The 251376-nt window shown below is 47.7% G+C and overlaps 4 protein-coding genes and 3 non-coding genes across 11 annotated transcripts; 2 read left to right on the top strand and 5 right to left on the bottom strand.

Annotated features, from left to right (window-relative positions):
- Nucleotides 1-29435: 29435 nt before the first annotated feature.
- On the bottom strand, nt 29436-29511 carry TRNAS-AGA (transfer RNA serine (anticodon AGA)). Its single transcript has one exon. It is a non-coding gene; the product is annotated as a tRNA-Ser (tRNA).
- A 35801-nt stretch (nt 29512-65312) lies between these two features.
- TRNAA-AGC (transfer RNA alanine (anticodon AGC)) lies at nt 65313-65388 on the bottom strand. The gene has a single exon. It is a non-coding gene; the product is annotated as a tRNA-Ala (tRNA).
- Nucleotides 65389-67301: 1913 nt separating this feature from the next.
- Nucleotides 67302-156478, top strand: BICDL1 (BICD family like cargo adaptor 1). Of its 3 annotated transcripts, none has more exons than XM_066370783.1 (10): nt 67302-67880; nt 79602-79817; nt 125660-125776; nt 128562-128708; nt 135672-135851; nt 136662-136880; nt 137991-138134; nt 143597-143727; nt 151610-151730; nt 155145-156478. In XM_066370783.1, the coding sequence occupies exons 1-10, from the start codon at nt 67452-67454 to the stop codon at nt 155304-155306; spliced, it is 1866 nt and encodes a 621-aa protein (XP_066226880.1). In that variant the 5' UTR covers nt 67302-67451; the 3' UTR covers nt 155307-156478. The 3 variants fall into 3 exon arrangements, with proteins under 3 accessions (XP_066226880.1, XP_066226881.1, XP_066226882.1); XM_066370784.1 differs by lacking the exon at nt 155145-156478 and adding an exon at nt 152546-152663; XM_066370785.1 differs by lacking the exon at nt 137991-138134.
- A 1251-nt stretch (nt 156479-157729) lies between these two features.
- Nucleotides 157730-173169, bottom strand: RAB35 (RAB35, member RAS oncogene family). Of its 2 annotated transcripts, XM_066370781.1 has the most exons (6): nt 172979-173169; nt 167616-167666; nt 164205-164328; nt 160021-160145; nt 159808-159932; nt 157730-159555 (listed from the first exon to the last, which is right to left on the bottom strand). In XM_066370781.1, the coding sequence occupies exons 1-6, from the start codon at nt 173028-173030 to the stop codon at nt 159427-159429; spliced, it is 606 nt and encodes a 201-aa protein (XP_066226878.1). In that variant the 5' UTR covers nt 173031-173169; the 3' UTR covers nt 157730-159426. The 2 variants fall into 2 exon arrangements, with proteins under 2 accessions (XP_066226878.1, XP_066226879.1); XM_066370782.1 differs by lacking the exon at nt 159808-159932.
- Nucleotides 173170-182173: 9004 nt separating this feature from the next.
- Nucleotides 182174-182298, top strand: LOC136396171 (small Cajal body-specific RNA 14). The gene has a single exon (XR_010749576.1). It is a non-coding gene; the product is annotated as a small Cajal body-specific RNA 14 (non-coding RNA).
- Nucleotides 182299-183940: 1642 nt separating this feature from the next.
- On the bottom strand, nt 183941-245254 carry GCN1 (GCN1 activator of EIF2AK4). Of its 2 annotated transcripts, none has more exons than XM_066370787.1 (58): nt 245218-245254; nt 240270-240372; nt 237271-237334; nt 236610-236741; nt 236051-236159; nt 234856-234954; nt 234629-234763; nt 232840-232908; nt 232604-232712; nt 231715-231789; nt 231339-231467; nt 230047-230097; nt 229594-229692; nt 229222-229395; nt 227891-228043; nt 226448-226540; nt 224928-225003; nt 224646-224805; nt 221632-221821; nt 221413-221537; nt 220540-220718; nt 220158-220251; nt 218908-219021; nt 218597-218795; nt 217400-217555; nt 216467-216648; nt 215264-215344; nt 214790-214933; nt 212292-212419; nt 211968-212157; nt 211685-211755; nt 210884-211049; nt 210344-210538; nt 209131-209377; nt 208640-208761; nt 208231-208345; nt 207451-207630; nt 202898-203118; nt 201649-201717; nt 201317-201455; nt 201034-201230; nt 200695-200837; nt 199052-199169; nt 198726-198941; nt 197471-197635; nt 196030-196191; nt 195684-195776; nt 195320-195463; nt 194957-195226; nt 194610-194723; nt 193924-194154; nt 191083-191276; nt 190859-190973; nt 188050-188146; nt 187369-187517; nt 186817-186921; nt 185165-185383; nt 183941-184639 (listed from the first exon to the last, which is right to left on the bottom strand). In XM_066370787.1, the coding sequence occupies exons 1-58, from the start codon at nt 245233-245235 to the stop codon at nt 184514-184516; spliced, it is 8013 nt and encodes a 2670-aa protein (XP_066226884.1). In that variant the 5' UTR covers nt 245236-245254; the 3' UTR covers nt 183941-184513. The 2 variants fall into 2 exon arrangements, with proteins under 2 accessions (XP_066226884.1, XP_066226883.1); XM_066370786.1 differs by lacking the exon at nt 245218-245254 and adding an exon at nt 241666-241820.
- A 1214-nt stretch (nt 245255-246468) lies between these two features.
- On the bottom strand, nt 246469-250599 carry RPLP0 (ribosomal protein lateral stalk subunit P0). The gene is made up of 7 exons (XM_066370780.1): nt 250443-250599; nt 248553-248728; nt 248364-248451; nt 248099-248245; nt 247798-247983; nt 247081-247221; nt 246469-246701 (listed from the first exon to the last, which is right to left on the bottom strand). Exons 1-7 carry the CDS (start codon nt 250494-250496, stop codon nt 246540-246542), a joined length of 954 nt encoding a protein of 317 aa, XP_066226877.1. The 5' UTR covers nt 250497-250599; the 3' UTR covers nt 246469-246539.
- Between the last annotated feature and the right edge of the window lie 777 nt (nt 250600-251376).

Raw genomic sequence — 251376 nt, 5'->3', positions numbered from 1 at the left:
TATGCTTACATGCCTTTTTAAATAATTGTAAGAAGAAAGTACTTATTTTGATAATATTATCTAATGAGTACTTTTCCATTGAATGAATATTTTTTTTGTCAATGTATCATCTTGTAATAATATATTGGAAATATCTGAACAAGAAATATCCTTCATATTGAATTTTATGTGAATTGTGCTTACCTATCTGATTGAATATTCACTGAGAAGGAAATAATCTTGGGTCTACAATGTTGTATGTGCCATGTCATGTTTCAGTAAGAAGTATACAAAACCATTTGCACGCTCAGTATATTGCAGACTCTCTCAAGGGCTCCTGTGAGGAGCGCATGCATCATAATCGTATCTCGCCGCACTGTACTGATCCTTGATGAATCATCATGTCAAATACAAATACATCACATCACACGCAATGGGTCGACTTCGCATCAATCGAATACAGACATTTACAGATTAGTCTTACAATATCAAAAAGGAGGACATGTAGGAGGACACTTTTTGAGGGAGAACAGAACTTACAAAAGAAGGACTGTCTTCCCTAAAGGAGGACGATTGGTCACCTTACAAAACAGGCACTTTACTAAGGAAGAAATCCAAATAACCAATGAATGTATGAAAAGGTGCTCAACCTCATTCATAATCACAAAATAAGGAAAATAAAGCCACAGTGAGATACAATAACATGCATGCAGATGGGGGTGGGATCTAACTGGTTCACAGAAGAGGATCCACACGTATTCATACACAGCTGAGGGGACTCTAAATTACTACAGTCTTGGCACTGTTTGCTAACATGGATATGCACATTCTATTACTCACTCCTGGGCATATATTTTAGAGAAGCTACTAATTATGTACACCAGGATACTTGTACAAATAGTACTGACTGGTATAACAGCAAAAAGAAAAAAAAATGGAAGCTACCCAAATGTTGATCAACAGTAGAAAGGATAATTTCTTATTTGCACTGTTTTCAAACAGCAACGAAAAAGAATAATCTACAGCTAAACACAGTGACATAATGTGTCTCAACACAATGCTGAAGGAAGTGAGACAAAGTGTGATTTATTAATGTAAATTTCAAAAGCTGACAAAACAAAACAATGTTGTTTAGGGAGGGATGTACATATATTGTACATACAGGTGGTAAACCAGTAAGAAAGCAAAGGTCCAGTGAGTGGTTTCCCGGAGGTGGGATGGAGGCCTTTCAGGGTATCGGGGTGCTGCTATGATCTATTTCTTAACATGGGTGGTAATAATATGGAGGTTTTATAATCATTAAATTGTTTCATTTTATTACATTATAGTAAAGTAAAATATATAATTAGTATAATTTATATATAAGTTATAATAATTAAAATATGTTCTATTTTTTGTGACAGAGACAGAGAGAGACAGTGAGAGGGACAGATAGGGACAGACAGACAGGAAGGGGGAGAGATGAGAAACATCAGTGTTTTGTTGCAGCTTCTTAGTTGTTCATTGATTGTTTTCTCATATGTGCCTCAATCGAAGGCGCTACAGCAGACCGAGTGACCCCTTGCTCAAGCCAGCGACCTTGGGTCCAAGCTGGTGAGCCTTGCTCAAACCAGATGAGCCTGCACTCAAGCTGGCGACCTTGGGGTTTCGAACATGGGTCCTCTGCATCCCAGTCGGACAGTCCATCCACTGCGCCACCGCCTGGTCAGGCAAAAATATGTTCTATTTATGTTCATGAAAAAATGTAAGGTCCTTTCTGTGCTCTTCTAATCTCTACACTAGATAGAACTAGAAATGTGTTATTACACTCACACATGCATACACATGTGCATGCATTATTACAGAACCAAAGCTACAGGCTTGCTTAATACACTCCCCGCCCAAAACATAACTCGCTCTTCATTCCTGGGACAATAATGATAGCTATTATTTATCAAGCCCACTCCTCCTTTGCCAAGCACTTTATCTCATTGACTCCTTACCACAACCCTGAGAAGGAGGAACTATAGTCCACATTTCACACACGGAAGTGGAGAGAGGTTGCATGACTAATCTCAAGTCCTTCAGCATTAGGTGCTGGAGCTGGGTTTGGAACTCTGAGACTATCTGACTTCAAATCCTTTCCACTACCCAAAACCTGCTTTGCAGAAGATGTTAGAAATTCCCCAGCCTCTGCTTTTGTCATGTTGCAAGGGCTGGCCCAGTCCAGAAAAATGTAGAAAAATAAGAGATGCTTCTAATGATATGAAAAGGTTAACCTAGGTTTGGGGATGGCAAGGTGCAGGGAGACACAGAAAGGGTTGTCCTGATATAAAGAATCTCTGAGGTCCTGGCCGGTTGGCTCAGCGGTGGAGCGTCAGCCTGGCGTGCGGGGGACCCGGGTTCGATTCCCAGCCAGGGCACATAAGAGAAGCGCCCATTTGCTTCTCCACCCCCTCCCCTCCTTCCTCTCTGTCTCTCTCTTCCCCTCCTGCAGCCAAGGCTCCATTGGAGCAAAGATGGCCTGGGCGCTGGGGATGGCTCCTTGGCCTCTGCCCCAGGCACTAGAGTGGCTCTGGTCTCAGCAGAGCGACACCCAGGCTGGGCAGAGCATCGCCCCCTGGTGGGCAGAGCTTCGCCCCTGGTGGGCGTTCCGGGTGGATCCCAGTCGGGCACATGCGGGAGTCTGTCTGACTGTCTCTCCCCGTTTCCAGCTTCAGAAAAAAAAAAAAAAACCCCAAAAAAAAAAGAATCTCTGAAGCCTGACCAGATGGTGGCACAGTGGATAGAGCATCGGACTGGGACACAGAGGACCCAAATTTGAAACTCCAAGGTTGCCAGTTTGAGCGCAGGGTCACTGGCTTGAGTGTGGGAGCATATACATGATCCCATGGTTGCTAGCTTGAGCCCAAAGGTCGCTGACTTGAGCAAGGGGTCATTCACTCTGCTGGAGCTCACTGGTTAAGGCACATATGAAAAAGCAATCAATGAACAACTAAGGTGCCACAATGAAGAACTAATGCTTCTCATCTCTCTCCCTTCCTGTTTGTCTGTCCCTCTCTCTGTCTCTATCAGTCTCTGTCAAAAAAAAAAAAAAAGAATCTCTGAAAAGTTGTGAATGTGGAGCTTGTCAGTGCTTCTGCTGATGTTTCTAGTCCAGCAAAATGTTAGTTTCCAGGTATCACAAGTAGAAGCCTCTATCAGAATCTCAAGATTTATCCTAAATTAGAATGCAATGTTAACATTATTCGGCACTGCCCAGAATCCTGCCTCGATACCCTACTGATGTCCCAGTAGAGCAATTACTGGCCTCTTCAAATCCTTTGTGAAACAAGACAGGGAAAAGACAGATAAAGACAGAAATATAAAGCAAAAACCACATTAACTCTACCATTTTTCTGTCCGGGGTGGTCACTGCACAGAAAGTATAGTAGGAAAGCGAGCAAGAAGGGACACCAGTGGCTGTGCCAATACCAGAGGATGAGCACTGCCAAACAGAATGAGCTGTCATTAGAACCGGACTGTTAGGAAACCATATGTTTGTTCTCGTACAAAGCGAAACAATGGCCAGTTCTATGCTGAACATGAATCCATGATGATGGCTGTGGTGGGGATTCTGGAAGAAGATCATCAGAACTGAGTCATAATAAAGGACATTATGATGTTCTTGCATTTAATCATTCATTTATTCAAAATAATATTTAGTGTGCCAAGCACTGAGGGTTCCCAAATGAAAAGGACACCCACCTTGCCTGTTTTTGAGCCACCAAGAATGGTGGGGACGTGGGGAGATGGGGCTGTAAGCTAACAATTATAGAACACAATGGTAAGTTTCTGTGGCTGTGGAGACTACAGAGGGCTCTGGCAACCAAGGGAAGGGAAGGGCAGGTGATTTGTGAGAGCAAATACCCAAAATCTGAAAATTAAAGAAATGTGATTGCCTTGGAGCAACTAGATAACACAAGCAGAGGCAAGTCAGTGCACCTTAAACTGATGGGAGGAATGACTGCAAAACTCAAACTAGACTTAGTGGAACATTTAGAATTGTACAGTGTTGTATGAAAGGAGAGAAGGTTAGAATTGTACATACCATCCTCTCAAAGGGCAGGAAAAAAATCTGGGAAGCTAACCCCATTCTAAACAAAGAGGCAAAGCTATTCTGGTCCCTTTGGCAAGAAAGAGTTCCTCAAGCTATTTTAGCTGCAGGTAACTTCTAAATAATAAAAATAACTACCACTAGCTGAGTGCTCTCTAAGAGTAAGCCATATCCTAGGTATTACCTGTTCCCAAAAATGTGTTTCTACCACTGGTATAAAAGACACTTTCAGGTCACATACAAATGACATTTTAAAAATTTTACCCTGTGCTAGGGAAAACCACAACTAGTCCATCAAACCAGATATTTCATACTTTATATCACTTGGAGTAAGACTAAAGGGCGTACATAAGAAGAAAATAATGAGTGGATAAGGAAAATGTTAAGTAAACAGTAATATAAGTGGCACAAGATTATAGCTTTTAACAAATCTAGAAATTTGGAAAACACATATCATTAACCTCTTTGAGCCTAAATTTATTCCCTACTTATTGTGACATTAAGAGCTAAAAGATGTGAAAATGCTTTTAAAATCTAAAGCCAGCAACCCACGAACCAGGAGAAAATACTGGTAAATCATTATCTGATAAGGGTCTAGTATTCAGAATGTATCAAGAATTTTTACTCAACAATAAAAAGACAAATAAACCAACTTTAAAATATGCAAAAGGTTTGAATAGACATTTCTCCAAAGAAGATATGCAAATGACCAATAAGCACATGAAAAGATGCTCAACACCTTGAGTCATTAGGAAAATGTAAACCAAAACCACAAGGAGATACCACTCCTTACTCACTAGAATGGCTATTATCAAAAAGACAGACAATGCCAAGTGTGGAAAAAATTGAACCCTCCTACATTGCTGGTGAGAATGTGAAATTACAGAGTCACTTGGGATAACAGTTTGGCAGTTCCTCAAAAAGTTAAGCATAGAATCTATGACCCAACAATTTCACCTCTAGGTATGTACCCAAGAGAAAATGAAACATATATCCACACATAAACCTCTACACAAATGTTCCTGAAATTCATAATATTCCAAAAATACAGTGTGTCCGCAAAGTCATGGTGCACTTTTGACCGGTCACAGGAAAGCAACAAAAGACAATAGAAATGTGAAATCTGCACCAAATAAAAGAAAAACCCTCTCACTTTCTGTAGGATGATGTGGCAGCATGTGTGCATGCGCAGATGATGACGTAACACTGTGTATACAGCGGAGCAGCCCACGGCCATGCCAGTCGAGATGTGGATGGTACAGAGGAAAGTTCAGTGTGTTCTGTGGCTCGCTAAATTTGAATCCGTGACCAAAGTGCAACATGAATATCGGCGTGTTTATAACGAAGCGCCACCACATAGGAATAACATTACTCAGTGGGATAAGCAGTTGAAGGAAACCAGCAGTTTGGTGGAGAAACCCTGTTCTGGTAGGCCATCAGTCAGTGACGAGTCTGTAGAGGCTATACGGGATAGCTACCTAAGGAGCCCTAAAAAATCTGTGCATGAGCCCACATTGAACTGCACTGAATAGGTATGAAACTGGGAGAGTTTTCCTTTTATTGGGTGCAGATTTCACATTTCTATCGTCTTTTGTTGCTTTCCTATGACTGGTCAAAAGTGCACCATGACTTTACGGACACACTGTAGAAATTAACTGAATGTCCACCAACAAATAAATGGGTAAACAAAGGCAGTCTATCCAAATAGTGGAATTTATTCCACCATAAATAAGAATGAACCACTGACACAGGCTACAACATAGATGAATCTCAAAAATGTTATGTTCAGTGAAAGACTCCAGATGCAAAAGGCCACATATTACATGATTCCATTTACATGAAATGTCTAAAATACGTAAATCCATAGAGGCAGATTAGTAATTGGCAGGGACCGGAAAGAAGGAGGAATAAGAAGTGACTACTGATGAGTACGGAGATTCTTTTGGAGGAGTGATGAAAATGTTCTAGAATTAGGTAGCAATGCTGATGGTTGACAACTTTGTGAATATACTAAAAACCACTGAATTTTACAATTAATTTGTGAATTTTGTGGTATGTGAATTATATCTCAATTTTTTAAATATTAAAAAAAACATGTTAAATTAGTATGTAAATGTGAAACATCATTATAACTCAGGATTTCTCATCCTGGCCACTGTTAACATTTTGGTCCAGATAATTCCTTGTTGTAGAGGGGGCTGTTCTGTTCATTGTAGGATATTTATCAGTATCCCTGGCCTCCACCCACTAGCTCATACCCCTAGTCATGATATCAAAAAATGTCTCATCGCATTGTCAAATGTTTCCCAGAGAGGGGGGAAAGGAATCTCCTTTGATCGAGAACTGTTGTAACTGTATGACATGAAAATTCCCAACAAATGCATTAAATATACTTAATTTAAACCAACAGAGTTCACAAATAAATAAAAAATACATTTTCCAGCTTTAAAGATCATGAAAATCTTAACTGATTGCTACAACCTTCATTCTGACACCTAATGTTTCAATGTTTTGTCCAAGTTTAAACGAATCATTTCCTAGCTATGTTTTTTTTCTTTGACCCTAGACAAATCTTCTAACAAGGAAAGATAAATTTTCAAAACTCAATTCAATGGCAATTAGCCTTCCTGCCATTTGATTCTGGACAATTACTCTATGCCGCTCGGGCTTGTCAGTTAATCATGTTTCTTCAGAAATGTTATAAGTTTGAAAATATACCTCGAAACCTTCCACCCACTCATTTCAGGAGTGTTTTATAATCTCCAGTCCACTTAAAATTCAAGCACCTGACTCACGTCAAATGTTCTCTAAGGACAGCTAGGAAAAAAAAATGTTATCAAATCCCCACAGTGTTTAAGAAAATGAAAATACGGCCCTGGCCGGTTGGCTCAGTAGTAGAGCGTCGGCCTGGTGTGCAGGAGTCCCGGGTTCGATTCCCGGCCAGGGCACACAGGAGAAGCGCCCATCTGCTTCTCCACCCCTCCCCCTCTCCTTCCTCTCTGTGTCTCTCTCTTTCCCTCCTGCAGCCGAGGCTCCATTGGAGCAAAGATGGCCCAGGCGCTGAGGATGGCTCCATGGCCTCTGCCTCAGGCGCTAGAATGGCTCTGGTTACAACAGAGCAACGCCCCAGATGGGCAGAGCATCGCCCCCTGGTGGGCATGCTGGGTGGATCCTGGTCAGGCGCATGCGGGAGTCTGTCTGACTGCCTCCCCGTTTCCAACTTCAGAAAAAAAAAAAAGAAAAAGAAAATGAAAATACAAGCCACAGACTGGGGAAAAAATAGTTGTAAGCAATACATCTGATAAAGGGCTGTTACCCAAAACAATACAAAGAACTCTTTAAAAGTCAATAGTAAGAAAACAACCCAATTTAAAAGTGGGCCAAAGACCTTAACAGATACCCCACCTAAGAAGATAGATAGATGGCAAGTAAGTGTATGAAAAGATGCTCTACATACTATGTCATCAGGGAAATGCAAATCAGAACAACAAGATACCACTACACACCTATTATACAACAACCCAAACCAGGAACACTGACAACACCAAATGCTGGTGAGGAGGTGAAGCAACAGGAACTCTTGTTCATTGCTGGTGGGAATGCAAGACCATACAGCCACTTTGAAAGACAGTTTGGCAGTTTCTTACAAAATTAAATGTACACTTATCATACAGTCCAGCAATCACACTCCTTGGTAGTATTTAAAGAGTTGAAAACTTATATCCACACAAAAACCTGCCTATGCCTACCCATATTTTAGCTGCATGAGGGCAAGGATCGTGCCCATCTTGCTCCTAGCAACAATTTTCAGTGTCTGGCACAGTGTCTGGACCTTGGTAGGCCCTCAATAAAGTGATATTCTCTAAATTAACGTGTGAATAAATGAACAGATGCACCCATGCGTTCAGTAAAGTGCTAGATCTAAAGTTCAGGTGAAAAGGCTCTCTACTTTAAGTTTCACTTTTAAATATGTTGTCCCTTTTGCCATATAAGGTCATATAGTCACAGGTTCAGAGGATTAGGACATGAATATCTTTGGTGGGCCACTTCTGGGTTGCCCACACCAGCAAGATTGAAGAAGGAGTGCAGGCAAGAATAGTAGGCGAGCCTGACTAGGAGGTGGATAGAGTGTCAGACTGGGACATGGAGGACCCAGGTTTGGAACTCCAAGGTCACCGGCTTGAGCACAGGGTAGCTGACTTGAGCGTGGGTTCATCAGGCTTGAGCATGGGCTCACTGGCTTGAGTGCAGGGTTGCTGGCTTGAGCATGGGATCATAGACATGACCCCATGGTCTCTGGCTTAAAGCCCAAGGTTGAGGGTTTGAGCAAGAGGTCACTCTCTCTGCTGTAGCCTCCTGGCCAAGGCACAGATGAAAAAGCAATCAATGAACAACTAAGGAGCCACAGCGAAGAATTGATGTTTCTCATCTCTCTCCCTTCCTGTGTATCTGTTCCCTCTTGTTTCTGGCGTGCGCGCGCGCGCGCACACACACACACACACACACACACACACAAGTAGGTGATAAGGTAAAAGATACTTTTTTTTTAATCACTAAAAGCTTATTCATTAAAGAAAAAAGAATTACCTTTGCAATTACTTTCTTTAAAACTAACTGGGTTGGCCTTTCCCACAAGAAATAATATAGGGTTGCACTTTCCTACCCTTTCTGCTGTCAGACAGCCTTTGTAATGTTCTCTTTATTTCTCACCTTTTAATAAAGTTAAAACACTGGGTGAGACTACAAGATAAATTATTTCAGCTTTCCATATGTGGGTGTTGAGAGAAGCTGTCCAAACTCAAAAAGCAAACCTAGCTGGCAGGACTTTGAGAAGAAGAGAAACATGGAGACAGTATAAAAAGATGTATTATGTTCTTCATTAGCATCACTTTGCGGAAAAGTCCAAGATCTCTATTTGGGGGGGGGGGGGGCTTGCCTGGTCAAGGCACATATGGGAGTTGATGCTTCCTGCTCCTTCCCCCCTTCTCTCTCTTCCCCTCTCTCTCCTTTCTAAAATAAATAGATAAATAAAAAAATAAAATATATATACCTAACTTAAGACTTACCATCTTAATCATTTCTAAGTTCAGGGCATTAAGTATGTTCATATTCTTGTACAATTATCACCCCCATCCATCTTCAGAGCTCTCTGCATCTTGCAAAACTGAAACTCTGCACACATTACATAATAACTCCCCATTCTCCATTCCTCCAGGCCCCTCCCTCGATTCTTTCTGCCTCTATGAATTTACCTATTCTAGGTACCTCATGGAAGTGGAATCACATAATATTTATCTTTTTGTGTCTGGTTTATTTCACTTAGAATAATGTTTTCAAGATTCGTCCACATTGTTGCATGTATCAAGACTTCACTCCTTTTCATGACGGTGTAATAGTACATTGTACAGGTAGACCACATTTTGTTTATCTGTTCAGCAGTTGATGGGCCCTTGGGTCGTTTCCACCTTTTGGCAATTATGAATAATGCTGCTGTAAACATTGGCATACAAGGCTCTGTTTGAGTCCCTGCTTTCAATTCTTTTGTGTGCACACCTTGAAGTGGAATTGCTGGATGACATAATGCTACACCGAGCTTTTTGAAGAACAGCCAAACCGTTTTTCACAGCAGCTACACCATTTACATTTCACCAGCAATGCATCAGGGCTCCAATTTCTCCACATCTTCACCAACACTTGTTATTCTCTGTGCTTTCTTTTATTATTATTATAGCCATCCTAATGGGTATGAAACGGTAGCTCATTGTGCCTACTTATTCTTACTTTCCTTGTTTAGCAGTAGAAATTTTTCATATGAAATGCAGGCACTTCTCCATTCCACACTGTCTAATTGACAATGTATTTCACTTCCAATAGCCTTTAGGCTCTCGCCTTCAAAATTACTTCCACTACGGCCATCCTTATACTTAAAGCTCCGAAAGCATCATTACATGCTCTGCATTTTGCCTCACCGAAGCAGAAGCGCTATCTAGTGGCTTAATAGGATAACTGCAGCTGCAGCCCCCAACTCCTGTCTGTCCTAACACAATCCTTAATTCTAGTTCATTTACCTGGTGATGTTCAACTGGTAGTGCCAAGAAAGACAAAGTCCAAGTTCAATTCATAAAGGTGTGCTAAAAATAAACAATTTTATTTTCTTCCACTCTCTTCCTTCAACCACTGTCTATGGTTTCCCCCTTTACCACCCTGTAAGGACATTCCTAGCAAAGCCCATAGCTTTCAGATTTCTTTAAGTTTCCACAAAGCCCTTTGCTGTGCCTTCTTACTCTTCTTCTCTTCCTAGCCGAGCCTGGGCCAGACTCTGGAGTGGGGATGGGGTGTGTTGGGGGGTGACCTGCTCTTTCATGCTGTGCCCTCTCCCCCTTCTTCCTTTGAAACTCCTCTGATGTTGTTTGGGGCAGAAACTAGAAATTAGGGGGAAGGGCCCCACCCCTAATTATTATTATTATTATTATTAAGTGAGAGGCAGAGAGGCAGAGACAGACTCCCACATATGCCCCGACCGGGATCCACCCAGAAAGCCCACTAAGGGGCAATGCTCTGCCCATAAGAGCCACTGCTCCATTCCTCCAAAGGGAGCTATGAGCTATTATCAGCTATTATCAGCGCCTGAGGCAGAGGCTACGGAGCCATCCTCAGCACCTGGGGCCAAATTGTTCAAACCATTTGAGCCACAGTTGCAGGAGGAAAAGAGAGAGAGAGAGAAAGGGGAAGGATGGAGAAGCAGATGGACACTTTTCCTGTGTGCCCCATCAAGGAATTGACTTTCACATGCTGGGCCGACACTCTACTGCTGAGCCAGCTAGCCAGGGGCACAATTTTCTGACATAGGAAATACACTCCTACTTGGAGTTTTCCAACTACCTTCTGGCAACTCACACCCCTAACTCAATTCCAGGGTGTCCACTGACTTCACTTGCGCCCCAACCAACAAGGAGAGGTCAAGCTTCTTCAATGACCCCCAGGCCTCTCTGCCTGTGCACCCCAGCTATCTCCCTCCCATTTTTCTTCCTTTCCTCAGAGATCAGAAGAGTAAAAAAAAAGGAGTAAGTATCATTCTTTTAAAAATTTTTTTAAATTTATTCATTTTAGAGAGGCAGGGAGAGGAGCAAGAAGCATCAACTCCCATATGTGCCTTGACCAGGCAAAGCCAGGGGTTTGGAATGGGCGGCCTCAGTGTTCCAGATCTATGCTTTATCCACTGCACCACCAAAGGTCAGGCCAGGAGTAAGTATCATTCTTAGAAAAGGACATAATGTTACCATGAGGTAGGACTGTGAACCTAAAAAATTTAAGAGATTCAACTAAGAAATTATTGGAACCAAGAAGCATTCTGAAAGATAGCCCCATCTAAGATCAAAGTATAGAAAAACAAACCATTCAGCTCATGTTAAGCAGAAAAGATTCTATTCCAGTAACAACAAAATACCAAGTTCCTAGAAAAAGCGCAATGGGAAAAGAGCAAAGGCCACCTAAAGAAAACCATAACGCTAGACTACAGACATGAAAACAAAACTTGGGGAGCATGAGAAGCGTCAACATTGTAAGAATTCCCTTTCTTGCCAAATTAACTTAAAAATCCAAAGCAAGCTAAGCAAACTGTGGCACATCCATACAATGGAGGTCTGCTCTGCAAGAGGGAATGAATTATTGATATATGCCACAACACAGAGAAATTTCAATACCATTATGCTGCATGCAAGAAGCCAGACGCAAGAGTATATACCATACAATTGCATTTATTTTTTTATTTGTTAAAGTTATAATTTAAGTGTTTATAAAAATTACCATTATGTCTAATGAATATGCAGCAAAAACAACCTATCAATTGAAATCTTCTAGAATTACTTGTTTTACATTATGTCTGAATATACCAGGAAACTCTATATGCCTATGGCTGGACTGGCACCTGCTCTTGCATCTTGACCAGAAGTCTATGGTGGCAGAAAGGGGGAAAAGTCAAAGCAGCTGGAGTTGAGGATGGAAAGGAAGATTAATTGCAAAAGGACATGAAGGACCTTTTGGAGGTTGACAAGAATGGCATATATGTATCTTGACTGTACTTGTGGTTACATGGTGTACACATTTGTCAAAACACATCTAAATGTATCTCTCAAATGGTGCACTTATTGTATGTAAATTATACCCCAATAAAGTTGAAAAAAAATTAAATGCAATTCAAGAAAAGGGGTCCCCAACTGTTTTCTTCTTGCTTTGGAACATGGGGTCAAGAAACCTCTTCTGTTCTCAGCGTTGAGCCCTGTCTGCCTCCTTCAGAGTCATCCCATTACAACAGGCAAGCAAGAAGGTCCAATTCCTTTAGGATGCTCTTCTATCATGGAGGCCTCCCAAAATATACTATTTCATGGTATAAAAACAAGGGCCTCCTGCAAACCGAAATAAGTTCTAGGGAGATCAGAGAGGGGCTGCGCACACATCAGACAGTCGATTCCAGTACACACTAAGCCGGAAAGAGGAGAGTCCAGGGCTGAATTGATTTTGCAAACTCCCACAGTTCACTGTTATTTAGGATGAACCGCTTGAAAGGGGAGGACAATGGATTGATGCTTCAATATACCCTGTGTGTATTGCAGACAAAAGCAAGACAGCGGCTTAATGTGACCAGTTTTTCTGGGCGCAGAGATGTTCCACAGCCATTAAGACTTTCTCTTTCAATTGGTGTGCTTGATGGTATATTTTTAGAATTGGAATGTCTTGTTAAGGGTTTGATGATGATCACCCGTCCGAGTTTGTTTCTCTCCCTGCTCCCCGTTAGTGGGGTCTAAAAGGCAGACTTGGGAAACGAAGGCTTGGTGCCTTCAGGAGCACAGTTCCCGGCATACTCTCCTTTGCCAAGTAAAAACTGTTTCCAGCACTCACAGAAGGCTAATACGTCCAAGATTCTCTACCAGTTTTTCACCCTGTGTAGCTAAGATTCTTCCAGGAACAAGAAATCATTACGACTTGAGATTTATTGGAAATACTCATGGCAGCTAACCAAACAACAGAAACCGGGGCCTCCCTCTCCACGGGAATCAGTGGAGACGGTCTTGTTTTCTGAGCCACCGAGGTGTCCCCCCATTTTCTGCTTGTCAATAAAATGAGAACGACCCCAGACCGTGCTCCTGAAGGCCCGCAGCAAATGAAATGGAGCACATTACTCAGGTCTGTATTCGTTATCTAATGCTGCGCAACAATATTGCCACCAACTTAGCAACATAAGAAACAACACAGACAGGGTGAGGCAAAAGGAGGTCTACAGTTGTTCATATGGAAAATAATACAATAATTAATAAATACTAATAATACAAGAATAAATTCTGTGTTTTGTGTACTTTTGTCCCAACCTGTGTTTATTACCTCACCGTGTCTGTGGATTGGGGGCCAGGAGGGGCCAGGCACCATTGAGCCAGATCATCTGCAAAACTGCAGTCAAGGTTTCCGCCAGGGCAGTGGTCTCACATCACAGTTCAACTGAGGAAGGATCTATTTTTTTTTTAATTACAATTAACTTTTTTTTTAATCAAGTGAGAGGCAGGGAGGTGGAGAGAAAGACTACCACATGCGCCTTGACTGGGATCCACCTGGCAACCCCCATCTGGGACTGATGTTCTACCCATCTGGGGCTCCTGTCCCGTTGCTCAGCAACCAAGCTATTTTAGCACCTGAAGTGAGACCATGCAGCCATCCTCAGTGCCCTGGGCCAACTTGCTCATTCAAGTCATAGCTGTGGAAGGGGAAGAGAGAGAGGGGAGAGGGACTGGTAGAGAAGCAGATGGTCACTTCTCCTGTGTGCCCTGATCAGGAATCAAACCCCGGGCACATGCCAGACCTATGCTCTACCGCTGAGCCAAATGGCTCCAGGGCCACAGTTTACTTTCAATATTATATTGTAGCATAGTGGTTAGATGATCATATACTTTACATAATGTTCACCCTCAATATTTCTAGTACCCACCTGGCAGTATACATAGTTATTACAATATTGTTGACTATACTCCCTACACTGTACTTGACATCCCCATGACTATTCTGTAACTAACAAATTGTACTTCTTAATCCCTTCACCTCTTTCCCCAAGTCCCCCAACACCCTTCCCCTCTGGCAACCACCAGTCCACTCTCTGTGTCTTTGAGTCTGTTTTAATTTTGTTTAATTATTTATTTTGTTCTTTAGATTTCACATAAAGTGAAATCGGGAAGGACCGACTTTGAAGCTCACATGGTTACCAACAACACTCAGCTACAGTGTCTCACCGGCTATCCATGGAGGCCCCCCTCGGTTCCCTGTCTTGTGGCCCCCTCCATAGAGAATCTCACAAGACAGCAGCTTGCTGCCTCCAAGCCAGCCCAGAAGACAGTCTTGCAGCAAGATAGATGTTACGATCTTATGCAATTTCATGGCAGCCCATTACTTGTGCCATAATTCTCTTAGTTAGAAGCAAGTCACAGGTCCCACCCACTTTCCAGGGGAGGGGATCACACTAGGACATGAACACCAGGAGGTAGAGATCATAGGAGTTACCTTGGACTCTGTCCTCCACGTTGTCCAGATGGATTGCCAATATCGCCTTGGTTTCTCACAGCTGAGCTTGTGAGCACTGCCCAGATCATTCACTTCATTATTTTTTTTCCCATTGCTAGCTTTTGAAAGGTGAAAGCTCCATTTTATGGATAAGGCAAGTTGAGGCACATGGTGGTGCCTGACTCCGCTATGGAGGGACAAGACAAGCACCAGCGAGAGCACTCACATGTGATGCTGTGCTGAGCTCTTAAATCACCTACGTCACGTATCATCCACTTTCCTACACACCTAAAAATAAGAACCAGAGGCTCCTGAGGGACCAGGAGGAACAGCCCAAAAAAGAGGGGAATAAAAGGCCAGGGGTATTTTTAAATGATGACTCTAGGTTAAATGATCAGGATCTGCATTATAGTGACAGAGTGCAGGGACCTCATTAGTGAATAACTTTTAAAGAGTTAGGAGAGTTGTCCAAAAATGAATACTGATCCTTCTGCCTTTCCACCAGTAGAATCAAACACCATGAGTAAGTATGCAAACTAGCAGGTGCCCACAAGCCCAGGGTCTAAAGACAGTAAATCAAGAAGCTATCCTAAGACAACTTTCAATAAATTTGCTTTTCTCTTTATTAGCATTTGGTTTACTTTAGCTCAATAAGCTTATTGACTGCCTACTACATGCTCAGCCATGGGCATTTCATTTATGTCCATATGATGGTCAGCTCTCACTGTATTTTTTTTTATTTTTTTTTTAATTTATCAATTTGAGAGAGAGAGAAAGAGAAGAAAGGAGAGAGGGGGAAAAACAACAATTTTTTATTCCACTTGTTTATGCATTCATTGGTTGACTCTCGTATGTGCCCTGACTAAGGATCGAACCCACAACCTTGGCACATTGGAACAACACTCTACCCAACTGAGCTAACTGTTCCTGGCCCAACTGTCACTGTATTAGTTGCCTAAGACTGTCATAATAAAGCACCATAAACTTAGTGGTCCCACAGGCTGAGTGGTTTAAATGATAGAATTTTATTCTCTCACAGTTCTGGAGATAAGACATCCCAAATACAGGTGTCCTCAGAGCCACGTTTCCTCTGAAGGCTCCAGGAGAGACTTCTTGTCTCGTCCAATTTCTGGTGGTGTCAGATGCTCCTTGGCTTATGGCCACATCACTCCAACCTCAGCCTCCGTCTTCACCTGGCTCTCCCCTGTGCACGGGCCTTTCTCTCTGTGTCCTCTCCTTGTTTTATAAAGACACCAGTCATTAGATTTAGGGCCCACTGTAAATCCAGGATAATTTCAATTGAGATCCTTAACTAATTACATCTGCGAAGACCTTATTTTTGAATGAGGTCACGTTCTGAGGTCCCAGGGAGGCATGAACTTGGGGGCTGCGGGGGGAACACTATTCAACCCACAATAAATGCCGTCTCACAAAAGCATGAGTGAGCAATGCTGATTTCACCAAAGCTTTTGAAAGGGAGGAGGAGGAGGTTCAGATTATTCACCCCACATCAGACAGCCTGACATGCTTCCGTTGCAGGCGGGGCTCCTGGGAAGCAGCCCCTGAGATGGGGACTGGCACGAAGGCCATTTCGTAAACAGTGCCCTTGGGATTCCGACCTCTTGAGGAGGCAGGAGGAGAGCACGGGACTGGGAGAAGTGGAGCTGTGATGCGGCCACACCAAAGGCAGACCCCATAAAGAGCTCTGGAGCTGGGGCAGTCCTTCAGAACCTTATTTCCCCATCAATTGTTGGAGGTGGGCTTCCCCGGAAATGGGTGTGGCCTCAGGTGAAGCAGTTGTCTTTAGGAAAAGTGGTCCCCGCTGGGGGCTGATGGCTGAGGGCTCCTGGCCAGCAGTACTCCCTGCAGGCAGTTGAGGGAGTAAGTCTTTTATCCTCAAAGAGAGATCTGGGCCATCCACCACAGTGTCCACCACATCTCCTTAGTCATTTCTCTCTCTCTACTGCTGCCATCAGTCAGGGCTCGCTTTCTTCTCTCTTACAGTACTGAGGGCCCCTGACATTCCTCACCCCCACGGAAGCTTCTCTCTTCAAACTTGAACATGCAAGTCCATTCACAAAGAAGGGGTCTGAGACTTACCTCCAAGCTTGCCTCCTTAGAAGACAGTGAAGAGAGTAGTGAGCGGGCACTGAAATGTTTGTTCATGTTGATGACTGCATAATGGAATGCGCGCTGGGTTTTACATAACAACACACAGATTCAAGGGCTAGCTCTACCAGTCACTATGTGACCCCTGAGTAAATCACTAGTTTCTAAGACAAGCAGGCTGCCCTGGCCAGGTAGCTCAGTTGATTAAAGCATCATCCTGATCGATACACCAAGGTTGCAGGTTCGATCTCCAGTCAGGGCATGTACAAGAATCAACTAATAAATGCATAAATAAGTGGAACAACAAATCAATGCTTCTCTCTGTCTGTCTCTTTCTCAAATCAATAAAATTTTAAAATATATATATTGCCTCTATAAACTTGAGATGACAATGCATTTCCGCTGAGACACATTTTATACGTAAAATAAACGGACCCAAAAATGAAGTACATTTGGCAGCCGTGTGCCAAGGAAGAGCCATTTTTAACAAAGGGCTCACAGGGCCGCTGGCCCAGCTGATCTGCTTCCCAGTCTGGCGCTTTGCAGACGCCCCGTGGCGTGCTGTACTCACAGCCAAATTAGTTTTGCACATTACTACACTAGAGCTATGTCCTAACAGTTGTGTGTAGATGTAGTTTCATGAGGAAAATAGCATTTCTTATAGGTTTTAAGAATTTCTAATTTCAGTAGAATAGCAAGCTCTTGATAGAAACTTTGAAAAATAGAGAAAAACCTAAAGCACAAAGAAAACTCCAGTCTTCCAAACAGCGAAACATCTTCCCCCGTTGATTTGAGAGAAAGAGAAGGGAGAGAGAGAGAGAGAGAGAGAGAGAGAGAGGCATCAACCCACTGTTCCACTTAGTTGTGCACCCATTGATTGCTTTTCATACGTGCCCTGAGCGGGGCTCGAACTGGTGATCTTGGGGTTCAGCTGGCACCATCAAGATCAAGCTGGTAACCTCGGGATTGAGCCAGTGACCTCAGTGCTCCAGGATGACGCTCTATTCACTGCGCCACCAGCTAGGGCCCAACAGTGAAACATTTTGATATATGCACTTTCCAGGCCTTTTTCTGTGGATGTTTGAAAAACATGACAACTGTACCAACTGCTCTGGAGTCGAATTTTCCCTTGGTGGTATAACATAGACATCATTGTTTATTTTATTTTTTTTTTTTTTTTTTTATTTTTTTTCATTTTTCTGAAGCTGGAAACAGGGAGAGACAGTCAGACAGACTCCCGCATGCGCCCGACCGGGATCCACCCGGCACGCCCACCATGGGGCGACGCTCTGCCCACCAGGGGGCGATGCTCTGCCCATCCTGGGCTTCGCCATGTTGCGACCAGAGCCACTCTAGCGCCTGGGGCAGAGGCCACAGAGCCATCCCCAGCGCCCAGGCCATCTTTGCTCCAATGGAGCCTTGGCTGCGGGAGGGGAAGAGAGAGACAGAGAGGAAAGCACGGCGGAGGGGTGGAGAAGCAAATGGGCGCTTCTCCTGTGTGCCCTGGCCGGGAATCGAACCCGGGTCCTCCGCACGCTAGGCCGAAGCTCTACTGCTGAGCCAACCGGCCAGGGCGACATCATTGTTTATAACTGGAGATTCTCAGCTCTGGCTGCACAGTACAGTCATGTGAAAGGCTGGTATTATTATTTTCATACTAGTGCCCTTTCCCAAAAGATCCTGATGTAATTAGTCTGAGGTAGGGCACAGACATCAGTAGGCTAGTTTCTTAACCTCAACACTATTGACATTTTGGACCAGACAATTCTTTGTAGCAAGGAGATTTTCTGTAGGATGTTTAACAACATCCTTGACCTCTACCCATGGGGTACCAATAGCATCCTCCTTCCCAGCTGGGACAACCAAAAATGTCTCCAGATAACTGCCAAATGCACACTGGGTGCAAAATTCTCCTTCATCTCCCCAAAACCCCACTTTGCTTGAGAACCATTGGTATTCTGGTTTTAACTCCCCAGGTAAGTCTAACATATGAGCAAGGTTAAGAACCACTGGTGTGGTCCGGGCCGGTTTGCTCAGTGGATAGAGCATCAGCCCAGCATATGGATAGACTGGGTTTGATTCTTGGTCAGGACACACAAGAGAAGCAACTATCTGCTTCTCTCCCCCTCCCGCTCCCCCTTTTCTCTCTTCCTCTCTCGCAGCCAGTGGCTCGATTGGTTTGTGCATTGGCCCTGGGCACTGAGGATGGCTTGGTTGGTCTGAGCATCAGCCTCGGATGGGGGTTGCCGGGTAGATTCTGTTTGGGGCACATGCAGGAGTCTGTCTCTCTATCGCTCCTCCTCTCACCGAAAAAAAAAAAAAAAAAAAAGAAAGAAAGAAAGAAAGAAAGAAAGAAAGAAAGAAAGAAAGAAAGAAAGAAAGAACCACTGGTGTAAATAATATTGCAGCAAAAGCTTTTTAAGTACAGTATATAATGTTGCAGACATCTCTAATTATCTCCTTAGGATAAACTCAGGAAATCTGCCCACATCTTCAGGTTTTTGACATAATTTTGTCAATTGCCCTTCAGAAGGACTGTGCTACTTACTCTGTCATCGTCAGTGCCTCCGAGGGTCCTTTCCCCCTCCCCTCAGACAATTCTGAATAATATCATCATCCTTTTCAACCAATCTTATAGGTGAGAGATGATATCACATTGAAAAGTTGACATTTTGTCGGCGGCACGAAATAGGAAACCTATGTAGATTGTACCAAAGGTGACATTCAGATCAATCTTTATCACCGTGTTGGCTGGTGTGAGAGCCAGAAGGGTCTGGATACATTTCTCTGCTGACCTAGTGCCGGGTGTGCTGGTAATCACTTAACAGCTGGCTCTTGGGGGGGTTAAATATAACAACAAACACCCTCCCAATATGATTTCTTGTGTTTGCCAATTTTTTGGCAGTATAAACACACCCATTGTGGCCAATTTCAAATTATCGATATGATGTCCTTGGACAAGGAGGTGGGGAGAGACGTACGTGGTTGGCTCTTGGTGGCTAGGAGGGTCTAGCTCCAGCCCAGGACAGCCTTGTACAAACGCTGACATGACTGTACAATTCAGGCCCAGGTCCCACATTTGATAGTGAGAACTTAACCTATACCCCTCAGATTGGGCCTGTGTTAGCAAAGTGGATGACAAGCAATTAAGGGATGAATTCGACCTAGGGGTTCAGCTTGGATAATGAAAACTCTGAAAGGGAACAAAGATGACAGGTGAAGACGGGAGTCTATGTGTCAGCTCACAAACTTAGGTGAAATGTGAAACTGGCCCCTGTATATGGAGGGCAAGGAGAGACCCAAGAGAGGCAGACCACTCCAGATGGGTAGGTGACAGGTTTAATAACCAAGAGAACCTACCTATGCGGCTTGGCTTGGGCAGCTGCAAGGTGAGTAGATCTCCATACCCACGTGGCGGAATCTCAGAAGTTTATATAGAGGCTGTAATTGGATTCGGTCACGTATTCAGTCCAGCTGGCCTCAGTAACACATTGCTCTCGTCAGGCTATGTCCTTGAAACGGGCTCCCCCTGTGGGAATGGCGGGCACACCGTCCATCCCAAGGAAGGGGAGGGGACAAGGAGACTGATCACCCGGGCCAGGTTGCTGGTCAAATGGCAGTTGCGTCCTCTCAACTACCTCCTCTAGCACTATGTCATCCAAAATACTTATTTTTCGTGCCTGATTGCCTAGAATACAGCTTACCACTTTGTGTTGTATAACCTGACTTCAGGGAGTCTATCTCTGACTTTGACACTTGCAAGATTTCATCCAGCTTTGAGCAGCTCCCTTCAATTTTTACGCCTTATTTTTATCCCAGGAACCGAGGAGGAAAGAGGTATTTCATTTCACAAGAGAACTGTGCAAAGCCGTCCCCTAGACATCAAGGATTGCAGTCAAGCCATCTGCCCTGCTGATTAACATGAAGCCACCGAGTGATAAGCCAGCCAGTTCCAGCTCTGCCCACTCAAGACAATTTCAAGACCTTAATAATCATCGTGACTTGCACAGAATAGAAATTCATGACTTGACTTGCTAAGTGGTTTCCCACTGACAGCAGTCAAAATACGAATGAGTTTTTCTCCTTCCCAACACACACACACACACACACACACACACACACACACACAGCGACAGATAAATTCAGATTCCGGAAAGAAAATTACCTATTAACTACAGCAAACATTCAATTCCACTGTTCAGGGACTGTTGAACCAGTTTAAGTATTTCCTAAACCAGTAGTTCTCAATCCTGACTGCCAAGCAGAATCAGCTGTGGGTGGGAGTGGCAGGGGGGGGGTATATAATATAATGCCTGGGCCACACCCTCAGAGGTTCTTGTTGAAGAGGTGTTAGGTGGGGGTCTAGTAATCTGTTATTTTAAAACTCTCCCGGTAATTCTAATGTGCAACCAGATATGAAAACCACTGACCTAAAACCAATGGTTCCCAAACTTTAACATGCGTTGGAATCACTTGGGAAAAACACATAAAGGATGCAGAGTCCTGGTTCCTACCCAGAGACTCTAATTTGGTGGGTTTAGAGTAGGGAACCTGGAATTTGCAGGACTGTTGATGCACTCTCCTTCAGTTATTTTTAAGTTTCTTTGTTTTTTACTGCACAGTCTATTTGCAACACAGGTAGAGGAGGAGAGAAAAAAAAGTTAACATTGGAATCCATCCGTTTTGCAGATGGTCCAAAGCCCATTAAGGGAGCTGGGTGAAGCTACTGACTACAAAAAAGGTTTGGGGCCCTGGCCGGTTTGCTCGGTGGTGGAGCGTTGGCCTGGCGTGCAGAGGTCCCGGGTTCGATTCCCGGCCAGGGCACACAGGAGAGGCGCCCGTCTGCTTCTCCGCCCCTCCCCCTCTCCTTCCTCTCTGTCTCTCTCTTCCCCTCCCGCAGCCGAGGCTCCATTGGAGCGGGGATGGCCCGGGTGCTGGGGATGGCTCCTTGGCCTCTGCCCCAGGCGCTGGAGCGGCGCCCCGGAGGGGCAGAGCGTCGCCCCCTGGTGGGCGTGCCGGGTGGATCCTGGTCGGCCGCATGCGGGAGTCTGTCTGGCTGTCTCTCCCTGTTTCCGGCTTCAAAAAAAATTAAAAAAAAAAAAAAAGGTTTGGGACGATGTCTGACCAGGCGGTGGTGCAGTGGATAGAACATCAGACTGGGATGCAGAGGACCCAGGTTCAAAACCCCGAGATCACTGGTTTGAGTGCGGGCTAACCAGCTTGAGCGTGGGGGTGCTGGCTTGAGCATGACCCCATGGTCGCTGGCTTGAGCCCAAAAGTCGCTGGTTTGAAGCCCAAGGTCGCTGGCTTGAGCAAGGGGTCACTTGCTCTGCTGTACCTCTTGCCTCATCAAGGCACATATGAGAAAGCAATCAATGAACAACTAAAGAGCCGCAACAAAGAATTGATGCTTCTCGCCCTGGCTGGTTGGCTCAGTGGTAAAGCATTGGCCCAGCGTGTTGAAGCCCCAGATTCAATTCCCGGCCAGGGCACACAGGAGAAGCACCCATCTGCTTCTCCACTCTTCCCCTTCTCCTTTCCTTCGATCTCTCTCTTCCCCTCCCGCAGCCAAGGTTCCATTGGAGCAAAGTTAGCCTGGGCACTGAGGACAGCTCCACGACCTCCGCCTCAGGTGCTGAGGATGGCTCCATGGCCTCCACCTCAAAACTAGGATGGCTACAGTCACAATGGAGCAACACTCCAGATGGGCAGAGCATCGCCCTTTGGTGGGCATGCTGGATGGATCCTGGTTCGGTGCATGCGGGAGTCTGTCTGCCTGCCTCCCCATTTCTCACTTTGGAAAAATATAAATAAATAAATAAATAAATAAATATAAAAAGAATTGATGCTTCTCATCTCTCTCCTTTCCTGTCTGTCTCTCTCTCTCTCACACACACACAAAGGTTTGGAATGAGCAGTGGACGACACGTAACTATGCTCTCGACCTAGCAGGACACACGCATGCACACGCAAGCTATTATTTAACCAGTATGTTCACATTGATAAAACGTTAAGACACTTCCATACCAGTTAATAAACAGCGGCCCCTTTCAAGACCTCTGCCTCTCCCCACTCCCATGCTACTACAGTGACCCAGTCCTTCCTGGGGTGACTCTCCCCACAGACCAGGCACAAGACTGCCTCAACCTCTGAGAGCTGATTGGACTGGTCAGTGTGCCCCACTGTGCTGAACATTTTGAACATCCCATCCACCTACCCCTCTCTATGATAAATGTGATCCTGGAGGTTTGTCCATAGTGGTCTGGGGGTATGGAGAAGGAAATGATTGATGCTACCAGGAGAGGTCACACAGAAGGATTTGAAAAATAAGCAGCCTTTGAATGGAACCCTCAAAGACGGGGAGGTCTTCAACAAATAGGGGAAAGAAAGCAGGATCCGGTAATTGATTGGACATGGAGAGTAAAGGAGAAGGAGGAGCCTGACCTGTGGTGGCGCAGGGGATAAAGCTTCAACCTGGAACACTGAGGTCACCGGTTTGAAACCCCAGGGTTTCCCAGTCAAGGCACAAAGGAGAAGCAACTAGTATGAATTGATGCTTTCTGCTCCCCCTTCCTTTCTCTCTCTCTATCCTCTCTCTAAAATAATAAGTAAAATCTTAAATTTAAAAAAAAAAAAAAGGAAAGGAAGGAGTCACAGATGAAGTTTCCCCATTCAAGACTAACTGGCTAGTGGTGCAAATAAAGACAGAGGAGCAAAAGCAGATTTCAGGAGCAAAGCCGTGTGTTCTGTTTTGGACCTGACACGTTTGAGATGGCGCTGGGACAGCCAGTGTGGATACTATGTGAGTGACTGGCCAGAACTGGCATTGAGAAGGACGATAGGGCTGACGACAGAGACCTGAGTACCACAGGGACAAAGGCAGTGGCTGAAAACATTGGAAACAAATGAGTTCACTCAGGGACCGCTTCTCACAGCAGGCCCAGCAGGCACGGTTCCTAGGGCCCACGAAAATGTTTTCAGTGCGTTTAAAGCAAAAGCAAAATAACTGTGACGATAATAAGGAATCCAGGTTGGAGTAAGTGGGTCTTTAGATCCACACAGTCGTAAAATATAATTTTTAATATCTTTTTCGCTGAAGGGGCCCCAGAGGCAGAAGTGCCTCAGGCTCACCAAAGTCATAAACCTCTGGGTTTGGGAGGAGTTTCTCGCCTTGCCAGTATGTGAGTCCCTTCTGCAGTTCCATGGCACTGAAGGACCTTTCTCAGAGGAATGTTTTTAAATGCCTAAAACAATCCACAGGACTACAGAGGAACCAATCACACTGAAACACAGTTATCAAAATACTTTCAACAACTAATTTGGGATCTAGGATTACATGTGTCTTTGTTAATGCAACTAAATATAATAATAACACACAGCAGCAACTCTAACAACTGCCATGATTTCGCAGTAGTGGTGAGCACTACCTTTGAGATCACAGCCCCCGCTCTCCATGTGCTATGCGAATACCTGTGACTTCTGCTGGTGAACATGTGCCAGGCACCAGGAACACTCCTGGTATTTTGTCCCCTACCTTCCTAAGGGAGGAGAAACGCTGCCTTTCAGTTAGGACTTGGTGAAAATGAAGAAGTAGTTTTCCCTTCCAGCCAAGTTCACAGACACTTGACTTCCACCCACAATCCCCTTGGGGGAGGCGAGTCTGTGGATTCCCCTTGCGAGTTCCTAGTCTAATGAGTGCTGGGGAAGGGGTGATGGGAAGGATCAGAGGAATAGAAACAGATCCAAGAACGACACGACCAAAATGTGGAAATGTTTCATGTGAGCTAACCTGAAGTATTAAGACAAGGTGGGGGGGAGGCGACCTCTGTCCCAACTAAACTATTAGCCCCTTGAGGACGGGGATTGTATCCAATGTTATTCGGGGATCATAGAGTTATCGCATGGATTATAGAAAATCAATGCAAACCATTGCCGTCTATAGGCAGAAGTAATGTTGCCTCCTACATACACAGGTGAGAAATTTTCAATTATGTATAGATAAAGTTGTAATACCATATTTCCTCATGTATAAGACACACCATTTCCCGAAAAATTTGGAGTCTAAAAACAGGGTGTGTCTTATACAGTGGTTGTAGATTTTTTTACTTACATTTCCTGCTTTTTCACACTTGTTGCCTTTTTCCCAAATTTTGGGCCCCAGTGGCCCTGGCCAATTGGCTCAGCGGTAGAGCATCGGCCCTGCTTGTGGAAGTCCCGGGTTTGATTCCTGGCCAGGGCACAAAAGAGAAGCACCCATCTGCTTCTCCACCCTTCTCCCTCTCCTTCCTCTCTGTCTCTCTCTTCCCCTCTCGCAGCCAAGGCTCCATTGGAGCAAAGTTGGCCCGGGCACTGAGGACAGATCCATGGCCTCCACCTTAGGCCCTTCGAATGGCTCTGGTTGCAGTGGAGCAACACCCCAGATGCGCAGAGCACCACCCCCTGGTGGGCGTGCCGGGTGGATCCCGGTCAGGCACAAGTGGGAGTCTGTCTCCCTCTCCACTTCTCACTTCGGAAAAATACATTAAAAAAAAAAAAATTCGGGCCCCAAAATTAAGGCACGTCTTATACATGGGGAAATACGGTAAATTTTAAAAAATCTGTTAAATGTCCTTGAATCCTGGTAGCTTTGGGTCATTATAGATCATCTCCACCACAGTGCTCTAGAATTATATGGAGGTCACGGGGCCATCGAGTGTGCTGTTTCCTCTGCACACAGGGCTTTTATGTTACTCCCTGCACCCCCCACCCCATTTTTTTTGCCTGGTTAGCTCCTACTCCTCCTCGGGCCTTAGCTCACAGCACACACGTGAATGAATTACTTGTCCAATATTTGTCTCCCCTTTGTCTGTGAGGATTGGGACTGCTTCTGTATTCCCAAGCCAGGAATAAATGTTTGTTGAATGGACGAGGGGTCGACGATGGCCCATCTGGGACAGGAACTTAGAGAACAAGTAAACTGCTTTAACATTTTCATTTCCCCCATTGCCTCATCAGTTTTCACCCATTCTGCCTGAAATGTATTTCGTAATTTTCCTAGGTTTAATCCCCATTGCCAATTCGTATTAACCTCAGGCTCTAAACACAGAGATTGCTGTCACTTCCAGTTTGCCCCTCAATGCATTTTTTTTAATATCATGGCCATGGTGGAAATTGGAAGAAATAAATAAAAAAAGAAGGTACGTGGGTTGATTGGGAATGGGGGATAGTTGTGGATGTGGTGAGTGAGTGACAGGAACGAACTTGATAGAAATCCGGGAGAACCTTCAGTTACTTTACACTCCCCCCCCCCCCCCCCGCACACCCCCCCCCCTCTCAGGGAGCCTCTGAGGGAAGCTTGCTCTTTGCTGCCATCTGGTGGCTATTACTGGAGCAGTTCCCACAGGAAGAAATTGCAGCCAACAATTACGCCACACCTACTGTGTTCAAGGCTCTGTGCAGGCAATCTATTAATAATTCGTAACATCTTTATGTTCATTTACCAAGGATGACGCATTTCCACATACAGTATTGCACATCAATCTCATAGTGATCCTGTGAGGTAAACCGGAGCAGATAAATTTATTCCCACTTTGCAGATAAAGAAAATGAGACTTAGCTTGCAACAGAGCCCTACAGCTGGTCAAGGGCAGAGTTGAGTCCTGGCCCCGCAGCTCTGTTGGTTAGAGTGTTGTCCAGATACACCAAGGTTGCGGGTTTGATGCCCAGTCAGGGCCCACATCAACCAATGAATGCATAAATAAGATTTCGGATCAGTGAGAGACAAATAAGAATCAGCTAAGATAACAATACTGTGTTGCATATTTGAAAGTTACTAAAAGAGTAGATCTTAAAAGTTCTCATCACAAGAAAAAATAAACTATAATTATGTGTAATAATAGATGTTAACCAAACTTATTGGGGTGCTCATTCTGCAATATATATATATATATATATATATATATATCATATCATTATGTTATATACCTGAAACTAATGTTATATATGTCAATATAACTGCCACTCCAAACAAAGCTTCATATTGGATATCATCCTGATATCAGGTTTCAATCAAGTGGTACAAAATTGAAAATAATATTGCTAATACATAGTACTTGGTATGTTTTCAGCACTGTTCCAAGTTCTTTTTTTTTTTTTAATAGTGGTTTTTTTGTTTGTTTGTTTTGTATTTTTTTTTTCTGAAGCTGGAAACGGGGAGAGACAGTCAGACAGACTCCCGCATGCGCCCGACCGGGATCCACCCGGAACGCCCACCAGGGGCGATGCTCTGCCCACCAGGGGGCAATGCTCTGCCCCTCTGGGGCATCGCTCTGCCGCCACCAGAGCCACTCTAGCGCCTGGGGCAGAGGCCAGGGAGCCATCCCCAGCGCCCGGGCCATCCATGCTCCAGTGGAGCCTTAGCTGCGGGAGGGGAAGAGAGAGACAGAGAGGAAGGTGGGGGTGGAGAAGCAAATGGGCGCTTCTCCTATGTGCCCTGGCCAAGAATCGAACCCGGGTCCCCTGCACGCCAGGCCGACGCTCTACCGCTGAGCCAACCGGCCAGGGCCTGTTCCAAGTTCTTTATGCATATGAACCACTTAACTCTACAGTAGCCCTATGAGGAGGTACTCTAATGAGCTCCATTTTACAAATGAGGAAACTAATGTTAGTTAAGTAATTTGTCCAAAGTCATGCCAATAAAATAACCAGGAGAGTTAGGACTTGAACGCAGGCAGGCCGACGCCCAAGTCCCCGCCTTCCTTGCCTCACTATACTACTTCTGTAAAGAGGCAGCAGCTGGGCTTGTCTGGTTGGAAAGAGACTAGTGGTGTACAGAAAGATGCAAAATAAGGAAGTTAAAAGTTAGATGTCAATTCTTTTCTGTTGTTATAATGTGCAGAGCCCACACTTTGTTTGTGGGGTTTTCTTACATTCTATTGATATTTGCCATTCTTTAAGTTTCCTTAAGGACCATAAACGACTATTGTGTCTTTTCCAAGGGTCAGAGTAGAAACAAACCAAACATTGGCAGCTCTCATATTCAATTGCAAGTTGAGCTGTTTCTCTTTGGCTGAAGTGCCTTAAACACAACCCCTATAACAAAGAGTCCAGCAGAGCTGGCAAGGGTGAGTGTTCTGAGCAGTTTAGCTGGGCACCTTAAAAACTTGTACCTGCCACCTTTATTGCCCTTCTCTCAAATTGGGCAAACAAGACTTCAAGTGTACCTGAATATGCCAAGACCAGATGCCAAAGTTTTTCTGTCTAGGCAAGTCTTCCTGTTGAGACTACTTTATATTCAAAAATAAAGATTGTATCTGTTTGTATAGATCAGGGATTTCCAATCTCAGCATTACTGAGATTTGGGGCCACATAATTCTTTGTTGTGGGAGCTGCCATCTGCATTGTAAGATGTCTAGGACCATCCTGTCCTATCCACTAGAAGCCAGTAGGCAGTGTCCCAGTTGTGACAATTAAAAATGTCTCCAGACATGGCCAGTACCCCCGGGGAAGGCAAAATTGCCCTTGATCGAGAGAATCACTCATACAGGACGAATGACAGTTTACAGTTCCAGAATGCCCACCACCATCTGTTTGTGGGAGTTCACATTGGCACAGACCTTTTGAAGAGTGATTTTGAAAGTAGGCTTTGGGAAGCAATCATTAAAATATTCAAAATATTTGCATTTGGAAGGAAAGGGACAGGTTTTACTATTTATAGCCCAGGAAATGTAATGAGGAATAAAGTCTTGACCATGTATAAGATTTTATTTTCCCTGAGTGAAAGACCGGGTGGCTGGCAGGTTGCAACAATCCCTGAAGCAACCGTGCCCATGAGAAGCCCTTGGGTAATTGATCTGGGGTGTGGGCATCTGGCTTAACTGGCTTAGTCTATAAATTATTCGCTGGACTACAGTGGTTGGTCCAAGGGTGAGTCAATCCAAGTTTTCCTACAGTTCTTCTAACTGATCTGGTGGGGCAGGGCAGGGCAAGAGAAGAAAGTATCTTTTCTCTCTGATCACAAGGCTATAAAGGTAAGAGCCCACTGTCCAATACCCATGTCCCCACCCCGAGAAAAAGTTGTTCTGAAAAAATGAAGCCAATATCCAGAGAGCAGGCATGATATCACGAGAGGCGCAGTGAATCCCTGTGATGTTCAAATCTCAAGTTCTGGCCATCCCTGTGGCCAGCTCCAAACAGGACATCCCCATGGTTTTGTTATGCATGCCAATCAATCCCTTCAAGGAGATTCATGATGCATTTTTGTCTCTTGCAACCACCAGGTGCTGACTGTTACACATTAGCCAAGATGGAGAAAGAACTCACATAATGACCAGGACCACTGGTAAATTTTTGGCTCAGAAATATCCTGAGCAAAGAAACACTTCTCACAAATTTTAGGGGAACTTAGGGGATCAGGGAACAGGCAGATACTCCAGTACTTACATCCTTTTTCTTTTTTTTTTTTTTTTTTTGTATTTTTCTGAAGTGAGAAGCAGGGAGGCAGAGAGACAGAATCCCACATGAGCCCTATCGGGATCCAGCCGGCATGCCACCAGGGGGCGATGCTCTGTCTATCTGGGGTGTTGCTCCATTGTAATCGGAGCCATTCTAGCGTCTGAGGTGGAGGCCATGGAGCCATCCTCAGCACCTGGGCCAACTTTGCTGCAATGGAGCCTTGGCTGCAGGAGGGGAAGAGAGATAGAGAGAAAGGAGAGGGGGAAGGGTGGAGAAACAGATGGGCTCTTCTCCTGTGTGCCCTGGCTGGGAATCGAACCCAGGACTTCCACATTCTGGGCCAACGTTCTACCGCTGAGCCAACTAGCCAGGGCACTTTCATCCTTTTGTACAGTACATTTTCACCAAGGAAATAAAAGTTGGTTTTGCATCTCATTTGCATAATCAAACAACTTTCTTTGACTTGTCATTTGCTTTTCTGATGCTCTTGTTTAATTAAAAAAAATCAAATGCTTCTTTTTTTTATAGCTCCATATTCATTTTGAAATATCCCCTAATTTTTGTGAGCAGTATAGATGTCTGCAAATTCACCTTCGGGCAGATTTTGTAAGTCCTAGTGTGGCTCTTGAAAACTCTCAGCAGACAGGGCTGCCGCTTGCTGTATCTGGATAAGTCCCCAGCACGGCTCCCATTCAAACGAAGGTTTTACACTTCCCAAAGCCTTCACGTTCATTATCTCATGTGCCTTCCACCGTCACTGAACCAGACAGGGAGGGAAGGAGATTTTATCATCTCTGTTTCCAGGTGAGAAAAATGAAGAAGCCTAATGACTTTTCTTTTCTTTATGTCATCCAGGGGTTTGGAACAAGATCAGCAGTTCTCAGATTCAATCAGTCATGAAGTGGATCGTGAGCGATAGGATGCTAATGGTTAAAGTACCAAAGCTCGAGGATGATTCATCTTTTCTTTTTTTTAATAATCCATTATCCTTATAATAACCGAATTCTTGCAAGCCTCCGCTATGCGTTCCCGGGAGGCAGAAAAAGGAGGAGAGTTACAGCTGGCACGGTGGGAACTCCATGGGCGTGTTATGCCTGTGAATGCTCAACCGAGTGCATCGTGACCAAAAAAAGAAGGTTGAGAGTCACTGGATTAGCCAGGCCCCAAGGCTGCTTCCAGCTCTACAACCTGATGATTCACCCAACCAGACAATGAGCCGATGGCATTCAAGATCAAAGCGAACCGCCCTCCCTGTCCATGTATCCCATCGGGCATCACTCGTAAAAATGTCTCACCCAAACCAGGATACTTTGAGGAGAAAAACAGGCATGGATGGAATGGAGTATCAGTCAAGGCAACACATTAAACAAGAACAGTGTTGAGCAAACCAGGACTCAAATCGCCCTAAATATACGTAACTCAAGAAAAGTAAATTTACAGAACTGGAAACCACCAGGCCTTCCCCTCAGAACATCACTCTGAAGTCAAGTTGGTATGTCCCTATTTCAGATGCCCCAGAAGCAGACCCTGAGATAGGATCTGGGTTCGAATGCAGTTTATTTGAGAGGTGAAGGAAGTACCTGGAGGGGAGTGAGGAAGGGAGACAAGGAAAGGAAGGCCACCAGTGACTGTACCCAAGCCAGCTACTGCTGTGGGCGACAGGAATGGGATCCCTAAGGGGGTCCCAGGGCTGTGCCGCCCACATCGCCCTTCAGGGAAGGACTTGCTGTCCAGACTCAGGGAGTATGGTCAGCAGATGGCCTCTGGCTGTCAGCTCCTTCGGGGTCTGCCCGGGGGTGAGGTAGGGGCACACAGCAGCCTCACTCGAAGTCATGCCCTTCCCAGAGCAGCCTGCTCCTGCCCACAGATACCTGTAGGACAATGTTCATTGCAACATTATTCATAGTAGCCAAAAAGTGGAAACAAACCAAATGTCTGTCCACAGCTAAATGGATAAACAAAATGTAGTATATCCACGCATTAATGGACTATTCCTCAGCCATAAACAAGAAGCACAGACATGCCTGCAACACCAATGAACCTTGAAATCATTGTGGTAAGTGAAAGAAACCAGACAGGAAAGGTCACAGATATGTATGGTTGGATTCTATTTATATGAAATATCCAGAATAAGCAACTCTGCAGAGACAGAAGGTAGATGAGTGGCTGTCAGGAGCTGGAAAGAGGGGATAATGGAGAATGACTGCTAATGAGCCCAGGGTTCCTTTTGGAGTGACTGACGGCTCTGGAATTCAATAGTGATGACAGTTGCATAACACAGTGACTATACTAAAAACCACTGGATCGCTCACTTTAAAAGGATGGATATTATATTATGTAAATGTACCTTAATTTAAACACATAGAGTAACAGAAGTGCCACACCATCTCCCTCCTCCTTTGCTCAGACCTACACGAAAACGAAGCTTCCTAGAGGTCACCTACTTATGGGTGATGCTGTCTACTGAACGTCAAGATTTTCTCTTTCAAAGGCTACACGTTTTAGTTTTTATTTTATTTATTTATTTATTTTATTTATTTATTTTTTTGTATTTTTCTGAAGCTGGAAACGGGGAGAGACAGTCAGACAGACTCCCGCATGCGCCCGACCGGGATCCACCCGGCACGCCCACCAGGGGCGACGCTCTGCCCACCAGGGGGCGATGCTCTGCTGAGACCAGAGCCACTCTAGCGCCTGGGGCAGAAGCCAAGGAGTCATCCCCAGCGCCCGGGCCATCTTTGCTCCAATGGAGCCTTGGCTGCGGGAGGGGAAGAGAGAGACAGAGAGGAAGGGGGGGGGTAGGGGGTGGAGAAGCAAATGGGCGCTTCTCCTATGTGCTCTGGCCGGGAATCAAACCCGGGTCCCCCGCACGCCAGGCCGACGCTCTACCGCTGAGCCAACCGGCCAGGGCTACGTTTTAGTTTTTAGATAATGCTTCATTAAATAAAACCACTGTGCTTGCCTCTTAAGGGAAAAAAATATTACAGCACAAAACCCCAGATACCTACATGCCCGTGACCCACCACTTGAACAATTTCTTTCTGATGCAGGGGATAGGAAACAGTCTCTCACTTCCTAGCGTCTGAGACTCCTGGAGAGCCCGGTTTCCAACACTGCTGGCAATTCTCTTCTCAATAGGGGTGTTATTGAGAACAGTTTGCTAGGACACCTACAAGCAAAGATTAGATTCTTAAACAGGATGCATTTGAATTACCATCGGGCGTTCTTAGATGCACAGAGCCTGCTGAGGATACATTTTAAAGCACCATCTCTAGATCTATCTTTAGTCCCTACCTCCCAGCTTGTGCTCATGAAAATAAGTACATCCACATGAATGCAGTTGCAAGGGCAACCTTGGCCTTATGAAACACACAATTCCAGGATGTTGGTGGATTTCTAACTGGAGGGTCTATGGGAAGCCATACTGTATAGAGTTTCTGTTGGTCTTATTCATTCATTTAATAAATATTCACTGAGCACCTACTATGTGCGGCTAGCACTGTTCTAAGCACTGGGTTTGAGAAAAGGGCCACAGTCCTGTGCCTCTGTGCCTATACCTGGTCACAGAGTCGGCTTTTTTTTTTTTTTTTTCGTTTTTCTGAAGCTGGAAACAGGGAGAGACAGTCAGACAGACTCCCGCATGCGCCCGACCGGGATCCACCCGGCACGCCCACCAGGGGGCGACGCTCTGCCCACCAGGGGGCGATGCTCTGCCCATCCTGGGCGTCGCCATGTTGCGACCAGAGCCACTCTAGCGCCTGGGGCAGAGGCCACAGAGCCATCCCCAGCGCCCGGGCCATCTTTTGCTCCAATGTAGCCTTGGCTGCGGGAGGGGAAGAGAGAGACAGAGAGGAAAGCGCTGCGGAGGGGTGGAGAAGCAAATGGGCGCTTCTCCTGTGTGCCCTGGCTGGGAATCGAACCCGGGTCCTCCGCACGCTAGGCCGACGCTCTACCGCTGAGCCAACCGGCCAGGGCCCAGAGTCGGTTTTTAAACAGTCTGCATATCTCTGTGCTATGTCATTCTATAGAACAACAGCCGAATGCTTTTCATATGCCCAGCATAGTACTAGGCTTTGCTCCAAGAAGTTCACAGAAGAGGGAAAATGGTCAATAAATAAAGGGGAAATGTTAAAACTCACTAGTATTTCTTTATACCCTGCTCCCCCCCCCCCTTCAAGAGAAAGAATTAAGGTAGCTTACAAGGATACATAAAACATAGGGAGGTAGCATATGTTATAAATAGAAGAGAAGAATGAAAATAAACCCCAAGAATGAGGACTGAAATGGGGCCAGAGATGAGACTAACACAGAGATAAATGTCACAAATTTCTCTATGCTCGTAGCCTGGTATAGTCACCGCTGTAGATGCTGCAGAGACCCCGCCCAGACCCCCTTCAAAGTCATCTCCATAGGCAAGGGATGCTCACTGCTACACCTGTGACTCTGAATGAGGGCTTTGTTCTAGCTGGAAAAGCCCCATGGCCAGCCAGCAGGACAGCCCAGAAACGCCAGAGAGGTCATGTTCCTAAAGCAGCCACCACCTAGTGATGGATGGAGTTAGTAGCCGAGTAGCCCAGATTCCTCTCCCTCTCCCTTGCTGAGCTACCTGAGGCATGTTGTCTGCAGTCTTCCAGAGCTACCCAGGGGCACTGAGCTCCAGGCGCCCACAGCAGTAACATGCTTGGCGCACACCCTTTATTGGCTGTCTTTCTTCCTGCATTTCCCTTTCCTTTTCCCCACGCTGTTGTTTCCTGGGATCATCTCCCAAATAAACCCCGTGCCCTTGAATCCTTGTTTCAGCATGTGTTTCTTGGGGTATCCAACCCAGGACAGCTCACCATGCTCTCATCTGCTATTTATTGTAGGATTCCAGGCTCCTGCAAAGTTGACTCCCTGCCAGAATTTCTATGAGTACCCGGGACAGTCACACATGCTCAGAAATAAGTCAAGACAGCTGCCACGTATGTGGGTTTTTCCTCCTTTTCTCCTGCTCTGGGACACCCTACATCAAGCAGGCAGCTGCCACTATTTCTGCTGTTTAAGACCATCTCAGTTGACTTCCACTCTTTCCAAGAGACATCTCCACTTTTTATCATCGGAGACCACTTTTCCTACCAGACACTGCTGCCTCCCATTGGGCAACAACTAGAACAGGGGTCAGGAACCTATGGCTTGCGAGTCAGATGCGGCTCTTTTGATGGCTGCATCTGGCTTGCAGACAAATCTTTAATTAAAAAAAAATAACGTTAAAAATATAAAACATTCTCATGTATTACAATCCATTTATTTCCTACCACTCATGTTCATGGTTGCTGGTGGCTGGAGCCAATCACAGCTGTCCTCCGGGACAACACCAAATTTTTATTGGATAATGCATAATGTACACGGGTCGTTCGTTGTATGGCTCTCACGGAATTGCATTTTAAAATATGTGGCGTTCATGGCTCTCTCAGCCAAAAAGGTTCCCGACCTCTGAACTAGTACAAGGTGCCAAAGTTGTTAGATGCCCAATGGTGATGTTTAGTATAGGAGAATGCCTCCTGGCCACACTGTGCCCGCTATGTTGACAAGACAACAAACATAACAGTGTTGCTTGGGGACCAAAAAGAGGTTTCATTAAACAGCCCCTTTAGTTTTTACTTATAGCCAAAGCCACGTAGAATTCAGGCATGATAAGAACTGGTCCTGAGATTAATCTGAGTGACACGTGTGCCACTGTCTTCAAAATATAAGACTTGTTTTGAGTTGAACTTGCCTGACTGACCTTGTCTTTCCTTTTGATGAGTTATCTCCTGGGAAGTCCCTTGGTCCCTTGAGGAAACAGGATCCATGCAAAATGTACAAGGTATCTTGGTACATGGAATTATTGACTAAAATACTGTTGAATATTGGAGGACATTCATCAAAAGTAATCAGTTATTAGGTCCCCCTTCTGGCAATTAGAGAATAGAGTCAACTGTCCATTGAAATATCTGTATGAAAAATATATCTGGTTACTTTAGTACTCTAGAACCATCAATGGCTTCCCATTACCCTTAAAATAAAACATTATTATTTTGACAGAGACAGAGAGAGAGTCAGAGAGAGGAACAGACAGACTGGAAGGGAAAGAGAGATGAGAAGCATCAATTCTTCGTTGTGGCACCTTAGTTGTTCATGGGTTGCTTTCTCATATGTGCCTTGACTGGGGGGCTACTGCAGAGCTAGTGACCCTTTGCTTAAGCCAGTGACCTTGGGCTTCAAACCAGTGACCTTTGGGCTCAAGCCAGTGACCATGGGGTCATGTCTATGATACCATTCTCAAGCCAGCGACCCCACGCTCAAGCTGGCTGAGCCCAGCCTTGGAGTTTTGAACCTGGGTCCTCCGTATCCCAGTCCAATGCTCTATCCACTGCACTATCACTTGGTCAGGCAAAACTTGGTTTCTTAATATGACCTATTGGCTCTGACTTGCCCACTTCATCTCCTGTTCCTTTTTCTTTTGCTCACATCCTAGCCATATGGCTTCTTTTCTGTCTCTCAAACACATTAAACTCTTTCCCATTTTAAGGACTTTGCCTCTGCTGAGATTTCTACTTGGAGCATTCTGTCCATGGCTCTTTTTGTATGGCTGACTCCTTAGTCTTCAAATGTCAATAACAATTAAAAATAAATAAATAAAACAACAAAAGTGTCTCATCTTCTCAGAGATGTTACCCAGCTACTTTCTCTAAGTGGGGAGTCCCCCCTACTCCTCACCATTTGAGAGCTACTCTTTTTTTTTCCCAGTGAGAGGAGGGGAGGCAGAAAGACAGACTCTCACATGTGCCTGGACCAGGATCCACCCAGCAAGCCCACTGCGGGGCGATGCTCTGCCCATCTGGGATGTTACTCTGCTGCTCAGCAACCAAGCTCTTTTTAGTCCCTGAGGCAGAGGCCATGGAGCCATCCTGCATGCCTAAGGCCAACTCCCTCCAATCAAGCTATGGCTACAGGTGGGGAAGAGAGAGAGAGAGAGAAAGAAGGAGGGATGGAGAAGCAGGTGGACGCTTCTCCTGTGTGCTCTGGCCAGGGATTGAACCCTAGGACATCCATACACTGGCCAACGCTCTACCAATGAGCCAACCTGGCCAAGGCCTTGAGAGTTACCCTTTATCAAATCATTATATTTATTGTTTTCATAGATCTTAACAGAATCCATGATTATCTTATTCAGTTGTTTCTTTCTCCTTTCACTGGAATGTGAAGTCAGTGAAACCAGGGACCTTCTTTATTTTTTTTGCACCTGAACTCCCAGCATCTACCACAGTGCACAGCACACAATACCCACTCAATATGCTGGTGAATAGATGTATATACACAACTGTTTATCCTGTTCTCAGTAGCAGGAAGGCATATACAAAGCTGATTGTCTACCATTAAATCACGAGTTAAAAAGCAGAAAGACCAGTACACATCTCTTATTTCCCCTCAATTAAAACATTTTGATGATTGGATATAAGACCTTAACCAGGGTTCTGACTCTATGTGAACAACAGTAGCTGGCAGGAAAGAGGGATTACTTGATCAAACTCCTTCAACTTCATCTATAAACAATTTCTGGTCCAGGTTAAAATCTAAGGAAAGGTCAATAAAACTGGCAAACAAATTATTCCTAACTAACTTTTCCACATAGTAGCAAAAAATATGAAAGTTCATAGTAGGTGTCAAAATACATTATTTTTTTTTAATCAGTGTCTAACTTGAGTTGGGTTTTTGTATGAGACCAGTTCTGTCCAATAGAAATGTAATGTGAACCACACGCATGATAAATTTTCTAGCAGCCACAGTGAAAAAAGGAAGTTGTTGAAATTGATTTTAATAACACATTTCCCTAAATCCAATATATCCAAAACATTATCATTTCAACATGGAATAAATACTTCTTTAAAAAAGGATAAATGAGATCTTTTACCTTCTTTTTTCATACTAAGTCTTTGATGTAAGCATAATTTTACACTTATCTTGATTGGGATGATAAATTTGAATTGGAAATACATGCTCCATAGTTAAATTTCAAAAATTTAAGAGTTGAAAAAGTAGATTCATATACCCAAGCAATTCCAAACACACTTAAAAGTTTTTCAATAGCAGAATCAGGTATTAGCTTTTAAATTTTAAATGGCAATGAATTACATTATGTTAAGAAAAGGAGTCAGACATAAAAGCTCACATATTGTATGATTTTATTTATATGAAATGTCCAGAATGGGTAAACCCATAGAGACAGACATAGATTGATGTTTTCCAGGGGCTGGGTACAGGGGGAAATGGGGAGCAACTGCTTAATGGGTACAGGGTCTCTTTTTGGGGTGATAAAAATGTTTTTGAACTATATAGAGGAGGTGGTTACACAACATTATGAATATACCAAATGCCATGGAATTGTTAATTTTTAAAGTGTTTAATTTTATGTTGCGTGAATTTCACCTCGATTTTTAAACATTGAAATTAATACAATCTAAGTAAAAGGACGCCTTCAGTTCCTCCGTCACACTCGCTACAATCCAAGTGCCCAACAGCATTAGGCTATGACATTGTATGACAAGGAACTAGGCTATTCCCACGCAGAGGCTACGACTGTTTTAATCATTTATTTCTGCCCCTACAGCACATGGCTTCCCAGGACTGACTGAAACTTTCAAGGTGAAGTGTCCCAGTTTATTCAAGCACCACTTGGCAGCCACTGAAGTGTCACGTTCCCATTTCACAAGAGGTAGCCGTGACTCTGATTGCTACTGTTCCACATGATTAGCACGTTTTGGGTGACAGATTGGTAGGCTCGCCACACTTTTGAGCGTGCAGTGATTCTTTAATCGTTTTTTTCTAAAGGGTTCCAGGCATCCAGGGCTTGTGCTCTGTGCTTCCAGAACTGACTTATCATGGTTCCCAGCAGCCCTCCCCTCCAGTTAGGGGGTTGTGTGTGTGGGGGGGGGGAGGGGCAGAGGAGGAATGAGCTCACAGAGAGCGAGAGCTGTGCTGCTAGTGACACAGCTTAAAAGCAGTTTAAATGATTAGAGACACAAAACCCTCACAAACCCCCAAGGATGATTCATAGGATTCTCAAGGATCTGATGACCTCACCTGGTCCATCCCCAATGAATAAGCGCAATCGGCCCTTTTCTTTCAACACCCCGGAGAACAATTCCTTGCACTGAATCATACCTCTCAGGTGTCAGGAGGTGTTTCTCTAAATCTTTCTTATCAAAACCTCTCCGATGAGTGTATCTTTTAAACCTCTCAGCTAAGTCTGATATCCCTCTATGATGGCTGTCCCCTGAATGCCAGGACCCTTTACCTGGAAAGCTCTCGAGACTTTTCTCATGTTTGATACTTCTCCACCCCAATGTAATTATTCAGTTTGTAGATGGCCCAAACTTTCTTCTCTCTCTGTCTTTCCTGCCGCCCCTTCTCCACCCCCCACCCCCCTGCCCTGCCACCTTTTACCAGATTGGAGGGAAGAGAAAAGAAAATTTCCCAAGGTCAGTTTTTTTTCTTGGCCAGTTTAATAGTGGAAATGTAATAAAATTCTTCCTTTCTGATATTGAAGTGTTCGCTATCACCATAAATCTATACCTTTTATTATACTTATAACATACCTAGGGTAGTTTTCTTTTAAAACAAACAATAAAATACAAATCGTGGTGGCACATTCTATCTTGCTGCTGACAAAAGTAATGGCTTTCATAGATGCCTCAGAAGAAATGATAAATATTCCCAAAAGAGATGCTGTCACCTATGCCTCTTGCAAAGTTAAACCTGGCTGTCTGCAATGTTTCATTTGCAAAATTTTGATTGCAAGTAACGGAAATGTCCTATGGGTAGCACAAACCATGTAAGAAAAAAGAGAGCAAGAGAGTTGATGAAAGAATGCTGGAGGTATTTTGTGGCATCAAAGGAAGAGCTGAGCAGCTAAAATTTAGAAACAGAAATAGAAGAAACCAGGGTGAGTTGTGATTATTCAGTAGCAGCTCATGGAATTTTCTTCCGGAGCACTGCCATTAATGTCCCTCTTTTCCAGGTCCCCTCCTTCTTTGTTCCTTTCTATTTCCAATTTCAGATTCCATAAAAATTGTGGGGGGGGACTAGGGGGGACACAAACATTTAGTCCACCCGGCAGAAAGCTCTTAGGACAAGATGGGCATCCTTTATATGCCCTCATTCTTTTTTTTTAAAAAATATTTTATTGATTGATTTTACAATCAACTCATAGTTGCTTCAGTTTAGTTGTTCACTGCTTGCCTGTGGCTTGTCATCTGTGCCTTCACCAGGCAAGCCCCGGGTTTCAAACCAGCGACAGAAGCATTCCAGGTCCACAGTCTATTCTTTCAGCCCAGATGCAGGCTGCTCCCAGAAAGGGTATGATCTTAGTTGAGGCCAAATGTGAAGGAGCACACAGCTGGGGGCCAGCTGCTGACCGCACTCCTCCCAGCTGAGCAGCAAGTTCTTCCTTGAAGAGGGATTTGAATGGCACAACTCTGTGTCTGCCAGAGTCTACCTGTTGCTCTGCTTGGACCCATGTCTCCACTGACTCACAGGCTCCACGGCTCCTCCTCCATGGCTCCAAAGGGCCACTCTTCCTGAGGGAGAACTCAGGACAGTATTAGTGGGATGAGCCCTACCACTGCAATTGGTCTCAAGGCTGCAACAGATAACTCATCCTCTTCCTTGTCCACTACTCACTCGGAACCTATCTCAGCCTCAGCTGTCATCTCTGCTGGCTTTGGTATCTTTTTTTTTTTTTGTATTTTTCTGAAGCTGGAAACGGGGAGAGACAGTCAGACAGACTCCCGCATGCGCCCCACCGGGATCCACCCGGCACGCCCACCAGGGGCGACGCTCTGCCCACCGGGGGCGATGCTCTGCCCCTCCGGGGAGTCGCTCTGCCGCGACCAGAGCCACTCTAGCGCCTGGGGCAGAGGCCAAGGAGCCATCACCCAGCGCCCGGGCCATCTTTGCTCCAATGGAGCCTTGGCTGCGGGAGGGGAAGAGAGAGACAGAGAGGAAGGAGGGGGGGTGGAGAAGCAAATGGGCGCCTCTCCTATGTGCCCTGGCCGGGAATCGAACCCGGGTCCCCCGCACGCCAGGCCAACGCTCTACCGCTGAGCCAACCGGCCAGGGCCTGGCTTTGGTATCTTCGCTGACATGGTCAGCCCCTCATTGCTAGAGCTTAACATGCATGAATTTGAACAGAGAGAGCTCTCAGCACCGACAGCTGTGGGAGATGTTTCAGCTGAGTCCATGGGAAGCTCTGAAGCTGGGCTCACCATTCACCTCCAATTGCAATGAGAGGACCACACCTTTTTTATCCCTGCACTGACATCTTATTGGATGCAAGCTGCCCTGGGCAAGTGAGTGTGACATTTGGCTTTCTTCAACAGAGGGCAATGCCCACAGGGAACTGACAACTGAGGGCTGGTGAGTGTGGGATTGTAGTATGTCAGCCAGAAGCTCAAGCAGGTGACCTCCAGTCCTGAAGGGGAAATGAGGTGGTACCAACCACAACAACCCCAACTGCATCCAGGACCCAACACTTGTCTCTCCCTAATAGTCTCAAATTCAGCATCAGTATTTTCCTCACTGATTCCTCTTTCCAGGGCTTTTTACAAATTGTAGTAAAATACACATAACATAAAATCTACCAGCCTGACCAGGCCATGGCACAGTGAATAGACCATCAGCCTGGGATGCAGAGGACCCAGGTTCAAAACCCTTAAGTCATCGGTTTGAGTGCGGGTTCATCAGCTTGAGCACGGGGTTGCTGGCTTGAGCGTGGTATCATAGACATGACCCCATAGGCGGTGGCTTGAGCCCAAAGGTCACTGGCTTGAAGCCCAAGGTTGCTGTCTTGAGCAAGGAGTCACTGGCTTGGCTGGAGCCCCCCCTGGTCAAGGCACATATGAGACAGCAATCAATGAACAACTAAGGTGCTGCAACAAAGAATTGAATCTTCTCATCTCTTTCCCTTCCTGTCTGTCTGTCCCTGGCTGTCCCTCTCTCTGTCTCTTGGTCTCACTGTCTCTCTCTTCCTAAAAAAAAAAAAGAAACAACCATCTTAACAATTTTTTAGAGTATAGTTCATTGCTCTAGAACTTTTGTATCTTACAAGACTGAAACTCTGTATCCAGCCATTGAACAACTTTTCATTCTCCCCCGCTCCCCAGCCCCTGACAACTACCACTCTCCTTTCTGTCTCTAGGAATTTGACTACTCTAGGTACTTCATATAAGCGGAATCATACAATAGTTGTCTTTTTGAGTTGTCTTTTCTTATTACCAATGGTGTAGCATATGTCAAAATGTTCTTCCTTTGTAAGGCGGAATAATATTCCATTATGTGACTGTATCACATTTTGTTTACCCATTCATCCATCAACAGACGCTTGAGTTGCTTCCATTATTTGGCTACTGTGAATAATGCAGCTATGAACATGGATATACAAATATTTCTTCAAGATCTTGCTTTTAGTTCTTTTGGATACAAAGCAAAATCTAGGATGTTTTTAGCCAAGTTTTTTTGTTTTGTTTTTTTAATTCATGATGAATTTATCTCTCATTGGCTTAATTCTTTCAAGGCACAGACAGAGGCAAGAATGAACTACCTACTATCTTCTTAGGGAGGTAAATCTTCTAAATCGTAACACTCTGGTAGGGTCAGGTGGGCGGATGTCAAACCTGGCTCATGATTAATTATGAGCCAATATATGCCATCCATGAGTTTCTGTTTTTTCCACCAAAGAGAAAAAAAAAAACATCTGTAAAGGAAATTTCCCACATGCTGCTTGAATTGCTCCACCTTTTGTTATCCTAACTGCCAAGGTTAGTTAATCACAAACAGGACTTTGAAAAATAGTCTCTATGATGCGGGTGGGGGAGCTAAGAGGCTGGCTGGGGGCCAGCTCATTACAACACAGTGATGCTGATGATGGTATCTGTGATGATGAGGGTAGACCAGGGGTTGACCAGGGAGGGGGAGACACTATTAGGGGGAGGTTAAGTAGAGTCGAAGAAAATTTTGCCAAGAATCTAACAGGACCTGGTTGGCCTGGTTGGACTAAGGCTAAGCAATTCCCAAGATTTCACACAACAAGGATAAAAAGTGCATTCTTTTATTTATTGATTTTTTAGAGAGAGAGAAGTGAGAGAGAGAAGGGGGAGGAGCAGGAAGCATCAACTCCCATATGTGCCTTGACCAGGCAAGCCCAAGGTTTCTAACCGGCGACCTCAGTGTTCCTGGTTGACGCTTTATCCCACTGCGCCACCACAGGTCAGGCCAAAAAATGCATTCTTTATGAAGTTTTAAGAACAGTCTGGGCTTCTTGTCTAGGACGTATAAATTGGGACCAACGCATATGCTTCAGGGTTTATCTCTTCTGTTTTCATTAAAGTTAAATTCAATCTGCCTGACTCAACCTAAAAGTTAAAAGCAGCGTCAGATGCCTTTTGAGATTTTCCTCACCCCAGGTAGCCAAGCTAAAGTGGGAAAGTGATCAAAGGAAACTTAAAATGCAGAATTCCTTTTCTTAGGGAAATTCTCAACTCACCCACACAGAGCTGTGTGCAAATGGATAATTGATACAGACTACATTAATGGCAACACTGTATGCATGCTTCCTAAAATAAGCAGAACTGTAGCTCCGTAGCTGGAAAGGAGGCTTCAAAAACAAATAACAGGAAGAGCTTCCTACCACAAAAGACTCCTTTTTAATCATTGTTTGGAATAATACTAGATGACTGTGCCAGTCTCTCCCAAGAATGTGTTCTGAAAAAAATCGATCAACTCTCAAAATTACATTTGTAACGGTCCGTGTTTAGTAAGCTCTAGGCTAACTAGAGCTGCTGTCTTGGGATTTCCCCATTTTCATGAGAGCAGTTTTATATGATACCGAATACAGTCTCCATTTTGTACAGTGAAGTTATACTTGAAAAGATTTGCCTGAAGTTCACTCCAACAGGAAAAAGAAGTTGACAAAAAAAAATTTTTTTTAAAGAAATACAACCCCCCCCCCCCCCCCCAGCACATCTCTGACTTTCTCAAGTAGCTCTCCTTTTAAACACTGGCCAAAACATAGATTAATTTAAAATGCCCTTTCCTTTGTTCTCTTTCAGAAAGATGAGATCTCCTATAATTTCTTAAAAGAGGCTTCACTAGTAAACATAGTAGAAAAGAAAAAAAACCAAGTTGGAAAACAGATTTTTGAGTTTCTGATCCAATGAACGCTTGCTAGCTGAGACAGCAAATTCTGACCCTATCAACTTCCTCATTTAATTTTTCTGCTCGTCTTCCTCTGGCTCTTATATTTGCACCCTCCCAAAAGAGGGTTTTAGCCCTGGCCGGTTGGCTCAGTAGTAGAGTGTCAGCCCAGTGTGTGGAAGTCCCGGGTTCGATTCCCAGTCAGGGCACACAGGAGAAGTGCCCATCTGCTTCTCCACCCTTCCCCCTCTCCTTTCTCTCTGTCTCTCTCTTCCCCTCCTGCAGCCAAGGCTCCATTGGAGCAAAGTTAGCCCATACGCTGAAGATGGCTTCATGGCCGCTGCCTCAGGCGCTAGAATGGCTCAGATTATAGTAGAGCAACGCCCCAGTGGGGCCAAGCATCGCCCCCTGGTGGGCATGCCGGGTGGATCCCATAGGGTGCATGCAGGAATCTGTCTGTCTACTCCCATCTCACTTTGGAAAAATACCAAAAAAAAAAAAAAAAAAAAAAGAGGGTTTCACACTCACTCCAAACTTCAAGGGAAAAGTGAGCGGAATGTAACTGAAATTAGAGGCCTGAACCTGTGCGACCATGTTCACTCCTCTCTGGTGGCTTCAACCTAGAAAGGCCTTCCCATCCCTAGGAAATGTTCCAGGGTTCGTTCCTTAGAGTAACAGTTTCTGGCCTTACCTAATTTGAAAGATTTAGCATAAGAGAATCTAAGAGTTTCCATACCCCAACTAAAACCAACTTAAGTCCTGGAGACTTCATCCTAGCCTTATGGTCAAATGTCATTGTGTGAAAAGTAATTTTATCAGGGAAGTTGCGAACATCTTTGATATAAAATTGTATCCTCTGCTTTTCACATCCGAACCTCCCCACAGCTGAAACAAACCAATCTGATCTGTTTTAGACATCTCCAAGAAGCCCATTTATCATAATAATCCAAGCGTTAATTAAGGGCAAAAAATCTCTGAGTGCATTGTTATTACATGTTAACATAAATGACCAATATAGTGGATGTGTTTAGGCAAACACAGACTAATTTGTTTTTATGATGCATTACAATGGAATGATGAGGCAAAAGAGACTAATGACAAGCTCATTTGTGTCTCATTCATTTATATTTGGATGTTCGCCATGGCCACACCCAAGCCATCCTATATACGCTACATCCTAGCCCACCACTTCAATTTTTTTTTTTTTTGTATTTTTCTGAAGTTGGAAATGGGGAGGCAGTCAGACAGACTCCCACATGTGCCCGACCAGGATCCACCCGGCACGCCCACCAGGGGGCGATGCTCTGCCCATTTGGGGCATCACTCCGTTGCAACCAGGGCCATTCTAGCGCCTGAGGCAGAGGCCACAAAGCCATCCTCAGCACCCGGGCCAACTTTGCTCCAATGGAGCCTTGGCTGAGGGAGGGGAAGAGAGAGACAGAGAGGAAGGAGAGGGGAAGGGGTGGAGAAGCAGATGGGCGTTTCTCCTGTGTGTCCTGGCCAGGAATCGAACCCGGGACTCCTGCACGCCAGGCCGACACTCTACCACTGAGAAAACCGGCCAGGGCCCACCACTTCAATTTTTAAAAGCCGTCCAGCCTGACCTGTGGTGGTGCAGTGGATAAAGAATCAACCTGTCGGCCTAGCGTGCGGAGGACCCGGGTTCGATTCCCGGCCAGGGCACATAGGAGAAGCGCCCATTTGCTTCTCCACCCCTCCGCCGCACTTTCCTCTCTGTCTCTCTCTTCCCCTCCCGCAGCCAAGGCTCCATTGGAGCAAAGATGGCCCGGGCGCTGGGCATGGCTCTGTGGCCTCTGCCTCAGGCGCTAGAGTGGCTCTGGTCGCAATATGGCGACGCCCAGGATGGGCAGAGCATCGCCCCCTGGGGGGCAGAGCACCGCCCCTGGTGGGCGTGCCGGGTGGATCCCGGTCGGGCGCATGCGGGAGTCTGTCTGACTGTCTCTCCCTGTTTCCAGCTTCAGAAAAATGAAAAAAAAAAAAAAAAAAAGAATCAACCTGGAATGCTGAGGTCGCTGGTTCAAAACCCTGGGCTTACCTGGTCAAGGCACATATGGGAGTGAATGCTTCCTGCTCCTCCCTCCTTCTCTCTCTCACTATCTCTCTCTCTCCCTCTTCTCTAAAAAATGAATTAAAAAAAATAAAAAAGAGTAGGCCCTGGCCGGTTGGCTCAGTGGTAGAGCGTCGGCCTGGCGTGTAGGAATCCTGGTTTTGATTCCCGGCCAGGGCACACAGGAGAAGTGCCCATCTGCTTCTCCACCCCTCCCCCTCTCCTTCCTCTCTGTCTCTCCCTTCCCCTCCCGCAGCCAAGGCTCCATTGGAGCAAAGTTGGCCCGGGCACTGAGGATGGCTCTGTGGCCTCTGCCTCAGGTGCTAGAATGGCTCTGGTTGCAACAGAGCAACGTCCCAGATGGGTAGAGCGTTGCCCCCGGTGGGCGTGCCGGGTGGATCCCGGTCGGGAGCATGCGGAAGTCTGTCTGACTGCCTCCCCATTTCCAACTTCGGAAAAATACAAAAAAAGAAAATAAAAAAGAGTAAAAGCAGTCCAGAATCTCTCAACCCAGTAAGTGATTTCAGAGTCAGTCAACCACCATTTTCAGAAACTTTTATTTGATATTTAATTAAAGTACTCAGTGCAATTAGAGAGTAATTGATCACCACTGTGATAGCTAATTTTCTGTATCAACTTGGCTGGGCTCATGGAAGCCCAGCTGGTAAAATATTATTTCTGAGTGTGTCTGTGAGGGTAGAAGGAAAATTACCACCCCCACCATTGCAGGTGGGCATCATCCAAAATCCACTGATGGCCTGAACAGAACAAAAAGGCAGAGGAGCTTGACCAGGCTGTGGCACAGTGGATAGAGTGTTGGACTGGGTCACAGAGGATCTAGGTTTGAAACCCCGAGGTTGCCAGCTTGAGCGTGGGCTCATTTGGCTTGAGCATGGGATCATAGACATGACCCCACAGTTGCTGGCTTGAGCCCAAAGGTTGCTGGCTTGAAGTCCAAGGTCACTGGCTTGAACCCAAGGTCACTGGCTTGAGCAAGGGGTCACTCAGTCTGCAGTAACCCCCCACCCCGGTCAAGGCACATATGAGAAAGCAATCAATGAACAACTAAAGTGCCACAACAAAGAATTGATGCTTCTCATCTCTTTCCCTTCCTGTCTGTCTATCCCTATCTGTCCCTCTTTATCCCTGTCCCCCCCCCCCCCCCACACACACACACAGGCAGAGGAAGGTATATTTACTTCTTTTTTTTTTTTTTTTGCTTGAGCTAGGTCAGACATCCATCTTGTCCTGCCCTTCCCTTAGACATTGACACTTTTGGTTCTCAGGCCTTTGCACTTGGAACTGGATGTACCCTAGCAGCTCCCAATTCTTGAGCCTTTGGGTTTGGACTGAATTACACCACCAGTGTTCCTGGTTCTCCAGCCTGCAGATGGCAGATGGTGAGACTTCTCGGTCCCTATACTCATGTGAGCCTATTTTTATAATAAATCCTTCATCTATTTACCCTACCAGTCTGTTTCTCTGGAGAGCCCTGACTAATAAATACAACCTCCTTCAGCAAAGTAACACAGGGCATGCTACTGCTTATTTCAGGTTAAATAATCCCCTTCACCCACACTGTCCTTGTTCTGGTTAACAACTGCTTAACCAAACGTAGTGATTTTTCTAAACCATACACTAGTTTCAGTGTCGTATGTTAACTCATAATTAGAAAGTAGCAAACTTCGTGGCAGCTAGTTCATCTTCTCGCTTCAGGTCCCCCTGACAAGCCTCGTTTCCTCTGAAAGAAACAGTCAGTGTCTGTCCTAGGCTCAGATCAGCTCCCGTTCAATATTCTTCTGCCCTGCCTTATAATTACTATTCAGCGACTCACCCACATCTGAAACCCCGACTTGAGCCCAAGAATTTCCCAAGTTTCACTCAAAATCCTGCAAATCTCATAAAAACCCCTTGAGGTCACACAAGAGCAGTATTCTTTCTGTAATGGGCCCAGAATTCTTTTTTCTTTTTTTTAAAATAAGTTTTACTTACTGATTGATTTGAGAGAGAGAGAAACATTGATTTGTTGTTCCACTTATTTATGCATTCATAGTTGATTCCTGTATGTGCCCTGACTGGAGATCGAACCCATAACCTTGGTGCATTGGGACAATGCTCCAACCAACTAAACTACCCAGCTGGGGCCGGGGCCCAGAATTCTTTAAAGGGCCCAGGCCCCGGCTAGGTAGCTTAGTAGAGAAAACAATAGACCAGAGAAGGGCACCAAATAGGCCTCATATGACTCCAAAGTTTTTTCCTTACTAGCCAATCTCAGTTGACTAAATTCTACAATTTTTTAAAAAAAAATTTATTTATTCATTTTTAGAGAGGAGAGAGAGACAGAGAGAGAGAAGGGGGAGGAGCTGGAAGCATCAACTCCCATATGTGCCTTGACCAGGAAAGCCCAGGGTTTCGAACCAGCGACCTCAGCATTCCAGGTTGACGCTTTATCCACTGCGCCACCACAGGTCAGGCCAAATTCTACAATTTGAGAGCATTCCTTCGGATGTTGGCAATAAATTTCAGGAAAGGTTAAAATGGATGCATGAGTAATCTATAGCTGTTGTCAGTCATGACTTCATTGGCATCAATAAATTTTTCATATTGGCTACAGTAACCTTGCTAGGGACTTGCAAGCTGGGTTATGTGAGGCCAGAGCTTGGGGCCCTGCCTGTGGGAGTGCTGGTTTTGTCTCGCCGCAGTAGAAAATCCTGAGGGTGTGCAGAGCTTGGAGTAGAGCGAGAGGTAGCAAAAGGAGAGGCAGGAAGACAGCCAACCAGAGGTGAATCCTTCACAACTTTGCTTGAACTTTGAGAATTAGAGTTATGCAGAGTCTGGCAGACAAGAAGCATATGAGCTCTGTGAGGTCAGATTTTGTCTACCAGGAAATCTCGTAGGTAATTTCCCATTAATAACAAGATTGAACACTTATATAGTGTTTATTATGTGTGAGGCACTGTTCTAAACACTTTCCATGAATTTATTTAATCATTACAACAACTCTAGAAGGCAGGCACTGTTTTTAATCTCCATTTTCAGACAAGGAAACTTGAGGTTCCAAGACATCTATGACCAGCCCTGGTCTATGGTCTCAAAGGCTTAGAAATCTGACTTAAGCCAGCACATCAAAATAGCAGCAAAATGTTTTAGAATTGCACTGACATTAATTAGAGCTTAATAAGCCCAATATTCAAAACCAAGATGCCAAATTATTAATTTATGATGAGAAATTTAAGCTCTCCAAGAGCACAATGTTGAGGCTGGCATGACTAGAAGCATTCTCCCCTTGTAGGCAGACAAGCCAAATTGCAATCAGAACACAGCTTAAGGAGCTTATAATTAGAACCAAGAGAGTTAGATGGATGAGCTTAAAGAGTGTCGTCCCTCTGCTTAGTTTTTTAGACATACTCTGCCCTTCTTGGGATAGTCTCATCAATGAGTCTGTAATACTAGACCTCGATGGCTGAGCCTTATATTTAAATTTACTGATTGATTGATTTTAGAGAGAGAGAGAGAGAAAGAAAAGAGAGAGAAAGGGAGAGAAACATTGGTTTCTTGTTTCGCTTATCCACGCATTCACTGATTGACTCTTGTATGTGCCCTGACGAGGGATCGAACCTACAACTTTGGTGTTTGAGGACAATGCTCTAACCAACTGAGCTACCCAGCTAGGGTCTGAACCCATTTTAACAGGACTCTTGATAGTTACTTCTATGATGCTTCTTTTTTTTTTTTTTTTTCTTTTCTTTTTTCATTTTTCTGAAGCTTGGAAACAGGGAGAGACAGTCAGACAGACTCCCGCATGCGCCCGACCGGGATCCACCCGGCACGCCCACCAGGGGCGACGCTCTGCCCACCAGGGGGCGATGCTCTGCCCATCCTGGGCGTCGCCATGTTGCGACCAGAGCCACTCTAGCGCCTGAGGCAGAGGCCACAGAGCCATCCCCAGCGCCCGGGCCATCTTTGCTCCAATGGAGCCTTGGCTGCGGGAGGGGAAGAGAGAGACAGAGAGGAAAGCGCGGCGGAGGGGTGGAGAAGCAAATGGGCGCTTCTCCTGTGTGCCCTGGCCGGGAATCGAACCCGGGTCCTCCGCACGCTAGGCCGACGCTCTACCGCTGAGCCAACCGGCCAGGGCTATGATGCTTCTTTTCTATGCTTCCAAATAGATCACCTTCTGATAGACAAAATTTTTAAAAATTGTGTTGAACTCCTGAATTCAAGACTAGCTCTGGCTTGGGAATAATGCATTGTATATGTACTTTACAGATCTCTTTTATACACCAAATGAGTCTTAATTATCAACGCCACAGAGCCTAGTTGTAGCCATTACACAGGGTGAGTCCTCTGTAATGACTGTTGAAAGAATGAGAATGAAGGAAGGAATGAACAAATGCATCTCAATGTCAGATGACTTAAAAGTAGCTCTCCATCACTATGGGAAACATATGGAGAGTCCTTAAAACTTCAAAAAGAGAATCTCCATATGATCTGAAATTTTCATTTCTGGAATATACTCAAAAGAACTGTAAGTAAGGCCTTGAGATATTTGTATACTCGTGTTCATGACAGCATTATCTGCAACAGCCAAAATGTGGAAACCATGCACGTGTCCATTAACTGATGAATTGATAAATAAAATGTGGCTGATACATATAATGGAATAGTGTTCAGTCTTGAAAAGGAAGAAAATTCTGATAACACAGATGAATCTTGAGGACATTATGCTAAGTGAAGAAAGCCAATTACAAAAAGACAACTACTGTTGTTTCCAGTTAGGAGGTGCCTAGAATAGTCAAATTCATAGAGACAGAAAGTAGTGATGGTTGCCGGAGGCTGGGGGGAGGGGAGAAGGAGTTGGAGAGTTACTGTGTAATGGGTACAGATGTTCAGTTTTGCAAAACAAAGAGTTGTAGAGTATAAATGTCGGTGGCAATGGTAAAAACAACAATGTGAATGTACTCAAAGCCACTGAACTGTACACTTAAAAATGGTTAAAGGGGTAAATTTTATGTTCTGTGTATTCTTCCAGAACTGAACAACAACAAAAAATAGCTCTTCCATGCTAACTCATGGCTTATGTTTTTAAACCTGAGCTCTGTTTCCATAAAACCAATACATCAGCTTCTGTATTTGTCCTTGTTCAGTGCAATGATTTGCCTGTCACATTTCATTCTGTTTGAGACTCCCTACGTTATGGTGTCACTGTATCAGCTGTACACAGAGTTGTGTAACATAGGACACACCATTTCAAAATAAAGGCACAAGCAGTATTGTCACTACTTGTTAATTAAAAGGACAGGCTTTCCATTAAGAAAATCAAGACAATATTCATGGTTGATAAACAAAGTAACTTGACACTGGGTTGATATCAACTTTGAGAATTTTTCTACATGAGAGGAAGGGAGACAGTGCGACAAACTCCCGCATGAGCCCTGACCGGGATTCACCCAGCAACCTTGTTTGGGGCTGATGTTCAAGTACTGGGCCATTTTCAGTGCCTGAGCCCAATACACTTGAACCAATCCAGCCACTGGCTGTGAGAGGGGGAAAAGGAGGGAAGGGGAAGAGGGAAGGGGAGAGAAGCAGATGGCTGTTTCTCCTGTGTGCCCTGACTGGGAATCAAACCCAGGACATCCATATGCTGGACTGATGCTCAATCCACTGAGCCACCAGCCAGAGCCTTTGAAAATCTTAACAAACTTATTTTTTTAGATCCTCAAGAAATAAATGTACTAGCTGAGTGCAGTTGAACAAAATTATTATAGAATTAGCAGTTTCCTGACCTACTTACTAACAAAAAGCTGAATCACTCCATTGGGACCCCAGGGAAATGCAGATTTATACCTTTGAAGTATTGCTTGGTTTTTCTTCAATTAAAATAAATTCTGGGACCAGTTTTTGAGTCCTTGCCATCTTCTCCTCCTTTAATGGGTAATTTCATATGTCTTCTTGAATATAAGCCTTGGCGAATTCTTGATTTTTGTAAATGCAAATGTGTAATAAAACACGCACACAGCTTTCTTCTATGCAATTATTTTCTAAACCCAACAGGAGGACCCACTTCTCTCACTAACCCCTTCCTTTATTAGACTGGGGGTGGGTGGAGTGGACTGTCAAAAAGAACAGCCCAATGTGCTTTGCTGAAGATGGGAATCAGGGGAGATGGGGTAAACGGTCACTCTACCTGTGGTCACACCAATGAAGGAGAGACTCCTCCATTCCCAGGGGCATGGGGCCACGTTCAGCGCTCCATTTCCCACCCCCAGGCCGTCGCCAAACCTTTTCCAAACACAGAGCACAACCTTTCTCCTCCTGTCAAATATTCTAGTCCCCTTTCCCTTCATCATAGTTTTCCTTTAAGAAGCTTTCTTCCAGACGAGGAAACTTTTCCATGTCAAACCCACAAATGCAATTCCTGACCAATATTTCATCAACCATTCGCTAATTGCTATACTTATACTGATTATGTGCTTGTCTTATTTCCCTGAGTAAACCAGGTGTCCTTGGCGACAGCCAAATCAAGGGCCTCACTGCATGATTATCTCTGTTTCTGGGCTTCCCGTTCTGGCAGTAGTACTGTCATTCTGTTGCCCGGGTTAGGAACCACAGAGGTACATCTGCATCTCCATTGTCCTCACTCCCGCTCCTTAATATCCAATCAGTCTTCGAATCCTAGCAATTCTTTCTTTACAACCTCTCTGACATCTTTTTTTTCCATTTCCGCCATACCTTCCATCTGGACTCCTCCAGCAGCATCATAATTGGTCTCTGATTCCCGAAGCCCACCTGTGGTTCATCCTTCACACCAGCACAGCACAGCGCAGCGCAGCACAGCACAGCTTGATTTGGGTCACTTCACAGTTTTAAAATCTCCATTGGCTCCCCCATTGTCTTTGGCTTAGCATTCAAAGCTAGGTAGGTGGAAAGACCACAGGTTGTGAGCAATCTGACCTCTGTTCAAATTTCAGCTGTTCCCTCTACTAGTTGTGGGGTTTGTGGTGGGCAAGACCCTTCATTTCTCAAAACCTCAGTTTCCTCATCTATAAAATGGGAGTAATCATACCCATCTGGGAGGATCACTGTATGGTTCAAGCAAGAAAATGTGAGCTAATTCTTGGGCTGCTCATAGTAGGCAGTCAAAGAGGGCACCTTTTTCTTTTCATCCACAGGTAAATATATTATCTAATAGGTTAATTGAGTGTTATAAACAAAACTGTAAAAAATACTTTTATTATTATTTTTTTGATTTCAGACTTTATTTATTCATTTTAGGGAAGAGAAGAGAGAGAAAGAGAAGTGGGGGAGGAGCAAGAAGCATCAACTCCCATATGTGCCTTGACCAGGCAAGCCCAGGGTTTTGAACCGGCGACCTAAGCATTCCAGGTCGACGCTTTATCCACTGCACCACCACGGGTCAGGCAAAAATAAGTTTTAAGTTTCAAAAATAGCATCTTTTCGCCTGACCAGGCGGTGGCGCAGTGGATAGAGCATCGGACTGGGATGCTGAGGAGCCAGGTTTGAGACCCTGAGGTCACCAGCTTGAGCACGGGCTCATCTGGTTTGAGCAAAAGCTCACCAGCTTGGACCCAAGGTCGCTGGCTCGAGCAAGGGGTTACTAGGTCTGCTGAAGGCCCATGGTCAAGGCACATATGAGAAAGCAATCAATGAACAACTAAGGTGTCTCAATGTGCAACAAAAAACTAACGATTAATGCTTCTCATCTCTCCATCCCTGTCTATCCCTCTCTGACTCTCTCTCTGTCTCTGTAGAAAAGAAAGGAAAAAAAAAATAGCATCTTTTCTTTTTCCTCAAGCCAATGCTAACCTACCTTTCCAATATCATTCTCTCCCTCCTCCTCCTCCTCCTCCTCCTCCTCCTCCTCCTCCTCCTCCTCCTCTTCCTCCTCCTCCTCCTCCTCCTCCTCCTTCTTTTGAGAGAGAGAGAGGCAGGGAGAAAGAGAGACAGGAACATCAAGCTGTGCCTGTATGTGCCCTGACCTGGGAATCGAACCCGCAACCTCTGCCATTCTCTTCATCCTTCGGTGGTCTCCAAACACAGCCTCTTGGCTCCTGTGTCTTTGGAGAAGCTGTTCCCTCTACATGCTTTGCCATCCATCTTTGTCCATGGAATCCCCTACGTACTTTACTGGCCAACTTCACAAAGTGTCCCTGGATCAATTTTGTCAAATACTGTCAGTGGCATTCCAAAGGGGGAGATAAGAGTGTGTTGCCACCGACATTGTTTAGAATTGCCCGCTCCTAGTGATAATAACAGTCACACAGGCTTTCAGTTTCGTGCCAGCGTATCTAGTGAAAAGCCCCTTCCCAGAATTCCAAAACATACATAGCATCATTTATAAGGTGTTTACTATACTGTTAAATATAATTCATTAATGGATATGATTATATAGTTATTTCTGGTTAGGTTTTCTATCCTTTATAGAATTGTCAACTTTTAGGGCAAGTATCATAACATACATATTTTTGTTTCCCACATAATATCTAACACCATAGCCTCTATGTAATAAATGGTCTTAATAAATGAACGGTCTAACACCAACCCAATAGATCATGTTAATATGTAACAAAACCGGTATTCTGAGATCAAGGTGCTTTTTTTCCACATCTTATTGAATGAGCACTGACCATGCTAGGCAATGTGCTAAGTGCTTTGCATATACCGTGTGTCTGTAAAGTCATGGTGCACTTTTGACCGGTCACAGGAAAGCAACAAAAGACGATAGAAATGTGAAATCTGCACCAAATAAAAGGAAAACTCTCCCAGTTTCATACCTATTCAGTGCAGTTCCATGTGGGCTCACGCACAGATTTTTTAGGACTCTTTAGGTAGCTATCCCATATAGCCTCTACAGACTCATCACTGACTGATGGCCTATCAGAACAGGGTTTCTCCACCAAACCGCCGGTTTCCTTCAACTGCTTATCCCACCGAGTAATGTTATTCCTATGTGGTGGCGCTTCGTTATAAATGCGCCAATATTCATGTTGCACTTTGGTCACGGATTCGAACTTTCTTTTGTACCATCCACATTTGGACTGGCATGGCCGTGGGCTGCTCCGCTGTATACACGGTGTTATGTCATCATCTGCGCATGTGCACATGCTGCCACATCATCCTACAGAAATTGGGAGGGTTTTCCTTTTTTTTTTTTTTTTTTATAATTTTATTTTTTTAATGGGGTGACATCAATAAATCAGGATACATATATTCAAAGATAACATGTCCAGGTTATCTTGTCGTTCAATTATGTTGCATACCCATCACCCAAAGTCAGATTGTCCTCTGTCACCTTCTATCTTGTTTTCTTTGTGCCCCTCCCCCTCCCCCTTTCCCTTTCCCTCTCCCTTCTCCCCCCTTAACCACCACACTCTTATCAATGTCTCTTAGTCTCACTTTTATGTCCCACCTACATATGGAATAATGCAGTTCCTGGTTTTTTCTGATTTACTTATTTCACTTCGTATAATGTTTTCAAGATCCCACCATTTTGCTGTAAATGATCCGATGTCATCATTTCTTATGGCTGAGTAGTATTCCATAGTGTATATGTGCCACATCTTCTTTATCCAGTCATCTATTGATGGGCTTTTTGGTTGTTTCCATGTCTTGGCCACTGTGAACAATGCTGCAATGAACATGGGGCTGCATGTGTCTTTGTATATCAATGTTTCTGAGTTTTGGGGGTATATACCCAGTAGAGGGATTGCTGGGTCATAAGGTAATTCTATTTTCAGTTTTTTGAGGAACCACCATACTTTATTCCATAATGGTTGTACTACTTTACATTCCCACCAACAGTGTATGAGGGTTCCTTTTTCTCCACAGCCTCTCCAACATTTGCTATTACCTGTCTTGTTAATAATAGCTAATCTAACAGGTATGAGGTGGTATCTCATTGCAGTTTTGATTTGCATTTCTCTAATAACTAAAGAAGATGAGCATCTTTTCATATATCTGTTGGCCATTTGTATTTCTTCCTGGGAGAAGTGTCTGTTCATGTCCTCTTCCCATTTTTTTATTGGATTGTTTGTTTGTTTGTTGTTGAGTTTTATGAGTTCTTTGTATATTTTGGATATTAGGCCCTTATCTGAGCTGTTGTTTGAAAATATCATTTCCCATTTAGTTGGCTTTCTGTTTATTTTGTTATCAGTTTCTCTTGCTGAGCAAAAACTTCTTAGTCTGATGTAGTTCGATTCATTAATTTTTGCCTTCACTTCTCTTGCCATTGGAGTCAAATTCATAAAATGCTCTTTAAAAGAGGGTTTTCCTTTTATTTGGTGCAGATTTCACATTTCTATTGTCTTTTGTTGCTTTCCTGTGACCGGTCAAAAGTGCACCATGACTTTACGAACACACTGTATTATTCATTCATCATAAAAATGTATCAAGATCCTACTATAAGCCCTGGCTGGTTGGCTCAGCGGTAGAGCATCGGCCTAGCGTGCGGAGGACCCGGGTTCGATTCCTGGCCAGGGCACACAGGAGAAGCGCCCATTTGCTTCTCCACCCCTCCGCCGCGCCTTCCTCTCTGTCTCTCTCTTCCCCTCCCGCAGCCAAGGCTCCATTGGAGCAAAGATGGCCCGGGCGCTGGGGAGGGCTCTGTGGCCTCTGCCTCAGGTGCTAGAGTGGCTCTGGTCGCAACATGGCGACGCCCAGGATGGGCAGAGCATTGACCCCTGGTGGGCAGAGCGTCGCCCCATGGTGGGCGCGCCGGGTGGATCCCGGTCGGGCACATGCGGGAGTCTGTCTGATTGTCTCTCCCTGTTTCCAGCTTCAGAAAAATGCAAAAAAAAAAAAAAAGATCCTACTATAGGCACTGTGCTATGCCTTAAGAACATAATAGTAAAAAAAATTTACTTATACAATGCCTGGTGGTCAGAGAAGTTAATTAACTCACCCAGCGTTATTCAGTTAGCAACTTGAAATCGGATCTTACCCTGGAAACCATGATCTTAACCACAATGTTCTATTTCCTCTGATGTGAGCTATTGACAGGCCACATGATAATGGTGAATGACCAGTTTGACCACACTCGCTTACACAATCAGTAATGGAATACTCCTTGAGGATAAGGATGATGTCTTCATCAATTCTAAAAGTCTTGTATAATGTTAATACCAAACCCATACTGACTTTTGTTGGTTACTCAGTAAATACTTACTGACCATCTGCCCTGATAACTGTTACTATCCATTGAACTTCAATAGAACTTGGGGATTTAAATAAAATTAATTCACCCATAAAAATATTTTATCGCCAGTAAAACTTACTTTTCCCAAGAGTCAGAAGTGTAGTAATAGCAATGATAATAAATTATGAGAGATTATAAGGCATCCTACCTATCCACCAGCAAAAGTCTTCAGTTGTCTGGGCAACTGGATGATAAATGCTATTTATACAATCAGTTTGCTCTGAAATTGACAAAACTAAAGGAAGAAATGGGAAATTCACTTAAGAAACAGTGTTAGTATGAGCAGTATCAATAGGAAAAAATAACTTGCCTGCCAACAGATTAAACCAGAATGTAATGCAAAAAGAACAAGGCCTAACAAATGTTTGGAAAATTCCTGAAATGAGATAAAACTAAGAAATGTCTAAAAATAGTTTCAGATAAATGATACGTGTAGCAGAACACATCAGCTGTATTGTGAGGGCCAAGATCAGTGAAAAGAAGCGGAAAGATGTAAACATAGAGAAAATTAAATCACAAATCTTTCTAGATGTGGGCAGTGGAAGAACAAAAACAGCCAACTTTTGAGTACAAAGCAGTAATTTTCTGATGAGTTTGGGCAATGGAAACAGCCAAGTCATTAGAAGAGGGAGGGGGAGAATAGGGAGCAATGTAGTCAATGTTGGGAGCAATTCAGCTCAAAACAAAAGGATTTGTTTGTTTATTTGTTTGCCTAAGTGGTATGGCTCTGTAACGGGCTGGTTTCCCAATGGGATTTCCTAGAAGCAGCCAAAAGCACACTTGTGCTCACATCATAGACTCTCTTATGTATATAGCACATTTATATCCTTTTCAGGCAACAAATCCCATGGTCAAATTGTGGAAGCCTGTCATTTTAAATCACAGCTGCTCAACCTCAGGACGACTGACATTGGGGGAAAGAAAATTCCTGTTGTGGGGGCTGTCCGGCATTTTAGGATATTTAGCAGCATGTCTGTCCTCTACCCACTAGATGCCAGAAGTAACCCTTGCTCCCAGTTGTGACAACCAAAAATGTCTCCAGATATTGCCCAATGTCTGCCGGGGGCGAAATCACCACCAGTTGAGAACTACTAGAAGATGAAGGATGACCATCCAGCCCAACCTCTTAGCATACGGATGAGGAAACCAAAGCCCAAGCACATTGAATGCCTTGCTCAAAGGCACACCATTGCTTAATGCCAGATCCAACCCAGGAAACCCCAATCATCACTCTCAGTAACTCCCCTCTACACCAACGTCAGTCATTTCCACACCACCATCACGACTGTGCCATACCCAATGCCACCTTTATTATTATTTATAACTTTTATCTGATTTTACTCATTTTTGTAACTTTATACATTTATTTTAAAAGGAAAGCAGGCATATAAGGGAAAGGACAGCAAATGTAAACGTTAGGAAAGATCATGGTGTCAGAGAGAGTCTGTGCTCAGTTATTTTATGTACTTCTTTCTCAAATGCCCACACTGTGCCAACCACGTGCCAGGTACCATTTTAAGTGTTTTACATATATGAAATATTTTTGTCTTAACAATGACCTTATTAGATAAGTACTATTATTATCCTCATTTTATAAAGGAGGGTACTGGAGCATAGAGGTTCAACATCACCCAAGTTGTAAGTGGAAGAATAGGGATTCCAGTCCATGAAGTCTGGCTCCAGAGTCCAGCACTTAATCAGTAAGGAGACAGATTGGAAATGCCTGATAAGGGAGAATTGGGTCTGGAGCTGAAAACTCATGAATATTTTCTTTCCTCTTTTTTTTTTTTTTTACAGGGACACATAGAGAGTCAGAGAGAGGGATAGACAGGGACAGACAGACAGGAATGGAGAGAGATGAGAAACATCAATCATCAATTTTTTGTTGCAACACCTTAGTTGTTCATTGATTGCTTTCTCATATGTGCCTTGACTGCGGGCCTTCAGCAGACAGAGTAACCCCTTGCTCAAGCCAGCGACCTTGGGTCCAAGCTGGTGAGCTTTTTGCTCAAGCCAGATGAGCCCGTGCTCAAGCTGGTGACCTCGGGGTCTCGAACCTGGGTCCTCCGCATCCCAGTCCGATGCTCTATGCACTGCGCCACCGCCTGGTCAGGCTTCTTTCCTCCTTTTTAATTGATTTTAGAGAGAACAGAAGGGAGATAGAAACATCGATCTGTTGTTCTGCTTATTTATGCATTCTTTGGTTGATTCTCATTTATGCATTCTTCAGGTGATTCTCGTAGGTGCTTTAACTAGGGATCCAACTCGTAACATTAGCATATTGGGACAATGCTCTAACCAACTGAGCTACCTGGCCAGGGTCATGAATATCTCCTAAGCAGTTAGAAAATAATGGATACAGGTAAAAAGGCAGCCGGACAGAGGGGGAAGTGGGGTGTTAAGCAAATCCTTTTGGGAGAATTGAACTCTCACCTGGAAAAGCTGGGCAGAAAGGTGGCGGAAAGGGACAGAAGCTGAGGGAGAGGGAGTCGGGGGGAGGGGCATGATGAGCCTGAGTCAAGTGTAGCAGGTACTGCGAGAAACAGGAGCCTGGCAGGGCGAGGAAATGGTGAGGCTACAGGTGGAAATTCCGGCGTAATGGTGGTCTGGGAGCAGGTAAAAGGGACTGAGGTGGGGGTTGAGGCCCCAAAAAGGGCCCTGGGAGGGTCCAGAGGAAAAGTGTGAGGGGGTTATCAAGGTGAGAACCTAGAGATGGGGGTGGGGGCTGCTGTAATTGAGGTGGGACTGAGAAGAGGTCCCAGCAGGGTGAGCTGGGGCACCCTGACGGGTAGCAGAGAAAGCGCACGCTCAAGCCAGGCAGAACAGGGTGTCTGCTAAAGGCTGATGCTGGTGAGCACCAGCCACTGACGTGAATGTTTTTTCCCTTAAAAATCAAACTAAGCATCACTAGGGATAGACACACCACAGTTTGCAAAATGTTGAATCAATTCATCTCTCAAAAATATATAAAAAGCTTTTGAGTAACACTTGAGAAAATTTTAAGACTTTTATGTTCCCACCACTAGTTCATAAATAAAATATACAATTTAAAAAACGCACACACACTTGTAATTGCTGAATGAAAATACCAAGCGCAGAACTGCTTTATCACATGTTTTGCCAGTGCCTTGTGTTTCTTCAACATTTGACTTTTCAAAAACAAATTTCCTGGAAAATGTTCTGTTTTTTACGCTTTCTGCATTTTGCATATCAAGATGTTAATAAAACAACTTGGGGAAATTCAGTGAGTGCATATTTGGAAATAGGATTTCTTAGAAGGAAAATGTCATGTTTTGCCCTTACTGAGGTAACAGCACTTCTGTAGAAATCCATCCACAGTGTGTTAAGATTGGTCATAACCAAGTTCAACTAGGATATCAAGGTACCAAATGCAACACTAATGCAAATATATTCAAAGGAATATAAAAATGATAAAAATGTGAGTGAGGCATAGTAATTTAGAGTCAGTAAGGCCTAACCTGGCTGGGTAGCTCAGTTGGTTAAAGTGTTGTCCCGATGCCAAAGTTGCAGGTTCGATCTCCCATCAGGGCACATACAAGAATTAACCAATGAATGTTTAAATGGGTGAAACAACAAATCAATGCTTCTCTCTCTCTCTCCTTCTCTCTCTCTCCCTTCTCTAAAATAAAAAAAAGAGTCAGTCAGGCCTAAAACACCAGCATCATAGTCAAGTAGGCTATACATTGGGGTTATATACTAGCATTTTAAAAAATATATTTTAAAATTATTTTTATTTATTTATTCTTTTTTTTAGAGAGAGAGAGAAGGGGGAGGAGCAGGAAGCATCAACTCCCATATGTGCCTTGAAAGGGCAAGCCCAGGGTTTTGAACCGGCAACCTCAGCGTTCCAGGTTGACGCTTGATCCACTGCGCCACCACAGGTCAGGCCATACTAGCATTATTACGTTAAGGAATGTAATGTTAAATATATCTTGGCTACTGTTATTCTAGTATGAAGCAGAATAAATTAACCAATAAGCTTCTCATAAGCCTGAGGGTTTCATAACTCTGCTTTGATGAGTTTTAAATTCTGGCACTAATTTCCATGTAGACAGGTACTTATTTATTCTCCTAATTTCAAAGCTGACCTAATGGTCTTGAATGGTTCTAAATCAACAGTTCTCAAACTGTGGTTTACCAACTCCCTAAGGTCCCAAAGTCTCTTCCATGATATCTACAAAGTAAACACTATTTTCCCAATCATTGCAATGATAGTAAATTCTAATTTTATTAATAATAATATAACTAATTTCATAATAATACTAATGGTCTAATGCTATTTTAATTCTTCATTGTGTTGACATTTGCACTGATGGTGCCAAAGCAATAGTGGGTAACACTACTAAATCCTTAGCATGAATCAAGGCAGTGGTACCAATGTGCACTGGTGGGCATGTGATTCTTCACTACCGTGTGTTTATGTAAAGAAAAATAAATAAATAAATAAAGTGAGCCTTACCTGTGGTGGTACAGTGGATAAAATGTCAACCTGGAATGCTGAGGTCGCCAGTTCAAAATTCTGGGCTTGCCTGGTCAAGGCACATATGGGAGTTGATGCTTCCTGCTCCTTCTCCCTTCTGTCTGTCTGACTTTCTCTCTACCACCCCTCTCTAAAATAAATAATTAAAATATTCTAAAAAATAAAGCGAGTTTCAATTAAGAATGCGCCTAATGATAACTGTAATGAGCTTTTAAATCCTGACTCTTCAGTACACATTTTTTTATTTTTTTTAGTGAGAGAGACAGAAAGAAAGAGACAGAGAGGGGGAGTGATAGGGACAGACAGACATGAAGGGAGAGATGAGAAGCATTAATTCTTCGTTGTGGCACCTTAGTTGTTCATTGATTGCTTTCTCATAGGTGCCTTGACCTGGGGGGCGGGGCTACAGCTGAACCAGAGACTCCTTGCTCAAGCCAGCAACCTTGGGCTCAAGCCAGTGACCATGGGGTCATGTCTATGATCCCAAGCTCAAGTCAGAGACCATGCGCTCAAGCCGGATGAACCCACACTCAAGTCAGTGACCTCAGGATTTCAAAGATGGGTCCTCTGCCTCACAGGCCGATGCTCTATCCACTGCGCCGCCGCCTGGTCAGGCCAGTACACTTTTTTAATATTCCATGCGATGGAACCAGAAATACCCTTAAGCACTTCTGCTGCGTAGTGAACTACAATGGTTGTCTTGAGATGAAGCACTTGTACCATCATTTGAGTTATGAGCTAAGCTAGCCATGGTTTTCATGGAATACCATTTTTACTTAAGAATGACTGACAGACTTGATTCAGATTTGAGTATTCAGATTTGAGTAGCTGGCAGACATTTTCTTATAAATTAATGAAGTAAGTCTGTCACTCCGAGGAAAATAATGATAATATTGTTACCAATGATAAAATTGGAGCTTTTAAATGGAAATAAAAATTTTGGAAAACTCATATCCGTCTCAGTGAGCTTGATGGTTTGCCAATAGAGACTTTTCTGATGAGATCAGTGGTGACATTAATAATGTAATTTTTTTCATACAGTATAATGACATGTGACAATATTTGGAAGATCTGCATAGCACAGTGAACTGATATTTTCTTTCGTTTCTTTAGTTGTGCCATTGCTTCTCATGTGTGCCTTGACTGGGGCTTGAACTGGTGAGTTCGGGAATCAAGCCAGCAACCCCTGAATTGAGCCAGAGACATGGGGACTAAACTGGCGCCCTCAGTGTTCCAGGATGATGCTTTATCCAATGCACCACAGACCAGGGATGAATTGATATTTTCAAAATGACTAATACATGCCATTACAGAATTAATCATATGTGGGTAACAGATTCATTCAAAGTGGATGATAGCTCAATGGATTTCCTTGATATGGTTTTATTATTATTATTTTTATTCAGTGAAAGGAGGGGAGGCAGAGAGACAGACCAGACTTCCACATGCACCCTGACTGGGATCCATCCAGCAAGCCCACTAGGGGGCAATGCTCTGCTCATCTAGGGTGTTGCTCTGTTGCTCACCAACCAAGCTCTTAGTAGTGCCTGAGGTGAAGGCCATGGAGCCATCCTCAGTGCCCGGAGCCAACTCACTCCAATTAAGCCATGGCTGCAGGAGGGGAAGAGAGGGTAAGAGAGACAGAGAGAGAGAAGAGGGGGTGGGGTAGAGAAGCAGATGGGTGCTTCTCCTCTGTGTCCTGACCAGGAATCAAACCTGGGACATCCACACAACAGGCAGATTCTCTACCACTGAGCCAACTGGCCAAGGACTGATATGGTTTTAGATTCCACATTACAATAAACTTTCAAAAAGCTATCACTTGTCAAATTTTGGTGTAATGTCAAAGAAAAATATCCACACTAATTTCAAAAGGTTATTAAAATATTCTTTTTTTTTCCAACCACATCTTTGTGAGACCTGATTTCCTTTATATATTTCAGCTAAAACATCACTACATTGAATGGAGAAGCAGATGTAAAAATCCAGTTTCTACTATTAAAATCAAAGGGATTTGCAAAAATTAAAAATAATGCTATTCCTCTCACTCATATTTTTTAAATTTGGGAATATATAGTGATTTTTCATTAAAACACATGATGTTAATATGTTTATTATACATTTTTTTTTTTGTATTTTGCCAAGTGAGAAGCAGGGGAGGTAGAAGGGGGGAGGTAGACAGACAGACTCCCACATGCGCCCGACAGGAATCCACCTGGCATACCCATCAGGGGGCAAAGTTCAGCCCCTCTGGAGCGTTGCTCCTCTGCAATTGGAGCCATTCTAGCGCTTAAGGCAGAGGCCATGGAGCCATCCTCAGCACTTGGGCCAAATTTGCTCTAATGGAGCCTTGGCTGCAGGAGGGGAAGAGAGAGATCTCGAGAAAGGAGAGGGGGAAGGTTGGAGAAGCAGATGGGCACTTCTCCTGTGTGCCCTGGCTGGAAATCAAACCCAGGACTTCCACACACTGGGCCAATGCTTGCCGCTGAGTCAACCAGCCAGGGTCTATTATAAATATTTTTAATGAGGTAATACATATTTTATCAGTTTATTTTTAAAATGGTAAATTTCAAAATCTAAACCTATATAAACTAAAGGTTTTTGAGATCTTCAATAATTTTTAAGAATGTGCCTGACCAGGTGGTGGTGCAGTGGATATATTGTTGACCTGGGATGCTGAGGACCCAGGTTCAAAACCTCAAGGTCACCAGCTTGCCTGACCAGGCAGTGGTGCAGTGGATAGAGCGTCGGACTGGGATGTGGAGGACCCAGTTTCGAGACCCAAGGTCGCCAGCTTGAGCAAGGGCTCATCTGGTTTGAGCAAGGCTCATCAGCTTGAGCACAAGGTCGCTGGCTCGAGCAAGGGGGTCACTCAATCTGCTGTAGTCCCCCGGTCAAGGCACATATGAGAAAGCAATTAATGAACAAATGAAGGAGCCACAACGAAGAATTGATGTTTCTCATCTCTTTCCCTTCCTGTCTGTCCCTATCTGTTCCTCTCTCTGACTCTCTCTGTCTCTGCCACAAAAAAACAAACAAAACAAACAAACAAAAAACAACCTCAAGGTCACTGGCTTAAATGCTGGGTCACTGGCTTGAGCATGGGATCAAAAACATGACCCCATGGTTGCTGGCTTGAGCCCAAAGGTCACTGGCTTGAGCAAGGAGTCATTGGCTCAGCTGGAGTTCCCGGGTCAGGTATTTATGAGAAAGCAATCAATGAACAATTAAAGTGCCGCAACTATGAGCTGATGCTTCTCAGCACTCTCCAGTTCTGTCTGTCTGTCCCTGTCTGTCTCTCTCTCACAAAATAAAAATTGAATAATAATAATTTTTAAGAATGTGAAGAGGTTAGGCAGTGGAACATTGTGAGGCAGGATCTCTTCAGGAGTTAGAGTTAGCCCTGTGGTAGTTCATTCTCATAGTAATGGGTAAGTCTAATTGAGTATGACAATTGAAGTCAAGAAAGGCTAGCCAAAGACCTTTTTGGGAAGATGGGTACAAGTTTGCATCAAGAAAAAAACATAGCTGAAACCTATTTTGATTAGGAATTCTGTTTGCTTTTGATATGTGTCTCCATTAATAGATTAGGGAGAAATTTGTCCTTTTCGGATGAAAAAAAGACAAAAGGGAATTGCAGTTGATCTCACCAGGGGCCCTCAATTCTGCACTTGAGGGCATAATAAAAAGTGTTAGAATTGTTGGAATGGTACCATGGTCAAATGCCAAAATTTGGCTCTAAAACGGATGTGGGAACCTTTCTACTGTCTGTCTCCTTTCCAATCAACAAGTGAACAAAGCCCGCCTCAAGGCTCAGGGCCTTTCAGATTCTCACCTTCAGTTTGAGGTTAGACTATATTTGTTTTTTTTTTTTTTTTTCATTTCTGAAGCTGGAAATGGGGAGAGACAGTCAGACAGACTCCCGCATGCGCCCGACCGGGATCCACCCGGCACGCCCACCAGGGGCGATGCTCTGCCCACCAGGGGGCGATGCTCTGCCCATCCTGGGCGTCGCCATATTGCGACCAGAGCCACTCTAGCGCCTGAGGCAGAGGCCAAGGAGCCATCCCCAGCGCCCGGGCCATCTTTGCTCCAATGGAGCCTTGGCTGCGGGAGGGGAAGAGAGAGACAGAGAGGAAAGCGCGGCGGAGGGGTGGAGAAGCAAATGGGCGCTTCTCCTGTGTGCCCTGGCCGGGAATCGAACCCGGGTCCTCCGCACGCTAGGCGGACGCTCTACCGCTGAGCCAACCGGCCAGGGCAAGGTTAGACTATATTTGAACAGTGGTAGGCTTTGAATTTAATACGGAATAAAAGCCATGAGAAACAGTTTGACCCGTTTCAGCCTCTTGTCCTGAAATTTTCATCTCACTGTGATGAAAAGAATCGAGGTATGATTTAACTCAAAGGAGACTTGTTGTTTAAGAGGAAAGGGAAAGAAGAGGGACTGATTCTAGCTTCATACAGAATAATTTTTGAAAATAGGAGACCAAGCATCACCGATGAGGTCAGAGCAAAAACTGACTGGAATCCCCCAAGCAGGCTCTTCAGTCCTTTGTATCATTGCAGGAAGCTTCCCTGATACCACCTTCTGTATCGACGGAGGCCATCTTGATCACCAGTGACCACTGATCTTCCTCAAGACTTCTCATGTGTGAAAAAAGTAAAGAATAATGATTTACCTGAACCCTGGAGTCAGCCTGCCTGGATCTGATCCTGTTGTAATGGCCTGGGCAGATGACGCCATCTCTTGAGGCCTCAATTTCCTCCTCTGTAAATATGGGAAGAGTACCAGTGCTCACTTCCTAAAGTTCTTGTGAGGATTATCTAAAATAATGGGTTTAAAGAGCACTTAACACCAGACTTAGCACCCACTAAGTGCCTAATAAACAAATAATTACTAGGGACAGTCTTTGCTGCCTATTCTCCTCTGTGAGGAGTGTTTTTTGTTATTTCTCAATATAACTCCCTTCTTTCAGGGCTATTGTTTCCAAGGTTCTGGTCCTTTACATTCCTGAGTCATCATCATTAAAATGCAGGGTTTCTGAGATCATCCCTTCTATTGCTCTCTAGGGCTCCCTCTCCTGACTGTTTAGCTCTCGTGGGAGCCCAGACTTAAATTCCGTGACTGCGAGTCTCTCTCGGGGCTTGGCCACCTGTCGTGGAGGAATGTCCCCAATCTCCTTGGAGACCACCTAAGAGATGGCAACAAGACTGGGCCTCACCAGATTATGAGATTATGCTGGAGCCCAGAGGTGGGAGCGAGGCCGGGGGCGGGGCCACGATTTGAGGTGAGAAGGAGGCTGGGGGCGGGGCCGCGCACCTAGGAGAGAACGAGGTTGGGGGCGGGCCATGCTACGAGGTAAGAATGAGGCTGGGGCGGGGCTAAGAGGTGAGAGCGAGACCACTCCCTGATGTGAGGGTGCTGGGGGCGGGAACACACCTGCTGCCACCGCCCCGCCCAGGGCGCGGTATCTCCCGGGAGCCCATCTGAGCTGGGGCCACTTCCACTGGCGGCGCGCGCGGTCACCCCGGTGCGTCAGGCAACATAGGGGTTAAAGCCGCCGGCGCCACCTGGGCGCCGCTGAGGAGACCCATGAGCCGGCGAATCCAGCGCGGGCGCGGCGAACAGGTGCCCGCGCGCGTCAGGCGCCGGCGAGGGGCGGGGAGAGGGGCGCGGCCGGAAGCCCGGGGCGGGGTGCGGCCGGCCCGGTGAGCGGGAGGAGCCGAGCGCTGCAGGAAGGAGCTCGCCGGGCTGCGCGGCGCGCGATGTGGAGCCGCCTCTTCGGCGCCTGCAGCAGCCGCCGCCGCCGCCGCTGCTGCTGGGACTGCCGCGGAGCCCAGGGACATGGAGGGCGGCTGCAGAGAGCGATCGCCGGCAGCAGCAGCAACGAGCGTCGAAGCCACAGCGGAACGCAGCCCGCCTGGTGAAGCGCTGCCCGGCCGGTGGCGGCAGCGGCAGCAGCAGCAGCAACAGGGCGGCTGAAAACCCGGCGGCGGCGGCGTTCCTCCCCGCGAGCGGGATCCCCCCCAGCGCCGCGGCCCCTCGGCGGCGGCGTTCTTCCCTCGCTCGGCCCACCTTTGCCGCCCCGTCCTCCTCCACAGCGCACGCGGAGCGGCCGAGCCCGGGCGGGGGGCGGGGGCGCGTGCCGCCGGCGTGGGGGAGGGGCGGGCCGGCGCGCGCCGCGCCCAGGGCTCGCGGGGACCGGGGGGCGCGTGCCGCGGCGCGAGGCGAGGCGCGGGGCGGTGCGGCGGGGCCCCTCCCCCCTGCAGCCTGGCGCGCGCCGGCCGGGCCGCACCGCTGCGGGCTCCGCGCGCGCGGGCCATGTCCGCCTTCTGCCTGGGCTTGGCCGGCCCCGCTTCAGCACCCGCCGAGCCGGACAGCGCCTGCTGCATGGAGCTGCCTGCGGCGGCCACGGACACGGTGGGGAGTCCAGCCGCCGCCGCCCTGGTCTCCTTCCACGGGGGCCCCGGGGAGCTGGAACTGGCGTTAGAGGAGGAGCTGGCGCTGCTGGCGGCCGGGGAGCGGCCGGCCGACCCCGGGGAGCATCCTCCGGCCGAGCCCGGGGCTCCTGCCGACGGGGCCGGACTGCAGACGCCGCCCGCCCAGGACCCCGAGCTGCTGTCGGTGATCCGGCAGAAGGAGAAGGACCTGGTGTTGGCGGCCCGACTGGGCAAGGCGCTGCTCGAGAGGAACCAGGACATGAGCCGGCAGTACGAACAGATGCACAAGGAGCTGACAGATAAACTGGAGGTAAGGACGCCTCCTGGGATGGGTGGGAAGCGGAGGGAGCCCAGGCACCCGCCGGGCCCTGGGCAGCTTCAGAAGCCGCTCACCCATTCTTCCGCACCCCACCCCTTCCTTGCCCACTCTACCTTACAGAAACCCGTCTGGAAGCTTTGGGGTAGCATGGGGGGTTTCAGATATCAGACCAGGGCATCCATTGAATTCACCTGACTTTTCCACCCTGTTCACAATACACGGGTCCATGCATGGCTCCAACCGCTGTGGGCCACGCTACGTATGTACTGTACACAGCATCTAAAATAGAGCTTACAGTATGACTAATTTATACAGCACGGAGGTGATGTCTGCACACAGGGAAACGAGAAAGGGGAAGCATTTAGAGCATGCTTCAGGTTTTCAGAGAAATAGTTAATCTCTAATCAGGGTGTTAGCCTAAAGCTTTCCAGTTTGGGCGTTAAGGCCTCCAGATGCCCTTGTCTTAACTTCCCAGCAGCTCAGAGTTGTGGGAAACAAGTGCCCCTTAAAGGAGCTTTATATAGCCTTCAAATACTCGGGGATTAGGAAGTGTGGTTCCATTGCAGTCAGGCAAGCCTGGGTGCAGCATGTGACCGATGGTAGTGGATTTAGTTTGGACCTCAGTATTTATGTGTATTTAAACAGTACTTTTCTCTATTCTGGGTCTCACACATGCAATTCATTGGTCAAACAGGGGAATCATATTGTTTCAACTATTTTTATAAATATCCCATTAAAGTAGCTGTGCTGTAAGATTTCTGCCATTTCTTGCCCTTAACTAGAATAGGGTCTTGAAAGTGGTATGGACACCAGTATTTCTAAAAATTAGAGAGATTTAAAAAGGGGAGGCATCTATGGCACTGGAGATGAGCTTATCTTTTTCTGCCTGTGCATTTACTGTTACCCACTTTGGTTGCAACCAGTTTTGTTTTTGTTTTTTAATTAGTTATAATAGAAACAGTACAGTCCTGAATGAGGTCTGAAATCCACCCCAGTCTGGTTCCATATCCCTGCTACTGGTTGAACAGTCAGAATGTAGATTCAGAAAGTTTTCTATAATAAGATTTAACTATGTCTGTAGTCCAACAGCATATCAAAAGTAAATCAAGGAGAAACAAGGAAACCAATGAGTGCCCTGTGGTTCAGTTGGCCTGTTAACTAGGTCTGCCTGTCGATGAACTCCTGAGATACCTCTCTGAAAAGTGGTTTGTGAAACTTATAGGTAGACTGCCAAAAAGCAACCCAATGAATTGAATTGTTTAATTTTCACTTGAAGTAGAGGTCTACAAATAAAAGGGTGTCTTTTTTAAAAAAGAGATTAGATTACGCGGCTCTGTATAGAAGTACTACTGCTGAGATTTATACTTGATTTGAAATTCCTTCAGTGAGGAACTTGATTAAAGAGACAGCAAACTTGAAAGGACCATCATATCAGTCTGTTTGATTAGTGGTAGATTTCAGAGTAACCCTGAGTGTGCAATTACACACATCCTGGGTTCCATGGGGAGCCTTTATACATTTCTTCAACAAAGGAAAAAGATTTCAAAATTTGTTAACGAGAAAGGCTCTATTGTAAAAGAATAAAATTACCTTTGAGTTTATAAAATACTTTAAAGCTCTTGAACTTTTTTTTTTTTTTAAATCTTTACTCCTCTTCAGGTCAGCCTATGAACTCTAGTGTTAAAAGTTAATATTTGGAGGTTGGTTGCACAACAATGTGCAACTTAACACTACTGAACTGTACACTTAAAAATTAGGATGGTAAATTTTACATTATGCGTACTGTAGTCCCCCTTTATCTGAGGAGGAGATGTTCTAAGACCCCACAGTGGATGTCTGAAACCACAGATAGCACTGAACCCTATCTATACTGTTTTTTGCTATACTTACACACCTATGATAAAGTTTAAATGATAAGTTAGGCACAGTTAAGAGATTAACAACAACTAATAATAAAATAGAACAATTAAATTGAGAACTTTCACCTTTTCACTTATAGTAAACGCTTCACAGTTTCTTTGGCATATCCAGATTACCAGCATCGCTACTTTGTGCTTTGCAGCCATTACAAAATAAAATAAGGGTCACCTGGACACAAGCACTGCAGTATCCAGACAGTCGATCTGATAACCCAGAGGACTACTGAGTGACTAACTGGCAGGGTTTGTGTACAGTGTGGATACCCTGGACAAAGGGATGATTCACTTCCCAGGCAGGATAGAGTGGGAGGGTGTGAGATTCATCACACTACTCAGATGGGCGCAAAATTTAAAACTTGTGAACTGCTTATTTCTGGAATTTTCCATTTAATATTTTTGAATCAAGGTTGACCATGGGTAATTGAAACTGTGGGAAGTAAAACTGCAGAGGAGGAAGGAACACTGTACTATATACCAATTTTTAAAATGACATTTAAAGATAATTTTTATTTATTGATTTTAGCAAGAGAAGAAAGGAGAGAGGGAGAGAGAGAGGCAGGAACATTGATTTGTTTCTTATGCGCCCTGACTGGGGATCAAATCCTGGCAACCTCTGCTCTTCAGGACAATGCTCTAACGAACTGACCTATCCAGCCAGGGCTAAAAAATGACATTTTTAAAGTTTATTTTTAAAAAAGGAAGTACTGAGCATTATTGAAACTGAGTGATGGAGAGTTCAGTTATACTATTTCTATTAGGTATGTTTGAAAATTACCATTAAAAATTTTTTAAAAACATACATGTAAAGATATTTTATAGAGATATTGTCATTAGTTCCTTGTTAATGCTTCCAGTGTTAATATGACAGTGACAAACCTGATTAATGGGCTCATTTCATTTGGTGACCTGAAAGGGAATTTTGTCCACTGTATATTTTTTAAGCAGCCTAAATTTTAGAATGACTGCTTGGGTAATATACTTCCCTAAGATTAACACAGCCACTCTACCTATGATTTCAATTAGATCAAACATTTAGACCAGATCTTACTTTGAAAAGCATTTATAGGCCCTGGCCAGTTAGCTCAATCCCGAAATGCCTAGGTTGCAGGTTCAATCCCCGGCCAGGGGATGTACGGGAAGCAACCAATGGGTGCACAACTAAGTGAAACAACAAGTGAATGCTTCTCTCTCTCTCTCTCTCTCTCTTTCTCTCTCTTCCCCTTTCTCTCCATCTCTCTAAAAGCAATCAATTAAAAAAAAAGCATTTGTGATTTTTCGCAAACTGTCACACAGTTGGAATCACATTTTCTCACAGGTTGGTTTGAAAGATTAAAAACCTGAGTGGACTCTGAGACAAGGTTAGTTTGACTGTTAAATAATGAGACTGGGCCCTGGCGGTTTGGCTCAGCGGTAGAGCGTCGGCCTGGTGTGCGGAAGTCCCGGGTTTGATTCCTGGCTAGGGCACACAGGAGAGGCGCCCATCTGCTTCTCCACCCCTCCCCCTCTCCTTCCTCTCTGTCTCTCTCTTCCTCTCCCACAGTGGAGGCTCCATTGGAGCAAAAGGTGGCCCGGGCGCTGGGGATGGCTCCTTGGCCTCTGCCCCAGGCGCTAGAATGGCTCTGGTCGCGACAGAGCGACGCCCTGGATGGGCAGAGCATCGCCCCCTGGTGGGCGTGCCGGGTGGATCCCGGTCGGGCACATGCGGGAGTCTGTCTGACTGCCTCCCTGTTTCCAGCTTCAGAAAAAAAAATACAAAATAAAAATAATAAAAAATAATGAGACTGGTTTTGTCTTAGTCCTATCTGCTTTCTTACCACAAAATTGACACCTTTCTAACTGTAAGACCAACAGACATTTTCAAGATCTTTTCTACTTATTCACAACTTAATGTTGAATACCTCTCCAGTTTTGTGTGCGAAACCCAAGATTTTGTTTGGTCATTTAAAACATAAAGTACTTGATCTTGCACTGCCTTCTTAGTAAAGACACATTCTTTAAAGTTTTTTTTTGTTTTTTGGGGGTTTTTTTTTGTATTTTTCTGAAGCTGGAAACCGGGAGAGACAGTCAGACAGACTCCCGCATGTGCCCGACCGGGATCCACCCAGCACGCCCACCAGGGGCGACGCTCTGTCCACCAGGGGGCGATGCTCTGCCCCTCCGGGGCGTCGCTCTGTTGCAACCAGAGCCACTCTAGCGCCTGGGGCAGAGGCCAAGGAGCCATCCCCAGCGCCCGGGCCATCTTTGCTCCAATGGAGCCTTGGTTGCAGGAGGGGAAGAGAGAGACAGAGAGGAAGGAGAGGGGGAGGGGTGGAGAAGCAGATGGGTGCTTCTCCTGTGTGCCCTGGCCGGGAATCAAACCCGGGACTTCTACACGCCAGGCCGACGCTCTACCACTGAGCGAACCGGCCAGGGCTCTTTAAAGTTTTTAATGGTTTAAAGCAGCGTTAGTCAACCTGGTCCCTAACACCCACTAGTGGGTGTTCCAGCTTTTATGGTGGGCGGTAGCGGAGCAACCAAAGTATAAATAAAAAGATAGATTTAACTATAGAAAGTTGTTTTATAAAGATTTATTCTGCCAAACTTAGCGAAAATCGACATACAGTACTTGGTAAGTAATTATTATCATATGCTTTAACTTGCTGTAACTCTGTTTTATAAATTTTATAAAGTAAACTTACTTCCCTACTCTCTAAATCACCATTACTGTGGAACCAGTGGGTGGTTAGAAAATTTTACTACTAAGAGAGATACAAAAGTGGGCGGTAGGTATAAAAAGGTTGACTACCCCTGGTTTAAAGGTTATCAGATACGTGTGTGTGTGTGTGTGTGTGTGTATGTGTATGTGTTTTGCCTCATTTAGTCCCCACAATACTATGAGATAGATTAGGGGTCGGAAACCTATGGCTCGTGAGCCAGATGTGGCTCTTTTGATGGCTGCATCTGGCTCACAGACAAATCTTTAATTAAAAAAATAATGTTTGCTCCAATGGAGCCTCGGCTGTGGGAGGGGAAGAGAGAGACAGAGAGGAAGGAGAGGGGGAGGGGTGGAGAAGCAGATGGGCGCTTCTCCTGTGTGCCCTGGCCGGGAATCAAACCTGGGACTCCTGCACGCCAGGCCGACGCTCTACCACTGAGCCAACAGGCCAGGAGCAAAGATGGCCTGGGCGCTGAGGATGGCTTTGTGGCTTCTGCCTCAGGCGCTAGAATGGCTCTGGATGCAACAGAGCGACGCCCCAGAGGGGCAGAGCATCGCCCCCTGGTGGGCATGCTGGGTGGATCCCGGTCGGGCGCATGCGGGAGTCTGACTGTCTCCCCATTTCCAGCTTTGGAAAAATGAAGAAAAAAAAATGTTAAAAATATAAAACATTCTCATGTATTACAATCCATTCATTTCCTACCGCTCATGTTCATGGTTATGGGTGGCTGGAGCCAATCACAGCTGTCCTCTGGGACAACACCAAATTTTTATTGTATAATGCATAATGTACATGGGTCGTATGGTTCTCATGGAATTACACATTTTAAAATATGTGGCGTTCCCGACCCCTGAGGTAGATTCTGTTTTTAACCCCATTTGCAGCTGAGGAAATTCAGACCGCACCCAAGATCACTTCGCTTGTTAGGTGACAACTACATTTAAACCTAGGTAGTCAAAGTGTGAGCTTCACCTTCAAACATATGCCCTGCCACATTGTTGGCATTTGGAATGCAGGTTAACAAATTAACTAAGATTGTGACCAAAGCACAGGTTTAGCTGCCTGCTCCAATGAGAGCCAAGCTCGTGAGGCAAGTGCTGGTGCAAAAGGGAATTACTCAGGTGCCATGACCAGGCGGAATGATGGACTCCTGTCTCAAAGACCATCCCCCCTTCCTGCTCAAGCCTCTGATTCTTCTTTTCTTTAATTAATTTTTAAATTTATTGTGTTGACATCGTTTCAAGTGTTCTACTCAATATAACACCATTTACACACCACATAGTGCCCCCGATGCACCATGCAAAGTCTCTTTCCACCTTCTTTTCCCCCCTTTGCTCCCCTCCCCTTACCTCCACCCCCTCTTACTGCCATTCCACCTTCCCCTCTGGCTATTGCCACCCTGTTATCTGTATCTGTGCTTTATGTCTATATGGTTTTTGGCTAACTCCTCCACTAAACGTTATCAGATGTTATCCTTTAGGGTTAAAATGAAGATTCAGTTTAATTTGAAAGACTAAGGTTTTGGTTATTTTTTTTTTTAATCCTTAAATTAACTGTCCTGTGTTTTATTCAGTCAGTGAATCAGGTTTTCATATGCTTCAAATTCTAAAGGCATTTTTTTTTTTTGTATTTTTCTGAAGTTGGAAACGGGGAGGCAGTCAGACTCCCGCATGCGCCAGACTGGGATCCACCCAGCATGCCCACCAGGGGGCGATGCTCTGCCCATCCGGGGCATTGCTCTGTTGCAACCAGAGCCATTCTAGCACCTGAGGCAGGGGCCATAGAGCCATCCTCAGCGCCCGGGCCAACTTTGCTCCAATGGAGCCTTGGCTGCGGGAGGGGAAGAGACAGAGAGGAAGGAGAGGGGGAGAGGTGAGAAGCAGATGGGCACTTCTCCTGTGTGCCCTGGCCGGAAATCGAACCTGGGACTCTTGCACACCAGGCCGACACTCTACCACTGAGCCAACCGGCCAGGGCCTCTAAAGGCATTTTTAAAAAAATTTATTGTTTTGCATCTACAACTGGCCTTTTTGCTTTTAAAACATATCTAGCCCGGTCCTTAGGTCCCCCCTCCTCCTCCAGAATATGAACTAATAAAACAGTCATTTTCTTCAGAGATTAAATGTTTAGTTTTTTAAAATAATTGCTTTTAATGTACAGGATCCTCGTTTTTCCCTGTCCAGTTGAGAGGGAATTATCTCTTACTGCTGAAGTGGTCTTTTCCCTCAATTACATTTTCTTCTCCCTTCCCTAGGCCAAGTCTCATGTTCTTTTTTTTTTTTTTTTTTTTAATTTATTGATTTTAGAGAGAGAAAGGAATGGAAAGAAGAACAAAAAGAAAGAAACCCCGATTTGTTGCTCCACCCATTCATGCATTCATTGGTTGATTTCTTATATATGCCCTGATTGGGGATTGAACCCACAACCTTGGCAATGGGAAGGACACTGACCAACTGAGTTACCTGGTCAGTGCCTATTTTTTTAAAGAGGGCAAAACAAGTAATGAAAAATGATTACATAATGAGAGTCACTGGTAGAATTAGGGAAGTAAACCTAGGGGTCCTTTATTTTTAGTGCTTGGTCCACATAAAAAAAATAGTACATTTACTTTGTATTTTTAAGAACCATATCCTGAACTTATGAAAATGGTGTTGCTTTTGGGTTCTTTACAGAAATCTATTTCTGTGACATCCAATTTTAGGTAAACTAATAATAATAGCTTTTATTTTTCAGACTTTTAAATAAATTTTATTTCTTTTCAGAATGGTTTTAGATTTTCAGAAAAATTGGAAAGATGGTGCAGAGAGTTTTCATATGCCCTGCACCCAGTTGCGTCTGTTAACATCTTACATTAGTAGGAGACATTTGCCTTAATTAAGGAACCAATGCTGATATTGTATTATTAACTTAAGTTGTTAATTCAGATTGCCTTAGCCTTAACCTGTTCCAGGATTCCATCCAGGATATCACATTACATTTAGTTTTCATATCTTCTTAGTCTCTTTTGCTGTGACAGTGTCTTAGACTTTCCAAGTTTTTTATGACCTTGACAGTTTTGATACTTTTTCCCTCTTTTTTCTCTTTATTGAGGTATAATGGACATATTTTGTATTAGTTTTAGGTGTAGATATTAACTTTTAAGATACCGTATTGCCCCGAGAAACAAGGAATAACGTGGGCAGAGTTTCCTGCCCACCACACTTGCTGATGGTTCTGCCTAGTGAATACTGGGTAATTTAACGCTTAATTGAAAATATAAATCTAGGAGAAACCTTTCTTTTTTCAGAGTAGGTAAAAGACTGAATTCTGCATGTTTATGAGGAAAAAAAATTTTTTCCGCCCAAGTGTTGGAAAACCTAAATTAGGATCTTAGTCACATGTCCAAAGAAATGTAAAGACAGAATAGATTGATCAGCACCACCTGTCCTCAGCCCCGCCCCCCAAGTGGATTGGATTGTTTTAGTTGCTTGGTTGGGCTGTTCACTAACAGCTGTTTGCTGAATATTTTTAAGTCTCCCTGTTCTTTTAGAACACAAGCCTAATTTATCTGGCCTCCAAGTAACACTGTGGTTACTGGGTTCTTGCTGCTGCCTTCTGCTCAATCTTTTTCATTTTGGAAAAGCTCAGTACAACCAAGAATCACAACCTAGGGTTGAAATTAGCATTTGTGTCGGCATTTCATGTTTCTGAACTATCTACAGTGACTAAAACATTCTCATTTTGGAAATTGAGCAACAGGAGGGAAGCATAGAGCAGAAAACTCTTGTGCTGACGAGAGGTCCCTCCTTTGTCATTCCTTCTCCCACATGCTGCACGCTAAGGCTATAGAAAGTAAAAATATAACGTGACTTTTTCAACAAATATGCTAGAACTGCTATATCCAAATGCGTATTCCCTGCAGGGGTCCCCAAACTTTTTACAACGGGGGGGGGGCCAGTTCATTGTCCCTCAGACCATTAGAGGGCCGCCACATACAGTACTTCAGTACACTGACCACCAATGAAAGAGGTGCCCCTTCTGGAAGTGCAGTGGGGGGCCGGATAAATGGCCTCAGGGGACCGCGTGCAGCCTGCGGGCCTGTAGTTTGGGGATGCCTGCCTTAAAGTGCTCAACTGGGGAGGTTGTACATTTATTTCAATATTTATTAACAAACTGTCTTTGATCACATGCTCAGAATTTTAATTTTGGATCATTGTTTTTATCTTTTGGCACCTTATCTGGACTGCTCTATCATAATAAATGTTCATCTTTGGGTGGGTAAATTTGACTTTTTAGAAATATTCACAAGTCACCCAGAGCAAAATAAGAGGAATAAGATGTCAGATGCAATGAGATCATCTCTTTTTTAGACACATCTCAGATGTGAAGTAATGGGACTGATTTTCATGTATAACTATACATTGGCCCTTCAAGCTCCCCCTCACCCCGTCAAAAACAAAAAAAGCATTCCAAAAGATATTTGAAAAGTGAGATCTTGGATAAAATAAGATTGTAGCTTCGCAAGGAGGAGAGATGACTGAGGATTCTGAAGAGAAGATTCTTATGCTCCTGTTAGCCTGTTGAAATAATGTCTTGCTTGATATCAACCTTCAGTGCATCAGCGTTTCCTGTAGAACTTAGGTGGGTGGATGCATGCATACCTAAGCCTCATCCCATTCTTAACTGAATCACAGTCTTTGGAATTGGGGTTCAGGTGGGTATACTTTGGACCATTATACCAGAGTTTTAACTTATATATATATATATTTTGTATTTTTCTGAAGCTGGAAACGGGGAGAGACAGTCAGACAGACTCCCGCATGCGCCCGACTGGGATCCACCCAGCACACCCACCAGGGGCGACGCTCTGCCCACCAGGGGGCAATGCTCTGCCCCTCCGGGGCATCGCTCTGCTGCGACCAGAGCCACTCTAGCGCCTGGGGCAGAGGCCAAGGAGCCATCCTCAGCGCCCGAGCCATCTTTGCTCCAATGAAGCCTTGGCTGCGGGAGGGGAAGAGAGAGACAGAGAGGAAGGAGGGGGGGAGTGGAGAAGCAAATGGACGCTTCTCCTATGTGCCCTGGCCAGGAATCGAACCCGGGTCCCCCGCACACCAGGCCGACGCTCTACTGCTGAGCCAACTGGCCAGGGCCTTAACTTATATTTTTTATATGCCTTTTGATATAGGCTTGGCTTTTTTGTACATACTATACTTTAAAAAAATTTTTTTATTCACTTTATAGAGGTGAAGGAGAGAGAGCAAAAGAGAGAGAGAAGGGGGGAGGAGCAGGAAGCATCAACTCCCATATGTGCCTTGACCAGGCAAGCCCAGGGTTTCGAACGGGCAATATCAGTGTTCCAGGTCGACACTTTATCCACTGCGCCACCAGAGGTCAAGCCATACTATACTTTTTAAGTAGGAGAACATACTTGCCTCTTAAAAGAGGTATTTGTATTTGTCTCACAGAAACAAAATAATGTTCTTATTTCCTACAATCCAAAAGAATAATTTTCTATTGAGCTGCTACTTCAGACCATATGTATTTTTCTTACATACCATTTGTCATTTGTCACACACAGCTTATTAACTTGTATCAGCTCTTGCACTAGAATAAAGACTCTGTACATGGCCCTGGCTGGTGGCTCAGTGGACAGAGTATCAGCCCAGCATTTGGATGTCCCAGGTTTGATTCCTGGTCAGGGCACACAGGAGAAGCAACCATCTGCTTCTCCTTCCCTCCCTCTCCCCCTTTTCTCCCTCTTCCTGTCACAGCCAATGGATTAATTGGTTGGACTGTGGCCCCAGGTGCTGAGAATAGCTCGGTTGCTCTGAGCATCAGCCCCAGACAGGTTTGACAGGTGGATCCCAGTCAAGGCACGTATGAGAGTCTGCCTCACTGTCTCCCCTCCTCTCACCTTAAAAATAAAACAAAGTATGCCCTGGCCGGTTGGCTCAGCGGTAGAGCGTCGGCCTGGCGTGCGGGGGACCCGGGTTCGATTCCCGGCCAGGGCACATAGGAGAAGCGCCCATTTGCTTCTCCACCCCCCCTCCTTCCTCTCTGTCTCTCTCTTCCCCTCCCGCAGCCAAGGCTCCATTGGAGCAAAGATGGCCCGGGCGCTGGGGATGGCTCCTTGGCCTCTGCCCCAGGCGCTAGAGTGGCTCTGGTCATGGCAGAGCGACGCCCCGGAGGGGCAGAGCATCGCCCCCTGGTGGGCAGAGTGTCGCCCCTGGTGGGCGTGCCGGGTGGATCCCGGTCGGGCGCATGCGGGAGTCTGTCTGACTGTCTCTCCCTGTTTCCAGCTTCAGAAAAATACAAAAAAAAAAAATAATAATAATAAAACAAAGTAAAAGACTCCATACTGGCAAGGACTGTCTGTCTTGCTCATCACTATCTCCCCTGCACTGGCTGGCCCATAGCACTGAAGAATTAATGTATGGATCAGAAATAAATATGCAGGGCTCTTAGGCCATGATCTAAAGTAGGCCTGAACCTGAATTTGCCTTAATGATTTTGAAATAAATGCTGTATGTAGCAACAAATATTTATTGTGTTTTGATTTAGAGCACTAAATAGAGTCAATTGACTTAGGTACAAATCCCAGCTCTGTCATTTACTAGTACTGGCCTTTGAGCTTGTTACTTAACCTCTTCTGTCGCAATAAGAAAGGGTGGTTAATCTGAAGGATCTCTGGAGTTCTTTCCACCTCTGAAAATTCTGTGATTCTAAGTGCCTGGTATTATGTCAGGCAGAATAGATGATTTCAACAGAAGCCTTCTTAAGTAGTCATTTTAAGTGTGTAGGTCACCAATTAATTAGATGACTTGCTAAATTTTAAGTGAATCCCTAAGTCTGCAGTCCCATGCCCAGGGACAGGAATAAGCACAGTAACATTAAGTACTTTAAACAGGAATGGCATTCTCCATATGAAACCAACTCCCTTTCTACTCTGGAAGGAGGGAATATTTTCATAGCTGTGAAATGGGCAACTTTTCCTAAGTGGCAGTGTTTTTGTTGTGCTGACAAACTGGGAAAAAGAAGTTAGGAGAGGGTGCAAAGGGAGGGAATAAAACGTCTGTGGCATTTTGAACAGTTTTAAGTCCCCTTCACATTTCACCCAGCACTTAGAACAAGAGAAACACGAGCTAAGACGACGATTTGAGAACCGAGAAGGCGAGTGGGAAGGGCGTGTGTCGGAGCTGGAGAGTGACGTGAAGCAACTGCAGGACGAGTTGGAGAGGCAGCAAGTTCATCTACGGGAAGCTGACCGGGAAAAAACTCGGGCCGTCCAGGAATTATCAGAACAGAACCAGAGGTTATTGGATCAGCTCAGCAGGGTGAGTCACACGTTAAGAGTATGGTATGAAATACTGAAAGTTGAAGCAGAGCTTCTATAGAATGTCAATCACAGATATAGTAAGAGTAGTTCTCACGTTTGTTGCTTTTGGTATTCTATCAACAAGTCAGGTATTTTGCGTCTGCGAGGACTTGAGCTGTGCCAAACGACAGGTCACGAGCCAAGACCCTTTCCTGTCCTTAGCCAGCTATGAGGCTTCAACACTCCCTTAACTTGGAAGTTTTCTTATTTTTAAAATGAAGGTGTTGTGTATAATGATTTCTGACATTTCTTTATAGTGCAAAAAGTCTGTGAATCCTTTACCTAGAGAAAGTCTCACTGGTGAAATTACGATACTACATTTAGTTCAAATATTAAATGGTGTCATCTTTAAACTGAAAAGCATAGGGAAAATTGCTAGAGCAAAAGGTTTTTATTGGTGTTATATTTGTGAATGTACCTTCCTTTGTATTACTTAAATATGAAAGGAAGTGTGTATCTGTATTTAAAATTTGTTTTCTTTATTTCCACATTAAGTAAAAATTCTTTACTTATACCTTTCTAGGGTGGTGTTATGAAAGTATGAATGAATTAACCAGGGTCAAGACTGTAAAGTTGTTGGCAAGAAAGAATTGGAGGGCTGGAATAGGTGGGAATCTAGTTTATATACAGAACAGACCTTTTTAACAAATGCAGGAATGCTGTTAATGCCCTACTATCTGAATCCACCCATTTTTGTGTTAAGAGCTGGATTTACCCTTGTACCTCAATCCTTCTTGTATGTTGAAAATAAAACAACAAACTCTTCAATTACTAGAGGGGAAAAGGACTTCTACTCTGATCTCATCCCTGAGCACTCACAACCCCATGAGAGCACAGCCCTTGTCTACATGGTTCGTGTTTGGTGCTTAGGGCTTTGGGAAAGGCTTAGCTAGAGCTGCATATCGTAGATTCTGGGTGCCTCCACTAATTCAAATGAGTGAAGTTATTTCACTAGTCTGTGTCCTAGTTGCTTCCCATGGGTACTCTGAGACTGGTTAAAGCTTTCATGCCTCTCAAGGAAGGGTGAAGTAAATGCTACTACTAGAGAAAGGGAGAGGAAAGAGAGGTAGAGGAGGAAAGAATGGAAGGGGAGGAGGGGCCGGGAGGGAAGAAGAAAGGAAGGGAAGGAGAGAGAGCAAAAGAGAAAGAGAGAGATACATTCATGTCAGAATGTACCTGATATGAAATATCAGATTGTATATGAAAGGTGAGAATTCAAGTGCAGGTTTCCTAGCTAGGGAATCAATCAAATCACCCTTTGCTTGGGTGGCAGGGAAGAGTTGGACAGTTCCTCAAGAAGTCATTTGGGGCCCTGGCCGGTTGGCTCAGCGGTAGAGCGTCGGCCTGGCGTGCAGAAGTCCCGGGTTTGATTCCTGGCCAGGGCACATAGGAGAAGCGCCCATTTGCTTCTCCACCCCCACCCCCTCCTTCCTCTCCGTCTCTCTCTTCCCCTCCCGCAGCCAAGGCTCCATTGGAGCAAAGATGGCCCGGGTGCTGGGGATGGCTCCTTGGCCTCTACCCCAGGCGCTAGAGTGGCTCTGGTCGCGGCAGAGCGACGCCCTGGAGGGGCAGAGCATCGCCCCCTGGTGGGCAGAGCGTCGCCCCCTGGTGGGCGTGCGGGGTAGATTCCAGTCGGGCGCATGCGGGAGTCTGTCTGACTGTCTCTCCCCGTTTCCAGCTTCAGAAAAAATACAAAAAAAAAAAAAAAGAAGTCATTTGGAGGGCCAGCTCAGTAACAGCATTTCTGACTCAGTTCTAAAATCATTTTCAGCAACTGGGAAAGGGAATCTCTAACCTTGTTAAGATCATATAGGCGTTTGAGTCTTCATTCATTAGTCAGGAAAGATTAAACTAACCCGATAGGCCTGGCCGCAAAAAATTGACTTATTTGTTCAAAAACATTTACTTTGTACTTATGCTTGAGCAAATGTTTTCTTACGGAGACTGAAGAAAAGGACTACAGCACACCAGAACAGTTAAAGGGAAAATTATTTCTTGAGGGCTAAGTCCACTTTCCAAAAGAACTCTGCTTTCTGACGTGGTGAAAGCTAGGCGGCCAAGAGAGAGGACGGGAGAACGCCAACATTATCTGGACATAGCGGGAGTCCAGGGCTTGGAATTTAGATGCATGTTGAATTTTTACTCCGTTTCCCATTAGCTGGGGGGGCTTGTTTGTGCCTCACTTTCCTTGTCCTTAAAATGGGGGTAAAAACATGAACCTCATGCAAGTGCCGTTGACACGAAAATAAGAGTGTGTTTATGTGACGCGGTCTATGAAGGTCAGGGTTTGTTTCAGTGTTGATGGTTATTTTACTAAAGCGGTGCCTTTATAGTTGAGGTTCCTTTGCCTAATTTCTCTGTAGAAAAACCTGAAATGCTGCTCCCCAAAGAACATAGGAGGATAACATTTCTACTAGATCTAGATTCTTCTTATCCTCTTCGGCCTTGAATGTAGAACCTGGTTGAGTTTAGTGGCTGGGTTTTTGTTGTTTTTTTTGCCTTTCTCTTGTTAAGCAGGACAATTCCCTGGGGTTTCCATCAGCAGCGCGTTTAGATTGCATTATATTTTCGTTTTATTAACTGGGTATTCAGGAACTTGAGGAGTTGAATGGTACTTGGAAGTGAATTAATATTCTCCTAGGACAAGAAAACAACCTGCCGAAATGATAGAAGGTCTTGCTTTTTTTTTTTTTTTAACAATGTGTGTGTGTGTGTGTGTGTGTGTGTGTATATATATATGTATGTATAATGTTTTTATAAGCCTGAAAGGTATAATAATATCTCAAATGTAGCACATTTGCTTTTGTTCAAAGTGTTTTTAAATATATTTCCTTTGATGCTGTGGCTTTCAAGGTTCTTTTTTTTTTTTTAATAATAGCTCTATTTAGATATAATTCACATACCATAACATTTACTTTTTAAAAGTGTATAGCTCAGTGGTTTTTAGTTTATTTATAGAGTTGTGCTACTGTCACCACTATATAATTATAGACCAAATAGTCTACACCTTGTACCTACTTGGGGAAGTGAACACACAATACAGTGTACAGATGGTATGTTGTAGAATTGTACGGTGAAACCTGTATAATTTTGTTAACCAGTGTCACTCCAATAAATTCAGTTAAAAAAAGAAAGGAAGCCTGTACCTATTAGCAGCTACTCTCCCACTCCTCCTAACTCTCCACCCAATGCCCTGACAACCACTAAGCTACTCTGTCTTTATGGGTTTGCCTGTTCTGGGCATTTCATATAAATGGCATCATTCATGTGTGACCCTTTGTGACTGGCGTCTCATAGTGTTTCCAAGGTTCATCCACATTGTAGCATGTATCAGTACTTCTTTTATTTTTATGGCTGAAGGCTATTCCATTGTGTGGCCAGAACATATTTTGTTTATTCATTCATTGCTCGATAGACATTTGGGTTGTTTTTACTGTTTGGCTGCCATAAACATTCATGTACAAGTTTTTGTGTGACCAAGGTTCTTTTCAGCTTTAAAATGGGTTCTGTGAGCCAGTGTGTCCCATGAGCTTCTGTATCCTCATTATGATGAAGAGAGGGATAGGTATTATCCTAATGTTATAGCTAGGAAAACTTCAGGGACGGAGAGATACGTGACTGGATTAAGGATCTTTCCGTTGAAGATTCTGCACCTCAATTTCATATTTCTGAGGCAGCAATTAAGATCCTTGGCTTTGGAGCCAGACAGCCCTTGGACCAATACAGACTCTTCTGCTTACTGGCTGGATGAACGTGGAAAAGTTTTTTCTCACCTTTTTTTACCTTAGTTTCCGAAGATTATATTATTATAATATAAACAACTATATTACTGCTAGTACATGTTTGTGTTATGAGATCTGAGATAATGTATATATAACTCTCATCAAAATATCTGGTATATCATAAGTACAAAGTAAATGGTAGCTATCATTATGATTAACATATCTTCATCTCCTAGATGGGATTGCTACATTTGTTAAACACTGATGGTCTAACTTGAGAGTGGAAGAATCTGAAGTGTCTCCAGCACGTATCAGTGTGTAGAAATGTTTTGTTTAGGCCTGACCGATGGTGGCGCAGTGGGTGGAGCATCAACCTGGGACACTGAGGTCCCAGGTTCGAAACCCTGAGGTCACTGGCTTGAGTGTGGGTTCAGCATGCTGGAGCGCAGGGTCACCAGCTTGAGTAAGGGATCATCAACATGATCCCTTGATCACTGGCTTGAGCCCAAAGGTCTCTGGCTTGAGCCCAAGGTTGCTGTCTTGATCAAGGGGTCACTGGCTCAGCTGGAGCCTCACCCCCCTCCCCGGTCAAAGCATGTATGAGAAGCAATCTGCGAACAACTAAGATGATGCAACCAAGAGTTGATGCTTCTCGTCTCTCTCCGTTCCTGTTTCTGTCTCTCACACATGCTTAAAAAATGTTTTGTTTAGTAGTCAAGTCTGTGCAAAACTATTTGTATAAAACATTCTCCTAGGAGTAGATGGGGTTTATTCTGTGTACCCCTGGACACTGTGCATATATATACACCGTGGGAGTACCTTGATACCAATTCATTTATTTGCTCATTTGTACAAAATGCCCTCCAAATTCTTTTCTAGTTTCTGAGATCATGAGTCTCATTTTGTGAAACTCGGCTGGCATATTTGGAGAAAGTGTAATTAATTTTCTAAGTTAGAAAGTAACACCTCGATGGCATTGACAGTTTAATAGGACATATCAGACAAGTATTATCCTACCAATATCAAAAGTGGAAAGAATACAATGGGCCTTGCTTTCAGAAGGTGGGGAGGAGAGTCGTGGCCATGCTTGTTGTCTCAGGAGAGTATCCTCACAAAAAGCGTCAAGTGGAGCTATTGTGAGAAACCTTCTGAGACATGATACAGTACTTTTCACTGGCATTACAGCAGAAACCTCCAGAGCCCCCAGATGATTTTCTGTATTTGTCCCATGGTCTGTAAGTGGATCGTTTATTGAGTGACTGGCCCTGTAGTCCCCTGATCTTGCTGATGGAGATAGAAATGAGCGTTTTAACTTTTATAAATATATATGTTATCTCACTGGAAGGTTGGGCACTATTTGGATTTGAGTATCATTATGGCTCTCCCTGCCCCTTATGGGACTCAGGACGGAAGAATCCGTCGCCAACTGTCTGTCGTCTTATCTGTGGTCAGTAGTGTGCAGACGCAGGCAGTCAGAAGGTCCCCACTGGAATGTTGCATCATGACTGCTTTTGAACAGAGCCTCACTGAGCATGTATAGCTGCTCTGTGTGTGGTCCTGGATAAAACTCCTGTGCATTTGCCTTAAAAATCATTATTTTCCCCCCTTCTTATTACTTGTTTCAGTACTGTGCTACATTCTTTTAGGTTTTGTTTCCCAGTGCCCCCCCCCCATGAGTCTTTTCCCCCACATTGCAGCTCTACCAGTGTCTCCAACAAATCTCTCCCCGAATCCTCACATCCAGAATTGTGGTCATGTGCCTTGTCACTATGACTTTGGGTAATTACTATCTAACTGTGCCAAAGAGGGAAGCTATATTTGGGGCAGTATAAAATAAGGGCTGTTCCAAAGGCTGAGTGAAGCCAATAAAGGTTGTTACTATAGAATCGCCGATAGGGAGGGGTATAAAAAGAATTCAGCAGGAAGTTAGGCCTAGGTCCAAGGCTAAGAGAAATCAAAGCTTGTGTTTTAACCTAGAAGGGCCTCCAACAGGCCCCTGGAGGAAGAGACTGAATATTGGTGATGGAGAGGTTGAAATAAAGGAACAAAGGTTTTTGAAATCCATGTCCGTGAAAGCTTGGCACCCAGTGGTATGTTCTTTTGTGAAACTTGGTTTATCTAGCTGGGTTAGGGGTGGCTTCTTAAGGAACTAAACCTTCCTGAATATCCCTTACTTTCTCAGGAATTTGAAATTTGTCTCTGTCCTCAGTTTCTTTCTTTTTTTTTTTGTGGCAGAGACAGAGAGAGTCAGAGAGAGGGACAGATAGGGACAGACACACAGGAAGGGAGAGAGATGAGAAACATCAATTCTTCATTGAATTTCTTTAGTTCACTGATTGATTTCTCATATGTGCCTTGACCAGGGAGCTACAGCAGATAGAGTGACCCTTTGCTTGAGCCAGTGACCTTGGGTCCAAGCTGGTGAGCTTTGCTCAAACCAGATGAGCCCGTGCTCAACTGGCGACCTCGGGGTCTCGAACCTGGGTCCTCCGCATCCCAGTTCAGCGCTCTATCCACTGCTCCATTGCCTGGTCAGGCTGTCCTAAGTTTCTACTCATAGTTTTTTAAATTAAAAAATATATACATTGTCTTTTCTAATAGACAAAAAGAACTCATTTATGGTCATGGTAAAATAAAATTCAGACAGTACAGAAACATTCGATATAAACGGTGAAAATATCCTGTGATCCTCCATCAGAGAAAATATTTGAGATGGTTTGGTGTCAATGTTTTTGTATTTTTATATTATGTATGTATAATACATATATATGTGTGTGTGTATAACTTTTATATTTATGTGTGCTTTTTTCTTTTTAAACAGAATGGTTTTGTTAAAGTTTTTCACTTTTTCTTAGACCTGTTTTCCTATTTTTATTGTTTGTATGTCATGTTCTATGTCCATATGGATGTACTGTAGTTAGTGTAGCCATTTCCTGTTAAAGAGCATGTGCACTGCTACAGTGTGAGTGTCACAGTCACTGCTGCAGTGAACACCCTTGCTCATACAGCTTTGGACTTTTACATTAGTATTTCCCTAAGCTGGCTTCCTAGACATGGGCAGTTTAGGTCAAAAGGTTTATACATTGGACATTTTAATAGGTATTATCATATTGCCGTCCAAACTTATTTTAATAACCTGTACTCTCCCTAACACGTATCCTTCTCAAGGCTGAAAAACCTGTCATTCTGCATGCATAAATAGTAAAACTAGAAAGGAGATTGGGGTGATTTTCATCACGGGATAATGGTTACCTGAGGAGTGTGGACTTGGGGGGGGGGGGTGTCGTTATGGAATGGTGTTAGGGGAAGAGGCTTTGGGGCTGTTCTATGTCTTGACCTTCCTGGTAATTACAAGGGTATTCACTTTACAGTTATTCATTAAACAGTGCATTGATGCTTTATGTATCTGTATTTATCTATGTCGTACTTTGCAATAAAAGAAAAAAATTATTCATTAAATAGATATTTATAACATGCACCTGCTATGTATGAAGGTACTGTTCTGGGTAACAAAGATAAATCTCCTGTCCTAAAATAATACAAGAGGTTTGATAGTAAAGAAGGCACTCCATAAAGAATATAAATCAGAGAGTGAGGCATGTGATGAATTGAATAAAGCTAGGTAAGCGGGGAGTGGGCGCTGAAGGGACACCTCAATTTTTGATGGTGTTGTCAGGAAGGAATCTTGGAAGAGGTGAAGTTTGAGCAGGCACCTGGTAGATAAAAAGAGTGAAAGAGTGTTACAGGCCAAGAGGAATGAATGGCGAGCAGGCTGAGGTGACTGGGATGTGGTCTGTGTGGGAAGAGGGTAGGAGATGAGGTCAGAGGGATAGTCTGTGGCCAGGTTCGTGTGCTGTGCGGCCAGAGATGTGTTTTGGGTAGGGGGGCCTCATGACCTGATTGACAACTTTTTTTTTTTTTTTTTTTTTTTTTTTTTTTCTTTTTCATTTTTCTGAAGCTAGAAACAGGGAGAGACAGTCAGACAGACTCCCGCATGCGCCCGACCGGGATCCACCCGGCACACCCACCAGGGGCGGTGCTCTGCCCCCCAGGGGGCGATGCTCTGCCCATCCTGGGCGTCGCCATATTGCGACCAGAGCCACTCTAGCGCCTGAGGCAGAGGCCACAGAGCCATGCCCAGCGCCCGGGCCATCTTTGCTCCAATGGAGCCTTGGCTGCGGGAGGGGAAGAGAGAGACAGAGAGGAAAGCGCGGCGGAGGGGTGGAGAAGCAAATGGGCGCTTCTCCTATGTGCCCTGGCCGGGAATCGAACCCGGGTCCTCCGCACGCTAGGCCGACGCTCTACCGCTGAGCCAACCGGCCAGGGCTGACAACTGTTTTTAAAAGATTGCTCCACAGCCTGACCTGTGATGGCACTGTGGTGGATAAAGCATCGACCGGGAACGCTGAGGTCGCTGGTTCGAAACCCTGCACTTGTCTGGTCAAGGCACATATGGGAGTTGATGCTTCCTGATTCTCCCCCCCCCCATCTCTCCCCCCCTCCCACCTCTAAAATGAATAAATAAAAAATAAATAAAGATTGCTCCAGGCCCTGGCCGGTTGGCTCAGCGGTAGAGCGTCGGCCTGGCGTGCAGGGGACCCGGGTTCGATTCCCCGCCAGGGCACATAGGAGAAGCGCCCATTTGCTTCTCCACCCCCCCCCCCTTCCTCTCTGTCTCTCTCTTCCCCTCCCGCGGCCAAGGCTCCATTGGAGCAAAGATGGCCCGGGCGCTGGGGATGGTTCCTTGGCCACTGCCCCAGGCGCTAGAGTGGCTCTGGTCGTGGCAGAGCGACGCCCCGCAGGGGCAGAGCATCGCCCCCTGGTGGGCAGAGCTTCGCCCCTGGTGGGCGTGCCGGGTGGATGGATCCCCGGTCGGGCGCATGCAGGAGTCTGTCTGACTGTCTCTCCCGTTTCCAGCTTCAGAAAAATACAAAAAAAAAAAAAAAAAAGATTGCTCCAGCTGCTGTGGGAGCATGGATTACAGGGGCCAGGGTGGAAGCCCAGCGATCAGCGAAGAGGTGACTCTCTCCAAGGGGAGAAGTGATGGTCGCTTTGGTTGTGGAAGCAGTGAGAACAGGTTAGATGGGGTGCGTGTTTTGAAAGTAGACCCAGCAAGACTTGTTAATGGAATGGATGGTGGTGAGACAAGGGAGTTGAGGGAAGAAAAAAAAAACAACTCAGATTTTTGTCTCAAGATACTGGAAGAATTAGTGGCCTCATTAACTTGAGAGACCAAAGGTTCTCAAGAGGAGGGTAGGTTGGGATATAAAACTGAATAATCATTTTTTGGACTGTTAAATTTGAGCCACCCTTTCGACATCCATGTTAGTTTCACATAAATAAAACAGTAAGAATTCTGTTGTATTGAGTTGAAATATCCCATCCAAGCTCTCTCAGTACCTGAGACTCTGTTCTACTGTCTTTTGTTAGATTGTCGCCCGTGCATTTACTCAGTGACTCCTCCCCCCGGGGCTGATGTCTGCCCTCTGTGATTCCCCCTTCTCCTTCTCACCCACCCTCTACTCTCAGCTCCTAGAAGAGCCACTCTTGGGAGTTGTCTGTGCAATGACATGTGTAGGAGGAAGTTGATGCAAACAGGTGTCTTGTTTCCTGTCTGTTTGAAGCTGTGTTCCTCAGTCCGTCTCTCATGTCTTATCTACACACAAAGAATATAGTGTACACACTGGCTGGAGCTAATCTTCTCCGAAAAGACTAATTTTCCTCTGAAGTGTAAACAGACTCTTGTTCTTTAAACAGCTCATTTGGGATTAACAGCCCTGCATCTAGTACACTTCACCAAGCACATTTCCCCCAGGTTTCTCTCATGGGGTTCAGGGCTTTAAAATAGTGGCCATCGGTGTCTCAGTCTCTCTGTGTGTGGTGGGTGACACCTCACCATTTTTGTTTCTAGAACGTGTGTTACAGTGAACAGCAGCTGCTCATCCAAAGTAGTTTTAGGTGCTGAATGGGTCTTGGTTTGTTTGTGGTTTTTTTCCTTTGAGGGTAAGGACTGTATTGCTTGTTTTCTTCTTCAGGTCTGCTTCACTGACAGGCATTGTGTAGAAAAAAGACATGGCACTTATTAGTCAGCCTATGCTTGAAAGGAGTTGGGAAAACAAAGTTATATTTAAATTTCCAAAGGATGTTAGGACCTCCTCTCTTCTCATCACTTTATGATGGGAGCAGTGGTCATTATTCTTTATTTGACAGATAAGGAAACCGAAAATCAGAAATTTAACGAGGTTGCCCAAGGCCTTGCATTGGTTACAGGTTAACCACTGGTTGGAAGATTGGTGTTTGTACATTTTCAAGGGTGGGCTGTTAATCAGGAATAAAAACATCCTCACGTATCTGTCCATGTCATTGGCTTATTTTTTAGATGATACTGTCTGGGTGTTGTTTGGATGCCGTCAAACTTCAGAGTCACAGAATAAAATGAATCCAAGGTTTGGGATCCACTCTTAGCAGTTTCTGTTTGTTATAGCTAAAAGGGCTGCAGACAAATTTGTTGAGAGGATCACTTCAGCTGGAATGGAAAAGGGGAGCTCTCCTCTGTGAAGATAGCATTGCCAGCTTTTTCTAGATTGGTATTATTGCTAATTAGTAGGTTAAACACATTATGATGGTAATTGCTTATTCTGGCAGCATAGGGGTGTTTCTGTTGGTAGATTCTGTCTTGATTATCTGAGCCTGTTCTTAATTATTTATCCATAGAGAACCATGCCTGATTCAGGAGTTGTGTTAGTTATAACTACATCTAGTCCTGATTGTCTTTTTCAAAGGAAGGAGCCTAAGGGTCTAGCATAGTAAGTCTAAATTGGGGGTGTTGTACCCTGGCTGAGTAGCTCAATTGGTTAGAGCAGGGGTCCCCAAACTTTTTACACAGGGAGCTAGTTCACTGTCCCTCAGACTGTTGGAGGGCTGGACTATAAAAATACTATGTGAACAGGCCCTGGCCGGTTGGCTCAGCAGTAGAGCGTCAGCCTGGCGTGCGGGGGACCCGGGTTCGATTCCTGGCCAGGGCACATAGGAGAAGCGCCCATTTGCTTCTCCACCCCCCCCCCTTCCTCTCTGTCTCTCTCTTCCCCTCCCGCAGCCAAGGCTCCATTGGAGCAAAGGTGGCCCGGGCGCTGGGGATGGCTCCTTGGCCTCTGCCCCAGGCGCTAGAGTGGCTCTGGTCAAAGCAGAGCGATGCCCCGGAGGGGCAGAGCGTCGCCCCTGGTGGGCGTGCTGGGTGGATCCCGGTTGGGCGCATGCGGGAGTCTGTCTGACTGTCTCTCCCCGTTTCCAGCTTCAGAAAAAAAAAAAAAAAAATACTATGAACAAATCCCTATGCACACTGCACATCTTATTTTAAAGTAAAAAAACAAAACGGGAACAAACACAATATTTAAAATAAAGAACAAGTAAATTTAAATCAACAAACTAACCAGTATTTCAATGGGAACTATGAGCCTGCTTTTGGCTAATGAGATGGTCAATGTCTGGTTCCATATTTGTCTCTGCTAGCCGTAGCAAGTGATATGACGCACTTCTGGAGCTGTGACACGTGCACCCTGCGTCACCGGAAGTAGTACTGTATGTGAGTAATGCTGTGCTTTGTGGTGCTGCCACATACAGTACTCCACATACAGTACTCCAGGAGCACAGGATGCATCTCACTGACCACCAATGAAAGAGGTGCCCCTTCTGGAAGTGCGGCGGGGGCCGAGTAAATGGCCTCAGGGGGCCGCATGCAGCCCATGGGCCGTAGTTTGGGGACCCTTGGGTTAGAGTGTCGTTTCAGTAGGCCATGGGTTATGGGTTTGATCCTCAGTCAGGGGACATACAAGAATTCGTCCAGGAATGCATATATAAGTGAAATAACAAATTGATGTTTCTCTCTATTCTCTCTTCCTCTCTCTCTACACTCAATAAAAAGAAAAAAATTAAGAAAAATAGATTTGTAGAGTTGCAAGGCCCAAGATTCAGATAAATTACTATGGGAGTAGATCATGCTAATGCTGCTAGCCTTGATTTAATACAATAGCAGTCAACTTTTTTTTTTCTTGACCTTGAAATCTCGATCCCCTTGGTCCCTGTAGGCAGTTTAGTGTACTATGTTGAAGTGGTGAAAACAGTTCAGTGATCTGCTCCTCCTGTCTGATCTGAAGTAGGGCCTGCAAATTGTGTACCTGGCACATGGGTTACAAGTAATGGGAAGGTTTGAGTTTACTTGCAAAAAAAAAAGGCAGCCAATTATGCAGTCTTTTGTTATTCGTCAGGTTAACCCATAGTTCTGGTTTTTACATATTGTTGCCTTGAAAATAAAATGTCTGTACTATTCAGTGAGTAAACATAATCAGCAGAGAAACAGGCAATGTTGTGAGTCTGATAAAATCTTCATTGCTCTTCATTGGAGTCCAGGAAAATAACCCAGTGCTGTCATGTACTTTTTTTTTGGTATATTTTCTGAAGTTGGAAACGGGGAGGCAGTCAGACAGACTCCCGCATGGCCCGACCAGGATCCATCTGGCACGCCCACCAGAAGGCAATTCTCTGCCCATCTGGGGCGTTGCTCTGTTGCGACCAGAGCCATTCTAGCGCCTGCGGCAGAGGCCATGGAGCCATCCCCAACACCCAGGCCAACCTTGCTCCAGTGGAGCCTCGGCTGCGGGAGGGGAAGAGAGAGACAGAGAGGAAGGAGAGGGGGAGGGGTGGAGAAGCAGATGGGTGCTTCTCCTGTGTGCCCTGGCTGGGAATCGAACCCGGGATTCCCGCACTCCAGGCCGACGCTCTACCACTGAGCCAACCAGCCAGGGCCTTGAGAACCAAATAAGAACTTCAAGTCTGGTTGGGACTGGAGGTTTATAAAATGTTTGCTTTTCAGATGTTCTTCCGATTTTGTGTGTGTGTGTTTTAATTATAACACTCTAAAGAACCATTACTACCACCTGACCAGGCGGTGGCGCAGTACATAGAGCGTCGAACTGGGATGTGGAGGACCCAGGTTCGAGACCCCGAGGTTGCCAGCTTAAGCATGGGCTCATCTGGTTTGAGCAAAACTCACCAGCTTGGACAAGGTCGCTGGCTCGAGCAAGGGGTTACTCGGTCTGCTGAAGGCCCACAGTCAAGGCACATGTGAGAAAGCAATCAATGAACAAGGTGTCCCAAGGAAAAACTAATGATTGATGCTTCTCATCTCTCTCCATTCCTGTCTGTCCCTATCTATCCCTCTCTCTCTGTCTCTGTAAAAGAAAAGGAAAAAAAACCCACCATTACTAAAATAGATACCACGCACCCTCTTGAACAGGTGCCACATTTAACAGACAGAAGAGCCTTGGTGCCTCAGCATGTGCTGCTCTCTGCAGACGTCGGCCTGCAGCCTCTCTTGCCCTCTCTGTTAACCAGAGAGCATTACGCTGTGGGAAGTTGAGCTGTGTGAAAACTGGTGGTATTTATAACTACTTCACTGGGTGAATAGAATTTGTTTTAGTACTTTAAAATCAGAAATAGATCCGCAAATACATTAATGCCGAGTAAAGCTGCCACCGTGATCCTCATCCCCCAGCTTCAAACTGTGTTGGAAAGGCCTCATCGTTCTTATTGGGCTTTATACATTTTATACATTTAAGTTTATAAAATACTTAATAAAAATATAACCTTGATCGGTATCTGTTTATTGAGGCTCCTTAATAAGATTCCATATGGAAAAGGGTGTGCTGTCCAAAAAAAACCGAAGCCCACATAATTTGGAAGACTGTTGGTTTAGACCGTGGTCCTTGAACTATGTCCTGAGGGGCCATCATTTGCCAAGACGAGGCTCAGGAGTAGGTGCAAGGAAGAGCTGAAAGGGACACTCAGCTGGTAGGTTTCTGACCCCTTTCCTATTTCCATTTCAGCCTGAGCATTTCTAGGTTATATATATTGAAGTTCTGCTTAATATTTTACTGGGGGAAATGGTTTTTCAGCTGTGTATTAAAAATGATTTTCAAGTCCCTAATCTGTTAACAAGTAGTCAAAGAAGGTGAGACTCAGAGACGTTAAGTGACTTGTCATATGTGCAGCCCCAGTCCCTTGCTACTTTGAGTGGGGCCCTTAACTTATAAGCAAAGCCATCTCTTTCGGAGTAAATAATATAATACTGATTAAGGGGGGAGGGGATAAAGGCATAGTGTTTGCTTTTTGTAGAGGGGGTAACCCTCATTATGTATTATTATTGTATTCATTAATACTGAAGGTTCTATAACAGATAAATTCCAAAATCTTAGTAGCTTAACAGAGGAGTTAAAAACTGGTATTCCTGATTGGTGGGTGGCCCTCGATTGGCAGTGATTCAGCCGTCTCCATCTGGTGACTGCTCTTCTACCTTCAACAGGTGGCTTTCAAGGTCACAGCAGAACAGAACAAACCTGGAAGGTTCCTGTGGCTCGTGCTGGAAATAGTGCTTATAGCTGCCATGCATTCACTGGTCAGAACTTGGTTACAGGGCCTCACTCAGATACAAGAGAAACTGGGAAGTGCAGGCCAGTTTGTACCTAGGGAGAAGTGGGTTTGTGAGCATTTAGCCAGTTTCAGCCATAACAGTGTCAGAAGAAAGGGTCCTCGACTTTCGGTTTCCTGAAGGACTTGCAGTGGCTGATTGTTAAGATTCCACTAGTTCTCAGTAGAATGGCAGATAGTTATTAGTACCATCTTTATTATACGCATACACCGTTCTGTCCCAAGTAGAGAAGCTGTTGGCCTTTTGTCCATACCTTGGGTAATCACAGATTCAGACAAATTTCTTTGAAGGTATTACTTGATCCAGAATCCCCAAAAGTTTTTAAAAAGTGGATATGTTTTTCAGATTGCCTTGAGGTAGTGTTGATCCATTCATTGTTATATCAGATGGGCTAAAACTGTTAAAACAGACGAACCCTAAGATCTCAATGGTTTTACATCATAGGTGTTTATTTCTCATTCCCATAAAGTCCAGTGTTCCTGTTAAAATATGGGGGCGGAGGAGCATCACATTTTAATGGAAGGAACTGGCCTGGAAACTTAAGACCTCACTTCTAGCCTGTGCTCTGTCACCCACTGACCTTTAATACCTCTTCACTCTCGGTCTCAGTTTCTGTGTCAGAGACACAAGGGGATTGAACCAGCGCGGTCTCTCTAAGTGGTCACATGAATATATGTGATCTCTATTAAAGAAATTCTTGAGGGGATGTTCTCACACTATGTGGTATACTGTGAGCTTGCTAGCTTTTCAGTGTTGCCTTCTTTACGTGCGAACATTCTCCTCCTCCCTCTCTGGGACCGGGGCCGGCTTCTCCTCTCACCAGAATTCAGTGCCTGTCTAGAATGAGAACTAGAGAAAACAGTTGAGGTGGCTGGTGCTACAACAGAATTTATTTTCCATTTCAGTCATGACGCATAAGGTACTTTCCTTGAAGCCCAACTGATGATGGGGGCAGTAAGGAGGTGTTTATGTGCTTTTCCGGTTTAAAATAATGCAGCATAGTACTAAGGTTTTATGAGACTGACATTCCCAACTCCCCACAAATGTCAGATGTTCCACATTGCCCTAGCGTTATTAGTTGCATTCAGGTCTGTGTATTTGTCATTTGCCAAACTGGAAGAATTCCCCCTACACACACCTCTCGTCATCAGTTGCTAGGTTACAGCGTTTTACATTGTCCCAGTCTGGTGATGTTGCTATGGATACAGTTATTCTTCCTCCTATGACAGTGTTCTGGTCAGGTTCAGAGTGCAGACAAGCTGTAACTCTGACGTCAGAGATGTTTTAGAATATGGTTTTCCCTGTACATTAGTGATAAGATCTAAGATATCAGTAAATATCAATTCCATGTTTTCTAATATGTAAATTAAGGAAATGAGGTATAGCTGAATCCTGGACACACTCCATCACTTAGGACCTTTATTTCATTATTATTTTACAGAAGTAAAACTAACATTTGAACTTTGTATAGAAGACCTGTACTGTGTCCAGCTCACGTTCCACACAGACCAGCATCCTGCCTCCTACAGGGAGGGCTCTCTATGGAATATAATCATGATTTTTGACATTGCCCTCAAAGGTTAGGGACATTCGGAGATGCTCTTCGTCAAACTCAGTTGGTCTAAGCTAAGTGATAAAGCCTGTTGTCTAAATTTTATTGCCGCTTAATACCACACAGGTCATGTCTGTGTTCTTACTAAGTTTTAGACACTGTGAAGGCAGGGACTGTGTCTTTAACTGGTTTTCACCCCCAGCAGTGCTTAGACTATTGCCACACATGCATCAGGGATCCAGAAAAAGCTTATTGATTTGTTTGGAAGACTGAAAGAGTAGCTGATTACTAATTTGACTTCAGATTTTTAGCATAATGTTTTAAGATGGTGAGAACCCCTTTATATTATAGGCATTGAAGATCGTACTTAACCCATGTTACTTAGCTCTCACCTAGAATGACGCTTTGATCTCACAGTTGTTAAAACAACTAAGGCCCCAAGAGGATGTGACTCATCTAAGGTCACAGAACAAGTAAAACTGTGGTTCATGCAAATGTGTTATAAAAAGTCTGTAAAAACCAGAGTTTGAAATCTTTGCAGCAAAATAATTCTGTTTACTTAAACAACAGTGTTTTATTCTATGTAGTCTGTTTACTTAAAAAGGGGGCAGACCGTTCCTCTTATTAAAGAGGAACTTTTAAGTGTTTAATAGGAGCTCTAGGAAGAGCACACCAATTTTTTATTTCAAGTTGACTCAAAGCCTGCTTACATGTTTGACTTATTCCTCAAACACTAGATTACAATTGGATGTAGCATAGGGTTGAAGGCAGCCTTTCAAAATTAACATCCTACTTTAATAACTGGCAGAGTTTGACTGAGCCCTTGCAATGTGATGATGGCACATCCTTAAAGAGAAAGGAGTTTATTTACAAATAGAATCCTTTTGTCTGAAGGGAAAGACAACAAAATGAATGGAAGTGTGTCTTCTGAACCACAGACTGCCAAAGCTGTCAGTTATGGACTTGAACTGTCCGTGGGAAAGACAAATTCCGTGAGAGTCCAGGAAAGTGACAAAGCAGAGGCCCTCAAGAGATGACAGGTCATTCCAGGTGAAGCTCCCCTCATTCCCAGAACCAGAGAATGGAAGCGGCTGCCCCTCCTTTCTCTTCTCACGGCCACCTCCCTCGTTGAAGCCCTCTGAACTTTATGTAATTCCCTGTATATCTCTCTGCCTTTTTGCTCTGCCTTACACTTTTCCCCCATCAGAGTACCTTCCTCCGTAAGTTCTGAACAACTTGTAGCCTTCAGGGGACTCCCCTTTGCCTATCAAATTGAGTCAAGTCCCTTTGGCATGGCATTCAAAACCCTGTGCCATCTGGACCTGGCTCACATTGCCAGCCTGGTCTTCCCTTACCTTTCTGTTTGTGCCCTGGGCTTCAAACAAATTAGCCTGTTTCCTGAGAATGTGCTGCGTTTTCCTAGCTCAGATGGTCACCTCTCATTGCCACCTGTTGGAATTTTCCCCGGTCCTTAAGGCCAGGTGCAGTTGCCACTTCCTTCATGAGGCCTGGCTGTTCTTTCCCCACCGGGTTTCGTCTCCCTTTCTGCTGACCACAAAGAGCACTTTCAGACCTGTCTTTTGTCACTTACATCAACTATGTGTTCTGGTTAGTTCATGTCCTTGTCTCTGTTAAGTCAAGGGCAGTGTACTCCGGGGACCTCCCACAGAGGGCTGAGCACCTTGTCTGAAACCTAGATGCTTAGGAAGTATTAGAACTACATTCACAAGTAAGCTTATCACCTTTAGTACTGTGGTGTTCTAGTGTATAGCAAATCTGTTTACTAAAAGGTTTTACCCACCTAGAAAAATCATTATTTTTCTTCTTTTAATGTACACTCCCATTTTTTAAGGAACTAATTATGTTTTATTAACTTTTAAAATTATTGAGGTATAATTGACTAACATTATATTAGTTTTAGGTATACAACATGATGATTCAATATTTGTATAGATTGCAGAATGATCACCAAACGTACACTCATTCTTGCTGCATTTCTTCCCCATTGCTTACATCTCTGTTTCCCAGTCTCCCGGAAGGAGGACCCTCACCCTTTAAAAATGCAATCCGGTCACTTTCTAACGATATTTTCTAACAGCCTTATTGAGGTATAACTTATACTTTTGTAAAAACTCACCCATTATAAGTATACAGTTATTTTTAAAAAAATATATAGAATTATGCAAGTATCACTGTAACCTAATTTGAAAAGATTTTCATAATGTCCCTTTACCCCCACCCCCACTAAAAAGTTTCCTTGTGTCCTTTGGCAGTCAGTCCTCACTCCTACCCCTACCCTCAGCCCCGAGAACACACCGATCAGCTTTCTGTCTGTGCTGATGGACCTTCCCTGGATATTTTGTATAAATGGAATCACACAGTGTGTGGTTTTTAGTTTCTGTCTTTTTTTCACTTCACATAATGTTTAAGAGGTTCACTTATGTTGTAGAACATATCAAGAATTCCTTTTTATTGCTGAATGGTATTTTGTTGTGTGGATATATGCATTTTGTTTGTTCATTCACCAGATAACGGGCATTTGGATTGTGTCAGATTTTGCCTATAGTGAACGGTGCTGTTGTGAGCATGAAGTTGATCCATGTACCTTTCTTCATGTGGACGTATGTTTCATGTATCTTGAGCAGGTACTTCGGAGTGGTCTTGATGTAGGGTAGATCTCTGTGTAACTTTTTAAAAAACTGCCAAACTGGTTTTCAGAGAGGCTTCTACCATTTTCCATTCCCACCAGCAAATGTATGAGGCCTCCAGTTTCTCTGCACGAGGACCCCTTCTTAATATGAAAGAAAAAATTGTGGATACTCACATGATAATACATGTCATTATATGTCATTATAGTATCTGCAGATTAATAAAAACCATAAAGATAATGCATTATTAGAGACTTAGTAATACTTTCAGAATGATTTATACAGGCAGACCTCGGAGATACTGCAGGTTCGGTTTTAGACCACCACAAGAAAGCTAATCATAATCTTTTTGCTGGTGGGGAGGGTCTTGCCTTCAATTTGTAAAAAAAAAAAAGTGCAATAAAATAAGGTATGTCTGTATTGTGTAGTCACAACAGCATTTAATGGCATGATATATTCACTCTATAGGAAGTGTTCTGTGTACATACACTCTTAGAGCAATTCAGCGTTACCCAAGGATCTGTAGTTGGGAACTACTGGCCCAGATAACCAAATATAAGCTTATCTTGTGTCTTTTTTTTTTTTTTTCATTGATTTGAGGGAGAGAAGCATCAACTCGTTCCACTTAGTTGTTCCATTTAGTTGTGCACTCATAGTCGCTTCTCGTATGTGCCCTGACTGGGGATCAAACCCATGACCTCAGCATGTCAGGATGATACTCTGTCTACTGAGCCACCTGGCCAGGGCTGTGGTGTTTTTGTATCATTTGTCAAATAGAGACCTACCTCGTAATGTTGTTCGAAAGCGTGTCAAGCACTTGGCCCATACTAGGTGCTCAGTTAGTGACAGCTATTAGTACTAGGGGTCAATGGCTTAATAGAAAGAGGATATAGCCCTGGCCGGTTGGCTCAGGGGTAGAGTGTCGGCCTGGCGTGCAGAAGTCCCGGGTTCGATTCCCAGCCAGGGCACACAGGAGAAGCGCCCATCTGCTTCTCTACCCCTCCCCCTCTCCTTCCTCTCTGTCTCTCTCTTCCCCTCCCGCAGCGAGGCTCCATTGGAGCAAAGATGGCCCGGGCGCTGGGGATGGCTCCTTGGCCTCTGCCCCAGGCGCTGGAGTGGCTCTGGTCGCAACAGAGCGATGCCCCGAGGGGCAGAGCATCGCCCCCCTGGTGGACAGAGCATCGCCCCCTGGTGGGCGTGTCGGGTGGATCCCGGTGGGGCGCATGCGGGAGTCTGTCTGACTGTCTCTCCCTGTTTCCAGCTTCAGGAAAAAAAAAAAAAAAAAAAAAAAAAGAAAGAGGATATAGATTTTAGAGTCACACTGGTGAGGATTCTGTCTCCTCTGAACCCAGGCTAAATTAATAGCATTCTATCCTTTACTCAAACTACCTTGGAATGGAGACTGGATGGATTCTTGTAAACACCTGTTTCCATTCTTCATTCTTGCTAACTTCAAATATCTGTTTGTATCTACCCATTTTCTTTAGTTTCATCCTTGTAGAATAGGAACCTTCTTCTCTTCCCCACCCCCAGTTCACCCACATGAAAATGTTACTCCTGTATTCTCAAAAGGGACTATGAAGTTAGAGACTGTCTTAGACTCACTTGTATCTGTGGTGCCCTGTGCTCAGAAGGTTATAAACTTTGATGTGTAGAAAACAGAAAATTTGTTTCCTTTTTTTAAAAAATCTGACTGGTCGGCCCCAGCCAGTGGGGGCCCAGTGGTAGAGCATCAACCCTGCATCTCAGGTTCGATTCCTGGTCAGGGCACACAGGAGAAGCGCCCATCTGCTGCTTCTCCTCCCCTCCCCCTTTTCTCTCTCTTTCCTTCCTGCAGCCATGGCTTGATTGATTCGAGTGCATTGATCTTGGGCACTGAGGGTAGCTCTGTGGAGCTATCACCTCAGGCGCTAAAAACAGCTCAGTTGCGAGTATTGGTCCTAGATGGGCAGAGCGTTAGCCCCAGATGGGGTTGCCAACGGATCCCGGTCCGGTCAGAGTACATGCAGTAGTCTGTCTATCTCCCCTTCTCTCACTTAAATAAAAAAATCTGTCTGGTCGATTTCATAGGTAAATAATTAACCTATGTGGCATTATAACATTAGGGCTGAGTCAATGTTCCTACACATTTTAATGGCAGTATCCCTTCATTTTTGCTTAATGAGATTCATGGTCAAAGTCATGCAATGTCATACAACCCAGGGACAAAAATAGCAGTAGATAGTATTTAGCAAGAAATGCTTCAGTAGTTTCCACAAGTTTGATATAAGCAACAGACTACGTATGAGGGACAGCTGTAAAGATAACCAGGCAAGGAATGAGAGAAAAATCAAAATAGGTTAGGGTGGATACACAAGCCAAAATCAGAACATTAAAGTGAAATTCTTTTTTTTTTTCCTAGCTCCATCTGCAAAGGGCCAAGAAGCAAAGAAATACTAATATCAGGTCTACCGGAAAGTTCTGACCGTTTTTGGAATAAAACAAAATACAAATTTTTCTTACCATCAATAAACTTTATTAAATAATATAATTGCCATTATTATTAATGGTTTCTTGCCAGCATGAAGGCAATTTGTATATCCCATTTTTGAAAAATGTTTTATCTTTTTTTTTTTTTTTTTTGTATTTTTCTGAAGCTGGAAATGGGGAGAGACAGTCAGACAGACTCCCGCATGCGCCCAACCGGGATCCACCCGGCACGCCCACCAGGGGCGATGCTCTGCCCACCAGGGAGCGATGCTCTGCCCCTCCGGAGCGTCGCTCTGTTGCGACCAGAGCCACTCTAGCGCCTGGGGCAGAGGCCAAGGAGCCATCCCCAGCGCCCAGGCCATCTTTGCTCCAATGGAGCCTCAGCTGCGGGAGGGGAAGAGAGAGACAGAGAGGAAGGAGAGGGGGAGGGGTGGAGAAGCAGATGGGCGCTTCTCCTGTGTGCCCTGGCCGGGAATCGAACCCAGGACCCCTGCACGCCAGGCCAATGCTCTACCACTGAGCCAACCGGCCAGGGCCATGTTTTATCTTTTGATGTGAAAAATTGAACTCGTGCTTGTTTGATATCTTCTTCATTTTTGAATTTTTTGCCCTTCAAAAAATTTTGTAAGGACAAAAACAAGTGATAGTCGGAGGGTGCTAAGTCTGGGAAATATGGTGGATGTGACAGACATGCTTCTGTAGCATTTCTTCCTTGTTGAAATTCGTAAAAATTACAGTGGCGTAAATGAACTTTATCAGTAGCCATGGGTACACTCTCACTTCACACATAAGACTAACGTGAATCAACTTTGTTTTAGTTAATTTGCTACGTCAGTAAGTATACATTAAGGGATAAAAATAGAGGCACACATGCGCCAAATAAACGTGCTTACGTGTCGAAACTTGTGATAGAAATAGACAGAACTTTCCAGTAGACCTTATAGTAAAGAGTACCCCTCATGCCTGTATTTTACTTGCTAAATACCATTCCCCACTAAAAAGTAATGTGCGCCTTGGAGAAATGACTGGTGTAGGAACTTGACAGGGTGAGCCCAAGACATCCTCTTGTGTTAGAAGAAAGGAAGCTTTCAAAGTTAATGGAATAATTATACTTTTAATTTTCTGTCAAAAGGACACAAGTCAGTTTGCAGGGAATCCAACTGGCTAAAGTTGGGACAATTGGAACATTAGGGAGGATAATAACTGCAATTGATTTATATCCAATGAACATATTAAAATCCATGAGTGTATACTGACACTTGGAAAAGAGAAAGCTTGACCCCCACCCCCAATTGTCAGCATTAAAAATTACTCTAATATCAACTCCTTACTCTCATGAGCTAATTTTGCTTCCCAAAAGCCCTATCTCTCTCTTTTGTTTTTGTTTTGATTTGTTTTTTATATTTTTCCAAAGTTAGAAGCAGGGAGGCAGACAGACTCCTGCATGCGCCCTACCAGGATCCACCCAGCATGCCCACCAGGGGGCGATGCTCTGCCCATCTGGGGCATTGCTCCATTGCTGCTGGAGCCATTCTAGAGGCAGAGGCCATGAAGCCGTCCTCAGCGCCCTGGCTGACTTTGCTCCAGTGGAGCCTTGGCTGCGGGAGGGGAAGAGAGAGGCAGAGAGGAAGGAGAGGGGGAAGGGTGGAGAAGCAGGTGGGGACTTCTCCTGTGTGCCCTGGCCGGGAATTGAACCTGGGACTTCCACACACCGGGCCGACGCTCTACCACTGAGCCAACCGGCCAGGGCTCTATCTCTTAAATACAGTGAACATCAGGCATTAAGATTTCAACATGTTTGTGGGGAACACAAACATTCATTCCACAGCCACATAATAAAGGAAGTTTCATTCAAGTGAGCCAGAACAATATTATGATCAGTTGAGATAGAACATTAATATAGTGTTATTATTTATTGATGATATAAAGTATGACGCCAAACATCGTGTTTTGTAACGTATAACGGTTGGTTGTTAATCTGCTTGTGTTTTCTAGGTAATAAAGTATTTTAAAGGAAAAAAAAAAAAAAGAAGGGACAAAACCAGTAGAAAGTAAATGTTAAAAGCACCTGTCACAAAGAAATGTAATAATAACTAAGCCAAGAAGGTTTTATGGATGCCTGCGGAAGGAGGGGCTGGCCCTGGACTCGGCTTCCCATTGCTGGAGTGGGCTGTGCAAGGGAGGCTTCCGCTGCTGCGTTGTTGCCAGGCTTTAGCTAGGCAGTCAGCAGTTTCTTCCCTCCCCCTCCCTCCCTCCCTCCCTCTCCCTCCCTCTCCCTCCCTCCCTCTCTCCTTTCTTTCTTCCTTTCTTCCTTTCTTCCTTCCTTCTTTCCTTTCCTTTCCTTTCCTTTCCTTTCCTTTCCTTTCCTTTCCTTTCCCTTTCCCTTTCCCTTTCCCTTTCCCTTTCCCTTTCCCTTTCCATCTCTATGGATGTAGTTATTAGTATAAGATCTCTGTGCTGTATGGCCTGACCAAGAATTGGAACTACGAGAAGGTGTTGTTTTCCCCACATCCCAGCGGAGTTAAAGTTGATTATAAACTGTGGTGGAAATTCCATGAGGAAACAGGGGTTCCACAAAGAATATGAATTGAGTACGAACTGTTGGCTGCCTCAGGGCTTGGAATGAGAAGAGAAGGCACATGATGGAATAACCTCAAAGCCCTCTCAAGTAAAGTGGGGTCTCATCCTGTTCTTCTCACGCTACCACATTCCACCAGGAGATTGCCTGGGAATAACATTTTTGTGCTTTACAGTTTGATCTGTTTTCATTCATTGGAGACGTAGCGCTGTATTGTTAGCTAGGTGTTATGATCTCCGTGTTACATAAGGAAACTGAGACCCAGAGAGGCTGCGATTTACCCAGCGTGGACCAGCTCGATCCTTCCCAAACTGCCACATGGCCGTCTCTTTTTGTGTTCCGTCATGGATGTTTTTTCCTTGGGTTTCTTTACAATCTTTAAAAATCCAATTTGCACTCCTCAGTTATTGTTGAAAATAATGACATTTCTTGTGGGAGAAAAATGTATGTCCCAGAATTTTCTCTTGTGTGTATAGTGTAGTAAGTATCCAAAACATCTTTGGTCCCCATAGGACCAGTTGAGCTGTTTTCATCCAAGACAGAGGCTACCATCTCTTAATACCCTTGTTCCTCACTAACAGGTCTGTTTACTCTAACTTGCAGTTGTAATACAAGATAGGCTAACAGCAAGAAGACTCAGGTTCAGAAGCAGTAGAATGTTGATTGTCACGTGACTAAATGGGTGTGGTGGTTAAAACAGTTTTAATTGAAGCAGTGCTGGGCATTAATCTCAATCTGCCTTACCATACCTCTTAACCGTGAATGACTCAAGAGTTCATTCAGGAAATTAGCTATTTTGGAAGGCTAGCTGTTAAGTGGCATTGTTTTTCTCATAATGTCTGATCACCAGGGTCATGACTGTCAGTTTAGTCAAGGGTCTAGAATTATAATGTAGCTCCATTATTTCCTGGGACTACAGGCTTTATTAGGAATACCAGTTTGGAAGTCCCCTCCCCCCCCCAAGTCTCACTTTCACTACAGTTTTAATTAATAACAAAACATCTCTAATTCTGTGTCTTGCTCTCTACCTGTCAGATTCTTCTGTTTTACTGGCTTTACTGAATGCTTTCAAAGGCCCATTTGTCAGTCACCTGTCGAGGACTGATCTCCTCCAAAAAAAAAGGTGACTTTTGAAAATAAAACATGTTACTTTTTGATACAGGCAGCAATGGTACAGAGGTGGCCAGAAACCTAGCTATGTAGGCTGGGTCTACAGATTTCAAAGCTACAGGTAATCGAGTAGTTAGGTAGGAAAGGCAGGAGCTGACTTGAGAAAAAGCAGGCTGGCAAAAATGGATCAGAGGTCATCGTGATCCAAGAAGCCAGTGAGGAGGCTCTAGCAATGTGTGCTGCAAAAAGACAGGTTGTGATTTGGGAAGGTTGGAGCCTTAGAACCATGGGGCTCTTAATGCTTATGGCCAGAGGGCCAGAGTGGACCTGCTCCTATGTCCTGAAGGGGTAAGCATGTTAAATAAGATCACAACAGGTAGGAACAGAATGTGCTGTGGAACCCCCAGGGCATTATTCCACTCTGTGCCCTGATTGCTTAGCTATAATTTTACCTGGAGGTTGGCACTATTTTTCCCCTTGGGAGGTAGGACAGAGATCCCTCAGCTTCATTATATAGAACACTGTCTCTGCTGTTGTCATTATTATGACTAAGTGTTCTTTTCTTATTTTTAACTTGGTGGCCATCATTGGAACCCTGAATGGAAAATGTAGATCTAGTTAGAATCTTCCAGAGTGTCCACAGCAGCTCTCCCTCAAATATTTCAGAACGAAAAAAGATTCCATGGTCAAGGAAGTCCAGGAAACATTTAATATTATATATCTGTCTTAGAGATTTACTGTGTATATTAGTATATAAAGGTTTTTGTGAGTCTTTGAGTAAAGAAACTTATTTGATCCAAAGTTTCCCAAGCTTTTTGACCCCAGAATTTTGGGTTTTGTTTTTGTTGTTGTTGCTAATACCTACTGACTTTCTTTTGAAGCAGTATTCTTTAACTTGGGAAATAGAACATACCCTTGGAAATAATAACTACATGCCAAGTGGATTGAGCCTTGAAATCAGTAGGGAAGATTTAGATTATCAGTAATGTTACCCCATGATTTAGAGAAAATATCAATACCTTATTAAGGGGGTAGATAAGCCCAAGAAAGGGACTAATAATAATGAGATGGGTGTATTTGGGAAAGTGAGACTGGCTTGTGTCCCTTAGACCTCACAGGATGATGAGGGTACCTCACATTTATGTTAAGCTTTCAGATTTACAAAACTGACATTTTTCATCAACAGGACCCCGTGAGGTAGAAAGGCAGATACTGTCTTCATTTAACAAAAGAGAAATTGCAGGTTAAATGACTTTCCCAAAGTCACATATGACATGACTCATACGTAGTAAAACTAGCATATCAGGAACTGTGGGTTCAATATCCAAGTCCAGGGTTTAGGCCCGTATCCCCACAGTAGTTGCCCACATCTGTGCTAGTGAGTGCTTCTTTTGTAGCAATGTACACTTCCTCTTATTGCCTTTCTTTTTTCCCCTTCTAAGTACCTCTAGTTGCATTTCTACTCTTGAGTTCTCTCTCAGCCGCTGCTGCTTCCCACCGCCTCTGCGTGATGAGCAGTCCAACCAGAACAAACACCTGGGTTGTCTCTCAGCCTCCTACTTCTCAGAGGGTCACAAACTTTAGACTTGAACACATTTCACACTTCTCATACAGAAGATTCCAGATAGAAATTTAGAACCTACTGGGTTTCACCATTGCTGGTTTTGTTTTCATAAATTCAGCAAACATTTATTGAGAACTGACCACCAGCTACAGGCAAGGCACCAAGCTATCATTCATCACTTCGTTTTCTTTTCTGATGCATTAAAGTAAGTGGTACACACTTGGCTCCTTAATATGTCAGGATGTGTATCATTAAGTAGAGTTTAACATTTGTTTGCAGTTCCTTTTGTGTGTCTGTGTGTGTGTGTAACTCTGTTTGTCTACTCAATGTGTGAATGGCTCTATCAGATCAAAACATAAGAGAAAGAAAACCGGAGTGGGCATCCTCATGAAAGTAATAGAACTCTGTGTAGTTTGAAAGGGTCATGTCTGCTCTCTTGACAGTCTTAAAATAAAATTCCTTCTACTTCTACTGCCTGACCAGGTGGTGGCATAGTGGATAGAGCATTGTCCTGGGGTGCTGAGGACCCAGGTTCAAAACCCCAAGGTTACCAGTTTGAGTGTGGGTTCACCAGCTTGAGTGAGGGGTCGCTGGCTTGAGCATGGGATCATAGACATGACCCCATGGTCGCTGGCTTGAGCCCAAAGGTCACTGGCTTGAAGCCCAAGGTCGCTGGCTTGAGCCTAAGGTCACTGGTTCAGCTGAAGCCCCCCCCCCCCAGCCAGTCAAGGCACATATGAGAAAGCAATCAGTGAACAACTAAAGTGCCACAACTATAAGTTGATGCTTCTCATTTCTCTCCCTTCCTCTCTGACTGTATGTCCCTGCCTGCCCCCCCACCTCTCTCTCTCTCTCAAAAAAAAAAAAATCTTTCCATCACATCTTCCCTTCACCCCACGACATGCACACAGAGCCCCACATAGTACCTGTGTTAGAACATTCCATTCTCTGAGGCAAAACATTCCATTCTCAGAAGCCAGGAAGAGGAAATCTTGTAGGCAAATGAGGCCAGGCTAAGTTGGAGTGCTTCTTCCTGGTAGTGGCTTTGGGGTCATGAGCACTGACAGAAACCAGGGGAGCTGATTAAGATTTAATGGTAGGTAGGTTGGTTGGTTGTTTTCACCTGGGTATCTCATGGCTAGTCAAGCTGTCTTTCCTGGAGCCCTGTTACTCACAGGCCGACTGATGGGTTAAAGTAGTGGTCCCCAACCTTTTTTGGGCCACGGACCGGTTTAATGTCAGAAAATATTTTCACAGACCGGCCTTTAGGGTAGGACGGATAAATGTATCATGTGACTGAGACAAGCGTCAAGAGTGAGTCTTAGACGGATGTAACAGAGGGAATCTGGTCATTTTTAAAAAATAAAACATCGTTCAGACTTAAATATAAATAAAACGGAAATAATGTAAGTTATTTATTCTTTCTCTGCGGACTGGTACCAAATGGCCCACGGACCGCTACTGATCCATGGCCCAGGGGTTGAGGACCACTGGGTTAAAGAATCCACAGTGAGTTTCTGCCTGTCCGAATTCTACCCGTTTTTCTAGGACCAGCTGCCAGGGCATCTCCTTCTGAAGGCTTCCCTCACCATCCCAGCCCAGTGATTGCTTCATCAAGTTGGTACTTACTATTCCTGCTTCAAGATCTTGTTTGGCTGAACTTATTAACTAATCTTGTTTTTGAAACCAAAACCATATCATATGCTGCACATACTATTTTGTAACCTTCTTTTTAAGTTAGTAATCTCTACTTTTCTACTCCAATAATTTTTCATTATTCTAAGTCTGCATTCAAATTCCTCTGACTGACCTCAAAAAAAAAAAAAAAAAAGTTCTTTACTCTTAGTTTGCAACTCAGGATCTAATCCAGGACCCTGCCTCGTTTTTTTATTACCTTATGTCTTATCCCTTAGCTGTTATTTATTTTAGTACAGTTTTCCTTTGTGAGTTGACATGTTAAAAACAAACAAAAAAATTGGTCTCGTTCTGTAGAAAGTTCCAGCCTCTCAATTCGTCTGGTTGCTTTCTTAGAGGGACCTTTAGCTCATTCTTCTATTTCTTGGCATTTTCTATTAACAGGAGGTTATATAGCAAAGCGTGGTGGCTTCAAACTAAACATTTTTGGCTAGAAGATAATGCATTTATGATGCATGACATCAGATGACACCTAGCTGGTTGTGCCTCACTCAGTGATGCTGAGATTGGCCCCCCAGATTACGGCAGACATGTGAGATCCTCCATCATTCATTGTAGTTCCCCCCCTAGTTCTTTTACCTATTTCCAGGCCTGGGCTGCAGGGCTGCACCCTGCTCCTTGCCTGACTACTGCTTTGCCTGTGGTATATGTTCAGTAGTTACATGTTGCAACGGTATCAGATTACCACATTATCTGGAATTGTCGCTGTTGTGTTTTTTGCTCTTTCTTAGTAGGTTCGGTTTATTAATAAATGATCGTTCTGATCTGTCGAGAGCCCCTCCCCTTTTACCTAGGAGCTCTGAGGTGACGGGTTATGTGGATTCTTTTCAGCTTAGAATAATTATTCCGGCATTTAAGTGAGCCTCTGTCTGAATGTGCTCCAAATTTTCGTGTCTATCTTCTCAGGCTCCTTGCTCCCGAGAATTTTCAGGCTTATAAGGCTGCAGCTAATTAATAATCTCCATCATGGCCTCCCAGACAGACATGGATGTTGACTGTCAGGAGGGAAGCGGGCGCAGGTTTAAGGAGAGGAGTGCTTAGCAGTGAGATAGCACTTTATACCTGAAAGCCTTCGCAGACATTAACTAATCAATTTTCCAGCACCTTGGATAAGTGGGAAATGGGTTTTTATTATGAACATCTGAGAAAGTGAGATAGGCTTTTAATCTCTTAACTCTTCCTGAGAAGTTGATGTTCACTTGGGAACAACTTACTTTTTGTAGCCTGGTATACTATTCAACATTCTTTTTTTTTTTTAACACACCCATTCTTTGACCTCCCATTTTTCTCAGGAAAAAACTGAGTCAGCTTTAGAACTTACTGGTTTTATTTTCACAAAGCCAATCCACTAGGCAGTTTCTGCAAGTAGTAAGCTGTTCTTGTTCCCTTATCATCCTTGGAGAAACAAGAAAATAGGACAGATGCCAACTCACAGCACTGAGTAAAGTCTATTTTCCCAGAGAAGTAGAGTTAGTTTGTCCCATGTTTTTTTAAAAAAAAATTTATTTCTTGATTTTTATTATTTTTATATATTCATTCATTAGAGAAGAGAGAGAGAGAGAGAGAAGGGGGGGGAGGAGCAGGAAGCATCAATTCCAATATGTGCCTTGACCAGGCAAGCCCAGGGTTTTGAACCGGCGACCTCAGCATTCCAGGTCGATGCTTTATCCACTGCGCCACCACAGGTCATGCTATTTCTTGATTTTTAGAGAGAGAAACATCATTTTTGTTGTTCCACTCATTTATGCATTCATTGGTTGACTCTTGTATGTCCCTGACGGGTTCAGACCCACAACCTTGGTGTAATGGGACAATGCTCTACAGTGGTCGGCAAACTCATTAGTCAACAGAGCCAAATATCAACAGTACAACAATTGAAATTTCTTTTGAGAGCCAAATTTTTTAAACTTAAATTATATTGGTAGGTACATTCCTTATCGAGGTATGTGGTATTTTGTGGAAGAGCCACAGTCGAGGGGCCAAAGAGCCGCGTGTGGCTCGTGAGCTGCAGTTTGCCGACCAGGGCATCTGAGCTACCCAGTTAGGGCTAATGTCCCATATTTATTAAAGACCTGAGGAAATAGACCAGATTGCTTACATGAATTGCTTATGTTCACCCAGTGAACCAGGAAGTTGGAACAGGTGATCCATGTCCCAGTACTTTTTCCTTAAACCAACAGTTCTTAACCTTTTTGTCCCCATCAAGACACATGCTCAGGCCCTGGCCTGATAGCTCAGTTGGTTAGCATAGTCCTGAGGTGCAGAGGTTGCTGGTTTGATCACCGGTCAGGGGCATTTGCAGGAATAGATCCATGTTCCTGTCTCTCTCTCTCCCCCTTCTTCTCTTAATAAAGTCAATAAATAAAAGCTTTTTTTAAAAAGACACATGGTCAGAATGCTTCTGTTAATGTTCAGTTTGCTCAGAGGACTGGCTGTAACTATACCTTTTCTCTCCCATTGGAGAAAACATAATGAGTAAACATTTTGAATTTGTTACTGTTCATATTTTTTTAACTAAAATATTTACTTCATTGCATTATCAGTAATAGCAAATGATTTGCAGCATATATCACAACTGAACCAATATGTTCACTCATCGCTTTATATAAAATTTTTAATTAATTTTTTTCAAAATAGTACATGGCATTGTCAGAAGACTTTTAGTACTTTTGACTTCTTAAACACACACACACAGCAGTCTCTGCCTTCTCACCTCCCATATCATATGTAGTTCCTTTTATATTTTTCATTGTTGATTTCCTTTAAATCATCTTTTTGTCAACTGATTGCCTGTTGTGAGCCGAACCCTTTCTGAATACCGGAGAAGTTGCACGAGAAGTTGAGCCACCCTTTCCTCTGAGGAACCGACAGTTTAATGCAAGTGATAAGGCTTGTTTGGGGGAAATAATTTGCCATACTGGAGAAGTCACTTCACCTCTGCCAAGGTCATTTGAATAGCGGGTTAATGCTGTCCTCATAACAGGTATTATTATGAGAACTTTGTGAAATAAATCATGTGACAGCAGTTAGCTCTGGTGCCTGGCTCAGGACGGGCACTCAGTAACTGTTCACCCAATTTGTATTTAGGGAGCCATACAAGACACTTGTCACCAGATAATTAAATGGTGAAACGGAGGCCATTTTTTAAAGAAAATTTGAATTGAGAGACAGAGGCAAGAACTGTGAGCTAGAGTATATTGGCTTCATGGAGGATGGAGGACGTAGAGCGGCTCAGAACCTGATGATCAAGCTGTAGGTGTCGTAGGGATGAGGAATGGATAGACTGATGTGGAGGAAGGAGTTGGGCTCCCCTGTCCACCTCCTCTTACAGAGTCTCACCAGCTTTTTATCCCCATATAAGATCTCTATTGCTTCCCCAATGACTCCACAGAAAGTATTTCTACACCCAGTGGGAAAACCCTATGGGGCTAATCCTTGTTGGCATTACTATTTCCATGGCAACCATCAGATGATATATATAATCCTGGGCAGAATACAAGAAGTGTTTTCATCAACAAATGCCCAAATCTGCTGGTATAATGTCCTGCTGGGAGATAACCAGACTACTTGCACTCTGCTTTTTATGTAATGTCTAATACCTGGGGTGTACACCTGAAACTAATATAATAATGTATGTCACTGGCAATTGAAAATAAAAAATGATAAAAAAGGCCCTGGCTGGTTGGCTCAGCAGTAGAGCGTCGGCCTAGCGTGCGGAGGACCCGGGTTCGATTCCCGGCCAGGGCACACAGGAGAAGCGCCCATTTGCTTCTCCACCCCTCTGCCGCGCCTTCCTCTCTGTCTCTCTCTTCCCCTCCCGCAGCCAAGGCTCCACTGGAGCAAAGATGGCCCGGGCGCTGGGGATGGCTCCTTTGCCTCTGCCCCAGGCGCAAGAGTGGCTCTAGTCGCAACATGGCGACGCCCAGGATGGGCAGAGCATTGTCCCCTGGTGGGCAGAACATCGCCCCTGGTGGGCGTGCCGGGTGGATCCCGGTCGGGCGCATGCGGGAGTCTGTCTGACTGTCTCTTCCTGTTTCCAGCTTCAGAAAAATGCAAAAAAAAAAAAAAAGATAAAAAAAAAGAAAGTGCTTTATAAATATACATTACTATAATCCTTTTCTTCAGGTTTAGTTTGTTGCAGTCAACCCAAACTTTAACAGAACTTTAGAAATCTAAATTTAAAGCTTACTCACATATACTTTTCTGGGAGGGGACCTATTTAATAACAAGCTCCAAAAAGGATTTCAAATCTATCAACTACAAAAAAAAAAAAAAAAAAGACCCTATTATAAAAGACAGGACGTTGGTGAGGTTTACAGAAGGCTCTGGGAAAAAAGTTGTGAGTTCTAAATATTGAAAGATTGCACATGCAAAACAGAGTGAAGGTATGGGTGGAAGGTGCACCCAGCAGCAAACCCAGGGATCAGTCATGGATGATTTACATCAAAGCCTAAGTAAATCTGCTTGAGCCCATGGTGATGACCTATGAGAGGAAATGGTGCCCTTTCCTGGGGATGGACTATTTAAATCAAAGGGAGTTATCTCATTAATTCCTTGACAATCCTGCTGGAACTTGGCTCAAGGGTGCTCCTGGGGTTTAGCTTTAATCCAGGTCTGTTTTCTCCAGTCGTAGCTGGACTATCTTGAGAAGTACTCATAGACAGTATTCAGATTTTATCTCCCACAGTAAACACGTGAGCACCTACTGTGTGCCACCATACCTTTTTAGGGAAACAAACATAAATAGGAGGTACAGTTCCCATCCTTAGGTCCTTCACCATGTACTAGAGAAAACAGGCCTATAAACAAAACAGTGTGTGGTAAACAAACAAAATAGAGCGTGCAGTACTCAAAATAAGGAGTGTTGAAGTGCAAATAATGTCATTTTATCTTGGCAGATTATAAAAGCAATATAGCAATATAGTGGTCACCTCTGAAAAAAACACTGGGCTGTTAAGAATGTATCAGGTGAATATTTTTCAGGGAAAGACATTCCAATAAGAGAAATCCTTAAGGAAAAAAAAATATTTTTTTTTTAATTTTTTTTTTCATTTTTCCTAAGCTGGAAACGGGGAGGCAGTCAGCTGTCTGACTCCCGCATGCGCCGGACCGGGATCCACCCAGCACGCCCACCAGGGGGCGATGCTCTGCCCCTCTGGGGCGTCCAGAGCCACTCTAGCGCCTGAGGCAGAGGCCACAGAGCCATCCCCAGTGCCCGGGCCATCCCCGCTCCAATGGAGCCCCGGCTGGCTGCGGGAGGGGAAGAGAGAGACAGAGAGGAAGGAGGGGGGGGGTGGAGAAGCAGATGGGCGCCCCTCCTATGTGTCCTGGCCGGGAATCGAACCCTGGTCCCCCGCACGCCAGTCCGACGCTCCACCGCTGAGCCAACCGGCCAGGGCCAAAAATATATATATATTTTTAATTTAAAAAATATCCTGGAGGCAAGTTCAGGGGGAAAAAATAAAAAAGGCTAATTGGAGTAATAGTTCTTCTTTTGGGAATGGTGGGAAGAAGAAAGCAACCACCACTTGGGAAGCAATTTTTCCCTAATCCTTCTCCAGCTGCGAACAAGAACATCTGAACTTTTTAACCTTGTTTTGAGGTCTCGATGCGTCCCCTGGTGAGCCATATGACCAAAAGAAAATAGTACTAGAATTTTCTTTCTTTACTAGGATTAGACATGACAGCTATTTTTTGAGGGACTCCTGACCGAGGGTCCCCTGGACATCATTTGTCCTCAGTGGAGAGCTCCTGTCTACCGCAGCCTGTCCCCATCGCAGTCCTACAGGAAAATTTACCAAGAATGTCACTCAGAGCTCTACCCTCCCCTCGCCCTTCCTGTTTAGTATGAAAAGGTTCTCTGTCTCTTTTCCAAGTATTTTTGTGTTATCTCCTTTTGAAAGCATAAACATTTCACAGTCCAGGAAGTCCTCCCGTACTCATAGTATTTTCAACCTCAAGAGAACAGAACAGGGGTGTGGGGTGGCACCTGTCCTGGAGAGATGTTCTTGGAGACAAGATCATGCCTCAGTTTAACCGAATAGTACTTCTTTTAGCTTGTCTACATTTCCATATCCACTCCCCCCCCCTTTTACCCCCAAGATCTTTCAAAGTTTCTCTCTTATTACCCTACCACCACCCGTGGATGGAAGAGAGCGCCTGAATTCTCCGAAGCTCTGCCCCAGGGCTGCCATCCTCCGTTGGTCCCTACACTGGGTTTTCTTAGGCTCTTTAAGAGCTTCCCTCGTTTATACGAAATCTTTTAGACATTTCTGTGCTGGTGACTTGAACATCAGATCTTAGATCAGGGTTAATCTTTGAGATTATTAGGGCCAACATGCAGTAATGACAAAGATGACACCTATAGCAACAGCTAGCACATACGGTACTTGGTGTGTACCAGACGCTGTTCTGCGCACTTCACATGTATGAATTTATTTCATCCAATAACCTTTTGAGGTAGCTACCACTTTATCCTCCTTTTACAGGTGAGAAAACTGAGGCACAGATAGTTACACAGTATGCCTGAGGTCACACAGTGGAGTAACTGGTAGAGAAGAAAGACTATGTTCTTTTCTGACCTTGCGTGTGGAAGACAAGTTTTCCCACAGGAACTGAGTCTCGTTTATCTCTGTGTCCTTAGGAAGCAAACATCCCATCCATGCTGGAATTGGTGCAGAGTGCCAGCCGCCAAGCTAACACAGAGGATTGTGTCATTTTGGTTTAAAAAAAAACAAAACCTGAGTGAATCAAAAGCTCTGATAGTGACTACAATATAGTGGGAGTATCTGGGGCCGGTCTTATTATATGTGTCCTTGTAGAACATTTAAATAGTGTGTATACACTAACACACTCGTAACCAGACATGTAGAACTATTTCCCCATCTATCCAGTTGTATATATACAGGGTTTGGAAAAAGTAGGTTTATAGTTGTTCATATGGAAAATAATAAAATAATTAATAAATGATAATACAAGAATGAACTCTGTGTTACATGTACTCATGACTGTAAACCAACTTTTGCCTCACCCTGTATATGTTAAAAACTGTAAGTTTATACTAGTATCCTCAATTACAACCCAACGCTAGAAAGTTCATTCCAGCCTTCCCTCTTTTCCTTATTTGTAACTTTACCCAAAAGGAAAACCTGGTTCTCATTATTCATGACATATTTACTTATTTGTCCAAGGCTACTAAACATACAGTACTGTCAGAATTGCTAGCCCATACCTCTGTGAAAAACAGACTTACTAATTGCAGTGCAATCTCTGCATAGTTCTTTCCCCCCCGAATCTTCCAGTATACATACAGTCAAAAGACTTTCCCAAAGTTAGTTAGGTCATTTTCCTCTTTCCTCCTTCAGGTTGGTCATGTTACTCATTTGTGGTGTAGTTGGGTTTATTTGTTACCGTTTGTGTTCGTTGCAGTAATTTGCATAAATGAAACATTACCATGGCGCTGTCCCTGTCTTGTCAGCTCCTTAATGCTTTTAAGAAGTCTTTTGTATTTTATCCAGTATTTTTAGCTCTTTTCAGTAGAAGAGTCAGTCCAAATATCCTAGCCCACCATATTATTAGAAATAAAGCCTTTTGTTTGGAAAGGTATTGGTGAAAATCTTTTTGTCTTCATACATGAAGGAAAACATATATATACGATATATGTTTATCACATGATAAACATATATAAACTTCACTTAACACATGATAAACTTCACTTCTGAGTTTTATTTTGAATGGCTTTGGGAGAAATTGGTGTACTGAAGCCTAGTGAGAACAAAAAGGCTATTTTACATTTATCCTTCAGGAAATGGCTATCGCTTTTATTATTATAATCAAGACAGTAAAAGGGGAGCTTATCACATAAAATCCTGTCATTAGTGCGCCCATTACCGAATTTGAAAGTTTTTGAACAATAAAACCGTGAAAATAAGAACGGCAGTCTTCTGGTTAATTGGATTTTCCAGTTAGCAAAGGCTAATCATAAACCTATTTTTGGTTCCAGTTGGTACAGACTTTCTTTTCTAAAGTATATTCACCTTCCTTTCTGACAGTAAGATTATCCATTCCACTTGTACTCAGGCAAAGTTCTACCACCACCATCCAGGGAAGGGTATTCATTATAACTACAAAATGTGGGGAAAGTCCCAGATGCCTCACAGTGAAGGGGTGGTGACGGAAATGATGACTTAGCTACTGGGTGAAATATGACAGTCATTTAAAGTGATGGTTAAGAAGAGCAGTAATAATGTAAATAACAAGGAAATGCCTTTGATACAATGCTACGTGAAAAAAGAAAAACCTGTATTCATAGTATGATTATAACTAATGGTACACATAGAAAGACCAGTGGGGATCAACAACACGCTAACAATATTTTTAAAGTGTACCCACAGTCTGCAACAGGGTTCTGTTACATTTCAGTTGGAAAGTAAAGTTAATTATTTTGAAAATAGTGTTCTAAAGCAACAGTTTCGACTGCAGTGAATTACAAAGGTTTTAAATAATTCAGCCTCTGAAGTTAGAATAAATTCAAGATTGTTGCTCTCGTGTCACTTTCATTTTGATAAGCAATGTTTTAGAGGGAGCAAAGGGGCAGAGGAAGAGGGGTCCTGCATGCTGAGGCTGAGGGTGTGAGGGTAGAGGTTGCAGGTCTGGGTTTGAATCCCAGCTCAGCACTCACCAGCACAAGCAAGACCTTGGGGAAATGGCTTACCCTTGATAGCCTTATCAGTAAATAGGAAAAGTCAGACTACTTCCTCATGTTACTGTGAAGAGTAAATGAGTTAATACATGTGACATGCTGAAGACCAGGGTGCACGTAATATATAGTTGCTGGATATGCGAAGCGTTGCTATAGGTGTTATCATCCTTTTGCCTGTCACTCTCACTGCCACCCCGGAGGTATTTCAGGCAGATGCCTATTAATTATTATGCCCTGGCAGAAGAAAGATTGAGAATTTCTCTCTCTTTTCAGATATAAGCTGAAGTTTATTTAGAAAGTCACAGAGGTAGAAGTGAGCCAGCTGGGAGGCGTGGGCTTAGGAAAGTTAAAGAGGCGAATGGGGGCCCTTGGAGCTTAGGAGAAAGAAAAGCAAAGAAAGTGCACCTGGGGGAAGGAGGAGAGGAAAGGAATGGGTGCGATCTAGAGAGAGCTTGCGGCCCTGGCCGGTTGGCTCAGTGGTAGAGCGTTGGCCTGGCGTGCAGAAGTCCCGGGTTCGATTCCCGGCCAGGGCACACAGGAGAAGCGCCCATCTGCTTCTCCACCCCTCCCCCTCTCCTTCCTCTCTGTCTCTCTCTTCCCCTCCTGCAGCCAAGGCTCCATTGGAGCAAAGATGGCCCAGGCGCTGGGGATGGCTCCTTGGCCTCTGCCCCGGGCGCTAGAGTGGCTCTGGTCGCAACAGAGCGACGCCTCGGAGTGGCAGAGCATCGCCCCCTGGTGGGCAGAGCTTCGCCCCTGGTGGGCGTGCCGGGTGGATCCTGGTCGGGCGCATGCAGGAGTCTGTCTGACTGTCTCTCCCTGTTTCCAGCTTCAGAAAAATACAAAAAAAAAAAAAGAAAAAAAAAGAATAGAGAGAGCTTGCACACATGAGTTTTTCTCTTAAAGCACGGTGAATCAGGAAGAGTATTGAAATAGTGTATCTTTCCTACTATAATTTCTAAATTAATTGGTTCATTTTCCCCCCCTTGACAAATAAGTTAAATGGGCGCTCATGTGTAACTAATGCAATTTCCTTCCCTCCATTAAACAAGAAAGTATCTAGTTAACAGTTCTGCTTTAGCCATTTTAAACAAATTTAAACATTCCATTTTGGAGAAATGGTCATACATTATTAATCGTGTCAATAAGAAGAGTAATCATGGAACAGCTCTGCTCAGTGGGGAGAAAGTAATGTGTCCAGGATGGTACTCTGACCCAATCAAGCACATCAGGGAAAAGGAACACACTGTCCGTTTGTTTTGCCAATTGGAAGATTAATTAATAGTAATAACCCCAAAGCACTTGGATTATAAAAGGAGTTCATTTCAGATAACTCAAGGACTACTTACTCTTCAGCATTCTTTAACAGAATTTGAGTTATTTCTCAAATGTCTTGTGTTTATAATCATTTAATCTATGTAGGGAAAGTATAAGGGACATTTTGAGAATTTTAGAGATAAGTACCTAACGATTAAAATGTTTCATAAAACCCAGTGGTGGCAAGGTTTTGGGAAGCAAGTGTATTTGTACTCTATTGGTAGGGGTATAAATTGAGGCGACCTTGCCTGACCAGGTGGTGGCGCAGTGGATGGAGCGTCGGACTGGGATGTGGAAGGACCCAGGTTCGAGACCCTGAGGTCGCCAGCTTGAGCGTGGGCTCATCTGGCTTGAGCAAAGAGCTCGCCAGCTTGGACCCAAGGTCGCTGGCCCCAGCAAGGGGTTACTCAGTCTGCTGAAGGCCCACGGTCAGGGCACATGTGAGAAAGCAATCAATGAACAACTAAGAAGTCGCAACGCGCAACGAGAAACTGATGATTGATGCTTCTCATCTCTCTCCGTTCCTGTCTGTCTGTCCCTGTCTATCTCTGTCTCTGTAAAAAAAAAAAAAAAAAAAAATAATAATAATAATAAATAAATTGGGCCTGACCTGTGGTGGTGCAGTGGATAAAGCGTCGACCTGGAAATGCTGAGGTCGCCGGTTCGAAACCCTGGGCTTGCCTGGTCAAGGCACATATGGGAGTTGATGCTTCCAGCTCCTCCTCCCTGTCTCTCTCTCCTTTCTCTCTCTCTCTCTCTCCTCTCTAAAATGAATAATAAAAATAAATAAATAAATAAATAAATAAATAAATAAAATAAATAAATTGAGGCGACCTTTCTGGGGGACAGTTTGGTAATACCTATCAAAATATATATGCATATTCTTTTATCTACTGATTCCACATATAGGAATTTATTCATATATAGCCTGTTCTGCCACAAGTACAAAGATGGATAAGCAAGGACTTTTTTTTACAGTAAAGAATTGGAACACTCTAAATGCTCACTTAAGTAGGGACTAGTTAAATAAACTGTTATATTTGTATAACTGTATACCAGACAGTTGTTAAAAAGGATAAGGTAGATCTACATATTGACATGGAAGGATGTTAAAATAAATGTATGTTTAAAGCCAAAATTTTGGGCTTCTAGTCAAGATGGCGGCATAGGTATACATGGTACTCAAATCCTCCCACAACCACATCAGAATTACAACTGAACTATAGAACACCTGTCATTCAGAACCGCCTAAAATCTAGCTGAATGGAAGTCCTACAACTAGGGGTTTAAAGAAGCAGCCACATTGAGCGGCTGAGTTTTCATTAACCATGGCTCACAATGTTTGCCCACCCAGGGGGTCCCCTGAGACCCCACCCCACCCAGCTTGCAGACCCTTCCAAGCCATTTTCAGTGGTTTTCTCATACAGATGGCATGTTTTGGTTCATGCTTCAGACTTTTCTAAAATATCTCCAACAAGCATCATCTGGCCTCTGTGTATTCCATATCTCCCGATAAGTGGCCCAGGCCTGGCACTAGCAGCAGCTGGCTTTGGCTCACAGCCTGGCCTCTCCTGGGCACCTCCAAGCCCAGCACAGGTGGTAGCCATCTTCACATTGTTCTATAGCAGTGGTTCTCAACCTTTCTAATGCCGTGACCCCGCAATACAGTTCCTCATGTTGCGGTGACCCCAAACCAAAAAATAATTTTGGTGGCTACTTCATAACTGTAATTTTGCTACAGTTATGATTCGGAATGTGAATACCTGATATGTATTATGTATTTTCCGATGGCTTTAGGCGACCCACAGGTTGAGAACCGCTGTTCTATAGCTTATGCTGAGTGGCCCCAGGCAGGGCACAGGCAGTGGCTGACCTTGCACCTCCCGGGAGGTCCCAGAGCCAGTGTACCTGGTGGACAACTTCAGACCATGACAGATTATAACCCTACCACCTCCACAAGCAACACACTCAAGGGGCGGACTCTGGGAGCACCAGAGCCCTGCTGAAGCAAGTCCTGCTCCATAGGGTCGACTCCTGCACAGCAGCTACTCCGCTATTGTCGCAGTCAGTCCTCACTGCTCACCAGCCTGAGGGTCAGTCCCTTCCACTGATGCCAATACAATCAAGACTCAACTACAACAGGACAGTGCACACAGCCCACACAAGGGTGCACCTGTAGTGCCCAACTTGGTGACTAGGGAGGCTGTGCCACTGGGACCTACAAGACACCAACTACCAAGTCTGGGAGACGCAGAGCTCTACCTACTACATAAAAACAAACACAGGGAAGCAGCAGCATGGAATGTGAAGATAAAGAAACATGTCCCAAATGAAAGAACAGGAGCTATCTCCAGAAAAAAAGAACTAAACAAAATGGAGTCAAGCAATCTACCAGATATAGAGTTCAAAACAATGGTTTAAGGATGCTCAAGGAACTTAGTGAGAACTTCAACAAAGACGGGACTTACAAGAAATATTCAAAGTAATGAAAAGCAAGGACATACAACCAATATTACTCTACCCAGCAAAGCTATCATTTATAATAGAATTGAAGGAGATATAAAGAGCTTCCCAGAGCAGAAAAAGCTAAAGGAGTTCATCACCACCAAACCAAGTATTATAAGAAATGTTGAAGGGTCTTCTTTAAGAAGAAAAAAAGAAAAAATACGAACAATAAAATGGCAATAAATTCATATCGATAAACAATTGAATCTAAAAAGCAAAGTCAGTGAACAAGCAGAACAGAAACACTCATAGATACAGAGAGCATTATGATGGTTGCCAGATGGGAGGGGGCGGGGGGAAAGGTGAAAGGTGAAAGGGTTAAAAAGTACAAAGTGGATGTTACAGAATAGTCATGGGGATGGAAAGTACAGCATAGGGAATACAGTCAGTAATATTCTAGTAACTATGTTTGGTGTCAGATGGGTACAAGACTTATCAGGACGATCACTTACTAAGTTATATAATGTCTAATCACTGGGTTGTACATCTGAAACTAATATTATATATTAACTAATTGAAAAACAAAAAAATTAATAAAAGAGTAATACTTGGGCACAGATTCAATTTTCATCACATCTTCTGCAGGACAGAAGTATTTTTCTGGTGATGCTGATACTGGATCTGTGTTAAACCAGAGCATCTCCTCTGAGACAGAGAAACTTGAATAATGTAAACACGATCTGAGAGTCTTAGGATGGAGTTTGAGATCCATAGTGAGATTTATTCATTATAAGGCAGAACACTCACATAGTGCTTATTTGGCAGGTACAATGTCTTCACAAATATTAAGTGATTTATATCATTAGAATTCCAGTTTAGAGACATTATCTCAGTGTTCTTAGCTGCAAGCAAGGAAGGCAGCCTGTGATAAGAAAGCTTATTAAAGGGGAAAAAAGAGCCAAAAATTTTGGCAATGTTTTTGATAAGAGTAGAAAAGTTCAAGAAGGTATCCTAAGACACAGCTCCAAGGTGGATGATATTAGAGCTACCGCTGGAGATGAAGTGGACGTTTGTTTCCATCTTCAGTTCCCTCTTCTTTCTTCACTCTGAACATTTTGTTACTCTTATTATAGAGCTAACTTTTAAGAGTTGAAGAACAAGAAATACCTGAGCCAAAATCATGCCATCATTTTCAGATTGTTGATTCCTGATGGCATTCTATGCCACAGTTTTGCCACAGCTGTTACCGCCTGCTGAGTCGGGCATGGTAGCCAGACCATCCCTTAGAGAAGTAAACTGTGAAGTCCCATGCCTGCCATTTTCTACTTGACAATGAACTGTCCTACTATCACCCCCCACACAACCACCCCCAAAACCTAGAAGTAGGAAAATTTTTATTTCCAAGGGCCACAACTGCTGCCCCTCACCTGGGTAGGAAATTTTGGTATCTCCAAGAGCAGTAAGGCCCCTGCAGATTTACTGGCTGTTGAATAGCTTTAAAACAGGGGTCTCAAACTCAACTCAGCATCTGGGCCGCAGAGCAAGATCACAGCCGTTCGGCGGGCTGCACTAGGTCTACAAAAGGCAACTGTTACGCAACACTTTTCTCACTGCAGTTGAAAACAAAAAAAAATCAGTACAACAAGCACAATCGTACATGCAGTTTACTCAGTGTCACAAAACGACCAGAAACTGTAGTTCGCATCACAACTGCTGTTAACTAAGCTAATATCTAGCTAGGATGCTAGAGAAATGAAAAATACAAGTAGGCCCCTAGGCTTACTTAATTTTATCCAAAATATTTTGAACTTTGTGGATTAGTCTGCGGGCCGCACAAAATTGTTCGTCGGGCCGCGAGTTTGAGACCCCTGCTTTAAAAGGTCACCAGGAGACCAGAACTGAAAGGTCTGGCTGCGGAATATTTCTGTATTTCCCTATGTTTTCTAGCTTGACCCACCACCTTCCATGATGTTGTCAGAGTCACTTAACAGGCTGTGCCAACCCGGAAGTGCACTGTGTTCACTACAGGACTCTGTGACATACACCTGTGTTCTCAGTACCTGGTTTTCAAGAAAAACAATTGATCCTGGGATATTTTATTATTATGCACAGTTGGCCTAAATTTGGAGCAGTACAATATTTCTTTACTTCTCTAAACTTTAGTGATTTGACTCAGTCCCACAAAGTCCTGAACTGGAAATAAGGAAGTGGGCCTTCCTTTAGGCCTGCTCTTTGGCGTTACTATGTAAAGGAGAAATATGTCTGTAATTTGGGAAAGTGAGATTCAGAGAGGTTAAATGACTCGTATAACTTGTACACATATATATGGTAGAACAGGAACTCTAAGCCTGACCATTTGACTTTCTCTCTCTCTTTTTTTAATGTTTATTGTTTTGATTTTAGAGAGGCAGGAAGAGAGGGAGAGACAGGAACATCATCTGCTTCTGTATGTGCCCTGACCGGGGATCAAACCAGCAACCTCTGCACTGCAGGACAGCACTGTAACCAACCAGGCTGTTGGCCAGCCCTGACTTTTTTTTTTTTTTTTTTTTTTTTTTTTACAGAGACAGAGAGAGAGTCAGAGAGAGGGATAGATAGGGACAGACAGACAGGAACAGAGAGAGATGAGAAGCATCAATCATCAGTTTTTCGTTGTGACACCTTAGTAGTTCATTGATTGATTTCTCATATGTGCCTTGACTGTGGGCCTTCAGCAGAGGGAGTAACCCCTTGCTCGAGCCAGCAACCTTGGGTCCAAGCTGGTGAGCTTTACACAAACCAGATGAGCTCGCGCTCAAGCTGGCGACCTCAGGGTCTCAAACCTGGGTCCTCTGCATCCCAGTGCGACGCTCTGTCCGCTGTACCACTGCCTGGTCAGGCCAGCCCTGACTCTTTTTCTTTTTATCATACTCTCAGGAACAGAGTAGGTTCCCTTCAGGAAGGCCACTGTTACCCTGGCTAACTCTCCTCCTTGAAGAACTTCAAAAGAAGCTGTGAAATTCATTATGGCTGTGTTAGGCTTCCTGATATAGTACTTTGATCAGAAGGCATTTAGAACAGAATTATGTTCAAACTTAAGAAATTGTTATTTTATCTACGTGCAGAAATAGAGCATGTTCATTCTGTTGGTCAGGTGTAAAGGTCTGAGCCAGATTCCATCTCTGAAAAAGAAGAAAATAATTTCTTCTGAAGGGTGCATTAGTACCTTGCAAATGGTAGATTTATATGTCTCCATCATTGACACAGGCAAATGTTGGCCACCTGGTTGGAGGTGGCCGTGGTGTGGTGGGAGAGCGCAGAACCCTAGGCCAACCACCAGGGTGGTGCCATTCCCCACTTCAGCCTTTACCACCTCCTTGTCTACAAAACCACTGATAACTGCTGCTTAGGGCTGTTGGAGACTCAAATAAGAGATGTAGAAGAAAAGCCCTGTGAATAATACATCCCTTGGTACACCTGAGGAGTCAGACATTCAAGGAGACGTTGTAGCTAAGCAGTTAAGAGCTCAGATTCTGGAGTCGGGCTTCCTGGTGGGAAGACACGAATTTTATTTCTCAGATCGCTTTGAGAGGAGACTCGTCTACAGGAGCAAGTCTGATACAGCCTGGACTAGATTGGTAGCCTTCAGGGCATCTCTGCAGCTTGGTCGTCTCATGGCTCATGTCAAGGGGGGGATGCTTAGCATAAGGCCTGCTGCCTGAATTACCCCAGCGCTTTGCAGATCTAAACATGCTGTGGTTATTTGTTTGTTTTAACATATTTGAAACCCTGATAGTCAACTGAATTCACTGCAGGCAATCAGACTGCGGCACTTATGAGGTGGAATTGTCCTCATGGGCCTTCAATTTTATTAGAAGAAATCCCAAGAGTCTTAAATAAAATTGCTTAGTATTAAGAAAAGAAAGAAAATAACCTTGCTAAATTGGACTTTTAAAGTTTAGTTTCAATAGGGAGCAATAGAAATAGGAAAAAACTATTTCAAGATCTAAGAAGCAGTATTGTAGTCATCATTTGGCAGTAAGATGACCCAGAGTGTACCATTCTGATGTTACCACTTACTGAGATGCTGGGCAAGTGTCCTGACTTCCCTGCGCCTGCTCCCTCAGGAGTAAACGGAGGGGGATGAGCCCTCCTCTGGTTCTGACAACTGAGATCATGTATTGAAAGCACTGAGCACAGTTCCTGGCACCCAGGCACTATTACTATTATATTTAGTTAGGGATGATTAATGTTATTTCTAAGTGATTAAGAAGTCTGCAATAAGCTGGTGGTGTCTGGAATTAGACAGAAGATGAAGGGAAAAAAGAGATGGTTTGACTTTATTTCATTGTTTTGTAATTGTTTCAGAATTAGAACTATAGGTTAAGATTCTTACAGGCTTCTGTAGTCTGGGATGGGGGGGGGGGGCAACCTTTGTCAAATCTGTGGGACCAAAAAAGAAAAAAAGATGGACAATTGATTATATAGCACTTGAAGATAAAAAGAGCTATTGAACATGTCATCATTACTGTGAAAGCCTCATTGAACAGCTAGCCTACCATTTCAACGTTATTACCATCCCACTTTCTCTTGAAAGCCTTTTCTAACCATTTCAGCACATGGTGATCTCTCCTGAGAACTCATAAAGTTTACTGACCCCATTTGGCCTCAAAAAAAAAAAAGAAAAAGAAAAGAAAAAGAAAAAAAAAGATAAAAGGCTCCGAGGCAGTTACCTTGTCCTGAGGCTGTCCTCTCTACTGGGCCTTGTTCAGGGCACCCCTCATTGGGGCCCCAGGGAGGGAGGCTAGAGGCCATGTCTGACCCAGGGGGGCATTTTTTCAGGAGACTGTCCTGCTCAGTCAAGAGAAGGCACTGATACAGCACACACGTGGTACCTGGTGTTTGCTGTGTTTCAGCATTAGAGAAGAAATGGGTTCTGGCAGGAAGTGAGCACCTCGGCCAGTGCTCCCCAGAGAATTAGAAGTTGCAGAACAACGTCCTTGAGGAAGGAAAGGCCGACACCTTCACAGACAGGACAGGGAGTTTTAAGTAGTGTCCGTGTTGAGTGGAAGTGAGCCGTGCAGACGGAGGTGGTTTCCCTGGGCCTCGCTGAGGAAATGGACGGGAGGAGTACAGGGATTTGTGGTAGTAGGTGTAGCTGTCTTGCTCTTTCGTGCAGTAGACAGAGAGGAGACCCTCTCTCAATGTCGTAGATCTTGCCTGAGCCTCGGCAGTGGGCAGTCATAACGAGGCTAACGGACACATCAGCACTTACTATTTTCTAGAGCTGTTTCCTCTGACCAGCCAAGTGGTCTTGGACCTAGACCAAGCGTTCGTGGTGGAGGTAGTGGTGGTAAGGGTTTGCCTTGTTTGGGTGCTAGAGAACAATAGGACCCAAGGGAGGAAACCGGTGTCTCATCTTGTACTCCTTGTAGAATAGGGAGTTTGCAAAGAGACGCTTGAGAAATGAAAGGCAGACACCTGAACAGACTCGCTTTGCACAACCTCTGCCTCAGCTCTGAAGGTCTCCTCTGCTTGCAGGCCTCAGAAGTTGAGAGGCAACTCTCCATGCAGGTCCACGCCCTCAGAGAAGACTTCCGGGAGAAAAACTCATCAACCAACCAGCACATCATCCGTCTGGAAAGCCTTCAGGCCGAGGTGAGCCTCCCAGGCCGCAGTGCTTGGAGATGGAAGGGCTTTTCTCGTGGGGGGCGCTGCTTCGGGTCTTTCCAGTAAGGGTTCCTCGGAACTGGGAGACAAACACCTGGTCGCTCTCTCAAAAATCTCGAGGGAGGCCTGAGAGGAACTAAACGGGGAACCCTGGATCCACGTCCCTTTGGGTAGTCTGTTGTCTAGAAGAAGAAGGTTGCTCAGAGTTACCTGCTGAGTGTATTTGAAATCATCAGTGGCCTACTTTTCACTGAATGGGTTGATTTCCTCCAAAAAACATCCTTGCCAGTCCTAAATAGAAGATGGGAAAGGGAATCTTCCCTTTCTCCACTCCATTTGGGCCCAGTTCAGTTCACCTTACTGGGGCCTAGTCTTACCTACAAAATGAGAGTAGTGGAGTATCTGTTTCATACAGTTGTGAGGGTTTGAGAAGTTACTGCACGGGAAGCACTCTGTGTAGTGTTTGGAAGATCGCGATGTCATTGAAAGTGCATGAGAGGCCAGTCAGGGTCTGTGTCCCTGACTGGGCCAGAGGGAAGAACAACGTGCACTTAGGAGACAAAACGGAGTGTCCAGTCGTGGGAGGGGGTGGAGGGAAGGGGCATACTCTCGGCCCAGACAGGGGCTCTTTCCTGGGGAGGCTCTTCCCTAATCCGCTCCTGAGGACCCCTCAGCCAAGTGCCTGAAGAGCAGCCCTTCGGCTGAGTTACACGTTGAAGGACGGATGAATGTGGACCCCACTGTGGTAAAGGAATCGGCCAACAGTGGTCAGGCCCAGAGAAGCAGGCTGCTCCCCTGCTCAGTAAATGACCCGAAGATGTTTTTCCTAAAGTCTGTCAATATCTTCTCTTTTTCCCCTGCCTCTCATTCCCTTCCCTCCTCCCTTCCCTGGGAATTCCTGCTGGGATTGAGCAGCAGGTCCTCGAAGTAAGTCGCTTGTCCTGGTGGGTTTGGCATGCCTGTCTGTGCCCATTCGTGTGCATGACTTGCTGTTCAGTTCCCACTGCCAAGGTCTTACTCCTCCGAGTGGCCAGCCTTCTCTCTCCCCGCACCCTGACACCCATGATTTCTAGATCCTCCTCACACGGGGTCATTCCCAGGAATGTGCATTGCCAGGTTTGACCATGCATTTCAGGGTGCATGTGGTAGGGTGAGGGAGTTGGCCACCTAACTCCATGCCTTGCTTCCTTTCTGGTAACACTTCTGTTTTTTAAAAAGCCAAGCCATGAAGTTGTTCATTTCAAATAAGTTACTTCATGGGGATGGGGGTTGTGTATCAGAACCGTGTTACATCACTTGCTTCCCTGAGTGGGGCTTGGAAGGCAACGATGATCCATGGGAAGGAAAATGGAAAGGTCAGGGGGCATTTAAAGGAAAATCAGCTAGAGTAAGAATTCCCTTCACATGGGTAGCGTTGCCTCAGTGTGGGGAATAGTGGGCCCATTCACAAAAGGGGCCTGTTCCTCCTGGTCCCTTACCCAGGTGCATACTTGAGAGACAGTATTTCTTTGTTTGGCCAGATACCTGATCTCTCTGGACAAAGGCCACATACTTCATTTCCCCAGGATGGCATCCTATCTGATGGATTGGTGGCCATGGAAGAGCTGCCCCGTGTACAAGATTCTAGTGCAGAGAGTGAGGACAGCGAAAAGCAGAGGGGAAGGGGGATGGCAGAGGACCCAGGACAAGTTAGACATTCATTTCAAAGTCTGCCCTGGAAACAGTCTTAGAGCACTGTTGTCCATGTTAGACCACAGAGCACCAAGAACATCTTAACCACCTCAGGAGACTGTTTACAAGCAAGTCTCCGGCTGAGAAATCAGTCCTGCAGGGAACTAACAGCTAGGAGGAGCCAGGGGGACCTGCAGGACTCCGACAGGCTCCTGGTAGCCCTGAGCAGGCCCTGAGCGAGTGGGACGGTGCTCTGGGAGCACGGCTGCTGGCCACAGGGAGTGCTGGCGCAGCCTCTCACCCCACAGACCTTGAGGCCAGAGAAAACTTGGCATCTCTTCCCTCTGTTTTCCAACTGAAACTGAAGAGACCAGACAGACCTTCCTAAAAGATTTATCTCTCTCTCGGGAGACTGGCTAGGCATTTCGCATACAAACATACCAGCCTGTTTCGTAAAAGGAGAAGAGAAATTGCTTCTGTTCACAAATTCCATGCTCAACAACAAAAACACCTTGCATGAAATCAGTTCATCACCGTGTCCGTGTCCTGTTCCTTCCCGGGACGCGGGCTGATGCATGCACCACTTTGCCTTCTGTACCCTGCTCACCCTCCCCTCCCAGTTAACTTGGGTCTGAACTGGGACCTCTAGAGCCAGACCCGCCAGCGGTGGGAAGAGACGGAGCCGCAGAATACGCTAGCAGGGCGGCTGCAGAGGCTGGCGTGGGCATTCTCTTATGCTCACGACTTGAGAAGGAAGAACGGGACCGCATGTTAGGTCCCGCTCCCTCGTAAATTGTGGGGTTGAAGTCAAGTCATGGGCAGGCAAGGTGGGGCTCCTGTCTGTCTTATCTGGGGAAATTCCAGAGCACCAACCTTCCCTTCCTCTGCCTGGCAGCCCGCATTCCAGCTTCCCCAGAGCTCCACTCCCACCCCTTCCCAGACAGGTTTCTAGAAGGGGGAGGGGCTTTCTCGGCAGCTCAGGAGTTCACAGCTGCCATCTCAGAGATGGGGGCATTCATGTCTGGGGTCTAGTCCCTCCCTTCATCCCACTCATCGTCCAGGGGTAACTCTCCCCCCCCCCTCCGGCTCTCCACCCTTTCAGATCAAGATGCTGTCGGATCGTAAGCGGGAACTGGAGCATCGTCTCAGCGCCACCTTAGAGGAGAATGACCTGCTCCAGGGGACCGTGGAGGAGCTACAGGACCGGGTGCTGATCCTGGAGAGGCAGGGCCATGACAAAGACCTACAGGTACCGGGGCACATTGCTGTTCTGAAGGACGGGGGCCTGAGGAAAGGGGCACCTCACTGCCTCGCTGGACGGAAAGCTGGGAGGCCAGTGCCACCTCCGGGCTGGGCTCGGGAGCCGGGGAAGGCTCCCTGCGGGCCTGGTTGTAGTTGTCGGGCACTCGCTAAGTTGGCTGATCTGGCTCTGTCCAGAGGAAATGAATGCATCGCTGTCCACTGGTCATCCTTCCATTTTGTTGTGAGCCACTAGCCGCTAGCGCGGTTTCACGGAGTTCTCTCTGGGCTGTTAATGTGGCTGGAACGCCGCGAGTGTCACTCTGCCTCCTAGGGTTTATGAAATCAGCCAGAGAATTCAGAGGGAGCCTGTGAGTGTCTGGGCTTGGCTCCCAACGCTATCTGCCGCTGCTTTCCCAGGGTGATGGATTTAGTTGGCAGGAACAGAGAAGCTGCCCACTGAACGCAGCAAGACATATCCTGCGCCTGCCAGTTGCTAGAACAGGCACGGGCTGACCTCTTTGTGAGCCTCATTAGCCTCTTTTTCTTGCTAAAGGTAATTGCTTCATGGCCATATTTGTCCTTCTTGGGGAACTGCCACCCGGCCTCAGCCAAATCCCCAAGCTCACACTTGACAAGGAACAACCTCCTAAACAAGATACTCACTCCTAGCCTCCCCAGAAAGACAGTAGTGTATAGCATCTGCTACCAAGAAAGCTTCGGCGGGCTGGCCTAGGGGCAGCTGGGACCAGTGGCCGAGTGCCCTGCCTCCCCTTGGGCATCCTCGGGGCGAGGCAGGGAGTGGGGCGGAGGGCAGCCGTGTTGTTCGTGTGGAGGTGGTCAGCGAAGTATGCTCGAGCACCAGGTGGGTCCTTGCCCGAAGACCAAGCTGTAGAAGGTGCCCTGGGCTCAGTGGTCAGCTGTTGAGGAAAGCCCTAGGATGTGGGATAAGGGAGCATTTTAGGCAGAGACCGCTTGTTACTGACCCCATCCGCTGCCATCTGCTTAATGAACCTCTTTCAGGTTAGCTAAAGACCTTTGCTCCCTCTATGTTTTTTGTACCTTCAGCTCCAACCTTTACATGTAGAAAATGATGCTGGCTAGAGCCTCACAGCTGTTTTCAAGATGGGAAGGAGTTTGCTCGTGTTGTGAGGTTGATGACGATAACAGTGCTGAATGTTTGTATGCTGCTTTAGAGGGAAGAGAGGACGTTGGCGTACATGCTCACACTGAGGTTTAGGGGAAAGTGAATGGTGTGTCCACAGCCGCGTGTAAGTCCTTGGTAGAACCCCCCTCACCTGCTTTACCTGGTGCTCAGTGGTCACTCCTAGCAGATCGCTGGCCTTGGCGGGTCAGTGTTTCCCCAGCATTTTTTACCCCATCGCACACAGTCCTGAGCATTTCCGGGGTAGAGTGAGTGGAGGACCACACACACACACAAAAGAAATGCAGAGAAGTGGAAAAGTTGTTCTTGCCTAAAAGAAACCTCTGTCTAGCGTGAATTCATCAGTGAAATGTTCTTATTCCAAACCAAGAATTGGGGACCTGAGGAAGGGCGAGTGCCGGCACCAGTGTGGACCATCCAGTACCTGGCTGGCACCAGGGGCTGTATGTTCTAGAGTCCCAGGTCACACCGCATCCACGCCCTCACCACCTCCACACCCACTGCCATCTGATTGGGCTTTTCCGGGAAAGAGAGTGCCATTCACCCCAGGGCTCACACTTCCCACTGTGGCTGGTAACATCCGCCTTTATGAGCTGAATTCTCTTTTTTCCCAGCTATTTGCAATTCTTGCTCTTCAGTTCAGCTAAAACCCACCTTCAGCCGCTGTTCATTACCAGTGTCCCCTAGAAAACCCTTTCAGAAATGGCAGAAATGGCCTGGATTGATACAGAAATAATTCTGGCTTCGTCAGGAAGCCGCCAAATGGTCCCAAATCAGATCTGTGAGATGTAGAGCTAGCAGCCTTGGAATGTGTGTGACCCCGTGATTTTAATCCTTTCACTCGGGACAGGAATGAGAAGAGGCTGGGCAGGCAGGGTAACCAGCTGACCACAAGCGGAGTAACCCCCCCCCCCCCCGCCCCTTTGATCTGGTTCACTATGTCATTGAGGTTCTACTGTCAAACACAGCTTGTAAAACCACCGATCACATCCAACTTCGATATTTTTTCAGGCTAACAATAGGGATAAAAATTATTTGTCGAGGACCCAATACATTTAAAGAATCAAGCATTTTTCTAAACTCTTAATATCCAGTAAAGGCTATTGTCCCTTTCAGAGCCACTCAATTGCCCTATTTCATACCCAGCTGGGCCTCTTACAGATGTGTGCAGTGGCCTCATCCCAGTGAGCAGGCGGATTTCATCAGCAGAGCACAGGCCCCTCTGTCAGGTGACCTAGAAAGCTGGTGACCTGGAGTCTAGACCTCGCTCTGACACTGAGTGTGTACTGTTAGTTAAATCACTTAACATGCCTGACCAGGCGGTGGCGCAGTGGGTAGAGCATCGGACTGGGATGCGGAGGACCCAGGTTCGAAACCCTGAGATCGCCAGGTTGAGCATGGGCTCATCTGGTTTGAGCAAAGCTCACCAGCTTGGACTCAAGGTTGCTGGCTTGAGCAGAGGGTTGCTCGATCTGCTGTAGCCCCACGGTCAAGGCACATATGGGAAGGCAATCAATGAACAACTATGGTGTCGCACGAAAAACTAATGATTGATGCTTCTCATTTCTCCCCATTCCTGTCTGTCTGTCCCTATCTGTCCCTCTCTCTGGCTCTCTCTGTAAAAAATAAAAAAATAAATCACTTGACATCATCACACTGTCTCAGTTCCCTCAATGTGAAATGAAGACAGTGCCCCCACTTCTGCCAACATTAGAGGCTTGAGTACTGTGAGCTTAAACTTCTTTTACTGTACAAACACAAGGCATTTGCTGTCTTCCTTGTTCACACATTTAAGTGTCATGTTTATTATCTTAAAGGATGCTATATTTTACTTTAGAGGGATCTTATATTTATTTCTTTTTTCTTTTTTTTTTTCATTTTTTCTGAAGCTGGAAACGGGGAGAGACAGTCAGACAGACTCCCGCATGCGCCCTACCGGGATCCACCCGGCACGCCCACCAGGGGCGACGCTCTGCCCACCAGGGGGCGATGCTCTGCCCATCCTGGGCGTCGCCATGTTGCGACCAGAGCCACTCTAGCGCCTGAGGCAGAGGCCACAGAGCCATCCCCAGCGCCCGGGCCATCTTTGCTCCAATGGAGCCTTGGCTGCGGGAGGGGAAGAGAGAGACAGAGAGGAAAGCGCGGCGGAGGGGTGGAGAAGCAAATGGGTGCTTCTCCTGTGTGCCCTGGCCGGGAATCGAACCCTGGGTCCTCCGCACGCTAGGCCGACGCTCTTCCGCTGAGCCAACCGGCCAGGGCTAGAGGGATCTTATATTTAATAGACTCTTCCCTGGTTTGGTTTGGTTTTTCTGCACAAGTCTGTGGATCAGTTATTGACCAGAGAGGGCAGACCTGTCCTGGTCTTTTGTTCTCTTGCTGTTATAATTAATTAAGCACCTTCGAGAGTGCATGAGTAATTGGACTAATTTTGTCTAGTACAGAGAACTTGTCCTTGTCTGTGCTGAACTTCTCCTGCTGAGACATATGTGGAGTTGTCTAGAAAATAATTGTAAAGCACTTTGCTAACTTGGTATGCTGTTTGTAATCGTGCCAAATGCTTCCTAGGAATGTCTTCTTTATTTTATTATTTTTAAACCTAATTTCTTTTTTTTTTTGAGTTTCCTCAAGACTGAGGCTGGAGGAGTTCCCACTGGACCAGCAGTATTGCTGATCCATGGGAACCATGCAGAGCATGCTTGCCAAGTCCTGCTGCAGGCTCTGAGCAGCCAGGCTCCAAACTCTCCCCAGTTAAGGCACATCCCGAGCACCGCTGCTATGAGCCAGCTGTTCTCCGATACTGACTGGCAGAGGTGCAGGTCTCGGGGCACCCAAAGAATTAGCTGGAGGTTCTGCAGGGCAGCTTGCTCCATTCACGAGAATTACGGAGCTCTGAGTTGCTGCCTGCTACCCCTCAGTCTCTGCATCTTTGTTGGAGCCCAAGCCAACCTGGCCAACAGTCTGGAAAAATAAACAGTACAGTGTGTGCTCAATTTTTAGTGAACAGGGGTGAGCCCAGAAGTGCTCATTTATAAGAGGATAAATTAATTCAATTTAAATCCCAGGAAGTTCGCCTGACCAGGAGGTGGCACAGTGGATAGAGCTTCGGACTGGGACACGGAGGACCCAGGTTCGAGATCCCGAGGTTGCCAGCTTGAGCGCGGGCTCATCTGGTTTGAGCAAGGTTCACCAGCTTGAACCCAAGATCGCTGGCTTGAGCAAGGGGTCACTCGGTCTGCTGAAGGCCCACAGTCAAGGCACATATGAGAAATCAATCAATGAACAACTAAGGAACCGCAACGAAGAATTGATGTTTCTCATCTCTCTCCCTTCCTGTCTGTCTGTCTGTCCCTCTCTCTGACACTCTGTCTCTGCCACAAAAAATAAATAAATAAAAAATAAATCCTAGGAAGTTCTTCCTCCCAGTCCCCCCACAAATTTTTTTTGGGGGGTGTAGAAATCAGTCTACAAATACAAGAGTAGGAAACATTGTTTCTGTGCAGGTATAATATGTGGCCCTGTGCATAGCGGTTAGCAAATGGACTAAGATGCTGCAATTAAGGTCTTGTGTTAGAAGCAGGTGTGGTGACGGAGTACACCAGTAAGAGTTCGGCATAGAGCTGTCATGGTGGGGTCAGCCCTTCCATTCGGCAGTAGTACATCACCAGGTAGCAGTGCCCTGTGGCACTCCACAGGGAAAGGGCCAGAGAGAGATACAGAGGAGGGGTGAGGTAGCAGCAGCAAGACAGAAGGAAGGAGCCCTGGTCTGTAAGCCGTGACGCCCGCATTGCTGTCCCCTCTCTACCACTGGCATCGCTCGCCTTCTCTGAGGCCAGATGCTGAGGAAGGCCCCTCCCAGGACTAGGGCTGTGTCCTTAAACTGTGGTGTGACACTGAAGGCAGGGAGTGCTTTTCCCGTGGACTTCGGAACTCTTGCTATTAGTACCCAGATGTTATTCCAAATCCCACCCCTCGCTCTTTTCCAGGCCTTTTTCATTAAAATGCAACATATAGTAAAGTGTGCAGCTCTTAAGCAGACAAACCCAATGAATTTTTACAAGTATATACACCTGTGTAACCACCACCCAGGTCAACACATAGCCCTTTATCAGCGCCCCGCAAGCCTCTCTCCTCAGCAGGAAATATCCTGCCACTTCCTCAGAAATAAACCCGTTATGACTTTCATCCTTTTAGAGCTCATTGAAGTTTGGACACTTTTTATCAGTGGAATCCTACGTTATATATTGCTTGATGCCTGGCTTTTGCTCAACATTATGTGCCTGAAATTCATCCGTGCTGTGGCAGATCGTAGTGGAGTGATCTGGGTTTGCTGCGGCACAGTCTTCCAGAGTGTGAATGTGTCCATTCGGCCCCTGCTGGTGTACTGGTGTTCGGGTTGGTTCCTGCTTGCAGCTCTCAGGAACAATAACGCTGCTGTGAACCTTCTGTTTGTCTTCCGTGCACGTACGTGGTTGTTTATGTTGGGTCTGTGTGTTAAGGGTAGAACTGCTAGATCGTAGGATGGGTGTGCATTTCACTCCTTAGAACCTGCCAAGCAGTTTCCCAAAGCAGCTGCACACGCACACACATACACACACACACCCCAGCAGGGAGAGTCCCAGTTCCACGTCTTCATCAACATTTGATATTATTATTATTATTATTTCATCTTTATTTATTTATTTATTTTAGCCATTTTTGGTGAGAGTCTAATGTTATCTTCTTACCTGTATGTGTGTGTGTTAAATATTTTTTTCTTTTTTTTTTTGTATTTTTCTGAAGTGAGAAGCGGGGAGGCAGATAGATAAACTCCCGCATGTGCCTGACTGGATCCACCCGTCAAACCCACTAGGGGGCAATGCTCTGCCCATCTAGGGTATTGCTCCATTGTAACCAGAGCCATTCTAGCGCCTGAGGCGGAGGCCATGGAGCCATCTTCAGCGCCTGAGCCAACTTTGCTCCAATGGAGCCTTGGCTGTGGGAGGGGAAGAGAGAGGCAGAGAGAAAGGAGAGGGTGAAGGGTGGAGAATCAAATGGGCGCTTCTGTGTGCCCTGCCTGGGAATCAAACCCGGGACTTCCACACTCCAGGCTGACGCTCTACCGCTGAGCCAGCCGGCCAGAACCTAATTTTTTTTTTTATGATGGAGAATTTCAGGCAAACCCATAGGTGGAATAGTGTAACGATGCCCCCTGTGCCTCACCCCCCTCCCCCCGCCCGGCACATCACCCATTTCTAACCAGTCCTACCCTGTCCTCACAACTGCCACTTGCTCCTCCCTTGAATTATCCTGGAATTTTTATAATTTCATCTGTAAATAACAAATACGTCTAAATGATAATGGAAAAAAGTATTGCCACAGGATTAGTAGACCTAAAAAAAAATTAGCAATATTTCCTTAATAGCACCAAATATCAAGCCATTGTTCACATGTTCACTGTCTTATCAATGTCCTAATTGCCTTTCGCATTTTTCATTTGAATCAAGGTACAAATTGAAGTAGGCTTATGTTGCCGTTGGTTGGTATCTCTTAAATCTCTTTTACTCTATAGTTTCCCATTTACCTTCTTTTTTCTCCCCCCTTGGAAATGTATCTGTTGAAGCAACTGAGCTGTTTGTCCTGCAGAATTTCCCAGAGCTGAATTTTGCTGACTGTGTCCCCCGAGCATGGAGTCTAGCCTGCTTCTCCCTCCTCTGTATTCTTCTGTCAGTTGGCGGTTGGGATCTGGAAGCGCGACCCGGCTCCAGGTCCGTGTTCCTTGTTGGTTCTGGTTTTGATGAGCCTCATGACCATATGCTGTCTCCTTGAAAGCTGCATCAAAGCCAGCTGGAGCTCCAGGAGGTGCGGCTCTCCTACCGGCAGCTGCAGGTGAAGGTGGAGGAGCTCACGGAGGAGAGGAGCCTGCAGAGCTCCGCGGCCACCAGCACGTCCCTCCTGTCTGAGATAGAGCAGAGCATGGAGGCCGAGGAGCTGGAGCAAGAGAGAGAGCAGGTGCCGACAGCCCCGCCACTCTGGCCTGTGAGATTGCCCAGAGATCCCAGACTGCAGGGCCCGTCAGTCCCCCTGTGGCCCCGAGCCTCCTGCTTCCATGTTAGCCTGTGCAAGCCCCTCGGCCTGCTGGCTGGAGCTGTCGTGAACCAGGCCCCAGCGGAAGCGTGTCCCTGGCTCATTGTCGCCCCAGTGCCTCTTAGGAAAGGCTTGTTAACTAATTGTTAGCCTCATAGCTTTTGTACTGACAGGGTTCTAGATCCTTCGTGATCCAGGCACTTGGCTTTTTTTCATACTACTCATAACCACGCATTCCCCAGCCATGCACTGACTCGCACCAAAGCAGCTGGCCATAGAAAGAAGTGCTTTACAGGCAGCCCCCGGGTTACGGACGAGATAGGGTCTGTAGGTCAGAAAATGTTTAAGTATTTATATGCACAGAAAGGTGAAAAGAAATACTATGCTAAGACAAACACCTGTCGAAAGTGCATTTGGTAGGTAAATGTACCTGTTCTCCCTTGCATACACATTCAGCTGAAGAATAGACCTACAGAAGCCATCTCCTTCCTGCAGGGGACTGCCTGCATCTGACAAATCGGAGCGGCTAGGGGGCGGGAAGTCAAGAGTTGAGAGTCTGTATAGATGTCCTGGGCCCGTTTAACTATTAGTGTTTCTTGAAACGGGTGATTAAAGAAAATAAAAGCTTTCTCCTAGAACAGGATCTTAGACACTTGGTTTCCATATACTAGAGAAAGCTGACCAGGGGGCAGTATTCTCCAGAGCCCATAATCAAGAATAATTCTTTGTGGGCAGCTGAGACTGCAGCTCTGGGAAGCCTACTGCCAGGTTCGCTATCTCTGCTCGCACCTCCGCGGGAACGACAGTGCCGACTCGGCCGTCTCCACGGACTCCTCCATGGACGAGTCTTCAGAAACTTCGTCTGCCAAGGATGTGCCAGCTGGCAGCTTGCGCACTGCCCTCAGCGAGCTCAAGAGGCTGATCCAGAGCATTGTGGATGGCATGGAGCCCACGGTAAGCAGCTAGGCTGAGACCTTCCTTACCCCTCGGGGCCTGGCTGGTGGGCACTGGAAACCAAGCACAGAGAGGGAGGCTAACCCTGGAACTGGAACCTCAGAGAATCTGCGAGAGTTCTGTCCGAGCCCATGTTATTCGAGAGCACTGCATACTGGCGATCGAGCAGGGGGCTCAGCGCCAGGCACGGGGGGCTCCGTCTTCCTGCAGGCACCCAGATACAAGTGGAGTCCCTGCTCCGTGCAGCATGGACGGGCCCCGGTGCTCTCAAGTTCAAGGGCTTTCTTTCCTTGGAAGCTTTGGGTGTAGAACTTTGGATCAGGGGAAAACTGCAGGTTACTTTTTTGTAGCCCTTTGGGCTAGTGGTGGGGTTACCAATGAAGAGACACACTTGAGAGACCTGAAGCTTGTGCTGTGAGAATATGAGGGAGCACAGAGCGTTGAGGAGATCAAGAACAAGGGCCTTTTAGAATTCCAGATGTGGCTGCTCCTGTGGGGGAGGGGCGGGACGTCCCCATGGGCTCCGGGCAGACGGGCAGACCTGCACTGGGTCTGTGACAGCCTGCGGCCAGCCTTGCTCTCCATTCACACACCCGGCTCCCAGCCTGCTGTTTCTCCTCAGGTTTCACCCTCCTGCAGAGTAGTGGTGTCTTTCTACCCTTACAAGATGGGAGGAGGCAAGATGAAGGGGTGGTTGTCCTTATCCGAACACACCCGAGTTGATGTGTGGAATGCGCTGAGTTACGGAGGCTGGGTCGTTGTGGAGAAGGGAGCTGTCAGAGGGGGCATGCTGTTCACGCCACAGAGTTGCCCTGCCCCGAAGCCTGAAACCCCCCCAGAAATGTACATATCTAGCTGCTGTATGCAGACTGAACTTGAGCAAGAGAATCTCTCCTCTAACCCTTTATTTCTTCCCTCCTTTGTCTTTTCTTTCTCTCCTTCCTGCTCTCCCCTGAACTGAACCATCTCTCCACTCCCTCCCCAACACTGCCCTCTGCCCTCACCTCTGCCCTGTGTCCGGTGTGTCTCCATCACCTCCCACTAACCACCTGCGCTCCCCCCACTCTCACCTCCTCTCTGGTTGGCTGGCTCGCTCGCTCTCGCTGTCAGAACTCCCGGAGAATTGATGATGACTCCTTAGAAGAACAGATAAGGCAGACCAGTGAGGATTCGAGAGCCCTAAGGGAGCTCATGGAGGGGGAGAGGGGTAAACTGAGGCAAAGCCTAGAAGAGCTGCAGCGACTCCACAGTCAGGTGAGCATCCCCGTCCTCATTCTGGTGCAGGGAGTTATGCACATGTCCCCAGACTCTCTTGGGACCCTCTCCCATGTCTTACTTGAGAAGCGGGTTTCCTCTGACTGATCCTCAGGGGACAGTGACCTGATGGTGAGGTGAGCTGGGTGTCTTCAAGAGAAGCAGCCAGTCCCCTGGCTCAGCCCAGAGTGACTGTCAGGGAAAAGAATGACCCTCCCTTCCCTCCAGTGGCATGCTGCCTGCTGCAGGGCCCTGGAGAGCTGGTGGATTCTGACCATTTAAATTGCCCGGCTGCAGGACATGGAGGGGTGTTTCTCCAGCAGGTTTTTTTTTTTTTCACTTTTCTGAAGCTGGAAACGGGGAGAGACAGTCAGACAGACTCCCGCATGCGCCCGACCGGGATCCACCCAGCACGCCCACCATGGGGCGATGCTCTGCCCATCAGGGGGCGATGCTCTGCCCATCCTGGGCGTCGCCATATTGCGACCAGAGCCACTCTAGCGCCTGGGGCAGAGGCCACAGAGCCATCCCCAGCGCCCGGGCCATCTTTGCTCCAATGGAGCCTTGGCTGCGGGAGGGGAAGAGAGAGACAGAGAGGAAAGTGCGGCGGAGGGGTGGAGAAGCAAATGGGCGCCTCTCCTGTGTGCCCTGGCCAGGAATCGAACCCGGGTCCTCCGCACGCTAGGCCTCTCCAGCAGGTTTTGAGCAAGGACGTTGGCAAACCATGGGTTGATCGTTGCAGGCCTCTCCTCTCTGTGTCAAGGCTGTCCCTTCCGCCAGCCTGTTATTTATTATAAACCCTCACTGCTGCTCTCGCAGTTCTTTTCCTGTTTGACCTTGACTTCATCTCTCTCAAGAGCGCAGGAGACGGGACAGCTATCCTCTGATCAGAAAAGTTTTCGAGGGCTTAGGAGCCAGCCCCACCCAGAAAGGAGATTCTAAAATGTATCCTAGGCGGGGAGGGGCACAAAGAAAACCAGTTAGAAGGTGACGGAAGACAATTGGACTTTGGGTGATGGGAATGCAGCATAAGCAAATGTCAAAATAACCTAGAGATGTTTTCTCTGAACATATGTACCCTGATTTATCAATGTTACCCCATTAAAATTAATTTAAAAAAAAAGAAAGGCCACGTGGAGGAGGCCAGGAGAAGCAGCCAAGATGGTAGAGTGCTGAGTGAGAAGCCAGTTTGTGCAGGGAGAAGGAGATGGGGAACAGAGGTGAATAAGGCTAGAAACCTTGGATTCTAGGAAACTCGGATAAGTCAGTAGCTTTGTGAGCATTGAATGAGTGGGTTTTGGAGCCCAGTGTGTGTTTTTATTTGCCCGCCGGGTGCAAGCTAGGTTTAAAGATGATGGCCCACCAAAAAAATAATAATAATAATAAATAAATAAAATGTATCCTAGGAAAAAAATAATAATAAATCTGTCTCACTTGTGGGGGACACCAAATAAGCCCGCAGCTGGCCGGCCCCCTTTCCTTCTCCAAAGCTAGCTGCCCTCCCTGCTGCACCAGACTGATGAGAGGTGGACATGAAGTGTGGCTTTCGCTTCAGTCAGTATTTCTTAAACTTAAAGGACCATATAAAAATAAATTCCATTTTTGGGGTCATGCCCATGAGACTTCCTAGTAGTGTTCTCTTTGAAGATGCTGGGAGTCCCACCCACAGCCATGCCTGCACTCACTGTGAGTGACCAGATAACAAGGACAGAGAGATGCTGTTGAAAGTGGTGTGTTCCTGGCCACTCATGGGGGTTGGGGGAGGTTGGGGCACCCAGAGACATTCTCATGCCTGAAATCTAGGGCCCTTGGGCGGATGTTTGGCCAGGGCATGGCTCAGACGTAGGGACAGATCTTTGAAACTGGTAGAATGAAATTCACGAAAACATGATCAAGCAGTGGGAAGCCCCCAGCCCTCGCGGCCCCCATGGTCTGGCTGCATTCCAGCTGTCCAGCCTTCTTTCTTGTTGTGCCCAGGTCCCCTCCTCTGCTTTAGCAGAATTGAATGTAGGCTTTTAAAGGACACACAGCCCCTGTGCTTTCCCACATCGGGGCCTTGTCCCCAGCTCCCACCACCCCCATCTCCTGCCCCAGAGGACTCTCCCTGCTCCCTATGGCTCTCTCAGCCTTCCTCAGCCTTCACATTCCCGGGCTGGTTTCACTTCCTCCTTGACACCCGCTCCATCCCTTCCTCCCGGATCCACCCAGGCCCTGCTTTGTGGTGGCTGCCCTCACTCACGTCTCATTTTCCAAGTCCAGCCTTAGACCCCCACGCAGACCAGCTCGGGGTTGGGTGGATCTCCACCCTCTACAGCAGGGGTAGTCAACCTTTTTACACCTACTGCCCACTTTTTTTTTTTTTTTTTTTTGTATTTTTCTGAAGCTGGAAACAGGGAGAGACAGTCAGACAGACTCCCGCATGCGCCCCACCGGGATCCACCCGGCACGCCCACCAGGGGCAACGCTCTGCCCACCAGGGGGCGATGCTCTGCCCCTCCAGGGCGTCGCTCTGCCGTGACCAGAGCCACTCTAGTGCCTGGGGCAGAGGCCAAGGAGCCATCCCCAGCGCCCGGGCCATCTTTGCTCCGATGGAGCCTTGGCTGCGGGAGGGGAAGAGAGAGACAGAGAGGAAGGAGAGGGGGAGGGGTGGAGAAGCAAATGGGCGCTTCTCCTATGTGCCCTGGCCGGGAATCGAGCCCGGGTCCCCCGCACGCCAGGCCGACGCTCTACCGCTGAGCCAACCGGCCAGGGCCCACCTACCGCCCACTTTTGTATCTCTGTTAGTAGTAAAATTTTCTAACCGCCCACTGGTTCCACAGTAATGGTGATTTATAAAGTAGGGAAGTAACTTTACTTTATAAAATTTATAAAACAGAATTACAGCAAGTTAAAGCATATAATAATAATTACTTACCAAGTACTTTATGTCAGATTTTCGCTAAGTTTGGCAGAATAAATCTTTATAAAACAACTTACTATAGTTAAATCTACCTTTTTATTTATACTTTGGTTGCTCCGCTACCACCCCCCATGAAAGCTGGAACGCCCACTAGTGGGCGGTAGGGACCAGGTTGACTACCCTGCTCTACAGCGTCTCGCACCATGCCTTGTCTAGAGTAGGCACTGAAAAAATCGTCCAACACAAGGGCAGAGAAAGCCCTAGATGTATAACTCCAGGTGTTTTCCCTGATGCTGTTCAATCACGAGGATACACCCACGTTATTTGGGAAAAGTCGATTTAGGGGTGGCTGTAACCTCTCATTGTATGAGCACGCCAGATCAATCTTGATGACAGCCATCAGCAAGGAGGTGGGGGCTACAAGATGGAGAAGAAGAGAGTGGAGTTTAAAACGATGTGTCAGACAGGCATGAGCTGGGTCCTGGTGGTTACTCATTTCTTCCTGCCTTATATGAAAAGTTTGTACAACCCCAAGAGAGTCACTTCTTAGGCAGATAGCTAGTGGTCTTGGGCTTGACTAGGTTTTCCAGGTTAAAGCAAAAAGTTCTTGTTGAGTGTTATCCAGAGCACATTAAATGCTGGTATTTCCTGCCTAGTGTGTGCTTTTACCCCTCGCTTACTCAGCTGGCAGAACACCTGGCTGGCCTACAGCTGGCCTGAGGCCGTGTCAGGGCTCATTTGGTCTTCAGAGGACTGGCTGTCTCTGCCAGGTGCTTCCTGGGTCTTGAGTTCTGGCTGCCAAGCTGCAGAACCTTCTAACAAAGACAGTGAGGCTAGGTTTCCCACCGCCACCTTGTCTGCCACAGGGTTAGCCGCACAGGCCTGTCAGCGGCCTCTGTAGGTGTCCCCCTGTTCTTCCCTGAGGCTGCTCACCCTGCTCGGCTGAGCTGTCCCCGCCCCGGTAGCTCAGAGCACCCGGCACCAGGTCCTGACGTTCTGATGTTCCCTACCAGGCACCTAAGAGGACAGAATCCATTGCCCATAGAGACAACAGATCATCCTCAATCCCTCTTCATTTTCGGGGGTCCTCCAAGTTCCTCCCGAGTGGCTGCTTCCTCAGGAGCTGGCAACTCTGCTGCCATATCCTGGGGAGTCCAAAGTGTTGACAGGGAAACTTGACCTTAAGCCCTGTTCCCAGGGCCTGGGCCTGGAGTGCAGAGAAGTAAGCCGGAGGGTGAGGCTCTCCCCCATTAAGAGAGACAGACCAGCGTGGATGGATCCTCCCTTGGAAAACTGTCAAAAGTATCTGTAATATTTAACAAGAGGGCAGGGCCAGGCATCCTGACTCCAGTCCCATCCTATCCACTGAGAGAGCAAGGGGCCCCCACCCTTCCAGTCATTCAACAGGTATTTACTGGAGACTCCACCAGTCAGGGTTTCTGGTTGCAGGCAACAAGAGACTCAGCTTCACTTAAGCAGAAAGAGAATGGATTGGGATTCAATCTGATAGCTCACAGAATCAACAAGAAGGTTCAAGAACTGAGCTCCACACCAGGAAGGAGCCGTGGGAAGGGAGGCAGCTATCTATTATCCATGTAATAATTTCCCAGTGGCCTGTGGCTTTGCTGTACCTTCACGAGCTGCAGTTCCCTGTCGGGGCAGGGAGAGGAGGTGACCAGCAAGTCTAGGGTTCATGCCCAGGTGCCTCAGAACTGATATGTCTATGCTCTGTCTTCCACCGAGACGCAGTAGCCAGGAATGCCCCCAGAATAGGAAGGGATTTGGGGTGATGTCTAACCAAAAATATCACAGCTGTCTGCTCACGACACAAGCAAAGGCTCTGAGATGCGCAGCTAGACAGGACATGCCTCCTGCCATGACAGAGCTCAGAGTGTCCAAGGGGTGACCATACAGTGAGTGGGGCAAGCCGTGGTCACCAAGGGAGCCTAGCCACCAGAGGGCGGGCAGTAGTGCCACTCTCTGAGGTCCAGAGCACAGACAAGGTGACAGGTATGAAGTGAACAGTGAAAACACCATTTAGGTGTGTAAGCTGCATGTGGCTTTGACCTGGGGGGCAGAGTGAAGGTGGAGGAGCCAGGCTGGGTCAAGAGCTGTCAGAGAAATGGGAACCAGGTCCTAGGCTTTAACCAGCCAGGGCCCTGTAACAGTGCTCCTCTCTGAGGAGATGATGGCTAGAAACAAAACTTGAGTTTCTACTCCTCCCCTCCAAATGTATGACAGAGCCCTGACATGTGCGTAGCGTTCACTCATTAGCTCCCTGGGGTTGCCTTGAAATGAAGGGGGCGGTATGGTGTGCTGTGTTCACAGGGAATCTGGCCCCATGGCTGCAGCCCAGGGCCACCAAGCTCCAGCCTAGCATGTGGCATCCTTTCTCTGGGAGAGATGGGCCCCCTCAGAGCAGAAGGCAGCGGGCAGCTAGCGGCCTGCACTGCACAGGCCCTGTGCCTGCCTGGGGCCTTGCACGCCTTTCTCCGTCTTGGAGGGAGACGCTCCAGGCCGGCAGCAGCAGGACATCACGTTCTTCCCCCTGGTCTCCCTTTAGGTGACACTGCTGAGTGTGGAGATGACTGCACTGAAGGAGGAGAGAGACCGACTCAGAGTGACGTCTGAGGACAAGGAACCAAAGGAGCAGCTTCAGAAGGCCATCAGGGACCGAGATGAGGCCATTGCCAAGTGAGTGAGCACGGCTTGTTTTGTTTCACTTTCATAACAGCCAACATGAGTATATGCTCAGTTTTAAACGTTAAATCACACAGGAGAGTATAAAAGTGGGACTTGAGAGCTTTCCGGGTACCCGCCCTCACCCCCAGCCCGCTTCTCCTCTCTGGACAGACACTACAACTGAAAGTCAGGTGTGCATTTCTTGCAGACCTTCCTCCAATGCACTTACAGCTGTATGTGCAATAGAGTTATTGTGGACTTTTTAAAAACATCACATCAGTGGATGATGCTCTAAGTCTTGTTATTTTTTCCTCCCACTTACATCTTGGAGAGCCATCTGATTTCATTATATGTATCTACTTTGACTTTTTACTTTTAGGGGGTTTTTTTGTTGTTATTTTTTTTACTTTTCTTATGGTCATTTTTAAGCCTACACAAAAGTAGAAACATAAGCTGGGTCCCTACTTACCCATCTCTCAGCTTCAACACTAATCAGTGTATGGTCAGTGCTTTACATCACCACCGTCTCCCACTGTCTCCACCTCCCCACTGGATGGTGGTAAAGAAAATCACAATAGGCCCTGGCCAGTGGCTTAATGGATAGAGCATTGCATTGTCCCAGCACGCCAAGGTCGCTGGTTCCATCCCCAGTCAAGGCACATACGAGAAGCAACCAATGCAATGAATGTACAACTAAATGGAACTAAGTGGAACAAAAAAAAGTAAAGAAAATCACAGTACATCCTATTGGCTCATCTATAAACACTTCAATATGGATCTCTACCAAAAATAATGCTTTTTATAAAACACACAACGGGAATACAGTTATCACACTTGAGTTAAACCTGTAATGATTTCTGTCATCTAGTATCCAGGGTTCACGTTTCCCCAGTTGTCCCATAAATGTCTTTTTATTATTGATTAGACTTAGCTGCCAAAGTCTTCATATTCCTTTTACTTGATATGCCCCAGAAGGCCATAACACCTCCCCCTCCATCTTTTTTTTTTTTACAGAGACAGAGAGAGAGTCAGAGAGAGGGAAAGACAGGGACAGACAGACAAGAACGGAGAGATGAGAAGCATCAATCATTAGTTTTTCGTTGCACGTTGCGACTTCCTAGTTGTTCATTGATTGCTTTCTCATACGTGCCTTGACCGCGGGCCTTCAGCAGACCGAGTAACCCCTTGCTGGAGCCAGCGACCCTGGGTCCAAGCTGGTGAGCTTTTTGCTCAAGCCAGATGCGCTCAAGCTGGCAACCTTGGGATCTTGAACCTGGGTCCTTCCACATCCCAGTCCAACGCTCTATCCACTGCGCCACTGCCTGGTCAGGCTCCATCTTTTTTTTTATATGTTGCATTTATTTAGTTAAGGAACTAGATTTGTTTGTTTCAGAGTTTTTCTACATTTGGAGTGGAGTTGTATCCCCAAAGTGTCATTTAATATTTTTCTCTGTCCCCTGTATTTCTAGTAAACTAGGTAATTTTTTAACATGTTAGGTTTTCTAGAAGAAATGCATAAATGCATTCTCTTACATTAACAAAATTTGGAAAGGGCCCTGGCCAGTTGGCTCAGTGGTAGAGCGTCGGCCTGGCGTGCGGGAGTCCTGGGTTCGATTCCTGGCCAGGGCACACAGGAGAAGCGCCCATCTGCTTCTCCACACCTCCCCCTCTCCTTCCTCTCTATCTCTCTCTTCCCCTCCTGCAGCCAGGGCTCCATTGGAGCAAAGTTGGCCCAGGTGCTGAGGATGGCTCTGTGGCCTCTGCCTCAGGCACTGGAATGGCTCTGGTTGCAACAGAGCAACACCCCAGATGGGCAGAGCATTGCCCCCTGGTGGACGTGCCGGGTGGATCCCTGTCGGGCGCATGTAGGAGTCTGTCTGACTGCCTCCCGTTTCCAACTTCAGAAAAATAAAAAAATAATAATAAAATTGGAAGGTACATAAGCAAAAACCATCCCCCTATAAATTATTCCTCATCCTCCTGTAAATGATTGCTTTATCACGCACTCAGTGTAACTTTCATGGAGTGTAAGGCAATAAAAGTACTAAGACATACCTGCTTTGGGGGCACTTTGAAACAGACTGACGGCAGCACGTGGGCACCCCCTCACTGTTGACAAACGCTTTCAGCCTTTAGTCCTCCTAGCCACAGCAAGGGGTAAACACTTTACAGATGAGGACACTGATTTTCCACAAGGATCACAGCCAGTGGTATCACAGGCCTTCACCTCAGGTCTCTGACTCCTGTCCCCACGTCCTTCCCCCTTACCCAGGTGGCTGCTTGTCTGGAAACTAAACTAAGCAGAGCTAATTTGAAACAATTTGTAATTAGATACTGTGTGCCTTTTTAAAAAAATAGGATACATTTTTTTTAAAGATTTTATTTATTCATTTGAGAGGAGAGAAAGAGAAGGGAAACACAAATGGGGAGGAGCAGGAAGCATCATCTCCCGTATGTGCCTTGACTGGGCAAGCCCAGGGTTTTGAACTGGCGATCTCAGCTTTTCAGGTCAACAACTTTATCCACTGCGCCACCACAGGTCAGGCAGGACACATTTTAATGTCTGATTTTAAAATTCCCCTCACCCTTTCCCCTTCTCACTGCCACATTTGTCACCGCCCTTCTGTTCTCTCTCATCAATTTCATCATTTCCATTTCTTAGTTTTCCCTTTGGGTCCCTTTTTCTGTCTGGTCAGAACCCCATTTCAGGTTGTCAGTTCCGGTTCACTTAGAAATTTTATCCTCAGGAAGACTCACAAACCTATGTGTTGGCAAATTAACTCAAAAACAGTCTGGAGGCTTTGGCTAAAAATAAAGGATACTTATTCAAGGGTTTGAGAGTGTGCAAACTGGGAACACAGCTAGGCAAAAACCTAGAAGCGTCCTAAAGAAGAAGGAAAGTGGAGTTCTTAAAGCCCTGCATTCCATCCAGCCCTATGATTGGTCTAGGACGATTTTCAGTCAGCTGTCAGCTGTCTGGATGTTGGATGCTAGGATGTCTAGCAGTGGTTTCCAAACTTTTTACATTTGGGGACCAGTGAGAATGGAATTATTTTGGCAGAAATCACCTTGAGCAAAAGCAAATTCAACTAAAATCACTAGGTCTGTAATATTCATACAGCATCAAGGTGGTTAACTCCTTCTGGAATGGCACAAAATTTGTGGCGGACAGGTGCACGGACCAGCACTTGAAACACACTGGTCTAGAGACCAGGAGGTCTGGGTAATGGACGTCAGGTGGTTTAGATACATGAGTTTTTCAGGGAGATAATCGGGGTTACCTGAAGGTCTGGTGCATGCCCACATTTACAGGGTGGGGCAAAAATAGGTTTATAGTTATTTGTATGGAAAACAACACAATAATCAATAAATAATACAAGAGTTAATTTTGTGTTTTGAATGCTCACAACTGTAAACCTACTTTTGCCCCAACCTGTCTATCCAGGCACTGACAGGGGTGCTGGAAAGTTGGAAAAGTTCCTATTCCCAAGCTAATAAAACAAGAATAGAGTCTTTCCTCTGCCTGGACCTTTACAATGTTAATAGTTTTAGCAGATTGATTCAATGATGCCATCTTGTATATTCTGTTTTCCTCTTTCCACAGTGCCTTTGCCTGATAGATTTCATTAGTGAATGTTTGAATGGCATTGTGATAATTTGGAGTGGGAACAGACTTTTGTGAATAACAAAGGGTGAAATTGTGTCATGCAGTGGGGGAATAAAATGGTAAAATTAAGGTGCTAATTGTGGAAGCTCGTTGGGAATAAAAAGCACGATGAAGGCAGTAGAGACTGGTTGGCCACCTTTCTCAGCTAGCCAAGTAGAAGCACAGAACGTCAGGCTCGGACCATACTCTGTCATCAGTATGCAGGTGGGAGATACAACCAGAGAAAGTAAGAAGCAAGTTGACAAATCCCCCTCCCTTAAAATAAGTGGGACCTAGCCTAGACACCTGGGTGTCAGAGGAGGCCACCAAACTCCATGAAACCTTGCAATACCTGCCCTTCCTTGCCTGCCATCAAAGGAGGCCCAGGTAACCTGGCGTCTGGGCAGCTTTGCAAATTCTCCCTGATTAGGAAGAACTCTGCAGTGAGGGCCCTGTCCTTCCCGGGTCCTGCAGAACAGGGTGGGACCGTAGGGGGTTGTTCAGTCATTCCAGGAAGATATAGTTCTTTTTCTGTCACTTAGAAGTGACATTCTTGGTATACAAGAATTGAGACAGCAGAGCTAAGGAATCATTCTAAACTTGTGGGGGAGCCACACCAACAGGTATACCTAGTACTTGAAGAGTTTTACAAGATGACAGATGATGTATTATAGAATTGTACCCCTTAAAATTGAATAATTGTATTAAACCAATGTCACCCCAATAAATTGACTTTAAAATATATATTAAGAACAGTAATAAAAGGAATATTAAAGAAAAACAAAAGTTTTACAAGATGCTTTAATATACATCATCTCTGATTCTCCATCCTGGCTGCACTTTAGAATCATCTGGAACAGAAAATTCAGTCTGAATCTCTGGGGTGAGGGCTGCTTCTTAAAAGCATCCCCCACCCACCCCCTCCCCCCCTCGGTCTGACCTGCGGTGGCACAGTGGGTAAAGGCATCGACCTGGAACGCTGAGGTCGCTTGTTTGAAACCCTCTGCTTCCCTAGTCAAGGCCATATGGGAGTTGATGCTTTCTGCCCCTCCCTCCCTTCTCTATCTGTCTCTCTTTCTCTCTCTAAACAAAATGACTAAATAAAAATCTAAACAAATAATTTAAAAAAGATATAGATGAAAAAGAATTAAAAAAAAAAAAAGCATCCCCTCCAACCCACCCTGTGATTCTAATGTGTAGTCAGGGGTGAGAACCCCCAGGAAAACATAATTTCCATGTCTTCCCTGGGCTGCTAGAATTCGGTGGTCCTTATCCTGTACAACAGATGTTTCAGAAAAGTTCAGTAACAATTTTATCTCCACACAGGTGAAAGGCCTTCACTAAAACAAAAATCTGGGGCCAGCCATCTATCTGCCTTATAAAAATAAAAAGTCAGTTCTTAGTTTCTTCATTTAAATAAGGAATTCTTCTAGCCCCCTGAATATTCCTTTTAAAAACTCAGGTTACTATATTGATTAGTGGTTTCTGCAGCTTTGCTTTCCTGGTCTGGGGTTTCTCATGAATGACAAGTACCAAGATTCCCTAGTGAGCCAACGTTTCCAAGGCCGGGATTTGGAGGTGGGCATGGCAGGCTCCGCTTCAGGGGCTTTCTAGAAGGACAACCCCGCCCCCATCCTCCAAGCTAGGCGGACAGCAGCTGCTCCTGGACCTTCGCCCCTCCTCCTTGGCAGCATTAGTCAGCATATTCTGGGATCTCCAGGTTGCTCATGGCGCCACCTGCCGGGAGATACCAGGGAGCTCGTGAGGCTGCAGTGGGGCGGGGCGCCTGGGATCGCTTTGGCAATGGGCGTCCGTGGCAACCGGCTCCACCACACGAGGATTTCCGCTGTTTGTCACTGGCCAATGGCAGTGGGCGTGACGTAGCTGCTTGCTGCGTCTGAGACGTCGGCGTTCGTTGGACAGGGTCAGCTCTGGTCCCTGCATCTGCAATGCGGGTAGCAATCCGGGCTTGCAAGCTGTCCTGAGTGGCTTTTCTAGGAAGGGACGGTGGGTGGGCGGACTGCCATTCTGATGCAGTGGGGTGTCAGGGGAGGCGACTAACTGCTCAGTGGACTGGAGGCCAGTGAGGAAGTACTGGTCACGGTGGTGGCCTGAACAGTTTACTTCAACGACCCCGCCTTCCGGCCGCGGTTAGCTTGGTGCAGCCTGCGTCCCTGAGACCAGAGCTGGGCTGCCTCTGCAGGCGGGTCTTCTAGCTGTCCTTGGGGGTGCACATTGGTCACTGGCCCTGTGCAACAGGGACACTATTGCCAGTTTTTGTTGTGTCTTATGCAAAAGGTAGCAGTTGATGACGGGCTTCCCAGTTGTTCTGCAGTTTTTATTCCTTATTCCCATTCCCCCCTCACCAAAAATATATAATTTTTTCATTAAACTTATTTAGCAGTGTTGAGGAAGGTTTGCAAAGTAATATGTATAACATTTCAAAATGTGAAAGTACAAAATGCAAAAGTGTATGGGAGCAGTTACCCATCGGTGGGCATCATTCAGAGAGAACCAAGGGGATGTTTTTGCCCGACCTTCAAATACACAGGGGAGCGTGTGGAGGACCCGGGTTCGATTTCCGGCCAGGGCACACAGGAGAAACGCCCATTTGCTTCTCCACCCCTCCGCCGCGCCCTCCTCTCTGTCTCTCTCTTCCCCTCCCGCAGCCAAGGCTCCATTGGAGCAAAAATGGCCCGGGCGCTGGGGTTGGCTCTGTGGCCTCTGCCTCAGGCACTAGAGTGGCTTTGGTCGCAACATAGCGACGCCCAGGATGGGCAGAGCATCGCCCCCTGGTGGGCAGAGCGTCGCCCCATGGTGGCCGTGCCGGGTGGATCCCGGTCTGGCGCATGCGGGAGTCTGTCTGTCTCTCCCTGTTTCCAGCTTCAGAAAAATGCAAAAAAAAAACAAAAACAAAAAAACAAACAAATACACAGGGGCAGTTTTTCTTTTACAAAGAGATATCAGACCGTGTCTTTCAGTGCTTCCCTCCCCCAGGCCTACCCAAATACACTGTATATAATTTACCTCCCATGTTAGCTACTGTGTTAGCTAAGCTATGATGATCACCACTTTTTTTTTTCTTTTTTCTTTTTTTTTTTTTTGTATTTTTCTGAAGCTGGAAACGGGGAGAGACAGTCAGACTCCCGCATGCGCCCGACCGGGATCCACCCGGCACGCCCACCAGGGGCGAAGCTCTGCCCACCAGGGGGCGATGCTCTGCCCCTCCGGGGTGTCGCTCTGCCCCGACCAGAGCCACTCTAGCGCCTGGGGCAGAGGCCAAGGAGCCATCCCCAGCGCCCGGGCCATCCTTGCTCCAATGGAGCCTCGCTGCGAGAGGGGAAGAGAGAGACAGAGAGGAAGGAGGGGGTGGGGGTGGAGAAGCAAATGGGCGCTTCTCCTATGTGCCCTGGCTGGGAATCGAACCCGGGTCCCCCGCACTCCAGGCCGACGCTCTACCGCTGAGCCAACCGGCCAGGGCATGATCACCACTTTGTGGCCATCTTTGCTTACATGTGTATCTCTCAGACCCCCTAAGGCAGTGGTCCCCAACCCCTGGGCTGCGGACCGGTACCAGTCCGTGGCCATTTGGTACCAGTCCTCAGAGAAAGAATAAATAACTTACATTATTCTGTTTTATTTATATTTGTCTGAATAATGTTTTATTTTTTAAAAATGACTAGATTCCCTCTGTTACATCTGTCTAAGACTCACTCTTGACGCTTGTCTCAGTCACGTGATACATTTATCCATCCCACCCTAAAGGCCAGTCCGTGAAAATATTTTCTGACATTAAACCGGTCCGTGGCCCAAAAAAGGTTGGGGACCACTGCCCTAAGGGGTTATTGCTATTGAAAAGGACAGAGCGAGGAGGACAAGGTCCCCACCTTCCATAAGGACTGGTCTTTTGGAGAAAGGATTAGCAGCTCCCTTGTGCTGTGTGAGGCATTTGATCTCTGGGTTCTAGTCCTGATTTAAGTGTCATCCTCTTAGCCACCTCTTCATCTGTGAGATGGAGGTGACAGACAATCCCTTCACCAAGAGGTTGGTTAGGAGAATTGAGAAAATGTCTGTGAAAGCATGCTGCAAATTTCCAGCCTTTTAGAAGTAACACCATTGTTACTGTTTTGTCCTGAGTTTAGGATCCGAGCCTGTTGCCTCCTCCTGTGGACTCCAGGGGCCCCAGGTAAAGAACCAAATGCTTCTAGCACAAGGTGTACGTGTTTCTTTCTTCTGGCCTGTTTTCAGGAAGAACGCCGTGGAGCTGGAACTCGCCAAGTGCAAGATGGACATGATGTCTCTGAACAGCCAGCTGCTGGATGCCATTCAGCAAAAGCTGAACCTCTCCCAGCAGCTTGAGGCCTGGCAGGTACGGGCAAGGGGGGTGGGCCCCCAGGTAGAGTGCGAACCCAGGCAGGCTGCACGGAGGAGAGCTTGTTACTAGAAGGTCCGGTGTGCGAGGGTGAGCGGTAACTGCAGTCTTCAGCTGCCAGAACCCAGAGCTCCTGCTCGCCGAGTCCCTGGGGAAGGGTGCCTGAGAAGGCTTTCAGAAGCAGTAACCCCCAGGTTGTGCTGTGTGGGCCTGTGGTGACCTCCAGGCTTGGAACAGGGGCCTCCTTCAGCTAGTCATCATGGCTTTGCTTAAATTCGCTAGGAAGAAACGATCATTAACGTGGAAGCACTTATGACGGAATGCAAGTTCGCAGGCAGGTGTAGTTCAGCGGGCTGCGGGCAGCTGCTGGCCTTCCTCTTCTCTGAGGACAGCTTCCTTTTTCCGAAGCGTGCTGTCCCAGCGCAGGCCTGCAGAGTGTGAGTCAGCGTGTCCCTCTCTAGGACACGCTGTTTTCAGAGGCCAGGCAGCCGACCCCATTGCAGGCCTCTATCGCTCTTCCCTGGGCCAGGGCTGTGCTTGGGTTTTGTTAGAGGTTAGGGTAGAACAATTTCAGGATATGGGTGTAACCATTCATGTCAGTCCCCAAGAAATCCTAACCGGAAGGATGAAAAGCCACCTGTGGCTTTACCAGAGCAGCCCTGCCGTAGAGGGCAGGTTATGGTGACTGTTCCTCCAGGGGCCCTTCTGAGCTTTGACCACCCCACCCCCACCCCCGGCAGAGCTGGTCCCCGGCTTCTTGGCCAGCTGTTCCTGGGCTCACCATCCTGTTCTCTCTTCTCTCCTGGCTCCAGTTCGCTTCCTCAGGGCTTTTTACTATCTGGCTCCTTTGGTTTCTGATCTAGTGGCCTTTCTCAGTTCCCGTATCAACAGCTTTAGTTGTACACCCCTCCTGCCTTTGAGGTGAGACTGAACCCTCATCCCACTCACCCTCTCCCCTGCTGCCATTGAAGCCCCGCCCCTGCCGCCTCCCTCGTGGCCCACTGTGCTGTGTGTGCTGGTGTCTGGCGTCATCTCTGTGCAGTGTGCCATCGCGCCCAGCCTCCCGCCCATCACCATCATGTCCAGTGAACGCAGCAGCACATGGCCCAGTGCCAACAGGCTGAGCCCGGTTTCCTGGCTCCACCTCATGAATGGGTTGCTTTGCGCACAGAAATAAGGACAAGCATGGAATCATGAGCAGCTCGTGCATGATGCCCTAAAACAACACATGCCACAGGGTTACCTTGACAGAATTTAAAGGAAAGAAAATGTAGTTTGCAACATGCCAGAATAAACACTGGCAGCACTGAGTTTCTTTCTGAAGAATGCTGTCACATCCCTAATGTTGCGTTTAACAAGATTTTATTGGGCATGCCCTAAGTGCAGGGCACTGCTGAGGGCTCAGTTCTGGGGTGCTGCAAGGGGGGAGCATGTCTCCTGTCCCTGTGAGGAGAAGGAGGGTGCATGAGGCTGATGAGTATGAAGACAGACGGGGATGGGAGGAGAGGAAGACAGGAGAGCAGGACATAAGCAAGGGAAAGAGCAAGAGGTCCACACCTGCTCCCGTTGGTGACATGGCCAAGCAAGTCTGTTTCGCGCTGAAACCTGCAGACATTCCAGTGACACCCACTGGTGAGAGGCTTGGTGAGAGTGGGAGGTGAAGGACAAGTTGTTCAGGGACAGGGGCCAGTCGGCCCCCCTTCCTGGCCTCAAGTGAGTGCTTGCCTGACTTCGGAGCCCGCCATCCCAAATGCTGGCCTCGGAGTCCCAGGTCACAGGCCACTGACATGCTCCAGGGTTTATCCCCAGGCTGTCTTTCCACCAGAACATCCCAGAGCTTGCAGGGTTCAAGGGTGAAGGAATCAGGTAGATGCTTGTTTCCTACTGATATGGACTAGACTAGACAGGGCTGCTTACGTTTCTAAGCCACTTTTCATACTGTCTTAGTGGCAGAGTACCTTGGTCAGATGGAGCCTTGAACCGGATTCTAACAACTAGAATAGAATGGAGCTGCTCTGTCCAGAAGGCCTTCTGTGGAGTCAGAGCTGTTGTTCTGGAAGGTGGAGTCCGGTGGTGAGGGGGCGTTTTCTAGGCAACTTGAACAAATTGGCAGGGGAAAGTGTGGGCCTATGCTGAAGCCGTCCAAGCCCTGAAGTGGCAGTGCCCAGGCCTCCGATGCAGGGGAAGCCTCGCAAGGAGTGGGCTGGTGCGTGTGGCTACTGATAGGCACGGGTGGTACCCAGGGAGTTTGCGTCCTTGTCATATCTGGCTGCCAGTGGTGCATGAGTGTCATCAGCTCAGGCTGGTAATAACTAGAACAGGTAAAGGGGGCAGAATCCCCCTGAGGCCAGGCCATTGGGCTGGAGAGCTGGCAAGCTGAGTGAGAGGCACCCACCCAGCCTCAAGGGACATAAGAGGCAGGACAGAGAGGGCGGTCACAAGCGAGGCTGACAGCCGGAGTAGAAAGACAGCAGGAAGGTACCACCTGCAGTCACTCTCTGGGCCTATTGGGACAAACCATCTGTGAGCTCCGCTGAGGGGTGACACTGGCAAGGAGAGGCCAGCCCAAGCCGGGGTGTGGTGTGTCTGGGCACTCACACTTGCTGCTGGCCCGAGGATGTGAGGTGCCCTGTGGCTCCCGTGTCTGGGCACTCACACTTGCTGCTGGCCCGAGGATGTGAGGGGCCCTGTGGCTCCCGTGTGTCTGGGCACTCACACTTGCTGCTGGCCCGAGGATGTGAGGGGCCCTGTGGCTCCCGTGTGTCTGGGCACTCACACTTGCTGCTGGCCCGAGGATGTGAGGGGCCCTGTGGCTCCCGTGTGTCTGGGCACTCACACTTGCTGCTGGCCCGAGGGTGTGAGGTGCCCTGTGGCTCCCGTGTGTCTGGGCACTCACACTTGCTGCTGGCCCGAGGATGTGAGGTGCCCTGTGGCTCCCGTGTGTCTGGGCACTCACACTTGCTGCTGGCCCGAGGATGTGAGGGGCCCTGTGGCTCCCGTGTGTCTGGGCACTCACACTTGCTGCTGGCCCGAGGATGTGAGGTGCCCTGTGGCTCCCGTGTGTCTGGGCACTCACACTTGCTGCTGGCCTGAGGATGTGAGGTGCCCTGTGGCTCCCGTGTGTCTGGGCACTCACACTTGCTGCTGGCCCGAGGATGTGAGGGGCCCTGTGGCTCCCGTGTGTCTGGGCACTCACACTTGCTGCTGGCCTGAGGATGTGAGGTGCCCTGTGGCTCCCGTGTGTCTGGGCACTCACACTTGCTGCTGGCCTGGCTGGGGCAGGATGGGCTGTGGCTGCTCACTCATCTCACCCCTCATTTTCATCTCCTGTCCTCAGACATTTGTCCCCTCCCTGCCCACCCCCAGTGCCCGGCTCCGCCCTGCTCAGCCCCTCCTCTCTGCCCCCTGCAGGACGACATGCACAGGGTCATTGACCGGCAGCTGATGGACACACACCTGAAGGAACAGAGCCGGCCAGCCACTGCCTTCGCCAGGGCCCAGGGCGCAGGCCGTGTGGCCGAGCCCAGCAGCGCTGAAGGCAAACGGCTCTTCTCGTTCTTCAGGAAAATTTAAGTTGGGAGGAGTAGGCCAACGAGGATGGGTGGCCTGGAGGTGATTACACGGGTTGCAGGTGAGGGCCCGGGGCACCATGTTTGCATTCCAGGGCCTCCCCTGGGCCGGGCGCAGTGGTGGCACTGCCCGCCCTCAGCCAGTGCAGGAGGGCCTGCTTGGCCTCTGAAGGCTGCCCTTGTCAAGGGACAGGCAGGAGCCCTGTCCCCACTGCCCAGCCACGCCCAGCCTGGGCTTCCCTAGGATCCGCTGTTGAGCAGGGCCCCCGCCTCCCTGCCCAGCGCCAGGCACTGCACCCTTCCTGTTGTGGAATGGGGCACCAGGAGACACAGAGGCCCTTCTGCATGTCTCGGGGGGCTGCTGCAGCCCCCAACGGGCCTGAGCCTCCACCCCTCCCCCATTCCCTGGCCCAGGGAGTATGGGGAGGTGGCCCTCAACCCTGTGCATGCACCTCCGCCAGGAGCCTCTGTGGGGCCTGGCGGTGGGGCCATCTCCTCACATAGCCGCAGTGGGCTCTACCCTGCCTGGCTGCCTGGCTGAGGCCGTCCAGAAGGAAGAGGGCCTGCCCCCCGTGTTGTTGCCCCCCCCCCCAAGTCTCCGTCTGGGCAGGCCTTCCCTTCAGCAGGGCCTCGCTGGCCCGGCTTCTCACGGGTCCCCGGTAGGCTTGTGCCCTCAGCCCTTCCCCTTTCCTGGGGCCAGGGCTGGAACGGGTCCCCCACAGCCCCCGCTCTCTCATGTACTACAAGTTCTTGGTTCTGCCAAGGGAGTCCAGGCCAGAATGGCCCCAGGGGGCCTGTAGTCCGCCACCTCCACCTCCAGGGCAGCACTGGCACCGCAGGTGGATGCCTCCACATACTGCCCAGCAGGCCTGCAGGAGGAGGGGTCCTGCGGCCTGCTGCTGCTGCTCCTGCCTCGGTGGCCACCACGCCCTCTGCCTAGACCCGGGCACTGGCGGGCCAGCCTCCTCCCCGCCGGCAAGCACAGCAGGGCGAGCGGAGAGAATGTACCTACAGATATGTACATACCACAGTGCTGTACTTTTGTATGTAGCAATCATGTAAATACATGTATGGATTTTATAATATACATATTATATATAAATCTATAAAGGCATATTTTTAGAAAAAACAGCATACCACTGCTTCTTTTGAAAATAGTCTAATAATAAATTGAATTTCTACAGAGCTTCCTGCCTCAGTCATTGGGTGCCTGGAGGGATTGTTTGGTCGGAACGGAACTTACCTTTCAGAACCACCACTGGCAGGCACAGGGGCAGAAATGAGTACCGCACGCCCCTAGGAGGTCACTCTGTACACTAGGGCCCAACCAGCAGACTCAGCCAGGAAGGGGCACCTCCCCTGCAGGGGGCATCCTGTGACAGCGATTTTGAGAGCAGTAGCCAAAGGCACTGCCCCCATGCCCACCCTGGCCTGGGCTCCCTGCCAGCAAGTGCCACAGGTGCCCAGCCACGGGCAGACCCTACAGCTTGGCAGCAACTATAAACAAGAAAGGAATCGCCTGTGGTGGCGCAGTGGGTAAAGCGTCAACCTGGAAATGCTGAGGTTGCCGGTTCAAAACCCTGGGCTTGCCTGGTCAAGGCACATGGGAGTTGATGCTTCCAGCTCCTCCCCCCTTTTCTCTGTCTCTCTCTCCTCTCTAAAAATGAATAAATAAAATTAAAAAAAAAAAAAAAAGGAATCACTGCAGGCAGAGCTTCCACTGCACCCTTCCGGGCGAGCGGAGAATAAACAGGACGCTTCCCCTGGCATCTGACCACGTGTGCTCTCAGCCAGTGCATCAACCCAGAGGACAAGCTCAACCTGGACCAACCAGGACCACCCTTTCAGAGAAAACGAACTCGGCTTCTCAAAGGATCCCTGGGCCTTGAGAGGCACCTGGTCAGGTCCTAGACCAGAACAAACAAGAGCTGGACACAATGGGTGGAAGAAGCCAGGTCCACCCAGAGCACAGCTGGACGAGAGGAAACAGACCCTGGGAGAAAATTTGGCAGCTTGAACCTTTATTTTAGTACTTTTTTAAAAAAGCATAATTAGAAACTTTCAATACAGAAATAATCCTAGCAAACCATTTAAAAGTTTTGTTGTTCAACAGGATTTTGCATCTGGTCCACCAGGACATCGGTCTAGCCCTGTAAGCCCCCACCCCCACCCCCCATTCATGCGTACTAACACTCAGCGGGACAGGCACACTGTCGTCACCAGAATCACCCCACTACCTGGGTCTGGATACTCAGTTGCCAGAAGCCATGAGCGTTTCTAGCCTGGGCTGGAAACTTCCAAGACCCTCTCCTCTTACTGCTTGGATTTGCAAGCACTGCCAACTGATGTCACCTTACTGCTCAGAGTGGAGTGTCCTGCCCGCCCCAGGACTGTCAGGATGGAGACCATGCTTTTGCTCCTGGCCCCCCAACCAAACAAGGGTACTTGCTGGTTGGCACCATGGCAACCTTCACAGCACCGCCTTCCCAGAGTTCCCCCACCTCATCCTGCGGCTCCAAAGTAAAGGCCTGTCACATGGAACCACAGTGTTTTGGCAGTTTGGGGAAGTGGAGAAACAGGTCAAAGGAAACCCCGTTTTGATTAAAAACCCCTCAACAGTGTTAACGAAAATACGCAGTGTGATCTGATGTGATTGTCCAGTCAGGGCTTTACCTGGAAATCGCCTAGGAAAGGAAGTCTAACAAAACATCATCATGGTGTTGAAATAAATTATTCCCAGGTTACGTGATCCTTTTAGGGGAAAGGTGAATGAAGTGTCCCAAGGAGGAGGGAAGGAGATAGTAATCAAGTGCAGATAACCCTGGTTTTTCCTCCGAGGGACCAGGGTTGGTCAAAGCTGCCTGGCTCCCAGCCCCAGCTGCCATCCTTCCCACCTGCTAAGAAATCCCCAAGTTTCCTTTGTACTAAGACAGTTCTGTCAGTGATTGAGGCTGCCTGCCGCCCCGCTCAGAGACGGCATCCCCACGGCCCAGCAGCGCCCGCTCGCTCCCCACATCGAAGACCCAAAAGCTCAGTGGAGGCCCCATGCCGACACAGACAAGGGTGAGAGGCGGTCTCCATTCCCTCCAAGAAACATCCAGGAAGGCAGAGCTGCTCTGCCAAGAACCCAGCCCCACAATGACAGGAAGCCATTCGCTTTTTCTAAAAACACTGGACCCAAAGGGGAGGCCACAACGTTTGCTGCTGTGCCAACCAAACCACAAGAAGAGAAAAAAAGTGAGGAACTTAATTCATTTGATTTGGCTTCATTTTCTTTAGCTTTTAAAATAACGCTCCTAAGCCCCATCCCTGCATGAACACACACTTTCTGTTGGGACTGAAACAGGTTGGTATAAATAGAAGCCACAGCTCCCCTGGGTTTGTAGCTTACAGGCGTCTAGAAGGCAGGACAAGAAATCTGTTGGCCAAAGGGCATGAGTGGCTCCTTTGGAACCAAAGGGCTGGGCCAGCTGAGGGCAGGGCCTCTCAGGGAAGCCCCAGGCCTGCCTCAAGGCCAGGCCTCCCCAGCTGCCACAATGGTCAGGGGTATGATGGGGCAGGCAGGGAGCTGGGCTGGGAACACAGATGGCACAGGCCCTGGAGATGGGCGAGACCCTACATGCCAGACACAAGGCGATGACGGCCTGCAGGAGAGAATGAGTTAACATGGAGCCCACTCCACCAGCCGAGGTTGGCAAAAGACGTAGAAGCGATCCTGTCTCCTCAGGAAGCTGCTGGCGTTAAGATGGGACGGGGAGGGAGGCTCTGTTGCAGCAGGCTGGCATTAGGGAGGCAAAGCCAGAGCAGGACAAGGGGGAACTGGTTGGTTAAAGCAATATACATTATGTACAAACTGGTTAATCAGTCCGCTCGCTGGCAGCGTCCTCGCCGGGCCCAGGTGCCTTGGCCAGGGGGGAGGGGCACCAGAAAGGAAGGGCAGGCTGTCCAACACCTTCTTAGTACTCGAGGGGGAGGGGAGGAAGAGCCGATGGTGCCTCCAGATAGAAAAATGTGGAAAGAATTCTTTAAATAACGGCACAAAACTGAGACTGTCCCCCGAGGAGCCCGCGGGCCTCGATCCCGGGCGCAGCCACAGTGCAGTCTCTGCAGGGGTTGGGGCGGCATTAGCAGCAGCGTTTCTTTCGTTTACTGTTCTTCGTGAGCTTCACCACATCGTTCTGTTGCTGCTGCTGCTGTTTCGCTAGGTTGTCTTTCTTTGCTCGGAGGACCAGCTCTGTGATGCAGTTGAACATCTGTGAGGATGAAGGAGGCAGGGTGGACCTCAGACCTAGCGGGGAGTCCCCATCTTGGCTCTGCTACCTCTGCTGATTGGCACAGCCGCCTCCCGCCTCCCAGCGCTCCGCTTTAGAAGGCCTGGCAGTTACTGTGATGCTTCCTGCCCTCCACCTGGGTGCCCCCAGGCAGGCTGGCAGTGGGGAGAGGGCCGAGGTGGTGGAGCGGAGCTGGGCCCATTGCCTCCCTCCCTGCTCCGGCCCATGCCTCACCTCTTCCACGTTGACATTCTCCTTGGCACTGGTCTCAAACAACTGGATCCCCATCTGCCCGGCAAATTTGTAGGCATCTTCTGTCTCCACCACCTTCCGTTCAGGGTCGTCATTCTTATTCCCCACTTCAAGGCAAAGCAAAGTCAGCTGGCCCCGCAGGAGCACCCCAGCACCCTCCACCCCACTGTCCCAGCCCAGTGAGCCAAATCTCACCTAATATTCGGCACACGTCGTCACAGTTCTGGTTAATTTCATGAAGCCACCGTTTGACGTTGACAAAGGACTCAGCACTGGTGACGTCGTAAACCACGATGACCCCATGGGTTCCCCGATAATACCTGTGAGGCCAGGGTCTGCGTCAGAGCTTCAGCCTACACAAGACCTGCCTGCCTGTGTCTGGAGGGCGGCTAGGAACTGGGAGGGACAAACACTTCCCAGCAAGACAGCAGAGTCCCCCTGCCTGGCCTTGTGGGACTTCCTCGGACAGACGGACGCACTGCCTCAGCCAGCGGGGGTGGGATGCTCAGCAGCATGGAGCCTCCCACTGTCCCCTAGCACCAAGCACTCCAGAGTGCAGCCAGCCTGGTTCGGAGTCTACCATTACCTTGAAATTTCTTTTAAGTTCTTGTTTTATTAATTCATTTGGTTAACCTGCTTCACCAAACCATACAGGTTTCAAGTGTACAACTCAACGTAACACCATCTACACACTGCACCATGCCCCGCCTCCCGCAAGCCCAGGCACGTTTTGCACTTGACATCATATCATCACTAGCCTTGTTTTAACATTCAAAAATTTTTCTCTTGAGACAAATATATGGTGACAGAAAATAATCTGACTTTGGGTGATGGGCATACAACACAATCAACAGTTCAAATGCGATAGAGATGTTCAGCTGAAACATACATACTTTTTTTTAAAAGATTTTTATTTACTGATTTTATAGAAAGAAGGGGGGTATAGCGAGAAGTATCAACTCATAGTTGCTTCACTTCAGTTGTTCATCAATGAATTGCTTGTTGTATATGCCTTGACCAGGCAAGCCCAGGGAAGGCAGGCAGGTATAAATAGTCCCCTTCAAACACCATTCGTTCACATGGTTCAGTAGGACAGGTGGAGAACATCAGCCCAGGGAGGAAGAGGAGGACAGGGCCTCACACTGCCCTGAAGAGTCTACCCAGCCTCGACAGCCAGGTGACACCCCCACCCAGAGCTACAGAGACTCCCACTCACCAGGAGCCTCTGAGGATGAGGTAAGAACCAATGCCCACAGCTCTGCCATTCATTACCTGCTGTGAGGAGCCTGAATAATAGAGCTATCTAGGCACTGTCCCTCAGAATCAGCCCTGCCCCTGCCCCTGCCCCCTGCCCTCCACCGCCCTGCTGAGAGCACCAGGTTACCAGTTCAGCTTGGGAGACACCCACCTGAGCAGGTACAAGTGCAGGCTGAGAACCAGGGGAAGAGATGATTGCCCCCTGCCAGCAAAATGTGAGCAGGGCAATGTTTCCAAACTCTTCTTTGCTAAAGACTACTGAAGATGCCCATACCTACGGCCTGGCCCCACCCTAGCACAAAGCCCCCATTGCTTTCTGGGAAGCTCCACCTTCTCTGGAGCCCATGCAAGGGTCTTTATCAGAGACAGAGAGAGACTCAGAGAGAGAAAGACTCGGGTCCGGGGAGAAGGGCACCAGTGCCTCTGGGCTTCCTGTTACAACTGCTACCAGTAATCATGTCCACTCACCACAATTTCGCTCTGTGCCATGCACAGTGCCCAGAGCTTTATATCCACTACCTAAATAATCTTTACAACAACCTGGTATGATGAACAGGAAGTAGAGTCTCAGTGGGAACATGAGGCCAAGTGACCTGCCTGAAGTCATCCCACAGTCAGGGCGCCTGCATCTAATTCCAGGGCCAGGTATCGAAGGGGCTTCCTTTCCGATCACCTCTCCCTCTCATCTCACTGTCGGACACCTATTACTCCTCCCCAAACCCACGCCCCCGGCCAGACCTCTTGCTCAGCAAAACCCGCTACCAGGAGACAAGAATCTGTGAGAGGTGACAACAGGGCTCTTTGCTGGCAGGCTAAGAAGATGCAGTATTAGTTTCTCTTTTAATGCCCTGAGTCAGAAAAGGCCACACTACCGAACCCTGACCGCCCTATTCCCTAAAAAGAGAACAATCTCCAACCTCCTGCAAGTCTCCTTCCTTCTTCACCAGCTCCATCATGGGGTGTCCAGTCTTTCCACGGCCCCTCAGCACGGCCTACAGAGCCCCCTGCCTCAAGAGGGTCAAAGTCAGGAACCCTGCGATGGAGCTCCCTCAGCGCCCCAGACAGGACAGCCAGCAGGCCTGAGCCGGTGCCACAGCTGCCAGGGTGCAGACCTCCCCCTTCTCAGGAACCCTGAAACAAACACACCACCCTAGGGCAGCTGAGGGACTCCAGTCTCCCCAATAACTGAAGGAGGCCATTCACCCCTCCCACCCTGCCCTGAAGGGAGCCGACCGCCTGGCAGCTGGGGGACGGGCTCCAGCTCCTCTGCTAAAGGGGCGCGGGCAGCCCAGGGCCCACTGCCCTGCCCAGGCAGCATTTCTCAGCTGCACTGAGTCCCCTGACTGGTCTTAACCCACAGGAGGCACGAGAGCATCTGCATCTGCCTCAGCCCATCCCTCGTCCCTCGGGGTGGAGGGGCCAGCAGAGGGCAGGGCTGTGGGACTGGTTAAAGGCAAGAGAGCTTTGGCATCAGACCTTAGTTCAACTCCTGACTAACCACTAAGTCACTGTACCCTTCCTGGCCCTCATTTTTCTTGTCCATAAAATGGAGATAATCACAGGACTCTTTTTATCAGAATTCAGTGAAGTAGGTAACATCCTTAGCAACAGTCCCAGCCCAGGGTAAGGACATCTGGGGTCAGTGCCTTGTTCTGACCAAGAGCACTTGGTCTGGTTCAGGCCACCCAAAGACATCCATCCTACCTGAAGGAGCCTCTGACCCCACTGCCTTCCTCAGGGCCTCAGTAACAGTTCCTGAGACACAAGGGGGCTCAGGCAGCTCATCAGCAAGTAACTACAGAAAGCTGCTCTCGGTGGCCCCTAGGACAGGACCCCTAGGGTTTCAGGGCGTCTCAGACCACAGTACACAAGTGCTCACTGTAGGGCTAGCCCAGTGAAGAAACCCACAGAAACCACTCGGGATCCAACCCCTTGAGCAGGGCCACCCAGCCAGCACCCCTAGAGTCCCCGCCACACTCCCAGCCACCACTGTGGGGGCTCTTACCCCTCACATGTCCCACCCTCAGAAAAGCTTGCAGCCAGCCTGGGGTCTGCCCTGTTTCCATGCTAACGGGAGGAAAGGGATCTCCGGCCGGGCACTTCCTCACCCGCTTTCCCAAGAGCCCCCACTCACACAGGGACCATTGCAGGAAGACCAAGGAGAGGCCACCCAAAGAAGCCACGACTGCGGCTCAGACATGAGCTCCTGCTCTGCATGCACCGCCGCGTGCTGCTCAGGCCTGCCGCCCATGAGAGCAGGACCCCTCTCAGAAGTCCCCTCATCTGTAAAATGGAGACAATAATAGCCACCTCAGAGGGCTCAGTGAGAGCCCGATGAAGCCTATGCAGAGTACCCGGAGCGTGGACTCAGCATGGAAGCAAAGCCTGAAGATAAACCCTCTGGGAAACTGAAGCACAGAATGTTTGGGCAGCTTGTCCAAGGTCACACAGGAGAACAGAACTGCAAACTCCAAACCATTTGCCTTCAAAGCCCTGCTCTTTCCTGGAAGCTGTTCCAGTACAGCCCAGAACCAAGAGCCCCTCCACAGATGCTCCAGCTGGGATCTCCTATTTGTAGCGAAGAGTCACAAACGTGGGGCAACAGCACAGGAGGGCTGCCCGCTGGCTGAGGCAGGTGCCCAGGAACCAGCTTTAGGGAGGCCAAGTAGTGGCCTCACAACGGCCTCGTGGCACCAGCGCCTTCCCGGCCTCCCATCAGGGAGAAGCAAGCTCCAAGAAGTCGGGGTGGGTGATGGCGGGCTGCACAGCCGACACCCCAACAAAATAACTGTCATTGACTATGTCTGACCACCTGGCAAAGCCAACATATTACCCCATTTTATAGACAAAGGAACCAAAGGCCGGAGGGTAAGCTGACTGATACCCAGAGCCACGGTGCTCAGCTGCGGCCCACACCCGGGCAGCAGCCACGCCTCATCCCCTCCTCCTCTCACATCCTTAGGGAGAGGAGAGCTCAGCTTGACACTACCGACTATGGCCAGCAAGGAGCTTACCTCCCGACAGGCTCAGGGGCCCACCCAGCGACATCTCTAGCATGCCCCGGACAAGTGCATCCCAATGGCGGTGGCGAGGGGCCAGAGGGGCTGGCCGAGCGGACTCACGTGGAGGTGATGGTGCGGAAGCGCTCCTGCCCGGCCGTGTCCCAGATCTGCAGCTTCACTTTCTCCCCATTGATCTCCACGGTCCGAATCTTGAAATCCACGCCGATTGTGGTGATGTAGCTGCCTGCACACACATGCGCGTTAGCGGGGCCGGCAGGTGCCCAGGGGGACTACATTGCACTCACTCTGGGCCCCCACACATAGGGCTCAGGGACACTGTTCTGAATAAGAAAGACATGTGCCCTGCCATGACGGAACCCACAGTCAAGGTGAGCGCAACAGACAGGGTACAATGAAACAAAGCGATAAGACAATTTCAAGAGTGATGAGTGACACAAAGGAAATAAAATGAGAGATGTGACTGGGGGAAGGGGCAGGCTCCTTGAATTGGAGTGGCCAGGCTGTCTGTTAGCTATGGCCTGAGAATGGGGGGAGACCTATCATGCACTGTTTTTCTTTTCTATTCTATTGCAAACATTTTAAATGAGCCACAAAATTAACTGCCTAACACACAAGTCATGACCTGCAATGTAAAAAGCCGTGCTCCAGGCAGAGGGGACCTTAGCACAATAGCAGTGGGGGAAGGGTCGTGCAGTCATGTGAGGCCAGGCAGAGTTGAGGCAGGTAGGGGTGCCAAGGCCTGACCTTGGGCCATTTATACCATTTGAAGAGCTGAGGCTTTCTTCTGTGTGTGACAGGAAGGCACTGAAGGTTCCAATCGGAGCATGAGCTGCATTATAAACAGCTCTCCCAGGGCATCTTTGTGAAAGATGGAGTGGAAGAGAATTTCTGGCCAATGTAACGGGCCTGTCCAGGCTCACAAAGGCCCGGATGCTAAGAAGACATGTTTTCACTCCATTTGGAGATTACAGTTTAACACAGGACACACACACAACTGACTCTATGAAGTGTCAAAACTCTAAAGGAAAAGTCAAAACTCTAAAGGAAAAGTCAAAGTTCAAGGCGGGGTGGAGATCAAGGAAGGCCTTCGGGGAGGAAGTCGCATTAGGGCCCAGCTTGAAAGAATAGGTAAAATTTCAAAGGTTGAGATTCAGTGGGGGGAAGACATCCCACCCAGAGGAAAAGAGCGGAGGCAAAACACAGAAAACATTCAAAAACAAGCCAGCCCCCTACTCCGGGAGCACTGGACGATGCCAAGGAAAGGCCCCGCGCCCACTGCTGCAGGCGCTCAACACGCAGCTGGTGGCTGAATGAGAGGGCCAGCGAGAGAGCCTGTGAAACAACAAAAGAATAAACAAACTGTAGGAGCAGGAAAGCTGGGAAGGTGTGCCGAAAATAGATTATGAAGAGCAGTGGTTTTCAACAGGGAGGACTGTGTCCCCGCAGAGGACGAAGAGGGCAACGTCTGGAGACATTTTTGGTTGTCACAACAGGGGTGAGGGGGGCAATGCTACTGCTGCTGGCATCGGGTGGGTGGAGCCCAGGGGTTTTGCTCTATATCCTTCAGAATGGCCCTGACAACAAACAGTCACGGTGTGTGTCACGGGGCCCAGAGATCACCGCTGCTGAGGGGAGAAACCTTGCTGTCAGCTCCGCTCACCTCAGAGAGGGCTGCTGAGGTGTTGAGCTAGGCAAGCCCCTGGCCAAGCTGGGTGCTGGCAGGGTGAATTCAGCAGTCTGAGGGGACGGGAGGGGCTGCTGGAATGCTTCAGGCTAGAATGAACGAAGATACCAGTAGCAGAAATGGGAAGAGGGGTGAGACTGCAGGAGAGCCCTCCAGGAGTGGAAGCTGACAGGATGGGGCGTCAGAGAGCCATAAGAAAGAAGAGGACTATCTCAGCGTAATGAGAAGCTGCCCGTTAGTGACCATTCCTGATCAGAAGGTCCTACCAACAACAAACCACTGAAATCACTGAAAGGTTACGGAGTCCCAGGCACTAGGTAAGCCTCGCAATAACCCTTTGTGGGAAAGACGAGGATCAGTCCCACAGTACAGATGAGCCGAGGCTTAGTCAGGCTCCTGGTCACACAGACAAGTCTTTCCACATCACACCACGGGTGGTGCTGCAGGACTACCGCTGGGAGAAACTACTTATCCACCCAGAGGCAAGAGGCGTCAGCCCTGTAATCACTTCCTAGTTTTAGCTCCGCCCTTGACCACATCATAGGGAATTCCCTACAAGACAGTCACACTTCATCCTTGATCAGAAAGACCAAGCCAGCCCAAAGCCCCTACAATCAACCTGATGTATTCAAACAAAGGGAAACACAACCAGTTCATCAGTTTCAGGAAAATACAAACTCAAACAAGATAGCAGGTATTGCTGACTGGCTTAGCAAAAATGAAGACAGGTCCCAGCACTGATAGACACTCTAAGCCCCTTCAGTGGGAGCGTCAGTACACCTAGCGCAGCTTATCTGACAGCTCCGTTCAGTCCTGTTGCCAGAACACACCCCTGACCCAGCGACTCCTCTTCTATACAAGAATCAACATGCAGTGTATCCCAAGCAATGCAGCATCACTGAAACTAGAAGCTGCCAGAAAGCAGGTACACATCGAGAGTACTGTTGATGAACCATGTGTGTCCAGGGCTGCACGTGGCCATGGAAGGCTGGGGACGACCCCGACACACAGAGGGGAAGGCAAGGTGCTGACCTAGAGCATGAGGAGTGTGGAGCGGAGGAGAGTTGGGAAGGTGGACATCATGCTGAGCAGAGGGGGCACCACTTTCATTTTTCACTTTGCTTTCCTGTTTGAAATTTTACACAGGCATGTACTAACTAGTAATTTTTTTTTTATTTTTTTTTTTGCATTTTTCCGAAGCTGGAAACGGGGAGGCAGTCAGACACTCCCGCATGCGCCCGACCGGGATCCACTAGGCATGCTCACCAGGGGGCAATGCTCTGCCCCTCTGGGGCGTCACTCTGTTGCATCCAGAGCCATTCTAGCACCTGAGGCAGAGACCACAGAGCCATCCTCAGTGCCTGGGCCATCTTTGCTCCAATGGAGCCTCGGCTGCGGGAGGGGAAGAGAGAGACAGAGAGGAAGGAGAGGGGGAGGGGTGGAGAAGCAGATGGGCGCTTCTCCTGTGTGCCCTGGCCGGGGATCGAACCCGGGACTCCTGCATGCCAGGCCGACACTCTACCACTGAGCCAACCGGCCAGGGCCTAACTAGTAATATTTTTTAACTCTCTTTTTTCTTTTTTAAATGTTGGGGCACAAAAAGACCATGGGTGGCACAAGTATAGGCCTGTAAAGAATTTTTCTGACCAGACAGATTAAGAGCGACTGAGAGGCTCCTGACCCGTGTCCTCCTCTGCCTACCACTCCCCCATCCACCCCCGCAGCCCGCGATCGGACCAACCGAGGCAGAGGCAGGCATGTCCTGGTGCCAAGAAAAGGGATTTCAAAACTAGAATAGCCCAGCAGCACGCCACGGGCACACTCACCTGAGAAAGTGTTGTCTGCAAAGCGTAAGAGTAAACTGCTCTTGCCCACACCTGCAAGAGAAAGCAGGAGATGAGAGGCAGCATGGTCCCCTCCTCCAGCCCAGTCCTTCCTTCTTCAGGGAGGCGACACCCAGGTCCCCATTCTTGAGCTCAGCAGGACCCAGCTCCCTCCTCGATGCTGCTCTTAGTCACAAGCAGCCACACCAAGAACGTCTCCCCACTCAATCTCTGACCTTGTCCTCTGTCCTAGTGTAAGACAAGCTGCTCCCCAAATGCCCAGGATAGGAATGAGAAAGGGACTCATGCCCAAGTGCTGTGCTGAGGGCTAGCCCCAGCAACCCAGAGGAAGGTACCAGAAGACAAAATTAAGGCAGAGGAAGGTCAACCAAATGATACCGGCCCCAAACTGCGTCTAAAACACGGTCCCTAGAGAATGCGCATTATGTGTGGAGCTTCGATTTGTGTGTAGTGTGAGGCGAGAACCCGCACAGGTGGTAAGAGAGCTTGAAATCATCAGGGCTATTTTGCAGTTGAGGAAACTGAGGCCCAGACAACTCGGACCAACTGTCAGCCACCTTAGCCCGGAATGTCACTGCCAGCTGGTCAGTGTGGAACGGTGTCTGCCGTACACATATCAGCCAATAGCTCCCGTGAGCCCAGAGTATGTCACTTGCCACAGCATCTGCAGGCACACTGTCCCCAGGACGGGCAGACCCTCGTAAGCCTGGCTTCCCTTTACTTCACACCCAGCAGCTTTAGCCTGCCACACGCAAGCTGTCCTGGGTCCTTCTGTCCCATCCCTACCCATGCCACCCTGACGCCGGCTGCATCAACTGACTAGAGGAAAGAATCAGGATGGACAGGGTGCTGTGTGGTGGGCACTTCTGTGCTCCTATAATTCCAGCTGCATCTCTCAAGACAAGGCAACTGGGGCTCCGAACAGCTTAGCAGCTGGTCTAGGGGCCTCCGCAGGAACTGTGGGCTGAGGTCTGATCCGGGGCTGTCTACCCCGGCGCTCTCCCCAATACATACTACTGCTTGGGGAGTATTGTGTGTTTCAAAACGGAAGTGGAATACAAAGACCCCAAAGGGGCTCCTCCAGCTCACTCCTGGTCAACTTTCAGCAGCAGTGCTATCAAAGCTAGATATGAAGAGATCTTAACCTAAGATCTCAGACACCTCCACAACCAAGTGCAAACTTTTAGTACATAAACATTTTTATGGGAAGGAACCCAGAGTGTCCACCAGCTCCTCAGAGAGGGCACTGGCTCTGCCCCGCCTCCAGCGGTGCCTCTCTAATCCTAACTAATTCAGACGTCCCCTCTGAGCAGTCCTCTCGGATGATCTCACCTGGAGACATCCCCAAATGAGTGTCCTGTCCAGGGAAGGCCAGGAAACTTGTTTCCTGGAGTAAGCGTGGGTCTGGCCTCCCACAGGCAGGCTGGGGGCCGCGCCCACGTACCTGCGGCTCAGCCCGTGCCCACGGCACCCTTGCTTAGAGCCACTTCCTCATCGCTGCCTCTGCGAGGCTTCCTGCTGAGCCCAAGGAGAGCCCAAGTTCTGGGCTGGGTCCCTCACAGGCTCTGCCCAATGCCAACACCCCATCGGCCCTGCCAGCTCCTCTGCTTCCTTTTGGAGACTTCTGGGTGCGCTTACTCAGCTAGAAGCTTGTGCCGAGCCACTAGGCTGTGAGTTCCTATAGGAAGGAGATCTTGCCTCACTTATCTTGGACACTGAGTGTGCTGGAAGCCAGGCCCAGCACAAAACACTATGTAATGAAGCATGACTAAAAGGATGCCAATCATACTGACAGCCATGCTATCTAAGGCTATGACTGCAGCATTTACAGAAGCTAAAGCAGTGGTTTCCAAACTTTTGGGGGCAGCAGAATCCTTCTTTTAAATTAAATTTTATCTGCCACCCATATATCTAAAACAGAGAAGGGGACAGGCTCTCTGTGCCTGAGGCGATGAAGCAGCAGCAGTCCCTCCAGCTGGGCCCCTCTGGGTCCCCTTGCTCACCCCCAGGCTCCCCTGCAGAGCTTCTGGAAACCAGTAGGTGGCAGAAAGACCACTACAGTCACCACTTCAACTGCTCCTCCCAGCCTTAGTTTGGGTCTGACACCTACCTCCAGCATTGCTCCTCCCTTTAAAAGGAACAGACACCCACCCTTACTTAGAAATGTCATCTCCTAAATATCCCTGGAAGAGTCCTCTTTGGGAAAATACGCTGCTACCATTCATCCCAAAGCCTGGCCTAAGAGAGGCAGTGACAAGTCTCAATTTACCTTCACCACCGCTGAAGTCAACAACTTCCCAAGGGCCATAGCTAGTATGAAATCAAACCAGTCCAGCCCCATCATCTGTTGCCCTGCAAGGAGCAGAAGCCAGCATCAACTCTCTTGGTGGCCAGGAGACACAGATTTTGTCTGCAAAAACCTCACATACCATTCTCAGCTGTCACCATGCTCCCTGTACCAGACTCCCACCCTCCCCTGCTTTCTGCCTCTTGGGCTTCACGGATGCTCTGGCCCTCAGAAAGCCACCACAGAAGTCCCCACCCTCAGCCCTGCTCCTCCCTTGGGCTATATAGTTCCCTCCCTCCTCCTGGCTTCAGTTCTAGGCTGTTGAAGACCTTTAGACCTTCAAGTAAAGTGTGCTCAATTTTAAACAGGCTCAGCAACTAATTCACTGCATAACCTCAGACAAGTCACCTCCCCTCTCTGAGCCTCAGTTCACTCATCTGTAAATGGAAAGGCTTTCACTAGATCTCTGGCAGCCACTCCAGCCTCCGGGTTCTAAGAATGAAGATGGCTGGCCCCACAGATCAGATGAAACGCCATTAGAAATCAGAGCCAACATCAGAACATATAGAACCTTAGACATAAAGAAGAGCTGCAGAGCTGAAGGAATGTATTCCAGAAGTGTGTGCAATGTGGCAGAGTGGGAAGAACTCTAGATGTATAAAGAAAGAAACTAACATTCACCGAGGGCCCACAGTTTGCCAGGCCTGACACCAGCTGCTCACACACGAATCCATCTGCCTTAACTCTTGGCTTTGCCTCTGCTGAGCTGTGTGGCTTTGGGCAAGTCAGTCAGCTCCTCTGAGCCTTAGTTTGCTCATCTGACAACCCACACAGGCAAAGGATGGGACCCAGATGAGAGTCTGTGAAGTCCTTCAGTAAACCCCAAGGATGATCCACTCAAGAAGCCCAGGTCAGGGGAGTGCCTGATGTTCGTCTCCTTGCTCAATTGCCAATGCTTAGTTTGAACTTCCATGGCTACCATCTCCCAGTTTCCTAAGCATTTGGCTTTGAATAACAGCTCACTGTCGGGAAAAATTAAACTGCAAAGCATCTATCTCCTCTACACAACGTTGTCCTCCATGCTCAAACTGAACGAGGAGCCAGACCACATAAATCTTGATCCAGTGAGTCTTCTCCCACACCTTACTCCTGAGTGAAAAATCAATATACCGTGCAAAATGTGCTATGAGAAAGGGGGCCAAAACCTTCCTCTGGGTTTTATGGAGAAGAAAAACAACAAGCTGCAACTACTTGCTGAGTTGATGCTTTTCATTTTTGGATATCAACATAGGCTCTAGATGTCTTGCAGAGGGATAAGGAGCCCTGACCATGGTAAGTTGACTTTAACTCCAAAAACAAAGGAAGCACCCTGGGGCCAGCCCCTCAAAACCAAGGCCAGGGCTAAAATCAAATCATGTAAAGGCACGAGCCTTCAGACCCAGAGGAACGCCGGAAGTCATTTCCAAGAGCAAGTCTACATACACAGCTTGTCTGGTTTTCTTTCATTCAAACCACAGCCTCCTCCTTTCTAACTCCTTTCCCAGCCACAGCTACTCTTCATCTCTGTAGTTAGCTCCTAATTTTTCCTCTTACCTCTCCCTTCCACCAGTAACCACGAAAACCTCAGCCATCCTTTACCTGATCCAAACCACCAACCACATCCCAAGCCAGCTCCACAGAGAGACCAAAACCCACATACTTCCCTGGCCCAGCTATGACACTGTCACCCAACACTCCTACATCAGGGTCTTAACAACGCCTTTGATTTGGTCCCCCCTTTCCTTAACAATTCATGGGTTCCACCACCAACCTGGTTTCTGCCTCCAGTCACGTGACCTCCTTCCCTACATTCAACTCAGGTGTGGTCTATGAATTCTGCATGCTCCCCAGCCGTCTGCCCCATCATATAACCTCAGCACCTCAGTTATGCTCCCATAAACCTCCCGGGGCCAGCCTCCCTGACCTCTTGGTCACCCCATAATCCTGCCTACCTGCCACACTCCAAAGCTCTAACACCCTCCACCCTTTCCCAGAAACCAGCTATTCTTTCTAAGGACACTTACTATTCATTCATTCCACAAATATGGGTTAGGCACCTACTGGGTGCCAGGCGCTGCACTGGGCACTGGAGAGGTTGCAGTGCGCTGAGCAAGGAGCTCTCCAGGACCGTGGATATGGTCAGAGCACTTCTGTAATCCTGGCTGACCCACCTCCAGTACCTGTTCAGCATACATACAGCATGTGTATGTACCACAAACGAATACTGAACCCTCACTACAGGCTAGGCCCTGATCTAAACACTGTGCGTGAGTTATCTCTAACACTCAATCAGCTCAGTGAGACAGATCCTATTATCCCATTTTACAGATGAAGAAACGGAACCATAGAGGGATGGAGCAGTAATAGTAATTCAGCAAAAACGTGCCAGACCCTGTGCCAAGTGCTTGACCCGCCTTACCTTATTTAAACCTCACAGTAATGCCACAGGCAGGTTCTGGGAACATCCCTATTTTGCAGATGAAGAAACTTAGGCTTGCAAGGAGAATGATAACCACATCAATAGAAAACACCTAGGCCAGGTCGGCGCTAAGCACTTTTTTAGCTGCATCTCATCAAATCTTCACACCACCCAGCAAGGCAAGTGCCCACTTCTCAGGTGAGGAAACTGAGGCTCAGAAAGGTGAAACAACTTGCCCAAGGTCACAGAGCGAGGAAGCTAGCAGTCCCAGTCCCAGGACTCGAACCCAGGTCTCTCCAACTGCAGAGATAGCGCGACTTGACCAAGGTCACACGTGAGGCAGCGGCAAGCGCGGTGAGTGGACCCGGCGCCCCGGCCCCGACCCTTGCTCGCCCGGCTCCTCCGCTCCGCAGCCCCGCGCCCATACCTCTCCTCGGCGCGGCCGGGAGCCCCTCGGCGCGCCCCCTGGGGCCGGTGGCCGCCGGGCAGCCCCGCCCGCCCCGCGCGGGCCGGCACCTCCCCGCCCGTCTGCCCGCCCCGAGGCTCCCGCGGGCCGCGCCCGGCAGGGCCCATGCCGCCTCCGGCCGCCTCGGCCCTCACCGCTGTCGCCGATGATGAGCAGCTTGAAGAGGTGGTCGTAGTCCCGGGCCATGGTGGGCGGGGGAGGCGCGGGCAAGCGGGCGGGGTCGGTGCTGGCCTCGCTATCCGCAGCTCCCTCCGGGCTGCTCCGGCAGCAGCGGATCCACTTCCCGAACAAACAGCCGGAACTGACAGAAACACCTCCCTCCGCTCCCCCTCCTCCTCCTCCTCCTCCTCTTCAGCAGCCGCCGCCGCTACCGCCTCCTCCCTCCTTCCCGCCCCGCCCCGCCCCGCCATTGCGCAGGCGCAGCGGCTGGAGACGGCTGTGCGCAGCCGCAGCCGCGGCCAGCCATGCCCTCTCTGCGCTCGCGCACCGCACATGCGCTCTGGCCGTCCTGCCAGCGCGGGCCTGCCTGTTCAATGCCACTTTAGTGGACGTCGCTGCTGCGGCGTCCTTGGCCCTGAAGGCTGGGCTTGTTGAGCTGCTGTCGAGCCCTAACTGAAAGAAGCCGAGAGTTCCGGAGAATCCCGGCTGTGGCCCAGGACGGACTCGCTCCTTCATCTTCGAGCCCCGCAAGCACTACGGTGAGAAAAAGATGCACTCAGCGAGCGTGGGGGCGGGGCTTACGCCGCCCGGTTCCTTGGGACCCGGGACTCAGGACACTCCGCCCCTTTCTACATGGACGCCGCCCCCGGAGTGCTGGTTCCAGCCCCTCACCGAGTCCCTGGTCTGGGACCGGGCGCTGGAGCTGTTGGTGGCTGCTGAGTTTTACAGCACAGGAGTCGCCTGCTGGAGCTTAATTAGGAGTGTGGCCTTTGAGGTCAGCTCTGGGTCGAAATCACATCCTAGCCCTCCAACCTCTTGGAGCCTGAGATGTCTTGGAAAGTAGTTGGAGTCAGAGTCCCATCCAGCTTGACGCTGAGCCTGGGAGATTGACTAGTGTGTAAGTTGCATCCGATGCAACCCGGAGACCCAAAGCAGCAGCTCCGTGGGCTTCAATTTCACACCACCTACAGGTAGATACACAGCTTAGAGTGGTTTGGTTAGGAAGACCTGGACTGGCAGAGGTTAAGCCGGATTTGCTCTGTCAGCCCCACCTTGAAGTAAGTTCCCACCTGCCCTAAAAATAGGATGCTTCTACTGCTATCCTCATAGAATTGCTGAGATTTGTAAGTTCCTTATAGCCCTTTCCTTTTCCAGACAAGTACTTGTTGGATATTTCAGGGGCTCGATCCCGGCCAGGGCACGTATGAGAAGCAATCAGTGAGCTTGCACAACTAAAGGGTGCTCCTCTTTCGCTTACATACTTAGACATTTTATTTTTGAACCACTGCATTATAGTACTCCATATGGTTGTACTATAATTCAACCACTCTACTGTTGATAGGCATTCATGTTTATAATTTTTTGTTATAACAATGTTGCCGGCAAGATCCTTGGATAGCCCATGGAGTGTCTGACTCAAGCTTTGACTTGTTTTTCCAGGAGCTGACAATCAGTGTGGGACGTCAAAAGAACATGGGTTGGAATCTGAAGGAACTGGCTGGGAGAGGAGCTGCCCATATGCCCATTGAGAAATGGTCCTTCTTAGGCTGGGAAAGGTTGGTGGGCTTCCCCTTGGATCAGGCCGTTTTATTTAGGAAGTATGAGGGAAGAAAGAAGTCTCAGTGTAGCCGTCGGGCAGGCACACTGCACCCTGACCAGCCAATGAGGCAGGAGATCACATCAGACCATCTCATCTTTTCAACCTGCTCTGGAGTCAGAGACTTTGGTTCATATGCTAGCTTTGACACCGGCCTCAAAAAAACACAAAAAACACAAAAACCAAAAAAAACCTGGCTCCATCCCTTAAGAACTTTGAGCTTTTGGATAAGTCACATCACAATGTCTCAGAACCCTGGGTTCTACTCAGTTGTGAGGGGTAGAGCTGTTTGTAAATCACCTGGCACACGTAGGCATACTTCATTTTACTGCGCTCACAGATACTGAGCTTTTGCAAATTGAAAGCAAGATCCTGCAGCAGCAAAAGGATTACAGCTCACAGGAAGGCTCAGATGGTAGCATGTTTTAGTAAGAATATAACACATTTTTTTTTTCTTTTTTTCTTTTTTTTTTTCTGGAGTTGGAAACGGAGGCAGTCAGACAGACTCCCGCATGCACCCGACCGGGATCCACCAGGCATGCCCACCAGGGGGCAATGCTCTGCCCATCTTGGGGCATCACTATGCCGCAATCAGAGCCATTCTAGCACCTGAGGCAGAGGCCACAGAGCCATCCTCAGCGCCCGGGGAAACTCTGCTCCAATGGAGCCTCGGCTGTGGGAGGGGAAGAGAGAGAGAGAGGAAGGAGAGGGGGAGGGGTGGAGAAGCAGATGGGCGCTTGTCCTGTGTGCCCTGGCCGGGAATCGAACCGGGACTCCTGCACGCCAGGCTGACGCTCTACCACTGAGCCAACCGGCCAGGGCCAAATATAACACATTTTTTAAACATAATGCTATTGCATTTAATAGACTACAGTATAGTGCAGGCATAACTTATGTGAAACTGGGAAACCCAAAAATTTGTGCGACTGGCTTTATTGCGATAATTCGCTTTATGGCGGTGGTCTGGAACTGAACCTGCAGAACCGCCAAGGTTTGCCTGTGTAGGCATGTGATAAACAGTAACTAGTGCTGTTAACCAGGTCATTTTACACTGACTCATGCATACTTTCAGCCATTTCCTATTGTAGACTCGAGCATATATTTCCAAGGCAGCCTCCTGACATCGGGGCTGCAGGGTACTTTTGAGAAGTAGAGCAGAACTGGCCATTATAAAGACCAGATTCCTGACTTGCCTGCATTTGTCTTCTGGAGAGCCAGTAGGCACTAATTTCCTCATTTACTTAGTAACTAAATATTTAATGAGTGCTATTTACTGTGTGCCACAGAGAGTAGAATGGAACCATTTCCTCCAGTAGCTTAGTCTCATCAGAATAATGCCCTGGCCAGATGCCCTGTTGGTTAGAGCATTGTCTCGAAGCACAGAGGACAGAGGTTGCCGGTTCAATCCCTGGTTAGGGTACATACAAGGAAAAGATTGATGTTCCTGTTTCTCTCTCTCTCTCTCTCTTTCTCTCACACCTTCCCTCCTTCCCTTCCTCCCTTCCTCTCTCACTAAAATCAATAAATAAAAATTAAAAACAAAACAAAAAGAATAAGACATACTCATGAGAGGCCATGGCCAGTTGGCTCAGTGGTAGAACATCGGCCTGGCGTGTGGAAGTCCTGGGTTCGATTCCTGGTCAGGGCACACAGGAGAAGCAACCATATGCTTCTCCATCCCCCCACCACCCCATCTTCCCTTCCTGCAACCATGGCTCAGTTGGTTCAAGCAAGTTGGCCCTGGGCACTGAGGATGGCTCCATGGTCTCACCTCAGGTGCTAGAATGGCTCAGTTGCTAAGCAACAGAGCAGTGGCCCCAGATGGGCAGAGCATCGCTGGGGATGGGGCTTGCCAGGTGGATCCTGGTCGGGGTGCATGCAGGAGTCTGTCTCTGCCTTCCCACCTCGCACCCTCTCAATTTTTTTAAAAAATGAAAAAGAAAAAGACATACTCATGAGGAATTAAAAATACAAGACAATATAGTAGATAAAATAGGTGTCAAGCCATCTAAACTTCAGAGGAGCAGCGCTATCACTTAGCTAGAATGATGGAGACAAGATTTCATCGTAAAGATTTCCTGATGAAACTGGAATATAGAGAGCTTTGAATTACAGGTGTATTTAAATAGCCACTGTCACAACCTGTGAAGATCACCAGTTTTGGCTTTGAGGGGGCCAGGATATGTGCCTTGCATCCCCCCCAAAATGATGCACTGAGTACATTTCCCGTAGAAATTTGCAATTATTTAAACTATAATTCAAAAATAAATAAACTACAATTCAATGACTAGCTATGTTTTGGTAGATAGCTAGTAGAAACATTTGTGACCTAAGGTAAGATTCAGCGTATACTACTAATGGACAACTTTGTTCCACTGCTCTGAACAGCCAACCCACAGACGAGCTTCTGCAACACCACCTGTTTGTACATAGGCAATGAAAGTTTTTGAGCAGAAGAGCAATATCAAAATGTCACTTATAGGAAAGTAAGCTGATGCAAGGTCAGTAAATACTGTGTACCTACTAAGCGCCAGACGCTGTGCTGGGCATTGCGGATATAACATGAGCAAAACAAAGCCCATCCTCGTGGAGCTTTCGGTTCCTTCAACAAACATCCGAGGGCTTACTGTGTGCCAGACACTGAGCTGGGATTTCACAGTAAATAAAACTATAAAATCCCTGCTTTCGTGGAGCTTCTGTTCTAGTAGAGAATGCAAATGAATATGTGTCTAAAGAGAAAAATGAAGGAACAGAAGGGGGACGAGTTTGCAGAGGCTTACAGGGACAGTGAGATTGTGGAGGCAGTGGGTACCGACAGACTATCCACTCAGGAAATTGGGCAGTGAATGAGAAGAGAAGAGTGGGTGGTGAGAGCAGTGGTGTTGAAATGAATAACTTTTTTTTTTTTTTTACAGAGACAGAGCGAGAGTCAGAGAGAGGGATAGATAGGGACAGACAGACAGGAAAAGAGAGATGAGAAGCATCAATCATCAGTTTTTCATTGCGACACCTTAGTTGTTTACTGATTGCTTTCTCATATGTGCCTTGACCGGGGGCCCTCAGCAGAGGGAGTAACCCCTTGCTTGGAGCCAGTGACCTTGGGTCCAAGCTGGTGAGCTTTGCTCAAACCAGTTGACCCTGCGCCCAAGCTGGCGACCTCGGGGTCTCAAACCTGGGTCCTTCCGCATCCCAGTCCAAGGCTCTATCCACTGCGCCACCGCATGGTCAGACTGAATAACACTTTTAAGTTGACCAGTTTTGATGTCTAAGATAGTGACTATCAATAGGTAAGGTACATATAAGCTCTACCGGAAAGTTCTGTCCGTTTCTATCACAAGTTTCAACACGTAAGCACATGTTTCTTTGACGCATGTGTGCCTCTCTGTTTTTATCACTTAATGTATACATACTGACGTAGCAAATTAACTAAAACAAAGTTGGTTCACTTTAGTCTTATGTGTGAAGCCATAGTGTACCCATGGCTACTGATAAAGTTCATTTACACCACTGTAATTTTTACGAATTTCAACAAGGAAGAAATGCTACAGAAGTATGTCTGTCGCATCCACCATATTCCCCGGACTTAGCACCCTCCGACTATCACTTGTTTTTGTCCTTACAAAATTTTTTGAAGGGCAAAAAATTCAAAAATGAAGAAGATATCAAACAAGCACTGGTTCAATTTTTTGCATCAAAAGATAAAACATTTTTCAAAAATGGGATATACAAATTGCCCTCACACTGGCAAGAAATCATTAATAATAATGGCAATTATATTATTTAATAAAGTTTATTGACGGTAAGAAAAATTTGTATTTTGTTTTATTCCAAAAACGGACAGAACTTTCCGATAGACCTTATATAATCAAGAGCTCTTGAAGTATTTTGAGGATAGCAGAGGTCAGCAAATGGTCAGGATTGAGTAGTGAGGGCTGAAGATGAGTTACGGGTACTTGAAAGAGCTGAGCTGGCAGAGAGGAGAGGCAGGAAGTGCAGTCGCCAATGGGGAGTCCATGGGGGTATGGAGAGGAGACCTGAGGCCTGAGGTTGGAGGCAGGGCCCCCAGGGTTGCAGTCGGAGACCACAGCACAGCGGAGGCCTGGGGGGACCTGTGGAATCGATTTCAGACTGTTCAACAGTGGCTTCTAAAGTTGCTGAGATAAGTAGCAAGGGAGGAAGCACACGCTGCAATCCTGTAGGAAGGGAGAGTAGGTGTAAATGGGAATTTAGAGGGCAGGTCAAGTGTCAGGGACTTTAAATGAGGAGCCAAGATGGGCACTCTCCAACATGCTGGCCCCAGAGGGAGAGAGCATCTGGTGTCCCTGTGATGGAACTGGAAACGCCCTTTATCCCATACCTGCACGCCTGATGCCATACCAAGAGACTTGGCAATGGCCTTGCCCGGCCCTTAGGTAGCCCTCAAAATCAAGTGGACATTGAATACCTTGATTACAGGGACCATCCTGATATTCTCTGGGGCCTAACATGTGGTAGGCACTTGGGTGTCTGTTGAATTAAAGTGAAGCCACACAAGAATTTAGAGTTAGAAGGAATAAAAAATAATATAGTTGAACTCTCTTGAGTTTGCTTTTATGTGAGGTATGGGCCAAATATGGGGTCATTCCCACCAAACCCTTCAGTAGGAATTTAGTCCCCTCGTCTTTTAGATTACATCAGTGTTCCTCAAAATGCGATCTGGGAACCCCGGGGCTCCCTAAGGCCCTTTCAAAGAATCACTGAAGTCAAAACATCTCATAATACTAAGATGGTATTTGCCTTTCCCATTCTCATTCGCTGAGTGTACAGTGGAGTTTTCCAGAGCCTACCTAACATGTGATATCACAACAGACTGCAGAAACAGACGTGAGAATCCAGACATTTAAACAGACTTGCAAAAATGTAAAAGCATTCCACTCTCCTAAAATGGTTTTGTTTTGGAAAACTCGTATTTGCCATGAATGGTTATTTGTACTAATATATAATGGATTATTTTTAAATGAATAACACTTTTAGGTTGACCAGTTTTGGTGTCTAAGATAGTGACTATCAATAGGTAAGGTACATATAACCAAGAGCTCTTTGGGGTCCTCAATTTTTCAAAGTGTAAAGGAGGCTTGAGTCCATGATGTGTGAGAAGTGCTGGATTAGCTACTGCTGCACCCCAGCTTCCCCCTCCCTTTTCTGGGAATCCACATGATAGGAGGATCTACTGTAGCTATGACCAGGCTGCCACCTCTACCCGAGGGATCTCTGAGTAGCACCGGAAATGACTGGTGCATCGCACGTGGGCACACTCAGGAGAGATGCACCAGAAGTACCATGGAGGTAACCACCCTTGGACCAGCTTTTCTAGTTTGCCGAGCTTCATCACCATCACACTACCCTTCCATCCCGGGAGGCCTCAGGGGTCCTTCCTGACAGATCCAGGAGGGTCACTCAGAACCTCCCAACAAAGTAACTGGACTCCTCCTCTTCCAAAAAGTGAAACCCGGCCTCTCAACAGAGCCACTTACTTTTGTTTGCCAAGAACTTAACTTTTGTTCAATTCACCTGCCAAAATTATTTTTACAGAAAGGCCTGGGGTTTGGTGATGACCAGCGTATCAAGAAATACATTTTCTTTCCAGTTCTGCAGCCAACTCACTAGCTATGTGACCTATATTTTGTTAGCTTTTCTGCCTTCAGTCTCAAAAAGTGACCAATATGTACATCAGCAAACCCTAGGCCCAGCAATTAATCTCCTGAATACGAGAGGACTGTCCTTGTGACACACCTCGGATGGTAACAGGTCCTAGCTAGTGTCCAGTTTCTCCTCATTGACACCTCCCTCTACTCAGATCAGCCACTTAGGAGCTCCCGTGCCCAGCCTGTGCAGACTGCATAATCTCCTTCACTCCAGAAGAGCCCGTGTGACTGACCATCACTGTGCAGGTGAGGACGAACGGGCTGGAAAAGCTAGGGGACGTGCTCTGGGTCACCTAGCTGACTACTAAGCAGTGAAGTTAAGGGACAAACCTGTCTTCAAAGTCCATGCACTTCACACAGTACACTACACTAGAACTCAAAAGCGCTATCTCCATCTCCTTAAAATATATTTAGAACCTCGATCTTTAAGTTAGGCCACTTGTTTTGCCCTATTCTGAGAAAGGCTTGAAGGCAATTTTAAGACACGTCCACACAGAACATTTAGAAGAAAAACATTCCTGCCAATCCTGTCTCAAAATCTGCCCTCAGTAAAATGTCTCCAAGTCTCTGCAAATAAGTGTCCCTCCTGCAGGTCCTTTGCCTCTATCACCACAACAGTGTGATGGGGGAAGTCACCTGGAGGTTTGGTTTCCAGAAAGGCTGACACGTCACACTCCCCCAAATTTTAAAGTAACCTTGACACTCAGAGGTCCAGAGGTTCCCAGAGTCAGTTAAGGACTGAGAATGCCGCCTGGTTTCCCCTGGATTAGCTAAGGGCACATGCTGTCATCGCCTTTCAGGCACAGAGTAGAGACACACGGGACCCCCTGCCTAGAGGATCACCTAGTCTGAGAGAAGAAATGTCTTTTCGGAAGACTTTTCCAGTAAATGTCCTGTAAACGGGGCAAGGTACCGTTCGGGCGCAGAGCAGCAGGGGAAGCCTGGGGTGGGCAGAGCCTGGGCCAGCCACCAGAGCCACAGAGCCACAGCCTTTACCTGCTGTGCTGCGCCCTGACCTCCGCCGCCACACCAGGATGTGACAGGTTCAGGGGCACTGTTTGAAAGAATGAAAAATGCTTGTGCCTAACTAGCCAGCACACAAGAGAAGGAGTAAGAATTGGACCTCTGGCCCTGGCTAGTTGGCTCAGTGGTAGAGCATCAGCCTGGCGTGCAGAAGTCCCGGGTTCAATTCCTGGCCAGGGCACACAGGAGAGGCGCCCATCTGCTTCTCCACCCCTCCCCCTCTCCTTCCTCTCTGTCTCTCTCTTCCCCTCCCGCAGCCAAGGCTCCATTGGAGCAAAGATGGCCCGGGTGCTGAGGGTGGCTCTATGGCCTCTGCCTCAGGCACTAGAGTGGCTCTGGTCGCAACAGAGCGAGGCCCCTGATGGGCAGAGCATCGCCCCCTGCTGGGCGTGCCGGGTGGATCCCAGTTGGGAGTCTGTCTGACTGCCTCCCCGTTTCCAGCTTCAGAAAAATAAAACAAAAAAAAATAAAAAATAAAAGAATTGGACCTCTGGGGATGGACTGCCATTTATTAGCCATGTGACCTGGGCAAGTGACTTCTCTGTGCCTCAATTTCCTCTAGAAAATAAATGAGAATCAACTTCATAGGTTGAGAGGATTAAATGAAAAAAAAAAGGCCAAATGTCACCTCTTAAGATTACTATTAATTGGCCTGACCTGTGGTGGTGCAGTGGGATAACGCGTCGTCCTGGAACACTGAGGTTGCCGGTTCGAAACCTTGGGCTTGCCTGGTCAAGGCACATATGGGAGTTGATGCTTCCTGCTCCCCCCCTTCTCTCTCTCTCTCTCTCTCTCTTTCATTCCTCTCTCTCTAAAAATCAATAAATAAAATTTAAAAAAATCTTTAAAAAAAATACTAAAAAAAAAAGATTACTATTAATCCTTGAAGGATAACTTTGACAACCATAGGCAGTCACACACATCAAAACATATGGTTCCTGCCAACAGCTTGTATAGTTATCAGATTTTCTGTGTGATGGCTCCATACATGTTAAAAAAAAAAAAAAAAAGGATGACTTTGAGAACAAGAGATTTTTAGAGCTTCCATTGCAAATTCTCCGTGACAGACCAGCAGACCGGCCCAGAAGCTGGTTGACTTGCCCAAGGCTACCCGCTCTACCAGCCAGCAGGGCGAATGGCCTTGCGTCTCTGCGGCCGGGCACCGTTTCCTCCAGGGTGGTCGGTTTGCAGCCGTTTTCAGGATTGCTGACTGCAGCTGACCGGGTCCTTTTTGTCCGCTCTAGTGTCATGTCTGGGACTGCCCTTCACAGCTCATTTCCTGGGGCTCACACCCTCCTTCCTGACTCAGGGAAGGCAGTTCAACATGCTCGGGAGCCCTTGACTCATCCGTCTCTCCCAAACAGAGCGCTCTTATCCTCCGCCAGTTTCTGGAACTGGAACCTAGTGTTCTTCCTTTAGATTTTGCTGAGTTTTTCCACCTTGAAGGACCTCGGGTTCCCCTCCCAGTTTCAGACTGTGGACTGAACACCACGGATGGACATAAGCATTAATTCTAAGATCCCAAGAACACCCTGAAGACCACTTTAGGTGCTTAACAGAGATTCCTAGCCCATAGCCCCTCACCCAGAATCTTCATCTGCCTCCCCATAACTGGCAGAGGTGACCACATATGCACACAGCTTGCTGGACATATGCCCCAGCAGCAGGGAGGATGCCAAAGACCATCTGAATCCCAGAAGCAGGGAACAGTTAGTTGCCATGGCTACCAAAAGCTGAAACCATTGGCTGCTTGGGCAGTGGAGACTGACTTAGCTGACCTCTCAAGGTCCCTGCCAGCCCTGGGACTCTACAATTACATTGAGCCAGCTGAGACCATGTCTGCTACAAGAAAATAGAAGTCCTGTGACACAGAAGAATCAGACATCAAAAGCAAGGATTTCATCAGAAATATCTTAAGAGGTCACCTTGTCTTATTCATCAGAAGTGCTGAGTCACAAGGCTACTTTCTATCTCTGCCACATTATTAATAAGCAAAGCCTCTTTTTGGCATAGCATTTTAGACCTTTTACAAAGGGAGTTCGCTATCACCACGTTTAATTCTTTCTTTTACAGCTCTGACCAGTAATTTTTATAAAGGCTTATTCCCTACTGTGACCAGAGAAACACCCCAGAAAAACTTGCGTCACTAGGCCCAGAGGGGCGTGCTCCATTGGACAGGACGCATGGATCACGAGCCTTCTAAGAACCAGGAGGAAGGAAGTCATTCACAAAGGAGGCAGATGCTGACCTGCCAATCTGGTTTCCTCTTGTAAGTCCTCTGACTGCAGGAATGTGGTCTCGCTCCAGAGGGGACGGAGTGCTCTTTAAAGCTTGACTACAGAAGCTCCCTACCTTCCTGAGTCAGGACAGAGCAGGGAAGTGGTTCATACGAGCCCTGCCTTCTCCACACCACGTGAGGTCACAGGGCTGGCCGCACACCCTCCCAGACCCAGACCCAGACCCGACCGCAGGTCAGAGAAGTGTGGATATCTGCAAGACTTCTGAGACCAGGAGTGGTGCCCGAAATCAGTGCTGCTGATACTTAATGAAGCAGCTGCCAGCCTTGTCCTGTTCCTGATGTAGAACGCTTTAACAGCTATTTGGAGATTTTTATAAATTGACTTATATCGAAATTAAATCAAAGCCTTTATTAAACATTCCTCCTTCAAACAGCCTGCCTTTAAACCTACCCCCCCCCCCCCACCTGTGAACTGCCAAGGTTTCGTGAGTATCATTTTCACTGGACAGGGGTCAGCTCTAATCAGGCCACACAATACTGAAAAGCCACACCAAGACACACACACTGGGCAAACCTCCACAGTCCGGCACCCCACTCAGGGTCTAGGCACAAGCTTGGTGGTGCCAGCCCCGGAAGCAGGGCTCAATCACAGCAGAGGAGCTGGAAGCCTGACCCACCAGGCCACGCTGGTCGATCAGCTCCTGGTGACCATTTGGTGAGGCTCAAACATGTGCTTTTTCTTCTCGTCTCCAAAGGAAAGGGTGAGAGATGGAGGGTCAGCCTTCAGTTGTGCGTGGGTTAGATTTAAGGCTTTGGCTGTGGTCTGTTGATATATTAAAATACTTTCTGGGAACGCCATCTCCTAAGCTCCCCATCAGAACAAGTGTATTTTCAAAAATGAAAACAATGAACAAAGAGGCGGAGCCAAAATGCTAATACGGAGCCCAGTGGGCAGGGCCCAGGCCCCTCATGTCAGAATGGTGTCGTCAACTTGCTCCGTGGAGTCAGCTTGGCTGGCCAGCTTCTTCAGCGACCTTCGGTTGCACTCATTCAGGACCTCTATACTGGCCACATCCAAGATCTTGGAGAGGGACTGTGGGGAAGATGGAACAAAGAGACAGAGTCAGAAAATATGGCTTCAGGTTTCTCCAACCAGAGACAAAAATGAGTGTTAACTCAGAACTAGAACCACTGAGGGCACTCTGGCAAAATAAGATCAGATGGCTCCCGAGAAAGCCACAAAAACCACTCATTATGCTTTTCACATGGCGAGGTAGGAGTCATGAGAGTGTCCAGTGCTTTAAAGGTTGCCCGGTGGTAGGGACTGAGTGAACAGGGAGCCAGGCATCCATAGGCAGCCCAACTGGCATGTTTCACAGGTTTGGGTGCCACATGAGACTTTATTGGAAAGGCTCTGTTGCCAAAAAAAGTCAGAACACTACAGGCAGAGAGGACTGTTTTCAGGCACTAGACCAGCCCCTGATCACAACCTGCCCGCCCACACTCATGCATACAGGGTGGCGTGGAAGAGTATGATATCTAATACTGTCACGCAGAAGACCTGCAAAACAAGTGCCTACAGCATGCGCTGGGAGGCACTCCAGTCCCAGACTCCCACCTGAAAGACCTCGTCACCCTGTCTCATCTTGAGGAGGTTGACAATCGCCTGGTCGCTGTAGGCCCTAACGACTGTGTTTTTATCCTTGGTGTTGTCGAGAAGAGCCTTCAGGATGGGTTTGATGACTTGGGGGTCCAGTGGTGGCAGTGGTTCCTTGTTTGCCCACCAGATCATCTTCTCAGCCACCAGCCTGATATCACTGGATGGGTTCTGCAGACACTATGAAGAGGAACAGGGGCTTTTTCAGGCAGGCACATGCCACTTGTTTCTCAAAGAAGCTCAAATGTCTGCCCTGATGCTTTCTTCATTGTGGAACCTGACACCACTGCTCCCTTTAGACACCTGCCCTCCCATGCAGAGGTGACAGGGTGATTCCCACTTCACCTCCTGCTACTCTGCCCTCTGCTCACTCCTCTTGGCCCACACAGAGGTTTCACTTCCTCAAACATACCATGTGCCTTCCTGCCTTGGGCCTCTGCACTGGTTGGTCCCACTGCCTGGGATGTGCTTGCCCCGGATCCTTGCTTGGTGGGTTCCTTTGCATCCCATCCTTCAGGCCTCAGTTCAAACGTCAGCCTTCAGCGGTCCCTCCTGACAGCCCCATCTAGGTCAAGGCCTTCCCCCCACCATACCCCTGGCTTTCCGTGCATCTCCAAGTCCAAAGACCTTGTCTGCCTGGTTTATCTCTCTGTCTCTGCATGCAAGGTGATACCGGCACAGGCTCGATCTCATCAGGACTCTGAAAACTCTCAGCAGAGTTCTGGGGGGGGGGTCTGCAGGTTAGGGGCCATCACCCTTTGCAACCTCACTGCTCAAAGCGAGGTCCATGCACCAGCAGCACCAACATCACCTGGGAGCTGGTTACATGTCCCTTAAATACAGGTTCTGGTTATGACTTGTGTGTACATTAATGCTTGAGAGCTTGCTTTATTACACAGGCCATGGGGGCCCCACTGCTAGCTTCCTGGCCTATATGCTCCTCAATGACCACACCAGTGAGTGCCATGCCAGCTAAAGGGAGGCAGGGAAGAGATTTATTAAGATTTGAACCCCGGGCCTGACCAGGCGGTGGCGCAGTGGATAGAGCATCAGACTGGGATGTGGAGGACCCAGGTTCAAGACCCTGAGGTTGCCAGCTTGAGCTCGGGCTCATCTGGTTTGAGCAAGGTTCACCAGCTTGAGCCCAAGGTTGCTGGCTCGAGCAAGGGGTCACTTGGTCTGCTGTAGCCCCCCGGTCAAGGCACATATGAGAAATCAATCAATGAACAACTAAGGAGACACAACAAAGAATTGATGTTTCTCATCTCTCTCCCTTCCTGTCTGTCTGTCCCTATCTGTCCGTCCCTCTTGACTCTGTCTCTGCCACACACACAAAAAAAAATTGAACCCAGGTCTGTCCCTAGTTTTATAAAATCAAGATGTCTAGAAAAAAAATGCCTGAAATACTGGTTACCTTGATTTGAGGTCACAGGTCTGAGAATCTGACAAAAAGTTGGGCAATTCCAGAGAAAAACACCCACACACTACTCTGCGCCCATCCCTAAGGGTTCAGAAATGTCCCGCAGCTCCCACTGGAACACAGCTAGCCTGGGCACTCGCTCCGGCATTCCTGGGGCCCGGTCTCTCACAGCCGGGCTGGCCTGCTCGCTCACCTTAATGAACAGGCTGGAGAGTCTGGCAGGCAACTGTCCTCCCGTCTCGATGTGATGCTTCATCAGGAAGCCCATGCCCCGGACCCCGCTCACCGCAATGGGGATCTGGGGAGCAAGGGAGAGCTAGGCAGGGCGGCATCCAGGTCCCTCCCTGAAGCAGTGGGGCCAAGCACAACCCCATTCCCCAGCAATCTCTGGGATCCTGGCTCCGGACCAACTGCCTGGCCCTACATCCCAGTTCCTCAACAGCGTGCCTACAGACAGGCTGCCATGGCTGGAGGCAGATCGTTCTGCGTCACTGGTTCCTGGAGCAGGGCACCTCCAGAAGCTTCAGCCCAAACTCCTCACTGTTTAGGTGATGGAACTGGGGCCCAAGGAGAGCAAGTACTGGTCCAAGGGCACAGCAAGTTACCACAAAGGGAAAACCTGAACCCACGCCTCCAACTCCCCAGCCTGGGTCCCTTCCTACCCCAAGCTGTGTCAGCAAGGTGCTGGCTGAGGAATTCTGGCTAGGGGAGGGGAATGCCTGGCCTGGCGGCCCCAAAGCCTTACCCTGTCTGCCATGGCATTGCTGAGGATCATGTCCTGAACTTCGCTGCTGTATTTGCCTGCGCAGAGTCGGCTGGGAGCCACATTCACAGCCACGGAGAGTGCCAGGCTCCGCCCATGCCGAACCATCCAGTCAATGCCAGACACGTCCGCTGGCAGGAGGACAGCCTGGGGTCACCCTGCACTTAACAGCATGCCCCAGACCCACAGGCCTGCCCGACCTGAGACTAGCATGCCGACTCGTCCTGGCGCACACCCCAGTCCACCTACCTGGACATGGGTCTCCCAGCCCAGGTGGCATGCTAAGGAAAGGGTCCCCACAAACCACTGGGGTGCAGCCCAGCCCACCTGCACATGGGTCTCCCGGCCCAGGCGGCATGCTAAGGAGAGGGTCCCCACAAACCACTGGGGTGCAGCCCAGCCCACCTGCACATGGGTCTCCCGGCCCAGGCGGCATGCTGTGGAGAAGGCTCCCACAAACCGCTGCATACTTGCAGCGTGTCCTCTGAGCAGAGACACCCGGGCTACAGGAGCACTAGAAACTCCATTTTGTTTTAACAGCTGGAGTCCCAAGGAGAAGGCAGCCCAGCCACCAGAAGACCCCCTGGTAAGGGGAGACCGGCTCTCACAGCTTTCCCCCAGGGCTGCAGGTCCAAACGGGAAGCCCCCGGTACAGACACCTACCCAGCAAGCACTGCTGAAGGACAGCGCTCAGCTCCTCTTCTGTCAGAAAGGCACACAGCTCGCCCAGGCAGCCGGCCGAGGAGATGCGAGTGTTGTCCTGACAGAGCAGAGATGGCGCTGAAAGGTGGAGCCACCCACCAGCTCCACGGTCACCTGAGCGACAGTGCCCCGGACAGCGTGCAGGGAGGAGGGCGAGCAAAGCAGCTTAGGAGTTCCAACTGCAGCCCTTCCTCCCGGCGCTGGTGCTCCTGCTGCCAGACCGGGGCTGCCAGTCACTGCAACTGCCACTCGATGCGGAGTGAAAACTACACACCTGGTACTCCACTTAGTTATAGAAAATCCAGTGTGGGCATATGGTAATCACCAGCATAACAGCAATAATGGCTGTATTTACACAGCACCTTTCTTCTGAGGAAGCCAGAATGCTCTTACACTATTATCTCAATTACTATCAAGAGCCCTGTGAGACAAGGAGGGGCATGGGGGGGGCTCCTGCCTACCCAGCTAGAGAACCCCTCGAGGTCCTCTCCCCCACTGATCAAGTGTGTCCAGAGTGGCTCCCTGCTATCTCTCCACTATGTCGGTGTGCTACTGCCACCCACATATATTATTAGGGTTTGTCATAGGAAGTCACACTGAAGCCACTCATCAACCCATCAAAGACAGGGCAAGGCCAAGCATTTTCCATTGAAATCTAAGCCAGATACACAATGGCTCCTCCCTAGTCAGCTACTGATGACACTGAGTACGAGGATTTTAGGTTCTGTGCTACATTATCAGTAAGTGCCAACATGACGTGCCTCCCCCACAACAAACCAAACAGTCAACCAGGGACTCCATGACCCATGGGGAGTCTAATGACAGGTTGGCACCCTGCATGCCACCTTCGATCCAGGGGAAGTTCTGAGGGAGCGAGGGTGGTCTGCAGCACTATGGGCCTCCGAGCTCCAAGCAGAAGCCCAGGTGCCATGCAAGGCTAACACTGGCTCTCCCTGACACCAACTCTCTTTAACGGGATCTATTTTAAGCTCTATTGTGGTAAAATGCAAATTGGTTTAAATATTCACTTTTGCTTGCACTGTTTATGACTCTCTAAAACCCCTGGCAAAGATTATGACCAAAAGAAGGTCGTCTCCAATCTGAACCCCAGAAAAGGCAGGGGCTCTAGAGGGCTAGCAGCTGGGGATTAGGCTGGGCCTAAGGAGCGTGATGGGCGCAGTAGCAACAATGGCCAACCCGTGTGGGGGCACACGACGAAGTATACGCATGAGCCCAGAGCAGAGGATCAGCCCCACAGGTCTAAGTTAAGCCACATGACAGACGATGTCTGTCAAAGGGGAAAGAGAAAATCCGTATCCACAGACTCAGCCCCTACTGGACCTGTCAAGGTGAGGTGCAGCCAGTGGGTCATGGAGAAACGCCTCCAGGCTGGGCGAGGAAGGGGTACACTGACGGAACTGGGACAGAACCAGGTGTCACGGGGCTCTGATTCTGGTTCTGACTCTACCATTTGGCTAGGGTGTGGACCAGGCCAGTCTCTCCCTTTCCAACAATGTTAAGGCCTCACCCTGGGACAGACACCAGATACCAAGTTTCCTGAGAGCTGTGACCACACTTCAGTCACCTCTAGGCTCAGCCCTTTAGTGCAGCAAATATTTCCTAAACCAATACACAAAACTTTATTTTACAAATGGGGAAATGAGGAGCAGAGAGGGAGAGTGGCTTGTTTAAAATTAGAGAGTAGGCCCTTGCTGGTTGGTCCAGTGGTAGAGTGTCGGCCCAGTGTGTGGATGTCCCGGGTTCGATTCCCGGTCAGGGCACACAAGAGAGGTGACTATCTGATTCTCTACTCCTCCTCCTTCTCTCTCTCTCTCTCTCTCTCATTCTCTCTTTCTCTCTCTCTCTCTCTCTCTCTTCCCCTCCTGTAGCCATGGCTCAATTGGTTTGAGTGAGTTGGCCTTGGATGTTGAGGATGGCTCCGTGGCCTCTGCCTTAGATGCTAAAAAATGTCCATTGCTGAGCAATGGAGCAAGGACCCCAGATAGGCAGAGCATTGCCCCCTAGTGGGCTTGCCAGGTGGATCCCAGTCAGGGTACATGTGGGAGTCTATCTCTCTGTCTCCCCTCATATCACTAAAAAAATTAAAAACAAAAAATAAATAAAATTAGAGAGCAAATTCATGAGAAACTGGGACTTTAACAACCTGACTTTCCTGCCTGACCTGTGGTGGCACAGTGGACAAGGAGTAGACCTGGAATGCTGAGGTCGCTGGTTTGAAACCCCGAGCTTGCCCAGTCAAGGCACATATAGGAAGCAACTGCTCTTCCCCCTCTTCTCTCTCTCTCTCTCTCTCTTCTTTCTAAAATCAATAAAATCTTTATTTTTAAAAAATTTACTTCTTTTAGTGAGGGGGGGGAGAGAGAGAGAGAGAGAGAGAGAGAGAGAGAGAGAGAGAGAGAGAGAGAGAGAAGGGGGAGGAGCAGGAAGCATCAACTCCTATACGTGCCTTGACCAGGTAAGCCCAGGATTTCAAACCAGGGAGCTCAGTGTTACAGGTCTATGCTTTATCTACTGCGCCACCACAGGTCAGGCAATAAAATCTTTAAAAACCCTATTTTCCTTATCTATAAAACAGAGCATCAATATTGATACTTTTCGCCTTGTTACACTCACAACCAATGTCATGAAGAACAACATGAATGTCAGGAATGACAGACTACTGACCAGTCGGCAGCTGTACTAAGTTCTTCTAATGCAAAGCAGAGACACCAACCAAGGAAAAGAGCCCACCCTCCACCTGCAGGCGTACCTCGTCATGTCCCAGCATGCTCAGCAGGAGCGAGACGATGTTCTTCCGGATGGTCACGTCCACTTTGGCCCCTGCTCCCTGGATCACAAACCTCAGCGCCTGCAGCATGGTGTCTCTGCAGAACCAACGCACCCCGCTTAGGCCCCGCTCTCCGTGCCAACGGCTCCTGCCACACAGGCCTGGCCCAGCCTCGTGGCCACAGCGCTCCCCTGCTGCCACCTCACCTGACGCCCGGGTCCTCCATGACCCGGATTCCGTTCAGCAGCTCTGTAAAGAGGGGGTCCACCTTGATGTGGATGGAAATGAGCTTCCCCAGCGCATCAGCAGCCTTCAGGCGCACCCCACGGTTGGAGTCCTGTAGGGCTTTGGTAAAAGTGGTCTGCAGCTGGGGCAGGAAGGGCTTCAGGGCAATCCCAACCTGTGAGAAAAACGCACCGAGAGCAGTGCTGAGGTGCAGTCCAAGTGTGCTCCGGGCACGAGAGCAAAGCACCACAAGCCACCACAAGCCGAGCCAGCTCTCACACACAGGCCAGGAGAGCCTAGCGAGGGCAGGCCATGCTCAGCCTCTGTTCTCGGCACCATCACTGCACAGAGAAGGGGAGGGGCACCACCACCGTGAGGGAGCCTCAGCTTGGCTCAGTGGAGACCTGTCCGCTTGAAAACTCAGTCCTCAACACTGAGCAGGCAGGCAGGCGCTGTCAGCACTGCTGAAGAACTGTTCTAATGCCAAGACAGGGAAATGAACTAGGTGCCTAAACTGAGCATCGATGATTAGCCCCCAGAACGACCCTATGAAACAAATGACCTCCGAAAGTCATCCCTGCACACGTGCGCCCCCCCACTAAAAATCTAGTTTATCCCTGACCACCTACAGAAAAACAGGCACATTTGTGATAAATTACAGATGAAGCCAAGACTAAGGATTTACTTATTGCTAAATGGGAAATCAGAGTAGCTGCCCAAAGGTCTGGAAATACCGGGTCGGAAGTTTGCAGCCTGCTGGGGGCACCTGGAGTGGGGCCGGTGAACCTGCCAGGTGGGAACCATCTGTCTACGGGTGACATCTGACCTGGGGCTGAAGGGACAGATTCCGTGAAGGAAGGGTTCCATTTGTACGCAGAGTTGCAAAATCACCACAGAAAAGAACAGTATAGCCTGACCAGGCAGTGGCACAGTGGATAAATAGTGTCGGACTAGGACATGGAAGACCCAGGTTCAAAACCCCAAAGTCACCAGTTTGAGCACGGGCTCATCTGGTTTGAGCAAGGCTCACCAGCTTGAGCCCAAGGTCACTGGCTCGAGCAAGGGGCCACTTGGTCTCCTGTAGCCCCCTGGTCAAGGCACATATGAGAAAGCAATCAGGCCCTGGCCGGTTGGCTCAGTGGTAGAGCGTCAGCCTGGCGTGCAGGAGTCCAGGGTTCAATTCCCAGTCAGGGCACACAGGAGAAGCGCCCATCTGCTTCTCCACTCCTCACCCTCTCCTTCCTCTCTGTCTCTCTCTTCCCCTCCCGCAGCCAGGGCTCCATTGGAGCAAAGTTGGCCCAGGCGCTGAGGATGGCTCTGTGGCCTCTGCCTCAGGCACTAGAATGGCTCTGGTCACAACAGAGCAACGCCCCAGATGGGCAGAGCATTGCCCCCTGGTGGGCGTGCCCAGTGGATCCTGGTCGGGCGCATGCAAGAGTCTGTCTGACTGCCTCCCCGTTTCTAACTTCAGAAAAATACAAAAAAAAAAAGCAATCAACTAAGGTGCCGCAACAAAGAATTGATGCTTCTCATTTCTCTCCCTATCTGTCTCTTCCATCCCACTCTCTGTCTCTCTGTCACACACACAAAAAAGAACAGCACAGAATTTGACAAGACCAGGTACTTTCAGTGTGGCATGGCTGTGGACAACGCTTAATTTGAAAAAAAAGTCTCAATTTTCTAAAGAATGCGGCTGATGGTCACAATCCCGTTTTCAGTTGGGAAGCTGCTCCCCACACTTTTCTTAGAAAAGGAAAAAAAAAAAAGCTGAAGATTTTAAGCTTGCGTTTGTTTCCAAACCTCAAGTAAGAATTTTTTTTTTAACAACAAATCCTGGCTCTGATTATCCTTTTTTAAATCTAAAAAGCATAATTATTATCCCCCCAAAATCATAAATGGTTAATATTTTAAATCTTTGTTTCTTACACCTGACCAGGCAGTGGCGCAGTGGATAGAGCGTCGGACTGGGATGCGGAAGACCCATGTTGGAGACCCCGAGGTCGCCAGCTTGAGCGTGGGCTCATCTGGTTTGAGCAAAAGCTCACCAGCTTGGACCCAAGGTCGCTGGCTCGAGCAACGGGTTACTTGGTCTGCTGAAGGCCCACGGTCAAGGCACATATGAGAAAGCAATCAATGAACAACTAAGGTGTCACAACAAAAAACTGATATTGATGCTTCTCATCTCACTCTGTTCCTGTCTGTCCCTATCTATCCCTCTCTCTGACTCTCTCTCTGTAAAAAAAATAAAAATTAAAAAAAAAAATGTTTCTTACACTTCTGGCAAAAAGTCAAGCTATTACAGCCGCGAGTCCCATTTTATCCTCTCCCAATCCCTCACATCTTCTTTTCCGCGGGGAAGGAATGGAATAAAGAGGGAAAGCATACTGAAACAGCGTTTTAGTTGTGCTTATGTGGTCCTGGATTTTTTCCTTTGAACCAGTAGTTCTTCAAAATAACAGTCAATGTGAACTGAGTGCTTGGAATTAGTCAGGCATTGTGCCCGACATTATTTCACCATAGCCCTGTGTTTCCCAGCCCTGTGAGGCAGGAAGTTCCAGTACTCTCAAATTGTGGGTAAGGAAACAGGCTCGGAGGTTAAATAACTTTCCCAAGGTCACTCAGCCATATAGCTACTAAGTGGTGGACCTGTACTTGAGCACCGTGGAGAGTCTAGAGTCCAAGATCCTAACACCCTCTGCCATGCCATTTCTCCATAATAAACTGTCACTCCCTGCCAAGTGACACCTTGGACTAGTCTCCTGCAGACAGATCTGTTCTCTAGGATCAGAATGGACCAAGAGAATGAACTCATCGTCGCTTACCTTGGCCAGCAAGAGGCTGAGTGTCTCGAGCAGGGCCGCCTTCACGTTCCAGCTGAACCGGTCGCCCAGGATGCGGATCAGAGGGCCAGTGATGCTGACCACAGAGGGCCTCAGGGCGTCAGCTGAGGTTAGGCGGATCACCAGGCCTAAAGCTTTCGCCGCTTCCTCTTTCTGCTCCGGGCTGCCAGTCAGGACTCCCTCCCGCAACACTGGAAGTATGGAGGTTACTCCCTGACAAGAGAATCACATGGGAGGGTCAAGGCTCCAAGGCACCAGACCCAGGCGCCTCCCACCTAAAGCAAGGTGCTTCTGTCAGCCATAGTCTCCTTAATTCCACAGGAGAGACAGATTATGCTGCCAGGATCCCAGCCAGAGAGGGTTTTGGCTGGGGAATAGTCTTGACTTGACAGTGACCAGAAGATAAGAGCCCCACAGGTCTGTCGCACCGGTATACGCACTGCTGTCATTTTTGTGACTCACCCCCACAGCTTAAACTGAAAGTGGCACGAACCCTGCCCTATGTGGCCACCCCAGGGAAGAAACACTGACTGTGAAGGTGCAGAACAGCACCTGGGGCACTGCCAGGTTACCACACGGCTGCTCCAGCTGCACTACGCAGACAGGGTTGAGGGTGAAGGCGGAGGAAGGCCACGTGCCCACGGACCTGCACAGGAGCCCTGGCTTACCTTCTTTGGGAGGCAGAACCCTGGCACATGCTCGCCTTTGCTCTCGTTCCCTATGAACCGGATTTCTTTGTGGAGTTCTTCGATTAGTGCCAGCTGATTGCCAGCATCCAGCTTCTGTGGGAAGATAGGGAAAAGCGCGAGGCCGTCAGGGTTCTAAGTACAGCTCTCTCAAGACTGCTTCAAGATACTATAGCGGGGGGGGCAGTGGTGAAAGTACAGACGAGACTGGGCATGAACAGACAGATGCTGAAGCTAGGTGGTAAGTACACAGAGGTCACTTTAAGAACCTAGTCTTATAAGCGTCAGCTACAGTGAAAAGCTGGTCGTGGGGTGAGCAGTCCCCTGACCTTGGTGATGGCATTCAGGGCGTCCCAGCTCTCCTCCAGAACCACAGGGCTGGAGTCGTTGAAGAGGCGGATTAGACCTGAAACCAGGCTCCGCAGGTGGCTGGTGTAGTCTGCCTTTGAGCGGGAGCAGTAGATGTTGAGGATGATGGCAGCGGCCTGCCTCATGCCCGCCTCGGGGCTGCGTGTGGCTTCCAACAGATCCTCGATGATGATCCGGTGCCCGACGTCGTCCTCCACTGAGAGGATCACGGCCTGACAGTTGGCCATCTCCTAAAACCACAGGACAACCTGGGTTGAGCTCGGCTCCTCCAAGGCAGGACGGGAAAGCTGTTAGAAAGCCGACGGAGTGATCATGACGCTCACCAGCTGCTCGTCTGGAGTCCCGAGCTTCTCCTTCAGGGCCACCATGACCGCTGGGAGGATCACGCCAAGATGGCGGGTCAGGGCGTCGCCAGCCACAGACGAGAGAAAGGCCAACACCCGGGTATTGACGGGTGGAGTGGTCAGCTGTGGAACAATGGGCACCGTCAACACAAGGAATGCTGCTGTGCTGGCTGCAGTGGGCTCAAGGGGAGCGCATGCCCGCTGTTCAGGGCTGGGTGTCCGCTCCGGAGCGTCCTGTACCCACCGCCCACCTCCCCCAACATCTGAGTTCAGAGCTGGTCTCCATAGCAGACCCAGGAACAATAATGGGGCTGTGGCTTCTGTGCCACCTAGTGAGATTTACCTTGGGCACAAGGTAGGGCAGCACAACACGACTCTTGATGGCCATGACTTGCTTCAGACCGTCCAAGGCGAATTCTGACACCTCGTCATCATCCTGCAAAGGGGCATCGGGAGCAACACGGAGGAGCTGGCTCTTGTCCCCACCTCTGCTGTCTGGACCAGCGAACACCAACTCCCTCCGCACCCCCTTCCCGCCTCCCACTGCACCCACGTTCACAGAGCCCAGCTGCTGCCGTCACCCCAGCCTCCCAGGCCCACACTGCAGCTGCCTTGGCATAGAAAGCCCCTGCACCTCGCTCCTGCAACAGTGGAAGCCAGACTGGCATGGGTGCAGCAGATCCGCTCACCAGCTGCTTCAGCAAGAACGGGAGGATGTCCTCCAGGGCCTGGTGGCCGATGGTGGAGTGCAGCTGCTCAAAGGTCTTGGCTGCCGCCTCTCTGACCTCCTCCAGCGGGTCACACAAAGCCTTCCTTGCCGTAGGCACCAGGGACTCGGAGAAATACAGCACCTGCAACAGCACAAGCACTGTACTGGATGGCGGAGGCCAAGACAGAATGGAAGCAAGTGAGGAAGGACAGCGAGGAACTCTGGGCTCGCCAGGCCACCACCATTCCCACGGCTTGACTTTTTTAACTTATCTGTTTTCTGTGAAAATGTGCAAGTCTAAAAAGCAGAAAGGATGTGTAATCGATCCACGAGAAGTCTAAACCCAGGCTCGATAATTAATAGCTTGGTTTTTAAGGTGCCTTCTCCAGACTCTCCATCTCCTAGAGGGGACCCAAACCCCTTCCCACAGCAAGACCTGTTGACATGGCCTCCCTCCCCCAGCGTGTACCTTTGCCTATCTTCTCAAAAAACCCCAAGTTCTTCTTCAAGTCCAGTTCAAGTATTTGCTCCTCTAAGAAGCCCTGGGGCTACAGCAGAGCAAGGACAGCTCTGTTGCTCTTGTAACCGATTCCACCAAAGCAAAGCTCCTATAAACCTAAGAGCTGGTTACACGTTGGCCTCGCCATGGGGGACTCAGTGACTACTCAATAAATTACAACTGTATCTGGTGACAGAACTGATTTGTATTCTTTGCCAAATGCAAATATAAACCCAAGTATGACTTATACTGGTACACACAGAAGGATCCAGTAACTGATGAGTAACGTGCTTCCCTCTGACTGGTCCCGCACTTCATCGCTGTGGTGCTCTCCTCCCAGTGAGAGCCTGCATACACACTCAGCCCACTGCCCAGGAACACTTTAGGGATCAATTACCTTAGAAAGTAAGGTCAGTGAAAAGGACTCCAGACCCCTTGAATGCTGCTGCTACGGAAACAGTACCATCGCTGGAGATGCACCAAGTACTTCCTCTTCTCTCCTCTACTCCTCCCAGGCAAGTGTACACCCCGCCCGCTCCCGCCCGCCAATGCTCACACGTGCACGCCCTCCTCTCCCCGCTCAGGGTGCCACATGTCAACTGAGCTGATACAGTGACACAGTAGGGATTAATCTAGAGAAACCACTCAAGAATGATGAGTAAAAGGTCATCTCCAATTTCCAAAGGCCACTCAAGGCCTCGAAATTGCTTAGTTCTCAGCCAGCAAATCTGAAGGTTAAGGAGGGAAACTCCAGTCCACGTGTGGCCCCACCAGCACCCCATTGCCAGCGGTGCCCTCTGGAGTGAGGCTTGTGTGTCCTCACTTCAGTGAAGTTGAAGTGTCCCTAGTGGTGCAGCTTCTCTTGTCACCTCCCCAGCAGCCTTCTAGTCAGGTCACCTACAGGCCCTTAGGAGATACTCACGGCGTCCCGGCTGGTGGACTTCATGATCTCGCTCAGCCCAATGCACACGCCCTGCCTCTCATCACTCTTCTGAGACCTCAGGCCTTCCTCAAGGATGGGAATGATCTCGGGTAGGATTTTCTCCCCTAACTTCCGGACGAGATCTCCTAATGTCCTCGCTGCGATCTGTGAGTAGAAATCAGGCCAGGACATCAACTCCCTGCAAACTGTAGAATGAGGGCCCTGGAATCTTCTAGACTTTATCTGAGTCGCTGACTTAACTTCCTCAAATGCTCTTACCCTTGAAGAATCCCCAGGGTGCTTGCAACATTACACAATGAAATAATCTCTGCATGCCATACATATCTATACAACCTAAAGCAAGAGCCAACACCTCACATGTGAACGGGAGACTTAGCATATGCTGCCTAGTCAAGGGCCAATTTCCCTGGATTGAAAGCTGCAGCCTAGAAGTCACTTAACCCTGTGCTCTTGTCCCAGGAGAGCTGAATTTGGAACAAATATTTTAGAAAAAGACCCTTTTATAAGACAGCTAAATATGCAGTTTGTTTGCCAGGGATAGGGGCATCAGGAGTGGGCCAAAGGGGACGGGCAGAAGGGAGCATCAGCCCAGGATGGCCCTGCTCCAACATGAACACCGCCCACCCTGGCCGGCACGCCGGCGTGTCTCACACCATGCTGCACTCCCTGCTTTCTCACTCTACACCCACTGCCTTTGCTCCGCCCCTCCTGGTGGCCATGTTGCCGCCCACCACAGGGTCTTTGTACCTCCATCCTTATATCTCAAGCACTATTCCCTGTTTGAAATAGTCCTTTATCACCTCTTCACCTGGCAAGTGCTTACTCATCTTTCATCTTCCAGCCTCATGTCTTCTGAGAAGCCTCTCCTGACCTGCTAGCAGGCTAAATGCCCCCGTCATAAGCATTTGCAGCGCCATGCAGCACTTGCCATAGTTGCATCTACACCTGTTTGTGTGATTATCTGATTAACATCCCCCTCCTCTACCAGACTAGCTCCACAAGGAAAAGGAATGAGGCTGCCTTTCTTCTTCACTATAACCCAGGTCTTACGCCCCTGCTTAGCATACAGCAGATGCTTAATAAGTATTTGCTGAATGACTAAGCAAATAAATAAATGTTCCCTGTTAGATAGGGAACCCAGAGCACTCTCCCCATCTCTGCAGACCCAACTTTCTAGCCTCTGAAGGGAGGCATGAGGGGCCACTGGGTCAGAAGCAAGGCCCAGGACACTTACTGTTCGCTTATCTGCACACGTGCTGGCCAGGAAACCCAGCAGCAGCCCAAAGAGAGTCGGCAGGATCTCACGCAAGGTGCGGGGGGTATTGGAGACCACAATCTTCCAGACGTGCAAGGATGCTTGGCGCACAACCAGCTGGGTGTCTGAGCGGCCCATGTACAGCCCTGCCAACACCCGGTTCCGCCGATCTACCCCCAGGGCGGTGATGATGGCCTGCAGCCAGAGAGGGATGGAGAAGAAAGGGTGGTGAGCCCTCCAAGACACAAGTGCCTGGGCACATCCCGCCACCAGCAGAGCAAGGAAAACTGACTCAAGGAACACACCTTGTTGGACTGGGCTGTCCCAAAGTTATCATCTTCAGAGGCAGTTTCTGTTGTCATCTTCCCAGTGACCCCTGAGATGTGGAACAGGAGATCCCCGAGGAGCTGGACGGAGCTGAACCTGAGAGGGACACCAAGAACAGAGTCACACAGCCGCAAGGGGCTCAACCTAGCCCCAGGCAAAACAGAGACCCCGGGAGGAAATGCACCAGGAATGTTCGGGGTGGTTACTCTGGACCGGGAGAAAAGTCACGGACGATCTGCATTTCTTTACACGTTCCCATGTATTTTCTTGCCAAGTTTTACTAATGATCTTTAATAATGAAAAACAGTAAGTACTTTTTAAAAGACTATGTGAAATTTTCTATAATAAAAGTTATTAAAAAGAAAGAGAGAGCACAGAGGAAAGCACTGACAGGATGTCAGGAATGCTGGTCATCAGAACTGGAAGTATCAGAAGAGGCCTGGAAGGATAAAGTTTCTTTCTCTTCAAAATTAAGTGAGGTTTATTGTTTGTAATCATTATAAAAAAGAATAGTCACATTCAAATGTAAAATTCCAAAACTACAGAAAAATATAAAGGAAGTGAGTATAAACAATCACCCAAACCCCACTACTCAGGCAACTGCCCTAACACTCTGGTGACACCCTGTACATGGCGCCCACTACAAAGACACACACTCTGCCAGACCCCGCACATTGTGGGAAGTGAGCCCGCACCACGCGCTCTGGGCCACACCCCGCACTGTTGGGTCAGCTATAGGCTGAGGAGTTTTCTATGTCAGCTGACCAAGGTCCTTACACCACTCTTTGTAGTAGCCAAATGAAAGTCCACAGTGTAGATATGCTGTGACTTTTTTAAACCAAGCCTCCAATTTTTCTTTTTTTTTTTTTTTTTGTATTTTTTTCTGAAGCTGGAAACGGGGAGAGACAGTCAGACAGACTCCCGCCTGTGCCCAACCGGGATCCACCCGGCACGCCCCCAGGGGCGAAGCTCTGCCCACCAGGGGGCGATGCTCTGCCCCTCTGGGGCATCGCTCTGTCGCGACCAGAGTCACTCTAGCGCCTGGGGCAGAGGCCAAGGAGCCATCCCCAGCGCCCGGGCCATCTTTGCTCCAATGGAGCCTTGCCGCGGGAGGGGAAGAGAGAGACAGAGAGGAAGGAGAGGGGGAGGGGTAGAGAAGCAGATGGGCGCTTCTCCTGTGTGCCCTGGCCGGGAATCGAACCCTGGACTTCTGCACGCCAGGCCGACACTCTACCACTGAGCCAACCGGCCAGGGCCCAAGCCTCCAATTTTTCAAATGATAAACACCACAACAGACATTCTTCCAGCTCTATCTTTAAACAAGCACTTGACCAAATCTGTCTTTGGAATAAGTTCCTAGAAGTAAAATTTCCAGATTAAAAAATACTTTTTAAACTCACGTTTAAACTGTAATGTAACTAAAGGACAGAGAGAATTTTTTTAAGAGAATCAGAATGAAGACACTGTGAATCTCCAGGAAACGGTAGAGTTACAAAATGGTTAAAAGTGAGGGCCTAGAGAAAGCTGAGAGTTCTTGGCAACATTTTGCTCTTTATTTCTTAAGAGTTCCCAAAATGCAAAACTGGGGCCCCTGGGTCTTTCCGCCCTGGGAAGTTCTCACCTTATTCTCCAGAGGTCGTCAAAGAGTCCTTGCTCTAGCTGGGGAAGCAGCAGGGCGATGGCCGTCTCAGCATACATGGAGATAACCCGCTGGCCCGCACGCAGGGCAGTGTCACGCACAAACTCGTTCTCGTCAGCAAGAGCCTGCACACACAGGGGATGGGTCAGCCGCGGCTGCCTCCCCAGGGACCCAGACCCAGCAAAGAGACAGGGCTTCCCGGACAGTGGATAAGGACCCCGGCCACAGGCCCCAATCAGCAGGTAGCCCCCATTCACCATGAGAGTATATGCATCCCACCCTCCTCAGTAACACTGTCCTTGGCCTGTCATTTGTGCCTACTTTGAGGATACAGGGGATGATGGGGCCCACATATGGAGTGAATTTGTCCCCAAAGGTGATGGGAAGGTAGTTGAACATCATGATGTAGCCATCTCGGACATGGGGAGCAATATCCACTTTGCTGGCTGTCGCCACAATTTCTGGCATCAGCTTCTCCAACTTCTCCACCCCCAAGCCAGCCATGACCTCGGCCAACCCTGCAACAAAAAGACAGAATGAACCCCTGGATCTGGAGGCCCCCAGAGGGCATTCGCAGCCTGGCCTGGGCCTGCACTGGCCTCACCTTGTGCAGCGCCGGAGCGGTCCACTGAGCTCTGCTCATACGTCAGTGTCTCCATCAGCCACGGCAGCAGGTCCTCAAAGCATGACTCCCCCATGCCCTTCACCATGGCCCCAAGAGCCTTTGCAGACACTGTCCGCACCTGCCAGGTAACCAAGAGCAGGGATAGAGAGGAGCTGAGGGCTTAAAACTAGGTGACTAAGCACGAGCAAGGCCAAGTCCTCTGGGTCTCCTTCCCTTTACCAGAAAGACACAAAAGCAGCTATAGGGATTCTCAGGAATCAATCAACTGGGATAAAATAATGAGCTCCTACCCCCTCTCCTCCCAGACTCACCTCAGGTACAGGGTCCAGAAGAGAGGCTTTCAGACCAGGTGTCACACTCGGCAGGTAAGGAGCCAAGTCCTGCAACAACATAAGAGGTGATTCAGGAGAGGCCTGATTCCTGCTTCCCCCAAGATCTGTTCTGCTCTGGACCCTGACCTTACCTCACCTCATTCTGCTGATAAGGAGCACTCGGCAGGGGTTCTTCCAAAATGAGCCTGGGAGTGGGGGAGTAATGGGCTGGGCCCTGGGAGGCCCCCTGCAAGGGCCCTGAGGCCCATCTTCAACAGGTCGGTAGAGACACTAGCCACAGTTCAATGCTCTTACCCCATCCTGCCCTTCCTTTAGGACCAAGGCCTACCGGCCTCTAGAATCTTTAAAAAATTATTTCTGGCTTTTTCCTTTCAGAATTGAATTATCATCTTCCCTTTCTTCACCTTTAAAGGTTTATGTCTGTCTCTTAATATAGCATTCAGCTTTAGGGAACAGTTTTAAATATAGAAAAAGCCTTATGTTCACAGCAATAACATTTAAAATAGCAAAAAGCCCTGGTTACTATATGACCAATGATAAAATTATGTAAGTTATAGTACATAAACTTATTGAAATATTATATAATTATTAAAAATAGTTTTTATGAATAACTCACTATAACTTGAAAATAAGTGGATGTTCAGGAATATAATTTCTAAAATGTAATAAAAAAACCATTAATAGCAGTTGTTTTAGTGTTGGAGGACTATGGATAAAATTTTTTGTTTTCCCAGTTTTTCCATTTCCCAAGTATTCCCACTTGCTCTCTTGCACTCAGCTGGCCAAAGAGAGCTGACAGACAGTGAGGTCACACATGCAAGGCCTTGGGTGCACGGAAACAGACAGGGCCATCTCCCTGAGATTACTGAGGCTTCCAGAAGCAAATGTTTGAAACAAGAAAACATTGCAAGCAGTTAAGCATCAGCCACTTTCCCCACACTCCTCAAAGGTCAAAGGTGAGGCTGGACCTGTCCTGCGCTTCAATCTGTAAAAGGGGCCCACTGGGCAGGGCTTCACCGGGGGACTGAGCTCACAGGACTCAAACACTGCTCTGCAAGATGCCCAAAGAACCTGAATTTTCACCATCCACCCCAAAATGGTCCAGATCTTCCCCGAAACATATTCAGACACCCAGTGCCCACAGCCTCCCGCGTCTCCTATGCAGGGAATCTGTGCCCTAAACCAGCATTTCCTGGTCTGTCCTGCACTGGCCCCACTGGGCTGCTACCTTCTGGTCTGTCAGGGAGTACATGTTGCCAATAATCTGGGCTGCCATCTTCCGTGTGTCCGTGGAACGGTCCTGGAAGGCTCTTTGGACGATGGGCATGATGAGGGCCAGGGACGGGGCATCAATGAAGTGGACAAACTTGGTGTCCAGCAGGGTCTGCAAGCACTTCTGGGTCTTCCTGGAGGGGTCGGTCAGGGCATCCAATAGGACCGGGGCAATGGCTGCATGTCCAAACAGGAGAGACACTGGTTTATAAGAGTCTAAGGTATGGCAAAGCCACCGGGCCCCCAGAACCAGAGGGAGTCTGGGCAACTGCTCCATGGAGCCCCATGTCACCAGCTTGGGAAGCCAGCTGCCTGCAAAGGAGGAATTCATACAGAGGTGGCAGCCGGCACCCCTCTGCACTGTGCTCTCGTGGGGCCCCTGTGAGCTGGCTTCAATGGGCACTATGCTGCAGTCATAGTGCTCAGCCTCCACAGGAGTGCTGCTCAGGCACCATGGACCTTATTCTGGAAGCAGTGACCCAAAGTGACTTAGTGAAAAATCTTTGGAGACACCTAAGGCCCCTGCAGCAGTGATGGGAGTAAAGCACACCATGCTCACAGCAGTTCAGCCCAGACGAGATGAGCCCTCAAACTCAGCACCGTCAGCCAGGAGGAATTCCGCAGGAGGAATTCCAAGAGGAAAACCTGGTTTATCTTTTCCACAAACCCTGGAAATTCAACCACTATAAAGCCCCCTGCTGGTGGTCAGCAGTTAAAAAAACAACAACTAATAATCCAATTTAAAAATAGGCAGAGGAGGATTTGCAGACAGTTTTCCAAAGAAGATATGCAAATAAGGCATAAGACGTTCAACATCACTAGTCATCAGAGAAATGCAAATGAAAACCACAAAGAGTCCTGGCAGGGGCCCTGGCAGGTTGGCTCAGCGGTAGAGCATTGGCCTGGCGTGCAGGAGTCCTGGGTTCGATTCCCAGCCAGGGCACACAGGAGAGGCGCCCATCTGCTTCTCCACCCCTCCTCCTCTCCTTCCTCTCTGTCTCTCTCTTCCCCTCCCGCAGCAAGGCTCCATTGGAGCAAAGATGGCCTGGGCGCTGGGGATGGCTCTGTGGCCTCTGCCTCAGGCGCTAGAGTGGCTCTGGATGCAACAGAGTGATGCCCCAGAGGGGCAAAGCATCGCCCCCTGGTGGGCATGCCGGGTAGATCCCAGTCGGGCGCATGCAGGAGTCTGTCTGACTGCCTCCCTGTTTCCAGCTTCGGAAAAATGAAAAACAAACAAACAAAAAAAAGAGCCCTGGCAGGATGGCTCGCTTGGCTAGAGCATTGTCCTGCAATGCAGAGGTGGTTGGTTCAGTCTTGGGCCGGGGCACATACAGGAACAGATTTATGCTTCTGTCTCCCCCTTACCCCCCTTCCTCTCTCTGGACTCAATAAAAAATAAAAGATTTAAAAAAATAGAAAAAAAATAAAGACGAAAACCACAAAGAGATGCCACTTCACACCCACTAAGATGGCTGTCGCCAGGGTTGGTTTTGCAGACAGCCACAGTGCTGGCAACTGGAATTCTCACACACTGCTGCTGGGAATGTCAAATAGTACAGCTGCCTTGGAATATGGTCTAGCAGTTACTCAAAAAGTTAAACAGTTACCATAGGACCCAGCAATTCCACTCCTAGGTATCAAACCAATAGAACTAAAAACATGTCCACAAAAAACTTGTAGCCTGACCAGGCAGTGGTGCAGTGGATAGAGTGTCGGACTGGGATGCGGAAGGACCCAGGTTTGAGACCTCGAGGTCGCCAGCTTGAGCGCGGGCTCATCTGGTTTGAGCAAAACTCACCAGCTTGGACTCAAGGTTGCTGGCTCCAGCAAGGGGTTACTCGGTCTGCTGAAGGCCCGCAGTCAAGGCACATATGAGGAAGCAATCAATGAACAACTAAGGTGTCGCAATGCGCAATGAGAAACTAATGATTGATGCTTCTCATCTCTTTGTTCCTGTCTGTCTGTTCCTGTCTATCCCTCTCTCTGTAAAAAAATAAATTAAAAAAACAAAAAAAACAAAACTTGTACACAAATGTTCACAGCAGCACTGTTCTTAATAACCAAAATGAGGAAATGGCCCAACCAAATATCAATCAACAAGTAAACACATAAACAAAACATGATTCATATGAATAAAGGAACATTACCCAACCATGTAAAGGAATGAAGAACTGATACAACATGAATGGACTTGAAAACCTTATGCTAAGAAACTAGATACATACTGTATGATTTATATGAAATCTCTGGAATAGGCAAACCCAGAGAGACAAAAAATAGATTTGTCAGGGGCTGGGTAAGGAAGGAAAGGAGGAGTGAATGCTACCATGAAGGAGGTTTCTTTCGGGGCCAATGAAAACGTGCTGGAACTAGAGTGGTGGTGCTTACATATAAAAACCACTGGATAGCCTGACCAGGCGGTGGCGCAGTGGATAGAGCATAGGACTGGGATGCGGAGGACCCAGGTTGGAGACCCCGAGGTCGCCAGCTTGAGCACAGACTCATCTGGTTTGACCAAAGCTCACCAGCTTTGACCCAAGGTCACTGGCTCAAGGAGTTACTCGGTCTGCTGAAGGCCTACGGTCAAGGCACATGTGAGAGAGCAATCAATGAACAACTAAGGTGTTGCAACATGCAATGAAAAACTAATGATTGATGCTTCTCATCTCTCCGTTCCTGTCTGTCTATCCCTCTCTCTGACTCTCTGTCTCTGTAAAAAAACAAAACAAAAAAAAACAAAAAAAAAACAAAAAACCCCCCACTAGATTGCATTCGTGTTTTTTTTTGTTTTTGTTTTTTTGTATTTTTCCAAAGTTGGAAATGGGGAGGCAGTCAAACAGACTCCCGCATGCGCCCAACCAGGATCTACCTGGCATGCCCATCAGGGGGCGATGTTCTGCCCATCTGGGGCGTTGCTCTGTTGCAACCAGAGCCATTCTAGTGCCTGAGGCAGAGGCCATGGAGCCATCCTCAGCGCCCGGGCCAACTTTGCTCCAACGGAGCCCTGGCTGTGGGAGGGGAAGAGAGAGACAGAGAGGAAGGAGAGGGGGAGGGGTGGAGAAGCAGATGGGTGCTTTGCCTGTGTGCTCTGGCCAGGAATCGAACTCAGGACTCCTGCACGCCAGGCCGACGCTCTACCACTGAGCCAAACAGCCAGGGCTGGATTGCATTCTTAAAAACTGAATTTTATATTCTGCAAATTATATTTCAACCAAAACAAAACAAAACGAAAAACCAAGCTGCATTCTCAAAATGAAGGCACTTCTATGCATTTAGTAGAGATGAGACTGTTCTAGGCCTTAGATATCCCCAGAGCTGCTGGGCATTGTAAAAAAAATGGCTCCGGCCGCAATGAAACAATGCCCCAGATGAGCAGAGCATCACCCCCTGGTGGGCATGCAGGGTGGATCCCTGTCAGGCGCATGTAGGAGTCTGTCTGACTGCCTCCCCACTTCTAACGTCAGAAAAACACACACACAAAAAAAACAAAAGAAAAACAGAATCTGAGATTACCTATTAATCTATTAAAAAAACAAAAACAAAAAATCCCATCATTTTCTGAACAAAAAACAAAACTAATAAATACCTGGATTTAACTATTCTGATCGGGTATTAAGGCTCCACACTGAAGCTAAAATTTAACACGTAAAGCCTGACCATTGGTAGTACAGTGGATAGAGCACTGATCTGGGACGCTGAGGTCCCAGGTTCAAAATCCTGAGGTCAACGGCTTGAGTGCAGGCTCATCTGCCTTAAGCACAGGCTTGCCAGCTTAAGTACAGGGCCACCAGTTTGAGCGTGGGATCACAGAGATGATCCCATGATCACTGGTTTGAAGCCCAAGGTCACTGGCTCAGCTGGAGCGGGCCCCCACCCCGCCCCACTCAAGGCACATATGAGAAGCAATCAACTAAATGCCGCAATCACGAGTTAATGCTTCTCATCTCCCTTCCTCTCTCTCTCTCTCTCTCTCTCGCTTAAAAAAAGAAATTAACACATCAAGTACTAGTTAAGGTGGCTGGCTAGGTTTTGTTTCTAGAGATCAACTTTTTCCCATCACTTAACTAAAACTTCATATTAAAGAGCACAGTTAAGGGGAATAACCTGTCCCTAATCCTCCCCTCTATCACAGGTGTCCTGGAATGACACAAGTTCCCAAACTTCCTAACACTTCAGATGATGCTGATATGGTCCAGAGCTTGTCATTCAATCTTGAGCCTCAAGACTCAGCTTAGCCCAGTGCACTCTCTCAGTGAAGGTGCTTCTGAGCCAATGACTCAGTTTCCCTATCTGTGCAGTCAATGTCCAGACAGAGCACGAAAACCCATCACTTCCAAACTACTTCCTATTCACTATTCCAGGAAAAGGGCTTCCCAGAATTTATTTATTTTTCTGTGAACATATCTGTCCTGCCAGGGCAAAAATCTTCACTGAGCAGCTGCATGTTCCCTGCAGTGTCCAGGGACAGGAGGAGGAGCCAGGGCCATGCCCACAGTGGGAGAGGCCTACCCAGGATCTCCGGGTTCCTGATGACAGAGCCAATCTGCCTGAGCGCCTGCTGGCCAGCCTTCTGCACTTTGACGTGGGAGTCGGTCAGCACCTCCGTGAGCTTGGGCACGATGTTGGGCAGACAGGACGACAGTTGCTTGGGAGCACAGTACGCCATTGCCCCAAGCAACTCCACTGACCCTGCAGACGGCAGACACACATCCAGCATGGAATCACTCGGCACAGGCCAACAGTCACCTGGGCTGGCTGCCCAGGCAAGGGTCAACCAGCCTGGTCCTCTGCTGACTGTGCTCAAGCAGTCCCCAAGCAGAGGGCAGAGGGGACCCGCTCCAGCAGAAATCAGGATGAGGGAAACTGATTTAGATCCACAGTTTTCGAACTGTAGGGTAAAGCCGGATGGACCGCGGGAAAGTCAAGTGCGAGGTCTCAGACCCTGACCCTCCCCAAACCAGAGTAGCTCTGCTTGTACCTCTTTTGCATATCAGGACTCCAGATAAGACTACATTTTTTAAAAGAGGTTTAATGGGGAAAAAAACTTTAAAAATCACGATACTAACCACAAACTAGCTTTAAAACCCTGGGATTTCCTGATTCGGGGCTGTCCCTAAATCAGAGGCCTGTCCCTTGCATGTAAGCAAAGAACACCATGTACTAAAGGAGTGGGCCACCTAATAGCACAGAGTCTTAGTACACACAGGACAGAGCTGGGGCGACCTGCAGCCCCTGGAAAGTAGTTTCTAGGACAGGATGTGGACAGACACACAGAAGGGGGCGCCTTACCGGCTTTGGTCCTCCAGGATTCCTCCTCCAGGGCAGCCAGCAAGGAGGGGAGCACCAGCTTCACCCCGTGAGCACTCAGGTTGCTCATCACAGCCTTGGCACAGTCATCTGCAGCCTCAAGGGAGGAGAAAAGACGTTCAGGGGCCTCCTCGCTACAGCAGAGGTCACAGCCTGACTCTAGACCAAGTGTCCCCCTGGAAACCGACACGTACAGAGGGGTGTACTGTGTCAGGCCCTGTGCCGGAGCCTGTAGGTACGGCTAAGGAGAGAAATGGCTTCTCATCTCATAAAGCTCCAGTATTTTACTGGGCATCAGGGGAGTCCATACTAATAATGGAGCCCAAGATATGGGCAGGGGTCCTGGCGACACCAGCAGCCAGCAGGTCTCACATGCAGCCTCAGGACTTACCTCACGCACATACTGGTTCCCATCCCCGAAGCACAGCAGCAGATGGGGCAGCACGTGCACCACGTACGGCTCGAAAAGCTTCCCCAGCATGGTGCAGAGCATCTCGAAGGCAAAGAGGGCTCCTGGGGGTGAAGAGGGTAAGACAGCTGGGACAACCCCTGCCACCTCCTCACCCTTTGAGAGCACTCAGGACAGCTGTGCAACTGAAGTGGCCGCCCCTTGAAGGAGCAGCACCCTCTGCCTCCCACTAGCAGCACGGATGTGGCTAAGCAGACAGGGGAGGAAACAGGGGAGCATTCATCCCTTCTTGGCACTAACAGCCAGAAAGGTAAAATCTCTCCCAGCTAAGCATACTGCTGGTTAGAAAGCCAGATGGAATGCGTCACACACAACTGCCCTTCTGCAGTACATACACACCAGCCCTTCAGAGGGGAAGGAAAGGCCAGACTCCTCCTCCAGTAGCTGCGAGGACTGAGTTCAGAGATGCTCACCCTCTCGCCGGCGGAAGTTCTTCTTGTCCTGGATGGCATCGGTCAGCGCTGCCATCATCTCCTGCTGCTTCAGCGACAGGATGCCCAGCCCCTTCACCAGGCCTGCCAGCCCGTAGGCCGCCCCTTTTCGCTCGGCATACTTGTCCGACTCCAGCAGCTGCTGCATCAGCTTCTGGATCATAGCTCCTGCATCCTCCTTGATGGCTGGCACGAGGGGCGGCAAGCAGCTGGCCACGGACTCCTGGACCTAAGGGAGGGGCCTGTCAGGAGCCATGGCCTTTCTTGGTGGCCGATACAGTCCACACAACACCTCCCCACTGGATGGACCAAGTCCCACCTCAGCCACTGCCTGTCAGGTAACACAGGGTATCAGAAAGCAAACAGTGTCACACACTCACGTGTGATATGGACCCCATCAGGGTGCACACTACCTCTGTAAGTGACAAGAGCATCAACCATTATAGCGCTATTCCTGGTATAAAAGAAGAACCTAGGTCTGGGTGGGTGGCAAACTCCAGGGAGACTAAACCTACTCACCGAGTAAAACCCAGAAGCATGCTCTTTGCCTCCATAAAAACAGCCTGTGTCTCCCCATTTTCAAACTTGTCAGTCACTGGAAAACCAGGTGGGGCTTAACAAGACAGGGACCCTGGCAACCTTGCGTTGAGACATAGCTCACTGAGCCCAGTTCGAGAGCAGCAAAGCGACACGCTACCAGGGACCCAAGCAGAACTCTCTGCAGCTCGGATTTCTGACAACTTATCTGACCACAACTTTCTGAACCATTTGATGAGGACATTCTAGGTGGTTCAAAATCCAAGTCACAGAAAATATACATGAATGTGTTTTGCAAAAAGAAAAAAATCTTTGCACTGTGGCCTGGAGGCTGCACTAAAAGGCCCCTGAAATGTGTAACACATAGAGATGGTTAGAAAAAAGCTTGCCCTAAAAGTTTTTATTTTAATCTTTTTATAATCAGTGCTAAGTCTATACTAAATGCAAAAAGAGTGTTAAGACAATGAACAGGAAAAAATGAAAATATCTAGGCGGTCTAGTAGAACAAAGTAACAAAATAATTCCATTTGGGGGGTGCTCTTGCCTATAAACCAGGTTGTCCCCTAAGAGGGGACAAGTCTTCGCAGCAGAGAACTGGGCCTTGGGGACCCTGATACCCGACTCCATCTTCAGTGGCCTGGCCCCCGGTGGCAGGTACCTGCTGGGAGGGGGTGGAGAGGGCAGCAATGAGCTTGGCAACGATGGGCTTCACTTTGGGGTCACTCTTGTCCAGATGTTTGGCGAGCGAGCCCATCAGGACCACCACGCTCTGGCGCACGGCATCGTAGCTGGCATCGTTGGGCGCGTTCTTCAGGAACTCTTCGAACACTGGCAGCAGGGAGTTAACGTTTTCCTGGAAAGCAAGTGTGTCCAGGGCTACGTGTCAACCCTATAGACTATGTCTGGGTGTGACAGTCTCTTACTGAGGACCAAACCCAAACCTGCTCGGGACAGCCATGCTGACGAGCCTGACCATGATGTCAGCAGCTTTCCCAGTTTCCTGGCTGGGCCGCAGTGGAGTTACATGAATTTAATTCCCTTTTGGGTCTAACTAAATACAAATAGATTGTCCGTGGGTGCTGCTGGTGCTGTGCCAGGATTTCCAGCACTCTAGCCTCACGGCGTCATCCCTGCTCAGCCCGTCTCCTGCGTTGGTCCAGCCTTCTCCCCAACCCCTCAGCTGGCTGAAATCTCTTACCTTCCCGTGGGCGTTGAGTGTTGCAAGGGCTGCATCTAACATGCACTTCCGGACATCGGGGTTTCGGTCATTGAGGGCATCAGGGACAAAAAACTGAAAGAGTGGTTTCACCTGTGAGCTGTCCAGACACTGGGAGAGCCTGTTTAGAGCCAAGGCCAGGCCACACCTGGGAAAGGGACGGGAGCGTGTCAGGGATAAGGGCCGGCCAGGGACCGCCTCTGCTGCTGGGATCCATCCCAGGAAGTCACAAGGAGGGAGCTTGCCAACAGCAACAACCGCTTTGCAGGGCAAAGCGCAGCAGCACCCACTGCCCAGTGCTCAGCCAGCGGTCTACACGATGGTTAGGAATAGCCCACTTGCCAGATAGACCCCTGCCATTTGCCCAGAGTTTCCCTCCTACAGGGTGACCAACTCTGCCATCTCCCCACTAGTATAATGCCTAACCCTCTACCTCCAGGACAGGGTGTCGGAGAAGAGAGAGGTAAAGGAATCGGATGTGAAGTCACTTGGAAATGAACACATTCTACAAAGGCAAAGTGCTATTATTCTTTTTAGCTACAGAGCAGTAAGAAAGCCCCCAAGGACCTGTGAAGACAGAGGCCTGGAGGGAAGGAGAGACATGCCCAAGACTACATAGCTAGCATGGGAAAGCTGGTGTTGCCGGTCTCTCCGACTCAGAAGTTCTTATGCTTTCCTTCTACTGTTCAGTTGATCTGTGCTGCCTCCTGCGGTCACCCAGCCCAGCCACCTGCTACCTCTCAGGCAGCTCTAAGTAGAACAAGACTGCAAAAGCTGTTATACCTGGCTTCCCACTGATCTGGAGGAGATTCCGAGATAACTCGTCCCAGAGCATCCAGCACTGGGGGCGGCCGCTGCAACAGTAGGTTGACAAATGAGCTACAGTGCTCTCCCCAACTGAGCCGGGCCAGCCAGTGACCGGGTGGGTGTGAGGGTGTGACCAGTCACAGCCACCCTGAGCCACACTGAGCTCCAAGACCGCTGTCTGGAGCAAGTCAGAGGCTGAGGGGTGGCCAGCCCACCCTCACCACCACCCAGACCAGCTCAGGGCACACAAGCTACTCACATAGAGCTTCTCCTGATAAATCTCCATGAGCCTGCCCATAACCTCGGCCGCCTGCCGTGGGTACCGTGCCACGGCCTGGGAGAGGGCTTCCGCCCCGGCCTGCCTCACAGCTGCCTCGTGATAGATGACATCGTCGATCAGCAAGGAGCAGAGGTCCGCCTGCAGATCTAGGCCCATCGCTGACCACAGTCTGCCGCAGACCAAAGGGTGGGGTTGGTCAGAAAAGGACCTGCAGCACCCGCCCTGCCAAACCCACCCACCCTGCCCCTCTCATGCTGTACACTGAGCGCACTGGGTCCAGTTGTTTCCTGAGATGGCCCTCACCTCTCAGCCAGCTTCCGGATCTCATCCTCCTTGTCAAACTTGACCACCCAGAGCCTCCGCAGAAGGTTCAGCCCATTCTTCTCATCAGTATCCGGCGTTGGCAATACCATGTGGAGTTCCATCAGCCCCTGTGAGGGAGTAGGATTGAACTGTGTGAGGCACAGCCTTTCAGAAGAGCCCTGACCTGCCTCCTTGCCTCCCTCTAGGGCTGTGCTGTCAAAGATGTAGCCACCAGCCATGTGGGTCTTCAGAGTTAAATTAATTAAAATTAACTATAGCCCTGGCCGGTTGGCTCAGTGGTAGAGTGTCAGCCTGGTGTGCGGAAGTCCCGGGTTCGATTCCCGGCCAGGGCACACAGGACAAGCGCCCATCTACTTCTCCACCCCTCCCCCTCTCCTTCCTCTCTGTCTCTCTCTTCCCCTCCCGCAGCCAAGGCTCCATTGGAGCAAAGATGGCCCGGGCGCTGGGGATGGCTCTGTGGCCTCTGCCTCAGGCGCTAGAGTGGTTCTGGTCGCAACAGAGCAACGCCCCGGATGGGCAGAGCATTGCCCCCTGGTGGGCGTGCCGGGTGGATCCCAGTCGGGCGCATGCGGGAGTCTGTCTGACTGCCTCCCCGTTTCCAGCTTCAAAAAAATACAAAAATAAATAAATTAATTAATTAAAAATAATAATAATAATAATTAACTATAATTCCTCATAGCACTAGCCACATTTTAAGTACTTAACAGCCTCACATTGGCCAGTGGCTAACACACTGGACAGCACAGAAGTATATAGTTCCATCTCCACGGAAAGTTCCACTGGACATCACTGGTCTAGAGAGTGCCGTGAGTCAGTCCAGCTCACTACCTGCTATGTCTTTTTAAATAGTGTTTCTTTCTGGGGGTTTTATTGTTTTTTGGGTGGGACCCGCCCCCCAACGTGAGAAGCAGAGGCAGACAGACTCCCGCATGTGCCCAACTGGGATCCACCCGGCATGCCCACTGGGGGGCAATGCTCCTTTGCAACCAGAGCCATTTTAGCACCTGAGGTAGAGGCCATGGGGTCAGTCTCAGCGCAAGGGCCAACTTTGCTCCAATGGAGCCTTGACTGCGGGAGGGGAAGAGATAGAGAGAAAAAAGAGGTGAAAGGGTGGAGAAGCAGATGGGTGCTTCTCCTGTGTGCCCTGGCCAGGAATCAAACCTGGGACTTCTACACACCGAGCCAATGCTGTATCGCTGAGCCAACCAGCCAGGGCCTCTTTGTTTTTTGGGGTTTTTTTTAATAGCTTTTTGTGTATGTGAAATGATGGCATGTGGTGGGTAGAATCTTTCTTTTTTTTTTTTTTTTTTTTTACAGAGGCAGAGATAGACAGGGACAGACAGGAACGGAGAGAGATGAGAAGCATCAATCATCAGTTTCTCGTTGCGCATTGCAACTTCTTAGTTGTTCATTGATTGCTTTCTCACATGTGCCTTGACCGTGGGCCTTCAGCAGACCGAGTAACCCCCTGCTGGAGCCAACGACCTTGGGTCCAAGCTGGTGAGCTCTTTGCTCAAGCCAGATGAGCCCACGCTCAAGCTGGCGACCTCGGGGTCTCGAACCTGGGTCCTTCCGCATCCCAGTCCGACGCTCTATCCACTGCGCCACCACCTGGTCAGGCAGAATCTTTCTTAATGTAAAATTTAAAAAGTTAAATATGTAAGACAGCCTGACCAGGCAGTGGCACAGTGGATAGAGCGTCGAACTGGGATGTGGAGGACCCAGGTTTGAGACCCCGAGGTCACCAGCTTGAGTGCGGGCTCATCTGGTTTGAGCAAAGCTCACCAGCTTGGACCCAAGGTCACTGGCTTGAGCAAGGGGTTACTCGGTCTGCTGTAGCCCCACAGTCAAGGCACATATGAGAAAGCAATCAATGAACTAAGGTGTCGCAACGAAAAACTAATGATTGATTGTTCTCATCTCTCTCTGCTCCTGTGTGTCTGTTCCTATATATCCCTCTCTCTGTCTCTGTAAAAAAAAAAAAAAAAAAAAGCAAAACAGACAATCTCAAAAAAGGACACTTTAAGAAAAATTTACCATATTGTCATTATTTTTGATTTTACCAAGAACCAGTGAAAGCCCTGTCACTAATCGATAGCAGGAAGCTACAGGCTGGCATGTGAGAGCCACTGTCTCATATTCTAAAGGTATCCTTTAGTTTTGGGTCCAAAAATACCAAAAAAAAAGCCACATACTAGGTGGTGAGATGAAAAAATGCACTAATCCTATGAGTTACAGCTGTCCTAAGTACCAAGATTCACATCCCAGTTTATAAATCAGGTGACATCTTTCAAGGTGAAAAAAAATAGCCAGCTCCACAGCAGTTGTTCCGATTCCTAGACTGCTGCCGCCCCACACCCTGTGACCTCTCCTCTCTGCCTCCACGACCTACTGGTGCAAGTCTGAGGCACCTCCCATCAGCTCCGACACTCTCACGAGGGATGCCGTGGAGGCCCCGCGAGGCAGTGAGCACGCACCCGGAGCGCGGTGTCCCGCACGCTGGCACACGGGGACTGCAAGGCACAGAGCAGCACGTCTACTTCCTCCTGCTCTGCGAAGGCACAGCCATCCTTGCCGCTGCTGCTGGCACACAGGGTGGTCAGCGTGTCTGAAGCCAGAATCTAAGGAAAACATCAATCCGCTGGGCTTAGTTCCTCAAATTACTTAATACAGTGGAGTCAGGCAAGGGACAGACATTAGGTTAGGAAGCCAGAGAGGGATCTGAACTGAGAATGCCCATCCCTCAACTAGGGCTAAGATCCCAGCTCCAGGTCAAGGCCAGGGGCAGGACCCACGCAAAACCCTTCACTAGCGAGAACAGTCAGGCTGGCTCACAAAAGCAGCCCTTCTGCTCAAGTGTAAAAGGGAGGGCTGACAGGGAACTAGGATTCAATCCCAGACATAGGGTCACACACTGACTCACAGCCACAGAAGACTGAAAACCAAGTCACCTGCACGCGGGGAGAGCCCGTTCCAATCACCCAAGTCAAAAGGCGCAGCATGGCCACGCGAGGCAGCAGCTCCGGGCCATTCTAAGGGAAAAGGGCAGTAAGGCAGGTGAGGTTATGGGGAAGGGCTGTCACCGAGACCGCCAGCACAAGGAGCAGTATCCTCTCACCCATGGCAGAACATTCTGCGTCTCACAGCCAACTTGACCACAGAAACCCCGTTAGGTTTACAACTAAACCCACACTAATCAACAAATAACAGATTCTGACACTTGCTTGAAATTCACAGGATATGAAATACAGGTGGCCCATAAACTTATGGATATTTAACTTTACAAGTTGGTAAAAAAACACAAAACAAAAGGAAGCACCATTGTTTCACTCATTGTTGGCAAGATGAATACTATCGAAGGCTACTTTCGCTTTGGAGAACGGGGACTCTTAGTGAAGGTGGAGCTCAGAACACGCCACCTTACCTAGTAGTTCCATGGCCAAGAACCTGTCCTATATAAATGTTCATGTGGGTGTGCAAGGCATATACATATAAGAGGGCACACCACAGCACAGTTCAAAATAGGGCAAAATTAAAAAAAAACCTTAAACTATCCATCACAGATAGGTTAACTAAAACACAGTGCACCCAGAACACTAGGGCCCACATGGCCTGTACAATCAATAACACAGATCCACGGGCACTGACGTGGCTGGAGACCCACAGTGCGCAGTCATGTGAAAGAAGTAGTGCATTCTGGTTTTGCTTCACTGTGTGTGGGATGTGACTTCTGTGTGTGCATAAAGACAGGTCACAAAGGGATCTGCCCAGCAGTCAACAACCATTACCTCTGGATGGTGGCATTTCTTTTCTTTCGTTTTTTTTCCCTCAGTATTTAAAACAGAAAAAATTTTAAATATGCATTATTTTGGCACATTTTTTAGAACATCATCTATCAAATGAAAACCTCTCGATGATTCAAGCAAAATCCTTCAACTTCTTCAGGTCGGAAACTCTCAGACATGGGAGAACTATGTTTCTTTGAGGCCTTAACAACTGCTGCATTACAGACATCTGGGTACCCCTACCCAAGGCTGCTACTGTAGGTACATCACACACCCCACTGACCCACCAGAACCTCTGAAGGGCCGGCAAGTGTCAAAGCCCTGTCCCCAGCCCCCTTCAGCCCAGGGGAGCTAAGGTGGCCTGCCGACCTCATCCACGCGCCCGGGCGGGTTGCTGGAGGAGGTCCTCAGACGGGCATGGACAGTGAGGATCTGAAGGATCTGGGCCGTGCGCTCCTCCTCCTCCTCGCTGTGGCGGGGCATCTCGCGCAGCACCATCTTCAGGAACGGGAAGACTAAGGAAAAGGCTGGCGCGGACAGGGGTGCGGCATCTGTGAGCAACAAGCAAACACGGCCCTATAGGTGGGCGGGGCACTGGGCGCTGCTCCGTGTCCAGCCTCAGGACAGGTGGGCAGGGGGAAAGGCTTTCTTTGCTTCTTTTCTTTTTCTCTTTTCTTTTTTCTTTTTCTTTCTTTCTTTCTTTCTTTCTTTCTTTCTTTCTTTCTTTCTTTCTCTTTCTCTCTTAATATTTTATTTATAGATGTTTAAAGAGAGGAAAGAGAGAGAGAAAGGCAGGGAGAAGCAGGAAGCATCAACTCGTAGTGGTTGCTTCTCATATGTGCCTCAACCGGGCAAACCTGGGGTTTCGAACCGGTGACCTCAGCATTCCAGGTCAACGCTTTATCGACTGCGTCCCCACTAGCCCAAATGGAGGTCCTTTATGACACCCAGAAGCACATGGTACGCCAAGAGGGATGACAACAGCTGGCAGCCCAGTTCTGAAGCTAGTCCTGCTCCCACCCCAAACACTGCCCAGCTCCAGAATGTGAAAGTTAAAGAGACAGGAGGTTCCAGTGACTGGAAGTCAACCCTGAGCAGGGGCTGCAGCGCCTCACAGAACACCAGGACTGGACTCAGAAACCCTCCATCTGGTACCACTTCCCCATTTTTCAGATGAGGAGACCAAGGCCAGGGAGGCAGACTCGCCAACAGCCACAGCCTTAGGTAGCCCCAGGGGGTGAGGGAGCTCATGCGTTCCCTGTGCCGGCTCACACCGCCTCGTGTCCTTAGGGCTGTCTTTACCTGGCTCCCCCTTGCCCACCCGGCTGGTGATGGTGTGGCTGTGCAGCAGGGTCACTGCCCTCTTCACAGCCACCGACAGCTCTTCCTGGCACCATGACTTATCCAGGGCACACTCTGGCTTCAGCAGGCGCAGAGTCACGTGGCTCACCAGGATGCCTGTACCCAAGAGAAGACACCATCATGGGATGACCCCCCACACACACACACGAAGAACCTGGCCCAGCACAGAGGTGCCACGTCCCTCTGACTTAATAGTAATCAATCCTGCTGTGCCAGGAATTCCCTAACCTAAATTTTCATTTCCTATTCATGACAGCACTGAAGGGCAGACAGGCAAGGAGCTGCCCCAACACTACGAGATGAGGAGGCATGAGCCACCCAAGGTTCCTCAGCCAAGAGCAAAGTCCCATTGTGTGACGCTCCCATCTTCCAAGCGACCAGCCCAGCCAGCCAGGTAACGGTTCTGGCAGGCTCCGTGGGCCAGTGTGGTTTCCCAGACTTGCACCATACACAGCTATTAGAATATTACTAACTACACTCCCTGTGCTATACTTTACATCCCCGTGACTATTTTGTAACTGCCAATCTGAATTTCTCAATCCCTTCACCTTTTCCACCTATCCCCCCACCTTCCCTCCCCTCTGGCAACCCTGTCTGTTCTCTGTTAGGCTCCTTTTCCCAGAACTCATTTTCACTCAGAATGGCTCTCAGACTCCACCTCCCCCACAGGAACACCCCCTTTCGGCCAGGAGAGAAGCCTGCTCAGTTCCCAGCCATCCTCCCCGGCCTGGGTCTCACCACAGCACATGGAACCCCACACTCGCAGAGATCACTCATCACTGACACGTGGCTGCTCAGGAGCTCTGGGCCGCAATGACCAGCGACGTGCCACCAGACCACCCCCGCTGAAAATGGATTCTGACCTCTTAGTTTTAAAACTGCTACAGAAAGACCACACTGACTACCGTCAACCGCCTGGGCCTCAGCAAGAAGGCACTGCAGACGTAAAGAGGAGGGGAGAGGCACCATGTCGCCCGAAGGCTATGCAGCTGGAAGCTCCCAAGGCTGCTCCACATGGAAACAAAAGCAGTAGTCCCTGCCACCACAGGGCACAAGGCTCCCCGACGCCCAGGGATACCCCTGCTCACCTCCCAACCTGCCCGGGGCCACGCTTACATCCAGCAAGCAAGCACTGACCCAAAGCCTTGAGCCGAGGGGGCATGACACAGGCAGCCAAGGACAAGAAAGGGTTCTTGATGTGGGGAGCGGCCAGGGGCGATTTCAGCAAGGGCAGGAAAGAGTCGACCAAAACAGGGATGTACTGAGTCAGGCCAGATGGGTTCTTGGTCAGGATGGTGTCCAGCAGTCCCAGCGCCGCCTCCAGCTCACCGCACAGCTGCAAGCAGAGTCGCCCAGGAAGTGTCAGAGGGCCCTGCCCCAGGGCAGTGAGGAGCGGGCCAGGCCGTCCGCACACTCACGCACACACATTCAGGGCAACAGCTGCTCACCTCCTGCAGCCGCCTCCGGACCTGCGCCTCCTTGTCCAGCTGGGCCTGTAGCATCTCCTTCTGCTTGCTGGTCAGCGGCACCTCCTCTTTTATGCCTTTCTTCTTCTTTATCTCCTGGAGGCAACAAGCAGAGCAATGCTGCCTCCAAAGAACAGACTCCCTCCTCACCACCGAAGGCGAGCTCAGAGCCAGCCAGCGCCATGCCAGCTCTCCAACTGAGACCTGAGCCCCCAAACCCAGCGTGTGGCCCCTCTGCCTCCCACAAAGGCCACCACCTGCTTCCTACAGAACAGAGACAGCAGTAGAGGAGCGGTTTCTTACTAGATTCTCTGACAAACCCAGGGAAGGTCCTTTATCCGTCAGAGAAATGACAAGTCCCTCACTGGGCTGAAAAGGGCATTCTGGTCCACTCAGCTTCAGAATCAAAACTTTAGCCCACTCCTCCCCACAGACCCTTTCTCCCCCAGTATAAGCTTAAGGCTGGAAAAGGCTGAGAAAGCACTCATTCATTTAACAAGGATTGACTGGGCACCTTCACTGCACCAGGCCCTGCTAGATGCTAGGGATACCATGGGGAATAAGACCAAGACCCTGTCCTCAGGGAGCACACAACACAGTAGGTGGGGACAGACAATGAACACATAACCGAACACATACGAAAGTGACTTCAGATCATGGCAAATGTTATAAAAAGAATAAATATGAGGCGTAGCAACCAACTAGGACAGGGTCTACTCTGGAAGGAGTGGGCAGGGGATGAGAAGCAGACATGTGGACATGTGGGCTGAAATGTGAGACAAGAAGAACCCCGACTTGTAAAGATCGAGACAGGAAAGCACTTGCATGTTCTGTTACAGGCTGAATACAGCCATTGAACCACAATTCCCAGAGGCGACACCGGGCCAGGCCCTGTGCCTGCTGTCAGGAGCAGATGGGTCCCAGCCTTCAAGGAGCTGGGTGGACAGGCATGAAGTCAAGCAACACCACTTAGATAAGAAGACGTGTGAACTGCCACTGACATGCAGCAGAGAGAAATTTATCTCCCTCCAGTTTGAGGTGGAGAAAGTGAATGAGAAAGGGTAAATAAAAGGTGAAGCAGGAGGACCCAGGAAGGGTAGAGTGCATCAGAAGAGTGTGCCATGGGCCTCAGGGTGACCCAAGGGAAAAGCATATGTGCAACAGGAAATGCCACCAGCCTGAGGCCACCATGTTCAGCTGGCACCAGGCTTGCGACGCCTCCATGTGTTCACCTCCTTCAGCTCCAGCTCAATAATCTGCTCCTTGAAGGAATAAGCTTTGTTCTCTCGCTTCATGTTGGCCTTTTTAATGCTGTCCTGCTGGGCACTGTAATGACAGAACAGGTGAGCAACCAGCTTCAAAGTAGCCGCCAGTCCCCTCAGCCTCCTGCCAGCCATGAAATTCCAGCTGGCTTTCAAGTAGAATGTACTGGGAAAGCGCTGACTACTCAACGTGCTTCTGCTTAAGCACGTGCCTAGAACACAGCAGGTGCTTGTCCAACGAATGGACAGTTTCATTCATTCCTCCTACAAAGGAGGAGTGGTCTCCATCTTATAGGCAAGAAAACTAAGGCTTGGGGAGGAAAGGCAACTGATCGCCCAAGCAGTGTCTCACCTCTGGATGATGGATTTGTCATACAGCTCCCCAGCAGGCGTCTGCATGATGGCAACCTCCTCCCGCGTCACCTGGCACAGTGCAGGGTTCTGCACGGAGGCAGTGATGGTGCTGATGAGCTGTGGGAGGACCCGGTCCGGGGACAGGATGGAGAGGGAGCCCATGGCATTCATGGAAGACTGCCAGACAAACAGAGACACAGTCAGGGTGCCCCACGCTGGCACTGGAAAGGGGTCCCACCTGACACAGTGCCCCTGGCAACTGACTCCACTTCTTCTTGCCTCTGCCCGTTCTTTCTGAGTTAGCCACTGGAGTGGGGCGTTGTAGCAGGTGCCTGCCTGCTCAGAAAGCATCTACTGCCTCCCAGGCATGGGCATGTGATATAGACCAAAAGGTCCAGCCCTGGGATGAGTACAGGACCTAAGTCAGGCCTACCAGGGCAGTGAGACCCCACGCCAGTTAAAGTGACTGGAAAATGCAAGTTCCTTCCACTGGACCTGATGCGGGACAAGCTGTACACCTGAAACTCTAGCAGCTGTCCTGCTACCAGAAAGGGGCAGACTGTTGGCAAATGGAACCCACATCATGAAAAGCAGAGATGAGACTCAAACGGAAAAGGCAGATAGAGTAAAAGAGGCATCAGCAACAATGTCCTGAGGATGACATCTGAGTCCCTGTCCAGTCAGATCCTGTGGCTCAGCAGTTAAATGAGGCAGTAAATTTTCTTTTGTGTTCAAACCAGTGAGCATAGTCTGTCATTGGTATCCTGAGGGTCCAAACCCACATTTCATCACACTTTCACCCATTTCTTCGAATTCCCTTCCTGTACCTGTACTCTGACCTGAGGCCAGAACCAGCTCACATGCCAATCACCTGGTTCAAGGGGCTCTGTGTGGTGATCCTGGGAATGATCTGGTCCAGGTGCCTGGTGATGAAGGCTTCGGGATCGATCTTCATCCTAGCCAGAAGTGCTGGCCAGAGCCCAGATTGCACTGCCACTGAAGAGGAGAGGAGCAATTTCAGGCCTTCTGCTGGGCCTGCTCATATGCACCCAACAGAGCCCCGCCCCTCATACCCGCACCAGACACAGACCTAAGGACGGGTGATGGGAGATGATGAGCATCTCCTGCGCCAGCTGTTCAGTGTTGGTGACATCACCCTCTAGCCCTGGCACCCCGGAGATGATGCACAGAGCCTCTTGAAGGACCCGTGGAGGCACGTAGGCCTTGCCCGCCTCTGTCACCTCCCCAGCATCAGTCACCAGAGCCTCTAAGGGCAGCACCTGTGTGAAGATGACACATGAGTCCTCACTGCTCAGCCCTGTGCAGGCCTGGCACACAGGGACAGAGCTGCCTCTCACTCATGTTGATCACAAGGGTCCATGCCAGAAGGTAGACTAATGCCCAGCTCCCTGCACTGGGACCTGCAGGCTGTGAGTTGTGACTATAACTTGGCACTTAAAAAGCTCAGGAGTGGGGGAAGAAAGCAACAGAAACTAGTCCAGGAGACCCAGCCAGAGACCCAAATCTATCACAGCCCCGCATCCTCATGCAGGCTCAGGGAGGGAGGGAAGCAGGGCACAAAGGGCACTGAAATAGGAACAGGTCTTTGGGGCCCATGCCCAGTTCTGCCACCCACCAGCTGAAAGACGTGCCAATCATTTCAGCTCCGAGAACCCTGGACAACTCAGATACAAAAAATGGCAGTAAGCCTATTTGCCATTTAAAGACACTGTGAAAAACCAAAGGGAGGATGGGTAGAAAATGCTTTAAAAATGATTAAGTACTTTGGCCTAACCAGGCGGTGGTGCAGTGAATAGTGTCGGACTGGGATGTGGAGGACCCAGGTTCGAGACTCTAAGGTTGCCAGCTTGAGCGCAGGCTCATCTGGTTTGAGCAAGGCTCTCCAGCTTGAGCACAAAGTCGCCGGCTCGAGCAAGGGGTCACTCAGTCTGCTGTAACCCCCAGTCAAGGCACATATGAGAAAGCAATCAATGAACAACTAAAGAGCCACAACAAAGAATTGATGTTTCTCATCTCTCTCCCTTCCTGTCTGTCTGTCCCTATCTGTCCCTCTTTCTGACTCTTTCTCTGTCACACACACACACAAAAAAAATGATAAAGTACTTTAAAAATATAGCGTATTATTCAATTACTCAAATATAGGTTGAGACTGATCTGTGGTGTAACAGTGGATAAAGTATTGACCTGGAACGCTGAATTTGCTGGTTCAAAACCCTAGGCTTGCCTGGACAAGGTACATACGAGAAGCAACTATAATTGATGCTTCTGGCTCTCCCCTCCCGCCCCCCACTCTCTCTCCTCTCTCTAAAAATCAATTTTTAAAAAATCTGCCTGACCAGGTGGTGGCGCAGTAGATAGAGCATCAATCTGGGATGCTGAGGACCAAGGTTCAAAACCCCAAGGTCGCCACTTGAGTGTAGGGTTGCCAGCTTAAGCCCAAAGATCGCTGACTTGTTTGAAGCCCAAGGTCGCTGGCTTGAGCAAGGGGTCACTGGCTTGGCTAGAGTCTCCCGGTCAAGAAACATATAAGGCCCTGGCCGGTTGGCTCAGCGGTAGAGCGTCGGCCTAGCGTGCGGAGGACCCGGGTTCGATTCCCGGCCAGGGCACACAGGAGAAGCACCCATTTGCTTCTCCACCCCTCCGCCGCGCTTTCCTCTCTGTCTCTCTCTTCCCCTCCCGCAGCCAAGGCTCCATTGGAGCAAAGATGGCCCGGGCGCTGGGGATGGCTCCTTGGCCTCTGCCCCAGGCGCTGGAGTGGCTCTGGTTGCAATATGGCGACGCCCAGGATGGGCAGAGCATCGCCCCCTGGTGGGCAGAGCGTCGCCCCTGGTGGGCGTGCCGGGTGGATCCCGGTCGGGCGCATGCGGGAGTCTGTCTGACTGTCTCTCCCTGTTTCCAGCTTCAGAAAAATGGAAAAAAAAAAAAAAGAAAGAAACGAAACATATAAGAAGCAACCAGTGACCCACCCACAAATTGATGCTTCTCATCTCTCTCCCTTCCCAGCTGTCTGTCTTTGTCTTTCTTTCTCACTCACTAAAAAAAAACAAAGAAAAAAATCTATTTAAAAAAAGAATAGCCTGACCAAGTGGTGGCGCAGTGGATAGAGCATTGGACTGGGATGCAGAGGACCCAGGTTCAAGACCCCAAGGTCACCAGCTTGAGCGCAGGCTCATCTGGTTTGAGGAAAAGCTCACCAGCTTGGACCCAAGGTCGCTGGCTCGAGCCAGGGGTTACTTGGTCTGCTGTAGCCCCACAGTCAAGGTACATATGAGAAAGCAATCAATGAACAACTAAGGTGTCGCAACGCGCAACGAAAAACTAATGATTGATGCTTCTCATCTCTCCGTTCCAGTCTGTACCTGTCTATCTCTCTGACTCTCTGTCTCTGTAAAAAAATAAAAATAAAAATTTATTAAAAAAAAGAAAAGCGGAAAGCTACATATCAAAAGGCATAGAAAAAAAAGTCTTAAAAAGGAAAGGGAGCCTCGCCTGTGGTAGCACAGTGGATAAGGCATCAACCTGGAATGCTGAGATCACTGGTTCAAAACCCTTGGCTTGCCTGGTCAAGGCCCATATGACAAGCAACAAGTAAGCAATGAACAACTAAAGTGAAGCAACTATGAGTTGATATTTCTTGCTCCTCCTCCCTCTGTAAAATCAATAAATACTTTTTAAAATAAATAAATAAATAAAGGAAAAGGAATTACAGTTGACCCTTGAGCATCAGGGGTTTGAACTACACTAGCCCACTTATACACGACGGGACTGACACAGGTCACACCACACTGTTCAGTTGTTCAAGGGTCAGCTCCACAAATGGGAATCCACAAAGGCAGAGGACAGAATGTCGTTATACTTGCATCTCTGGCTGTGAGGGAGGTCAGCACCCCTAACCCCCGCCTTGTTCAAGAGTCAATTGTGTGTGAACAAGGCGTTACTGGAGCCAAAGGGCCAGGGAGGAGACTCTGGCCTCAGAGTCTGAGGGGTGTGACAAGAGCCCAAGAGCAGCCCATCCAAAACCCATGGCATCATGGGGTGGGCAAAGCAGGTCTGAGCCCCAGCTCTGCGCCCTGATGCCCTCACCTTGTGAGAACTAAGGACAGTCTTCAGCTCTTCCAGGAGTCCGTATGCCAGTTTAAAGCCCCCGAGAGAGGACAGCAGCTTCCGAACCGTCTGCTGGGCCTGCCTGCGCACGTGCCAGGTGCGGCTCAAGAGCACCGCCACCAGAGCCCGGTGGTACTGCCTGCAAGGACAGTGACAGATGATTACAGCCAGCCCTCCTACCTCCTGTCCACCCCCGTTTCTCAGGCCCCGCCAGGTTCACCTCCTCTGGCCCAAGGGGAAAGGTAAGCAAGCCTCACGTACTGGACTCTGCTGCCGGTGAGTCTGTGCTGGTGGTCAAGGAAAATTCTCTCTGTCAGGTGCAACACGGTACACAGGGCTAGATAAGGAGAGAAACAGCAGAAGTGTTTTTCAACTAGAGAAGACATCCACCAGCCCTGGCCAATATGCCAGGGTCATGGGTTCAATCTGTATTTGGGGCACATACGAAAATCAACCAATGACTGCATAAATGAGTAGAATAAACTGATGTTTCTCTCCCTCACTCTCTTCTCACCCTTTTATCTAAAGAAAAATCAATCACTAAATTGAAAAAATTTAAAACTGAAGATTGAGAAGACAGCCAGGAATAACTAGAAAGAACTGGAAAATGAACATCCAGATGTCAATGTGATTATCACTGGATGTGAAGCGACAGCTCATAGAATTTTCTTCTTTTTGCTTCCTGTGAACACATGTATATGGGACAAGGGAAAATACACACTTTCTGGTAACTAACTAAACATTACTATGCAATTCTAAAAAAGAACGAGAACACTCATTACATGCTGACACAGAATGGGTTCCAGGTCTAGACAACACACTATATATAGCAGGCAAGCTACCACTTATGTAAAAAAAAAAAAAAAAAGGTAGAGAACTAACACGTAAAAGACATTCCTGGCATAAAAATAAAATATCAAAGATGCACAGAAGCTAATAAAATTGGCTCTCTCTATGGCCAGGAAACCGCCAGAGGTCAAAGCAGGGGTATAATTTTCAGGATACATCCTCTTGGATCTTTTTTTTTTAATATGTGAGTGTATTTCCTATACAAAGCTTGTTTGTTTGTTTGTTTTTTACCAAGAAGTGACTTGACTAACAGCCTGGCCGGGTAGCTCGGTTAGAGCATTTTCCTGATACTCCAAGGTCGCGGGTTCCACCCCAAGAAGGGCACATACAAGAATCAAGCAACGAATGCATAAATAAGTGGAACAACAAATTGATCTTTATATATATATATACACACACACACACACACACACACACACACACTAAAAAAAGAAGCGGCTAACAATTGTAGCTCAATAATAGGATGTTGTGATTCATGAGTCAAAAGACTTTTCAGATCACCAATTAGCAGCAGACACCCCTAAGGCAACCCTGAACTTTAACCATACATTTAAAGATCAACTGTTTCCTCTCTTCCAGTACATAAACCAGTAGTTTTTGTGTCTCCTGGGAGGGGAGTGGAGCCAACCACACTCCACCAGAGCTTCTCAGCTGCCACTTATTACATGAAAACCCCTGAGGCAGCACCAATTACCCAATCAGCTCTAATTACACCCAATATCACAGTTCCACAGCCATCTGAGCTGTTTCCACGCACTTCCCACTTCCCCCTATTCCCATGGCAGCCGAGCCCTTAGACATATCCCTTTGGTGCAGGTTTTTATAAAGCTGACTGGTCAAAACAACAGGCAATCAGGGAAGAGTCTTCTCTGAAAACCCTCCAGTGCAATTCAGCCCCAACCTTGAGTTCAACAAAGGGGGTAGGAACTCACCATCCTCTGAAGCCATGAGCAGAAACTTCTCAGAAGTGAAAATCTGCTTCTTCTCATCCACAACCAGCTGCCAGAAACTGCTCAGCTTGGCCTCTGCACGAAACAAGAGGTCAGCCTATGACACTACTCACCATGTCCACCAGGGCTGGTCCCCTCCATCCTGAAGCTACCAGGGCTAGCTTTGCTGACAGACCCTCCACTTCAGGGACAGGTCCCTGCTAGGCTCTCTGCCCGTCCCGGCCTGAGAACTGACCAGTCCTTCTGGTATCATCACCCACATGAAAGCCTTCAGCGGCTCCCTGCTGCCCATCAATTCTCACCAGGCCCAGCACCAGGCTGAAAGATTAGAGGCTCACACATGGTGCTCGCCCTGCACCCTGACTAGGGCTGCTCTGAACCCACACTGGGCTTTCCCTTCCAGCTGGTAAAATCTTTCCAGGCCCTCGTTCCAATGCTCCCTCCTTCATGAAGCCTTTCCTAATACCCAGCCGATAAACTAAAAGCAATCCCTCCTTCAAAATGGCATTAATGCCACATTATGCCTTAAATGACATATTTTTACATTTCCTCTCTCCCACTAGAGAAAAGCAACCTGAAATTTACTGAAGTCATACCCCACCCCTGTAGCCCAGGGCCTTGGCATATACAGAGATGGCACAGGATACAGCATGAAAAGAGACCCTGACCAGGCGGTGGCGCAGTGGATAGAGCATTGGACTGAAATGCGGAGGACCCAGGTTCAAGACCCCGAGGTCGCCAGCTTGAGCGCAGGCTCATCTGGTTTGAGGAAAAGCTCACCAGCTCAGACCCAAGATCGCTGGCCTGAGCAAGGGGTTACTCGGTCTGCTGTAGCCCCATGGTCAAGGCACATATGAGAAAGCAATCAATGAACAACTAAGGTGCCACAACGAAAAACTGATGATTGATGCTTCTCATCTCTCTCCGTTCCTGTCTGTCTGTCCCTATCTATCCCTCTCTCTGACTCTCTGTCTCTGTAAAAAAAAAAAAAAAAAAAAAAAAAAGAAAACAGTATGAAAAGAGATGAACTCCGTTTCTAACCACAGGAACAAGTTCAGGTATGTCCACTGGAAGAGAAGGTAGACTAGAGAAATCATGGAATACCATGTAGCCACAAAAAAGAATGAGAAGGCCCTTTTTGTTATACTCATTTGGAATCTTTTCCAAGTCACATTCTGTATATCACACAGCATATATAGTATGTGACAGGTGAAGGAGGGCAGTGACAGAGGCCCTGGCAGAATTCCCGTCACCTAATGTGACTCTTAGGCTCATCCCAGCACATGACAACTGCCCTGTGGCCAACCCAGTAATGGCCCAGCTGGCCCTTATAAAACCCTGAACATCAAGATATCCTCCCTCCTGGGAAGGACTCAGAACAAGGCCCTTGCCCTGCCACCTTCCTGGTCATCTCCTGACTCTTACCAGCTTGGGAATCAGCCACCGAAAGCTTGGAGAGCAGCAAGGCTGCGGCGACCCCTTCAGTGACTGTGGGAACCTGAGTGCTTTGGGAGGCGGCCTTCTCCACTGTCTGGATGAGCAAGGGCAGTAAGTCTAGAGCCTGCAACAGCGTGTCACCTGTGGAGAGAGTAGCAGCACCTTACAGACACCCGGATCCTCAGAAATAACAAGTTACACAAAAAAGGAGCTATCTACCCAGGACTGAACTAGCTGACTAAAACCCTTTAGTTACCTTGTGAAATATCATGAAGAACTGGAATCAAGAATCTGGGGCTTAAATGAAATTCTACAACCATCAAGTCAGAGCTGGAAGGGTCCTTACTAATCCAATAGCGCAGCTATTCATTTGGTGGATAAGGAGACAAACTGAGAGAGGTTAAGTGAGTTGCTCATGGCCACACAGCAGGTTTGAGATAGAGCCAGGGCCAACCTCAAGCCTACTGATTTGTTTCTGGGGCTCTTCGCCCATACCAGATGACCTGTGGACCCAAATTCCAAAACCAGAACCAATCTGTTGACCTACGAACTAAAGCCACATTTTTTTTTGAACATTTTTTTCTAATTTTATTTATTCATATTAGAGAGGAGAGAGAAAGGGAGAGAGAGAAACAGAGAGAGAAGGGGGAGGAGCAGGAAGCATCAACTCCCGTATGTGCCTTGACCAGGCAAGCCCAGGGTTTCAAACCGGCGACCTCAGCATTTCCAGGTCGACGCTTTATCCACCGCACCACCACAGGTCAGGCAAGCAACATTTTTTTTTAAATAGTAGAAACCAAAAAATAAATAAATAAATAAATAAAAATAGTAGAAACCTGTTAAAACTATAGCTAAATCTACATTAATTACTAAACTGGCATATCTAAACATTTCATAATAAAACAAGCATTTCTTTTATCCAGATGATGTCATGAATTTGAATCCAAGAAATGTTTATTTTAAAGGTTTTATACTATGTATGTATACTATTTTAAATTATGTGTTTATATTATATGTATATATAACTATTTTATACTATTATAAAAAAACAACTCATTCCTCCACGATTTCAGATAACATAGTGCCAGTTCTGGTTCTGGGTCCTCTCAAAATAAAGCTTTGTCCTTTAATGGTCTAAGAAGGGGTAGAAGTCAGAATCAGTTACGAAGATTGGGCTCTGATTCTGGGATTCACGGATGACTGAGCCGACGCTCCCAGAGGCTCAGGAAGAATCATACACACATTAGCTGGACGGAAGCGGAAAGCCTGGAATAGTGACTGCCCTGCAAATCCAGTCACCTCAGTAGGAGGCAACTCACCTCGGAAGCAGGCCAGCATGCACTGCAGGTAGGCATGCCTCACTGCAGAGGTGGAGGTCTTAAGGCTGAAGGCTTTCTTGAACCATTCGGTGAGCTTCTTGGGCACTTCTGTGGTGAACCGATTACACCAGAGAGCCAGGACAGAGACGGCGTGCACCAAGGTGCCTTCATGAACTAGGGCAGGAAGTAGAAGGGCAGTCAGTCCCCACCTCAGGCCAGCCGCACACAAAAGCAAGCAGGAGTACAAGGGAGCAGGATCAGGGATGCTCTGGGGCAGGTGTGCCTTTGGGAGCGGTTTGTGGCAGGCTCCAACTTGAATTCCAGGGTCAAGGGTGGGTCCAGACTGATCCTCACCATACTGCACAGAGTTACCTTCTTGCTGGAGGAATGGGATGAACAGCTCAGCCACGGTCCCATTCAAGACTTGACTGGAAGGACCAGACACCCCATGATGACTGACGCTCCCGATCCCTAAGAAGGTAAGAGGCTCCCTGTTCAATCCCTCATCAGCACAAAGCCAACACCATGTGAGTCTTCCTGCCCGCTGCCCTCCTCCCCAGCAGCCACGCCCCTCCTCTGGCCATCACTGACCCTCCTTCCACCCACTCTGCAGACATCCTGCCTCATACAAAAGCCAGGCCTCCCACTGACCTCCCCACAGGGCCCACCTGCCAAGCAGGCAGGAAGCAGAGTCCTGGGAGCCAGGCTGAGATGTCCCAGAATGTCAGAGGAGACAAGACCCAGAGAAGGACTCGCCTCATCTAACAGTGACATTAGACCTCATCTGCTACCACACTTCCCAGGGCCCGCGGAGAAATCCTGTACCTGAGAGGACACTGATCTTCTGGGCGACCACAGTCAGCTTTCCCTCAGAGCCTGGAAGGAGAAATGGCAGAGTCAAAATCACATCTGCCACATTTCCCAAGTGTCATATACATGACACAAGGTACAGTTTCTGATTCCAGAGCAGCCTTTCTACTGTGAAGCTGGGTTTAACATAATATTTACTAGCTTTTTTTTTTTTACTAGAAAGATATGTTCTTACAGAAAATCTGAGAAACAAACAAACAAACAAAAAAACATTTAAAAATACCCGTGTTCCCACTACCCAAAGATATGACCAACATTTTGGTGTATTTCCCACTAGTTTTTTACAACTATGTATACAATATATACACTTAAAAACAAACAAACTGAGGCCCTGGCCGGTTGGCTCAGTGGTAGAGCGTCGGCCTGGCGTGCGGAAGTCCTGGGTTCAATTCCCGACCAGGGCACAGAGGAGAAGCGCCCATCTGCTTCTCCACCCCTCCCCCTCTCCTTCCTCTCTGTCTCTCTCTTCCCCTCCCGCAGCCGAGATCCATTGGAGCAAAAGATGGCCCGGGCGCTGGGGATGGCTCCCTGGTCTCTGCCTCAGGCGCTGGAGTGGCTCTGGTCGCGACAGAGCGACGCCCCGGATGGGCAGAGCATCGCCCCCTGGTGGGCATGCCGGGTGGATCCCGGTCGGGCGCATGCGGGAGTCTGACTGCCTCCCCGTTTCCAGCTTCAGAAAAAATACAAACAAACAAACAAACAAACAAAAAAAACAAACAAACTGAGCCCGACTAGGTGGTGGCGCAGTGGATAGAGCTTCAGACAGGGATGCGAAGGACCCAGGTTCAAGACCCCAAGGTCGTCAGCTTGTGCGCGAGCTCATCTGATTTGAGCAAGGCTCACCAGCTTGAGCCCAAGGTCACTGGCTCAAGCAAGGAGTTACTTGGTCTGCTGTAGCCCCATGGTCAAGGCACATATGAGAAATCAATCAATGAACAACTAAGGAACCGCAGTGAAGAACTGATGTTTCTCATCTCCCTGTCTGTCTGGCTGTTCCTATCTGTCCCTCTCTCTGACTCTGTCTCTGCCACAAAAAAAAAAAAAAATCTGAGATCATCCATCCATACCGCCCTGCGTGTATGTGCTTCTGTTACTTTACACATTCACATTCTGCCTTGAGCCCACTCCTGGCCACACAGCCTTGCCATGAGCAGACTAGGAGCACCAAGCCCCAGACAGATCCTGGGGAAGGCGGAATGTCAGGGGCCACACCTCCGCCGTCCCCGCGGCCACAAAGGTCTGCTCACCTCCGAGGATAGCAAACAGGTGCCTGGTCAGGGCTTCCATGGCCGAGGAGTCACTGCACTGGTGGGCCAGGTTCCGCAGCGCCAGCACGGCCTCGTCCATCAGGCGGGAGCTGTTGGACTTCAGCTGACCTGGACACATAGACAGTGCAGATCAGCTGCCGAATGCTGAGTATCTGGGCGTTCCCAACTCTTCAATCCCAGTTCTAGTTCTCATTGTAAAGGATCTCAGGGACAAAACTATGCAAATGTACTTTAGGTTAAAGCCTCATTTCTAACCTGAGCTGTCCCCTTCCTTGTTTTCTAGAATAAGGAAGGACAAGTACAACCAAAACCCAATGAGCCATTCTAGGGGCTGAAGAGGGGTCAGGATACTCACTAGCCAGTCCTTTCACAATGTCCAGGGCATACTGGCTGAGGTCAAGAGTCACTGATGCCAGTAGACTGGAGATAGCTGTGGGACAGAAAGCACAGATCATGTCAGTCTCACCTATAGCACCCATCTTTGCCCTATTCCCCACAAATGCCATCAGGCCTACTGTCTAGCCACACAGAACTGTGACCACACTGCATCTCTGTATGGCCACATGAGTGGTCACACATTTGTCCCAAAGCTCTGCTGTAAAGCTCTATACTGCCCCATCCCAATCAGCAAAAAAAGTGTCTCTCCAACATTCCATCTACACATTTTAGCAAGATAAGCAAGATAAATTAGGGCAGAACCTCAAACCTCATATCCTGTGGTTTCAAATACCACCTCCACACCAAGTCCAAACTATCTAGAGCAGAGGTTGTTAACATGCATGGTCTTCAGAAAGGTCTTAGATCTTTAAAATTGTACGCAGGCCTGGCCTGTGGTGACGCAGAGGATAAAGCATGGACCTGGAATACTGAGGTTGCTGGTTTGAAACCCTGGGCTTGCCCAGTCAAGGCACATATGGGAGTTGATGCTTCCTGCTCCTCCCCTGCTTCTCCCTCCCTTCTTTCTCTCTTCTCTAAAATGAATAAATAAAATCTTAAAAAAATAAAATAAAATTGTACACAGTATTCTAAGCTGATGGGCTTTTGTGCCTTCTTCTGGCAAGAGGGCCCATGACTTTCCACATACTCTAAAAGGGTTCCTGATCACTCTCCCGAAGTCCCAATGAGGTAAACACAGTGCATGCATCCCTCATACCCACCCCCAACGCTTCCTACTGCCAAGTACCAGGGATGCTGCTTATCAGGAATCTGTCTCCCTCCCACTGTCCCATCTGGCAGCAACCTACTTTCAATAACATTCTCTGGACTCCTCAGTAAGGACTTCTGGATGGTGGGCAGTATCAGATCCTTAAATTCCGAGTGGGACATGTACCGGAGCAGAGGGGCACAATTATCCTACAGAGAGAAAGGAGTCAGGCTCCCAGCCCTCACAGGAACAGAACAAGAATAAAGGACAGTTCTGAATCAGAATTTAAAGTGGGACTGAGCTGGTCTGGATGAGCAAGCCCCACCTCCCACTCACCAACAGATACTTCTGAGGCTTTACTTTGCTCATCAAGATGTTCTTCACATAAAAATCCAGCAGGGCACTCTAAAGAATACAATCACCTGGTTAGACCTTGACACTCTGAGTGTCTCATCCCTGGTCTAAGAGATCCCCCCCGTGGGAGTGTTTCCAAAAAAATACAAAGGGTGCCCCAAATTCTACAGTATCAAGTGCAGAGGTGCCACTGGACATGCCACTCCCCATTTAAAACCTTCCATGGCTTTCCATCATTCCTGGGATCAAGTCCAAAGTCCTTGGCATGGCTCCCAAGGCCTGCCTGCTACCCGGCCAGCTACATCTCACACTCTCTACCCCACTCAAGACACTCCAGCCCCACTGGCCTCCTCCCACAAGCTGCTCTCTGTCCCAAGTGCTCTTCCCCACCTCTCAACCTTGCTAAGGCCTATTCATGCTTTATGTTCCTTCCCTAGAGACGTGTTCCCTAACTCATAACCTAAGTAAGGTCCCTAGTTACAGAGTATCCTAGCTTCCTGCATTTTCCCTTTGTAGGGCTTATCACAGACATAACTGGGACAAGGATCACAGCTCCTGGGCTAACTACTGCATCCCCAACACCAGGCACAGTGTTTGGTGCATGGCAGCTACTCAACCGTGGGAGAATAAATGACCACATGAACAGGGAAACTGTCATCTTAAAACTGTCAGGATTGGCCCTGGCCGGTTGGCTCAGTGGTCGAGCATCAGCCTGGCATGCAGGAGTTCCGGGTTCGATTCCCGGCCAGGGCACACAGGAGAAGTGCCCATCTGCTTCTCCACACCTCCCCCTCTTCTTCCTCTCTGTCTCTCTCTTCCCCTCCCACAGCCAAGGCTCCATTGGAGCAGGGTTGGCCCAGGCGCTGAGGATGGCTCCCTGGCCTCTGCCTCAGGCACTCGAGTGGCCCTGGTTGCAATAGAGCAACGCCCCAGATGGGCAGAGTATCGCCCCCTGGTGGGCATGCCTTGGTCGGGCGCATGCGGGAGTCTGTCGGACTGCCTCCCCGTTTCCAACTTCAGAAAAATTAAAATAAATAAAATAAAACTGCCAGGATTCGCCTGACCAGGTGGTGGCGCAGTGGATAGAGCAGTGGACTGGGATGTGGAGAACCCAGGTTTGAGACCCTGAGGTCACCAGCTTGAGCTCAGGCTCATCTGGCTTGGAACAAAAAGCTCACCAGCTTGGACCCAAGGTTGCTGGCTCAAGCAAGGGGTTACTCAGTCTGCTGAAGGCCCGCGGTCAAGGTACATATGAGAAAGCAATCAATGAACAACTAAGGGCCTGACCTGTGATGGCGCAGTGGATAAAGCATCGACCTGGAATGCTGAGGTTGCTGGTTCAAAACCCTGGGTTTGCCTGGTCAAGGCACATATGGGAGTTGAAGCTTCCTGCTCCTCCCCCCCTTCTCTCTCTCCCCCCTCAAAAAAAATGAATAAATAAATAATTAAATGAACAACTAAGGAGTCGCAATGAAAAACTAATGATTGATGCTTCTCATCTCTCGCCATTCCTGTCTGTCTGTTCCTGTCTATCCCTCTGACTCTCACTGTCCCTGTAAAAAAAATAAAAAATAAATAAAATTTAAAAAAACTGCCAGGATTCAACCTGAGTCAGAGCTGGAGCAAAACTTTCCAACTCCTCAAAGTTCAAATTATCATGATGAAAGACCAGGGTCCCAAGTGAGAAAACCAACAAGTTCCAAGTGACACCAGCAGCTGGGACCACCAGGGCCAAAGCAGTTCCCCTCCTCCCTCCAGGGAGTCCACTTGCCTTGTGCTGGTTGACCACGTCCATCTCCTTGTGGCTCGTGCAGAACTGCACCAGCAGCCCCAGCATACCCGCATAGTTCTGGTTGGGCTCTAGGCTGAGAATGGCTGATAAGTACTGTTCCACCAGGCCAGGGTTCTGAAGAGGAAACGTGGACAGCAAGTGCATCAGATGGCCCCGGCACGTGCATGGAAGAAGCAAGGCCCACCACCCCCGCTGCCTCCTGTCACCTCCTTCCATAGCTTGGTGAGCTTCTTCACAGCCCCGTTCACGGCGTGCTTGTGGGAGCCACCCAGCACCTCCAGCAGGAGCAGGCACTGCACCTCCACCTGCCAGGACCAGGAGAGGCTCAGGTCAGGGCAGGAAATGGGAGGGGAGGTCTCACAGCCTGGCTAAGGCCTTCCTCGGACCTGCCCAGTCCTGGTTTGTCCCCTCCAGGCCTCTCCCATTCAATTCCGGCCAGACATTCTTCCCTCCGCCCATCTGGATGACACCTGTTCACTCAAGAGCATCATTAACCCTTTGAGTAGTGAGTATTTTGTTAACCCTTTAAGTGAGGACGTACATGAACGTTCGTACTACTCAAAGGGTTAATATTTGTAGAGCGCCCACTGTGAGTCAGGTAATGAAAAGACATGGAGACCTAGACAGACATGGTCTATGCTTTCATGTACAATACAGTCAAGAGGAAGAAAAGGATATGAAACAAACACATAAATGAATATATAATTCCAAAGAGGTTAAGTGCCACGCAAAGAAAGGACAAGTGTCTTCTTCCCTATATTTGTTGATCTGTCTTGACTTTTACTCTGTTAATTCCACAAATACTTTTTGAAACTGACTAAATGGCAGGCACTACGCTAGACACTGTGGGTACAGGAGAGGAGACCAACCGGTAAATAATCCCAGCCCGTGTGGAGCTCACTCCTGATCCAAAATGAAGCACATAACATGTACTCAACTAAAAAGACCTTTATGTGCCTCAAGTGCCAAATGTCACTGGTGAGCAGTGTGACCTGCCACCCTGAAAGGTGGCAGGTGTACAGAGTGGCATCTGCACAAACATAAGGAAAAGAGTAACTAGCCAGAAAAAGCCACAATGATTTACATCAGTGTATTCACTGGTTTACTGCCTTCTGGTCGTCTTCCCCTCTCTAGCCTGTCATGTTTCCACAAACAACATGAAAGCAGGGACCACGTTTCTCTTGCTCATGACTATATTCCGAGTGCCTAATACCATGTCTGACACACAGCGCCTCAAAGATGGTCAAAAAATCAATGATCGTTATTATATTGCTCTGTTGCCCATCCACCGAAGTCACACATCTCAGGACAATTCAAACTGCATGGTCACCCAACACCGGGGGTGCTTAAACACGCCCCAACTCTGTGCAGAGAGCTGACTACCACAATTCCAGAACTTACCAGTTTGTTCCAGATGTCCCCTTGCCGCTTGGCTCTCAAGGGAAAGACAATGCGCACGAGAAGGCAGGTCCAGGACAGGGCCAGCAAGGCGGCCGAGCCGCTACTCTTACTGTGGACGGGAAGAGCGGGCAGACAAGAGGCGAGCACAGAGCAGCAGCCCCCATCATAAGGACATATGGTCACCGCAAGGCCCTGCCTGCTATGGAGGGCCTTACCTTGACCTGCAACTGGGCAGAACTTGAAACCAGCCCCCCAGAAATCTCTGTGACAATTCAGGACAAAGAGTGCAGGCCTCATCAGCCAAACTACCATCTTCTTGCACTCACAACTATAAAAACAAAAACAGATGCTTTCTCCCATTCACTGCCTGGTGGGTATCTGGTTTCCCTCCTGCCACCCTGGCTCCTCCCTTCACTTCAATCAGCCCCAGCCAGATTGACAAAGGGGAAAGGGGAAAGGGACAGGCATGCTCACACCTGCTCAGTGCAGCTCACATGCACCAGATTCTCGTGAGTAGGACTCCATCAACCCCTTGTGAGCCACCATCTTTAAAACTTACCTGGGGACACCTGCTTTGGAGCCAATGCCTGAAGACTGCAGAGAGTGCAGAAGGTTCTTAGCAGTGGCTTCAGGCTGGGCCTCAGCCAACTGCTGAATGGCTGCCTGCAGGGCCCTGCGGGAGGCTGCATCTCTAGAAGGAGTGAAGGGGATAAGAGGAGAAGTGGACATGCAGACGTGGGGCAGGGGCAAGGTGGCTTTGGTCAAGTGCTAGTCTACCCCAAGAAAACTGGGTTGTACTGCATTCCAGAAGATCATAAATGATGAGATTAAGAAGTAACTAGACAAATCTACCTCCTCAGGAATTCTGGAAGTAGCTAATCAAGGCAAAGGAGCCATTACAGCTGAAGGGCAACACCTCCATTTAAGGAGTTTAAGGGCCTCACACCAGGCCAAGTGCTTTTGCATGCATGACTGATGCATGACATGGCAGGCACTGCTCCAGGCACCTCACACTGGCTGCCACCTGAGGCAGATAACAGCATCAGCCCATCGCAGATGAGGAAACTGAGGCACAGTGAGGCTAAGTGACTTGCCTGGGATCCAAAAGCTACGATGGGACACAGCCCAGATTGGACCTGGGCAGTCAGGCTCTAACCACTACCCTCTCCCACCACCTCTCCACATAAAGCACCCAACCTGGGCCTTTGGCTGGGACTCACCTGTATCGATGCAGGGTCAGGCAGAATAACTTGCAGAGCCCCTTCACTGCTCCCTCCGGCAGGTCTGAAAGCAGAGTATACACAGAACAGTCAATCAAAATGACTTCGTGAGCCTCGGCGTGAGCCAGGCATTCTATCAGACATGATCTCTGCAAGGCGTCAGGCTCAGACAGGTTCACAGCTTGAACCAGGTCACACAACCTGTGAGGGGCTGAGCCATGGCTAGACCATGAGCCCGTTGGACCCCAGAGCTGAGCCCTTCATCACTGACTGCTGCACTAGCGGCCTGGGACTGGAACGACCAGGCACAGGAGATGACGCATCAGCGAGTCTCAGGTCCAAGCACATGAAGCAGGACTGAGTGAGCGTCAGAGAGGCCTCGGGGCTGGGCCAGGCCAAACCACGCTGACCATCTGCATCTGGGGTTACACTGCACTGCAGAAGTCTTCAGCACCTCAGCCTGGATGAAAACATCTCACCCTACTCTGGTTAACTCACTTGGTTACCCGCTTCCCTAACAGAGGAAGAGACCAGAATAAAAATCACTGTGCGATGGTTTCTGCTCAGATTCGGAAAATTAGAAAGCTGAGAAGTAATGACTCCATTAGTGGGTAGATAACTTCCCACAATCAGCTTGCACATCAAAGGCTAGAAACGTTTTACCAATATAATTCACCCTGAACTGTAGAATTTCAGGCTGAGTAAAGAGCAAAATCTCCCTGAAAGGCCTTGAGAAGTTCATAAACCTCACCCATATACACACCGACCTCCTTACTCCATAAAATGGGAAAAAGTGTCGTATTCAGCAGTCATTTGGCAGGAAGAGCCATCCACTATGGTTCAGAAGCTGTGTACAGATAGTAACTTATCACATGACAGTGTTTTTTAGAACCCTATTGGGAAAAGTGACCAGAAAAACTTTTGAATGTGCCATAAAGTCACACTCTAAATAAAGCATTAAGACAAGGGAGACTCTCTTGGCCCTAGCCGGTTGGCTCAGTGGTGGAGCGTCGGCCTGGCATGCGGAAGTCCCGGGTTCGATTCCTGGCCAGGGCACACAGGAGAAGCGCCCATCTGCTTCTCCACCCCTCCCCCTCTCTTTCCTGTCTGTCTCTCTCTTCCCCTCCCGCAGCCGAGATCTATTGGAGCAAAAGATGGCCCGGGCGCTGGGGATGGCTCCTTGGCCTCTGCCCCAGGCGCTAGAAGTGGCTCTGGTCGCGACAGAGCGACGCCCCAGATGGGCAGAGCATCGCCCCCTGGTGGGCGTGCCGGGTGGATCCCGGTCGGGCGTATGCGGGAGTCTGTCTGACTGCCTCCCCGTTTCCAGCTTCAGAAAAAAGAAAAAAGAAAAAAAAAAAAAAAAAAAGACAAGGAAGACTCTCTTAAAAGCTCACAAACAGCAACTGATGTCACTTACACACCGCTTTAATAAGCATGGGTGTGTTACCAGGCGGCAGTTGATCAGAAGCAGCAGGTGAGCATTTTGGTGAAAGAGGTGTAGAAAGTGGACTCTTGACTAATAAGAAGTGAGAGCTGGCAGAAAGGGAGACCCAACTCTAGGGAACCCCGGTTCTCGAACTTCAGCAAACACAGCAATCACCTTCAGAGCTTGTTAAAACACAGGTGCTAGGCTCCGGCCCTGGCCGGTTGGCTCAGTGGTAGAGCGTTGGCCTGGTGTGCAGGAGTCCCGGGTTCGATTCCCGGCCAGGGCACACAGGAGAAGTGCCCATCTGCTTCTCCACCCCTCCCCCTCTCCTTCCTCTCTGTCTCTCTCTTCCCCTCCCGCAGCCGAGGCTCCATTGGAGCAAAGTTGGCCCGGGCGCTGAGGATGGCTCCATGACCTCTGCCTCAGGTTGCAACAGAGCATCGCCCCCTGGTGGACATGCCAGGTGGATCCTGGTCGGGCGCATGCAGGAGTCTGACTGCCTCCCCATTTCCAACTTCAGAAAAATAAAAATTAAAAAAAACACAAGTGCTGGGCTCCCCACCTCCCTGCTGGGGGAGGAGCTGAGAATTTGAATCTCAAACAAGTTCTGAGAGGATGCTGATGCTGCTGGCCTGGGGACCCCACTTTGAGAACCACTGCTGTACTGCAAAAACACACCAAAGGAAACTCAAAAACTAATCAGGATTGACTGTATGAAGGCAAATGAATCTTACACACCCCAGTACGCCACAGGACAGCCCTCAGTTATGACACTAAGTCAGGATGACTGTATGTGTTTATCATTTCCTAAAATGTGTTCCTCAGTCTCCAAACAGGTTTTCAAAAAAGGGGCAGGGGAGTGTTCAAAGAAAATATAGGCTTAAAGAAAGCTTAATAAAATTAAAACACCTTTCTGGAATATGTTGTAAATCTCCCAGAGGGCCTTGGAAAATGTGACATCTCCCACACTTCTCTGATGTTGAAATCCTTTCCTGGCCAATCACCTGCTATCCTCTTGCTGTGTTCTGCAGAACACAATTGGTGACCCAATCATAAAGAAAATGTGTTTGCATCTGGTAAATCACTTAAGAAAGACCTAGTATAGCCTGACCTGTGGTGGCGCAGTGGATAAAGCGTCGACCTGGAAATGCTGAGGTCGCCGGTTTGAAACCCTGGGCTTGCCTGGTCAAGGCACATATGGGAGTTGATGCTTCCAGCTCCTCCCCCCCTTCTCTCTCTCTGTCTCTCTCTCCTCTCTCTCCCTCTCTGTCTCTCTCATCTCTAAAAATGAATAAATAAAATAAAATAAAATGAAATATATGGGTAATCTTAAAAAAAAAAAAAAAAGACCTAGTATATTTTACAACTGTTTCCAATTGAAATAGTTAAAATGGTATAAAGCTTTGGTACCTACGTGGATAAACTCACCACTAATCCAACTGTTCCAATGCAGATTATAATAAGCAAATAGAGTTGTTACAAAGAGGGGAAGAGAAGGCCATGATTCTTAACAGAGGACACACTTATGTTGAAATGGACTCATCACTAGGCCATAAGGATGGAAAATAAATACCTTTTCCAGCAACGCATTTGCCCAGTTCACTGAGGATTTCTCTCCGTTCCTTCACACTGGCTGTCGTCACCTTCACTGCAAAACGCTTTAGTGTCTCAGAAACCTGTAAAGACCAAGTCCAGAGAGTTGCACCAGTCAGACTACAAAACAAGGAATGGGTATGTGCAGAATTCAGGGGCAAGCCTGCTGACCCAGGGCTTATCAGCCTCCACACTGCTGACACTTTGGACCAGATAACTCTTTGTGGTGGGGGGCTATCTTTATCAGCACTCCTGGCCTCCACCCACTAGAGCCCAGAAACAGCACTCCTCCGCTCTTTCCACCCCAGTTGTAACAATCCACATTGTCTACGGATGTTGTCAAATGTCTCCTGGGGGCAAAACGACCGGTGACTGAGATGTAGCTTTAACTCTACCAGCCAACTGGTCAATGTCACTTACTTACACTTGAACAAAAATAGGCAAGACAAAAGGGAAAAACCTCAGGACAGAAAATATCTGTTCAGAATTATGCAAACTCTAGTGAGGACCTACCATGTGCCATGTACGTTCCCACTATATTCTCACATAAACCTCCCACAAGGGGCACATCAGGACCCTGGCAAGTCAGAAGCGAGGCATAAACACAGTGGCTAGACCTGTGGTGGCGCAGTGGATAAAGCGTCAACCTGGAAACGCTGAGGTTGCCGGTTCAAAACCCTGGGCTTGCCTGGTCAAGGCACATATGGGAATTGATGCTTCTTGCCCCTCCCCCTTCTCTCTCTCTCTCTCTCTCTCTCTCTCTCCTCTCTATAATGAATAAATAAAATAAAAAAAAAGAAAACATTAAAAAAAAATAAAAAATAAATAAATAAACACAGTGGCTAAAGGGTGAAGAAAGGTTGAGATTGGATCCAGCTCTGCCTCTTAAAAGCTGTGGACATTCAGTCAAATTATGCCCTCCCTTTGGTCTATAGTTTCTCCATTGATAAATGCACACAAAAGCACCTACCTCATGTCTGTTACGGCTCATACAACTACATACACGTGAGATAACGTATGTAGAGCATTTACTCTCATCCCAAGCACAGAGCTGGCTACCACTGTCAACCAGCCTTTAAGGGAGGCAGCAGCATCCCCATTTCACAGGTGCAAAGCAACTAACTCCAAGAAGACAATGCTCAGCTGGAATTGAGAGCCACAGCACCTCCCTTTTCAAAACTAAACCTGAAACCAATGCCTATAAATTGATGCTAACAAGTCCTTAGCTTTCAAACCCCACCAGTTACCATAGCTGCAGTCCCTGCACTGGGACATAAGCCTAAGACTTAGAGGAGGGCGGTGTGCAAATATCCCTCAATATGCTCCTGACAGATGTTCTACAAAGTGGGCAGGCCATGGAGTGGGGCATGATATACCTGAGTAACACACTGGTGCATTATCTTTTAAAGTGCATTTCACAGACAGGTCTTCTAGATGCAAGGGTGCAGAGAGATATTTGATGCTGTTTTCCTTATACTTCTATCCCTGCTGTAAGTCTATTGGCAATGAAGAAACTCATATCCAAAACTGTCACCTGCATAAATAATTTGTTTTAATATTCTCTTTTGTCTTTATAGGCATACATGCATATACTTAAAAGAGTCAAAGTCGAAGAATTCTTGGAGGTTTGCAATAAAGACCAGTCCCCTGCTCTTATTCCCTTACCGATTTGGCTGATTATTTGGTAATTATCTCCACATCTCTAAATAACTTGATTGTGCTGTTATTTCTTGATTTTTCAGCTTTACTGCCTTTCAACCATAGCTGTCTTTTCTGCTCCTACTCCATCACACATACCCTCCTATGGTCCCCATATAATTCCTGTTTCATAACATGGGTTAGCTCAGTAGTCAGTGTTAACATTACACATAAATAGTATTCACTTCCATTTCTTAAACTGTGTTTACTGTCCTGTGGTTTTAATTACCCTCAAGTTCATAATTGCCCTTTCCCACCTCACCTCATTTTACCTGGTTTGATCTGTTCTAATTCAATCCCCCAACTTTTTCCAATTATCTAAATCTCAATACATCTGGGCAGATCAGGGGTTCTACCAAATTCCATCTCCCCGAAGAAGTCCCTCCCACAGCTTTCTGACTTGCCCCGATTTGGCAGGTGATCCTCAATAACTGGACCCTAAAAATGTATCTTTTTTGTGTGTAGATGAAGCACAGTGTCCATTGTGTGAAGTCCTTGCCAGTTTGCAAATGTTCTCATCTCCTAATTAAGTTTGTCTGGATGCAGAATTCTAAGTTGAAATGATTTCCTTTAGAAGACAAGCCATTGCCCACCGAGTTCTAGCTTCCGGTGTTGTTGTGAAGTCCAATGCCATTCTGATTCTTGATCCCTTGTAGAAGACCTGATTTTTGCCCCTTGGAAACTTCCTGGATCTTCTCCTTGTGTCCAGATTCTAAAATTTCACATGAATGTGTGTTTTATTCTTGGTCTGGAAGACATCCTTCAGCTCAGGGCAAGTTTCTTGAATTATTTTCTTAAATACTGGACCTCCTGCACTAGTCTTCCCAGTGATCCTGCTTACACTCTCAAGACATAAAACTTTCCAGTCATTACCCAAGGTGAGAAAGAAAGCTAGAGAACTGACTGCATCTGAGAACAGCTATCAATGAATTGATCGTCCTAGTTTAGGCCCTCCCACTCCCCCACACTTCCAGAAGTTAGCTGATACCTCCAAATCCCCTGGGTCACGGATTCAGCAACCTAAATGCAATGTAAATCGGGTTGGTTCTCAGCTTTCCTAAATGTTGGCTTAGTATTTATTTTCCTTGGGTCTGCTAAACCCTTTCCCACTCATCATTTTCTAGCTTCCAAAAGTTAGCTGCTGTTGCCTGCTCCCCATTTCCCCAATCCTTGTGGGATTTTTCTTTAAACCCCTTCTAGTTTTAGTGAGGCTTGAAGAGAAAGCAAAAATGCATGTGTGTATATAATCTACTCTCTACCACTCCATAAGGAGCTCTACTCTATCTTGCTGAATCCTCACAACCCTACAATTCCCACGCAGCTGTCTTTCCACGACAATATTGATCAATATTAAATTCCTGGCTATAGTTTGTCTCACAAAGATGAAACAGCTTTTCAGGTTCAAGACTCTTCCTTTCCTAATCAGAAAATGAATGTTACCCACTTAGAGACTCTGTCAGAACAAAGCTAAGGAAGGCACACTAAGATCCTTCAGAAAAGTCATTGGCTCGGCCCTGGCCGGTTGGCTCAGCGGTAGAGCGTCGGCCTGGCGTGCGGGGGACCCAGGTTCGGTTCCCGGCCAGGGCACATAGGAGAAGCGCCCATTTGCTTCTCCACCCCCACCCCCTCCCTTCCTCTCTGTCTCTCTCTTCCCCTCCCGCAGCCAAGGCTCCATTGGAGCAAAAATGATGGCCCGGGTGCTGGGGATGGCTCCTTGGCCTCTGCCCCAGGCGCTAGAGTGGCTCTGGTCGCAAAAGAGCGACGCCCCGGAGGAGCAGAGCATCGCCCCTGGTGGGCGTGCCGGGTGGATCCCGGTCTGGCGCATGCGGGAGTCTGACTGTCTCTCCCCGTTTCCAGCTTCAGAAAAAAAAAGAAGAAAAAAAGAAAAGTCATTGGCTCATAAGATCAGATGCAAACAGCTTGAAATTGCACAGGTTTCTATCTAGAGTAGCACTGTCCACTAGGACTTTCTGTGATGGATATGTTCTTTTGCACTGTCCAGTACAGTAGCCACTTGCCACATAATGCTACCCATGCACTGAAATGTGGCTAGTACAACTCAAGAAGTGAATTTTTAGTTTTATTAATTTTAACTAACTCAAGTAGCTATTTGGCTATTAATTAGCCATGTGGTTAGTGGCTACCATACTAAATACAGCTCTACAGATTTGGGGGGCTTTTTTGCACTTTAGAGTATTAATGTTAAACCTTCAACATGTGTCCCCCCCAACCTCTTTAGATATATATACCGGACGGACTTAAGCTGTCCAGATAACTCAGCTTGAAACCAATTATCCACCCCTGACATGGGAGACTCTCTGTAAATATCTTCTGAATGTTTAGGTGGCATCAGGGCCACCATATCATATCTGATTAATTTCCTTCCCCGGGAGACCCAAGTGAGCCAAGCCTCCTTTAGACACCTGCTTCTTTTTCCCTTAATGGTGTCTTCTTGCTCGAAAGCACAACTACAAAAGAGGCTGGGGTGAAACAAAAAAAGTTTTCTCAAGTCCCTCCCTGAACTACAAGGTACCCACAGCTAACAACACTCAAGGGTGACAAGGTTCTTCCTAGGTACTAACAATTTTTGTTGTTACTATTTTTCTTAATCTAACCCTGGACCAAATAACAACAAGCAACATGGGAGGAGCTCTACTTCATCTCATCCAGCACCCCGCAACAACCTGTGTGATCGGCATTATTTTAACCTCATTTGATAGATGAAAAGATTTGGTGGGGTTAAGTCACTTGCCCGGTGCCTCATCGGCTTGGACGAGCTGGGGCTCAAATCAGTTTGGTATTAATCCAAAGACTATGCTGTAAGTCCCTGAACGTAGTAGGTGCTCCAGAAACAATTGCTGATGTTAAGTTTAAGGAACAGTTGGCGCTGGCTGGGCTAACTGCCGAGAGCCTTCGGAGAAATGGAGTCTCCGAAAAGTGATGAACTTCGGCTACTTGAGGGTTGGGGAGTGGCCCCGACGGGATCCATCTGCCGAAGCCGAGGCCGGAGCCACTCACTCCTCGAGCCCTGGTTCGCTCTGCGCCGCCCGGGCCAGGGGCCGGGTACGGACCCGGAGCCGAGGGGAGCCGGCCCGAGGCGGCCCCGGGTACGCGCCCACCGCAGCCGCCACCCCTGGCACCCCGGGGCTAGCGACACGCACGGTCCCGCCCGGAGGCCGCCGTCCGCGCCCAGTCGCTGGCCGCGTTGGCCCCGCAGCTACCCGCCTCACCTGCGTGTCCGCCGCCATCCTACCGGCGCTGACTCCGGAAGCGGTTCCGGAGCGCTTCCGGGTCACGGCGCGGGCCCACGCGGCAGGGCGAGGCCCGGGGTCTGCTGTGGCCACGGCCTGGCGCCCCCGAGCGGGACGGCGTGGCCGCTACAGTGCGGGGGCTTGGAAGTTGGGCGGACGGATCCGGTGACTGGGCCCACCTTCAACGATCAAAGCCTCACCCCTGGGCCCGCTCCTCGGTCGGCCCCGGGACCCCGGTGCCCTTCTCAGCCTGGCTTCGTGGGAGATGAGTCTCTTGGGAATTTGTAACTCACTGAAACCGCCCTGCAGCCTCCTACCTACTGGAGTAAGCAGGTCTCATATTTTAGAGAAACGCACTGTGCCCTAAATGGCAGGAAATTAACTAGATAAAGTGGAGACAGGGAACTAGAATCCTGTCCTGTTTGCAATCCAATGATGGACGGCCTGGGGGTTAGAAAACAAGGGAAGGATTGGGGAGCCCAGAGCCTGCCCAAGGGGAATGCTGAGTTCCAAACCCGGCTCTTAAGCCAGGGCTATGGGGTCCGGAGGCTGGATGGATCAAAAGGCTTCACGGTTGGTTCTTGGAGTTGTCTAAATTTAATTCAGCGTGCAGCTCTGCCAACGCTAGACTAATTTAGAGAATAGAGTCTGCACAGCTTAGTTTACTAGCCCTCTATTAGCAATGGCTTTCAATTTGACCAGAAATCAAGTCACAACAAATATCTTTGTAGGACTCACACTGACCCTTTGAACAATCAGATGTTTTTCTCTCTTTAACATTGTCACCACCCAGATTGAAAAACCCTGGCATTCACTGAGTGCTTAAGTGACATCAATCCCACCCAAAGAATCTTAGAGGAACCCAGACTAGTCTAGTCCATGGACATAGAAATAATTCTAGTATAATAAAAAATACAGTGAATGCTGGCTGGACTAGCATTTCACTTACATAAAGAAGATACCCATGTCAACTCCAAATGTTTTACCATGGTTTTAGTTTCTAGTATACAATAAAATACTGTAAGCCTCAAAAAGGCACAGTGGACAGAGCATCAACCTGGAATGCCAAGGTCGCTGGTTGGAAACCCTGGGCTTGCCTGGTCAAGGCACAGATAACAAGCAATCAATTAACTAAAGTGAAGCACCTGAGTTGATACTTCTCGCTTCCCCTCCACCCCATAAAATCAATAAATAAAATCTAAAACACACACACACAATGACGAGTCCAGAGACTTTTAAGAGAAGTAAGCCTTTATTTTGTTTCACAAATAAAGCTGGCTGAGCTGGTTGCTTTTTGGAGATTAGTCAAAGAGACCAAATCCCATATCCTCGTCCGACTCCTCCGACTCTTCCTTTGCTTCAACCTTGGCTGGGGCTGCAGCAGCAGCAGGAGCAGCAGTGGTGGCAGCGGCCACAGGGGCAGCAGCCACAAAGGCAGATGGATCAGCCAAGAAGGCCTTGACCTGAAGCAAGGGGAGAAGTTCAGTCAAAATAGTCAGCCACCAACCAGCATCAGCTTTCCCTGAAAGCGACCAGTCAGAACAACAGCTCGGGCATGGCCTGATGAGCTTAGATCAGCGGTTCTCAACCTGTGGGTCGCGACCCCCGTCGGGGTCGCGACCCACAGGTTGAGAACCGCTGGCTTAGATTAATCCCATAACTAAACCCTTTTCAGAGTCTCTAGCCATTTCTAAAGTCAAGCATACACCTCCCCTGCCTCCAACCTCTCAAATATACTTTTTAAAAATGTGTCTATGTAAAACACGATCATAAAAGCACTCCCTCGGCAGGCTGCCATTTATCCCTGTTGTAAGACCCACCATGGTCCCGGGAGGTTTTTACCTTTTCAGCAAGTGGGAAGGTGTAATCAGTCTCCACAGACAAAGCCAGGACACGCTTGTACCCATTGATGATAGAATGGGGTACTGATGCAACAGTTGGGTAACCAATCTGCAGACATACACTGGCAACATTGCGGACACCCTACGGAGGGAGGGAAAAGTTACGTTTTAGGTGAGATATCTTAGAGAAAAAGATACTGGTGGCAGACAAGACTTGCTGGGATAGCATTTGGCAAGGCAATTCAGACCTAATAATTCATAAGTGCTTTTTATCCTTATTCCCAACATAAGTGTTTCCTATACCTGAATGATGGTAATTACTACAAAAGCCCCCCCTTTTTGTAAAAACTATAAACTGTTAACCTAACTATTGAGTTTCGAGAGAAAAATGTGAAATTAATGCCAGATGAGAACTTTTCACCCACTAGTGAGATTTCCAAATAGTAGCTAGAGTTTATCATGTGTTATTACAAGCCCTAGAATAGCACTTACCATGTGCCCAACACCATTCTAAGGCTTTACACTCATTTATTCATTCTTCCTCAACAATCTTTTATCGTTAATGCCATTTCACAGATGAGGAAACCAAGGCACACAGATTAAACGACTGTCCTTAGTTATACAGTTGGTTTCAAGAGTGGCCAGGATTCAGTCTGAAGCTAGACATGGTCTCAGCCAATAATGTAAGAAAGGCATGGCCGGAATAGGCAGCATGTACCTCCAGGAAGCGTGAATGCAGAGTTTCCTCTGTGATGTCAAGCACTTCCGGGTTGTAGATGCTGCCATTGTCAAACACCTGCTGGATGATCAGCCCAAAGGAGAAGGGAGAGATGTTCAGCATGTTCAGCAGTGTGGCTTCGCTGGCTCCCACTTTGTCTCCAGTCTTAATCAGCTGCACATCACTCTGAAGGTCAAGGTAACAGTTGGCAGTTAACACCTGAACATCCAACAGACAGACCACCAACAAGGGAAGCCCCTACTACTGACCTGGCTAGCTTTTGCAAGCCAGGTCCACTCACCAGGATTTCAATGGTGCCCCTGGAGATTTTAGTGGTGATGCCTAATGCCTGGAAGAAGGAGGTCTTCTCGGGCCCCAGACCAGTGTTCTGGGCAGGCACAGTGACTTCACATGGGGCAATGGCACCGGCACGGGCAGCAGCTGGTACCTGAACAAAAACAAGAATGGTGAGTTCTCTCTCCACAGATACAACCTGAGAATGGTCAATTTTGCTTTTAAGAAACCAAAAGATAAGGTCTCTTGAGCCAACCTGATTCTCCTCTTACCTTATTGGCCAGCAGCATGTCCCTGATCTCAGTGAGGTCCTCCTTGGTGAACACAAAGCCCACATTCCCCCGGATATGAGGCAGCAGTCTACAAAGAGAAGTTTTCAGAGAGGCGGTCACCTTTCAGCACCATTCTTCTCCAGGAGAAGGGCAGAGAGGGGAAGACAAAGAGGCCCAGAGTTAACTGACTTCTCCAGAGCAGGGTTGTTTTCCAGATGCCCTCGGATGGCCTTGCGCATCATGGTGTTCTTGCCCATCAGCACCACGGCCTTCCCGCGGAGGGACATGCGGATCTGCTGCATCTGCTTGGAGCCCACATTGTCCGCTCCCACAATGAAGCATTTTGGATAATCATCCAGAAGTTGCTACAAAAACCAGCCAGAAATGAGCCAAGTTTAACAGGAGGAAAAAACATCAGGAGAAACCAAACCCCACACTGGCTGGTTTCCATCTCACTCCCTATCTTCTGAGCTTTTGAAGTGACTCAGAGACAGGCCAACTCCTCCCACTAGGAGCCACCTGGGTTACCACCAGATTCTTCAGCAATGGTTCTCAAAGTGTGCACCAGGGCACACTGGTGTGCCCTAGATTTCCAGGTGTGCCCTATAGTATTCCAGAGAAATATGTGCCTATTGGGGACCAAAAAACCAACAGGGTTTTTGAAGTTTAGATTTTGGGGGGACAGAGATGTGGGGAATTGGCTATAAGCTGACAGTCTGCCCAACCACCCACCTCATTTGCCTGATTAGGTTGCAAAAGGCTGTTAAGCTGTGGTGCTGGATTGTTTACACTAACCCCCATGTTCCCCGGAAAAACTAGAGGCAAGTTTCTTCCATCCTTTGGTGTAAAGTTAAGGTGGTTTGTATGGTGGGGGTTTTCTGCACTCAAACAATTGAGAGTAAAAAGAAAGGAATTCTTCAATGTACTGACAAGGAAATGTGTTTGCCTTTCAAATATATGCCCAAACATTGAAGAAATCGCCAGGACACATCAGGCTCATGTTTCTGCTAAATACAAGAATAAAAAAGCATTCGCACCAGAACCTGCCAAATTTACTAAATCTTACTAAGAATGTATCTATATATATATATATATAAAGACAATTTTGTCATTTATTTTTTAACCCCTTTTACGAATTCTAAAAAGCATAACAAGAAATTTAACAAAAATGTTTTTTGATGTCAGAATAAATTTAACTTTTTTATTTGTTTTAATTGCCATAATAGCATGCTTGGACTTTGTTTTTTTAATATTTGACTTATTATAACATGTTTCTCAGAAATTTGTATATAGTGCGCCTACAATTATTTGTAGGATTTTAAATGTGTTCCGACTTCAAAGTTTGAGAAACACTGCATTAAAGATTTGCTTGCTGAATATGATTAGTGAAGACTGGGTTTGTACCTTCAACCAGAAAAACTTGAACTTTTTCTAATTATGAGTTCTGTTTCCCATTCACAAAAATAGCTCAAAAGAAAAAACTGTTCCAAGTAAGGATGGATTTACAAGCATTCAGAACAGGGCATAAAGCAAATACAACGAAACCTTACTTGTGGAATCTAGGTTGTGGGTATATAATTATTGTACAATACTGTTAAGTGTTGTGTCTGAAAACCTGCATGGTAAACGGGCAAAGATCTAGACCTGGTCCACAATGGGGCCTAATGCCTAAAAAGCAGCCTAGTCAGAACTTCCAGGTAGGAGAGCCCACTCCAAGGAATTTCTACAGATGACATTCATTTGAACATTGTATTTCTTGACTGACAGGAACTAAATATGCAACAACTTTCCTTTTTATAATGAATCATTCATTGCCTCCTACCCCAAAGATGTAAGCAGAGAAGTTAAAGTATTTTGAAAGCTATATGGATGCCAGACAAAGCTAAGAATGATGTCATTTAGTGATCTTAGGAGCCCCTTAAACTGCCTGAGCCGGGGTATTTGCGACAGGTGGGGGTGGCACACAGATCTTTGGCAGTTCTGAATATTAAATGAGATTTCTCTACAATAGCCCAATTCAGCAGCTCAGCACATGGTAGCTGACTGTCTCTTTAAGCCGGCGACCCACCCCGCACTTACGATGATCTTAAGGAAGTAGTTGGACTTCCAGGTCGCCCTGTCTTCCCTGGGCATCACGGCGGTGCGTCAGGGATTGCCACGCAGGGTTTAAAGACGATGTCACTGAAGAGAGAGAGGGAGTTCAGACACCCGGACACCCGTCCGCACCGCCCCGCCAGACTCAAAGCCAAAGGCCTATGTAGACCACGCCACGCGTGATCCCCCGCCGGCCTGGCCGGGGCTGCCGCTGCCACCACCACTCGGAGAGCGCGAGCTGCTGCCGAAGCCCGAGGCCGCACAGGCCTGGACCCCGCGGCCTCCAAGTCTCTCCGCAAAGACTCCCATCTTTCCCACCACCACTCCCCCCCGCCATTCCACCACAGAACGAACCTCCCACGAGGACGCCTGGCAAGAGGAAGGCCGCGTGCCGGCCCGCACCTTTTATAAGTAAATAAAGTGGCCAATCAGAAGCCTCAAACAGCTCCCCCATCTATTGGCTGGCGCCGACGCCCGTCTGGCAAAGTATAACTGACGTATGCAGCTATTGGATAATATTGCTGCCACTCTAGCCTACCGGAAGCTGCCTTTAAGGAAGGTAAGGAAGTGCTACCTTGTGTTGGTGGAGCTTTCTCAGAGCTGCTTCCCTCTGCTGGGTTGGAGCTGCTTTGTTGTAGGCGCTAGAATTTGTGGATTCAGTTCACATACCGCCCCCCGCCCCCCCCCCCCCGCGCCCCACCACCTGGCCATGTCGCAAACTAGAGTATAACGTGGAGCTGAGAAATATATAGTTGCACATACGTAAGAAATAGGTTTGTCTCTGTCTCTGTCTCTTCTACAGTGTGTTCTTCCGTCTATGAAAACAGAGAAATCATTTATAATAATCGATCATTTCCTCATCTGCTCAAAATTCTTCAAAGGCTCCCCATTTTCTACAAAGAAAAACTTGACTGGCCTA

Source organism: Saccopteryx leptura, chromosome 2 (assembly GCF_036850995.1).
Source record: "Saccopteryx leptura isolate mSacLep1 chromosome 2, mSacLep1_pri_phased_curated, whole genome shotgun sequence".
In the NCBI taxonomy this organism is placed as follows: domain Eukaryota; kingdom Metazoa; phylum Chordata; class Mammalia; order Chiroptera; family Emballonuridae; genus Saccopteryx; species Saccopteryx leptura.
Note: the sequence above shows the minus strand (reverse complement) of the source record. Positions and strands in the feature narration are given on the sequence as shown.

Excerpts from the sequence above, each read along its gene's own strand:
- BICDL1 (XM_066370783.1), top strand. The coding sequence starts at position 67,452 with ATGTCCGCCTTCTGCCTGGGCTTGGCCGGCCCCGCTTCAGCACCCGCC. Across the intron at positions 143,728-151,609 it reads CGAGATGAGGCCATTGCCAA|GAAGAACGCCGTGGAGCTGG; the intron begins GTGAGTGAGCAC and ends GCCTGTTTTCAG. Across the intron at positions 151,731-155,144 it reads AGCAGCTTGAGGCCTGGCAG|GACGACATGCACAGGGTCAT; the intron begins GTACGGGCAAGG and ends TGCCCCCTGCAG.
- RAB35 (XM_066370781.1), bottom strand. The coding sequence starts at position 173,030 with ATGGCCCGGGACTACGACCACCTCTTCAAGCTGCTCATCATCGGCGAC. Across the intron at positions 167,667-172,978 it reads GCTCATCATCGGCGACAGCG|GTGTGGGCAAGAGCAGTTTA; the intron begins GTGAGGGCCGAG and ends TTTCTCTTGCAG. Across the intron at positions 159,933-160,020 it reads CGACGTGTGCCGAATATTAG|TGGGGAATAAGAATGACGAC; the intron begins GTGAGATTTGGC and ends TTTGCCTTGAAG.
- GCN1 (XM_066370786.1), bottom strand. The coding sequence starts at position 241,686 with ATGCACCAGTGTGTTACTCAG. Across the intron at positions 198,942-199,051 it reads GGACAGCCCAGTCCAACAAG|GCCATCATCACCGCCCTGGG; the intron begins GTGTGTTCCTTG and ends CTCTGGCTGCAG. Across the intron at positions 190,974-191,082 it reads ATGGAGGACCCGGGCGTCAG|AGACACCATGCTGCAGGCGC; the intron begins GTGAGGTGGCAG and ends TTGGTTCTGCAG.
- RPLP0 (XM_066370780.1), bottom strand. The coding sequence starts at position 250,496 with ATGCCCAGGGAAGACAGGGCGACCTGGAAGTCCAACTACTTCCTTAAG. Across the intron at positions 248,729-250,442 it reads ACTACTTCCTTAAGATCATC|CAACTTCTGGATGATTATCC; the intron begins GTAAGTGCGGGG and ends TGGTTTTTGTAG. Across the intron at positions 247,984-248,098 it reads GGGGCACCATTGAAATCCTG|AGTGATGTGCAGCTGATTAA; the intron begins GTGAGTGGACCT and ends CTTGACCTTCAG.